General features: G+C 39.3%; 3 protein-coding genes across 13 annotated transcripts in view; all 3 read right to left on the bottom strand.

Annotated features, from left to right (window-relative positions):
• The window catches only part of rs1.S (retinoschisin 1 S homeolog), a 15869-nt gene extending 12881 nt beyond the window's left edge, over nucleotides 1-2988 (bottom strand). The window contains exon 1 of one of the 2 annotated variants that reach the window (XM_018248501.2): nucleotides 2776-2988. In XM_018248501.2, coding sequence (XP_018103990.1) covers nucleotides 2776-2824 — 49 coding nt within the window. In that variant the 5' untranslated portion in view covers nucleotides 2825-2988. 2 annotated transcript variants of the gene reach the window in all.
• Nucleotides 2989-4902: 1914 nt separating this feature from the next.
• prdx4.S (peroxiredoxin 4 S homeolog) lies at nucleotides 4903-17665 on the bottom strand. Its single transcript, NM_001095348.1, is given in 7 exon segments — nucleotides 4903-5039; nucleotides 6775-6809; nucleotides 7451-7581; nucleotides 9139-9261; nucleotides 9598-9714; nucleotides 13787-13904; nucleotides 17426-17665. Coding segments are annotated over 7 exon segments (807 nt in total). The 5' UTR covers nucleotides 17658-17665; the 3' UTR covers nucleotides 4903-4988.
• Nucleotides 17666-37147: 19482 nt separating this feature from the next.
• Nucleotides 37148-214935, bottom strand: cdkl5.S (cyclin dependent kinase like 5 S homeolog). Of its 10 annotated transcripts, none has more exons than XM_041583556.1 (20): nucleotides 214903-214935; nucleotides 195696-195758; nucleotides 142753-142946; nucleotides 138385-138419; nucleotides 99935-99980; nucleotides 91797-91933; nucleotides 88399-88519; nucleotides 82981-83040; nucleotides 81445-81535; nucleotides 76098-76287; nucleotides 69636-69716; nucleotides 69379-69536; nucleotides 66811-67834; nucleotides 65258-65359; nucleotides 60514-60619; nucleotides 59571-59691; nucleotides 52807-52897; nucleotides 47975-48097; nucleotides 40759-40878; nucleotides 37148-38065 (listed from the first exon to the last, which is right to left on the bottom strand). In XM_041583556.1, exons 3-20 carry the CDS (start codon nucleotides 142814-142816, stop codon nucleotides 37673-37675), a joined length of 3063 nt encoding a protein of 1020 aa, XP_041439490.1. In that variant the 5' UTR covers nucleotides 142817-142946; nucleotides 195696-195758; nucleotides 214903-214935; the 3' UTR covers nucleotides 37148-37672. The 10 variants fall into 10 exon arrangements, with proteins under 10 accessions (XP_041439490.1, XP_018104534.1, XP_018104537.1 ...); XM_018249045.2 differs by lacking the exon at nucleotides 214903-214935 and adding an exon at nucleotides 214676-214816; XM_018249048.2 differs by lacking the exon at nucleotides 214903-214935 and adding an exon at nucleotides 214676-214816 and having other exon boundaries at nucleotides 47990-48097.
• Between the last annotated feature and the right edge of the window lie 32790 nt (nucleotides 214936-247725).

The raw sequence follows: 247725 nt of genomic DNA, 5'->3' as shown, positions 1-247725 counted from the left end.
CCCTAGTTGAATTTGACAGTTTTGACCGTAAAAAAGAGAACAAATTTGTATTTCGAAATTGAATATTCAATTAAACCTACAAGCGTCATTTCATTTTGTAGTGGTCTCGGCTTTCAGTGTAGACCCATAGCAAAAATTCCTTCTTACTTCCGGACAAAGGTTGTCAGTGACTTATTATGGAGCAAGAATTATCTTTTCCTTCTTCCTTCATTCATAGGATAAAGATTGAGGGAATCAAAAGTAACATGGGGTCATTTAGGTTCAATAAGCTACTACTTTGGCTTATACTTTAAGTAGATAGGAAGCGTTAATTCCTTTACTAGCATGTGCTGCTCATGCTCATGTTGTTCCAGACATTTGTGTGTGTATATATATATATATATATATATATATATATATATATATACACACACACAAACATTGGCCTATTTTTAAATGTAATAGAATTATGGACTTTAATTTTTACAAATTCTGGTGTGCACCTAATTTTTGTATATTATATATATATATGCATACTGAGCATGTGCAGAATCCAGATGTCCTACACGTGCTGGTTTCTAACACACTTCAAGGGCAAGCATGGTTCCACATAGAACAGATAGAACCTGTATACAAGGAAATAAGAGCTTGCATTTTTTTTACACCCTACAAGGAATCACTACTCAAGTGCGGCCAGGGGTTTTCAATTGGAATAAGTTCTTTGAGCAACAATGCTTGTGATTTCATTTTTTCCATCAATGTTTTTGAAGACAGGGCATGTTGCAGGCCGACAGTATTTATTAAAGGAAAGGTTGTTGCTTAGCTAAATACAAACAGTTTTATCAGCAATAGTGCAAGCTGGCATTTAAAAATGCTAAGTGATCCACATTAACTGGCAGTAACCAGATTTTCAAGCTCTCAGAGAGCCCTGTAAACACAGGCGGTGAAAAATTATTCTACTTAATTAATATTAACAAAATAAAGTCCCAAGGTAGTAACTGAGGCAAAGTCCATCCACTCTGGTTTACTCCATTTTTGTTTAATCAGAACATGCTGCATTTAATTGTGCTTGTTGCACATTTAGAACCCAATAGAAAAGACGGTTGCTCATAAAAAAGTGTCCCATGTGTTTGAGCCCTAAGGATGCTGAAAGGTGTTGACATGCAGATACTAATTAGTTGCATTTGCCTAAATTAGAGAACTGGGCGGAAAATTGGAAAACGAGGTTCAAAGGTAATAAATGCAAGGTTAGGAACTTCAGTACAAATAATATCAATGGCAGTTATACAATAAATGGTAGTATATTGGGGGTCTCCTTAATTGAGAAGGAAAGGGAGGTTGAGGTTGTCTTCTCTGGAGAAGGGGCAGTTGCAGGGGGACATGATTACTCTTTACAAGTATATTATAGGACATTATAAACAGATAGTTGTGGATCTTTTTTTTTAATAGGATGTTTTTTATTTGAATTTTAACAATTAAAAGAAGGGAAAGAAAAGGGGGTAAAAAGGAAGGAGATAGAGAGATTAAATAGTGTCCATTAAATAAAGGAGGTGGCTGGCGATTTAAGCCATGGAGTCCATATAGCCTCAAACAAGAACAAAAGACCATCCCTTTACTACTTTAATTTGAAGAAGCAAAAGTTGGCTCTTCACGGTGCCCTCACAATGAAGTTACGAATACCATGATATTGTGATGGCAATATTACCATAACATTAATGCCTTTAATATACAAGTCTGATTTAGTCTTAAGAAGTTGCATATAGGTATTTGTATAAAGAGTTTATGTATGTGGTCCTGTATGTGCATTGGAGTTCATTGAGATGGGTTGAGCTTGATGGACTTGAACTTGTCTTGTATATTGGGAGCCCATATTTTAAAGGGGAACTATCAAGAAAATTAAATATAAGGTTCAGCATACTGGATTAAGAAACTTTCTCAATACAATCAATTAAAAAAAATCAGTACTGTTTCTGAAATAATCAAGTTTATGTTCACTATTCCTCTCTCAGCATCTGTTTCTTTTCATTCTGTCTTCATGCAGCAGTTGGGTGTCAGATATTCATTGACACTTAGATCCAATATATCTTATAGGGGGGCTCCTATTGCCTAGAATATGTATTAGAGCTCACTCTATTAAAATCACCAGACATCATGTCTCTCTACATGCAGAATTTGTGCAAAAGGCAGTTATTTTGTTTGTTCTGGAATCAGTTATTTGAGTGAGCTCTAATTCATCTGCTAGGAAAAGAAGCCCCCCCCCTATAAGATCGAACTGTCAATATCTGACACCCAACTGATACATAAAGACAGAATGAACAGAAACAGATGCTGAAAGAGGAATAGTGTGAAAATAAACGTCATATAATTGATTGTATTTAGAAAGTTTCTTATTTCAGTATGATGAAGCTTTTATTAAATTTTAATTTTCACGATAGTTCCCCTATAGTTTTCTATTTTAAATATTCCCCGTATCCCCTATGTATTTATAGCTGCCGTATAGCATATCAATATAGAATATGCAGAATAAGTACAAAGTAGTTCATTTTAGAGGCATACTGTGAGCCTGGAAAGAAACAATGCAGTCTGCAGTCAAACCAGTCAGCATTTAAGTTTAACATTTGTCCAGTTTAAAGAGTTAAAGTGGCAAATCGAGGCTGACATACACAACATTCACAGCGATAACCTATTTATTGGTACAAAACTGAAGTTCATTACTAATTATTACATAAGAATTTTCAATACAATCTGTCTAGTTCTTATAATCCATATGGTAAATGAAAGAAAAAAATATTTTACCTTCAAGCAGAAAAAGTAGAACCAGTACATTGTTCCAGTGAAGCTCCATCTCTGCTGCCTTTTCTTTCAACAATATCCATGTGGTAGCCGAGATCAATTTAAACCTTCGCTAATTAAGAGCCTTAAGCTGATTTTATTAGCCTTTCCTTTAGGGTCACCTGATCCCATACCTGGCGACAATAACACTGCTCAGAAATCTCCTGCTTATTCTTCTATTCCATACCCTTATCCCATGTCACTCCTCATATACACAATTTGCCTAAATCACGTCACTTTCAATGTAATTAGCACAACCTTCGTGGTACAGTTCCAGCTCCATACTCCAGGGCCTAATAATGGCAGAACGTTATGGTTACAATGCAATCCAATTCCAGGAGAAGCCATAGTTGACCCTATACACATACAATAAAGCTGCATAGTGACAATGGGGCTCATTTATCAACACTGGGCAAATTTGCCCATAGGCAGTTACGCATAGCAACCAATCAGTCATTAGCTTTTTAAAGCCAGCTACAAGTAGAACAATGAATGCAACAATCTGATTGGTTGCCATGGGTTATTGCCCATAGGCAAATTTACCCAGTGGTTGATAAATGACCCCAAATGTGTACTAGGACAGTTGCACATAAACTCCCGCATACTCAAACATCTACACAAGTCAATCAATGAGTGTCTTCTGCATGATCCAAGCTGTTCAATTTCTATTCTAGCATAGAGTAAGCTAGGATAATAGATCACAAAAAACAGTGTTTAGTAAAAACAAAAATTTATATTGAAATATGCATTTTGAATGCTTGATTTCCATCAAAAAATAAAAATATTCTATTTTGGGTCCAGCAATAGAGTGAATTGTGGCTTTCTACCCTTGGTATGGGTCTGCAGCATCAAAGATTAAGCCTGATAGGGAGAAATCTGCAGTTTAGCATTTAATTATTCAGCAGCAGACAGAAGGTTTAGTAACAGACCACCTGCTTGTGCAGCCTGCTCACTCTCAGGGTAGGACTACATGGACGATTTCCGCGCAAAAACGCAGGCGTCGCGTTGGATGCAACAGAAATAAGGTAAGTAATGGCATTGTCGGATGGTGTCACAGTGCAGATCCAACGCGACTGTCGGATGCAGACGCAGCGTATGATCAACGCTGCGACACCATCCTACAATGCATTCACTTACCTTATTTCTGTCACATCCGATTTGACGCCTGCGTTTTTGCGCAGCCAAACACTCCAAAATCGTCTGTGGCGTTCCTCCCTTAGGGCTCTTAGATACAGACACTGCACCGGCCCGGGGTTATTCCAGTGAGAACCATAGAGCGATTGGCTTCCTTCTTCGAATTTCCTGGGGCAGTCGTATGTGCAGTAGACCGAATTAGCAGATTTCTTTGTTAAAGTTTGGCTTTTCACTCTACTGTGCATGCGCACCCGCTTGAAGAAAGAAGAAGCCGGTCGCTCCGTGGTGCTCACTGAAAGAAACCCGGACCCGTGCAGTTTTCTGCTGATAGGAGCACCGGCCTGGGGTTTCAGGCAAGTAAATACACTCACTTGGGGTGCCTAACTTTTGGTTAGTAAATTCAGCCTTTCCTTCTCTTTTAAGTACAATTGAATCCCAATAATATTTCTTACTCCTCTTTCAGTTTCCTCCACTTAAAAGAAACTGTTGCATTTACCTTATGAAAAAAAACCTGCAAACTAAAAGCAGCTGAAATAAACAGAAGGGTCAGGGCACACAGGCAGATTCGCGTAGATTAGTCATCCCAAAGAAGAGGAGATTTGTTGCCGGATGATTAATCTCCCAGAACTGCCTCCCCACAGGCTAAAATGTAAATCGCCGGCAGGGTGGCACTTAGAGCACTTCTTTCTTCAAAGTCGCCCGAAGTTTGCTCGTGAGGCAGTTCGGGGAGATTAGTCGCCCCGAATGAGATTTGTCGCCGGGCGACTAATCTCCCCGAATCTGCCTGTGTGCCCTGACCCAAATGCAATACAAAGGTACTTGTGGTGTTTTCACTAGTTATTTTTTCTCCAAAGTAAAATCTTAGGTGTGTTTATGCCATGAGTAGTATTCGGTTTTCTTTGAGAGCAACTTGTTCTGTTTATATGAACACACAGAAAGACAAAAACCACAACGTAGTATTAACAAAATTCATAGAATTTTATTTGCAAGCAGTGTAAACAAATGCTGATTGATACATTAAAAAAAAAAAAAAACAAGAAATGTTAGTGTTGTTTATCAAAATATTTCAGCTTTCCAGCTGGGTCGGGAATTATCTAAAAAAAAATAAAAAATAAAAAGTTGAATTGCATTCCTGTTGTCTTACACGTTTTATCAGAACTACAACAAATTAACTGTTTTGCATTTTGTAGGATCATCTTAAACTGTTAACATTATCTATACAGATACAATCCTATACAAGTGACTTTGACTGCAGAATGTGCCAACTATATATATAGGCACAGGCAATTCAAGATCCTGTAAGGCAAGGTGGGGCTTGTTACAGTGTATAATAAATGAATTGCAGCAGAGTGGAAGTTTATTGGAGGGGTCAGGTAGGAGGAAGTTACATCACAGTGGGGCTCATTTATCAACACTGGGCAAATTTGCCCAAGTGCAGTTACTCATAGGAACCAATCAGTGATTAGCTTTTTAAAGCCAGCTGCAAGTAGAACAATGAATGGAGCAATTTGATTGGTTGCCATGAATTACTGCCCATGGTCAAATTTGCCCGGTGTTGATAAATGGCCCCCACTGTCTTGCCTGCCATCTGTCAAGAAAGTATATGTCAGTCCAAACCCCCTTAAATACTATTCTACAGACAAGGTTCCCAAATACAATTTTAAAAAACTTGCATTGGCTTCCTTTCCTTACCAGTTTACTTCCGGTCTTTCAAATTTAAAGTGATGTCACATATGGTTTTCCATTCTGATTGGTAGTAAATTGCCATTTAGACTGCATTAGGATTTCTTGGCCCTTTTCACACTCTACTTTTAATACCTGGTCTTCAACAAAACAATTTAAAGCTGTACTACATTGTCAACTGGTCCCCAATGGATCTTTTTCCTTAAAGGGATGATTGCTTTCAATATGCAACCAGCAACTTGCTGAAAAAGGCTGATCACTGATTGGTTGTTATGGGTTACTGCCCAGATTCAAATTTGCCCAGTGTTTATAAATGAGAGCCTCTCAGTTTAAAGGGATACTGTCATGGGAAAACATGTATTTCCAAAACACATCAGTTAATAGTTCTGCTGCAGCAGAGAAATCCATTTTCTCTAAAGAGCAAACAGATATTTTTTATATTCAGTTTTGAAATCGGACATGGGGCTAGACATATTTTCAGTTTCCCAGCTGCCCCAGTCATGTGACTTGTGCCTGCACTTGAGGATGGAATTACTTTCTGGCAGGCTGTTATTTCTCCTACTTAATGTAACTGAATCAGTCTCAGTGGGACTTGGCTTTTACTATTGAGTGCTGTTCTTAGATCTTCCAGGCAGCTGTTAAGGAGCTGCTATCTCATTACCTTCCCATTGTTCTGTTATTAGGCTGCTGGGGGGGGGGGCTAAGGGAGGGGGTAATATCACTTCAACTTGCAGTACAGCAGTAAAGAGTGATTGAAGTTTATTGGAGCACAAGTCACATGACTGGGGGCAGCTGGTAAATTGACAATATGTCTAGCCCCATGTCAGATTTCAAAATTGAAAATAAAAAAATCTGTTTGCTCTTTTGAGAAATGGATTTCAGTGCAGAATTCTGCTGGAGCAGCAACTATTAACGCATGCGTTTTGAAAAAAACATGTTTTCCCATGACCCCCACTGAGGCAATTCCACTGAGCAAAACCTTCTTGGATTCTGTTTTATAATGTAATGTATTCAAACAAAATGATTTTTGTTTGGGAAGAGTCCTTTATTGGAATCCTTAATTTTTTTTCACGGTGTTGCAGCTACAAATAGAATAGATTATATATTGTGAGATATTTCTTATATAAACAAGTATAGTATACTCACAGTTTCACTCCCAGGTTTCCAACCAGCAGGGCAAACTAGTACATAAATGAAAAACAGAATTGAAAGGATAATTTAGTGTATCGTCTTGAAAAAGGCTACAACACAAAATGACCAACTTCATTTACAGTACAAGTATAAAATCTGTTTCTAGGAACTTTGAATTTTTTACAATTTTTTCCTGCAAATTAATTGGCAAAGTGTATTAATAAATACGCCAAAAAAAACTGTGCAGATTTGGTATGGAGTTTTTTTTTTCCAGAAAATACTGGATAAATAACCCCCATAGCCTAATTTTGTTTACAATCATTTGCAGTGTATGAACTTTTTTACATCTATTTGACTGAAATTATAAACACTGAAAAAGACCACTGGCCAATAAGGTATTTAGTTTTTAGAGACTGCCTTACAATACTCACCATCTAAAGAACCTACATAACCAGAGGATGTCCTAAGAAATTTGACGCAGTGTGGGGCACATGAGTAATCGCCCAAGAAAAATAATAGGTGAATGTACATGTCTGGATAACAATGTTTAATTCATTTGATATTGTGCTTTCTGGCCATTGAGACCCTTTTTCTCTCTTCCTACTTTCTCAATGTTATGTTATGTTTATAACAAATAATTTCTCTTTAAATAAAAGCTTTAAATAAATAAATAAATAAAAAGAATACACACCTTCTCCATGTTTGTCTGTATACTGGAATGCCTGAACTAGACGTAGTGTCTCGTCTACAGATCTCCCAACAGGAAGATCGTTCATTGTAATCTGTCGAAGGACTCCTTTGTCATCAATAATGAAAAGTCCTCTGCACATATTAAAATAATGTTTAGTGATTAATTCACAAAGAGAAAAAACTTGAGACAAATAGTGACATTGCTTAGAAGTTTAAGATTCCATATCTTCAGGTCCTTTGAACACAAATATCTATGTGTGAAATTGTCTTAACACCTCTGAAGGTGGCAGAAAATCAACAGACACTTGCAGCAATATAACCTTCATTTCCAATGCAATAACCGATTTTGATTCAGAGATCATGCAAACCCCCAATTAATTTAAAAGGGGTTGTTCACCTTCCAAAACTTTTTTCGGTTTAGTTGATTTCTGATTGTTCACCAGAAATAAATACTTTTTTTTTCAATTGCTTTCCATTATTTATCGTTTTTCCAAAATGTAAGTTTAAAGTTGAATGTTTGTGTCTTTAGTGTCTCAGTCTGGCAGCTCAGAGATCCGGGAGCATCTGAACGGTTACAATTTGCTACATTTAGTGGATACATTTCTCAGAAGTATCTGTGGAATATTAGCAACTATTGTATCAATTCTAACAGCTGCCGTTAAAGGGGAACTGCGACTTCCAAACCAAAATTTGATAAAGAGGCCCACATAACACAGAAACCCCTAATATACCCATCACAGTTACCTGTTTCTTTCAAAAAGTATGAATAAATGCCATTTTCTATGCTGCAATCCAGCTGTTTAACAGTTCTTCTCTTTCTGCATCATTTGAAATCCTGGTAGGGAAGGAGGGACTAAACACTGATGTTACAAATTGTAACAACTTCTCCACAGCTTACAGACAGCATGCAGGAACTACATAACCCACAATGCATTGCACTGTGATGTTCATTTCCTTATTGAAATCACGTGTGCAGGGAATTGTGGGGTTTGGAGGATGCAGGCTGACAGTTGATACAAAGTAACAGTAGTCAGTCAGCTCAGCAAAGTAGTCTGAGAGATCAGGAGAGCAGAGGGCTAGGCTTAGGGAACAGTCAGAAACCATTAAAAATCATGAAAAAAGTCTGCATAATTTTTAAATGATGTATATTGCAAAGTTGCTTGAAATTATGTTTACTTTTCAAAAAGCTTAAGTTATGTTTTTGCGGAGTTACCATTTAAAAAAACTCAGGGATTCTGCTCAGCAGGGACAAAGATAACAAATGTATCAACTAAATGTATCAATTTAGAAAAGTTAGAGAGTTGGCGACCCCCCCCCCCAGAGCTGCTTTAGAAGGTGAAAAACGAAAGTTTCCTTAATATTAGAAAAACGCCCACAAATACAACACAGAAAGTAATTGGAAAATCTATTTATTTCTGGTGAACTATCTGAAACAAATTAAACTGGGAAAAGTGTTTGAAGGTGAACAACCCCTTTAAAGGAACTGGCACTCTCCAAACAAAAGAAGATAATTGCTGCGCACACAAAATTGCACCATATAAATTGAGAAACCAATTACTAAAGGCTTGTTAACCTCTGTGGAGAAAACCGAAACTTGTGTGACCGCAAGATAGATTTTGCCTACAGTATTCAATAATTCAGGAAATAAAGACAGTAGGTCTGCAAAACAAACATTCATAGATTACAAACCTTAATGTATGCCCCTGGTCTTCTAAATAGACTCCATAATCCTTTGAAATCTGATGCGTCAAATCAGAGAGCAGAGGAATTTTCATGGGCCCAAGCCCTCCTTGTTTGCGTGGAGTATTTATCCTATTAAAACAGACATTTTTCAACTATACCGCACAAAATAATTAGTTGTAAGAAGTGACCAAATATTAAATACTAGCTAATGTAATTATCATAAAGTTGCCAACAGCGAGAACAACAATAACACTGTGATCTTCTTCATCTATTTATTTTATCATTTTTCCTCTAAATGGATAGTCAAGCACTGCAGAATATCTGCCCATATTTACATCTGTAAAGCCAATAATCCAAGGATGTCGTTCTCACAGAAAGCTCTCAAAACAGCAACATGCTATTGCCTCATGATGCACTGGCACCATTCAACTAATCTGGCTGCTTGTGCAAATAAATGGTACAAACCATGCCAAGTGTGTGAACTGAGAATCCACGGAGCAGGCTACAACTTCAGTGTTTATGGATCTAAATTCTTCTATTCTGTCTCCAAATGCGATGATTTCAGTTGGGCACACAAATGTACTGAAAAAGATAAAGGGTATTTAGCGTTAGTGTTGTACTGTACTGCAACAATTGTTGAACCGGCACTCACCATCGATCAATCAAGTCCCTGGTGCTTCTTCAAGAAATAGCATAAAGATATAGTTAAGAGCACTCATGGGTATTGTGAAGAAAGGCTTTTATTGGAGTATTACAATCTACCCCACATGGGGTAGATTGTAATACTCCAATAAAAGCCTTTCTTCACTATATCTTTATATATATATATATATATATATATATATATATATATATATATATATATATATATACATATATATACATATATATACATATATATACATATATATACATATATATATATATATATATATACACACACACACACACACACACATATACATACATATATATATATATATATATATATATATATATATATATATATACACATACATACATACATACATACATACATATATATATATATATATATATGCAAAAAAGCAGCACTCACAGGATATCTATCTATCTATCTATATCTATCTATCTATATATATATACACACACACACACACAGTAAAAAGTCTGCACTCATAGGTCTTAGTGATACAATCACTAAGAGCTACGACTTAGGAATGGCACCAAAGTTGTTTGCGCTAAAGTTGTTTGCACCACCCCTCCCTCACCCATCAGCAGTTTTGGACTGGCCCACCAGGAAAACTCCCGGTGGGCCAAGGTGTCAGTGGGCCCTTCTGCTTCTAACCATTTGACCTATTTCATGGTCATTCCCTATTTCTTTATGAGAATATGAGGCTTAATAAAGGAAGAACAGAGTATAGTATGTAGAGAAAAGAGACTAGGAGAATAAAGCGGTTGAGTGAGGAGAGGAGGTATAATAGTTAGGCCCCCAACCACGGTTTTCTTTTGGGCCTCCGACACTGACAATCAGTATGAAGGCCACAAAAGACACAAGCACGAAAACATTAAGTACCCCCCAACAAGTTACAAAAAAAAAAAAAAGAACTTTGGTGCCCAAGGCCCCCCTACAAGTTTTGGTGGTCAGGGCCCTCTACAAGTTAAAGAAAAAAAAATATCAATGGCCAAGGACCCCTACAAATTTTTAAAAAAAACAATTGGCCAGGGCCCCTACAAGTTAAAAGAAAACTGCACTTACCCTAGCCAGGGAGTTCAGATGCTGGTATCTTCAGTTTCCTTTGCTCTGATTCGCCAGTGAAATGTAAGTCCCAGTAAAGCCGCATGGTGATTGGATAAAGTAGAGGGGTGGTTCAAACTTCGCCCATCCAATACCCATGCTGCTTTACCGGAACTTACACTTCATGGAGAATCACAGCACAGGAAGCAAGTTGCAGCCATCTGAGCTCCAGCCCGCCCTCCGTTCTGAAGTCTGCAGCTCACTAATGGTAGGGGCCCGGCAATGAAAGTAAGTGCAGCACGGCCGGGCCCCCCTTAACTCCCCAAATCATCTGGGCCCAGTACAACAGTACCCCCTGATGGCGACCCTGGCTGTGACCAATGTCCCAATGCCCAAAATAAAAAAAGTAACACTTGGGAATGGCAAAAAAGTTGTTTGAGCTAAAGAGAAAAATATGGACTGGGAGTTAAGCTACATTTCTGTAGGTACCGTCTTATTACACACAAAAGGCAAATCAATCAAGACTTGTGTGATAACAGCGAGATGGTTGCACAATATACTATATAGGGCAAAAAGGTCCAAGCCATTTTTTTGGTTAAAATATATTAACACTATTCCTTTAATAGAGGTGTTAAAAGTAAAGTGCTGGGGAAATGCCAGGAATTTCCAATCTGATCTGATAAATCAACCCCAGGTATTCTTTTCTGTTGCCCATAAGCACAAGGATACACAATTGTTTTTTTGTTATATGGGGAAATCTTAGTGGCTAAGTCAGCCCTTAGCAGCTGGCAGCAAATGTGTATATATCCCGTCCTCACTGTCAATGATTAACAGCTTTATATATAAATGTGGTTTAAAGCACAGCTGTATTCATTCACACACACACACTGCGAAGTAGAATGCAGTGAGGGCTTGGTTTTATTTATGTAAAATAATGCGTATGTTTTGTTTTCTGTAAAATTTTTAAAAGTGAAAATGTTTTGATTTAGAAAAGTCAAGTCTATGATTTGTTATTCAATAAACGGTAGATAATTGGTCATAGTTCGGATTATTTTTGAAAGAAACCATATATATGTACAAGGGGTGTGTGTAGAGTTTGTGCAATGGGTGTGATGTGCTATGTAAATACTTACCTACACTCAGTATCAAAAAAACAATATTTTAATGCAACATTTACTTCTGAATAAGAAAAGACGCCTTATTAATGCTTCTCAATGAACACCCACAATATTCTTATAAGTAATTATTCTTCAGTTTTACAACTCCTTATTAAAGCTAGAAAGGACTCAATGAGCAAAACTCTGTAAAGAGCTGCATGATATACTGGTGCAATACAGAGGATTATAGCTTAAAAAAAGCAAGACATATAATTACTCAATTTCACTGTATTTTAAGTGTTCCATCATTTTACACTTTTATTTTTGTGGTCCCACCAATACGTACTGCATTTCCCTGATTTTACCCTGTCCTGGATTTTTGTTCACCTGAAAATCTTAAAATGGGGGTCCTACTGTACATAGAGCTTGAAATACTTATATTTTGTAGGACAAATACAAAAGGGGTACCTGCTAGACTGACGAGTTACTGTATTTAAGAGAGACTGTGGTGGGGAGGCTACTTAGTAGCAAAATCTAGTAGCCTAGATGGGAAAGTGCTTAAAGGAACAGTAACCAAAAAATTAAAGTGTTTTAATGAGAATATCATGTAGTGTTGCCCTGCACTGGTAAAACTGATCTGTTTGCTTCAGAAACACTACTATAGTTCATTTAAACAAACTGCTATGTAGCAATGCAGGAAATTGGAAAAAGTCTATATGGCACAGGTTAAATAGTGGATAACGGATAACACCATTATGTTCTACAGAGCTTATCTGCTGTGTAACCTGAGCCTCTTCTTCTTTGAATGGCTGCCCCCATGGCTACACAGCAGTTTATTTATACACAGTAGAACCCCCATTTTTCATTTTTCAGGGGACCAGAAAAAAATGGTGTAAATGTAAAATCAGGGACATGTATTATGCATAATATATAGGTGGGACCACAAAACAACAATGTAAAATGAGGGGAAACTTAAAAATCAGGGGATGTAAACTTGAGGTTTTACTGTATATAATAGTAGTATTTCTGAAGCAAACACAGCAGTTTTACCAGTGCAGGGCAACACTGCTTTATACTTGTTTTACTTTAAAACACTTATATTTTTTGATGATACTGTTGCTTTAAGAAATGTTTTGATAGAGAAAGCTTTTGTCAACATGGCATAGGAAAAAAAAAAAAGATTTTATTTTATTTTTTTATGTTTTGACCATAATGTTTTGTGATCACAGAAAGATACAAGAAAAAAAGATTGCAGCTGTTGGGCCAGCAGGGTTTATGCCATTAGTAGTCAGATGGAAAGCTGATCAGTTCAGCGTTTGCTAGTTCAGATTGAGATTGTTCTGTGTAAAAGAAGTTTTGTCAGACTGGGTTGTGCAGAACGGGGGTGGCCATTCAGGTGTGCGGGGCTCACTGTTGGACTAGCCCACTGGGACAACTGGCCAGCTTCATGCCCAGAATTTTATACACTACAGCGGGAGTGCCCATACTTTACTAATGCAACATCTACTTTTAGTGATGTTGTCCCATTATGATCTACAGCCATAAAAGCAGTGTTAGCATTCTGTTTCATGGAAAATATTACTTAAATATTGATTGATGAGAAAATGTATATGAAAAGACTGAAATAGGGAGGGTGATATAGACAAGCTTTTAGTTGATAGTGTATTGAGATCTACTGATCACCAGCTAAAGGTCTACTGATCCTGATCTACCTTTTGGGCAGCCCTGAACTTCAGTCTGACACTGGCGGGCCCCCATGATATGTCAAGAAAGACCTGAGAAAAAAAAAATCAGCAAAATACACACATAAACAGGAGGAGCAGATAAACTTGATACTCACAAATCAAGAGGATAAAAAAAGAACACCAGGTATTTCCCTTTATAATCTGTAAGTTTCAACTCTTTGAACTCTCCGTTGATCACTGCTGTTCCTTCCCAGTATGGAGCAGCCTTGGAAACTACAGAAACAGAACAGTTACATAGAGTCATTTAACACAAGTCCCATCACATAAAACTTTATAAGCACAACCATTTAAAAATGCTGTCCCATTTCGGAAATAACTGAGATACTCTCTTCACTATCCAGGCTTTGTCTGTAGCTCCACGTGCAGCTCTGTGCCAAGTCTTTTTCATTATTGGCAGCTCAAATATGTAATTGGTCCACGATCCTTTTGTCTATTATTTGCCAAAATATATTGATGCTTCTCCACTTCCTGGGCATATAGATTAGTACAGGAATGGGCTCCTTTATCTGGAAACCTGTTATCCAGAAAGCTCCTAATTACAGGAAGGCCATTTCTCACTCCATTTTAATCAAACAACTATAAATTTTAGACATTATTACCTTTTTCTCTGTAATGATAAAATAGTGCCTTGTACCTAACCCAACGAAGATAGAATTAATCAGTATTGTTGGCAAAATAATTTTTTTTTAGTAGACTTAAAGGGGTTGTTCACCTTTTAATTAACTTTTAGTATGATGTAGAGAGTGATATTCTGAGACAATTTGCAATTGGTTTTCATTTTTTATTATTTTTGCTTTTTGGGCTATTTACCGTAGCTTTTTATTCAGCATCGCTCTAGTTTGCAACTTCTGCAATCTGGTTACTAGGGTCCAAATAACCCTAGCAGCCATGTATTGCTTGGAATTAGAGACTGGAATATGAATAGGAGAGGCCTGAGTAAAAAGAGTAATAATAAAAAGTAGCAATAAATTTGTAGCCTGACAGAGCATTTGTTTTTAGATGAGGTCGGCGACTTCCATTTGAAAGATGGAAAGTGTCAGCAGAAAAAGGTAAATAATTAAAAAAACAATAATAAAAATAAATACTGAAAGCATTAGAAAAATTGCTTAGAATGAGCCATTCTATAGCATACTAAAAGGTAACTTGAAGGTGAATTAAGGTATGGAGAGCCAAGTTATGGAAAGATCCCTTATCCGGAAAACCTCAGGTTCTGAATAACGGGTCCCATACCTGTACACAACAATGGATGCCTTTAAGATGACTCAGAGATTAACTGTGGAGATGTGGAAATCTTAAATTGATTATTGTTATACAAAACAACAAATGGGATATGCAAATTTTAAGACACAGAGACCCCTAATACAGGGGCATGTCCTCCTACATGAAATATCCATACAGCACTATCAAACAAGAATTACAATGGCACATGTTCAGGACCAGAGTTAGATAAGATCAGGCCCTTGATAATGCAGGAATGATGGGACCATGCATCTTGCTAGGGATGTAGAAAAGACACAAATGAAGGATGCAGTACTACTACTACAATTCCCATCATCCCACGACAACCACTGCCAGTTAAAAGTTGTATCTAGCGCAGCAACACCTGCAAGTCATATAACTGGGGTAGATACTAAGTTATTCACACAGGGAGGCCCTCTGATGGGGGCAGACATTTGCCCTTTCTTCCTTGTCCTAGCAACTGTTTAAAGTGGACCCGTCACCCAGACATAAAAATCTGTATAATAAAAGTCCTTCTTAAATTAAATATGAAATCCAATTTCTTTTTTTTTATTAAAGCATTCATAGCTGTTGTAAACTCATTTAAAAATATCAGCTGTCAATCAAGTATTGCCTAGGCATAGAGGCGGGGCAAGCAATTACTTTCACTTTCCATTCAGCACTTCCTAGATGTCACTGCTCTCCACACATTCCCCCAGTTCTCTTTACCATTTAATTGTGTAGCCAGGGCATGGGGATGGACATCAGGTCCCCCATTCTGGTGCACAAACAAGATTTTGAGATGATGCAAGGCTTGTCTTAATAACAGTGACCACAAAATGGCTCCTGCCTGCTTGTTATAATTATGAGTTCCCAGACTGATGGAAACAAGATTCAAATAATTTATACAGTGTAATTAAAGTTCATTTTGCCTGACTAACAAGATAAAATAGGATTTGAAATAATTTTTTTGGGTGACGGGTCCCCTTCAATGCAGCTGCACACAGAGCTGACCCTTGCTGGCTGAGTGCGACCAATAGGATTTCACGTACATGTCCTTAGCCAATGGAACGTGCCATGCAAAGCACAGAAGGGCTCATTTTTTTCGCGCAAGGCAGATTGGTTCGCAAAGTGAATATATTTGCCCTGTACATGGTTATATATATAAGCTTACAAAGTGTGGTGCAAACAGAATTGCAAGTATATTTTTTCAAATTGCGAATGTGCATAAGAGCTTTTTGAATATGTCAAAAATCACAAATTGCGAATATTTATGTGCACACACTGCGACTGAATTACACCACAACTTGTGGTGGTGGCAGGGAAAATATTTGCAAAACAGTTTTGCAAATTGCGAATTTAAGTTACAGTCAATGCTATTTTCACGCACAACATTCCCGCAAACACCCGTCTCACTCGTGAGCCATTTGCGAAAATGTATTCTCAATGTGAATTCGCAAAAACCAGAAAGACGGGCACAGCAGTGAAATCTTTTTAGTGTTCAGGAAAAAAAATGGCCAATACAATCACTTGCAAATAAATATGCGCTGCGCAAGCTTTAGAAATGACCCCCAGAGACTTTTAGCAGCTTTGTTGTCAGGTTTCCAGCCAAATTGGGCTACTAATTTAAAGTCCAGGCGGATTTTGAAAAGTACAAACTAGCGCAGGTACGGTTTTGGGCTACTTTTTGGGCTTTTGGCTGGTTTGTACTTTGGAAACCATCCAATGTTTTTTTCTGTAATGTGCCAAGCCTGTGTCTCCCAATGCATGTTGGGTAATGTACAATTCTAATATAAGACTACAATACCCATCATGCAATGGGACTGACTTACACGTATATTCATTTATTCTAAAGGAGAAGGAAACACTTTCGTTTCAAAACCTCTCCCCCGGCAAATGCCCCTAAGTTGCTATTTACCCCTCGGCGCAGGTCTTCTGTCGTGGAGTTCGCAGACGCCATCTTCTCCCCTCCGTTCTTCTTCCTGGACTCCCCGGCATTTGGCGGCGCATGCGCCGAAAGTCACAATGTTTTCAGATTTCTTTTTTCGTCAACTTCGTGACTTTCGGCATAGATTGCAACCGGCAAATACGCCGCAAAACGCCGGGGAATCCAGGAAGAAGAATGGACAGGAGAAGATGGCGCCTGCGAACTCCACAGGAGAGAACTTGGGGGTAAGTAGCAACTTAGGGGCATTTGTCCGGGTGGGGGGAAGGTGTTTGCACAGAAAGGGTTTCCTTCTCCTTTAAGACCCTTTTTCACTGCACATATTGTGCTATTTTTGGGCTACTTTTGAAGTGCCTCTTGGCCAGTTTTGTAGCGGACTTTTTTGAAAATTCGACCTGGCAACCTTGTTTAGCAGAGATGGAAAAGAAAAGCAGTGCAATAGAAAGAGAGATAGCCCTATAATAAGAGACATCTGCCAACCCACGTGATTGCCTACAGCACAATGACCCGCCATCTCTTGCCGGAGAGGGAATAAGGAGGCGTCATGTACAGAGGGAGAATGGTGACCCACTTTTGGCTTTGCTGAGGTGCAGAGAGTGGTCGGACACTGGCACACGGGTCGCCTCTCCGGGGTAAACCTGCCCCCCTGCATAGAAGTGACATTCTCCATCCGGGGCAGCAGATCGACCAGACCGGCCCTGGGACTGCTCCTTCTCCTCCTGACTCTCACACGTGACAGCTGACAGCAAGAGAAGACACAGGGTGAAAGTGGCCGCCAGATAACGCCGCTGGGGTAGCGCCATGATCAGCTGTTGAACAGACACGGAACAATAAGCGGCAGCTGCAGATCCGGGAGGAACACAGAACTGCACGGAAATGTAGGCGGGGCAAGCTTAAGGGTCCGCCCACAAGGCGTGCCTCAGACTTTTAATACAAGTTACAGCGCTGTCACTTTTCTTCTTGTCGAAAGCAAAGTCATTAAACTTTCACAAAAGTCTCTTTGAGTACATTTACAGGAAATCGGCCTTATATCCTGCTAAATCCCTGCTTTTTGACAAGCTACAGCAAACTCCACAATCTCCGCTAACATCGGAGCCGGGAGCGCAAAGAATCAGTCAGCCTTCTCTCGCGATACTTGCGCGGCTTTTGGGATGCGCGGGAAAAGCGAGAGATGGTATAGCATTAGGAGCAGCAGTAGCTCTTGAATAGCTCTGATAAAGGTGATGCTTTCTGACACTTGGGATCAGATTACTCCTCCCCTTCCCCCTGCTGTTTTGGCTGCATTTTTAACCCTAAATTTTAGTGCCGGCTGGGCGCCCAGGACGCGCGTGCGTAACTGTGCGCAAAGGAGAACGCGCGTGCGTAATCGTGCGCAAAGGAGGAAGCGCATGCGTAATCGTGCGTAAAGAAGGACGCGCGTGCGTAACCGTGCGCAAAGGAGAACGCGCGTGCGTAACCGTGCGCAAAGGTGGACGCGCGTGCGCAAACTCAATTTCCTCCAAACCTCATAGAAGTATGTCCGTTCTTAGAAAACATCTGGCTGCTACATATTATCTACAAACATTATTCTCACAGACCAACTGCAGAAATGTATTTCACTGGTTCAACAGCCAAAAGTGACATCTTATTTTCAAGTATTATTGACCATACTGTCCATACATGAATATCTGTGAAACAAGAAGAAAAAAAAAGTTTTCACATTTGCAACAATTGTGCTGCTTAGATCCCATTGCGTTGGGTACTGTAGTTGTTGCACCTGTCTACGCTGATTCTTTGGAGCCCATTAAACATCAGCAGGGTATGGGTTGATTTACACTCACTTAGGGTAGAGTTCGTCCATTGGTTTTTGTCGGTTCGATGCCAGCGACAAAATGCACGCGACAAGTCAGATGGAGTCGCACGTGTGAAGATATAATTGGACTGAATGAAAAGTTGGAGTTAACGACTACACAGCCGACTGTAGGATGAAGACAGTGCTTTCTGCGTCCATGTCCGACAGTTGTGTCGCGACAGTTGTGTAATGTAGTTGTTACCTCCGACTTTTCATTCAGTCCAATTATATCTTCACACATGCGACTCCATCCGACCAGGGGCGATCCTGCCCAATTTCCCGCTTGAGGTGGCTTTTGTTTTTGCCGCCCCCGCCTCCCCCACGGCACTCACCTTCAGCGCCGGACGGTGGTCGGTGGGGTCCACGTCGCTAATGCAGAGAGCGCAATTGCACTCTCTGTACTAGAAGAGCCGAATTTCCAGGTTGAAGAACAAATAGAATACTATAACAATAACCGAAAACTAAACAGAATGGGGAAGAAAAAAGAAATATGGGAGAGGGCATGAGAAAGGAGCAGAGTGAGGGAAAGTGGATGATCCACAGAAAGAGGAACGTAATGGAAAATAAGAATGGAAAAAACATTTAAACTGTAAGGAAAGGTAGGAAGGAGAAGCACGTAACAACAGTAAATTACGGAAAGAAAAACATAGGGTGTGGTGCAGGGAAGCAGGATGGAGAGAAAAATAAAGAGGTGAAAGAGAATAGCAGAGAACATGGAACAACAAAGGCATGCAGGGTGTTTAATGTACATTTGTAATGTACATGGTTGTGGCCCTGTGCCCTGGTTGTGGGGTAGTGTTACATTAGTGCAACTGTACCCCCATCAATACTGTGATCATATTGTGGTTCTCCCCCCCCCCCACCACCAGAGAGGAGCCATTGTCCTCATTATATAAAATGCTTTTGGGATGCCAGTACTCACTGCCTATTACTGTATATCATGTGTTTGGGATGTAACATCTTCTGCTCATTTTATAACATGCTTTGGGTGCCAATGCCAAAGAACCTCTTGCTTTACTTAAGTTTTGGTGCAGAAACCACTGCTCTTTTTGTAGAAGATCGAGGAAAACGTACGGAAGGGGTCGGCGTGCTGAGTTTTGTGCCAGGCCCCACAGAGGGTTATTTGCTGGGGTTCCCTGAGATCACATTCGAGTTACACTACTTTAAGGCATGCTATAAGGCACTGCATCATTGTGTTACTTGAGGGAGATCACTGTTTCTTTTGCTGATCCAGTTATATTGTGTAGCTGGAGTTATTATCCATCCAAGGATTGCCATTGCATTTCTTATTCAAGGGGGGTAATGAAATCCTTGTCTAGTTATAAATAGTGTATATCATAGTCATTGATTCTGCCTTTACTGTTGAGCCTTTACTTTCCAGCACAATAAAGGCAATTTTGAGACTGAAGTTGACCAGAGAAGCCAGTGCAAGTTTTAGTCATTTTGCTTTGCTGATTGTTTCTTCTTAAAAATATTTTTTCTTTTAACTCTACTAGGCATCTTTATTTTTAGACCTCCGTCTATTTCTCAGTGATAACTCCCAGTATCCTCTGGTAGATTTGGGGTTTGAGTTCAGTAGCTGGAGGGCTAGATAGAGCTACTGTAACATTAAGGTATAATTACTGTACTGTAACCATTTTTGCGATTTTTATTGCAGAAGCACCTGCAGAACTCCTTTAGATCATATATGCTACAGAAAAGAACGAAGAAGCTGTTGCCGGAGAAGAAAAAAGAAGACTGCTCGTAAGGGAGGAACTTTAAAGGGTAAGTTCCACCGAACAGCAATGTTCTTTTTTTTTAACCCTCTGGCCACTGATTAATCCAGTAGGTATCCCCTGGCCCTTACCACCAGTGCTTTTTTTTCATTTGCAGGGGGCACTGGCACCAATATTTTTTTTTAATTTGCAGGGGGTACTGGCACCAATATTTTTTTTCATTTGCAGGGGGCACTGGCACCAATATTTTATTTAATTTGCAGGGGGCACTGGCACCCATATTTTTTTTTAATTTGCATTAGCAGGGGGCACTGGCATAAATAGTTTTTTTTAATTTGCAGGGGGCACTGGCACCAATTTTTTTTTAACTTATAGGTGGCCCTGGCACAAATTTCTTTTTAACTTGTAGGGGGCCCTGGCACCAATAGTTTTTTTTAAACCACTGTTAAAACCCCCTTTTAAATTGAAAGAGACCCTGGCACCATTTTTATAACTTGTAGGGTGCCTTGGCCACCAATATTTTTTTTAACTTGTACAGGAGGCCCTGGCCACCAGTGGGGTGGGGCTCAGAAAATGTTGTCATATGGACCCCCACAATGTCTGTGGAGAGGACTAGGACTTATCTTTACCCATACAGACCTTGATTGATACATAAAGCTTGGAAAAATACATGTTGTATAAATGGCTTAACACATTTTAGGTAAATATAGGGACATATTTATTTATATATGCACTTGGACATGTGGCTAGGGCCCAAATTTTAGTGGGGGTGGCCCTCGGACGCCTATATAACTGAGTTAATAAAACAAATAGAATAAACCTCCCTAGCTGCCATTGGGCACCTAACAATTAAATCCGGGGGCAGAAATAAGGGAGTGAGAGATAGAGGGCCCATTTTCCCAAATCAGGATGTGATATAAATACGGAAGTTTCTGATGAAGTGGCAGGACGCCACAAAATGCGTTAAGTGGGCAGCCAGGGTGGACTGCTGCTGTAACCTGTTTTTACATGTTTACTAAATAAAATTTTCCATTTTTTAATACTTTTACTGGACTCTCACGGTGCTCCGCTGTTTTTTCTTCTTATCCTTGGGATCTCCTTGACCGCATGGGATGGCGGCCGGCTGTGCAGCACGTTTGAATCTGGTGTCCGGTAAGTGCTCCCACTAAACATTTTTTTCTGGATGTTGTATAAATGGCTTAACACATTTTAGGTAAATATAGGGACATATTTATTTATATATGCACTTGGACATGTGGCTAGGGCCCAAATTTTAGTGGGGGTGGCCCTCGGGCGCCTATATAACTGAGTTAATAAAACAAATAGAATAAACCTGCCTAGCTGCCATTGGGCACCTAACAATTAAATCCGGGGGCAGAAATAAGGGAGTGAGAGATAGAGGGCCCATTTTCCCAAATCAGGATGTGATATAAATACGGAAGTGACCTGCACGTGGCACCATTCCGCACGTTCAGGGTGCTGAAAAGGTCCGGTGCTTAGGGTGGCACCAGACTTAAATACATTCCTGGGTAATGCAATTTACACCTAGAGAAGCACTTCTTTTATAAAATCTGTTGTGAGTTGCTGATTTTGCATATAAGTATGCACTCTATTTTACCCCTGCTATAGACAACTGAGGTGTGAGACAAATATTTGCTTTGCAGTAAAGATGTGAGAGACATTACCAGTATGTTTAAGTAATGTATTGGTTGGCAATCCCTGATCCATAGGTGTTGGACCTTTGCAAGAACATTGCAATCCCTTGTTTTACAGTTCCATGCCCTGTACCATGCTTAAACTTAAAAGGGAATTTGTTACCCTGAACCTTGTTTGCTGTAATACTTTTGCAGATGCCTTTCAGAGATCACGCCAGTGCATGCAGCAGGTTTGTAACTAGTCTCGGACTGGCCCACCAGGATACAAGGAAAACTTCTGGTGACCCAGGTGTTAGTGGTTCTAATCACTCTGCCTATTTCATTGTTATTCCCTTTTTCGTAAGGGGCTTAAAGGAGTGGGAGAGCAACCAAAGCAGTATATTGCCAATAGATTAGCCACAATAGTACAAGCTATAACACTATATTTATTCTGCAGAATGCTTTACCATACCTAAGTAAACAGCTCTAGAATCTCTCTCTGTTTGTTCAGGATAGCAGCTGCCATATTAGCTTGGTGTGACATCACTTCCTGCCTGAATCTCTCCCTGCTCGCTCATGGCTCTGGGCTCTGATTAAATCAGGGAGAGGGAGGGGGAGAGGAGCAAACTAAGCATGTTCATGCCGAACCTTGGAGATTTAAGCTGAAAGAAGGAAGTTTAATACAGAAGCCCATGTGTACACAATAGAAGGAAAGAAATGCTGTGTTTCTTTTGACAGAGGACTCAGAGCAGCATTACTTTGAGGGTTTACTGGTTTACTTAATTTTAGCCTTTCCTTCTCCTTTAATAATGGAATAATAGAGTATCGTATGTAGAGATAAACGAATAGGAGAATAAAGAGGTTAAGTGAGGAGAGGAGGAATGAATGATTGGAAAGCGGGCCCACAGTCTAAGGTTTTCTGGTGAGCTCCTGGCAGCCCTGTCCGACACTGGTTGTGACAGTTTTCTGCTGGATATTCTGAAAACATCGAAGGCAGCACTAGAGCAATCTACTGCCTGAACCTGCTCTATACCCAGATCTACTGCATAATCCAACAAAGTTGCATGGGGACAGAGCAGTCAGAATATGATAAGCAGCCAGAAGGGCAACATGATTTGGATTTTGCCTCCACTGGCCCCAGCAATCCAATTCCATTGTATGTTATCATGGTGGAAACACACAAATCTTGTACTGTTGAGATGCTTAGATTTTACAGTCTTGGCAGAATGTAGATAGGCTCATGTGCATCAGGAAATACATTGCTATTCCAGCATTAAAAATGAATTTTTTTGCCTTGGTTTCAGGCACAAAAAAACCTTACACACTATCCTGATATTATTGCACAAAGAAATCAATGGAATCATTAAAAATCATTTGCTTCTTTGCAGAAGTAGTAGTGGAGGGAGTCAGACAGGTGTCAGTTTTTTTCAGCGATAAATCACAACCAGCTAGACTCTGGTTTTCACTAAGTAATCTCTACATATGACAACTTATTGCTCATTGAGCGCTTTAAGTTCTCTACATGAGCACTTTCCTCCTGCGACGCCTGCAGTCTCCACTGTCCACCAATAAAAGTAAACTGAATAATAAAGAAATAAAAATAAATAAAACTGCTGTTTCAGTCAGTGAATCTTCTTTAAATTGTATTGGAGGTTGGCAATATTACAACAGATTGGTGTAATATAGTATGTTCGTACTGGTACCATTTACTTTACTTTACTGCAGTATCAAGTAGTCCAATTACGCAGATTTTTTTTTGGTAGAAACTCCCTACATCCAATCATATAGGGGGTTATTTATTAGTCCGAATTTATCTCAGTACTTCTATTAAAAATGTCAGACTAAATCCAAATTGCCGATTGGACCTTATTCATCATAGCAAAAGCTCGCTAAAAATCAGTTTGGGCAAAAAATCCGGAAAAATCTAATTTTCCTGTCAAAAGTCCGATTTCCCACGAAAAAGTCAGATTTTCCCACCAGAATCAGACTTTTGGCGCCAAATTTTTTTTTAAAAAAAAAAATAGATTTTTGGCCTAAACTCAGTGCAGACCATTATATTGAAATGGGACCTTTGCCACTGATTTCTACAGGACCCCAACAGCTTGGAGATGGCGGATTTTCAGATTCTGACTTTTTTCAGCCTCAGGGTATAATAAAATTGGTAAAAAAAAAATCAGATTTTTTTATTTTTTTTGATTTTTGTATTTGGAGCTTGATAAATAACCCCCCATAGTGGGCACATACGTATCTAGTTGCAAAATGCCACAACAGCAGCTTCTGAATTTTATTTCAGCATCAACTCCCTGCACCCAATTATATAGTGTCTGCACATCAGTATGATTGTGTGCCATCTTGTGGCCTTAAAGTATATTGCATGTTCTGCAAAACTACATTTTATTTTTAGGGGATTATTTATAAAAAAAAATCTTACCAAACTAGAATCCACAATTTATATTTATCATAAAAAAAACCATGAAAAATTTGAACTTTTTCAGATTGTCATGCCAAAAATATGATTTTTTCAGATTTAAAACCCGAAAAGTCTGAATTTTTCATGTAATCGGCGGAAAAGCCCAAAATGTTTGGATTATTTTATGAAAACCAGCTCAGACAATATCTTCAAACTGCAAATAGGATCTCTGCTTTTGACTTCTACAGGACTTCGACAGGTTGAAGATGGAATTCTTTCAGATTTGGGCTGTTTTCAACCTCGAGTATAATAACTGTCGAAAAATTTGAGGGGTTTTCCCACTAAAAATTCGGATTTTATAGTGAAAAAAACAAACTTTTCCGAGTTTTTAACATTCTGACTTTAATAAATTACCCCCTACATGTCTAAGGCCCAAATTATCATAAACATAAAAAAAATTGTATTTTTGATATACATAAAAAATAGTTATTTTGCCTTTCGTTTTTTTTTTCACTTTTTCTTCAGAAGATTACTGCTACTCTTGAGACAATAAAATAATTTGAAACTAATATTTTGATGCCAGTTTCCCTAGTGAACATATATGGCTTAATGCTTTAGTGGAATGTTGAAGCCCAGGAATCTCAGGTTACATTGCATGGAAGAGGAAAAACTCCTTTGCACAGAATGAATTGCTAGTAAAATGCATGGACCCAGGAATTTGCAATGGTTTGAAGTAAATTCAGTTATGACGAGGGGGATTATTTATCAAAATCTGAAAATTTCTCAGAGTTTTCTAAAAACGACCCTGACCAAATCCTCAAGGATTTCTTCCCCTTATTTTATACATTTTCCCAAAATGTTCTTGTTTGGGGAAAAAACAAGAACTGAAAATCCAAATACCGCGTCTTTTTTTGGATTTGACGCCCGAATACAGGGACTTTTTAGGGTCTTTTTTGTCTCACTTCCATTACACTTATACAGGTATGGGACCTGTTATCCAGAATGCTCAGGACCTGGGGGTTTCCGGATAACGGATTTTTCCGTAATTTGGATCTTCATACCTTAAGTCTACTAGAAAATCATGTAAACATTAAATAAACCCAATAGGCTTGTTTTGCTTCCAATAAGGATTAATCATATCTTAGTTTAGATCAAGTTCAATGTACTGTTTTGTTATTACGGAGAAAAATGAAAACATTTTTAAAAACTTGGATTATTTGGATAAAATAAAGTCTATGGGATATAGTACTTTCTGGATATTGGGTTTCCGGATAATGGATCCCATATCTGTACTATAATGCAGTACGTGTATTAAAGGACAGTTTATCACTATACCTTTATTTTATTAAATATTTTGTGTGTGTATATATATATATATATATATATATATATATATCTTCCAAGTGCGGATAACCAACGTTTTTATGTATATATATATATATATATAATCTCCACCAAAGAGGCCGCACTGCTCAGGACTTATTACAAATAAAGCACTTTTATTGGAAAAATCTAACGTTTCGGCTGTACCACCAGCCTTTGTCAAAGTTGCCAACTTTGACAAAGGCTGGTGGTACAGCCGAAACGTTAGATTTTTCCAATAAAAGTGCTTTATTTGTAATAAGTCCTGAGCAGTGCGGCCTCTTTGGTGGAGATTGTTTGCAGCTTTTTTGAGACGTGCACCCAGGCAATGTGACGACTACTTATCGTGAGTGCTGGGATTTTGGGGAAAATATATATATATATATATATATATATATATATATATATATATATATATATATATATATATATATAGCAAATTTGAGTGCACACGGATAACCGAAAAAAGCAATGCCTGTGTGCTGGTTACATGTGTCAATAGTCATAGGCAAGAGAGAAAAACCACACCAACAGGTCTTTATACAAAAATAGAAAACCTTTTATTCAACATTTCGGCTCGATCGCTGGAGCCGTCTTTAGGAACAAAAAAAAAAAACGGCTCCAGCGGTCGAGCCGAAACGTTGAATAAAAGGTTTTCTATTTTTGTATAAAGACCTGTTGGTGCGGTTTTTCTCTCTTGCGTATATATATATATATATATATATATATATATATATATATATATATATATATATATTATTATATTAAGAGCTGAATTAATATAGGATATATATATATGTGCCCAAATTTACCTCTGGATTTAATTTGAAGGTTGTTTTTATTTATTTATTTTTTTAAAAAAACCATGAATTTGCCAATACATTTGATGGATATTGCATACCTCCCAACATTTTGGAAACAGAAAAAAGGGACAAAAAGATTTTTTGTTTGTGGCCACACCCGCTAATGACCATGTTGATTTTACAAAATTTGGCAGGTTATGAAAGTTTGAACACATTCTGTGGTTTTTATGTCTTTAATAACAAATTGTGGGAACGTCTGTACAAGCACCACAGAGAAATCCACAAAACCCATACACATATGTTTCAGACCTTAATCCTACACTGAGGCACCTATGCTTTTAGCCATTTAATACAACTTTTTTAGCCTCTAGACCAAGAGTGCGGCAAATATGATATTGTTTTGGATGTAAAAACCAGAGGCACACTCGGGCGATCCTGCCCAATTTGCTGCCCGAGGTGGCCTTTATTTTTGTCGCCCCCGCCTCCCCCACAGCACTCACCTTCAGCGCCGGACGGGGGTCAGGGGGGGTCCACATCACTAGTGCAGAGAGCGCAATTGCGCTCTCTGCACTAGAAGAGCCAAATTTCCAGGTTGAAAACCGGAAATTCGGCTCTTAGTTACCAGGAGCGGCATTTTTGTGCTCCCGCCTGAGGCGAGCGCCTCAAATCGCCTCATTGATGGAGCGCCCCTGGGCACACTACCCATGATTGGACTCATATTGAATTCGCCAAGTTCAGGTTGCTTTATTTTGTAAAATTAAAAAAAGTGATCTAATTTAGACCGGTATTTTCAATAATCCTCATCTTTCATTTAACACTGCAATAAATTCTGGTCTTCTAGCATCGCATTAGGAACCATGGAAAACAAGTTTTGGGACCAATTCTTTACTGGTATACAATTTGTTATTAAAGGAGTAGTTTACCTTTTAGTATGATGCAGGGAATGAGATTCCGAGACAATTTGCAGTTGGTTTTCATTTTTTATCATTTGCTTTTATTAAATTATTTAGCTTTTTAGCAGCTTTCCAGTTTGCAATTTCAGCAATCTGGGAGCTATGGTCCTAATTCCCCTAGCAACCATGCATTTATTTGACTAAGAGACTGGAATATGAATAGGAGAGGCCTGAATAGAAAGATGAGTAATATAAAGTAGCAGATTGCCACCAAAAAAAACAAATTTTTCAGATTTGAAGCCTGAAAAGAGCACTTCCATGACCCCACAGAAGGGCGTGTCATAGATTAAAAATGACTACACTATATATTATTACCGTTTCCTCTGTCTATCCCCAAACTTATTTAGTGCTGGTTCATTTACAAAATACAATTAACTTAAAGGCACACCACCCTTTTAGTATAACTGGAATATGGTCCTATATGACCTTTTAGTTAATATGTATTACATAAAAAGATGCTATTCTAGACATTTTCCGATTGGAAAATCATGTGAAAATTATTTTTGGCAGTTAAAAACACTCTCCACAATTTTTTTTATTTTTGTATCAATATAGAATTATTATCAGTAGGGGATTTTCCAAAGGTGACTCTTTGGTTTACGTGAAGTTTGTCCAACAACTGAATGTGCCTTAAAATCTTCCATTTTGGAGAAAAGAATATTTATATTTACCCCTGGGTATATAAACCAAACATAAGTTTTAACCCTAAAAAGAACATCATTACATATATTCCATCATTTTTTTAAATTTGCACCTCTGCTCTTTTTTATTGCAGATGAAACTACTACTTCCCCAGCCAGAATAATTTTATCATTTTAAAGGAATCTAATGAGTCTCTTACAATATTAACAGATCTGCTCTAAGAACCTTGTTAAGGGGGAGGTAAAGTCTAAAATAGAATAAGGCTAGAAATGTATATATTTTGTATACTAAACATAAACATGAACTTATTGCACCACAAGCCTCATCAAACAAATAATTTATGCTTTCAAAGTTGGTCACCATCTTGTAATTTTGTTAAACATCTTTGCAAGACCAAGACTGTGCACATGCTCAGTGTGGTCTGGGCTGCTTAGGGATTGTCATACATTACCAAAACAGCACAAGTCAAATAATATCTGCCAAAAGCCGATACAGCAAGACTGATTAATAATCAGAATATACAGACTGCACTGTGCTATATGTGGATTTTATAGTTTTTGTGTTGTTTAATACAAACTTTCTCCAACTCTGCAGGAGCAGTGGCTGCAGCAAAATAATCCTCCAAATAGAATCCCCGTTTATCTGTTTAAATCTGGCTCCATGATCTTTGTCCCTGCAGCTGGAAACAGTAAAGGGGATGTAAAGTAAATAAAATCCAATACAAATCTCTACACAGTCGCCGACTACTCTACAGGGAAACAAACAAAGCTGCTTGAGTTCTGCATGGCTGGGAAGTAAGGCGGGGGCTCCCCCTGCTGTTCATCAGTATGGTTGTTTCCCTGCAGGGCAGTTAGGGACCGTCTGACAATTCCTATCCACAGCAGTAAATGAAGGGAGAATTTCACTGCATACAGTCAGGTTTCTTATAAAAACAGTACACATGTTCTAATTAAAGTATATTCGAGATAGGTTTCTTTTTTCATTAAAGAAAGTAAAAATGGGTTTTTATTTTTTCCTTTACATGCCCTTTAAATTAATTAACATCCCATGAATTTATATTCAAGGAACTATTTTATCATTTATCATTGGGCACATACAAATAAATAGGAAGTTGGTGTAATGTACAGCAACTGTTGGGTTTGTAATCATTACAATAGTAAGTATGGAGGCTGCACAGTACTGGATTGTGTAGGAGTGTTGTGTGCACAATGCTGAGACATGGTATGTACAGTATGTATGTAATGCTACTAAGATACAGGCCACCATCAGGGTAGTGGTGTCAGGGGCCCAATGGCAGAGGTGGCTCAAGAAATGTAAAAGTGTTATTTTTAGGCCAAGAAGGGGTTGGGTTGTTGAAGGTGAGACAGTTTAGTATAATGCATTGTTTTTAGTACTGTAACAAGGAGGGCCCTTAATAGAATGTAGTGCTATGCATACACTTCCTATATGAATCTACTACTTCCTGTGAATCCCGGTGCACATCCTGGAATACAGCAATGTCGGTAAGGACTGAAGCTTCACACACTCAGTGGTGTTACCCACATTTACTCCTCTCTACAAAACTTAAATTTATCTCATTACCGTATTTTAATTTAAACCCACGACAAAACTCCCATGCCCCATTTGACCTTATTTATTAATTAAAAAAACTCAAATTAATCAGATCGGGAAAAAAACTGATTAAACTGAGCGAAAACCATAATTGTCAGATTTTTTCTGACTTATTTCCTGAATCGCTTGATTTTTCCGGGTTTTTGCCGGGAAAAAACCCCCATTGAGATTGAGATAATTGAGTCTTCCATTGATTTATACAGGACCTTGACAGGTCTGGGATGGCGGATATTCGGATTCAGGCTTTTTGCAGCATCAGGTATAATAAATCTTGAGGTTTTTTTTGATGAAAAATTCCAGTTTTTGCCCCAAAAAGCCAGACCAGATAAATTTGAGGTTTAATAAATAACCCCTTACATGTTTAAATTGGAAACACACTCACTACTGCAGAATAGTTCTCAATGAGATCACTAGATAGTGCTGCTATTCCTAACAAGATGAGTTACACTGAAACTGGGAATTCTCTGCACTTACTAAACACTGTCCTCACTATTGCTGCTTTATTAAACCAATCAGTCTAGCATTTGGCTTGCATGTACTGCATATATGTGTGTTTGTTCTACTGGTGGTGGTTCACGTTTAAATTAACTTTTGGGGGCAGATTTATCTAGGGTCGAAGTGAATAAGGGAATTTTCGAAGTAAAAAAATTCGAAATTCAAAGTAATTTTTGGATACTTCGACCATCGAATAGGATACTACGACTACTACGAATCTACTTTGAATTCGATTCAAAGTAAAAATAGCTTGAATATTCGACCATTCAATAATCGAAGTACTGTCTCTTTAAAAAAACTTTGACTTCAATACTTCGCCAAATTAAAGCTGCCGAAGTGCTATGTTAGCCTATGGGGACCTTCTACAACATTTTTCTAAGTTTTTGAAGTCGAAGTAAAAATAGTTCGAATCGTTCGATTCGAAGGAGTTAATCGTTCAATAGTTCGATTTTACTTTGACCGCAGAATAGCCAAATTCGATGAAAAAAAGTACGAATTCGATATTCGAATTCGAAGTATTTTAATTTGATGGTCGAATTTCGAAGTATTTTTAGCTTCGAAATTCGACTCGATAATTCTGCCACTAAGTATGCTGTAAAGAGTGATAGTCTCAGACAATTTGCAATTGGTTTTAATTTTTTTATTTGGGGTTTTTGAGTTATTTAGCTTTTTATTCAGCAGTTCTCCAGTTTTCAGTTTCAGCAATCTGGTTGCTAGGGTCCAAATTACCCTAGCAACAATACATTGATTTGACTAAGAGACTTGATTATAATTAGAAGAGGTTCTTAATAGAAAATTAAGTAATAAAAGTAGCAATAACTACATTTGTAGCCTTACAGAGCATTTGTTTTTTAGATGGGGTCAGTGACCCCCATTTGGAAGCAAAAGACTTTTAAGGGGGGGCCCTGGCACCACAGTTTTTTTTTAACTTATAAGGGGGCCCTAACCATCAATAGCTGTTTATAACTTGTGTGTGTATGGGGGGGTTACATTTTTTAGCACTGATGTCTGTATGGTCTTTTAACTGTTGTGTGGAGTGGGCGGGATCTGGGGTGGGGCTTGGGGGGCGGGCGAAAATTCTGTTGTAGGGGGAACCATGATTTCTAACCCCGCACTTGTTCCCAACAGCAGCTGCTGTTACAGGTAACAGCAGAAACCCCTTATCCAGGAAGCTCTGTATATTCTATTTTTCAAAAGTATTTCTTATAAAGTGTACCTTGTAATTGCTTTGCCCTATTTATAGAACTTCAATGTATGGGGCCAATGGCACTAAATGATGTGATAAACAACTGATTGGATATTATGCAGTTTGGACTCATTACTTGGGTTTGACAGATGGGTTTACTAAGAAGTGCAGCCCCTTTGTTTTTGGGCTTTGCTGCTATCCAGATGTTCATATAATTCATATGATTATAATTATCATTGAACAGCAGTTTATATGGAAGGAGCTTTTCTTTCTAATAAACCTTTCATTGTAATATGCACCATTAGAGTCCATACAACCCTGACATTCTATTGCAGCATTTTTTATTACTGCCGACCCAGTGCATTGATTGATAGCTCTGCTGCCAGGTCTTTGACAGATCCAGAGCATCCCCTGTAAATCTGGCTCTTCAGCAATTCCCAGATGGGGAAGGCGAGTGCAGGAAAAGTAGGCTATGAGACCAAGAGAAATGGCCAATGCATTAATGCTTAAGATTACTTTCCAAGGACAGATTTCTTTCTTGTCATTTAAATACACCATTTTATATCCACAAAAAAAGCAGAACATTTTTCTCTGTAATAATAAAACAGTAGCTTGTACTTGATCCCAACTAAGATATAATTAATCCATATTGGAAGCAAAACTATCCTATTGGATTTATTTAATGTTTACCAGACTTTTTAGTAGGGATGCACCGAATCCACAATTTTGAATTTGGCCGAACCCCTGAATCCTTCGTGAATGATTCGGCTGCATACCGGACCAAATTCGAATCCTAATTTGCATATGCAAATTATGGGTGGGAAGGGTAAAACATTTTTTACTTCCTTGTTTTGTGACAAAAAGTCACACGATTTCCCTCCCCACTACTAATTTGCATATGCAAATTCGGCCAGGCAGAAAGATTCGGCTGTCTCCGAATCGAATCCTAGATTCGGTGCATCCTATTTTTTAGTAGACTTTTAGTAGATAGGGAGATCCAAATTACAGAAAGATCCCTTATCGGGAAAACCCCAGGTCACAAGCATTGTGGATTAATGCTATACCTGTATAAATAACACTGAAGCCTCACACAGGGTAAGTGATCTTGACAGCATTTTCTGTGGCAGGACAAACAAGAAGAGTTCGAAAAATACAGGCAATAACAAAGTATGACCAATGGAAACGCTGCTTAGAATAGGTTCATCTCTGGTATCAGAGTGTTGTAATAGACATTGATCAGAAATTGCATAGCACAAGATACATATTATTATTTTATCATGTGTGAAGCAGAGATCTAATCAGCCCTGAAAGCTTATACAGGTATAATATAAAATTGCCCCCCGCCAATGATAAGACACTCGCACCGGGAAGCTCTTGGTAGGAGCGCCCATGTTGGCGCACACGCAGGCCCGGATTTGTGGAAAGGCCACCTAGGACCGGGCCTAGGGCGGCAGGATTTTAGGGGGGCGGCATGCTGCCCAACCACACCCGCATTGGTTAAAAAAACACTGGGGATGCGCTGGAGATACAATCATTTTTTAAATTTCCACATTGATGATGAAAATTTGCATGAATAATGGGGAGGGGACAGGGGCGGCGAACGGCAGTTGGCCTAGGGGCGCCCTCTATGTAAATCCGGCCCTGCGCACACGCGTACACTTGACTTGGCTTGCAGTATTCGCTTATTATGTGCACACGTGTTTGCCAACATGGACGCTCCTACCAAGAGCTCCCTCCTGATATAATATAAAATATAATTAATCCTTTTTTGAGGCAAAAAAAATCCTATTGGGTTTATTTAATGTTTAAATTATTTTTAAGGTATGAAGATCCAAATTATGGAAAGATCTCTTAGGTGGAAGACCCCAAGAATAATGGATAACAGGTCACATATCAGGAGTCAATTTCCAGCCTTTCAGATCCTACTTGTAATAAATTGAAAGAAAAGTCTCTATTTTGAGAAAAGGGAGATATATTTTTTAAAGAGGCAAAACCCTTTATGGTTGGAATTGTGCCAGATAGTAAGGTTTTGTAATGCGAGATGAAGCCATTACACAGCAAACATATCTTCAAAGTACAGTTTTCCCTTCAAATTTATGTACTTGTATTACAGCAAGGAACACTCAAAGAACTGGGTCAATTAATATGTAGAAACACAGATGCCCCTTATATTATTATGGAGGTTATTTACTAAACTTTGAACACAAAAATCCCAAAAATTTGTGATTTTTTTTTAGTATAAAATAGGATTTTTTAAAAATCACGAATTTTTCGAAATTTATATCCCCCCCCCAGAGGATGGAAAAGTCCAAATCAGAAAATCTGGCATCTCAGACCTGTCGAGTTTGCATAAAAGTCAATGGGAGAAGTCCCAACGTTTTTTTTTTTAATGATAAATAAGGGCAAATCGTGGATTTTAGTTTTGTCTGACTTTTTTAATTCGAAATATAGTAAGAGAAATTCAAATTTTGATAAATAACTCTCATAGTCATAACTAACTAGACAAAACTCGCACTAGGCACACAATAGCCACGTAAGGCTTCTTATAAATATACTTATAGTCTTGAATTTATTCGCCTTGGTGGAAGATTGCCTTATTTGAGTGCCTGTTCTACACTTGTTCAGTTTGATCCCCTTTCCTTGCTGATACAGGTACTGGATGTTATTTTAAGTTCTTCTCTCTTATCTTCTATCAAAAGTCTACAAGACTCATTTCTTGTCCACTCAATAAGTGAAACTGTTCATTAAGACCAGAGTAAATACATTCTAGGTTTTTGGTTTGCTATACACATATGGGGTAATGTAAAGGGTCTAAAATTTGGCCACGTCTAGTAACTCTAGCAACCAATCATATGTTTGTTTTCATAAAACCTACTACCTGCTCCATTGGTTGCTATGGGTTTCTAGACAAGAAACAATGTTTAGACAGTTTCATTACTGTATCCCATATAGAGTTTTCATTAATAAAGTGTTGCAGATTCCTCAAAACAGAAAGCAATTTTGTCATGTTGGGGGTTAATTATTAAGTCAGAATGCCAAAAACTCGTGTTTTTTTTTCTATAAAATCCGCATTATGTCGGAAAAAAAACCAAATTTTTTGAGATTTATGATACCCCAAGAATGGAAAAAGTCCAAATCCGAAATTCTGGCATCTCAGACCTACCAAGGTTGTATATAAGTCGATGGGAGAGGTCCCTATCCTATTTCGAAGTTTCTGTGGTCTGCACTGGAATTAACACGAAAATGAGTGATTCTGATTTTCGCTCATTTTTGTTCTGATTAAATCGTGCTTTTTTTTTAATAATAAATATGCTCCAATCGTGGATTCTAGTTGGGTCAGACTTTTTTAAATACTTACAAAAATTTGGATTTTGATAAATGAGGCCTGTAGTGTTTGGGTGACATGACCAAGTCTAAATATTATTTGCTGCTTGTATGGGGGTTAAAGGAGAAGGATAGGTTAAAACTAAGTAAGCCTTATCAGAAAGGTCCATCTAAATATACCAGTAAACCCCCAAATTAATGTTGCTCTGAGTCCCCTGTCAAAAGAAATACTGCATTTCTTTCCTTCTATTGTGTACACATGGGCTTCTGTATCAGACTTCCTGCCTTCAGCTTAAACCTCATTGCCCTGGGCAAGAGCATGCTCAGTTTGCTCCTCTCCCCCCACCCCTCCCTTCTCTACTGTAATCTGAGGCCACAGCAGGGAGAGACTCAGGCAGGAAGTGATGTCACACACCACATTAATACTGCATCTCCTATTCTAAATAAACAGAGTTTCTAGAGCTTTTTACTTTAGGTATGGTAAAACATTCTACAGAATAAATAGCATTCTAGCTTGCACTATTGCAGCTAATCTATTGGCAATAAAATGCCTCTGTAGCTTTCCTTCTCCTTTAAAGGAGAAGGCTTGGTGCACTTGGGGGTGCCAAATGTTAGGTGGCACCCCCAAGTGATTGTCCCCCCCAAGTGATGTCCAAGTGATTGTATTGACTTACCTGAAACCCCGGGCCGGTCCTCCTATCAGCAGAAAACTGCAACAGCCCAGGGTTATACCAGCGAGCACCACGGAGCCCTTCTTTTCTGGCTTCTTCTTGCTTCAAATTTCCCGGGGCAGACGCAAATATTGTACGAAATAGCCAACTTTTTAGTTAAAGTTTGGTTTTTCGATCTATTACGCCTACATAGCCGGGAGAAGAAAGAGGAAAATGGAAGAGGATCACTCCGTGGTGCTCACAGGTAAGTCAATACAATTACTTGGGGGTGCCTAACATTTGGCACCCCCAAGTGCACAAAGACTTTCCTTCTCCTTTAAACATTTTTTAATCTTTGATTTACAATTTACGCCAATTAAAGGAAGAACATCCATGCGGTGTATTACTGGATCAGGCAATTTCTCAGCAGCCTTGTAATTGAGTAAGACTATGCATTGGCCTGAGTAGTGGCTATATACACCATTAATACTCTGTTTCTTATTTGTAGTTGCTCTTATAGCTGAACAAGATGGACACACTGACAGCCATAGTTTTACTACTCCCCTTTATTAGAAGTATAATACTGCACAAATGTATAAAAATATGGCAGAAGTGTCATAACAATACTTTTTTTCCCCCTTAATGTTCATAATTATAAAAATGACAGTTATTTAACATATTAACAAATTACACACATCCGTGTTCGAGTGTGTAAGCGTATACTGTATATAGAGATCTATATAATATTGAATTTAATACTCTTAATGCAATATATAAATGTTATATTGTAAGGTTTTTATATAAACTACTTTTAGCTGTGGTACGGCTTCACAATGTTTGGAACAGCTCAAAATAACTTGACATTGTAACAATGATGTGAATTTATGGAAATAATTCATCATAAATAAATATTACAAAAAATATCAAATGTGAAAAAAAAACCCTGGACAGGGATCAACTTGTATCATACAAACACCACTTTTTTTTTTTTTTTTTAGTACTTAGGCAATGTGAATGGACAGGAAACAGGTCTACAGCGTTCTCTATATCTCAGCATTTATTTTCACACTCACTCTTTGTAGTCCACCTACTAGATGCTATGGGGGTTATTTACGAAACTCCGAATGCAAAAATCCTGAAAAATTTGTGATTTTTTTAGTATAATATCGGACTTTTAAAAAATCACAAAGTCCGAATCAGAGAATCCGGCAGCTCAGACCTGTCGAGGTTGCATATAAGTCAATGGGAGAAGTTCCAAAGTTTTTTTTATGTGCGCTGGGATTCGTGCAATACCACCAAAGTTTTCGGGGAAAAATCCGAGTTTTTGGGTGAAAAATCCGAAGAAAATGTAAAAAGATGATGAAAAATCCGGGAATAAAGCATAAGAAATCTGAGTTTTCGGGTTGAACAATAAGAAAAAATCTTGGAAATCAAATTTTTTCCCGGAAAGCAAATTTTTGAGAAAATGTTATAATAAATAAGCATAAAAAAACCAGAGCAGATTTGATCGGAGTTTGTAGCAGAAAATGTTGAGATTAGGGATGCACCGAATCCAGGATTCGTTTCGGGATTCGGCCTTTTTCAGTAGAATTCGGATTCGGCCGAATCCTTCTGACCGGCCGAACCGAATCCTAATTTGCATATGTAAATTAGGGGCGGTTCAGATTCGGTTCGGTATTCGGCCGAATCTCTCGCAAAGGATTCGGGGGTTCAGCCGAATCAAAAATAGTGGATTCGGTGCATCCCTAGTTGAGATAAAATCGGACTTTGATAAATAACCCCCTAAATGTAAACGAGATTTAACTTTAAAGAGTAAAATTGTTGATTTCATGGCTCTAATTTACGAAAGTTTGGCAGGACAGCCCCCATTTATGCTGCCATGACACGACCATATTATTTTTATTATAAAAAAAAACAACCTCTCTACATGGGTATTAACCAGTCTTTGTTTTAACCTGAAACATATAGAGGGACCAATAGTTTAACAGTATCTTCTGTTATTGTACATTCTAATGCCACAACCTAACATTTAATAGAAGTAGTTGGGGTGGTTTGCTGCACAGTGTAGCTTCACAAAAGCGTATTGGACATATCAATAGCTAGAAGTACTGGATTAAATATGTGTTTGAAGCTGCTTCTCCAAATCAACCTTCAACCGGTAGTGACTTTCATGAATGCATTGCCTTTAAATACAGGTGGCAACTAAAGAGCTGTCTCTTTTAAGTCATTCAGGTTTGGCAATCGTGTTCTTTTTGTCCGATTAAAGGGGAGCCCATTTTGTCCAGTTTTTGAAGCTAGCTGGTCAGGAAAAGGAGCTCCTTCATTGGTCCCTCTGTTTAAGGGTGAAACATGCCAAACAGGTTCAGCTTGGCCAGGCATTTGAAGACCTTGTCTGCTTTTTGGCTGTGGATCCTGCCGATGGACAACTCCTGCGCTGCTTGAAGTCTGACTTACAGGATGAATCCTAGCTTCAGGGAAGGACGGGGTTTTCGGTGGCTGATTTGGCAAAGGCTGAAAACGAGGATCTGGTGGCATTGGGTGGTTTGAGGACGAACATGGATGCAGAAGTTTCCAAAGAGATTTTAATGGTTGACTCTACAAAGTAGGAAAAAAAAATTGATAATTTAAAAAATTGCTATGAATCATGTCAGCTATGTGATACTCTCAGTAAGAGACCGAGATTTAAGTCTCTGGATGTGCCATACTTTGAGTGACGGGTCAATTGTGATCATGACCCAACTTATTGTAGGAGGCCACCAGGAATTATTTAGAGTTGGGCTTGGGAAATGTGCTTCTTCCCTTTGCAGGAGCTCACTAAGCAGTTATCAGGGCAACAACCATCAAGCAATTTAGTTAAGTATGAAAATATGTGACAACTGTCTTCAGGATGAGTGACAAGTCATCAGATGGAATTGCCTTTTAATTGAAAAGAAATGTATTAGTAAGGATGTCTTATTTAACGACACGTGCATGGCAGATTTGACTTTTGTTACACTAGATGGCACTTTTAAAGCTTTAAAGGAGAAGGAAAGGCTAAAATTAAGTGAGCTTTATCAGAAAGGTCTATATAAATACACCAGTAAACCCTCAAAGTAATGCTGCTCTGAGTCTTCAGTCAAAACAAACACAGCATTTCATTTTTTTCTATTAGGTACACATGGGCTTCTGTATCAGACTTCCTGTTTTTAGCATAAACCTCAAGAGGTAGGGCTTGAGCATGCTCAGTTTGCTCCTCTCTCCCACTTCCTTTTCCCTCCTCCCCTTCCAGCTGTAATCTGAGCCCAGAGCAGGGAGAGACTCAGGCAGGAAGTGATGTCACACCAAGCTAATATGGCAGCTATCCTAAACAAACAGTGAGAGCTTCTAGAGCTGTTTACTCAGGTATGATAAAGCAATATGCAGAATAAATATAGTCTTATAGCTTGCACTATTGTGTGCTTGGGGAAATGTGGGCACTGATTTACTTAATGGATGAATATAAAGTAAATCTTGGCCCAAATTTCCCCAAACTGTTCAGGAGTTCACCATATTTTCATATACCAGAAAAAAGCAGGTATGGAATTATATACAGTAGATACAGCTTTCCAAAGCCTTTGGTGCATCCCTCCTACCCCATGAATAACTACGTTGTGTAGGACAGCTATTCATTTGATGGAATTTGCAAGTACAACATTCTTTGAACTGACATTTTAATGTCTGGCATGTATTATGACACAGAATTGGTCATTTTATTACCCAAATTGATGCTGTCGGGGGGTGCACCTTAGCTTTACAGATACACCCGCTTGCTATGTACTCTGTTTACTTTTTGAAGTAGAGCTGCACTTTTTTAAAACACCATGTGAGATGGAAGACAAAAGTAGGCATGATCTTGCATATCATTGGCAAAGAAAGAACTTCATTAGTTTGTCGTCCCATTATTTAGAAATCCACGCAAGGTGGCCCATCTGAACTGCTATGTATTAAGGCCCCACAGAAATTGAGTGAACGCTATAATGCTACACTAAAAATGTAAAATGAAAAAGCAAAACGAAAAGCAATGTCATTTTATAAAGCCACACTGATTTTGTAAATTTTTACTGAAAAAAAGAAAATAGATCCCGGGTTGTTTGCAGTAATTATTTTGAATTAAGTCACAGTCCTGTTAGCGCACAAATAGGTAACAAGACGTTATATCCATTTTAAAGGGCATGTACAGTCTAAAAAAGCATAAGGCTAGAAATGCTGTATTTTGTATACTAAATATAAACACGAACTTACTGCACCACAAGCCTCATCAAACAAATAATTTATGCTTTCAAAGTTGGCTAAAAGGGGTCACCATCTTGTAACTTTGTTAAACAACTTTGCAAGACATAGGGGCACATTTACTAAGCTCGAGTGAAGGATTCGAAGTAAAAAAACTTAGAATTTCGAAGTTTTTTTTGGGTACTTCGACTATTGAATAGGCTACTTCGACCTTTCGACTACGACTTTGAATCGAACGATTCGAACTAAAAACCGTTCGACTATTCCACCATTCGATAGTTAAAGTAATGTCTCTTTAAAAAAACTTTGACTACATACTTCGGTAGTTTAAACCAACCGAGGTACAATGTTAGCCTATGGGGACCTTCACCATTACTTTTCTAAGGTTTTTTTGATCAAAGGAAAATCCTTCAATTGATCGATTAAAATCCTTTGAATAGTTCGATTTGAAGGATTTCATTGTTCGATCGTTTTTTCCTTCGATCGTAGGATTTGCCGTAAATCCTACGAATTATTAACCCTCGATATTCGACCCTTAGTAAATGTACCCCTAAGACTGTGCACATGCTCAGTGTGGTCTGGGCTGCTTAGGGATTGTCATAAACAAAGCTGCTTGAGTTCTGCATGGCTGGGAAGTAAGGTGGGGGCTCCCCCTGCTGTTCACAAGTATGATTGTTTCCCTGCTCAGCAGTTAGGGACCATCTGACAATTCATATCCACAGCAGTAAATGAAGGGAGAATTTCACTGCATACTGTCAGGTTTCTTATAAAAACGGTACACATTTTTTAATTAGAGTATATTGGAGATAGGTTTCTTTTTCATTAAAGAAATTAAAAATTGGATTTTATTTTTTTGCCTTTACATGCCCTTTAATGTTTTAAATCTTAATCCTGTACAACACAATACAGGGGAATGCTCAGGATTCATATGATTCCAAACCATGTGATCTCTAAATGCAACTAGTCGAACAGGAAAAAAAAATCACCCGATTCCCCAAACTATGGCCCCTTGAACAGTCCGTGTAATGTTTGATACTCACGTGGGAATGTATTTCTGCCATCTTGTCTGGGCGCCACTCTTTTTGCCGGCTGCTTTTGTGACTTGAAGAATGCCCACCTTTCTGACCAGGGAGATGATCTTGCCCATCAGAACTAGGCATCTGAGAAACATTAAGCAGTAGAAAGATCAGTATATGAAGGAGAGGGGAGCAGTCACCCTGTGGGTCAGTGCAAGTTACAGGCAGCACATGTAGTTTTTCTGTAGCAGTTAAATCAACAAAGACTATTTCACAGATATAATGAATGATATTTGATTGCAAGCATTTGAGCCAAGTAAAACTCAGAGCAGCTTTACAAAACAGAATAATGTGTTTTTTTATAGTGCTGGTGCTTTGTAAAATGTACAGTAACTAGAACAATATTTAATAGTACAATATGTTATATGGGTTTGTATAATCTTTTGTGCTGAAAATGTATATATTTATATGACTGGACCTAGTAATTTATAAATTAGAAGGGGAAAAATGTGCAGACTGGAAACGTGAACCAGGCACGAAGGGTTGTTATAAACTGACCAGAACCTACAAAACACAATCTGGGCAGCTAAGTGGCAGATGAGATTCAATGTTGATAAATGTAAAGTTATGCACCAGGGTTGTAAAATTATCCATTATACCCTAATGGGACTGCACTAGGCAAATTCATTATGGAAAAGGACCTTGGAGTCCTTGTAGATGATAAACTTGGCTGTAGCAAGCAATGCCAGTCATCAGCATTAAGGGCAAATAAGGTCTTGAGCTTTATTAAAAGGGCAATTAATTCACAGGGGGCAGGTCATTATTCCACTGTATAGAGCTCTGGTAAGGCCCCATCTAGAATATGCCGTACAGTTTTGGTCTCCATCACTCAAACAGGACATTATTGTATTAGAGAGGGTACAGAGAAGGGCAACTAAGCTGGTAAAGGGTATGGCCAGTTCGGAGAAGTGGGGCTTGAGGGGTGATATGATAACTATGTATAAATATCTAAGGGGATCATATAATAATCTCTCTAATGCTTTATTTACCAGTAGGTCTTTCCAGCTGACACGAGGTCACCCATTCCGATTAGAAGAAAGGAGGTTCCAGCTAAATATTCGGAAGGGTTTTTTTTTACAGTGAGAGCTGTGAAGATGTGGAATTCTCTCACTGAATCAGTTGTACAGGCTGATACATTAGATAGATTTAAGAAGGGGTTGGATGGTGTTTAGCAAGTGAGGGAATACAGGGTTATGGGAGGCTCATAGTCCAAGTTGATCCAGGGACTGGTCCGATTGTCATTTTGGAGTCAGGAAGGATTTTTTCCCCCTCTGAGGCAAATTGGAGAGGCTTCAGATGGGTTTGTTTTGCCTTCCTCTGGATCAGGTTATATACAGACTTAAGGCTCAACTTGATGAGTTTTTTTCAACCTAACTTACTATATTACACTAATATAAAAGTTATGGTGGCAGTTAAAGTTACACTCTGCCCTGTGATATTCCCCCAAGCCACGTGGTTGGTGCTCATACTCCTATTATAGCTTAAGGGCTGTACAAACACAGGTAGTGTATTAGTATTAGTAGTATTAGTAGTGTAAGCAGGACCGCCATCAGAAATCACAGGGCCCCATACGACAAAATTTCCTGCGCCCCCTGGGCTGCCCCACCACAAGCTCCACCTACAGGTCTGCCCTCCCCACCCCACAGGTCCGCCCCCCACCACACAGTAAAAAAACAAAATAAATATTGGTGGCTAGGGTTCCCACATGTTAATAAAAAATAAAAAGATATTGGTGGTCAGGGCCCCCCATTAAAAAACATTTGTGGCCAGGCAGTGGCGTAACTAGATATTACTGGGCCCCACAGCAAATTATTTTTCAGGCCCCCAAAATTTTTAGCAGTTGACTTGTTTTACCAATATTTATTGAAACTGTATATGAATTAGGGCCTCGTGGGGCCCCTATACCTCCTGGGCCCCCCTGCAGGCGCAGGGTCTGCTTCCTCTATAGTTACGCCCCTGTGGCCAGGGCCCCCCCCATTAAAAAATATTGGTGGCTAGGATCCCACATGAGAAAAAACAATTGGTGGCCAAAATTGGTGACCAGCCCCCCCCCCCACATTATAAGAAAATTGGTGGCCAGGGCCCCTTAAACGTCCATGCCTTCCCGAAGTCAGCAGCTCTCAGAAAGATGGGGGGCCCGGCTAATCAAGTAAGTATGGTGTGGCCGGGCCCCCCTTACCCTCAGGGCCCCCTACAACTCTCCCCCCTGATGGCTGCCCTGAGTGTAAGTTATTCATGGGGTTGGGAGGGTGGTGAAGTAGCTCAAATTAACAGAAAAATACGAGCTGAGTTTCAAAATACACTGGCCCAATTACAATGTTCATATTATACCTATTTACATTTGTGTTCGCAGAAACTATATTTTTACAAGATCCACAATATTTTCTTTTTGGTTTAAATTCACATAATTACATGTCCTTGTCATGGTTGAAAATATGTGTTCTAGAAATGTAACCGTATACCTTCCTCCTTCTTTTTATAGCACTGTATTGGGTAAATTATTTGCTGCCCAAACTGAAGGTGCTGCGAGTGAACTGGAGCACAGGGGTGATTTATTTGTGGATATGGAACATCTGTCCTCTGTTCTAAGTCTATTAATATATCTGCTGGGCTCCCAGGTGAATTTAGTGTCAGGAATGGAATTATTGTAACAGCTCACATTGACTTTGCCAGTTCAGCCCAGGGAGATTGAGCTGGGCCTGAAATAACTGACATATGAAGACTCCGGGAGTCAAGGTAAGTTGGAGAAATAAAATGTAAAAGATAATTGGGCCAGAGAAAAAATAATTCTCCACTGATCTTTCCATGTGAATATGACTGTGATATGATATGTGTCAAACGTGTGCTACTCACACAATTCCAGCTTCATATGAACAGAGACTTGCTTGTGATTTGTTGTTTGATTAATAAATGAAACTCAAAGTGGCGGTACAGAGGCAGTGGATAAGGTTTAAGAGTCAGGACAGGGATATTTTCTGTCAGCTGCCTGAGACACCCGTAGGCACTTTTTAGACAAGGAGGGGACTTTTCAACGATAGGCTCCTTCTTTTTATGATTTGTTTGCTTCGCTGCTTTTTAATGTTGTACAATAAAACGTGATTTTAACTTTGGGTGGCATGACATTAATGTAATGCAATTATGAGACCATGGGCTGCTAATTTGTGTGGCGCCCAGTAGAGGTCACTGTTATTCTAACTATTTAAAGGGAAACTGTCATGGGAGAACATGTTTTTTTTTCAAAACGCATCAGTTAATAGAGCTGCTCCAGCAGAATTCTGCACTGAAATCCATTTTTCAAAAGAGCAAACAGATTTTTTTATATTAAATTTTGAAATCTGACATGGGGCTAGAGATATTGTCAGTTTCCCAGCTGCCTCCAGTCATGTGACTTGTGCTCTGTTAAACTATAGTCACTCTTTACTGCTATACTGCAAGTTGGAGTGATATCACCCCCCCCCCCCAGTAGCCTAACAAAAGCTCCCTAACACAAGATAACAGCTCCCTGGTAGATCTAAAAACAACACTCAATTGTAAAAGCCAAGTCCCACGGAGACTGATTCAGTTACATTAAGTAGGAGAAATAACAGCCTGCCAGAAAGTCATTTCATCCTAAAGTGAGAGCACAAGTCACATGACTGGGGCAGCTGGGAAACTGACAACATGTCTAGCCCCATGTCAGATTTCAAAATTGAATATTAAAAAATCTGTTTGCTCTTTTGAGAATTGGATTTCAGTGCCGAATTCTGCTGGAGTAGCACTTTTAACTGATGCATTTTGAAAAAAACATGTTTTCCCATGACAGTGTCCCTTTAAGGAAGAAATGACCATTCATTTGTGAGCCTATGATTAAGGGAGCTTCTCCCGAAACGCGTTAGGTATGCAAATTACCCACCTGTTGCAATAAACAACCTCTTATCCTATCCGGAGTGCCACCTTATCTGTGTGTTGAGTGGATATTTTCTATTGTTTTATCAGCTGCCCGAGACCTTGAGCTAGTCTTGGAATGTGGGGCATATACAATGCATGAACAGATAGGCGTACAGCACTGTATGATTTACTAAGGTTCAAATTAAATTTGAATGCTGGAGTTGGCATTTTTTGTAAAAACTCACCATCTTGAATTCCAATGTGAGATTTATTACAATCAGACCCTTCAAAAATTTGAATTTGAATATTTGCCACCTAAAACCTGCTGAGTTCATGTAGAAGTCAATAGGGTATATTTATCAAAAAGTGAAGTTAGAGATCACCACAGTCCACTAGAGTGAAATACCGCCTCTCTCCATTCATTTCAATGGAAATTTTCATTTTCACCCTTTGATAAATACGCCTTTGAAAATCTCATAGAAATAGATGGAGAGGCGGTATTTCACTCTAGCGGACTGTGGTAAATTGATAAATATACCCCAATGGCAGAAGTCCCTTGAATTGTTTGAAGATGTTAATAGTATCGATGGGCCAAATTTTTCACCAAGTTTCGCTGCAAAAAATGACGCCTATAGACGCCAATGGGAGAAAAAAAATTAGATTCTAATTATCGGGTTGGGACTATTCGATCGATTTTTAGACGTTCACATTTTTCATAAATAATATACCATTCGGACTGTGAATAAAATCGAGTTTTAAAAAAAAACACGTTATTCTAAAATTCGACCTTTGATAAATAACCCCCTAAGAGTACGATTTTTGCATGAAACTCAATAGTAAGCCTACACTTTACCTTACATTTACAGAAAAGGATTTCACATCTTGATTTGTATTGCCGATTAGATTTCCATACATTATAATACTCTTGTCCTTAATAATGTCAAAGGAACTGTAGCGAGTATTTCTAGCCAAGGATTTAACTGCGTCAGAAAGACTGGATGAATACGATCACAAAGGGTGCCCTTATTATTCATCCATGTGCTGCACCCACATGTAGGAAGAGTGTAGCGTCTCAAGATGATCATGCACTGAAGCATTGCATGCAGTTAGTTCTGTTGCTGAAAAGAAAGGAATTCAGGTGATTATAATGAAGCAGCACTTGATCTAATGATAACATTGAGCCTTTGTAGGACAGGAAAGAGTTATCTAATGCAGAAGAAAAACTGACAGTGTTCTACCAATATCCAAATTAGTTGTCTTCTCCAAACTTCCTCCTGACTGGCACCTAGACTTGATCTATCCTTATCCACTTTATTTCCATAGTACTGACGCATTTTATGCAGTCCTTTACATTGTTTACCCTTCACAGCAGTCCCTGCCAATTTTCCCTCTAATTCCTTCTCGGCTATGTGCAAAAAAATTATTTTGTCAGGTCAAAATTAATGCAAAATGTTGTGTTTTAGGTCCATTTCAGACACAGTTGGGTCAGTTTTATCAGGAGCCAGTTAACCTGCCTGAATGTTTTGGAGGAAACCCACATACACAACATACAAACACCATAGACGCAAAGATCCGCTCGTTTGCCAAATGAGCGGATCTTTCCCTGATATGCCATTAACGAGCATGGCTAAATCGGGGGTAATCTGAACGTTCGGCCGTATGGCCAAACGATTCGTTTACGATGTGCAATGGGCTCCGGCGGGATCGAAAAGATGTCGGCACTCTCCACACACGATCCGAAAATCGTAAGAATCCTCGATTCGTACAATAGGATCTGTGCGTCTATGGCCAGCTTTACAGTTGGAAAAAAATCAAATGCAAAAATCATGAAAAATTTGTGATTTTTTTTTAATAAAATCGGACTTTTAAAAAAATCACAAATTTTTTGGAATTTATTAAACCCCGAGGATGTAAAAGTCTGAATCTGAAAATCCAGCATCTCAGACCTCTTGAGGTTACATATAAGTCAAAGTCCCAAAGAGTTTTTGATGTGCGCTGGGTTTCATGCAATACCTGAAGTTCAAAAAATTCATTGAAAATGGGATGAAAAATCCGAAAAAATCGGATTTTTTTTTCCCGCAAAGCAAATTTTCAGGAAAATGTAATAATAAATAAGCGTAAAAATCCTGAGCGGACTTGAACGGCGTTTGTAGCAGAAAATATTGAGATAAATTTCGGACTTTGATAAATAACTTCCTTAGTCTAATTCAGATTGTTTTGATAAAATGGAGTGGCCTTTCCGTAATTCAGAGCTTTCTGGATAACAGGTTTTCGGATAACAGATCCCATACCTGTATTTATGCACAGGAAAGCTAACAGAAGCAGAGGTTTGGAAAATGACATATTAAGGATCACTGCATCAGTCAAGTAAAACATTCTAACCAATTAAATGTTTGCTTTTATTATTCGTACTGTGATAGGCCAATAAGATCTTAATGTGGCCTGTAATTTTAGATAGAATAACAGATGTCAGAACATAGTGGGGGTCATTTATAAACTTTGCGCCGTGCAGATTGGTTCGCAAAGTGAATATATTTGCCCTGCACATTGTTATATTTATAAAGCTGAATTGCAATTTTTTTTCCCAATGCGAATGTCTATAGCAGCTTTTTAAATGTCACAATACGCAAATTTATGCGCACACTCTGCGACACAATTACGCCACAACTTTGGTGGCGGATAAAATATTCGCAAACTGCCAATTTAAGTTACTGTCAACGCTATTTTCGCGTACAACATCGCACGTTAGGTGCGCTCGCGCAAAGTCCCGTCTCACTTGCGCGGCATTTGCGAAAATTTATTCACACTGCGAATTCGCAAAAAGCAGAAAGACGGGCAGAGCAGTGCAATATATTAGCGTTCAGGAAAAAACATGCGCAATACAACCATTTGCGAAAAATATGCGCTGCGCACACTTTATAGATGACCCCCAGTGTTTTTGTGACCAGGAAATGAGGAAGATACAGATATTCATAATGCCATTTTTTAGTGCAGTATTTGAAGGTAAAGGTGGGTGTTTTTGTGAAAATGTGAGGGAAGTTCATTGTGTGTGGAAAGCAGCAGAGCAGAATTAAACAGCAAACTGAGGAGTGAGAAGCGGGTGGGTTGACTTTTCTTTTGCTTATTTTGTCAAATGTGATATTTGCAGATATATGTAAGTTTTGCAGATGTATGTACGTTTAATCAAACCAGCCTCCCCCTCCCCAAATAAAAATGAGATAGAGAAGGAAAGCACCACCACAGCTAAAGACCATGCTGTTCCCTTCAAGGCAAAAAGAAGAGCTTTCCATTGGCCGCTTAGTTAACAGAATACCATTGGAGGACTGACTACAGGCAGCTTTTTCAGAGAAGAGCTGCGCTTTAAATGGTTCTTTGAACTAAACAGTGGGAAGAGGCTTTTCTTGAGTCTCGGTTTCTCAGAGTCATTGGAGTCTGTCTGCAATATAAGATACAAATAAACTAGTTGTACAGTTACAGTGTCATAGGGTACAGGCAGAATCAGGGATTACTAACTGGTAAACCACTTATAATGCAGATATATATTAGGGATGGACCAAATCCAATACTTTGGGTGTCAGCAGAACTCCTGAATCCTTCGTGAAAGATCTGACCTAATTCAAATCCTAATTTGCATATGCAAATGAGGGATAGGAAAGGGAAAAGGAGATTTTTTTTTAACTTCCTTGGTTTGTGACAAAAAAGTCATGTGCTTTTAAGGATTGAAAATTGGTTTGGGCAGCCATAAGGCTGAATCAGAATCCTGCTGAAAAGGGCTGATTCCTGCTGAATACCTATACTCAAAGTAATGGATAGCACACCCAATTTCAAAAAAATAATAGAAAAATGTATTACAAAAAAGTAAAGAAAATACAAAAAAATTATACAAAAATAATAAATAATATAACAGTGAGCCCAACGCGTTTCGACCTTAGGGGTCTTCCTCGGGGGCACAAATAGACAAAAAAACTAATTTTTTTTTTGTCTATTTGTGCCCCTGAGGAAGACCCCTTGTTTTTTTGTCTATTTGTGCCCCTGAGGAAGACCCCTAAGGTCGAAACGCGTTGGGCTCACTGTTATATTATTTATTATTTTTGTATAATTGTATTTTCTTTACTTTTTTGTAATAAATGTTTCTATTATTTTTTTGGGTGTGCTATCCATTACTTTGAGTATTTATAGTCTTGTCTGGAGACCCTTATGGGGAGTCCCCTATGGATTTGCACTTTATTTTAATGGGTGTGCGCCTTCTCTCTATATTTTGTTCCTGCTGAATACCAAACTGAATCCTGGATTTGGTGCATCCATAATAAAAATGGATTACGTCTAAGCCGAGGCCCCTCAGTTCATCAAGGACTTGAACTACAAGCTCTTGAGCAAATAACTATAAGACCTCAGATTGGACATAACTATATATACTGAAGTCTTTATACCAAGGTAATGATAATAGGGATGCACCGAATCCACTATTTTGGATTCGCCGAATCCTTTTAGAAAGACTCTGCTGAATTCTAATTTGCATATGCAAATTAGGGGTGGGAAGGGGAAACCATTTTTTACTTCCTTGTTTTGTGCACATGCAAATTAGGATTCGGATTCGGTTCGGCCGAATCTGAATCCTGCTGAAAAAGGCCAAATCCTGGCCGAATCCTGAACCGGATCTTGGATTCGGTGCATCCCTAAACGATAAGGAAGTATAATATCTATCACCCAAGAAGAGTAAAGTGTACAGATATGAACAGAAAACATACAAATGAACATCATTTATGCATTAAAAGCAATAACAGGTATTACTAAAAGAAAACACAGCATTTATTAATTGATAACTTGTACAGGAGGACTGTAAGGACAGAAATGTATTAGAGGAAAACTATACCCCTGAACAATGTCTCTATAAAAATATATTGCATAAATCATCTCATTTATACAACCTTGCTTCATATAAATAAACCATTTTCGTGATATATTTTTTTAGTAGTATGTGCCATTGGGTAATCCTAAATAGAAAATTGTCATTTTAAGAAATAAGGGCCGCCCACTGGGTTCCTACAATTCACGGTGCACACAAACAAACCATACATGTTAGGTCACATGAGCCAATTAATGGGCAAAGATCTGTCTTTTGTTAGTGCTGCAGTATTTCTGGTAAGGTGATCGCTGAGGCTCCACACAGAATATCAGAAAATGAACGATAAAGGGCAAAGATGTAAATGGGCAATATTTACTTAAATTTATATTCCAGTTTGTTACAATTTTTTAATATGCCACTTAATTTGTTCTAAACTATCTTTTGCTTAAGTATTCATGGGGGGTGTATAGTACAAATAAATGATGTATATTGATTCTGCAAAGTACATTTTCTGAACCTTCAGTACTAGTGATGGGCGAATTTATTCGGCAGGTGCGAAATCGCAGGGAATTCCCACTTTTCGCCGCCGGCGAATAAATTAATTTTTTTTGGACACTGGCGTAATTTTGCCGGCACACAAAAACGGACGCTGGCGTCCAAAAATGGATGTCGGTGTCCAAAACGAGATGCCGGCGGCTTTTCACGAATTTTCCGCTGTTTCGCTAATTTCCTGGGAATTTTTGGGCGAAAAAGGACAAATTCGCCGATCACTATTCAGTATGAGAAGAAGCTCGCAGAGACCATTCACAGTAATCTATGCAGGACGGTGTCTTTCTCGATGGATACTCAATCCCATTGCGACATTAAGTAGTGCAGCCTCAGGGTTAAGGGTGCAAAATAAATCATATCTACCAGAAAATATACCATTTTAGTGCATATTCACAGGTTGGTGTCTTTATATTTATTACAATTGGTAACAGATTCATTTGACTATTTACTCTGTCTTTCTCCAGCATGAAGCTTAAAATGATTTCTTATTGCCGGGGTCTGTGACCCCAGAACTTACATTAGAGGATAATTACAATGCTACTTTTGTATTCTTTATGCATTACCCATTATCTTTCTAATGAGGCAAACCCTATTCTTCTTTGCCATTGGCAAGGTCAGAACACTACCTGCTGGTTTGGACAGGTGGGACGATAATACCTAAATAACATATTCAGTTTCATAGGAAGAGGGTGGGGGTACATAGAAACAATAATTCACACATCATAAATAGGGTTGGGCGAATTTGACCAGTTTTGTTTCGCCAAAAATTTGCCGCTGGTGAAATGACGCTGACGCCCATTAAAGTCTATGGGTGTCAAGATTTTTTTGACGCAAGTCTTTTTTTTGGCGCGCAAAGCCATACTAGTCTATGGGCGTCATTTCCGCGGCAAACAAAATTTGCCCATCCCTAATCATAATTAATATATAAGAATTACAAATGTTAGTTCAAGTCCCGCTTAAAGGTAAAACATTCTTCAGTTAAAGAGAGCAATAAATGAGTCTGGCACACACAACACTCCCATGAGGCAGACACTGCAGATTTAACATACAAAAAGCTTGATAAGCAACAGAGGATGTTGGTAACGAGCTCCCATAGGTTTCCCAAAAAGGGAAGAATATGTTCCACTCCCATCTGTGCTGCTAAACATAAATGTGTATCTTACATTGCATGACATATCAATATCTCCTTAGAATGAATAATATATATATATATATATGAGTCTCTATAGGGTGGAGTAGAACAGCAGTCTTGTTAGTTATAATTAACACTTTATTGTTCCATATATATCTGTATAGTTATGTGTATGGCTTGTATGTGGTTTAAAGCTCTGCAGCACAAATCTTCTGCAATCTAAATTGCCATATTGACCATTGTATTGTACGAGCCAAGAGCTGGTCTGACACACTAATCACATGCATTGTACACTCCAAAAACGGCAATCTAATTTGGCATTCAGGCCAACTACTCTTTATAAGCAAAGGGCCCAGAGCCATTGTCATTTAGCAATGGTGTAAACTGCAATGCACAAGGAATCAGTTGTCATGAAGCCACCAAATAGTTTTCTTCCCTTCTCAATGCTCTGTTTATTCCCACTCCACCTTCCCATCTCATTGCACTACTTCCATATATTCTCCCTCCCCTGTCTGCACAGTTCCAGCCAGCCCTCTAATGAAGACTATATGAGATGTGAATTACAGGTGCACTACCTGGACAGGTAATAATAGTTCTAATTAGAAAGAGGATTTTGTGCCCAAAGGTTTTGAATCTACATTATTTATTCTAGGGTTCAGTGTCCCTTTACAAGCAATTTCTGGCACCCTGGGATATAAGAGGTAAACCTTAGATCAGAAGTGCCCATACTTTACTAATGCGAGGTCTACTTTAAAACTTCGACTTCAACCATTCGCCATCTAAAACCTGCCAAATTGCTGTTTTAGCCTATGGGGGACCCCTTAGAACCTATTTGGAGCCAATTGGTGGACTTTGAGAAGTTTTGTTTTTAAAATACTTCGAAACGAATATGATCGAACAAATCCAATACACTCTATTCACCTGCAGAAAAAAACTTCGATTGGTCTTTCCCCCCCCCCCCGAATTTCGAAGTTATGGGAGTTAAAAAAAAACTCCCATTACTTAGAAATTCGACCCTCGATAAATCTGCCCCTAAGTGATGTTGTCTAGGGATGGGCGAATTTGACCCGTTTCGCCAAAAATTTGCCGCCGGCGAAATGTCGCAGACGCCCATTAAAGTCTATTGGCTTCAAAAACATTTTGTCGCGCGGCGAAATTGTTTTGACGCACGTCTTTTTTTTTTTGACGCATGCTGCCGTTCAAGTCTATGGGCGTCATTTTTTCGGCGAAACGAGGCGAAAAAATTCGCCCATCCCTAATGTTGTCCCATTATGATCTACATCCATAACATATTATTTAAATATTGATTTATGAGAAAATGTACAGTATATTGCTATATTATTTAATATAACAAACAACTATTTCTTCTGTTACCTTAAAATGATATATGTCTGAATGAAAAGCATGAAACAGGAGGGTGTTTTGAGATCTTGAGATCTACTGATCACCAGCTAAAGGTCTACTGATGATGAAGAGACCACTCAACAATATTCTCTCATGTCTCGCCTATTTTCTCTCTACCAGCTCTCATCTTCAGTCCTTCGGTGTTTGGGGTTATTCCTACCACACAGGCTCTAATTAATACACAAGCACTATCCTGTGTCATCTCTAAACTTACTGTTTGAGATTTCTTCTTTTTCTTTTTAATAACTCGGAAAAATCCCTGCTTCTCCTTCATTTGTTCAGAATGGCTTTTTTCCACCCCTGTCCTGCAGAGCACAAGAAGAAAAGGAGAGAATAATCAGTTTAGTTTCATCAGTCCCCTGCAAAAACATGGCAACTGTTTCATGGAACCATAGGACACAGGCCAACAGCTACAGCTGTGTATTCCACATGGGAACCCCCTGGCCTGCCTCTAGTATTGAACTGCAATGCCCTTGCATGTTTCATGCACTTTTCATTAGGGATGCACCCAATCCAGGATTCAGCCAGGATTCGGGCTTTTCCAGCAGGATTCAGATTCAGGTGGATCCTTCTGCCCGGCAAAAACCGACCCAGAATTTGCATATGCAAATTAGGGACGAAGAGGGAAATCATGCAACTTTTTGTCACAAAACAAAGAAGTAAAAAATGTTTCCCCCTTCCCATATGCAAATTAGGACTCGGTTCAGTATTAGGCCGAATCGTTCTCAAAGGATTCAGGGTTTCTGCAGAATCCAAAATAGTGGATTCGGTGCATCCTTACTTTTAATATACAGTAGAAGCACCATTTTACATTTTTCAGGGGCCAGAAAAAAACGGTGTAAAATCAGGGAAATGTATTATGCATAATATAAAGGTGGGACCACAAAACAACAATGTAAAATGAGGGGAAACTTAAAATCAGGGGATGTAAAATTGAGGTTCCGCTGTAGTATACATGTGTCTATGGGCTGCTGTAGTCTGGATACTGAGATGCTGGTAATCCTTTAAAGGGGTAGTTCACCTTTAAGTCATGTTATAGAATAGCCAATTCTTAGCCACTTTTTAATTAGTCTTCATTTTTTATTTTGCATAGTTTTTGCATTATTGGCCTGTTTCTTCTGACTCTTTCCAGCTTTCAAGTGGGGGGTCACAGATCCCGGCAGCTGAATAGCTATTTATTCTTTATTTATTACTCATCTTTCTATTCAGGCAATGAGGTCCTCTCCTATTCATATATCGGTCTCTAACGCAAACCACTGCCTGGTTGTAGGGTGATCTAGACACTAGCAACCAGATAGGCGCTAACATTCCAAATTGGAGAACAACAAGCTAAATATCTACTGCAATATCTACTGCATATTGTCTCACTCTCTATATTGTATTAAAAGTTAATTTTAAGGTGAACAACCCCTTCAAGATGGCACACTATATCTAATATAGGTAAATCTAAAAACTAAAAACAACTGGACTTGCTGAGTAATCAATGAATTCATTGATTACTCAGCAAGTCCAGTTGTTTTTAGATTTACCTATATTAGATATACCATGACCTGGATGAATGAAAATCTTCATAGTCATGGCACACTATATATATATATATATATTTTTTTTTTTTTTTTTCTTCTCAATTCTATTTATTGAAATGTATCAGAAAAGGATGTACATACAGCGGTATGATAAGAGAAAATATACATTTCTTGTTTTACAATACTTATACAAAATCGATCAATATGTTTGTACAACTGTTAACAATAAAACTTGACAAAGCATTTCACCTTTATAGCCTGTTATGCATTTACATTACCAATACCAACTGTCTGTGGTCAATATATATCATGTCACAATTTATACGATGTGCGGTACATTTGTAGTTTCTAAGGGTTAATCATAGAGCCAGTAGAAAGAGCTTATAGAGGGGAACCTAGTTGGGGTATAATTGGCAGGAATTAATAGTTTACCATCACACCACACGATTTGGTACGTAAGGCCAGTCCACTAGGTGGGAACCTACTCATGTGTCCTCATCCAAATCTAACCATATCCCCCACACCTTTTGAAACTTCCCTGGACAGTTTCTTTTCATGTATGTTAATTTATATAGGGGGATTGTTTTCCTAACAAGATTTACCCAATAGGAGGCAGCTGGGCCAGAGGCGTCCTTCCATTTGAGAGCTATCGCCTTGTTTGCATACATTAGTAGCACAGAAAGAAGGGTGCACTCAGCTCTTTTTACCGTTACCTCTTCAACCCTGTTCAATAGAACTATAATAGGATCCAGGGGGGATTCTAAGCTCCGTTTTTCCTGAATGGTCTATACCACCTATTGCCAAAATGGCTGTATCACAGGACAGGTCCACACCATATGAAAATAATTTGCCACCGTGGCCGAGCAGCGAGAAAAATCTAAATAGCATCCAGTTTGGTAACTCAAATTTTTCTTTCAGTGTTTGGAACTGCATAAGTTTAACATCTTCAATAATATCTGCTAAGTATTTAATCCCATATCTTGCCCACAGATGAAGGTCTTGGATGCTTTCAAAGTGCCCTATTTTAAGATTACACCAGAGTGGGGTGTACTTAGAGCAACTTGTAGGAGGTATGGGTGAGAAATTAAGAGCTTCTTGCCAAGCCCCACTGTAGCCTTCATTAGGGGGGGTGACTGTTGGTGAGTTTTTTATACCCCCTATAGAGGACATTTTTAAGTCCCTCGAATGAGCCCATTACTTGTGCCTCCAGCAATGTGCTGGCATTTTGTGGAGAGGCGGGGGACCAGCGCCACGCATTTACTAATTGGGCTGCCAAGTAATACAAGAATAGATAGGGAGAAGCTAATCCCCCTCTTGTGACTGGGAGTTGAAGAGTCGCCAACGCAATTCTAGGTTGGGATTTGTTCCAAAACATTGAGATTTCAAGACTCCTAAGGGATCGGAACATTTCCTTAGTTATTGTTAACTGAGATTGTCTGAAGATGTCTTTTAGCTTTGGCAGGATAATCATTTTGAAAAGGTTGATTCTGCCATATAAAGACAATGGCAGGGATGACCATGCCTCAACTTTAGATTCAATGTATTTTAACACTGGGGAAAGGTTTAAGTCTACAAATTTCTTGAGGTCCCTATGTATCCAAATCCCGAGGTATTTAAATAACTCAGCCCATGAAAGGCCATGAGCATTAGTAGACACGTCAAGGCCCTTTGGATCAACTGCAAAAAGGATGGATTTAACCCAGTTTATCCTGAGTAATCTGTATGAATGTTTATAATGCCCAGTGCCGCCCTAAGCGCTTGTCCTGGGTTGGCTAGGTATAGCAAAATGTCATCAGCGTACATGGACACCTTTGATCCCTCCCAACTTCATCCCTACCACCGCAGGACTAGCTCTAATGCGACAGGCCATGGGTTCCATGGCTAGAGAAAAGATCAAAGGGGATAGAGGGCAACCCTGTCAAGTCCCTCTCAGAATAGGAAAGGATTGTGAGATTGTGTAGTTGGTTCTGACTCTAGCCACTGGGTTGTTATATCATGCCTGGACCCATTTGATAAGGGTAGATGGAATACCCACTGGACTCATTGTCGACCACAGATATGTCCACTCCACCGAATCAAAGGCTTTTACATTATCGAGTGAGGCAATTACCCTCTCCCCCGGGTTGTCATGCGTAATAGCCAAGTTAGTGTAAAGTCGCCTGATACTTGTATCTGTGGACCTTCCTGGCATAAAACTCCCTCAGCTTCGGATGCGAGCCTGGTGATGTTACAGCGCCACGCACCCCAGCCACGACGCCATCAAGAATGCGCTTCCCCTCAGTCGCAACTGCGGTGTAATGCCTGTTGGATTGACGATTCTTTTTCCTCGGGACCCAGGAGAGATGAGCAGCGTTGCCGCACCAACGGTAACGTGCTACAATCGGTAAATTCGTTTATAAACAGGATTAATGTAGGCCCTCAGGCAGAGGTCACGCAGCGTGCGTCCTACCTGGTCAGCATGCAGACCATGCCCCCTATATATAGATAGATAGCACAGGCAGTGTTTTGCCGGATTTGTTGAAGAGGGAAACCCCAGGTATTTGTAAGATCCCTTCCCATCATATTTAATGTGAATCTAGCTAAGTATACTGCTCCCTATTTCATTCAGAATAATCTGTAAGCAGCAGGATTCTTAGGTAGCAATCTGTTCGGCTGTGCGTTGCAGATTACTGTCTCCTGCTAATACGGGAGAAGCATAAACAGACATGGTGTCCCATAGCTTGCTGAAATCAGAAAATGCATACAACAGCATACCTGATTGTCTTAAATTGTTACACAAGTATCTAAGTATCTATTCTGGGCTCTCTGCCAAAAGCCAATTAAGTTAGAAACATTGTATCTTTTTCTGGCTGTTCGGTGCAGGAGATCAAATAAAAAGTCGGGACGTTTCAGTAATAAATCCGGGACTGCGGATTGAGCGTGACAGTTGGAAAGTATGCTACAATGCTGCTTCAAGTATACTCATAAAGTATGTGGGAATTTGAGTCACTACTATGAAAAACAGCTCAGATCCTGTATGCCTGTGAGATGGTTGAGCTGCTTGGTCGGGGCTGCACCTTTAAATGGTGTAAATGCATGGGAGTTGCAGGAATGATAACATGGTAAATTATTCACAGCCTTTACTCAGCAGCTATGACTGGAATCCCAGGAGGAATGAAGGATAAGAGACACAGCCAGCGACCTCATTTTACAGCTTCCCATCCTGACATGAGCAAAACACACTTATTATGTTCGCTGGACTTGTAAATTCATCCGACAAATGCTGTGAGCAGGGGAGTAAAGTGTAGGAAATCGGCCCTGCAGAATAGTGTTAGAAACCTGCACTTTGCTCACATATAATAGATATCTGCCTGTAATGTAACTGTATAATACACACATTTACATGCCATATATCTATCTAATTGTTATACAGGTATGGGACCAGTTATCCAGAATGCTCCGGACCTGGGGTTTTCCGGATATGGATCTTCATACTAGAAAACCATGCAAACATTAAGAGGCGAATTTATTAACAGTCAAAATTTTTTTTTTTTTGGTCAAAACTCTCAAATTCGAATTGTGAATTATCCAAACTCAATTCAAGTTTTAATTCAAATTCGAATTTTGAGATTAATCATACTCTGGCCCTTTAAGAACTCAAATTCAGTCACCTAAAACCTGCCAAATTCATGTGTAAGTCCATAGGAGAGGTCCAGTGACTCAATTCTAATTTGGTTGAATTCAAATAGAATACAATGATTTTCTGAGTCTGTAATATATTCGAATTTCCAGCAAAATCGAATTCACCTGAGTTAAAAAAAAAGTCACATGAATTTGAAATTCGACTCTTGATAAATGTGCCTCTAAATAAACCCAATATTCTGGTTGTGCTTACAAAACAGATTAATTTTATCTTAGTTTGGATCAAGAAAAAGCTACTGTTTTATTATTACAGAGAAAAAGGGAACCTTTTTTAAATTGGATTATTTGATTATAATGGAGTCTATGGAAAATGTTCACTCCGTAATTCAGAACTTTCTGGATAACAGGTTTCCGGATAACAGATACCATATCCAGCTTTGGACTGGCCCGGCGGGCAACGCCGATTCTATCAATGCCGCCCCCCCTCGCTGGCTTACCTGTTGGAAGGGGAGGCAGGAACACTAATGCGGAGAGCGCAATTGCGCTCTCTCGCAATAGTAAAGCCGAATTTCCGGTTTAAAAATGAAAATTCAGCTCTTAAAGGTACCAGGAGCGGCTTTTTGCCACCCCTGGAAACCTCTCCGGTGTTGCCGCCTGAGGCGAGTTTCTCAACTCGCCTCATTGGCGGTTCGCCCTGGCCGACGGGACACCGGGAAAAAACCTGGTGGGCCCCGACTCTTAATGGGCCCCCACCGGGCCAGTCCCCTCTCCCGTTTGGATTTGGGGAAAAAATATGTTTTTTCAGGCACAGCGCAGTGCCATCTGCACATGTGCGCGGCCCCTATTGACTTAGCAGACGCCTTCATCCATGCGCGCTCGGCGCATCATAGTGGTGGGCGGGGGTCGCTGGACATTAGTCCCGGTGGGCCTTGGGCCCCCCAGTCCGACCCTGCCCATACCTATACCAAAAATTCTCTTCTCTACTAATTACTAGTCCCAATCTTCACGTCAGTTTAATATTCCTGATACCATTGACACCCCTTGGGTGTGGTGATCCAAGTTACAGAAAGATCCCTGATCTGAAAACCCTCAGGTCCCCAGATAATAGACCAATGCAAACTGCTTTTTATGCTTATATTAAGCACACACATGTGAGTGCAATCTATGTTTTTACCTTTTTAATCTATTAAAGAAGTTTTTACACGATTTTAGCATATGCTTTTTAGAAACCTGGAGCTTACCAAGACTGGGATAAAGGATTTTATTACATGCTGATGATAATTTTAAACATCTGTAAGTACCCACTGCCCCACATACTCACCAAGAATAGGACAAGGGATTTTATTACATGCTGGTGATATTTAAAAACGTCTGTAAGTACCCACTGCCCCACACAGGAGGTGGCCACATTATTTATCAAAAGCACGGAAAAATGGCCTTTTAACCCCTTGGTGGAAGACCCCAAAACCACATCGTTTAACTATCGCACAAAGGGTTATATATTTCATTCGATTCAAAAACTACTACACTATATTGTGTTTGTATTTCCTTCTTGTGTCTACCCTGAGCTTTTAGCGCTGGTATATCTTCAATTGAAGAAAAGGTTGTTTGCATTTTGGTCGATCTGAGGGAGAACAGGTCATATACCGGCAAAGGGAGTGAACTGCAGAACCTTGGGATCTTGCCTTCCATTCCCAGATAATAGACCCCAGACTAGAGAACATTTCCCAGGCCATATTTTATTTTATAGTACATTTGCTTCTAAAAATAATATCCCATATTATTTGCATTATTGCTTCCAACATTCCTACAAAAATAAGTAGCCACTGACCAGTGATCAAATGTAGTCTGCCTCTTGGAGTTTGTTACCCCACCGCCATCAACTGGATGAGAAGAGCCACGACTTGATACGGTGTTTTCATGAAACGTACCCTCTGGGCGCGGCGATGGAACTGAGTAAGGTGAAGAGATGAAAATGTTGTTAGTGATCCATAAATATCTGAAAAGCTTTTAAAGTCAAACAGACTTTGTCAAACTTTGCACCACTGGTAAATGAGGGATGCAGCGAATCCAGGATTCGGCCATTTTCAGCTGAATCCTTGTGCCTGGCCCAACCGAATCCTTAAAACCATGTGAGTTTTTGTCACAAAACAAAGAAGTAAAAAATGTTTTCTCTTTTTCCCTCCCCCTCACTGATTTGCATATCAAATAAGGGTTTGATTCGGTATTCGCACAAAATTTTCACAAAGGATTTGGGGGGTTGGCCGAATCCAAAAAAGTGGATTCAGTGCAGCCCTAGAATCCATTATTTTGGATTCGTCCAACCCTTGAATCCTTCGCTAAAGATTTGGCTGAATACCGAACCAAATTTGCATATGCAAATTAGGGGTGGGAAGGGGGAAACATTTTCCCTCCCCACCCCTAATCTGCATATGCAAATTAGGATTCGGTTTGACCGGGCAGAAGGATTCGGCCGCATTGAATCCTGCTGAAAAACTGGATTCAGTGCATCCCTATATATGAGTCAGACTGGGGCTCTTTTATCAACATCGGGCTAATTTGTCTGCAGGCAGTAACCCATAGCAACCAAGCAGTAGATGGCTTTTTTCAGCCAGCTGCAGGTAGAACAATGCAGCAATTTGATTGGCTGTCCATGGCAAATTGCCCAGTTCTGATAAACGACTCCTTTCTTCTATACGATACAATTATTATTGGCTGTGTACATCACACATACATCAGCTGCTCAGGGCAACATGTAGTGCCCACCGTCTTACCTCTGTAGAAGCTGCCGACACGTCTGGGAACTGTCTCACTGTATGTGTGCCGATTTTCTTTAGATGAAGCTCCGTCATCAGGATGAGAATCATGGTATGGACCTCCCTAACCCAATATTGAAAAAAAAAACAACCAAACATCGTTATGTGGCATTACTCTACTTTTTATTTTAAGTACACATTTCATGGGCTGATGCTACCGGTTTCCATGTACACAGGAAAAGAAAAGACTAAACTCAAAGCACTTTGAAGAGGGCGTACAGGTATGGGACCTGTTATCCAGAATGCTCAAGACCTGGGGTGTTCAGGATAATGTAATTTGGATCTTCCTACCTTAAGTCTACTATAAAATCATGTAAACATTAAATAAACCCAATAGGCTGGTTTTTCTTCCAATAAGGAATAATTATATCTTAGTTGGGAACTTACGATCAAGTACAAGGTACTGTTTTATTATTGCAGAGAAAAAGGAAATAATTTTTAAAAAATTTGGATTATTTGGATAAAATGGAGTCTATGGGAGATGGCCTTTCTGTAATCAGGAGCTTTCTGGATAACGGGTTTCCAGATAATGGATTCCATACCTCCCAACATGTTGGAAACGGAAAGAGGGACAAAAAGATTTGCTGCGCACAATGCTGCATATTTTTTGACCACACCCCTTTTTGGCAGCCACACCCCCTAATTACCATGCCCATTTTTTGCCAGGTTATGAAAGTTTGAACACATTTCTGTAGTGTTTATATTTTATTACAGTTTTACTAATGAAGGTAAATTGCCCTTTAAGCCGTGAGTCTAACGTCTCCCAAGGGACAAAACTGTTACAAATATATCAAGTATCTATTCCGGGCTCTCTGCCAAGAGCCAATTAAGTTAGAAACATTGTATCTCTTTTGGCTGTTCACTTTCCTTTACTAACATGGGACTGCAGGTTGAGCTGTCAAAAGCGGGTAGTGTTCCGCTCAAAACGGGACAGTTGGGAGGTATGCCCATACCTGTACTTTTGCCAGATCTCTTTTATCCCAACAAAGAACTGGACTTCTTGTGCCCACTCTCACAACAATTACATATACAGTGAATTATGTCAAATATAGGTATTTATATAGTCGCACAATCGAAATTAGTATGGGCTGATGAGCACTGTACTACAACTAAAAGGAAAACAAAACAATTTGGAGTTTCAGTGCTTTGATAAAAGGGGTTGCATTCTTCTACAAGGAACTGTACATAATATTATGAAACATGAAGACATGGGTCTTGTTTAACTCAAAGCAGTTACTAATCAGGCAGCTGGTCAATATTGAGTGGGTTCCTGTGCACCTATACACCACTGTTACTCCAAAGCAAACATACATTGTATCTGTTTGCCATGTTCCTGGTAATGTTTGCCTGTTTGACACATTATGACTGAATGCAACAACATTTAGAGATCAACATTTTATGCAGGAGAAGGCCTAAAAATACTTTTTGTGTGAAAAAACTAGGGATGCACAGAATCCACAATTTTGGATTCAGCGAACCCCCGAATCCTTGACGAAAGATTTGGCCGAGACCAGAATCCGAATCCTAATTTGCATATACAAATTAGGGGTGGGACGGGGAAAAATGTTTTACTTCCTTGTTTTGAGACAAAAAGTGATGCGATTTCCCGTAGGATTCGTTTGGCCGGGCACATTAGGATTCAGTTCGGCTGGGCAGAAGGATTCGGAAAAAGGCAGAATCCTGCTGATAAAGGCAGAATCCTGGCCGAATCCCGAACCGAATCCTGGTTTCGGTGCATTCCTAAAAAAAAATCAGGATCCCATGTGCAATGGCCCTGAGTATCTCTGCTGCGTTATATCAGGATGCGGTGGAGAACAGAATCCGAACCCTAATTTGCATATACAAATTGGGGGGGGGCATTATTTTACTTCCTTGTTTTGTGACAAAAAGTCATGCGATTTCCCTCCCCGCCCTTAATTTGCACATGCAATTTAGGATTCAGTTCAGCCGAGCAAATTAGGATTTGATTCGGCCGGGCAGAAGGATTCGGCTGAATCCTGCGGAAAAAGGCAGAATCCTGGCTGAATCCCGAACCGGATCCTGGATTCGGTGCATCCCTAAAAAAAACATCAGGATCCCATATGCAATGGCCCTGAATATCTCTGCTGTGTTATTTCAGGATTTGGCCGAGAACAGAATAAGAATCCTAATTTGCATATGCAAATTAGGGGGGGGGATTTTTTTACTTTCTTGTTTTGTGACAAAAAGTCATGCGATTTCCCTCCCCGCCCTTAATTCGCACATGCAAATTATGATTCAGTTTGGCTGGGCAAATTATGATTCGGTTTGGCAGGCAGAAGGAATCGACTGAATCCAAATCCAGCGGAAAAAGGCTGAATCCTAGCCGAATCCCGAACCAAATCATGGATTTGGTGCATCCCATAAAAAACATCAGGATCTCATGTGCAATGGCCCTGAGTATCTCTGCTGTGTTATTTCATGATAAAGACATTCATTTAAGAAAGGAATGGAACATATATTCAGGAAACTTCCTCTTGTTTGGGAGGAGGTCAGCAACAATTTCATGTTGATAAAACAATGGCCCAGCAATCTGATCAGATTCCATAAGCAAATGCAAAAAGTTCTACCCTAGGGCCTTTCAAAAATGTTGAGCTCGGTGATGTGATCGACTGGCCTGCAGACCTGATTGGATACCTGGGCAATCAATGCGGGTACAGTAGAAAACAACAAAGGCCAAAAGATCCTCATTCTTGGCAAAATTCTTTTGATCTTTGTTATTTTTCTAGTGTTTGGGTTTGACATTGTGGCTTTCTATAATAAATGATTTGCAACGCAGGGTGTTTTTATAAACAATTCTATTATTGAAAAGAACATCGACATTGTAAGGACAATGCTGGGAACCTCAGCTACTGTATTATATTTTAAAAATGAATTAGTGCTGAAGAAGGTCGGATGGTGTATTTATTATAACACAGAACTATCCCATGCACAAAGTACGGAGCTGGATATATTTCTTTGCTCAGCAGCACACTTAAAAGCACAGCAAGTGGGTTGCAGAGGCAACATATACCTTGAACACAAGCCAGAGCTACACAACATATAGAAACACAGTAATACACAAGGTGCTCTTGTTAGTAACACAAGTAACTGGAACATTTAGCCAGAATATCTAGGGGGTGGGCTAAAGGACTGCTTTATTTAGCTTCCCCTTATTCCCCATGTCTGGGCTTGATTATGAATAAAATATGAACTGGAAGTAGACCTATTTTTTAGATAGCTATATTTAAAGGAGAACTAAAGCCTAACTAAAGAAGTAGCTAAAAACGTTGTACATTATGTTTTGGGCTTCTGTACCAGCCCAAGGCAACCACAGCCCTTTAGAAGTAAAGATCTGTGTCTCCAAAGATGCCCCAGTAGCTCCCCATCTTCATTTCTGCACATGCTCTGTGCTGCTGTTACTTACTGAGCTTAGGGACCCTCTCACAATATACAATACACATAGAATAGAAATGTCACAATATAAGGCTGATTAGTAATTAATACAGATAATTACTACATGGCAGCACAAACCAGTGCAATTAGCATGAGAATCTAATAATCAGCCCTGTAGCATCAGCTTATATTACAGGCCAATTTTCCTCTCGATAATTAGTGACCCCTAAGTTTAGCTTCTCAACAGCTGCTCAGAGCCCACTGAGCATGTGAGTGTCACAGACACTTTCCAAGATGGTGACCCCCTGTGACAAGTTTGAAGTCCTGGATCATTGCTGCTATTGACAAGCTGAAACTTTAGGCTGGTCCAATAAGTTCAGTATATAAAATGTGTCATTTTTAGCCGTATTAATTTTTAGAGTTTACTTCTCTTTTAGGGGAAAATTTACTAAAGGGCAAAGTGACTAACGCTGGTGAAAATTCTCCAGCGTGACGTCATTTTCGGAACTTCGCCGATTTACTAACGGGAGAAGGCGAAAATTCGCTAGCACTAGCGCTCATTCGCACTCTATCGCCAGACGAATATTCGCTCTGGCGAATGGACGTAAGTCCGCTAATTCACTAACATGCGCATTTTACTGAACGTTACCTGTTCCACCAGACTTGCCTTTGCCAGCTTAGACCGGGCGCAGTGCAATGGAATGCTTAGGGCTTCCTCAATTTTTTGTTTTGCTTTTCCCTTTTTCAGGGTGATAGGCTGCAAAAGTCCGTAAATTTTTTTTTTGGGTACCCGGCTTCCCCCCTACATTTCCTAACATATGGCACCTAAACTATACACTGGGCTCATGTGTAGGGCAATATAACAACTTTATTTTATTTTATTAAGGTTCCCCGGGCTTGTGTAGTGTAATGTATTTGCTGCAACATATACGTCCATTCAACTATAACTTCCTGCCGTATGCAAATTATCCAACGCTAGCGCAACTTCGTTTTGCTTGCTGAAGCAATGTTAGCGAAAATTCACCAGCGTTTGTCGCACTGGATGCAACTGGCGCCTGGCGAAGTGTTGCGATGGCTGCGAAGCCGTCAATGGCGAATTTTCGCTGCTTAGTAAATTTGCCCCTTAATGTTTTTAGGTGCTTTAGACAATGAGGCCTGTGTATCCTCTTATCCTCACTTACAATATAAATAGAGATGGTGATCACCAATTCAGAGACAGTTGCAATTTTAGAGAAATAAAACAGGTCATGTTGAGTTTTTGCTTATATATAACTATGATTATTTATATTACTCTTTACTTGAGTCAGACCTCAGTCTTTTGTCGCGTGTGTAATGAAGCTGCACCATCTCTGTTGGGGTCTTTAGCTAATGTTCTTGAGTGGGTCACCTCAGATGGAACCTGGTCACCCTGCTAACAGCAAATAAAAAAACAAAAACAGGTTTCACATGGAATTTGGGAGCAAGACGTTACACATATATTGACAGGGCAGACACAGCATTGTAAAGCACAAATACATCAATAAAAGCGCAAAGAGACACATTTCAGCTTAATTTCAATTAACTGGCATTGGGCCAACATAAATAATATTCCCTTTTGTAGTCTTTTAGACATAACTAAGGAAATACAATATTTGCTTTATATCCCTTAGAAACAGACATCTGGAGCAAAATAATGTTTAAAGGTATATTTCCCTACTAATAGACACAGGATTGTACACCAGACTTCCGACATGCTGTAGAACACTTTTTAAAAAGCAGCTGTACCTGGTGGACTTAAGGGTAGGACTACATGGACGTTTTCGTTGCTATCCGACGCGCTGCGACAAAACGCCTGCGACAAGATGCATGCGACAGAAATAAGGTAAGAGAGAAATGTCGGATGAAGTCGCATCGTTGATCCGACGCGACACGACTGTCGGATGCAGACGTTGCGTCTGCATTCGACAGTCGTGTTGCGTCGGATCAACTCTGCAACTGAATACAATCCTTTTGGGATGCGCAAATAGTTACAGTAACTCACAAGTGGCAAAACAATCCATTCCACTTAACTTTGAAACAGGTTAAATTCCTAACCTGTGTTCTATAAAACGTTGCTACACAGGTCAATTAAAGCCCAATGTTTATACTAGTCAACAGTCCCTAAACTGAAACTCGCATATTTTGTGGCATAAAGAATCCTTTACGAAGGATAGGAAAGGAATTACAACGTTTTTAAACAAATAATTAATTAAATGTATTTGGAGTAGAAAATATTCTATATATATAATATATAAATATATTATCCAAGAAGACCAGAACCCCTGGGACATTTGGGCAAAAATAAAAATATTGTATGTATGTGAGCATATATACAGCCAACGTGATGTTTCGGTCCACTCTGGAACCTTTCTCAAGGCGGACCGAAATGTCACTCTTTGCCTTACCATTAACATCAATTTAACCATCTTACCATAGCCTTAGCAACAAATGATATACAGAATAAAAGCACTGAGAGTGAGCCCTGGGTCTAAGGCTTTTGGGTAGACCCCTGGTGTCCCAGTCCGACACTGGTTGAGTGAGGAGAGGAGGAATAATAGTTTGGAAAATGGGCCCATGGTCTAAGGTTTTCTGATGGGCCCCTGGCATCCCAGTCCGATACTGAATATAAGGTCTAGTAACTTACAACATCCAATAAACGGGTTTCTTTTACTTGGCATTTGACATCTGACTAGCTGCTATAGGCTATTTGTCCTGAGCAAACATTGCACCTTTTATAATACTCCCATATTTGATTTTTCTGTTGCTCAAATGTGTAATTTATCTATCAATTTCACTAAATAAAAAATTCTGAAGAGATGAGTAACTTTGTAGCTGTAAACCCACCCTAGTAGTAGTGTCTTCTGTACAATCTTCCCTTGAAGATCCAACAGACCTTGTCAAAGTTCGATGCTGTACCTGAGGTGATAATAGCTGGAGACTACTGGCTCTCGATGCCATGCCCTGAGCAACATTTAGTCCTGCATCTGTACCCTTAACCCGCACTCTGTCCCGGCTTACATACATAGAGTGTCTGTGAGGGCGTTGTTGTGAGGAGAAAGGACTAGTATAACCAAGGCCATAGGAAAAAGACTCATGTGGAGCTGACAGAGAATGGGAATGACTACTGTCCATTTGATCAGGAAGTTTCAGCTCTTCCATGGTTCTTGAGTGTTTTGTGGTGGGTCTTCGAGACTCCAAAGTTCCCTCTTTTCTATTTGTTCTCCCAGAGGGGCTTAGCATGCCTCTACTGTCCCCATGCCTCGGGGCTGCTGGGCTTGTTGGAGAGTTTAAGTCATGGCAACTAGACGGAAAATATCTACTGTTGGGTTCTAATATTTGGCCTCTGGCTTCACTAAGATTGCCAACTGATTTAGAGTCTGTCAGGACACCATGAGTTTTGGAATAGTTCATGTAGGAACTGCTCTTCTTTGATGACTGAGGAATGGTATCAATATAGCCGTGGCGGTTATGCTTTTCGCCCTTCTGCCAGCTTCCTGTTTTTCCTTCCATGAACGAATGCCGATTATGCTGAGAACGTGAACTTGATTTCATGTATTTGGTCCCCGGTACATCTGAAGTCTTTTGCTCAGGACTGAAATCAAACTCATTCTTGGACTTTGCTTCCTTTGGACTAAGCAGATGCGGTAAGTTGTTGCTGGCAGGGTCCTTGTTGCCTGGCCCACTCTGATTCGGTTTTTTTTGGTGGACTGTTGGGCTATGGGATCCTGCAGGATGCGCTCCATTTATAAAGGTTTCATTTGGAGGATGAGGTTCTTCACTTCGTTTTGGTCCAACTGAAAGCGTCTGTGTATCTTTACTGTTTGATCGGTGGTGTGGCTGAACTGAAGAGGTTTTGCTAGACGGTTTTCTATGATAAAAGACAGTAGGAAATAAACATTCGTTTTACTTTGACTGATAAAGAAAAAACAAGATATTAGTACAGGTATGGGATCCGTTACCTGGAAACCCGTTATCCAGAAAGATCTGAATTACGGAAAGGCCACTTTCCATCGACTCCATTTTATCCAAATAATCCAAATTTTAAAAATGTATTTCCTTTTTCTCTGTAATAATAAAACAGTACCTTGTACTTGATCCCAACTATGATATAATTAATCCTTATTGGAAGCAGGGCCAGCCTATTGGGTTTATTTAATGTTTACACAATTTTCTAGTAGACTTAAGGTATGAAGATCCAAATTACATAAAGATGTGTTATCTGGAAAGCCCCAGGTCCTGAGCATTCTGGATAACAGGTTCCCTACCTGTACACGAATTGGTTTGTACAAAAAATTAGGGATGCACAGAATCCACTATTTTGGATTCAGCCGAACCCCCGAATCATTCGCGAAAGATTCCACCGAATACTTAACTGAATCTGAATTTGTATATGCAAATTAGTTGTGGGAAGGGGAAACAATTTTTAGTCCCTTGTTTTGAGACAAAAAGTCACGCAATTTCCCTCCCCACCCCTAATTTGCATATGGGGATTCGGTTCGGCTGGGCAGAATATTTGGCCGAATCCGAATCCTGCTGAAAAAAGGCCAAATCCCGAACCGAATCCTGGATTAGGTGCATCCCTACAAGGAATAAAAAAATAATAAATGCTACCTGCGTATTGGTTGCTATGGCTTACTGCATCTGTTCAAACTTAGTGCTTTTTAATATATGACCCCAATAGTGTTTAAATTGTTGCTGCTTAAGGTGCCAACCAAGACACTGCTATCTGCAGCAGATCTCTTCCGGTTCATGGGATATCTGTGATGAATACATTTTATGTTAAAGTACAGCAGTTTCCTACAAGCTGAAGCTAAGAGAGGATGCCACTTGTTTCTTATCAAAGGCTTCAGTGCTAAAGATGTCCTTGGAGACTTGTCCTTTTGCCGATAGCATAATATAACCTTTGCAACTGTATCTATATATTGCCCCCTCTGATGCTGAAGGTAGAGTCCTGCGCGGGTCCATTTTTTGGAACCCGTACCCCACCCATACCCGCAACCTGCAATCCGCAACCTTGACCCGTATTCTTACCAGCTTGGACCCGCTACCCGACCCGCAAGTACCTTATCGGCTACCCGGACCCGCTGACCATCAAGAATCAGGAAGTGCTGTCATTGTAGACCGGAAGTAACATCATCGGAAGTAGGCATGCTCAGAAAAAAAGAGTAAAAATCGCTATAGAAAAGACCCGCAGCCTGACCCGCGTCTATACCTGCACCCAGAACTTCTACCCTCAAGCAGCAGGGTAATGCAGGTTTTTGCTGATAACCCGCGTGTACCCGACACTCTGCAGGACCAGCTGAAGCTTTGCTGCCTTATCAGAAAACCAGCACTACATGGTAAAATGTATTATGGACACCTGAACAAGCAGCCTACTTTTAGACCAAAGGTGGATATGTAAAATTCAATTACCTGCTAGCTGAGTTACTGTCAGAATGGTGAGTTTTCCTCTTCGATGACCTAGAAGGAGAGGTTCCACCACGATCCAAGAGCCTCTGGGTTTGGAATGCTGGATGGTTTAAGCTCTGTTCGGTCAGGAATCTATCAGATGGATTCAGCTTCAGCAAATTCTAGCCAAAGAGAAACACACATTAAAAGCCCTGTATTTTTAATACTTAGATTTACTGTTAAACAAAAATTGACTATTTTTGCTCTAAGAATCATTCTACCTTCATTAGGCCAAGCAAAACACTACTTATTATTCCCAGATATCGTCTTTCCAGTGATTGAGGATGATTAACGGCAGGAAACTGCAAAAAAAATAAAATAAAGCATTACTAAAAGAGACGTGTACTCATCATCAATGCACTTTTTCACTACCTTTACATTAAGGGCTCACTAAACCTAAAACATATACCCCCACATGTAATAAAAGGCACTAAGTTTACCCAGGAGCAGTAACCAGTAGCAACCAATTTAAACATGTGACCAGGAAATTCTACCTGCTGATTGGTTGCTATAGGTTACTACCCTGGGTAAACTTAGTGCCTTTAATTACACAACCCCAATAGTATTGTATGTTGTAATGCATAAAAAAATTAAGGATATTAAAAAGTCACTAAGGAGTTCCATGATCACAATATCGGTTTCACAAATTATTGCATATTGGTCCCATCCATTTCAGTGTAAAGTGTAGTTTATCCATTCTGGGAGAGGTCTATATATAGTAAATAAAGTATCCCCTGTTGTAAAATATAAGGATATTATAAGTCATCAAGTAGTTTCGGCCTTGTGCTTTTATATGGTCATAAAACTAATAGGGGACTTATAATATCCTTATATTTTACAATGGTCATGAAGTTACTCTGTGACTTATAATAAGATAAACCTAATAAGATAGAACCCCCGATAATTAAAATAGAAAAAAAGCACCTAAGTGAGTCATGTGACTGAAATGATATCACTAAGCACTGATTATAACTGATGATCTCACTAAGATAATTTATATATTTATATAACATTTCTAATATTTTATTTCCCTGCATAAACTCCCTGACAACTCAAATAGGATTGATGCACCTTTAGAAATGCTCTTAAATAACTAGGGTTATTATTAATGTTATACAAAAAAAGTCGATTTTCAAAGCTCTGTGAAGTCACAGTAATGTTAATGCTCCATGAATGAATGCACTTCAATCATTAAACTTAGGCACAATTCAAAGGAAAGAGATTCTCCCCAAATCTGGCTGGAAAGTAATGGTCAATAACTGCTGAAGAATTTCTTAGAAACAGCTGTTAGCAAGCTGCCGGCTTTACATCACTCAACACTGCCCCAAGGAAAACCTGTGGGCATATGTAGAAGTTAGTTTAGGTACTGATACTAGGTGGTCTTTTAAATGTGGATTCCATTTGTATGCACAGGCTTTATGTATCTGCTACAAAATGAGAACATTCCTTACTGCACTGAAATGGAATAGTTTGTCCCACAAGTGGTATCCCGTTATCAGTTTAAGAATAGAAAAATCTATTAATTGATATAGACTAACAATCTGGCCAATGTTAAAAAGAAAATAAAATGCCAAATATATATTCCCCTTCCAGGGGCTTAACTATAGAGGAAGCTATATAGGGTTGCAGGGGGCCCAGGAGGTATAGGGGCCATGAGGCCCAAATAATGGCCAATTTCAACATTTATTGGTAAAACAGGACAACCTCTGGATATTAGGGATGCACCGAATGCAGGATTCTGCCTTTTTCTGCAGGATTCAGATTCGGCAGAATCCGAATGCCTGGCCGAACCAAATCCGAATTTGCATATGTAAATTAGGGGTGGGAAGGGAAATCACGTGACTTTTCGTCACAAAACAAGGAAGTAAAAAAAAATGTTTCCCACTTTTTCCTTTCCCACCCATAATTTGCTTGTGAAATTAGGATTTGGTTCGGTATTCGTCCGAATCTTTCCCGAATGATTCAGGGATTCTGCCAAATCCCCAATAGTTGATTCGGTGCATCCCTACTGGATATGTTGATGGCCCTAAAATTAATTTGCCGTGGGGCCCAATATCATCTAGTTATGCCACTGTCTTCTGCAGGCAGGGGCGGATTTTGGCACAAAACGCAAAATGCTGCGTTTCGGCACCAAAGTCCAACGCTTTTGCCTGCACCCGAGCAGAGACAACGCTTCTAGGTGTAGGCAGAACAGGAGCAGTGGGGGAGTGGATTCTCGTCTTGTCTTTCTCCACAGGCCGAGATCCGCAATCAGGTGTTCCCAGCCTAAAGTGATGGAGCATTTGGCTAGTAATGTTTACATGTGTTTTATTAAATAATGTGCACTGTTCATGGCTGTTTGGCTACTGTTAATAACCCTGTCAGATCAGCACACTATTGTGGACATAGCAACGTAGCTATATATGACTGCTGTAATAGTAACAAATCACAACACAAGATCAAACTGTGATTGTCCTGATGGCTGAGTTGTATTTGGAAATAAAGGGCTAGAACTAGAACCTGACCACCAAACAGGTATTAAATGATGAAACAGGCATTTTGCATCCTATTTGCTTCCCAGCTTGCATGTTCTAAGTGATGAACAAACTAAGGGTGTTCTAGGGGACCCCAATGTGCCACCCACCTCCTACACCTCCTGTATGCAGTAATAAACACAGACAGGGCTGCACATATAGTAAAGCAGAGTTGTACCCTAGGACAAAACATACAAATCATTTTTCAGGTTTTGCACCATTTATTCTGAATAATCCCAAATAAATAAACGACTCATTCCTTCCTCCCTTTTGCCATTTGAGCAGGGGTGTAACTACCGGGGGAGCAGGGGATGCAAATGGGCCAGAGCCCGCACCCCCGCAGGGCCCCCCCCCCGAAGATTGTGCGCGCTGCAGCCGGGCTGGAGTCGGCTGCAGCGGCACAGAAAAATTGCGCACACGAGGGAGTGGGCAGGCCCGTCTGCACAGCTCGCACCAGGGCCCGCCCCCACCAAGTTACGTTACTGCATTTGAGACATTTCAGAGAGCTTAATACTTTGCAGCCAAATAATTAATAAGGACACACCTTGTCTACAAGCAGAATGTGAGAGAAAGTAGTTAAGGGCCTTGCCAGTCTTTTACTGTGCAATAAATATGTTAAATAAAACCTGTACGACTGTGGTATACCGCAATATATGATTAACCGCTCATCCTAAAATAATGGGCTTGTTAGAAAAAACCACGCTGGCACCTTCAGTTTCTGCTATAAACTATGAACAAAAACACAGCTTTAAAAACATTTAAAATGATTCATTTCGGCTTTCTACATTCAAGCAAAAGTACAACGTGAAAGTGGAAAATGTAAAAAGCATTCTAGAAAATCTGCCGGTGATGTACTCGTTGTATTTCTTTCAGCTCAATGGCTTTAATAGCTCCTTTTGGGATAACAATAGAATGTGAATTTGGGACAGCAGCAGAATGCAAATTCATGAAGTGTTCTTCCAGTAAATGTAAAACGCTATCAAGTTTCCTCGTATCCCTTCCAGCGAAAGAAATGTATTTTCCCTGCACTCTTCCCAAAGGAATCAGCCAGACAACGATGGCAGCTACTGTGGGTCGCTTATTGTTCCAAGACTGAGTACAGTATAAACTGCAGGCCTTATGGGACTCAAAAAATATGTAATGTTATCGCCTCATTGTCTTGGTATCACAGGGAACACATTACTCAAGATACGGCATCATACACTCACACTGCACACAGGTCCCAAAGTAGCGAGCACTGCATAATGTACCCGCTGCACAAGTAATACGTTCTCTTAGATGCCTCATATGGCAAAAGGGAGGAAGGAATCAGCCATTTATTTCTCATCTAGGAATATTTAAAGGGGGACTATAGCGAAAATGAAAATTTAATATAAGCTTCCTCATACTGAAGTAAGAAACTTTCTAGATATGATCAATTAATTTCATTTCTGAAATAATCAAGTTTATGTTCACTATCCCTCTCTCAGCATCTGTTTCTCTTCAATCTGTCTTTATGCAGCAGTTGGGTGTCAGATATTCATGGACAGTTAGATATAATATATCTTATGGGGGGGACTCCTTTTGCCTAGAAGATGTATTAGAGCTCACTCAAATAACTGATTCCAGTTAACAAAATAACCGCTTTTTGCGCAAATTTTGCATGTAGAGAGACATGATGTCTGGTGATTTTAATAGAGTGAGCGCTAATGCATCTTTCAGGGAAAAGGAGCCCCCCATAAGATATAAAAAAGCCCCCTAAAATCCTGCCGCCCTAGACCCGGGCTTTGGTGGCCTCTCCACAAATCCAGCCTGACTATTGTTCAGACTAGTGGCTTATTTTTATTCTAAGATTTACACTTTTTATTTCTGGAAATATTTTAGGGACTACCGTCCCTCTTTTTTAAGCACAAATTCCAGATTTTTGCCTGCTTTTATCTGTGGAAACACAGTCAGTGCTACTCAGAGAGTATCTGCACCAGGACACTGTGTGAGTGTGAGTTTCCTCCAGAAAGGTTGTTCCAAATACTGTATCTTCTAGTAGGTTAACTGTCTCACTCATGGCAATGATTGAGGTTCAAAAAAAAAGAGGTTAGTAATTTTAGTAGAATTTGAGGAATAGATTGTTTGAAGAAGGTGTGGGATCCTTTAAGAAATGCACGGCCCAGATTTTGGGGCTCCTAAAATGGGCTGTGCCCAATGCAACTCAGTACTTACAGGATGCTTTTTCACCCACCCACACAATGGGCACATCTGCCAAACATTAGTGCACAATCTGCAAGGCTGAATTGAATTTACCAGTACCAGCTCATTTAAAGGGTAATTCAAGCCGTAATAAAAAAAACCCCTCCCCCCTACCCTGGGTAGACCCCCTCCCCCCCCCAGCCTACCTGCCCCCCCCCGGGCAAATGCCCCTAATTTTTTACTCACCCCTCCATGCAGATTTTGGAATCGGATTTCACGGCCGCCATCTTTTTCTCCGGTAATCTTCGTGTCTTGAAGGCATTTTCGGCACATGTGCAGTTGGGAGTAAATTTTCGGACCCGAACAACTGTGCGTGCACCGAAAGTCACAAAAGTTTCCGAAATTTTTTTGGAAATTTTCATGACTTTCAGTCTCATGCGCAGTGGTTCAGGACCGGAAATTTACTCCAACTGCGCATGCCCCGAAACTTCAGAAAAAGAAATAGAAAGAAGATGGCGCCCGTGAACTCCGAGGCCAAAATCTGCATGGAGGGATGAGTAAAAAATTAGGGGCATTTGCCCAGGGGGGGCAGGTAGGCTGGGGGGAGTAGGGAGGGGGTCTACCCAGGGTAGGGGGAGGTTTTTTTTTTTACATACGGGTTGACTTCTCCTTTAAAGGAACAGTAAATCCAAAAAATTAAAGTGTTTTAAAGTAATCAAAATATAATGTACTGTTGCCCTGCACAAGCAGATGTGTAGCAATGGGGGCAGCCATTCAAAGATGAAACAGGAGAAAAGGCACAGGATACGCAGCAGATAACAGATAAGCATGCTCTATAGCATACAACAGGATTCTTCAGATATTATCTGTTATCGGCTGCGTATCCTGTGCCTTTTCTTTTTCAGACTCGAATGGCTGCCCCCATGGCTACACAGCAGCTTGTTAATATAAATATAAATAATATGTAATGGATGTGTAAATTAGATACAGTGTGGCCATGGTCACCCACAAGAAATGTTCCAGGGGAGGGCAAAGTCATGAACCAAAAGCAATCTATTTCAGAGATGCCTTCTAATATGGAAACCCATAGCATAAGAGGTGCGTGAAATGAGTTTCCAAAAAATGTGGTCACGAGGGTCCCTGTCACATCACTGAATTGTCATTGTCACGCGCAACACGTTTTTCAAAGTCGCTCGAAATTGCCTCGTGAGGCATGGTAATTAGGGGGTGTGGCCACAAAAATGGTCGTGGTCACCAAAATTTCGGCGCACTACACGCGCCAAATCTTTTTGTCCCTCTTCTGTTTCCTAAATGTTGGGAGGTATGCACTCTAATGATACTTTGTATAGCTAAAGCATAATATTTATGGGTGTGTGACAATATAAAGTGAATAAAGTACCCCCTCTTGTAAATTATAAAGATATTTTAAGTTGCTGAGGAGTTTCATGACCATATAAGAACATGAGGCCAAAGGAACTCTGAGGTAACTTATAATATCCTCGTATTTTTCAAATGGGGGTACTTTTTTTTTTTTACACTATAATATTATAATAATATGTTTCAGTGAGTCATGTGACAGAAATGACATCACTGCTCACCGTTTATAACTAATGACATCAGAACTCACCGTTTATAAGGATATAATTTACAAGATATTCATGGCTTTTGTATATTATATAGTGAATAAAGTACCCCCTCTTGTAAAATATAAAGATATTATAAGTTACCGAGGAGTTTCATGACCATATAAAAACACGAGGCCGAAGGTCATGGAACTCCGAGGTAACTTCTAATATCCTCATATTTTACAACTGGGGGTACTTTATTTATTATAATACACAAATTTCAATGAGTCATGTGACAGAAATGACATCAGAACTCACCGTTTATAAGGATATAATTTACAAGATATTCATGGCTTTCGTGTATTATAAAAATATATTATAATCTAAAAAAAAAAAAAACACATATAATACTCTGGCATTTCAAGAGTGTTTTCTCACTCACCCGCATTCCATGGAAACGAGGGTTGCTGTAAAAGAGTTTCATCTGCTCTCCTGGAAGGGGTCCTAGAACTTTCTGGATAGTGAACAGCTGGTCGATTTCACTTTCCCCAGGAAAAAGGGGTTGCCCGTCACTGAGCTCTCCTAGAATACAGCCCACAGACCACATGTCAACAGCCTTTCCATATGGAGCCCTAAAATAAAGCATAATAATATGGCCACTTGTTAATGCAAATGTATTAGCGTTTGGATAAGATTGTCAAGACATTTCTTGCAAATGGAAGGCCAAAGACTTTTGCCTACCATTTTAGATTTTACTTAGTATGCGCCTCCAAAGAAATCAAAATTATTAACAGGATAAGATTGCATATGTACTTCTAAAAGCTATACACATATTTTCTGAAGGTATTAGTTTGTATTGGCACACCAAAGTGCACTATAAATAAGTTATCACTTCTGCAAGCCCACCAGACAGAGAACTCCATCGTTTGGAGGCATTCACTGTTTCAATCCCACGGCTGGGCAGTTGCTCTCAGTACATACTGACTAGCAAAACAATCTGTAGAAATTGAATATATATATCTACTTTGACTATTTCCAATGGCAGGATTATTTCAGGGCCTTCCTTACAACTAAATATCTATATCAGGGGCATAACTACAGAGGAAGCAGACCCTGCGGCTGCAGGGGGGCCCAGGAGATATAGGAGCCCAATGAGGCCCTAAATAATGAGCAATTTCAACATATATTGGTAAAACAAGGGACAACCTCTGGTTATGTTGTAGGCCATAAAATTAATTTGCTGTGGAGCCCATCAATATCTAGTTATATCACTGATCTATATAATTCTATTCTACCATTCTATCACTCGCTTCCTTGTTCTTTACTGCCATTTTTATCAAAGCCTCCCCTTTTCCTCCAGGTCATATATCCAAAAGTTGTTTTGCTTTGGCCAGAGCGCACCAACCTCTTTGCATGAAATGCACCTTTTATAGGTTATATTGTTTTTATCAGTAGTAGACAGAGTGATCAGCCATAACTCTCACTAACTTTACTAGTCAAGCATAAGAGATGTTTATTCTTCAACCAGGCTCCATCCCTAATGGGAAGTATAGCTTGATCACTTGGTGCAAGCAAACTATAGAAGGCTGAACATACTGTAAGTGCATACTCTCTAATAACTATAGTCAAAGGTACCTAGTAAAGCTACATCACAAAACCCCTGCCAGTCTCTGGATATGGACAAAACAACAGCTTGTGCGAGGCCACGCATCCCAGTATTTACCTCTGACTAAATTATTTTATATCAAGAGGGTGTCTCTAGTGATGGGCAAATTTATTCGGCAGGCACAAAATTGTGCGTCAAATGTCGCCGCTGTTGGAATTGTCGTTGGCATCAATTTTGACGCTTGCAAATTGATGCCGACGTCAAAATGGGACAAATTCGGCCATCGCTAGTTTCTCCTTTAAAGGGGATATATCGAGAAAATTAAAATTTAATATAAGCTTCATCTCACTGAAACAAGACACTTTCTAAAAACAATCAATTAAAAATTCTGTACCATTTAAGAAAGTTACTCTTTAGTATCTCAATCTCCCCAACCCGTCACTCTTCATGCTGAGATCTAGGTCAGATTTTGATTGACAGGTAGGTCTAATACATCTTTTAGGGAGGGGGGGCTCCCTTTCTTAGCAGAACAACTTAAAGGAAAACGTTACCCCCAATATGAAAATTTAAGCAAAAGATAGTTTATATCAAATTAGATGGCATATTAAAGAATCTTATCAAACTGGTATATATAATTAAGTAAATATTGCCCTTTAACATGTCTTGCCTTGAACCCCCATTTCGTGATGGTCTGTGTGCTGCCTCAGAGATCACCTGACCAGAAATACTGCAGCTCTAACTGTAACAGGAAGAAGTGTGGAAGCAAAAGACAGAACTCTGACTGCTAATTGGCTCATGTGAAGTATATTATTATGAAAATGGCATGAAGCAGGGTTTTACATATGAGTTGTTTTATGTGATATCTTTATAAAGAGACCTACATTGTTCTGGGGGTATAGTTTTCCTCTAAATAACCAACTCCAGCACAAACAAAAGGTAACAAAATAACAGAATCTGGCAAACACCCTGCACACAGAGAAACAGGCTTTCCATCAGAGCCGGTTATTTTTAACACCTACGTTAAGGGTGCAACCCCACCCTAAAGCATGTATTAGACTGTCAATCAAAAACTGACCACCTACTGCATAAAAAAAGATTGAGGAGATACAGGTTGCTCAGAGGGGGAGAGTGAATTGTAATTTGATTATTTCATAAATGGCACATAATTTCTAATTGATTATATTTATAAAGTTTCTTATTTCATCAAGATGAAACTTACATTCAATTTTCATTTTCTCGATAAATCCCCTTTAAGAATTGAAGAGACAGAAAGGTCAGAAACAGCTAATCAACGGCTCTAAGGTTCGGAGAGGCAACAGTGTAAATGTGCTGTACTAGGAACGAATGGACTTGCCCTTTATACAAAAACAGCATTTTTAGGGCAAAGTTGCTGAAACAAAACACAGATAAATCCCTGGGTTTCATATTACCCTACATTATTTCTGGAAAACCCTGACTGGGGTACAAACAGTTTCATCGTAAACATGGGAAAAAGGTACTAAAATGAGTCCATTAAACAGAATTAAGCATTAGGGCCTCCTAATATTAACTCCTTTACCAGCGCTGAGCTTGCTCCATTCTTGCTGGGATATACAACCATCTTAACAGTCTCTATAAATAAAATCCATTGCATGAACTGTAACCCATCTGCTGAGTTGCTAAAGAGATTCCTGTAGTGCCAGAACATGCCAAGCTCTGTCTTGCAGTAATGTTAATACATGGCAATATTTTGGCACTGCAGTTTGATGGTTGGGTTAATAATGTAACTCGGTTTTGACAATGGCTTTCGCAGGTAATTCTGCATGTACTAATTCTGCGTGTCAAAGCAGCACTTAATCATGTCTCTTAAGCCCTGTTTTACTATTAGAACTGTCCTGCGGGAATGTTGGGTTCTGCCAATAAATATGCTAAACAAATACAGATATTGTATGTGCGTAACTGACTTCAGAAAATGACTTAAAGGGATACTGTCATGGGAAAACATTCAAAACACATCAGTTAATGGTGCTGCTCCAGCAGACTTCTGCACTGTAATCTGTTTTTCAAAAGAGCAAACTGATTTTTTTTATATTTAATTTTGAAATCTGACATGGGGCTAGACATATTGTCAGTTTGTGCCCCCACTCATGTGACTTGTGCTCTGATAAACTTCAGTCACTCTGTACTGCTGCACTGCAAGTTGGAGTGATATCACAACCCCCCCCCCTACCACCACCACCACGACCAGCAGCCCATCAGCAGAAAAATGGGAAGGTAACCAGATAACAGCTCCCTAACTCAAGTTAAAAGCTCCATGGTACATATAACAAGAGCACTCAATAGTAAAAATCCAGGTCCCACTGCAACTCCTACAGTTACATTGAGTAGGAGAAACAATAGCCTATCAGAAAGCAATTTCATAGTGCAGCACTGGCTCTTTCTGAGAGCACATGACCAGGCAAAATGACCGGAGATGGCTGCCTACACACCAATATTACAACTAAAAACAAATACACTTGCTGGTTCAGGAATTACATTTTACACAGTAGAGTGAATTATTTGCAGTGTAAACAGTGTAATTAAAAATAAAAACAACACCATAAAAATCATGACAGAATTCCTTTAAGTACAAGCTTTCTAAAGTTAACGTGGAAGTACAGTATTTAATATGGGGGCGTCTGCCATTTTTGTTTGTTCTCAATATGTGCTCTACAACTTTAACCAGTGCTATTAGAGGTCAATAAGTGTAAAAGAGAATTGGTGGGGCATTACTATTGGGCTGCCTGTAAAACAACCAAAAGCGAATGCATAGATGATTTTTTTCTTTTCAGCATTCCTATGCCTTGGAATTTGTTTCACTATAAATCATTTTATATCCCTATCAAGTGTGATTTTAATATGTGACACAACTACAGCACATTTACAGTAAGGACAAATTGTATGGTTTTGTCTACACAACAAAATATCTAAAATTATGGGAAAAAAAGTCAATAGTTTAAGAACATTAAAAAAATAATTCATTCCAATACAGTTCCAATGCATAAATATATGATTAAGTACATAAACATTAATTAGAATGGGAAAAAAAGAAAGATACTTTTCAAACACCCTTCATGCTTTAGGAAATGATTTGATACTGCATTACTAAAATACTAATTATTTTGCTGGCCTTTGGAAGAATTCCCAGACTGAGATAATCCTAGCAAGATTTCTTGCATTTATGGACACTTCAATTAGTCCTTAACAGCAACGGAAAAAGTTCTTTACACATTGGCTTCTCGCAAATGTTTTTTATTGAAATTTATCATGTACTGTCTCTTTAAAAATTCTACTTCGACCATTCGCCGTCTAAAACTTGCCGAATTGCTGTTTTAGCCTATGGGGGACCTCTGCTAATTGCCACATATCTGCAACTTTTAAGGGTTAGAAATGAAACAGTTATTCAAAAACCTGTTACCCAGAAGGCTCTGAATTACAGAAAGGCTGTCTCCCATAGGCTCCATAATATAAAAATTATCTGAATTTTTAAAAATGATTTCCTTTTTCTCTGTAATAATAAAACAGTAGCTTGTACTTTATCCCAACTAAGATATAATTAATACTTATTGGATGCAAAACCAGCCTATTGGGTTTATTTAATGTTTACATGATTTTCTAGTAGATTTAAGGTATGAAGATCCAAAATATGGAAAGATACGTTATCCGGAATAACCCCAGGTCCTGAACAACTGGGGCAACTAAATATGTAATTGTCTGACCTTTCCTCCCTTCCCTGCCGTTTTAAGCCCTCCACCCAGTTTCCTACCACTTATATTCTCTGGCCTGCCCTTGACCAGTCCATTCCCCTCCACATAACATCAACAGCCCGCCCATTTCTCATGACATCACTGATCGACTCATACAAATAGCAAATAACATCTCTGATTAGCACCTCCCCCTGCGGGCCACTAAGAGTCCATCAGAGAGGTGGCAACCCCAACTATATACTATATAAGAAGTCCTACATCAACCCTTCCCTTGTAGGCTTGCTTATCTCTCAGAATTGTGGGACTATAAGCTGTGGCATAACTAGAAGTTTTTTAGTAATGTAGTAAAAGTAATTTTAATGATGCCATTATATCATAAACAGGATATTTTGCCCTTTTATTATACTTTCCCAATATGAATACATTTACAAATAGGTATGTGAAGGAAGAACACTCACCCAAGAAGCAATTCCGGAGAGCGGTACCACCTTGTAGCCACATACTCTGTATAGTTGGCATTGCTGCCTTCAGACAGATTCCGTGCAAACCCTGAAACAGTAGATACCATATTTATATTCTTGAGAGAGAGGCTCACTTAAAGGAAAACTTTACCCCCAATATGAATATTTAAGCAACAGTTTATATAAAATTTTAGTGACATATTAAAGAATCTTACCAAACTAGTATATATATTTAAGTAAATCTTGCCCTTTTACATCTCTTGCCTTGAACCCCCATTTTGTGATGGTCTGTGTGCTGCCTCAGAGATCACCTAACCAGAAATACTGTAACTCTATGGGGCCGATTCACTAACTTCGAGTGAAGGATTCGAAGTTAAAAAACTTCGAATTTCGAAGTTTTTTTTGGGCTACTTCGACCATCGAATGGGTTACTTCGACCTTCGACTACGACTATCGAAGGATTCGAAGTAAAAATCGTTCAACTATTCGACCATTCGATAGTCGAAGTACTGTCTCTTTAAAAAAAAATTCGACCCCCTAGTTCGCCATCTAAAAGCTACCGAAGTCAATGTTAGCCTATGGGAAGGTCCCCATAGGCTTGGCTATCTTTTTTTGATCGAAGGATATTCCTTCGATCATTGGATTTAAATCCTTCGAATCGTTCGATCGAAGGAATTATCCTTCGATCGTTCGATCAAACTATCTGCGCTAAATCCTTCGACTTTGATATTCGAAGTCGAAGGATTTTAGTTCCTAGTCGAATATCGAGGGTTAATTAACCCTCGATATTCGACCCTTAGTGAATCGGCCCCCAACTGTAACAGGAAGAGGTGTGGAAGCAAAAGACAGAACTCTGTATGTTAATTGGATCATGTGACCTAACATGTATGGTTTGTTTAGTTTGTTTGTGTGCACCGTGAATCATAGGATCCAAAGAGGTGGCCCTTATTTTTTAAAATAGCAATTTTCTATTTATGATTACCCAATGGCACATACTATAAAAAATTTATATTATTATAAAAATGGTTTATTTACATGAAGCAGGGTTTTACACATGAGCTGTTTTATGCAATATCTTTTTATAGAGACCAACAGTGTTCAGGGGGTCCAGTTTTCCTTTAAAGCAGTAGCATATCCCCTCCTTGTTTAATATGAGTTCAATGAATAGGGCATGTGTTGTTCATACTTTTTTCCTATTGCGTTAATCATAAAAACCCAATGGTTTTCATTGAGCAAATCAGGGATATTGAAGCTACTCCATGTTTGGTTCTTGCAAGGCAGAGAATTAGATTAACCCCCTTTGTTGTGACCACAGATAAGCAGAAGTCCATTATTTTTACTCAAACTATATTTACTTAAATTCGCAAGGTAAAAAAAAACCTCAACCTTCCACCACTAAAGCATTAGCACGGGAAGAAATAAAAACAATCATGGGTGTTCTCTACAAGCAGCCCATTTTTTAAGTATTATTCAGTCTGAAGTCATATTTTTTGTAATATAGCAAAGATGCAAAATATTTCTCTCTGAACTTACCAAAGTCGCACAGCTTAAGGACATCATTATAGCTAATTAAAAGATTTTCTGGCTTGATGTCTACAAGGAACAGGCAAAACATGACAGATTAGAAATCACAACAGAAAAGACTAAAGTTGGATTTCGCTGCTCTTTCTACTTTAACAAGCCAAGCTCAGCTATTTATCGTAAATACAGATTTAGCACTTAAAACAGCAGTGTGAATGAGGTTTGAGTTGCACTAACCTTAAATGCAAGTTGGACTGTGTGCTATAATAGTACAAAAATACCCCAATGCGCTAATAGTAAAAATGCAACATACTTACCAACTATGAATTAATTTTGAATATAAATGCAGATTAAACTCTATGGGATATTGTAATTTAGTAAATTCATGTATCACTGAAACAGCAGATCTATAATGAACATTTGAGGATTTATATGTAAGGATTTCTAAAGCTTTTTTGAAATCAAACACTGCAAGTAAAGCCATGGATGTGGCCATTGTTTTCTATGCAAATCTGAGTTGCTTGCATAAAGACTAATGAAGGACACCACAGTGAGTTTTACATCTTAAAATAATTTATCACAGAAGACAACAGCTTGCAGTAAAGACGGTGGCAAGTTAAATATACTACAGTATAGCAGACCATGTAATACCTTTCAAGGTTAGGAAATGTGAGCCTAGAGATACACAGGCTAGTATGCTACTCATTGGATCCCTATCACATGCAAATACTGTAGCTCTGCACAGGAATAAGTTACTTCTACTCTGGGTTAGAGTGCTAGGTATTGGGTGAGAGTGCTAGGGATTGTGTTAGAGTGCTAGGGATTGGGTTAGAGTGCTAGGTATTGGGTTAGAGTGCTAGGGAGTGGGTTTGAGTGCTAGGGATTGGGTTAGAGTGCTAGGGATTGTGTATGGGTTCACAGGCTCACTTAATAACTGCACGAATGGTTCAGCTCAATCTAGTCAGTGGCTGACTCAGGATATGATTCAAAAAGCTTTAATACAAATTAATGTAAACAAGGCTCCAGGGCCTGATGGCATACACCCCCGGGTTCTAAGAGAGCTTAGTTCAGTTTTAGACCAGCCCTTATTTCTGATTTTCTCAGATTCACTGTCATCTGGTATGGTGCCTATGGATTGGAGAAAAGCTGATGTTATTCCAATATTTAAAAAGGGATTACGATCTCAGCCTGGCAATTATAGGCCAGTAAGCTTGACATCTGTGGTGGGCAAATTATTTGAAGGCTTGTTAAGGGATCACATTCAAAATTTTGTCCTAATGAATGGCATTATGAGCAACAATCAGCATGGCTTTATGAAGGATAGGTCATGTCAGACGAATTTGATTGCATTTTATGATATGGTAAGTAAGATTCTGGATAGTGGGGGGGCAGTAGATGTGATCTATTTGGATTTTGCCAAAGCGTTTGATACTGTGCCCCACAAACGACTGCTTTCTAAACTAAGGTCTGTTGGGCTTAATGAAGTCGTTTGCACATGGATAGGAAACTGGCTACAGGATCGGGTACAGAGGGTGGTTGTTAATGGTACATTCTCTGCTTGGAGTAAGGTTCTTAGTGGGGTCCCCCAGGGCTCAGTATTGGGTCCACTTTTATTTAACTTGTTCATTAATGACTTAGGGGAGGGTGTTGTAAGTAATGTATCAGTGTTTGCAGATGACACAAAATTATCCAGCCCAATTAATTCCATCCAGGATGTGGCATCCTTGCAACAGGATCTTGACAAACTGGCAATCTGGGCAGCTAAGTGGCAAATGAGATTCAATGTTGATAAATGTAAAGTCATGCACCTGGGATGTAAAAATATCCAAGCCACTTATACCCTTAATGGGACTGCACTAGGCAAATCCATTATGGAAAAGGACCTTGGAGTCCTTGTAGATGATAAACTTGGCTGTAGCAAGCAATGCCAGTCAGCAGCATCAAGGGCAAATATGGTCTTGAGCTGTATTAAAAGGGGCATAGAGTCACGGGAGGAGGGGGTCATTCTTCCACTGTATAGAGCACTTGTAAGGCCCCATCTAGAATATGCCGTACAGTTTTGGTCTCCATCACTCAAACAGGACATTATTGTATTAGAGAGGGTACAGAGAAGGGCAACTAAGCTGGTAAAAGGTATTGAAAATCTTAGCTATGAGGAAAGACTGGCCAAATTGGGGATGTTCACGCTGGAGAAGAGGCGCTTAAGGGGTGATATGATGACTATGTATAAATATATAAGGGGATCATATAATAATCTCTCTAATGCTTTATTTACCAGTAGGTCTTTCCAGCTGACGCGAGGTCACCCATTCCGATTAGAAGAAAAGTGGTTCCGCCTAAATATTCGGAAGGGGTTTTTTACAGTGAGAGCTGTGAAGATGTGGAATTCTCTCCCTGAATCAGTTGTACTGGCTGATACATTAGATAGCTTTAAGAAGGGGTTGGATGGCTTTTTAGCAAGTAAGGGAATACAGGGTTATGGGAAATAGCTCATAGTCCAAGTTGATCCAGGGACTGGTCCGATTGCCATTTTGGAGTCAGGAAGGAATTTTTCCCCCTCTAAGGCAAATTGGAGAGGCTTCAGATGGGTTTTTTGCCTTCCTCTGGATCAACTGGCAGATAGGTAGTTAATAAACAAAAAAAAAAAAAAAGGGTTGAACTCGATGGACATGTGTCTTTTTTCAACCTTACTTACTATGTTAGAGTGCTAGGGATTGGGTTAGAGTGCTAGGGATTGGGTTACAGTGCTGGGGATTGGGTGAGAGTGCTAGGGATTGGGTGAGAGTGCTAGGGATTGTGTTAGAGTGCTAGGGAGTGGCTTAGAGTGCTTGGGATTGTGTTAGAGTGCTAGGAATTGGGTTAGAGTGCTAGGTATTGGGTTAGATTGCTAGGTATTGTTTTAGAGTGCTAGGGATTGTTTTAGAGTGCTAGGGATTGGGTTAGAGTGCTAGGGATTGGGTTAGAGTGCTGGGGATTGGGTGAGAGTGCTAGGGATTGGGTGAGAGTGCTAGGGATTGTGATAGAGTGCTAGGGAGTGGGTTAGAGTGCTTGGGCTTGTGTTAGAGTGCTAGGGATTGGGTTAGAGTGCTAGGTATTGGGTTAGAGTGCTAGGGATTGAGTTGGAGTGCTAGGGATTGTGTTGGAGTGCTAGGGATTGGGTTACAGTGCTAGGGATTGGGTTACAGTGCTAGGGATTGGGTTACAGTGCTAGGGATTGGTTAGAGTGCTAAGGATTGGGTTAGAGTGCAAAGGATGTGCAGGGGGAAGCTAACAGTAATTAGCTGCATTGACAAAAATAGCCCTGCAAAAAGTAGGGTACTCATGAACACAAACATTCATACATTCAGACTGGCAAAAAATTGCTACAAGTTTGGCCTCTGGCAGACAATTCAATGGAGCAAGGGTTTCTTAGGATAAAAGTGCGCCTGCTCTGCTTGGAAGCACAGCTTCATCAACAGCCTGAAGAAATTAATTGCCTAGATTAATTATCTGTATTTACTGCATGATGAAAAAACATTGGGATGTAACTAAAGAGAAATGTGTTTCAGGGCCCTAGATTAGCCAAGATTGTGCGCTACACAAGGGAGGGGTATTTTTTCATTTATTTTAAAGTTGCTTTACATGAAAAATGACCCTGTACCTACAAAAAAAAGAGGAAAAACTTGAGTAAATGAAGGAAATTCAGAAGCCCTAAAACAAATAGGGGTTGATTAAAGAGAAGAAAGAAAATTGTGTCAATCTTATTTTTTACCCACAAGGCAATATTGCTCCCTGGAATTGCAGCATAATGGGAATGACATTAACAACAGTTTGGAAATAAAACTCTTGAACATATTTTTAATCAAAATGTTGACCAAATTATTTAGGCATGCATCAAAATGTAGAATACTCCATAATAGATTTTCGCAAATACCAAACTGAAACTAATCCTTATTGTATATTCAAATTTGAGAAAACTCTTTGGGGTTATTGATTAAAGTTCGAATGCTAAAAACTCGAAACGTTTTTTTTACGATAAAATCTGAATTTTTAATGGAAAAAAAACGAGAATTTTTCAAGATTTATTATACCCTGAGGCTGCAAAAAGTCTGAATCCGAAAATCCGGCATCTCAGACCTGCCGAGGTTGTACAGTATATAAGTGAATGGGATAGGTCCCTATTAGTGATGGGCGAATAAATTTGGCAGTCGCGAATTTGAGGCGAATTTCAGCGTTTCACCGCCGGCACATCACTACAAGGTACTGTTTTATTATTACAGAGAAAAAGGAAATCATTTTTAAAAATTTGGATTATTTGGATAAAATGGAGTCTATGGGAGATGGCTATTCCATAATTCGGAGCTTTCTGGATAACGGGTTTCTTGATGACTTGCAGTTATAAGATTAAAGGTGTAATAATAGATTTTCGCAAATACCAAACTGAAACTAATCCATATTGTACATTCAAATTTGGGGTTGTTTATTAAAGTTCGAATGCTAAAAACCTGAAAAGTTTTTTAATGGAAAAAACCCCCAGAATTTTTCAGGATTTATTATACCCTGAGGCTGCAATAAGTCTGAATCCGAAAATCCAGCATCTCAGACCTGCCGAGGTTGTACAGTACATAAGTGAATAAATCGGCAGTTGCGAATTCGAGGCAAATTTCAGCATTTCACCGCCGACTAATAAATTTGCGAAAGTGCGTTGAAAATTTGCTGGCGTCAAAATTTTTTTCCAGCGAAGCAAAACAGGACAAATTCACCCATCACTAGTCACTATCCTATTTGTAAGTTTCTGTTATGTGTGCTGGAATTAGCCCGAAAATCTGACTATTTCAGGAAAAAGCCCCCCCAAAAATCTGGAAAATTGTGCGATTCGGGTTTTCGCTCGATTTTATCAAGTTTTTACCTGATCCGATTAAATTTAACTTTTTAATGAATAAGGTCAATTTGAAGATTCTAGTTTGGTTGGACTTTTTTTAATTAATCAGAAAAATTCTGATTTTGATAAATAACCCCCTTCATGTTTAAACAACAAATTGTTTTTGTGTTCACTTGTCCAGAGCAGGTTCAGATTCAGTTTGGCTGATTCATTTTGAAGGATTTGTCTGAATCCGACAAGAAGCAAAAAAATAAAAATGGGTATCCATCCAAATCCTGGATTTGGTATATCCCTAAAATTATTACATTCAAAGCACCAGCAAACCTTTTTCATATGTACAGTATGATACTGAACACATCGCCATCAACTAGCCCATTAAAATAGGCAATGGAATTCCTTTACTCCTACACAATAGACACATACAGTAACTATAGTTGGCTAAATACAGTAGACGTTCCCTGTTCTGGACCCACAGCAGATGAATGACCCTTCCTTCATGGTTTAATGTGAAATTGGAAGACTAAATAGGTGGCAAAGAATATTATCCAATCAATAAAAAGATTCCTCACCTCTATGAACAATATCATTCTTGTGACACCAGTGAATTGCTTTGATTAGCTGATAAATGTAGTTTGTCACCTTTTCTGGAGACACTCCATTCGGCATTTCTTCCAGCAACTCAAGCATGTTCTGAATAAAGAAAAACAGTTCAGGGATGATCCCACAGCAGTGTAATTATTTACAGAAACAAATGCATGTAAAATGGTCGTAACTCAAGAAATTAAAACTGGCCAAGGAGCATTAATAGATTTTAGCTACTACACGTTCCAAATTTATACAAATAATTTTATTCAAAAGACCCAAATTATAGGGGGCCATTTAACAAGTGCATGGGAGGCTACAACGTGCAAAAAAAGGTCTTCATAATGGGTGGGTGCCTTGCTCCCAATAGGGTTGCTTTCTAGACCTTTGTTGAATTTCCAATACGTTGGGTCTAGAAGTAGCAAAGCTCAGATCCTTGACATACAATAACCAATTTGTATGATCAGTATGCAGAGTCAGCACCTCATTCATTCTCTAAATTCTTTCACTGGATCTAGTTGTCACCCACTTGTTCACTCGGTGCAGGCACCATATTATTGCCTTAGCCCATGATTAAGTGCCCTTACCTTAAGTACGAAACTCGTAGGGTAGATGGAGACGCAAGTATACATTTTTTAACTTTGTAATTAAAGATATATATTTTAACTTCAACTTTTTTGGTCCTGTGGGTCCGTTTGAGTGCCGGACAGCCCTGTTCTTTCTTCATATTCTTTGGCGTGCCACTACCTAAAGCTGGGGGTCTGGGGCTGGTGCACTACTACTACTCTACTACTTGGTGAGCTATTTACAATATATTCTGGGACACCTTATCCTCTAACTACTGTAACCATATTATTGCCACCAGTCTATGACTTAAATACAGGGCAGTGCCCCCATGTACTAAATGCAGTAAACAACCTCAACTAACACCAATAATGAATAATGAAAATCAAGCAAGAAGTCTGTAGCCTGTAAGTAACTCCCTGTGTATTATGTCCAACTTGGGTCTCACTAAAATTTTATTAGAATGCCAACTGCAACTGTTTGTAATTATAAAAAAGCACTACCCCTAAGTGGGCATTTACTGAGGACTTGCTCTCTGCACCTCACTCCAGATCCCAAATCTGCAAGGGTGCAGGATGGAGGAATGCCTACAAGACATGCTCCAGTGGGTGCTCACAGCAGGGCAGCACGAAAAGTGCAAAAAGCATGGGTTATTGCGTCAGACTTTTTGCACTTTGCACCATAGCACACCATAGCAGCCCTAAAATGCTTTTTCTTGCTTTAAGTGCATTTTTTAAAAAAAAAATGTTATTTGCATGGGTCACTGTGGGCCCCAGAGGCCTATCCATTCACATATTCTGCAAAGGCTAGCTCTCTATAGTCCAAACATGGATAGAAATTGGTCAGGGTCAGGTGAATAAACTACTGTGTGCCTTAAAAGGATTATCTTAAGTATTACAGCCAATAATGGTCCACCTAATCAGTTTTAAAGTGTTTTTAAGGGTATTACCCCACACTATACCGAAGTTGTAGGTACAATGATGGTTTTGTGATTTATAGGTGAATAGTTTTAACAGTAAGCATTTGATGTGAGGGTCATCATGTGAACCAGCCCACTTGGAGAAACAATAGAGTCATTCTCTAAGCAAAATCCATTAATGTTTTGTATTTTCCAGCTTACGTTTAGTGGCTCTCAACTAGAGTTGAGTATTGTCCAATAGTTTATCGGTATTCTGCAAAGACTCCCTGAGAAACTGTTTTTGGAAATTATTTTTACACATTCACTGCTATAGGTTTCACTAGCCAAAGTGCCTGTGCACAACTATAGCTGGTTACTCAAATACTACCTGTACTGTACATCTCTATAAATGTAGCATCAAGGACATATACGTCTTTCTTTCATTGTCCAAATAGACTACTTTTTAAACAGTTTTTTTTTTCTGCAAAAAGATAAAGAAAGATGAGGTTTGTTCACATTCTCATCTCATCGTACTGCAGTGCTGTGATTCAGAGCCCTCTGGAGTTGTATGCCATCATGCCGTATATGAGTCTAGACAACCAGCATAAGAAAGAAGATGCCACTGGCATTGAAACCCTTCCTCAGGGCCAATAGTCATAGCATGATTGAGAATTATCAGATGTACTCAGACAGTGATTCATTTGCAAGTAAATCTTTCATAGAGTCGCTACCTTAGTTAATGTATCTAATTCAAGCCTGAAGCAACCAGTTTGAAGGCCAACAGGTTTTTCTGCTACAGTAGTAATTGCACACTCTACGGGCAGATTTATCAAGGGTCGAATTTCGAATTTGAAAAACTGCGAAATTTGAATTCAAAAAGACCAACCGAAATTAAATCGTAGGTTTTTTTTTGGTTGAATAGGTCCGTTTTAGATCGAATAGGTCCGTTTTAGTTCGAAATCGAATCGTACGAATCGAAGTAATAGCGCATTCGATCGAATTCGATTCACAGTTTTTCCAAAAAAAAACTTTGATTTTGTTGACTCCAACTAGGTTCTAGGAGGTCCCCCATAGGCTAAAACAGCAATTCGGCAGGTTTTAGATGGCGAATGGTTGAAGTCTAATTTTTAAAGAGAGAGTATAAGGTGAATTTTCTAATTTTTTTTTAAATTCAAATCGAATTTGGACTATTGCTAGTTGAAGTACACAAAAATTAGCTCGAAATTTGAATTCAAATTTTTACTTCGACCTTTGATAAATCTGCCCCTACATATCCCTCTATCTAAACCAATAGCACAAACTATTGGATATTATATAAAGCTACATAAAGAGCATTAGAGGCATCAGTAAGAGATCAACCCAGTCCTCGTTTTTTTCCAAAACATTAATTGGGGCTAATTAAGTAATTTGCATGATTGCAGCTGCCCATAGCAACCAATCATTCACTAGTTTGACACTAATACAGTCCCTGTAACTTCCCAGAAGGCCAACGATGGATGTAAAATAAAATTGTGGACTATAAAAAAAATACAATGCAAATCAGATCACTATTAAAATAAAGTAGATTTTCACCAAGTGGCCAAGTCAGGGGTTAGAAAAAATCATTTAAATTTTTTGGCCTAAAGCCAATTAATTAGAAGAAGGTTTTTAAATCTAAGGGTCTGGCCACACGAGCAGATTCGGGGAGATTAGTCGCCCCAGTGACCCAGAGAGAGAGAGAGAAGAATAGAAAAATATCTGCAGAAAAATACTCAGCAAGACTCAATGAATAAAGCATAGAATGCACCCGAGACTAATGAGAATTCTTCCTTACTTAAGTTCATACATAACAAGTAGAGGAAATGGCACATATTACCCACTTTCACAAAAGACAATGTTCTATATTCAGGTATATTGTCCCAAATGACTTTCCCATCCACCTACTTTTTCAACATATTCAAATACTAGGTATAATTTTCCTCGTCTTCTAAATGCTTCCTTCAACTCCACTATATTTTCTTGCTTCAGGGTGCGAAGCATTTTAAGTTCTCGCAGGGTCGTCTCCTTGACTTCTTCATTTTCTGAGAAAAGAGGAAAAGAAAGATCAAATTATAAGTGTGATAAACATTACTGCTCCACCTTGCTTGAATGTCATGCTGGCGTTCCCTCAGCGCTCTTCTGTTAAAGTGGTAATTACAGGCAACAACGCGGCGTTCAACCATCTCTCAATTTCACTGAATTAGGAAACAAGATATGGACAGCTATTCACTGTACAGGTATGGGATTTCTTATTCGGAAACCCAGTGTAAAGAAAAGGAACACCATCTCCTGTCTATTTTAAGCAAATAATGCAAATTTTTTAAAATAAATTCCTTATTCTTTCTAATAATAGAACATGGGCAATATCATTTGTAGTGATGTGTGGGTCTAGAAAGATGGACCTGCACCTGACCTTAACCTGCTGCAGGCTCCTATTTATATACTCGCGCATGCCCTGCTGTGATGTCATATAAGAGACACGGCACTCCGGTGCGAGTATATAAAAAGGGCCGCATCCAGGTAGAAGTGAGGCACTTGAAGGTTGTGGGAAGGGTGGCCCGCACAGTTTGGGACTGTGACACCAGGGGCCCATCCAAAAACCTTAGACCAGGGGCCCACCAAAAAACCTTAGACCAGGGGCCTACTTTCAGCACTATTATTATTTCTCTCCTCACTCAGCCTCTATTCGCCTAGTATCTTTTCTTTACGTACTATAATCCATTATTCCATCTATTTAGCCTCTTTTTTCTCATAGAAATAGGGAATGGCCATGAAATAGGCCAAATGTTTAGCAGCATGAGGGCCCACTGCGGCCCACCGGGACTTTTACTGGTATCCGGTGGGCCAGTCCGACACTGAGCCCACAAACTTTGTGCGGTAGTCGGCCTGTGAACCCACCCAATCCGCTGGTCCCTTGGGCTTCGGGTCGGCCTGCGCTAATCACTGGTGATGTTTGATTCCAATGTTAATAAATATGCCCAGAGTCGGACTGGGACGGCAGGGGCCCACCAGAAAACCGTGGCCCCACTTTCCAAACTATTATTCCTACTCTCCTCACTCAACCTCTTTATTTTTCTAGTTGTTATTTCTACATAATATATTATATATTTTTCCATTAAGCCACTTAAAGAAATAGGGAATGACCATGAACTTGGCCAAATTGTTAGAAGTAAGAGGGACCACTGACACCTGGGCCCACAGGGACTTTTCCTGCTACCCCGGTGGGTCAGTCCGACACTGAATATGCCCCATGGTGTAGCATGTCTAGATCTTTAGTTCTCCTTCAAATCTCTGTCGACTTCTTGCTTCAGAAAAGGCACTTTGATAAACGAGAGTAAATATTTCATATTTTCTCCTTCCTGGCTTTCAGAAAAACACAGCGCAGACTCCATCAATAACATGGGATGTGGGTTTCTTAAACTAATTGGCTCCCAAGATGACAATGCAGTACTTTAAACAACAGCACTTTATTTTTAAATATTACATTTGCCTGAGGCAGACATATATGTGCATCTTAAAAAGCAGTGGGAGATTTATAATGGCAACGATATTTTTATAAAACTGACGTTTTTATGTAGCATTATTCCCTGATGCCAATGAGCAAACACAGCTAAACCTGCTTGGTGCCCGGATCCTGTTGTTAGCCTCTGTGTGCCAGTCCCACAGTCAGTCAGAGCTGTGGGTAAGAGGGGGAGACCGTTCTGCTTATCTAGTCAATTGTAGAAAGTAATAAAGTTAACTATGATTTGTTTACACTTGCCACTTCAACATTTAGATCTGATTAATATACACTAACTGCCCCTCACCCACACAGGCATTGGATGTTAGTACCACCAACCTGTGACTAAATAATGCAAAGAGCCAGTGGCATAACTACCGGGGGAGCAGGAGGTGTAATTGCACCAGGGACTGCTCCCTCTCAGGACCCGCCGAAGATCGAACTGCAGTGCTGTAGTAATCCGCGCGTCTAGAAGGGTGGGGGAGGGGCCCGGGTGCACATCCTGAGCCCGGGCCCAGAAGACTCTAGTTACGTTACTGCAAAGATCCCCTACATTTGCAGAGCTCTCACAAAGTGGATGGTGTACATTTCTATGGTCTTTCCCTGCAAATAGGCCATGTTGCAATGACAACAGCTACTGACCAGCAACAGAGGTACCACTCAAACGGTGTAACTGCTGATCTAAAACCACAAATTAAATTGGGTCAAACCCAAGAAGACTCTAAGGGGCAGATTTGCTAAAGGGTAAATTGTCGCCAGCGACCGCTTCGCACACATCGCACCACTTTGCCAGGCGCAAATTCGCTACCACTACGCTAATTCACTAATATGCAAAGTTTCGCCCGGGGCACCGAACGCTGACGACTTTTGGCAAGCGTTACTTTGGCAGTGCGAGCATTTCATAGCGAAGGTGCGCTAGCGTTCGTTTGTGCCTAGAGAGTGATCTTGTGCTTAGGTCAATTTGCATACGCCGGTACATTAAAGTTGTATGGACGTCTTTATTATAAATGTTGGTGCAAATGCTTGAAGTGACCGCTTTTTCTTATACATGTCCAGGGAATCTTAAAAAAGACAAGAGTTAATATAATGCCCTACACATGAGCCCACTGTAAAATGAATGTTCCATATGTTATGTAATGTCTGGAGAAAACCGGTTACCCAAAAAAGTTTGTCAGCCAAAAATTTAAGTCAGGACTTTTGCAGGCAATTCTGCTTCAAAAAAGGAAAAGTCGCCAGCGTTTTTTGAACTCTGATGCATTTTCGGCTCACAGGATATGATGTAAGTGACAGATTGAGGAAGATGTTGCTTCTCTGTAGCACTTCGCCTGGTCTGTGGTGGAGAAGGCAACTCTGGCAAAAGAGGTAACGTTCTGTAAAATCTGCATTTTAGTGAATTTGCAGAGTAACGTCCGTTCGCCAGAGTGAAAAGTCGCCTGGCGATAGAGTGCGAATGACCACTAGCAACAATCTGTTTCACTAGCGATTTGGCACCTGTGCCTGTTAGTAAATTGCCGATGTCCTTGCGGGTGCTCACGCTAGCGAATTGGCGCTAGCGTAGCCACTTTGCTCCTAAGTAAATCTGCCCCTAAAAGAGAAAACATCTATACCAGACACAGGTTAGCACAACTGTTCCTGCAGCAAGGGTCCCAGAAACACATTTGTAACCACACAGATGGCTAGTGATGAGTGAATAAATTCGGCAGGCACCAATTCACTGCAATTTCTGAGTTTCTGAATTTCAGCCACGCATTGGAAAAATCGCTTGTGTCAAAACCACCACACATCAACATTATTCGGAAGCCCATTGGCTTTAACGCGTCAAAAATTAACGTGAGCGTCAGAATTGACGCGGGCATCAAAATTCACGTTTCGCGAATTTTTCACCAAGACAAATTCGCCCATCACTACAGATGGCTAATTTTGAGATAATAGATGGGACCCAGAAACTTTGCAAAGTCGCCCGAAGTTGCCTCACGAAGAAACTTTGGGGCGACTTCGGAAAACGAAGCGCCAAACATTCTCCGACAGCTGAATGTGGAATGAGGAGTTTTTAGTTCAACTATGCTCGGACAACCAGCTGATGAACAATGGAAACAAACAATAATACATGGAAAGGTTTAGCATGGCCTTACAAAAAACGGTGAGGGTTTCTCAGAGATGTCTGCAAAATGAATAGTGGCAGAAGAGCTTGAAGAGTATACTCATGCATGGATACTTCTCTCTTTTAATAATTCAGTTAACATGGGCTTGGGTAAAGATTCCACCTAACAACAGTTACTGATATGCAGAGGCAGGAGAATAACAAACAAACAGTGAATGGTTTTGTACTAAAAGACTAAACAATGAAACAGGTCAAAGTCTATTGGGGACAAACTGTGCTAAGTTAACATTTAGGGGCAGATTAATCAAGGGTCGAATTTTGGACAAAAAAAACTTCGAAATTCCAATAAAAAAAGACCAACCGAAATTTATTTAAAAATGATTAATTATAAAAAAAAAGTTTTCTTTTCCAGGCGAATAAGCCATTTTAGTTCAAATTCGAATAGTATGAATCGGAGTAATCGAGCGTTCAATCAAATTCAAATTAAAGTTTTTTAAAAGTCCACCAATTGACTCCAAATAGGTTCTAGGAGGTCCCCCTAAAACAGCAATTCGGCAGGTTTTAGATGGCGAATGGTCGAAAAATTCGCATTTTCACTTCGACCCTTGATAAATCTGCCCCTTAGTATGTTATAGAATGGCCAGTAGTGATGGGCGATTAAATTTGCTAGGCATGGATTCGTAGCGAATTTCCGTGTTTCACTGCGAGACTGAGCCAAAAAAAAAATCTGCGTGCACATAAAAATTGTCATGCGTCAAAATTATTCGGACGCCCATTGACTTTAATGCATTTGGACAAAATAGTGGCGAGTATAACAATTGTCGTTTGCGTCAAACATGTGGCACTAGCCTTAGGGGGAAATATTCTACAGGGCGAATTTTCGCCTTGGAAGGCTCCGCCACACTTCGAACAACTTAGTCAGAAGTTAATTCGTAGCACATACGCTTATTTATTAAAATGCAAAGTTACATCTCGGCAGACGAATGCTGGCAAAGTGTCGCCAGTGAAAATTCTCTAGTGCAAGTATTGCATAGCGATCTTTCACTAGCGTTACGTTCTGCCTAGTGAAACTTACGCTTAGGTCTATTTGAATTAGGGATGCACTCAATTCACTATTTTGGTTTTTCAGATGAACACCGAATCCTTCACGAAAGATGTGTCCAAATCCTAATTTGCATATGCAAATTAGGGGTGGAAAGGGGAAAAACATTTTTCCCTCCCGACCCTAATTTGCGTATGCAAATTAGGATTCGGTTCACCGGGCAGAAGGATTCGGACGAATCTGAATGCTGCTAAAAAAGGCTGAATCCCGAACCGAATCCTGGATTCGGTGCATCCCTAATTTGAATAGGTCATATATACAGTATGACTTTATTAGAAACGTTGATGCAAATACTTGAAGTGGCCACTTATTATTAAAAATGTCCATTGAAGCAAAATAAAGACAAAAGAGATCCTCTAATGCTCTAGACATAAGCCCACCCTAAAACAAATGTGGCATGTCCCGAAAACAGTTAAAAAAAATTACAGTTACAACTTTTAAACATAATCCCACTTTAAAATATGAAAAAAACGCCAGTTTTGTCTTTTCTTATTACTTTCTGTTATACAGGATTTGATGTCACTGACATAACATTGAGGAGGATGTAGCTTCATCTTATCAGTTAGCCAATTATAACCTATAATTCGCACTTTGATGAATTTGCGGAGTAACGATCGTTGCAAATTGGCGATGTGGCTGCGGAGTGTTGTTTTGGCAACTTTTCTCTAGTGAAGGGCACTTTGCTTGCCCTTTAGTAAATTTGCCCCTTAGTATTCACAAATTCAATATTCAAGCTACAAGATAATTACATAGACGATAAAGACCAGTGTTGCAATTGCAGTCCATTGTAAAGGGTTTCCAATTCAACCCTGGGTTAATAGGAGCAAGCATTTGTTTGCAGCCAGCCTTTGGAATAGATAAGTAATTTTATGGCATATCCAAACCACTGTATACATTTTATACTTTGTGCTAAAACACCAGCCATATTGGGTGGAAAGGGGCGCGGCAGCCACAGGATTGCCCACCCAATTTTTTAATATAAATATAAAAAGGATCCCTGGGAAAGTCAAGAAGATGGCAGAATGGTGCTCACTAGGTCAGTTCCCTGGGCCTGGTGCATTTTTGAGTTAACAGGAGCATCAGTCTAGATTTTGAGGATAAGATTTTAGTCACTGGGGTTCCTAACTAATTGCCCCACACACACACACTGATTATGATTTCCTTCTCCTTCTTTCTGTTGTATTTTATTTATACCTGCAGCTGAATAAGACTTTGCAAAAACAGCTTTTTATCAGCTCAGAAGGTATTTTGAGAAACAGCTTTTAATCATAATAGTGAAAGAGCTGGCATCCCTTCCTATGGCAAATGTAAATAATTGACATGTTGGGTGGGTGCATCTAGACTGCACTGACATGCTCAAAAGAACCAAACCCAATTAGGAGTAAAATCAGGGATGTTTCATCCTCTAGTCTAGAACATCTAGTCTGATCATCTAAAATCATTAAGAGATGCTGGGGGTGGACAGACAAGTTTTTTCCCACTTTAGCTAGGCAGCATTAAGCTTTGGATTTCTCTATAAGATGCCTCTATTGAGTGCCTAGAAGACAGTTTGCTCTGAAAAATTAATTATTATTATTTTTAATTATTATGCAGTACAATAAGTCAGTACAGACTATGGATGCACTGGGTGTACATTTATACAAAAGCAAAGGGGCAAATTCCCTAACCGGCAAAAATTTGTCAGCAACGGCTTCACAGCCATCGCAACACTTCGACAATCGTAAATTCGCTAGGACAACTCTAATTCACTAAAGTGCGAAGTTTCGTCCAGGGTGCCGAACAATGGCAAATTTTCACTAGCATTACTTCGGAAATCAAAGCGCATTGCCTAATTTGCATATGGCGGAAAAATATAAAGTTGAATGGACGTATATGTTGCAGAAAATACATTATACTACACAAGTCCAGGGAACCTTAATAAATAAAATAGAGTCGTTATAATGCCCTACACACGAGCCCACTGTATAGTTAATGTTCCATATGTTAAAAAATGGAGGGGGGAACCAGACTACCCCAAAAAAAATTTACGGACCTTTGCAGGCTATAACTCTGAAAAAAGAAAAAGGTAACGTTCAGTAAAATTTGCATCTTAGTGAATTTGCGGAGTTACGTCCATTCGCCAGAGCAGAAAATTCGCAGAGTGCGAATGATCACTAGCGTCTGTATCTTTCACTAGCGAAGTTACGCCTGCACCCGAAATCTGCGAAGTGCCTGATTGACGTCACGCTGGCGAATTTTCGCTAGCATTAGTCACTTCGTTCTTTAGGGAATCTGCCCCTATGAATCAGCCCTGTGTGCCATTAACCTTAGTTTGGAAGGAACTAATATGTCTGGGTTTCGTATCTATAGGGAAGACTGGACAGAAGCACACCTACAACGGAAACCCCTACGAGGCACTGAGCATAACGTGCATTTGGTCACTTTCTAAATAACAGATAATAGATTTCCATCTCTGTATGTTACACTCTAGAAAGTACAACATGAAAAATTGAAGCCCATGTCCCTGATCCACCCTAACCACACCAAATTCCAAGCTTATTCAACCCAATTCTTCCTACAATAAAGACAGTTCATATATATGGTGGTAGAACCTTTACTCATACACCAGAGATAATTTTCTAGGGAAATTGGCAGGCACAACTTCATGTACAAAATTCATGAGTGGCAATATCCTAATGCTATATGTTCCTTTACAGTAATTGGTACACATTCAGATTTGGTTAGTTAAAAGCGGGGTTATCTATCAAAATCCGAATTTATCTGATTTTTTAAGTTAAAAAAAACTCAGACCGAACTAGAATCCACAATTTGACCTTATTTATTAATAAAAAAAAGCACAATTTCATCGGATCTGAGAAAAACTAGATACAATCAATCGAAAATCCGAATCATACATTTTTAAGGATTTTTTTCCTGATCGCTAGGTTTTTTTCTGGCTTTTTCCCAAAAAGTCAGAATTTTTTGGATTTTTGCTAAATCCATCCACAGAAACTTCCAAATAGGATAGGGACCTCTCCCATTGATTTATATACAACCTCGGCAGGTCTGAGATGCCAGATTTTAGAGGTTTTTTTTCCACAATTCAGATTTTATAGTAAAAAAAAACTTTTCAAGTTTTTTGCCATTCAGACTTTAATAAAGAACCCCCTAAATGTGTGATTTTTTTTTTAAATGAAAAAAGTCCGACCAGACTAGAATCCACGATTTGACCTTATTTATTAATTTTAAAAAAGCACAATTTCATCAGATCTGAGAAAAACTCCGAAAATCCGAATCGTACATTTTTTGTCACTAAAAACTTGAATGATATACATACAGTAAATGCATAGATATATACTTACCTTCACTATCTTTAAATTTCTTGATAGCCACAATTTCTTTTGTTTCCTAAAAAAAAACAAAATACAGTCAAAAAAAGTTCATTGCTTGAAGATGCCCCTGGACTGCCATTTCTTTCCTAATCTGGTTGGTCTGATCAAGGAAAATAATCAGGGGTCCACTTTTTCAAGAAGTTGCACAAACAAAAAGGTTGGTTGGGTACAGGGACAGAAAGTCACCCTTTTAACATGTTTCTCAGGCCTACCTACAGGTGTGCTACATTCCCACAAAGCATCTTTAAGAGGAATAAGCTGCATCATGCTGCCCATAATAAACTCCAGAAGGCTTATTTATGACCACAAGTCATTGGACGAACTGACATCTTTCATTACAATTCCTTGAGTCTAAACACACTCCCTGCACATTCATATCCTTCCATATGACCCTTTTAGTCTGCTTCACTCTGACACTGCCCAAAGGAACAACTTCAAAGAGTAAAAAACTAAAATGGGATGGTGGGACCTTAGGGTGCAAAGACTTCATTGAAGACAAGGAAATACTTTTATCTGTGAATGTCTATAAATTAAAGACCCTCTTCTGCTGCATGGAAGATTCATCCACCTGAGTGTAACTGCAAGCCAATAAACTTGTGTCTGCTCTGCACCCAAAAACACCCTTTCGCACCACTTCTACAGCCATCAGTGCTGTGACTTGGTTTTAAGCTCTTAATATGGTTCAAGTGCAGGACAAACCATACTTTAAGCCATATACTTCTTCAATAAATGCATCTAAATGAGATGTTTACTTAGCAGTTCATCATCACTACTACATATTAATACTTCTCATTTGTGAATATATAAAATTCCACTCAAAACAATGGAGCAGAAGTCTGAGTGTGCAAACACCAGAGTTGATGGCAAACACACATGGACAAAAGAAGAAAATGACATGTTCTGTTATTGTATTTCCATCATGAAAAGACCACATCCAGGAAGTTAAAGGTGTCTACATTTTACATTAGTCTAACATCCATCTCTTTAGGATATTTGTTATAGGAAGCATCATTTTAGAAAAATTATTGGTGCCAAAGAAATCAGATTGGCTACTTTGAGAAGGAAAATAGTAACCTTGATCAGGGTAGGTGTCTATTAAGATAGCACTATTGGTTCTGACTCGTGAAACAAAGTATCAGAAGCCAGCTTATTATTGACATGGAGAATTGAGTACAGCTACATTGCTTTATGAATAAGAACCAGTGCAGGGATAAACATACACTGTTCAAGCACAATTACAAATAAAAACACTGACATTTTGTTATTAATATACATTTGGAATTAGCATTTAGTTTCATTATAATAAAAAAAAAACAGATGTGGGTGCAGATTCCTTTTATTCACTGGAGTGACCTGTAGATTGATTAGAAAAGGCTAAACTTGACAGTCACCTCTTTATTCAACTTGACCCAATAATTAATTAATGAATCCCTTTCATTATTTATTATTTCCGGTTCCTTAACATGACTCCATTCAGTATAATCCTGTTTCACAGTCTCGGAGCTAAAAGGCCCATACGTGTAGGCTGTATAGACGCCTCAACAACAGATGAGAAGAAACTATACATGCATAATATATATTCAATTCATTCCACTTGGAGTTAAGGGAACACTGAGCTCACATTAACAACATGTGTTTTCCTAAAACTCACATTGATGCAAAGGGAAGGCTTGCTTCAGTGCTTTTCTGTGCAGAACAATTATGGCTGATTTGTCCTAGACCACCGTTATAGATAGAACAAATGTTTTTTTTATGTTTCTTTTTCACACAGTGCAAATAGGGCAATTATAGGACATTTAAGGGACATTTAAGGGGTGACCTGTATTTTTGTATATAGCTACAGTAAGTATAATTTCCAGTTAATGGACTGCATGGTTAGGGACCCTCTGGGAAGGTTTTGGAGAGAGGTAAGTCCTAGGCCCAGCAACCTTGTTGACAGTGGTAAATTTGGAAAAAGAATAAGCCTCTTTGGCCTAACTAAAATCATATCATCATCACAGACCCTTGAAGTAGGTGCTGTCCAAGTTCCAGTGGGGCTGTTGTGTGTGTAGGACTACCAAGTAGCAGGAATTTGTGAAGCTCATCTGAGAGACAGCTATGAGTAAAGGCAGCTATAGCCCCAGTGTCGTACTGGCCCACCGGAATACCAGGAAAACTCCCGTTGGGCCCAGGTTTCAGTGGGCCCTCTTGCCTCTAATCATTTGGTCTACTTCAAGGTCATTCCCTATTTATTTATGGCAAAAAAGAGGATTAATAATGGAAGAATAGAGTATAGTATGTATAGATAAAAGACTAGGAGAATAAAGAGGTTGAGTGAGGCGAGGAGGAATAATAGTTTATAAAGTGGGCCCTTAGCCTAAGGTTTTCTGGTGGGCCCCTGGCATCAGAATCTGACACTGTATAGCCCCACTGAGTATTCACTTTATGTGCTAAAGCCACATATAGGGATACAGTATGTAGAGGAGCTCAGGTTAGTCCAGGAACCTGACAGGTGCAGGAGGAGCAGCAAGGAGCTGGGTGGCATGCTCCAATACAATAGAGACAGCATATGAAATAGTGTCTCTCTGGAGCAGTCAATGGCTCTGCTGTGGGCAGGGGTAAGTCACAGGATTGAAACTGAGAGATGAAGAGATAGAGTGAGAAGGAGACACTTGAAGTGAATTAGAGAAGTAGGTGAAAGTGGCCGAAACAAATAGTCCCACCAACCAGGGCCGCTTATGCCAGGAAATCTGTGCTATTTGTCCATGACTGTGGAACGATGCTGCAATAAAGTTCAATTTCTGGTTTGCTGCAAAGTGTGTCTACCTGATTCTGTACACCAGTGATCCCCAACCAGTGGCTCATGAGTAACATGTTGCTCACCAGCCCCTTGAATGTTGCTCCCAGTAGCCTCAAAGCAGGTGCTTTTTTGAATTTGTCTAAGAGGCAAGTTTTAGTTACATAAAAAAACACGTGTATTGCCAAATAGAGCCTCCAGTTGGCTGCCAGTCCATACAGGGGATACTAATATCCAATCATAGCCCTTACTTGGCTCCCCAGGATTTTTTTTCCTGTTTGTGTTGCTTCCCAAATCTTTTTATATTAGAATGTAGGCCATGGTTAAAAAAAGGCCTGACAGTAGAGGCCTGATACAAATGCAAGTGCCTAACAAGTTTGCAAACCTACCTCTAATTTTTCTTTAAGCCTTCTGCATGTAAACATCCAGGTTTTCTGCTGCATACAAAGTGCTTAGGTAATTCCTGATGGTGGTACTAAGGAATGGTATGGCTATAAGTGCAATCATACAGTATACCAGTACTGACACAAATCCATGATATTTGCCTATTGCAACACCTATACAGTAATCTAATGAAAAAGTCAACCAAGTGTCATGAGATACAGCTGTCATCTGGGTAATGTCTTTTGTACCTACCACCTGTATGTGAAGTTTCTGTACTGCATTGAAAATAGCTTGAACTGTTCATGCATGTATTTATAACATAAAATGATGTAAGATTAATATTTGTCTCTGTCTTCAATGTGCCGGAAGCCATTCAAACACCAATGGGATTAGCGAGTAAAGCGCAGCAAAGGAAACAGCTGTTTGCCCATGTCTACATTAGCAATGCTTTATGCATTCTTGCTTGCCTCTTCCAATGAGCTAGCTAAAGCATCAATTAGTCATGGACCTCTGAGCATATAAAACAAGTCGACTGTGGACTGAATAGCTATTATGGAATGTTTTGACTGTTAAAATAAAAGGTTATGGTAAAAGAAGAACCCAAACCATTTATTTAAAGGGGATCTGTCACCTTAGAAATAATTCCAAATCCTATTTAATGATGTTAGTCAAGCAAAATAAAGCTGTTCTTCAACTGTTTTCTTTATGTGCCCGACCCATACCCGCAATCTGCAATCCGCATTCTTACCCGCTTGGAACCGCTACCCGACCCTACCGTAAGTACCTTATCTGCAACCCGGACTCGCGACCTGCTGACCATCAAGAATCAGGAAGTGCTGTCATTGTAAACTGGAAGCGACATCATCGGAAGTAGACGTGATCATAAAAAAAGGAGTAAAACAGGAAGTCCGGTCATTGTAAACTGGAAGTGACGTCATCTGAAGTAGCCGTGGCCAGAAAAAAGGAGTAAATATCGATATTGAGAAGACCTGCGGCCCGACCCGCAAACCCGCAGAACCGCGTCTTTACCCGCACCCAGAACTTCTCCCCTCAACCCGCAAGGTACTGCAGGTACCCGACCCGCTGCAGGACTCTAACTGGTGCATCTCACGTGAGTGGCATTGGAGGCAGATCTGAAAAGAACATTTTAGGTAGCATTGTAGCATTGTAGGTAAAAACCATGGCGATTTGCATTTGAATTTATTACTTTGCACTGCATTCATGAATGAGTACCTTAACTCAGACCCCTGAAAAAAGTGAAAGAGCCCTAACGGGTGCAAAATTATACCCCGTATGCTCATTTGTTGGCACTAACGTCAGGGGCCCGGCTGTGGTCTGCACCTGCTGGCACATCCCGCAATTGCACATCTGAATGACACAAGGAGGGAGATGCCTATGCACCTCCCCACTCCTGCCCCCCCTCTTTTCTTTGATCTTTGCACCCTGTCCGACAAGCAATCAATAACCCCTCTTGAATTAGCCCTGAACAATTTAAAGCAAGTCATAAAAAGAATGCATATACTGTAGCTAATTGGTCGATATGGGTAACTTCACTAGTGCAATTTAAAACCTATGCGATTAAAAGGGATACTGTCATGGTTTTTTTTTAAACGCATCAGTTAATAGTGCTGATCCAGCAGAATTTTGCACTGAAATCCGTTTCTCAAAAGAGCAAACATATTTTTTTATATTTATTTTGAAATCTGACATGAGGTTAGACATATTGTCATTTTCCCAACTGCCCCCCACTTGTGCTCTGATAAACTTCAGTCACTCTTTACTGCTGCACTGCAAGTTGGAGTGATATCACCCCCTCCCTTTCCCTCCAGCAGCCTAACAACAGAACAATAGGAAGGTAACCAGATAGCAGCTCCCTAACACAAGATAACAGCTGCCTGGTAGATTTAAGAACAACACTCAATAGTAAAATCCAGGTCCCACTGAGACACATTCAGTTACATTGAGTAGGAGAAACAACAGCCTGCCAGAAAACAGTTCCATCCTATAGTGCTGGCTCTTTCTGAAATCACATGACCAGGCAAAATGACCTGAGATGGCGCCTACACACCAATATTACAACTAAAAAAAATACACTTGCTGGTTCAGGAATGAAATGTTATATTGTAGAGTGAATTATTTGCAGCGTAAACAGTGTAATTTAGAAATAAAAACGACATTATAAAAATCATGACAGAATCCCTTTAAAGGAAAACTATACCCCCAAACAATGTAGGTCTCTATTAAAAGATACTGAGTAAAACAGCTCATGTGTAAAACCCTGCTTCATGTAAATGGACCATTATCATCATAATATACTTTTTTAGTAGTATGTACCATTGGGTAATCCTAAATAGAAAATTACCATTTTAAAAAATAAGGGCCGCCCCCTGAGATCGTACGATTCACTGTACACACATACAAACCACATGTAAGGTCACATGAGCCAATTAACAGACAGAGTTCTGCCTTTTGCTTCCTCACTTCTTCCTGTTACAGTTAGTGTTGTAGTATTTCTGGTCAGGTGATCTCTGAGGCAGCACAGATAGAGCCACGAAATGATGGTTCAAGGCAAGAGATGTAAAAGGGCAATATTTATGTAAATATATATTCCAGTTTGGTAAGATTCTATAATATGTCATTCAATTTGATTTAAACTATCTGTTGCTTAAGTATTCATTTTGGGGGTATAGTTTTCCTTTAACCCATGATGCTATTTAGACATATTCAATGCAAAAATGGAAATAATATGACATGTAATATGTAATATTACATCGTAATTTTTGTAATTCCTCAGACTCTTATCAATTGAGTGCAACAGTTATTAAGCACACAATAAAAATTAACAATTGAAGAAAAGAGCCACCTCAGCGACTTTACAAAAGCAATACATTCTAAGCACTAGTCTGCAATAAACCATATTCTCCAAATAGTGATGTTTCCATCATTTACAGACAGACTGATTAGTGGAAAGAATGAATTAATACACAGCTGGCAAAAAGAGACCATATGAATCATGTTTTTACTTCATTATGTAACTGGCAGATATTGGAAATGTCAGCACTATTTAATCCAAAAAAAATAACATTATTCAGAGCTTACGTAGATATGAGTTATTGTATTCTAAAAAAAGTGCCTGCTGCTCTACAGGCTTAGGTCGGCCGTAGAAATCAAAACAAACTTTAATGGGCAAATTAGAGAAAAATTGGTCTCTGCGTCCTTTGAAACTGTTAATTTGCTACAGAATTCTTTATTTTCAGACTACATTTATCTACTTTTTTTTTGCTATACAGTAGTTGCCTTTTCCTTACTCTAATCTTATCTTTTTTTCAGAAATTAGGAGTATAATTTGTAGATTTGTGTATCTGTCTATTGTGATTAACTGCGGCACTAATAAGATGTTACTAAAAAGTGGGGACTTAAAACTTTGCAAAACCAACCAAGGGCACCATAAATTCCCATATGAATTCACCAGCAGGTTTGTAGCCATTGTTCTGGTTGAGAAGGCTATGGGGCAAATTTACTAAGCGGTTTAAAAATTCGCCAGCTTCGCAGGCAGCGCAACACTTCATCATGCGAAAATTCGCTCAGACAACGCTAATTCACTAACATGCTGGCGAAGTTGTGCTTGCGTTAATTCGGCAAGCAGAGCGAAGTTGCGCTAGCGTTGGCTAATTTACAAACGGCGGGAAGTTAAAGTTCAATGGACGTATATATGTTGCAGCAAATACATTACATTACACAAACCCAGGGAACCTTAATAAAATAAAATAACGTTTTTATATTGCTCTACACATGAGCCCAGTGTATAGTTTATGTGTCATATGTTAGGAAATGTAGGGGGGAAGCCGGTTACCCCAAAAAATATATACGCTCTTTTGCAGCCTATCACCCTGAAAAAAGGAAAAGACGCCAGTGTTTTTTGGGACTTTGAAAAATTTTCAGCAATTTTTTTAGGAACTCCTATCTACTCTATTGCACTTCGCCTGGTCTGAGGTGGCGAAGGCAAGTCTGGCGCAAGAGGTAACGTTCAGTAAAATCCGCATCTTAGTGAATTTGCGCACTTATGCCCCTTCGCCAGAGCACAACTTCGCCTGGCGATTGAGTGTGAATGAGCACCAGCATCAGTCTCTTTCACTAGCGAACTTACGCCTACGACCGTTAGTAAATCAGCGAAGTACCAAATGACATCACGGTGGTGAATTTTCGCCACCGTTAGTCACTTCGCCCTTTAGTAAATTTGCCCCTATGATTGGATTTCACCCCAGCATCTATCAAAGCCATTAGCAGTTGGAATGGAACAGTGGAAAGAAGCAAGACATGAAAATTCTCTATTGATATAGTAAGGACACTCGAAATACAGGCAGATTGTAAAGATTGAGTGATCCTTGTAACTGGACATAATTCTCATGTTCTCACTATTGCATATGTCTAGAAAAGACATTAAAATAAAATATGTTAATTAGACAAATCATTATAGGCTTATGGTCCAAGGGTCCCATGAAAAACATCATGTTTGTGCAGCAGCAAGAGGTTATATCAGTACTATTTCAGCAGTAATATCTATGGAGGCTAAATGGCTAAATAATTATGCTTAATAACATGCTATTTGCATGCATCTGGCACACATCCGGAACATCTAGGCTTTCATTCACTAACACAGGTGCAGAAACCCAAAACAGCCAATTTGCAATAAGCTTTGATCATTTTTTATGCAGAAATAATAATAAACATCCAGTTGGTTGTTGCATGTTAATGGACTGTACTACTACCTGAGCGGAGTTTTCTACTGATCCAATCTTCCATTGGATTTCTACCATGGCCCCAATATGTGATATGCATTTTACCCATTTGCACAAATAGTTGCACCTCTGGCATGCAGCAGAGCAATGCCTGATTGTGGTGGACACAATTATTATGGAATTCTGGAAAGGAATGTTGCATTATCCGTAAAAAGCATGTGCTTATCATTTGCACTCCTTTAGTAAATAAGTTTACCATTAGACAAAAGTGGCTGGCACAGTCAGCTGCTTTAAAATATTTATTGTACGAAAATTGCATCTGTCAAAAAAGCTTACGCATTTCGTGCTTTACGCGTAAGGCTTTCTGACAGATGTAAATTTTGTATTTTTGTATTTCGAGTATCAGATCCGTTATCCAGAAACCCATTATCCAAACAGCTCCGAATTACGGAAAGGTTGTCTCCCAAAGAGTCCAATATAATCCAATAATCCAAATTTTTAAAAATGATTTCCTTTTTCTCTGTAATAATAAAACAGTACCTTGTACTTGATCCCAACTAAGATATAATTAATCCTTATTGGAAGCAAAACCAGCCTATTGGGTTTATTTCATGTTTACATGATTTTCTAGGAGACTTAAGGTATGAAGATCCAAATTACAGAAATATCCCTTATGTGGAAAACCCCAGGTCCTGTGCATTCTGGATAACAGGGCCCATACCTGTATAAATATTGTTTCTTCACGCACAGGAAATTTTCGGGAAAATGTCTTGATAAATAAGGGGGAAACACTTTGCCAGGCGTAGATTCGCCAGGACAACGATAATTCACTAGAATCTGAAGTTGCGTCCAGGGTGCTGAACGCTGGCGAAGTTGCGCTAGCGTTAAAGTTAACCTTAAAGTTGAATGGACGTATATGTTGCAGCAAATACATTACATTACACAAGCCCGGGAAACCTTAATAAAATAAAGTTGTTATAATGCCCTACACATGAGCCCAGTGTATAGTTTATGTGCCATATGTTATGAAATGTAGGGGGAAAGCCGGGTACCCTAAAAAAAATTTACGATCTTTTGCAGCCTATCACCCTGAAAAATAAAGTCGCCAGCGTTTTTGGGAAAAATGTTTATATTTTTTTTTGAGGAACTCCTATCTACTCTATTGCACTTTGCCTGGTCTGAGGTGGTGAAGGCAAGTCTTGCGCAAGAGGTAATGTTCAGTAAAATCCGCATCTTAGTGAATTTGCAAAGTTACATCCATTCGGCATAGTGAAAATTCTCCTAGCGTTAGAGTGCGAAGTAGTGCTACAGTCTATCTCCTTCGCTAGCAAATTTACGCCAGCGCCCGTTGGTAAATCGGCGCAGTCCTGAAATGACGTCACGCTGGCGAATTTTTGCCAGTGTTAGTCACTTCGCACTTTAGTACATTTGCCCCTCTGTGTGTAAATCTGGTGGGCCAATTGATGGAACACTCTGGATCTACTACTGTCACACGTGCACACGCTCCTTACACACTGACGTCAGGAGGGGACACCAGGGAGCGCACATATAGGCTTATTCATCAAAAATCGAATTTGTGAGGTTTGTGAGTTTTTTCTGCTTCGACTAAACTCACAATTTAAAAAAAAATAATGTTTGCTTATTTATGATAAAATCTGAATGTAAAAAACTCAATTGCATACAATCTTAAAAAAAACTCGAAAACCTCTCCGACCTGTGTTGGGTCTGTGCATTGCTTACATTTCCTACGTCTTAGCATCAACAGGCAAAGCCCAACAAATGTGCATCTTGGACACATCTGCATGATAGATTTCTGTATCCGTAATAATATAATAAATATATTCCCACCCTCAGAATAACTGATTCAATTTACATTCAAACCACAGACATTCACTGTCCACAGTCTCTGTACGTTTTCTTACTCTTATCAACCGCATCCTGATTCAGCTCCCACCTCTGCCTCCTACTCATGCGGAGGCTGAGAGAATACATTTATTGCTGATATCCACTATATTTTGAAGGTGCATTCACTTCCTGGGGTTTGGAGCACACATGTTTTGGAATTTAATCAGATAACTGTCATTTTCTCCTTGTGCAGTGTTCCATCCACCATGCTGTTTAGCGCAGAGAGGAATTATTCTCTCCTTTTCTTGTGCAGCTTTATTAGATTTAAGCAATATTATCCACAGTGCTACCTGTAGTGACCACATACATTTGTTTTTGTTAGCCCAAAGTCTGCCTCTAAACAATCTGAATAAAGTAGGGAATAAAGGTATATAATGAGATATAACTAGTATTAGCACTAGTTGTTTGCAGTAACACAGCATTGCTTGCTTTGGGGGACACACTAACTGCTTTATTCCCTATATATATATATATATATATATATATATATATATATATATATATATATATATATATATATATATATATAGTGCTAAGGCAGAGCTTTCATAGCTTCTGTATAACACATTTAACATTGTGCTGAATAGCTATTCTTCAATACAAACCCATCATTTATTACGTCTATTTTTGTCATTTTGCTTATAATTATGAATTGTAATTAAAAGGAATTGCGTTATACTGCATTTGCTGTGCATACGAGGAGGAGAAAAGGGTCATTTGTGAAAGAACAGTTTGCCAGAACCAAGAATCCTATAGAAGTGCATAAAGAGCTGTGGAGTCCTCCTGGCCTAACTGTGCTGTAGTGTTGTAACTTTTTGTAAGGCTATAGTAAAATTAGTGGCTCCGTTACTCTGACTAGCAGCTTTACCCCAAATATGTGCTAAGTATTTGGGGGGGGGTGAGCCCTGGCAACGGTGTGGAGGCAGGGTGTTTACAACTGTAAGGGGCAGTCTAATTCTTAAATTCGATTTTTGATGTTTTTTTTAGTGTAAATCGACTAGGGAATAGTCCAAATTGGAACCAAATTTGAAAAAAAATTGAGAATCAAAATTTATAATGTCTTTTTAAAAATGTAACTTCGACTATTCGCCATCTAAAACCTGCCGAATTGCTGTTTTAGCCTATGGGGGACCTCTTAGAACCAATTTGGAGTAATTTTTTTGGGGGGAAACATTGAATCAAATTCGATCTAATAAAATCCAAATTTGATTAGAATTATCGAATACAGCCTATTCACCCGAAGTTAAAAAAACTGGATTTTTTTTTTAATTCGAATTTCAAGTTTATGGGAGTTTAAAATAACCAAATTCGACCCTTGATAAATCTGCCCCTAACTGGATGCAGTGCACAATAATTTGGCTCTAGTGGTTCTTGCAACTTAACCATAGAACTTGTTTTTTTAAGGAAAAATAATCCACATAGGAGTTCAGATAGAGATAAGAAGGAACATAGCATCAGTGGATAATAGGGTTGCCACCTTTTCTGGAACAAAATACCGGCCTTCATATATTCTTGAAGTGTTTTCCTATTAATAACATTGGCATCAAGGATCATTTTTACCGGCCAGGTGGCAACCCTAGTGGATAAGAATATACTCACAGCACCAATCTCTGCAGGGTAGAATACACAGTGTCTACAGAACTACTTCCAGATTTCAGCCTTCACCCTAAGTGGGGCTGCCTCTCTAGAGTCTAGAGACCTAGAGTCTATACTCTAGCTCTAACACTTAGTCCCTACTTCTGGGCAAGAAGTACCCGGGATCATAATCACACTCAACACTCTTCGGTGGAACCTCAGCTGCTCAGATAAACAGCCCTGACTATTTATCACTCTTAGAATGATCTATGAAAGTGAGTAGCCTATCCTTACTAGACCTGACCTTATCTAGGTTCCACTTAACTTCCTGCCTACTCAGCTAAGGGGACTAACAAAATGTACCCTTAACACATGTGCTCCGCTTATAAATTATTGAACACTGCCGTCTAATGGCTAAACTTGGGAAAGCTAGTGGTCAATATGTGACCCAGGAAGAGGAGTCTAGCTCCTGTATAACTAAGGGGCCCTTCAGTGACCATACTTTAGGGGAATGCGCTATAAATGGGGAATACATTTATTGGTCCCCTACATTTTCTTTCAGCCTTTGATAAAAAGTACCCTGAAGAAATAACATACAGGGGCTAGGAGTGAAGGGCTAAAAATTACAGACTGATAAAAAGCAGAAAGCATCATATAGTCAGAAATAGAAATGAGTATGGAAATAAAAAAGGATACAATTAAAAACTAGGGAAAGATAAGAGAACAGAAGAAAAGAATGATAGGAAAAGAAGGGAAGATCATAAAAGAAAAGAGAGAAGAAGGGCCTAAAAGAGCATACAACAGAATGTCAAAATGAAAACTAGGAACGGCTTGAAAGACAGAGCAGAAGAGAAAGTAGGAGGAGAGGAGAGAAGTGTGGAAGATAAGCAAACAAAAAGTGGAAGAAGCTTAATACATACATAAGTTTGCGAGTTGCGTGCAGTGAGCGGGGCTTTGGGTTTTTGGTGCTGCACACTGGAGAGTCTTTGGCAGAGAGGGACTGACCATATTGTATGGGGCCCTAAAACGTCCAATGCAAATACCAGAGAATAAACAAGCTGCATAAGCTAATTTCTTGCGTCACCCAAAGCTTTTTGCTCAGACTGCAATAGCACATTGAATAGTCTGCATACTTAATTTACAAAAATTTGGAATATTAAATGCACTTAGCAAAATGCCCTATGCACTCAAGTACAATCCAAAAAGAAGCTGTTTTGTGCCCAAAGACTCATCTAAAAACATCATGGTTTCACATGAAAGAACATGGATATGTTAATCGTTTAGCGCGTGACCTTGCAGAGAAGCGCAATTAAATACACATAACCCTCCCTGTGTTTAATTCTTTTCCTACAAAAGTGAGATTTGATATTATAAATCAGTCACAACATTTTAAAGTAACTAAAAACAACCCGTACACCTCACGGGCTCTGGCAGCAACCTAAACAACTGTTAGTTACACATTTTAATGGGGATTCCCAGTTAACACAGTCAACCACTTTGCACAATGTGCCATCACCACAGGCCTAATTTTATGCTTGTTTTTTTGCAGCTTTAGTGCTGTACAAATTTTAATATGTCTTTCAAAATGAAGAGCAACAAAAAAGCAAAAACAAGAAAAGTGCAAACGGTTCCACACTGAGCAGTCCATTAATATTGCTTATAAATTAAAAGCAAGAAAATTGTACTGGAGCCCAGTATCTTCTAGTTCGACCATTGAATCTGTACGTTCAGCACTTTTTTTTTTATTTGTATTTTTATATTCAGATCTTTCAATAAATTCAATGACATTCATGGTTTTACAGTTTGTGAGTTTAGTCGTGGTTTCAAAAACCTCTAGAACCACTAAAATCTGACAATTAATAAATGAGACTCCGCATGAAACGTAAATTATGGGGTAGGACAGGGGATGCTTACCTCCTGGTATGTGGCCTGTTATCCAGAATGCCCAGGACCTGGGGCTTTCTGGATAACAGATCTTTCCATAATTTGGATCTTCATACCTTAAGTCTACTAGAAGATAGGGATGCACCAATTCCAGGTTTCGGTTCAGGATTCGGCCTTTTTCATCAGGATTCGGATTAGGCCGAATCCTTCTGCACTTCTGATCCGAATCCTAATTTGCATATTCAAATTAGGGGCGGGGAGGGAAATGCCATTACTTTTTATCACAAATCACGGAGGTAAAAGATGTTTTCCCCTTCCCACTCCAATTAGGTTCGGAATTCAGCCGTATCTTTTGCTTAGGATTAGGGGGTTTGGCCGAAACCTAAAATGTGGATTTGGTGCATCCCTACTAGGAAATCATGTTAACATTATATAAACCTAATAGGCTGGTTTTGCTTCTAGTAAGGAGTAATTACATCTTAGTTCGGATGAAGGAAACACATTTTTTATAATTGGATTATTTGGATAAAATTAAGTCTATAAGAGATGGCCTTCCTGTAATTTGGAACCTTCTGGATAACAGGTTTCCTGATTCGATATAAGTATAGATATGTAGTGATGGGTGAATCTAACCCGTTTCTCTACACCAAAACGCATTCAAGTCAGTGGGTGTTTTTTCTAACCGTGCAAAAAATTTTTACTATCCATTAGGGCCTATAGGTGCTTTTGTTTCTAGGCGAAACGTGGCAAAATATTTGGCTCATCCCCATATATTGTATATTTGTACGGTAGCAAATTAAGCCACACACTCAAAAAGTAGAAGCACAGAAATCAGTTTTACATATTATTTTACTGTGCACAACCCAAGACTATATCCCACATATGTAATAAAAGACTTTGGGGCATATTTATCCAGGGTCGAATTTCAAATTGAAAAAACTTCGAAATTCGAATTCAAAAAGACTAAGCGAAATCAAGTCAAAGTTTTTTTTTGGTCGAAAAGGTCCATTTTCGATCTAATAAGTCCGTATTCGGCTGAATTCGAATTGTACGAATCGAAGGAAAAGCACCTTAAATGACATTATCCCCCGATAGTAGTATTTGTTGATGGCCATAGGAAGTGAAAACTAACTGAAATTCATTGTAAAAAGGGTGGTTCACATTTAAGTTAACTTTTAGTATGTTATAGAATGTCCTATTCCTAACATCTTTGCAACTGGTCTTTATTTTTTTTATTTATTTACCTTCTACATCTTTCCAGTTTTATAGATAGTTCCTTTCATAGACCCATGCCGACCTGCCCCGCTGATATTGTCACAAAAGGGGCATGGCTATAAAGTCGGAAGCCAGCATTTGAAGGTGGCGGGCAGGGAAGAGCTCAACCTGCACCTGCCTACCACCTGCGAAGAGGAATGGGAGGTCAGCCTGAACCCGCCCGACACGTGTGTATTGGGCTGACCCACACATCACTACTGCTGATCAAAAGGCTAAATAACTGAAAAAACGGAAAATCAATGTCTATGTACTCAAAGTTAATGTAAAAATGAGCAACCCCTTTAACAGAAGGACCCATGTTCACGCACAGTATGCACCTTGGTTAGTATTTTAATACAAGACACAAGACAATTATGCAGCGACAGTATACCTAATACGTCTCCAGATAATCTATCGGTAATAGAAACAAGTACCCAGCAGTAATGATTGCTTTAAGCTGTACAGTATTTCTTAGTACATGTATTAAAATAAGGTCACGGTGACACAAGGAATAGTACAAGTGTCTCTGGCAAGTTCAAGCTGAAGAGCTGCCATCAACATTGCTTTACTATCATGCTGTCCTGTTCGCAGCCAATGTTGATGTAGCAAAGCATTGTCAGATGAAATCAGCCGGTGAGACACAAGATACTTTGCTGAGCGCTAGTTGGTTGACTGCCAAGGAACAACTGTCATATCTTTAGCAGCTGTCTCCTTCCCACGTAAGGAAAAAATTATAATCAGGATGTGCGAAGCACTGGTATACCTCAATGACAGCTAGCCAAAACTAAGCCTCTTTAGCTAAGGCAACATGCTCAAGTGTGGCTTTCAGCATCCCTCCTAAGCCCAGCATCTGGAAGGTTGATACTTACAGCATTTATAAATGGTCATTTTTGACCAGATACATACAAAAAAAGCAATGGAACTTACCTAAACATCATTTTAAGGAACAATGATAAGGACAATGGTATGCTCCCTAAGAAATTTTGTAGCATATATGCCCAATTATCATGTTTTCAGGCAAAAACTGCCTAACCGGGCTCAGTTGCTAGTGCTTTCAGTTGGTTCTCCTCATAGAGGACAAAGGAATGGCATTGCCTTAACAGGAGAGAGAATAGTAGAACATAGCAAGAAGAAGATATGTATGTACATATATTAGGTGCAGCCTTTTATTTGCGACCACTACCCAAAACACTAACCTTTCACCCTGAAAAACCCTTTCATCCAGGGTGGAAAGAGAAGCCACGCAAAGAAATCGGAAGACGGAAGAGGATCGCTCCGTGGTGCTCACTGGTATAACCCCGGGCCGGTGCAGTTTTCTGCTGATAGGAGCACCAGCCCAGGGTTTCAGGTAAGACAATACAATCACTTGGGGGTGCCTAACATTTGGCACCCCCAAGTGCACAAAGACTTTCCTTCTCTTTTAAATCAGTAGCAAACTTTGCACCTTTTATTACATTTCCCTAAGAAGAAGGTTAAGAGGCTTTTGATGCGACCTGCAGTTTAGTGATGTGTGGGTCAACAAAAATTCGACCCACACCTGACCCTAACCCACCCACTCCCAAGCCACACCTGAACCTAACCAGGCCAGCACCTCCATTTATAGACCAAGCCACCCATCTCTGATGTCACGAAATGGGGTGGGGCAGGTGTGCACCTATAAATGGATGGCAAAAGCCAGCAGAACAGTGGCGGAACTACCAGGGGAGCAGGGGGTGCGAGCGGGCCAGGGCCCGCACCCCCTCAGGGCCCCACGGCAGCCCGCGCACCACTGAAAATGCGGGCGGTACGAAGGGGGGCGGGGCCCGGCTGCGCGTCACACACCAGGGCCCGCCCCCTCTAGTTACACTACTGCAGCAGAATAAGATCACAGTCGGGGAGAGAGAGGAAGAAGAGCTCAATCTGAACCTGAAGTCACCCCGAACCATAACTTACTATTAAATAAATCGAATAGGTGAACGTTGTTTTTAATTAATGTTTCTGTTTTTTCCACCTTAGAGAAAAATGAATGGGTAGAGAGGTAAGAGTATATTTGCTTTGTTTTATTTAAGTTTTGTTTTGAGTCAACTAAATAGGAAGACACCAACATAACAATAAGAGTAGTGATCCGAGTACTGTCAGCATTCTGAATTTGCCCAAGGCTAACGACAGATACTTCTTACAGTGACAGCTCTTCTTCTTTTCCAACAGAAAAAGAAAGTAGACGTGCAGTATTTTATTTAGGATTAACAATGTGACAGTTGATTGGCATTCGAAATTTTATGATATATGTTTCATTGTGTACAGTGTATAATAGAACTGAGGAAGCGACCTAATGCTGGACTCATTCACATTTCATTCTTAGAGAACTAAACCCCCCCACCAAAAGCCCCCCACTAAACTTTCAGGCACTGCCCCCCTCCCTTGGCCCAGCTGCGCATGCTCCCGCTGGCTTTGCGTCAGTGAAGAGACCCAAAGACAATATGAAGAGCCAGAAGATGGTACCTGGGAGCTCCATTGCTATTCTTTGCATATAAAGGACATTAAATAAATCTTCTTTAAGAGGCGTACCTTTTCTAGCATTAGTGTTTGCTTCAACTCCGGTGTATGTTCAAGCAATCGTGAGATCTGTAGTGTTGCTCCAGGAAAAAACGCAGAGTAAGAAAAGAAAAACTCCCAAAATGCAACGCTCCTGCACCAAGACCAAGACTGCAGATTCTGCACACTAGAGTGATAAGAAGGCAGCCATACGCATTACTCAGCGTGTTTACACCTAGAACCAACGCAGCAGCTTTTTAGACGAGCTTGCGTCCAGGGTGGGAGGAATAATTTTGACGCATGAGCATTTGATTCACCCACGCCATCTCAATGTCACGAAACTGAAAATGGCGGTGCCGATTAGGAAGATATGCTGGAAGACTCACTGAAGCAGGACAGGACAGCAGAGCGCTTTATCAGAGAACAAACTTAGCTATCACGTACATCATGGGACACTCTATTAAATTATATGGGAATTATTGAAATACTTTCCTTGTCCTTAAACGGTAAATTTGTTTTTTAAACTAATGCGTGGGAGGGGGCAATGCCTGAAAGCTTAGAGGGGCTTTTGGTGGGGGGGGGGTTAAGTTCTCCTTTAACATGGCCATAGACATTACAATTACAATCTTTCCTGTGACCATTGATTTATTATTAGTACAGACATGTTAGAGCTGAATTGTCAGTTATACAGGCAAATCGTCATCTATCTGACAATTCAGCAGGAACAGTGGCCGATGTTCGGGCGTCTTCGAAGGCACCCAAACAAAATTGTCAGACCTGCCTGATCAACGAGCCAGCCGATAGCCAAGTCTTCTGCCGATATCAGTCGGCTTGTCTCCCGCCATACAATATTATCTGTGCGTCTATGGCAAACTTTGCTTCCTATGGGAGAGACCTGGGTGTGTAGAAGAATCAATTGTACTCAATAAATAAGCCACATTTTCAGCTTGAAAACTAGAAATTCACCTTTCAAAGTTACCAGGGTTGCTTTTTGCCTGGCAAGGTTCTCCCTTTGCTTTGTGTCAAAAAAGTACTATTTTTCATATAATGATTTCATGTGAATACTGGGGCACTTGCAATCTTCAGCTGGCCCTTCATATACTGTAGATTCTTGAATCCTGGATAAATGTTATTTGAAAAAAAACAGCAAGTTTTGTATCAGTCCAGAAAACCAAGAGCAAACAAAAAATGGCTTTCCTCTCTCATTTATCTTTTATTCCCTATTAATAAAATTGGTATCCGGAAACCCATTATCCATCATCTCCCATAGACTAAATTGAAATAAATAATAGTTTAAATGTCCTTTCTTTCTCTCTCTACTAATACACAGTGCCTTCTACTTGATCCCAATTAAAAAAATAATTAATCCTTACTTGAGGCCAGGCAATCCTATACAGGCAATTTCCTGTTATCTGGAAACCCATTATGTACAAAGCTCCAATTTACAGGAATGACATCTACCATAGACTACATTTTCATAAAAAAAAATCATATTTTTAAAATGTATTTTCTTTTTTTCTATAATAATAAAACAGTACCTTGCGCTTGATCCCAGCTAAAATATGATTAACCCTTATTGGAGTCAAGACAATCCTACTGGGTTTCAATTAATGTTAAAACCATTTTTAGTAGACTTAAAAATGACAGAATTACGGAAAGACTCCTTATCCGGAAAACCTTCTGTTTGGAGGATTCTGGATTACATACCTGTAACAAATGTATTTTTTTTTCCTGGGCTGATTGCTACAAACCCAGACTAATATTCAATAAACGTCATGCGAGAACTTTAGAGGTAGCTCTTCACTCTCACAGGTTTCCTCATAGCCCATACAGTATATATTCCAGTTTAATGCTCTGTGCTGGGTTCATCTTCCCAATATTATGCTGATTTGCTTTTTTCAGTAATTAAAAAAAATGCTTTACTTGATGATAAGTAGACTATCATAAATACATATTGGGACACACTAACAGTGTCAGACTGGCCCGGCGGGACACCGGGAAAAAACCCGGTGGGCCCCGACCCTCGTGGGCCCCCGCCGGGCCAGACCCCCTCTAATAGTATAAAAAGTTTCCTGCGATGCGCATCGCATCAACGCTTGCGCATGCGCAACGGCGCTTGCGCATGCGCAACGGCGCTTGCGCACCGAGAAGTGCGCTCGCGCATGCGCATGGCGGCGTTCGAGCGGCGCAGTAGGGGGGCGGGGGGCCCTGGACCAGCAGTCCCCGGTCCCCCCAGTCCGACCCTGCACACTAAACTGTGCCTCTAAATTACAGACATAAAGTACTTTTCCTAATCTGTAATATATATGTGTAATACATAAAATCTTGTATGACAAGATGATTAACAGTAAAGCAGAGGCGCATGTAGATGTAATAGGGTGAGTGATTGTCAGGAAGGGGTGGAGTCAGAAATAAAACACATTGTAAGAATATACATTTGGCATTTCAGTGTGCAGAATATAGAAATACACAGAAAATATGAATTATTTTTGAGAAATACCGGTTTTAAATGACAGAGCATTGAAAGTAAGAAAACGAAAAAGTTTATATTAAACTTAATGATTGATAGGGGATGACTAATAATACTGGATAAAATTAGTAATGCTTGTGACAAAGACTGGAATGACACACCTAAGCAAAATGCCATATTTATCAAGCATCATCATCATTTATTTATATAGCGCCGTCAAGATACGCAGTGCTTTACCTTAGTTATAACAAACATGGAATAAATGGTGGATAAAAAACTGTTAAAAAGGGTTACAGAGTACAATAGGATTAGAGGGCCCTACAAATTAGAGTTTACAAAATAAAGGTTGGGGTACAATTGAGACATTAGGATTTTAGAAACAATTTAGTGATTTATGATACAGAAATTATTGACTACGGTAATTAAGGTACATTGAATAAGCTTCTTTAAACAGGTGGGTCTTTAAGGAGCATTTGGAAGTTTGTAAAGAAGGAGAAAGTCTGACAGCTCGAGGCAGAGAGTTCCAGAGTATAACAGAAGCCCGAGAGAAGTCTTGTAGACGAGAATGGGCAGAAGTGATGAGAGGAGAAGTGAGACGAAGATCAGAAGCAGAGCGAAGGTTGAGTGAAGGAGTGTATTTGGAGATCAGAGAAGAAATATAGGGGCTTCATTATTAAGGGCCTTGAATGTGAGTGTTAGTAATTTGAATTTGATTCTAGAGGAGATTGGAGCCAGTGAAGGGACATGCATATGGGAGCAGCGAGATGAATGAGTCTAGCAGATTGGAGTTGTGAAAGGTGACTTGTTGGAATACCTGTGAGCAGTAGGTTGCAGTAATAAAGGCGGGAGATGATGAGAGACTGAATCAGTGTTTTAGTCTTGAATACGACAAGATTTTGCAAGTGTTTGGATGTGTGGTGAAAAAGACAGATGCGAGTCTAGTATAACTCCTTGGCAGCGTGCCTGTGTGGTGGAATAAAAGGTGGTGTTGTTTACTGTGAGTGATATGTGAGGGACAGGGGAAGATCTTGGAGGAAATTTAATGAGTTCTGTTTTTGAAAGGTTCAGTTTCAGGTAGCGCTGTGACATCCAGGAAGACCACAAGCAGGCCTGTCTAATGTGGGCATTCGCCTCCAAACCTCAATGCATATCATATGACTGTCAAGGTCTGTGAGAGCTTTAATGGCTCCCAGCGGCAGGGTTGCACACACCACTATGTACACTGACAGCTGGAAGAGCCCATAACTAGCTGGAGTTCAGTGACACAAACAAATGCCACAACACTGATGTTTTGCTGAAAATGCGTCGAAAATTCGCCTGAGAAAAATCCGTTGTGACAAAAAAAAATTGGCACTCCTTCAAAATTGACACAGATAAAAATGTTTACGCGTCAAAATTATTCGGACGCCCATTGACTTTAATGCATTTTGACAAAGTAGTTGCGTGTAGAAAAATGTCGTGCGTCAAAATTATTGTCTCCACCTAGTTATTATTATCTCCACCTAAATTTTAATGAAAGTCTTTTGTAAATAACCCCACAGTTCAAATCTAAATTCGATCTATTTGGGTTAACACATTTCTCATACCTCCCAACATTTTGGAAATAGAAAGAGGGACAAAAAGAATTGCCGCATGGAGCGCGGTGAAAATGTTTTGACTACGCCACCCTAATTACCATGTTCATTACCCCAAACCTTGGCAGGTTATGAAAGTGGAACACATTTCTGTGATCTTTTTGTGTTATTACAGTTTTGCTAATGAAGGTGTATTGCCCTTTTAGCTGTAAGACCTACTTCCTCCGTTCTTAAAATTGTTACAAAAGTATCTAAGTGCACCTGCCACGTATTCTGGGCTCTCTGCCAAAAGCCAATTAAGGTAGTAACTTTGAGAAGAGAAAGTCGGGACTTTTCAGTAACAAACCCGGGACTGCTGGTGGAGCTGTCAAAATCAGGGCTTTCCCAAAAAAAAACGGGACAGTTGGGAGGTATGCATTTTAATATGACTGTGTTCAACTGCTTACTTAACAAGAGCCGTGGTTACCTAGGAATGCTAGTTCTGTTATAACACATTGATCTATATCTATATGTTCACAAGATGCTTAGTTCAGGGCCAGCATTACAGATCAGGATATTACAAAAAGATTGGGGGTCTCAGGAATTTCCTGCCAACCTTCGGGCTGGGGGGGGGGTCATGCCACAACTGCAGATACAGAAGTATGTTTAATTTGAAAAGAAAAAGGGAACAACATTTTAGGGTCCCCTTCATCTACATCTACTTTTAATTTGTAATTGCTCCATCACTGCAGTACATCTGGGTCAGCAAATAAATATTTGTTGCAGCCTGAAATTATTTACTGTTTTTTCCCTGGTGAAAAAAGGTTTTAGAACACCGAGATACAAATGGTGAGCTGTGAAGGTTACGGTTTAATTTAATTATTCATCCATGTACAGGCAAGATCTGAAAAATTGCATTCAGAACATAAATATACTTAAACGTCAAGGAACAGATGGTCTGTGATACTTAAAGGGCATGTAAAGGCAAAAAAATAAAATCCCATTTTTACTTTCTTTAATGAAAAAGAAACCTATCTCCAATATACTTTGATTAAAAAATAATGACTGTATGCAGTAAAGTTCTCCCTTCATTTACTGCTGTGGATAGGAATTGTCAGATGGTCCCTAACTGCTGAGCAGGGAAACAATCATACTTATGAACAGCAGGGGGAGCCCCCGCCTTACTTCCCAGCCATGCAGAACTCAAGCAGCTTTGTTTATGACGATCCCTAAGCAGCCCAGACCACACTGAGCATGTGCACTTAGTCTTAGTTTTGCAAAAATGTTTAACAAAGTTACAAGATGGCGACCCCCTGTGGCCAACTTTGAAAGCATAAATTATTTGTTTGATTAGGATTGTGGTGCAGTAAGTTCATGTTTATACTTAGTATATAAAATACAGCATTTCTAGCCTTATTCTATTTTAGACTTTACATGCCCTTTAAGGTGGCCATACACGGGCAGATAAAGCTGCCGATATCGGTCGTTTAGACCAATTTGACAGCTTATCTGCCTGTGTATGGGGGTTTCCGACGAGTCTTCCCGATCGATATCTGGCCACGATATTGATTGGGAAGGTTTGATTTTTACCCGACCGACCCGTCGGAGCCCCTTGGCGTATTGTAATCCGATCGTTTGACCATACGGCTGAACGTTCGGATTCATACACAGTAATCATTAAAAAAATCTTTTATTTTTTTTAAATATTTAATATACAGTATGGAAATGCACTGATACCCATGCCTCCTTGTTTAGAATCCCACGTTTATTTTAAACTTTATAACGCTAATGCCAATCTAAGACTTAGAAGACCATTATTTCTTTTAAATTAAAAGACAGCTAAGGCCATTCTCTCTCACATTCACATACCTCCGAAATATTTGGGAAAAAAAAGAGGGACAAAAAAGTTGGCACTTGTAGCGAGGAAAAATTTGGTTTGACCATGCCCCTTTTTTGTGGCCACACCCCCAAATTACCATGTTCATTTTACTAAATTTGGCAGGTAATGAAAGTTTGAACATATTTCTGTGTTTTTTTCAGTTATTACAGTTTTGCTAATGAAGACGAACTGCCCTTTAAGCTGTGAATCTAACATTTCCCTAGGGACCTGTTATCTTATATTGTTACAAATACTTATTTGCTTATCTCAAAATTGTTACAAAAGTATCTTATCTTATCTTAGGAAAACGGGACAGTACAAATGAGGGACTTGGGTTGAGCTGTCAAAAGAGGGTCTGTCCCTCTAAAAACGGGACAGTTGGGAGGTATGCATTCTGTTTTTCAAGTGTCTTATAATGGCTTCACTATTGTCATTCCTACAATTGTCAGAATGCATTTTTCTTTCTCATTACCAATAGTTTTCCAGAGAGCTAAACTATAGTGCCAATATGCTACAGAGCTCACATTCTCATATGTACTTTTATGTGTTCCAAAAGAAGGGGGCATAGGCATATTCTTAGTTTTTTTTTCTTTGGACTGGGGTAATGTAAGGTCAGATGGGGCCATATGTGGCTTCAGCCATGAGTAAGATGAGAGGAACCTTAGTGAACTTATCCAGTACGGAAATGTTAGCACAATTCACAGTTATGTGTCCTTATCGTGAAAATGAAAATATAAGCTTCCTCACACTAAAGTAAGAAACTTTCTAAATACAATCAATTAAAAACTCGGCACTGTTGCTGAAATAATCAAGTTTATCTTCACTATTCCTCTCTCAGCATCTGTCTCTCTTCATTCTCTCTACATGGGTTGGGTGTCAGATAATTAATCCAATATATTCAGGGTCAGACTGGAAAAAACCCGGTGGGCTGGACCCTCGCCGGGCCAGACCCCCTCTCTCGACATTCGGTTGCGTATGTGCGCCGATCGATACTCGGCACATGACAGTAGGGGAGCAGGGGGGGGCTGGAGGGGGGCCCTAGACAGCAGTCCCAGTGGGCCACAGTCCCCCCGAGTCTGTCCCTGAATATATCTTATAGGGGGGCTCCCTTTCCTAGCAGATGAATTAGAGCTCACTCAAATAACTGATTCCAGTACAAACAAAATCTAACAAAATAACTGCCATTTGCACAAATTCTGCATGTAGAGAGACATGATGTCTGGTGACATCTAATACATCTTCTAAGCAGAAGGAGCCCCCTATAAGATATATTGGATCATTCATCTGACACCCAACTCCTGAAAGAAGACAGAATGAGGAGAAACAGATGCTGAGAGAGGAATAGTGGAGATAAACTCGATTATTTCAGAAACAGTACAGAATTTTCAATTGATTGTATTTAGTAAGTTTATTATTTCAGTTTGCTGAAGCTTATAATAAATTGTCATTTTCGCGATAGTTCCTCTGGTACTCTAAAAGATACATGTCTGCACCCATGAATGCTTAATGCTCTTTTCCACAACACCAGAGACCTACTGTGATTATTCATTACTCCGCAGTCTATAAAATAACACCAACAAAATGAAATATTCCTTTAAGTGAGCAGGAAATTCTTGAGACTGAGCCATAGCAACCTTTAAAGAAGAAACATGTTTGTGTAAAAATAGACTTTTCCTTAGAAAGGTTAGAATGCCTTGTATTATTGGCAGGGCTTAGAGGAACGCAGTGTTATGCAACACTGGGATCACTGCCCTACTAACAATGCAAAGAGCTAGGCAAGACTTATTTTAACATTTCACTTCCACTGGCAGATGGTTTCTAATATGTTAAATAAGCAGTCATCTGTTCTTTGTGCTGATCTCATGCTGTGGTTGAAAGGATTTTAAGGACTTGCTGGAGATCACCCAATTTAGGTGAAAATACCCATCAACATTCCTTTCAGATATCAGTTATTGTGCCCCATGGCACAATATTTTTAGGTCGCCTTTACCATAGGGGCGCTGAGCTGCTTAAAACACAACTAATGAAATTGTTAATCAGTAAATATTCTTTGGGATCCTTGCCACGCTGCTTCATTCCACCGCTCTTTGAAACACTTCAGTAACATAGCAGCCACATTTACTATATGTTGAGGTTGACAAGGACAGCTGGAGGCAGAAAGATAACTAGAAGTTGCTGATCCCAGCAAAAAAATTTTATGGGCCACCCATAATCTGGTGAAGGTGACCTGTCTTACAAACGTGTTTTTAAAAGGCACATCAGTCAGGGGCACTCTAGACACCCCAGATGCCCAGGCTCATATTTGTAGGAAGGCCACAAAGGTCTGTGTCTAGTGTGGCAAAATTTTAGGGCCACCAAACCGCATTCAGATTTTTTCAGAAGCACTGGCAACATGCAGCTCTTTGAAGAGATACTGTCATCAGTTAATAGTGCTGCTCCAGCAGAATTCTGCACTGAAATCAGTTTCTCAAAAGAGCAAACAGAATTTTTTATATTTAATTTTGAAATCTGATATGGGGCTAGACAAATTGTCAGTTTCCCAGGTTCTCCCAGTCATGTGACTTGTGCCTGCACTTTAGGAGAGAAATGCTTTCTGGCAGGCTACTGTTTTTCCTTCTCAATGTAACTGAATGTGTCTCAGTGGGACAGTGGGTCACTTGTGCTCTGATAAACTTCAATCACTCTTTACTGCTGTACTGCAAATTGGAGTGATATCACCCCCTGCCTTTCTCCCACAGCAGCCTAACAACAGAACAATGGGTAGGTAACCAGGTAGCAGCTCCCTTACACAAGATAACAGCTCCCTGGTAGATCTAAGAACAACACTAAATAGTAAAATCCAGGTCCCACTGTGACACATTCAGTTACATTGAGTAGGAGAAACAACAGCCTGCCAAAAAGCATTTCTCTCCTAAAGTGCTGGCTATTTCTGAAAGCACATGACCAGGCAAAATGACCTGAGATGCATCTACACACCAATATTACAACAAAAAAATACATTTGTTGGTTCAGGAATGCAATTTTATATGGTAGAGTGAATTATTTGCAGTGTAAACAGTGTAATTTAGAAATAAAAACTACATCATAAAAATCATGACAGAATCCCTTTAAAGGAGACTAAACCCTAAAAATGAATAGGGCTAAAAATGTCACGGTTTATATACTGAACGTATTGCACCAGCCTAAAGTTTCAGCTTGTCAATAGGAGTGATGATCCAGGACTTCAAACTTGTCACAGGGGGTCACCATCTTGGAAAGTGTCTGTGACACTCACATGCTCAGTGGTCTCTGAGCAGCTGTTGAGAAGCTAAGCTTAGGGGTCGTCACTAATTATCCAGCAGAAAATTAGGTTTGTCTGTAATATAAGCTGATGCTATAGGACTGATTATTAAATTCTGATGCTAATTGCACTGGTTTCTGTGCTGCCATGTAGTAATTATCTGTATTAATTACTAATCAGCCTTAAACTGTGACATTTCTATGTGTACTGTATATTGTGAGTGGGTCCCTAATCTCAGTAAGTGACAGCAGCACAGAGCATGTGCAGTGAATCAGCAGAAAAGAAGATGGGGAGCTACTGGGGCATCTTTGGAGACACGAATCTATACTGCTAAAGGGCTTTGGTTGCCTGAGGCTCGTACAGAACCTCAAAACATAATGTACAACATTTCTAGCTACTTTTTTAGTTTAAATTAAGTCTCCAGGAGGTGGGGCAGGCGTGAGGACCCTCTGGCCTATTGGCGGCCAAATTAGAAATCTGAGACTGCAGATTTCACAAAAGCTACTTTGTCAATTTTCACACTCCTGGCTGGGTGGATGCACAGTGGGTCTCCTTTATAAAGACCATGCTAAACCTACATCTGCAGAACCAGACGTTTAATGGTTCTGAACGCTGTATTAGAAAAGTTCCAGTTATTTTCAAACAGTGACCCTCTTCTGTAAACTCAGTATAAAATCGGCAGATTGCCGTTAATGGCTGTATTACAACAGCAGTGGTTCAATAGATTCTACATTTGTAGCCATTCATTACATTTCCCATCACATCCAATTTACAGCATCACTGCAGATCATGAGGGAACAAGCAGCAAGGGAATTTATGCCCATTCCAGAAAGAAATCAATTGCTGGCCCAAAGCATAACACCGCTGCCACCACCCACTCTTAACAGAAACACTATTAACATTTCCAGGTTAACCTGCCCTTTAAATGAAAATGTGTCTCTAGCAAGTCTATTACCCTAATGTTACTAACTTCAGGCAAATAAACAGGGATGCCCACAGCTGGAAAGCTACATTTGTGGGACTGCTACAACAGAGCCAAGCGCCTGTTCTTTTAGCAAAGTTCCAATTTAGATGTGCATGTTAATGAAGGGCATGCTGGGTCAGGGACAACGTGCTGCTGGTGCATTGATGTAAAACGTCTTGCCGTCTCAGCAGGAATGTTCCCCACTCTGTAAGTTGTGTCAATATTGGGACTGTGCTATTAACAAATGTTCTCTACGCCCCCATCAATATCCTGAATAAAATATGTGCAGGTTCCTACTTGTGCTTACAACCACTTGCAGAATGGGGAGAGGAGTGGTTGCAGCTAAATTAGCACAGGTCTGAGCGAGTAATCACCTAACTGGATTAATAGAATTACAAAGTTTACATTCATATAAATCCACGCACACACAGACATGAACACACAGCTGATCAGGGTGTGTGTGTGTTTGTGTACAAGCCAATAGTGGAAATCTACATTCATTAGGCTAAATGGCTAAACGTTTAAAGTCCGATACTCGCTAGTCAGAAGCCTCCAATACCAAGAACATATTAATTTGCCCCTCCTTTAAGCCCACGGGGGGAATGTAATTAAAGTCGCAATGAGAAAAACCAATAAGAATCCACATCTCACAATGTAATATTGTTCCTTAAACTGTTATTGCATTGCGAATTTTAATTGCGCACTCTTAAGAAGTGCTTGAAGGTGTCGTAATCTTTTGGAGCAAACATAACGACTTTTTCCAGTAAGAAGTTTTATTACATTTACTGCGCATTGGCGCAAACGATAAAATTCGCAAACGTTCTTCCACTATCGTAAGTGGTTGCTAAACAGTTTCCGGGTTTGCAAAAGCTATATTAAATTCGTGCAAAGCAAATTTGTTTGCGCAAAGGTATAACTTTCGCATTGCAAATAGTTTTACCATTACTGACTTTTATCACATTCTCCTGCATAGCTTTTAATATACAGGTATGGAAACTGTTATCCAGAATGATCGGGACCAGGGGTTTTACGGATAACGCATGTTTCTGTAATTTGGATCTTCATACCTTAAGTCTACTAGAAAATCATGTAAACATTAAACCAATAGGCTGGTTTTGCTTCCAATAAGTATTAATTATATCTTAGTTGGGATCAACTGTTTTATTATTACAAAGAAAAAGGAAATCATTTTGAAAATTTGGATAAAATGGAGTCTATTGTAAACAACCTTTCCGTAATTTGGATCTTTCTGGATAACGGGTTTCCGGATAACGCATCCCATACCTGTACAATAAATGCAAGGAGAGAGTGAAACCCCCAAAAAAACAAATACCGCCCTTCCCTGAAGTGTTCAAGTTTGAATGTATGAATCTGATTAAGGCTTGTAATTAGTGATGGGTGAATCTGTCCCACCTGTTTCACTTCGCTAAATAATTCACAAACGACGAAAAAATTTGGGAAATGACAAAGATTTGCAAAATCGCATTGAAGTCAATGGGCTTTTATAATAATTTTAACACAATACATACAAATGCATTAAAATCAATGGGCGTAATGGACGCGCAAAATTTTGACGAGCGCGACAATTTTGACGCGCGCGACAATTTTGACGCGTGCCAATTAATTGTTGTTGTGGATTTTTTCACACGTCAATTTTCAACGCAGTTTCGGGAAAACATTAGTGGCCGGCAAAAGGCGGAAATTCGCTGCGAATCCATGCCTGGCAAATTTATTCACCCATCACTACTTTTTATCCACCAATACAAGTTATAATTTCATATATTTTACTATGCCAAAAGTTAATGATTTCCACGGAAGAGATTGCCAAATACACGTGTGCTTTGGATATCCAGATATTGATATACCTTTTTAGGAAGCAGAGATAAGTTTGTTATGTGCAAGTGAATATTACAGCCATTGTTCTCAGCCATGAAATCAGTTACTCAATACAGAAGTAATAGAATTACAAACTTGTTTGCAGATTTACTGAAGGGCGAATTGTCGCCATCGTCCGATTTGCACACGTCGCACTACTTCACCAGGCGCAAATTCACTACCACTACGCTAATTAACTAATATGCGAAGTTGTGCCCTGGCCGCCAAACGCTGGCGACTTTTCGCTAGCGTTACTTCAGCAGTGCGAGCATTTCATAGCAAAGATGCGCTAGCGTTCATTTGTGCCTAGCGAAAATTCGCTTGGTCCAAACCCACTTACGACCCATTAACTTTGTGCGAGTGCAAGAATCTAAAATCTAAAATGACCTCAGAGTACCCTCTGGTTCAGGTATGGGACCGGTTATCCAGAATGCTCAGGACCTGTTTTCTAGATAAGGGGTCTTTCTGTAATTTGGATCTTCATACCTTAAGTCTGCTGAAATCATGTAAACTTGAATTTAACCCAATAGGATTGTTTTCGCCACCAATGAGGATTAATTATATCTTAGTTGGGATCAAATACAAGGTGCTGTTTTATTATCATAGAGAAAAAGGAAATAGTTTTTTCAATTTTGAATTATTTAATTAATATGGAATCTATGGAAGATGGCCCTCCTTTAATTTGCCAAGTTTTTGGATAACAAATCCCATACCTGTATATAGACACCTAAAGATACTACTGAAGTATCCCACTAAACTTTATCTGAAGGAGTTAAGTTAAGAGCCTTGCTGTCAAATTGATTATAAATAATAAATAGTAGCCGTATAAATAGAACAGATGTTGGAAATATTTTACATTTCGATACATTGTAATGTGCTATGTGACATTTCCAGAGAGATTTAGAGATTTGACTGGTAAAATTCGGTGCCGTCATATTTAGATACTTAGCCCCATAAATGGAAAGGTTACATTTGCATTGAACACATAAAATGTCTGGGAAATTCTCAAAAAAACAAACAAAGTGCACTTAACCTAACACTTGCTTGATACTGATAGTTCCATTAATGGTACTAGCGAATATAACTAGATGTAAAATACGTAACAACAGGAAAAGAAAAGAATAGAAAGGTCAAAGTGGCATGTTCAGGGCGGCAGTTTCATATATTTTTGTTGTTAGATCTATTAGTATGCCTCCTATGGCCAGGAGTAGGCAACTCACATACAGTCATATGAAAAAGTTTGGGAACCCCTCTCAGCCTGCATAATAATTTACTCCACTTTCAACAAAAAAGATAACAGTGGTATGTCTTTCATTTTCCAGAGAACATCGGAGTACTGGGGTGTTTTCTGAACAAAGATTTTTAGTGAAGCAGCATTCAGTTGTATGGAATTAAATCAAATGTGAAAAACTGGCTGTGCAAAAATGTGGGTACCTTTGTAATTTTGCTAATTTGAATGCATGTAACTGCTCAATACTGATTACTGGCAACACCAAATTGGTTGGATTAGTTCGTTCAGCCTTGAACTTCATAGGCAGGTGTGTCCAATCATGAGAAAAGATATTTAAGGTGACCAATTAAAGTTGTGTTTCTGTTTGACTCTCCTCTGAAGAGCATGGGATTCTCAAAGCAACTCTCAAAAGATCAGAAAACAAAGATTGTTCAGTATCATGGTTTAGAGAATGGCTACAAAAAGCTATATCAGAGGTTTAAACTGTCAGTTTCAAATGTAAGGAATGTAATCAGGAAATGGAAGGCCACAGGCACAGTTGCTGTAAAACCCAGGTCTGACAGGCCAAGAAAAATACACAAGCGGCATATGCGGAAAATTATGAGAATGGTTACAGACAACCCAAAGACCTGCAAGAACATCTTGCTGCAGATGGTGTATCTGTACATCGTTCTACAATTCAGCACAATTTGCACAAAGAACATCTGTATGGCAGGGTGATGAGAAATAAGCCCTTTCTGCACTCACGCCACAGACAGAGCCGCTTGTTGGAACAAAGTGCTTTGGTCTGATGAGACAAAAAGTTATTTGGTCAAAACAAAAAGCGCTTTGCGTGGAGAAAGAAGAACACCGCATTCCAAGAAAAACACATGCTACCTACTGTCAAATTTGGTGGAGGTTCCATCATGAAAATATTTGCTGTAGGGCCCAGTGATATATAGTTACACCACTGCCAACAAGTCAATGACCCTAAACACACTTCGAAACTGTAAGGAGTTCTCATCTGGCGTCCCAAGATGGCGGAGTCCAAGATGGCGGCGTTCTCCATGTGCTTCCTTCTGGTCGCAGTTCTGTGACATCACGCCAGCGTCAGAAGATTTGCCGGCATCGGATTGGCCGCCAGCGCCAGCGTCAGAATGGACGCCAGCGTCAAAACGCCTGCGTAAAGACGCCAGCATCATGACGCCACTGCGTCCATTTTGGCGCCAAAGGAGGCCTATAAAAGATGCTGAAGCACTGCAGACTGTGCCCTACTATAGGTTCTTCCTCGTGAGTTCCTGGGTGTGCTTCCTGTGTTTATCATTCTTGATCTTGTGTATTGACCCTTGCCTGACTTCGTATTCTGAACCTTTGCTGCCTGAACCGACCATATTGCCTGGACTTCGACCACTCTTATTCTAAACCCTTGCCTGTACTTCGAACTATTGGACTGGTGCTTCCTCCTAGGTCCGCTACTCCTGGCTGAGCCTTCGGCCCCTTACAGAAAACTACAAAGGCATTTATGCAGAGGGAGAAGTACAATATTCTGGAATGGCCGTCACAGTCCCCCGACTTACGATCGAAAATCTGTGGGATGATTTGAAGCAGGCTGACCATGCTCAGAGATTTTGTATGGACAAATGGTCAAAAATACCACCATCCAGAATCCAGACACTCATCAAAGGCTATAGGAGGCATCTAGAGGCTGTTCCATTTGCAAAAGGAGGCTCAGCTATGTATTGATGTAATATCTCTGTTGGGGTGACCAAATTTATGCACCTGTCTAATTTTGTTATGATGCATATTGCATATTTTCTGTTAATCCAATAAAATTTATGTCACTGCTGAAATACTACTGTTAATTACAACTTTGACAGTTTTTTTTTTTGTTTTTTTTTTGATAAATTGAGACAGCTCGCATGAGCCTGAAATCATGTTGTGAGACTTAAAGAGTTTTTCATTAGAAGCAAAAATTCTGTAACTAATTGGAGTGCTCCTACCACTCTCTGTAATCATTGAACTGCACCCAGGAGTGCTTTTAGGCTAAGCATTAGTTAAGCCAGGGGTCTTCACTAGAGGATTTGCTTAAAGCACTTTAAGCAAAATGACAATTACCATGTTTTTGGGCTCTGAAGATATTTTTATGGGATAATAATTTCCATCACTTACATTATCCCTATCTACTGTTTACAACCCAACATAGCTGAGTCCTTGCTCAGTATAGCAGGATACTTCCTAATATTAAGGTAAAATAGCACTTTTCCAGAATGGCAAGATGTCATCTATCACATCTGTTTACTAAACTGGTGTCTGGCTGAGAATCCATCAACCTTTGCAAATTGCTTGTCAAAGAGCATCTCAATACCCATGCTTCTGCTATTAGTGAATGCTCAACCGTGAAGACAAACTAATGCCTCAACATGCACAGATATTTATGTTTTGTAATCAGAAAGTGTCTAGATATTCTGATGAAACATGCCCAGACAATAATGATATTGTGCTGATCAGTAACATTATGCATCTGATTTACCACCACAAATGTGCATCAATGCCACACCATTGTTAAGAAATCCACACTCATCCTTAGACCCTACATATTAATGTGACCATTAAATTGTCACATAATGCCTTGACCTTAGGTCCTGTGTCTTTACATGGAACCTAAACGTCTTGGTATGTGTTTTTAACTTTGTTTTTAGGTGTGCCACCTTAAATGAACACTTACATATTATAAAAAGCATGTTATTACAATAAGTATATTGTAGAATCCTATAGAAATTAGTCATGTGCAAGTTGACCCAAAACCAGCTGACTCTTGGGTATACCCATGGGTGAGTGGGTTCTGATCTGTTCCCTTAGCTGCTAGCTGTTGCCTTTGGTGGAGAAGGGCCATCTGTAAGGCTAACAATGCAAGATCACCTTCACAGAAGCCAAGTAAAATCAAGAGAGCAGAGGATCAGCTATATATACATTTCACTATACAGATACTAATGGCAAAGTTCAGAAATCATGGGATGCAGATACTCGCTTTTTTTCACATTTAACAGTAAACCCATTGTTATATTTTACAGAGTTTTCAGGTATAGTACTTATCTGTAAATGACAACATACTATGTTATGCCTATTTATACATTATACATTACTCATTAACAGCTGCAGATTCACTCATGTTTTCTTGTTATCAATGTTGCTTAAATATAGCTTTGGTGTTTTCTTTTTCACATTCTTTTTAATAGAGACAGAGAGAGAGAGGGAGAGAAGGGAAAATGAGTTTTATGAGCAAAATACTCTATGCCCTGATAGTCCAAATCCAATTAATGGGGATAATTATGAGATATATGCAAATATTATTTTACTACTGCATTGACAGGCTGGCACTGGCATCTATTTTATCATATTTTTGGATGATATATGTGGATTAGATATATGGATAAAAACATTATTGTATATGGCAGATTAAATCACAAAGGATAATGCAAATTCTATTGACTGAGTAATACATAAAAGCTGACCACACCATAAAATGTGAAAGGAAAATATACATGGGTTTTTGCCAATGAGTGCTCCATCGAGGCAGTATATTATTTAAGGCTAAATTACTGAGTGCACAGGACATTCAATTCCCCCCCTCATTGTGTATATACATTTTTTTATACATTTGGTAAGAAGTTGGAGTAAGGTTCATTCCTAGATATTTAGTATGATAATCTTGCTAGTCCAGTGTATTTTGCTTTTAGGTGGGTTAGAGCTTGGCATTCTATTCACCTTACGTTTTGGTGAGGTCCAGTTCAGACACTTTTCTATATTATACTAGCATGTAAAAGATCTGTTCCAATGCTTTTGTAGGGTACCAAGAACTATAGCTACATCACCTGCAAATAAAACAATTTTATGTTTTTCTTACTCCCTCTGTATTTCTTTGATTTTATGTAATTGTCATATTAGTTGTGCTAATGCTTCTATACTTAATATGTATACAATTGGGGGTGGAGGGCAACCTAGCCTTGTGTCATTGGTAAATAATAATGGGTGTGACAAAGCTATTGCTGTTCATTTGTGCTGTAGGAAGGTTTGGAGGTAAATTCATTTTCCTCAATGTATTTTCTAGATAGTTTCAGTTTACTTTAATAAATGTTGCATTTAACACTAATATATGTGCAGAATGTTTGTTTTTATCATTTGAGTTAGGGTGATTCTATATCTGGAATTGTCATAGGCCTGTTTCCCTTTCGTGGAATACACTTAATTTATACATACTGTAAGTTTATTAATTGGAGTAGATACAGTATGTTTGTAGTCTCTGTGCTAGGGTTGAGGTAGTTAGTTCTAGATCTGTTGCAGCATGAAAATTGGGCTGTATTTTGTACATACTTGCTAAATCCTTGAATGATCGCATTGGTATAGGGAAGCCCAGTACAACAAAACGCTAACTGAGGGCTCATGACTGTGGCAGGACAAAACTGCCAGGCAGGCTTTAGTGATTGGGTTTAGTTATATATCTTCGGGGGATGGAGTTTTGTTTCTTTGAATCAGGAGCAGTTAGGGAGGGCATCTGTTTTGGATAGAGCAAATTGAGCTCCACCCGCCCTCCCTTGGGTTAACACTTTGAGCTAGTTGTCACAACTGTGGCCTGTGTTAGAAGGATACAAGTTAAGTCACTGTTAAGATACTCTGTTTATGTCTTGTTATTACAAGCCATAAACAGCTGTGGCCAACAAAGATTCCAATGTAAGGCAAGTGATAAGTATTAATTATTTCTAGGCCAGTTGTTGGGAAAAAAGATGCTGGTATTTGGCCCTGGCCATGTCATGTCTGATGAAATAACAAATTCTGTTCCATTATGGTGCTAGTTTTGTTAATTATCTCTTGAGCACACAATTTGCTTGTAACCTGTTGCACAAGGTAAGCTCTTTAATTGCTGCAATTTATAGAGATGTTTTTGGAATGTTATAACATAGATCTCTTATTAATTTAATTCATCTTGCTGTTGATGGTAAGCTTTTTCTTGGTTCAGCTTTGTAGCTGAACAAACATGTTTTATTAACGGGGAGTGTACATGGCTTGTCTAAAGGCCAGTGAGAACAGAGTAAAGCCCTCAGGACCAAGAGGCAAACTCAAGATCAGAAAAACAAAGATATCCTGTAATTCAAATGTTAGTTATAAAAATAGAAAAACATCATACTGAAAAAAATATACGTGCAGACCCCATTGTACACTGCCTTATGCATTTCATACCCTCTGGTACTAAGGAGTAAGGGGAGCACCATGGGGCCTGAATGTATAGTTTTAATAAGTTGTGAATAAACCTTTTCTGGTTTTATGAATAACATTTGAGTTACAGGATCATTTTTTTTCCAATTTACAGCTTTCAAGTTTCATTAGTAGGTTGGTCTCATCTGTTCTTTTTTCTTCTAGTTTGTGTGCTGCTTTGCTCATTATCCAGCCTCTTATAACTGCCTTATGGGCACACCATGTGTTAAGTGGGTCGATTTCTTGCGTAGCATTTAACTGAAAGTACGCTCTTAATGCACTATTTCCGTCGCTATTTTTGGATCCAACACAAGTAGGTTGTTTGATCACCACAGAGGTCTAACATGAAATTGATATTTTACGTTGAGCGAATTCAGAGTATGGTCTAAACTGTTTTTTTTTCTTCTGTGTTTGTGCTATGTATTTTCTGAAATGTGTAGGGGTCATTAAAAAACAAAATCTTTTCTGGTGTAAGAATTATGTCTATATGAGTAAAATATGAATTTTATACATGTAAACATAGATTGTGAAAGTTTTGTTGAGACAAATACTTTTTAAGTATTTTTGTATGGCTCACTAATATAGCTAAACATTAAGGTATCTTTGATGTATAGGTAAGGTACCTGTTATCCAGATTCTCTGGACCTGGGGTTTTCTGGATAGCAGATCTTTGCATAATTTACCTTAAGTCTACTAGAAAATAATGTAAAAATGCAATAAACCCAATTAGTTGGTTTTGCTTCCAATAAGGAATAATTATATCTTTGTTAGGATCAAGCATAAGGTAATGTGTTATTATGACAGAGAAAAGGGGAATCATTTTTCGAAATTTGTATTTTTTGAATAAAATGGGAGACAATCTTCCCATAATTCAGAGCTTTCAGGATAAAGTGTTTACAGATAACAGATCCAATACCTCTAATTAAGTTAACTTGATTGGTGTTTAGAGCATATACATTTACTAAGGTATACAATTCTTAGTTGACAGTGTAATACCAGGGGTGTAACTAAAGGGGAAGCAGACCCTGCAGCTGCAGGGGGGACCATGAGCAGAGTCGGACCGGGATGCCAGGGGCCCACCAGAAAACCTTAGACCGTGGGCCCAGTTTCCAAACTATTATTCCTCCTTTCCTCACTCAACCTCTTTATTTTTCTAGTTTGTTATCTCTAAATAATATACTATATTCTTCCATTATTAAGCCCCTTAAAGAAATAGGGAATGGCCATGAAATAGGCCAAATGGTTAGAAATAAGAGGGCCCACTGACACCTGGGCCCACCGGGAGTTTTCCTGGTATCCCGGTGGGCCAGTCCGACACATGAGGCCCTAATTAATGAGCAATTTTAATATATATTGGTAAAACACTACAACCTCTGGAGAGTTGGGGGGGCAGTCAAATTATTTTGCTGTTTGGGCCCAGTAACATCTAGTTATACACTGGTAAATACTATTACTAAACAACACTGTCTGGTCTGCCAGTCACCATATACAATTTATGTTTAATTGTAGCCACAAATGCAACTCCTCTCTGCTGTTGTTGCAGGAGCACAAGCTTTCACCCAATTAACGCAAAGCCCTTTGTTTGGTGGAGGCCTTGTCTCCGGGGTTGCTTTGGGTAATTCCTTCCAAGGAAGGGGTGGTGTATTCTTTTTTCCCCTCTTGATAATTTGCGACGACCCCTAAGCTTAGCTTCTCAACAGCTGCTCAGAGCCCACTGAGCATGTGAGTGTCACAGACACTTTCCAAGATGGTGACCCCCTGTGACAAGTTTGAAGTCCTGGATCATTGCTGCAATTGACAAGCTGAAATTTTAGGCTGGTGCAATAAGTTCACTATATAAAATATGGCATTTTTAGCCATATTCATTTTTATGGTTTAGTTCTCCTTTAAAGTGATACTGACACTTAAAAAAGTGTTTTTTAAATATTAATCTACAAATTACCTATAGTTCACATTAATCATTTTTTGCTGATAGTTCTGCTTTTATAAGTAATTGTTACTTGAAGTTCCTAAACCTGACTATTTTGCCAACAAGACTGTCCCTTCTCAGTTAGAGTTTCTAATGCTAACCGACTACTGCTGCACAAATATGGCAGCCCCCTCATAGAGGAACATGGGGGTAAGAAAGGTAATGTAAAAGCATCTGGCAAATATTTTTATGATAAAATTATAAATAGTATACAAAGACAATATTATGACAGATGTAAAAAAAGGTTATTTTCTGGTGTCAGTATCTCTTTAAGCTGGAGTGGACGTTGATTTGCCTTCCCTTTTGAAAATTTTTTTGCAAAGCTAAACTGGTGGACGCACATTTAAGGTGCCAAGTGCAAATCACTTTTTAACTTGGTTTCTGTAGGAGAGTTGGTATGGCACAGACATCTATCTACATGTCATGCTAAGCCATGTCCCTGACACCTTGGCCTTCTTTTAAATGAAATCATTACATAATGATGCATTCTATAAAATAACAAAACTATACCTATCACTTTATTTCACCTTTAATTTCAGTAATCGAAAATTGATCATCAAGAAATCATCATTTTTTAACTTCAAAATATTTTTCAAGAGCGCCCCCCCAATTAGCAAATGTGTCTCTGCTTGCACCCAATCAGTTTACAGCAAAAACACTAAACCAGGGATGCACAGAATCCAGGATTCGGTTCGGGATTCGGCCAGGATACAGCCTTTTTCAGCAGGATTCAGATTCGGCCAAATCCTTCTGCCTGGCCGAACCAAATCCTAATTAGCAAGAAACGTCGCATTTTCTGCAAATGAAATGCAAGGGACTGTCCCTGCTTGCACCTGCCCTTTGAGTGCCAGTGATTTCTTACCTAATTGATTAACAGAAGCAATAAAATCAATGGAGGGCAATGTAAATAAATTCTGTGAGGAAAATTGTTGCTCTTACCTTGTGTCGACATTTAAGCACCACTCCATACGCTCCTAAGGAGAATTATAGTGATGGATATGGTTAGCATTCTGCATTTCAGAAAGAAAACAAACAAAGCACTCCCATGCATAAATACACAATTATACATACTTACAGGAACCTCACCATAGGATTGGTAATTATAGATGTTTTCAACAACTTTACAGTTAGAATATAGTATAAGGAAAAAATAAATCATCAGAAATCGAATCAAAGCAGAATAAATGGGAGAAAAACGGAAGGCTCTAAAAGTAGTTTTTCCGTGTTAGCTATTTTCTAGCAGCATATGACACAATCTGTCTTTAGCAGTCTCAGAGAATCATTTAAAACCTTGGAGATACTTGGATTATTTTTTGTGGATGATTGGTGTAATCACTAACATTTTTTCCCCCTGGGTTTTCCCAGGGATGTAGCTACATTGGTCAGTTAATGTACTTGTACTGTTGTTGTTGCACTGTTGAAAACACAGAAAAACTACAACTTGTATAAAGACAAAGCAAAAAAGTTCACCAAGGGCGACTCACGGTAATGGTGAATGCAAAGGTTATACTCATCGACGCAGCTATTTGCATTCAATCATTGTTGCGCATTATGGATACACTGTGAAATAACATCTGCTTGCTTTTCATTTTGCAAAATTTAGGATTATTATTTGCAAAATTTAGGATTATTATTTGCAAAATAAAAAATACCAGAAAGCAAGGTTTGCATGCCTTGATTAAATCGGTGCAATAATGACAGCACAGACATGGTTTACTCTACACAAATAAGCTTTGTATGTTAGAAGATTTGCAATTATTTAAGTTATGTATGCTTGCTTAATAAGACTACAATTATTGCACAATTTTGGGACTGGGGAGTCTCTTAAAGGAAATCTATATCCCTGAACAATGTAGGTCTCTATAAAAATACATTGTTTATATATATATATATATATATATATATATATATATATATATATATATATATATATATATATGTATATGTAAAATCCTGCCCCATGTAAATAAACAATTTTCATAAAAATATACTTTTTTAGTAGTATTTGACATTGGAAAACCATACATATTAGGTCACATGAGCCAATAAATGGACACAATTTTGTAATTTTACTCCCAGGCTTCTTCCTGTTAGTTACAGCAGCAGTATTTCTGGTCAGGTGATCTCTGACACAGCACACAGACCATCGCAAAAATGGTGGTTCAAGGCAAGAGATGTAAAAGAACAGTATTTACTTAAAGGAGACATTTTGTGTAAAAAATAATAATGTACCAGCTAAATTATAATCATTTAGATATAGAAGAATTGTGCTTTAAAAAGTATTGTTTCAGGCTGATTTACTGAATATTTCTGCAAAAACCCTAAAATCTCTCCCTTCCCTTCTACTTCGCACTCCCTGAATTCCCAAGTTGTGCAGGGGAGCCGGCAGCACTCAGCTCACTGCACTGTAGGACAGAAACCAATCAGCAGCTAGCAGGACCTGATAGGGAACTGAAGCCTGTCTGTGCTTGTGTGACTGCAGGACTTTGATTGGCTGTTTCCCTCCAACTATGCTTCTGACAGGGGCCGTTAGGACACGCCCGCCCCTCATTTGAAACACAGACACAAACATATATAGGGAGCTCTAATAAAGGGGCTATTTTTAAATATAATATTACTTTTTAGCACCATGTAAAAGCAACACCGTGTATTACTTATAATTGCCAACAAAATTAGGTGTTTTTCATTTATCGTATATGTCTGCTTTAATTATATATTCCAGCTTGGTAAGATTCTTTAATATGCCACTTAATATTATATAAATTATCTGTTGCTTAAGTATTCATTTTGGGGGTATAGTTTCCCTTTAAGAATAGAAACATACATTTTACAGTGTATTATGTATTATATACAATATATAAACATGAATATATTTTATATTATATACAGAATATACAATATATGAACATACACGTTGAAGCATTCTAAAGAATAAAAATTGAGTAGTGTTGTGGCTACTCTATTGACAATAAACTGCCTTGGTAGCTTTCCTTCTAACATTACTGATATTATGGCTGAAAAATAAAGGGATGTTGATGTTATCCGCAAGAAATCCCCCAATGAAAGGGGAAGAAAACCCCCATACAAAGGAATTGATTCTCAATTCATAAACCCTTAAAACATAACTATTAATTTCATATTTTTTTTCCTATGTGTATTTCACCCTATGTGGGGTAATTGGATTCTCTTCAAGGAGAACTAAACTCTAAAAATTAATAAGGTTAAAAATGCCATAATTTACATATGAAGCTTATTATACCAGCCTAAAGTTTCAGCTTGTCAATAGCAGCAATTTGCAACAACCCCTAAGCTTAGCTTCTCAACAGCTGCTCAGAGCCCACTGAGCATGTGAGTGTCACAGACACTTTCCAAGATGGTGACCCCCTGTGACAAGTTTGAAGTCCTGGATCATTGCTGCTATTGACAAGCTGAAACTTTAGGCTGGTGCAATAAGTTCAGTATATAAAAGATAAGGTTAAAAATGCCATAATTTACATATGAAGCTTATTATACCAGCCTAAAGTTTCAGCTTGTCAATAGCAGCAATTTGCAACAACCCCTAAGCTTAGCTTCTCAACAGCTGCTCAGAGCCCACTGAGCATGTGAGTGTCACAGACACTTTCCAAGATGGTGACCCCCTGTGACAAGTTTGAAGTCCTGGATCATTGCTACTATTGACAAGCTGAAACTTTAGGCTGTGCAATAAGTTCAGTATATAAAAGATTGCATTTTTAGCCATATTTAATTGTAGGGTTTAGTTCTCCTTTAACAATTGACAAGATAAATAAATGGAAGCATAATGCATCTGTCTGCATCCCCAGTGATATCACAACATGATGTGCATTTTCTGCATTCAGAAGAATCGCAAAAACTCTGTAATTATATTATGAACAGATGGGTAGGAAAAGCAAAACGAAACAGATTCAAGCCCCAGGTGCAATATGCCTGGTGTATACAGATTCCAAATATGTTTATTCTTACTATTTTGCGTTCTTGTTAGTTGGTAGGGGTGTGTATATATTGTATTAAACTGTATGTTTATTTCTAAAATACCATCTGTTTACAAAGAGTTTCATAGAGAGAACTACATGCATAAGGTGCACTTGAAAAAAAGGTGAAAATAGTAAATATACTAGTTGACTTAATTCTGTTCTATATTGGCCTCTAGAAATAAATAACTTTATCTTTGTTGTGTCCACAATTTAAAGGGGGTTGTTCACCTTCCAATCACTTTTTTCAACACAGCTATTTTTAAATTGTTCCCCAGAAATAAAGACTTTTTTCACTTGCTTTACATTATTTATTTTTTTACTATTTTTCCAAAATCTAAGTTTAAAGTTGAATGTTCGTGTCTCTGGTGTTTGAGTCTGGCAGCTCAGTAATTCAGCTGCAGATTCTGAACTGTTACAATTTTGCAACATTTCGGGGCAAATTTACCTAGGGTCGAATATCGAGGGTTAATTAACCCTCGCTATTCTACTGCCGAATTAAAATCCTTCGACTTCGAATATCGAAGTCGAAGGATTTAGCGCAATTCGTTGGATCGAACGATCGAATGAATAATCGTTCGATCGAACGATTAAATCCTTCGAAACGAACGATTCGAAGGATTTTAATCCATCGATCAAAGGATTATCATTCGATCAAAAAATTGATAGGAAGCCTATGGGGACCTCCCCATAGGCTAACATTGGCCTCGGTAGGTTTTAGGTGGCAAACTAGGGGGTCAAAGTTTTTTTTTAAAGAGACAGTACTTCGACTATCGAATGGTCGAATAGTCGAACGATTTTTAGATTCGAAGGTCGTAGTCGAAGGTCGAAGTAGCCCATTCGATGGTCGAAGTAGTCATATTCGACCATCGAAATTCAAACTTTTTTCCCCTCTATTCCTTCACTCGAACTAAGTAAATGGGCCCCTTAGTTGATACATTTCTGAGAAGCATCTCTGGAGTATTAGCAACTATTGTATCAATTCTAACAGCTGCCTGTAATAAAACTCAAGAGATTGTACTCAGTAGGGACAAAGATAAGAAATGTATCAATTAAATGTATACATTTAGAACAGTTTACAGGGTCGGCAACCCTCCCAGAGCTTCTTCAGAAGGTGAAATATTACACTTTACATTTCAATATTATAAAAACGGTCACACATAGAAAATGGAAAGTCATTGGAAAAAGTCGTTATTTCTGGTGATCTAGCTGAAAACAATTAGTTGTTTGAAGAGGAACCACTCTTTTAAGAGGCAATAAAACTTCCTGTTTGTTTTATGGAAGCGAACATAAACTCAAGTACATGGAGTAAACTTACCTTCACCTACAACCCCAAGGACCTCAAATTTATTCATCACATTACCAAGATTGGGAATCTTCATGAAGACAAACCCTCGTTGTGTTGAGAGCCACAGAACATGGCAGAAGGAAAGGAGGGTGCAGAACTTCTTTACACGTGACTGGTCTTGAATTTGTTCATGAGTAACTGTACTTCGGGTTGTAGCATGTTATCTAAGGATAGAAAAAGGAGCACATATACTATATTAAAATAAGTTACAGAATGGATACATAATATGATACATAATATAAAGCAAGAACAGAACACTTTAATTAAAATTAAAACATATTAGGGTAATGGCACAAATGGTACTTTTAAACACTTTGGGGCAAATTTACTTAAGGTCGAATATCAAGGGTTAATTAACCCTCGATATTCAACTGTCAAAGTTAAATCCTTCGACTTCGAATATCGAAGGATTTTAATCCATCGATCGAACGATTTTTCCTTCCCCATAGGCTAAAATTGACTTTGGTACCTTTTAGGTGGCGAACTAGGGGGTCGAAGTTTTTTCCTTCCCCATAGGCTAACATTGACTTTGGTAGCTTTTAGGTGGCGAACTAGGGGGTCAAAGTTTTTTCTTAAAGAGACAGTCGAATAGTCGAACGATTTTTAGTTAGAATTGTTCAAACATTTTCTGCTACAAACGCCTATCAAATCCGCTGGGGGTTTTTTACACTTATTTATCATTACATTTTCCCGAAAATTTGCTTTGCGGAAAAAAATCAGACGCCCACACTTTTTTTTAAACTTTTTCACTCGAAAACTCCAATTTCTCATGCTTTTTTTTGCCTGAAAACCCCGAAATACTTTGTGGGGTATTGCATGAAACCCAGCGCACATCAAAAAATCATTGGGACTTCTCCCATTGGTTTATATGCAAGCATAACAGGTCTGAGATGCCGGATTTTCTATTTTGGACTTTTCAGACCCCATCCTCGGGGTTTAATAAATTCAACAAAAATTTGTTTTGTTTTTTTAAAAGTCTGATTTTATTTTTAAAAAAATCACAAATTATTCAGGATTTTAGAACATAATCCCCTTAAATTGCTTCTGCAAGGCCATTTCAATGATAATAATACTTTAAAAATGCTGAAAAAAATGTGAACAATTGAATTGTTTTACCCCTGGGCCAAATATTCAATCATACTGGAGCCTAGGAAGATCCAGCAGGAGATAAAGTGCAATCACTGAATCAATGCAGTTCTCAGTCAAGAAAGTTGTCAGGAGAAAGAGGCTGCTCTGATTTTCTTCTTCTTAGGAAAAACAATTAGAAACCTTACTCAAATCTTTCCTAACCAGAAGAAAATTAGAGCAGCCTCTTTCTTTCTCCTGACAACTTCCTTGACTACTTGGTGGTCATAATGATTGGAAAATGACCAGCAGGTGGCGCAGTTGTATCTAAATTCATTCATATTAACACTGCATGTTTCCTTTAATATCTTGGAACATTGCATACGTTCTAAGAATAGCACTCTCATCAATTTTACATTCAATTATTTTAAAAGGTCTATTTAGACTTTAAATAATTAAACATACAAAAAAAAGCTGCCTACTAAACAACCACCAACACTGGCTAAATATGTGTGATAACCACTATACTGATGTAATGTAAATTGTCTAGTTTGATTTGACAAAAACAAGTACAGTTACTTGGCTAACAGATGGCGGTGGCCACACTAAATCTCGGCTGTTGGACTGCACAGCAGTATTTTAGAAATCATAAGCACGGCAACGGCTTACAGGACTTTATTTTCCTATTCTGATGAGCCAACAATTGCATTGCTTTACTGGCAGAAACAGAACTTTAAACACTGTTTGGTAAATTGAAATTTACAGCCAAGAGCTAAATATAATCTTGTCAAAACAGAGCAATTCTGGAACAGATGAGGTAGAGGATATATTTAAAAGCAGAATAAGAAACACATACATTTATTTATGTAAAGCTTATTTGGGATAAACCATTGCAGTCAATGCTACGAGTTAGTTATGCCTCTCTAATGTGGAATGGAAAGTGCTTCTACATAGATTCTTAAGGTGGCCATACACGGGCATATTAAATCTGCCAATATCGACCCTTTAGACCAAGAATCGACCTGATATCTATCGGGCAGGCTTGATTTTTCTTACGATCGAGGACAGCATTGTCTAGTTGATGCCGTCCTACAACCTGCTGGAGCCCATTCACTTCATTGTAGCCTAGCTGTCACTCCTAGCTTGGATTGTTCCTCACTCCAACTAAACCTCCTTTAAATAAACAGTAACACCAAAAAATTAAAGTGTTTTAAAGGAATGACAATATAATGTAGTGTTGTCCTGCGCTAGTAAAACTGGTGAGTTTGCTTCAAAAACACAATTATAGTTTATATAAACAAGCTGCCGTGTAGCCATGGAGGCAGCCATTCAAGCACAGGATACACAGTAGATAACAGATAAGTACTACTATAGTTTATATAAACAAGCTGCTGTGTAGCCATGGGGGCAGCCATTCAAGCACAGGATACACAGTAGATAACAGATAAGTACTACTATAGTTTATATAAACAAGCTGCTGTGTAGCCATGGAGGCAGCCATTCAAGCACAGGATACACAGTAGATAACAGATAAGAACAACTATAGTTTATATAAACAAGCTGTTGTGTAGCCATGGGGGCAGCCATTCAAGCACAGGATACACAGTAGATAACACTTAAGTACTACTATAGTTTATATAAACAAGCTGCCGTGTAGCCATGGGGGCAGCCATTCAAGCACAGGATACACAGTAGATAACACATAAGTACTACTATAGTTTATAGAAACAAGCTGCTGTGTAGCCATGGGGGCAGCCATTCAAGCACAGGTTACACAGTAGATAACAGATACGTACTACTATAGTTTATATAAACAAGCTGCTGTGTAGCCATTGGGGCAGCCATTCAAGCACAGGATACACAGTAGATAACAGATAAGTTCTGAAGAATCTCATTTTATACTGCAGAGCTTATCTGTTATCTGCTGTGTAACCTGTGCATTTTTCTCATTTTTTCCAGCTAGAATGGCTGCCCCCATGGCTACACAGCTTGTTTATACAAACTACTGTAGTCTTTCTAAAGCAAACACACCAGTTTCATACCTGCTAACATTTGGAAAACAGAATGAGGGAGAAAACCATTTGCCGCGCGGTGACATTTTATGGACTATGCTCATTTTATGGCCACACCCCCTAAATACCACATCCTTTTTACAATATTTGGCAGGTTATGGATATTGAACACATTTCCGGGGGTTAGGGTTCAGGTTTTATGTGTTATAACAGTTTTTCTAATGAAGGTGAATTGTAAGTCACAGTTTTCCCAAGAGACTTGCCTATCTTAAATAGATACAATTGTATCTTTGCCTATCTTAAAAAATTACAAATGTATCTAAGTGCACCTGCCATTCTGGACATTCTGCCAAAAGCCTCAGTTTTAGAAACTTTGTAATTTTTTCTGGCTGTTCAATGCAGTAGATCAAAGAGAAAGGCCAGACATCTCAGTAACAATCCAGGACTGCGGGTTGAGCTGCAAAATTTGGACTGTTCCGCGAAAAAAATGGACGTTTGGGAGGTATGCAGTTTTCCCAGTGCTGGGTAACAACAGTGCATAACATTGTTATTCCTTTAAAAAATGTCATTCTTTGGTGCTACTGTGCTTTAAGAGGTTGTGTAACGAATAGTTTTTCTGGTGGTCTAGTGGCTTACCCTCCACATGCGTCCTGTCTCCTTCAGCGCCGGTTCTCCTATGGCGCACGCGGCAGCAAGCTTCTGGTGCAATGGCGCGAAATTCAAAGTATTTAAAGGGGTTTTGAATGAAGATTCATTGCCCATTATTAGGTTCTATTTAGCTTGTTCCTGGTGCTATTTCTAAGTGTATCTTATTGATCTTCTGGTTATTGAACCTTGCCTTGCCTGACTATTCTGAACTCTCCAATCTGACCTCTCCTAGCTGACCCTAGCCTGTCTGATTACTCTACATTCTCTAATCCTGATTCCGCCCTGTCTGACTATTCTACGCTCTCCAATCCTGATTCCGGCCAGTTTTTCTATTCTTAACCCTGCTTGTGCTGTCCCAGCCTGTTCGTCTAGGCTACATTGTCTGGTCTGTCTTCCAAGCTGTGTTGTCTTCCATCCAGTATCCTTGGTGAAATGCCCCTTTGCTCAGTCAGAACCTTTAGCTTTGCACCTCTCTTAGTAAGATCTGGAGGCATCCAATTAGCTGAGGGCTCCTCCCGAGGTGAAAGGTGGCTGTTAAAGGCAGAAGCAAGAGCCGAGACTAGGGAGCCTAGCATTGGTTCTGGAGTTAGGGTGCCAAACGCGACAGGTTGCTTCTCCTAAACTCTGAGGTTCTCTCTTCCGTCTTCTTACTGAGGCCTCAGGCTCACTGGCACTAATTACCCTCCTCCAACAGACCAAGGCCGCATCCCTTAGGAGCACTGGGGACTTCCCAATGCTCCGGTGCTTGAGAGTGGGTTGGGTACACTAAGGTCCGGCACCCGAATTGACCTAATCCTGGTATCCACTCCCCATTATACAAAACTGAATACCACATGACACCACTGGGCCAACAGAAAACCCCTGCCTCAGTGAGCACTTCTAACCTAGATGTGGACTTCCTATGTAATGGGGGATATAGCTGACTGCCTACATACATTTATTCATACAGGAATAGTATAATAGTGTATAAGAAGCAGACCATATTCCTTTCTAGAGGAAATCATACAAGTTCTTCTGAATATGATACTAGCTGTATATTTAGTGTTTTCTTTACAGCTGTGTCCCTGTGTACAAACAGCCCCAATGATACAGATCAAGGTAAACGTGTGCCTTAAAAAGGGCCCTAAGACATTTCTGTCAATAAGAAGATTTAGTACAGACTCACCTGCTGACACAGAGGAAGGAGGGGGTGTTTGAAATGAGTAAGGTGAATACAATTGATGAAAAATGACTTCAGACCCATGAAGGATTAAGGGGATCACAGTATATAAGCTGTTGGAATCCTTAACCAGGCAACTGTGCAGACAGCATGGCTAAGTAATGGCCTTAGCAACAGAAGTGACAATGAATGCATCAGGTACCAGTACATTCCAGCCTGTCATACTAGTGAGTGCATTGCTTCAAAACAAGCTTTACAAGCCTGGGCTGTTTTCGCATTGCCGCCTGGTTTGACTATTGGATGGCAGCCAGAAAACAGCCCCCCCACTGCTAAGCCACAGCAACAAACGTCACTGACCTTCAGAATCAATCATAAGTGTTCCTGTTGCACGGAAATCTCCCCTGTGCCTGCCTACACATTGTTTTGGGAAAAGAAAACAGGAAAACCTCAAAGCAATTCATGCTCAGAGATCTCATTTCAACAGTATATAGCAGGGATGCCCCACCAGATATACAAACGTATCCATAAATGCCCCTGTCTATCTATATATCAATTTATCTGTCCCTATAATCTATTGATCTATTAACTATGTTACATCTACCATCAGCTACAGTATATTACCTGTTTAACTGTCTATTGCTATTATCTATTTATCATCTACAGTATCAACCTATTAATCATCTATCGATTCATCTATCACCTATCTCCCTATTAATCACCTATCTAACTATCTATCTATCTATCTATCTACAGTATCTATCTATCATCTATCTAGTAATTTTTTTATCTATCTATCTATCTATTAATAACCTATCTATTCATCCATCATCTACCTATTAATCATCTATCTGTCATCTATCAATCACTTATCTATCATCTATCTATCTGTCTATCTATCTACCTATCATCTATCAATCATCTATTGATTACTTATCTATCTATTATCTATCTATCATCTATCTATCGATTACTTATCTATCTCTCTATCTATCTATTGATTACTTATCTATCTATCTCTCGATCTATCATCTATCTATCATCTATCGATTACTTATCTATCTATCTATCTATCTATCAATTATCTATTGATTATCTATCTATCTATCGATTATCTATCGATCGATAGATCTATCTATCAATATATCTGTTCTCGGTCTATCTATGTTAACATAAACACAATCACATTATTACTTTTGTATTGAAGGAAAATAAACGCTCTTTGTTTGCGATACCCCTACTTTTCATCTGTATAACCTGCCCCTCCCCAGCAGAAACTTTCCTGTGAGGCCTATGGAAACACCAGTCACTGTAATTAAAGAGTGAATCAGTGCCTATGATTCATGCACCATATTCTAATTACATTTCTTTTTAAAACTACAGGTCATTGCGTATTCAAGATGTGAAGGCTTTAGTACACATGCAAGAAAAGAATAATTATAGGAGAACAATTCTTGTGCCATGTAACAGCAGCCTTTTTAAAAAAGATACTGCCGAGATGGCGGATGGATTATGAGCAAGAAGGTAATTATTGTACTGGCTGTAGTGATGGTCAATCTGACCCAATTGGCTTCACCAAAAAATTTGCGAAATAGCAAAAAAGCCACTAAATGCACCGAAGTCAACATTTTTTTTACTATCTATTATAGTTTATGGGTGTTTTTTCTCAGCCAAACAAGGCAAAATATTTCACTCATCCCTACCCCAAATTCATCTTAGCAAAACAACACTCTTATTCGTACTATAGGTGGCCAGATGAAGCTGTTTCAGCTCACTACTAAACTGCTGTAAGGCTAGTTTTTTACAGTCCATTTAACCATAGCACCTAGTCATACCAGTAAAGGCTAACTGCTGATTGCTTGATATAGGTTACTGGATTGGGGAAATCTTTACATTGCATTCCTGCATATGACTTCTTATATAGTACCGTATAAACTCGAGTATAAGCCGAGTTTTTCAGCACCCAAAAAAGATAACGAAATATAGTGTATCGTGCTTCTTTCCATGGGTTAATGAAACATCGGATCTACTCACAAAATAGATTCTTGAATGTCGGTTAATCACATCAGTTGGTATCGTAATGGTGCAGGGGAGAACCGGTTTTCTTAAATGTCTGGAAAAGAAGCTCTAATAGTGTAATATTGCTGGAGCTCGTGAATTGTCCTCCTGGATGTGCCGCTTCTCCGTCTCGACAGGTCCAGGGACAGGGCAGCGGCGTCTCTACTTCAGCGTGTTTCGTCAGGGTTTTACAGGCACGTGACCGGATCCTCTCACCTCCGTGTCGGTCCCGTTAAGTGAAAGAGAAATCTCCTGCCTCCATCTTGGTGTTCCTTATCGCGCATTGAGCTCTGATATTGAGCTCTGGCAATATTACACTATTAGAGCTTCTTTTCCAGACATATAAGAAAACTGGTTCTCCCCTGCACCATTACGATATCAACTGCGTGATAAGCCGAGATTCAAGAATCTATTTTGCGAGTAGATCCGATGTTTCATTAACCCCTAGAAAGAAGCATGCTACACTATATTTTATGTTTTATTATGTACCGGCAATTAACTCTTTCAATCGTGAGTGCACCGATCTTTGATAACTTTCTGTTTCACTTATATAGCAAGTATATAGTATAGGCTTATACTCGAGTCAATACCATTTCCCAGTTTTCCAAGACAATTATGTCCATAGCCCAGCATCAATCCATAAATGAGGTACATATGCCAGAAAAGCAACACAAGGGAAGCTGCAACAAACCTGAGTATGTGATCTCATAGGAGCACCTCATCTGATGAAGCTCCCAGTGGTGCGAAACACAAGAGGGAGTGGCTGACGTGAGGTATGCAGACAGATGGAGGACACTGCCTTGTGGTATGTTCTAATGCAATATTTTTATTTTAAAAATCACGTGTTTTGATGATATTTGCTTTGATGATTTTGCATTAATACATATTTGAAGTCAGTTATTCTTCAAGTCTTATTGATTATTTGCTAAATGGGAACAAACTGGTAGCAGGGTGCACAAGTACTTATTCTAGAAGAACTTGCGCCCCTCTGTACTGACTGATGAAATTCTGGTGCTCAGTTGCAAGTGCAGTGCCAGTTGGACAGGGTTCCCACTGAGGGCTGTGCCCATTACCGCTCCATACCTTGCACTTCTGAATGACACACAAGATATTATGTAATAGATGTGATGGGTGCGCCTACCTTTCCACCTTCCCTTTTAAATAGAGAGTTGCCTAGATAGGCAGTTTTCCATTCATGGCGCAGTCCTCTGGTTTCTGCAACGGAAACAGAGCATAAAAGGCCTGTGGCTATTTGCACAATGCTCCATGCCGTGGGCAAAGTGAAAAAAGAGGCCAATTAGCATTTTGTCCACTGTGTTGGGAACAGTAAATGAGCCAATGAGGCTACTACCCTGACAGCCATATTTCAGCCAGTGGAGAAGACCAAGTTTCATCAAAGCCAAAGGTGAAAGAAGAGATTGAACATGAAGTGGGCTTTCAGAAACTCAGCGCCACAGGCTGTACAACTGCTGCACAGAAGTATTAAAGTTGAAGGGATAATGACAGCTCTACTGTCAATGAGTGATGTGTACCGCCTTATAAAGCCTAATTGTTCTTTTGATATTAAATTATCCCTCCAAGGGAAACTGCAATTCGACATGTGCAAACAGCACAGGCTGAAACACAGTCCTGATTAAATCCTTTAATTGTCACCACTCAACACTTAAGTGTTAAGATCGCTGAAAGCGATTTTCTAATTAGTGCTTGTTGTGCGGAGGCAAAGCGGATGTACAATTCCCATCACATAATCAGAGAGCTCACAAATTTCATAGAAAGTGTTTTCAGGTCACACGTTGGTTATAGTCACGCATATGCAAAGTCTTCTGTGAGCTGGACAATTTCCAACTGTTGCACCTTCTGGAGCATTTCTCAACAGCAGAATTTTTATGGGCAGAAAGTGACAGTAAAATAACAGTGAGTTGTCTAACAAGTCTATTTATCACAAGTATAAATAATAAGTAAAAAAACACTTGAAAACTCACCAAACTCGAATGTGAGATTATTCTCAATTCTCGATAAAACTTGATAGACTAAAAATTTATCAATCAACTTATTCTTTACAATAACTCTAGGAACTTAAAAAAATGGAAAAACCTGATTTAAAAAAAATTTCTTACATTTTGCCAATAGTTTGATTTTTTTTTTGTATTTTATAAATCTTGAAAGTTCAAGGTACTGTCATCATCTCATTAGAGTTTGTGAGTTTTAGAGTAAAAAATTTGAATCTCTGTAAAAACTTGCTACATCTGCCTCTTAGGTGGTAATTCACAAAAGTGGTGATACTGAGACAGAATAAAAGTGGAGATCAAAATGTCGGATTTCCCACCAAATTCACAAACCTCTATCTCGATTTTTGTGAATTTGTCTTTTGAAAAGAGTTTTCCAAATTTGTCTTTTGCACGACATTTTAAAGACATTTTTTCTGAATTTGTCTTTAGCTCTGTCAGTCAGCCATCAAACTGGAGATTTTGGGGGAGGGGTTTATTTTACCTAGGAAAATTATACATCATTTTTTTTCAGGATAACTCGGGCTTTCTAAATCTGCCTACATGTTTGTGTAATTCCACTTCTGTAACAAGATATACGGGTCTAAATACAATAAATGCTATTTTGTATAATATAGGGATTTGTATCAGAAATATGTTTTATTATCTTAGTCTTAGTCAAGTGTCTCAGTGCTGCTAAAACTAAAAAATGTCTGGGAGACTTTACTTTTCCTTTAGATAATATATTAGCTCAAATTGCTAATATTCATTAAGATAAAACTAGTAAAATAATTCAAATGTGAGTTAAAAACTTTTTACATATCAAATGTATAAAATACACTTTTTTTGTTTAATCAGTGTTTTACTTGTTTTGTTAATGAGGCTTTTACACCTATAGGGTTTGACAGATACTTGTGCCCTGACTATAAAATGCTAATCTCTATTAATATGATAATAATTCCCCAATGCGTCACATACAAGAGGGGTGAAATGATGATTGGCTGAACCAAAGCAGAGCAGTAATTTTAGTATTGATCTGACACATGGGGAAGCGTTATACTCATCTTTACTCCATTTTTAATTTTTTTTTAAAAATGAAGTTTTTGCTCTATTTTGAAAGACAAATTCATAAAAGTGTCCGTAAACTGTCTTTCTTTCACTAAAATATGAAAAGTGCCGGTTGAGTCGGAATAAAGGCAGATTTCTGTTTGTGAATATGGAGAAAGTATTTTACTCTAGTTTACAACCACTTTTATTCCAAAAACTCCACTTTTGTGAATTCCCCCTTAGTGTTAGGGGCCGATTCACTAACTTCGAGTGAAGGATTCGAAGTAAAAAAACTTCGAATTTCGAAGTTTTTTTTGGGCTACTTCGACCATCGAATGGGCTACTTCGACCTTCGACTACGACTTCGAATCAAAAGATTCATAGTAAAAATCGTTCGGCTATTCGACCACTCGATAGTCGAAGTACTGTCTCTTTAAAAAAAACTTCGACCCCCTAGTTCGCCATCTAAAAGCTACCGAAGTCAATGTTAGCCTATGGGGAAGGTCCCCATAGGCTTGCCTAACTTTTTTTGATCGAAGGATATTCCTTCGATCGTTGGATTAAAATTCGAAGGATTCGAAGGATTTTATCGTACCCATAGTGAATCGGCCCCTTAATGTCTATAAAATCTTGTTGACATTTTTTTTGTTAATGACACAACAACACAACGGCATCATACTTTGTGGTTTTAGTGTTGTTGATAGGTTGATCAAATTCTTAGCTTCAATACTAGGGAGTAGAATCCGTTATCTGGCAACCCGTTATCCAGAAAGCTCTGAATTTTGGAAGGCCTGTAACCCATAGACTCCATTTTATCCAAATAATCTACGTTTTAAAAATGATTTCCTTTTTCTCTGTAATAATAAAACAGTACTTTGTACTTGATCCCAACTAAGATATAATAAATCTGTACTGAAAGCAAAACTAGTGTATTGGGTTTATTTAATATTTACATGATTTTCTTGTAGACATAAGGTATTAAGATCAAAATTACAGAAAGATCTATTACTCGAAAAAACCCCATTCTGGATAACAGGTTCGATACCTGTACTAATTTACTACTACTACCTTCTTAATAAGAAATGTGTGGCCAGAAAGACAAGCAAAACCAACCCCTGGTCCCAGCAAAAAAAACCTTCCTATATTGTTGCAGCAGTTTTTCTTGGGGCCCTTACCCATTTACAAGAAGCAAGGTTCATTCAGTAATGATTTGCTGACATAAGAATGGAGGAACCTGATTGGAATGTGCAGAGCCCTCTGGGATGACATGTTATGCTGACTACAAGTCAGACCTGACCCTTCAGATCATTCAACTCAACTCATTCAACTCAACCCTACAAATATGTCTAAAAATGCCATATTTTATAAAACTTATTATTATTAAAACTTATTATACCAGCCTAAAGTTTCAGCTTCTTAATAGCAGCAAAACCTAGTGAGTATGATTGCTTAAAGGAGAACTAAACCCTAAGAATGTACATGGCTAAAAATGCCATCTTTCATATACTGAACTTATTGCACCAGCCTAAAGTTTCAGCTTGTCAATAGCAGCAATGATCCAGGACTTCAAACTTGTCACAGGGGGTCACCATCTTGGAAAGTGTCTGTGACACTCACATGCTCAGTGGGCTCTGAGCAGCTGTTGAGAAGCTAAGCTTAGGGCTCGTCACTAATTATCCAGCAAAAAATGAGGTTTGTCTGTAATATAAGCTGATGATACAGGGCTGATCCTTAGATTCTGATGCTAATTGCACTGGTTTCTGTGCTGCTATGTGATAATTATCTGTATTAATTACTAATCAGCCTTATATTGTGACATTTCTGTTCTATGTGTACTGTATATTGTGAGTGGGTCCCTAAGCTCAGTAAGTGACAGCAGCACAGAGCATGTGCAGTGAATCAGCAGGAAAGAAGATGGAGAGCTACTGGGGCATCTTTGCAGACACAGATCTTTACTGCTAAAGGACTGTGGTTGCCTTGGGCTGGTACAGAAGCCCAAAATGGGGCAGATTTATCATAGTGTGAGATTAGAACTCACCACAGAAAAACTCACTCACTTTCTATTCATTCCTTTAGTTAGGCTTTAGCTCTCCTTTAAAGAACATTACAGGACGTTAGAGAAGCATAAGGGAACCAAAATCATATTAAAACCGTTAGTTTCAGATCGAGATGTTGGAAAGTTAAGTGTCCGAATTCTATATTCTATATAGTATGATATTGAAAGGAGTACACACACACACACACACACAGCACCTTAGCCTATTGAAATCATTATTAAAACATGTACTCAGTGTCGGACTGGCCCACCAGGATACCAGGAAAACTCTTGGTGGGCCCAGATATCAGTGGGCCCTCATGCTGTTAAACATATGACCTATTTCATGGTCATTCCCTTTTTCTATAAAACAAAGAAGCTAAATAGAGCTTTAAGGGGGTGGCCCTTTGACCTCTTCCCCTGCAGCTAGATATATTATCAGGCAGGAGTGCTGCTGCCATTAGACGAGCAGCAGTTACTAAGGGTGGCAAAAAAAAAACACTCTTGGTAACTATTAGAACCAAATTTCCAGTTATTACACTGGAAATTCAGCTCTTCAAGTGCAGAGAGAGAGCACCATTGTGTCTGCTCCTGCGCAAGAATGTTAATGGAATTGTTCAGTTTAAAAATAAAAACTAGATAAATAAATAAGCTGTGCAAAATGTTTTCAATATAGTTAGCAAAAAATGTAATGTATAAAGGCTGGAGTGACTGGATGTGTAACATAATAGCCAGAACACTACTTTTTGCTTTGCAGCTCTCTTGGTTTCCACTGATTGGTTACCAGGCGTTAAAACTCACTGAACACTGAACAGTTATGTCCCATGTGGCCCCCCTTCAAGTCGCTGAATAACTCTGAGTTAGAGAGCTGAAAAGCAGGAAGTAGTGTTCTGGCTATTATGTTAGACATCCAGTCACTCCAGCTTTTATACATTACATCTTTGGCTAACTAACTGCAGTATATTAGAAACATTTTTTTTATTTTGCACAGCCTATCTATTTATTTGCACAGTTTTTATTTTCACACTGAACTGTTTCTGAAAGGGATGCTGTCATGGAAAAACATGTTTTTTTCCAAAACACATCAGTTAATATTGCTGCTCCAGCAAAATTCTGCTGAAATCCATTTCTCAAAAGAGCAAACAGATTTTTTTATATTCAATTTTGACATGGGGCTAGACATTTTGTCAGTTTCCCAGCTGCCCCAGTCATGTGACATGTGCTTGCACTTTTGGATGGAACTACTTTCTGGCAGTCTGTTATTTCTCCTACTTAATGTAACTGAATCAGTCTCAGTGGGACCTGAATTTTACTATTGAGTGCTGTTTTTAGATCTACCAGGAAGCTGTTCTCTTAGGAAGCTGTTATCTGGTTACCTTCCCATTGTTTTGTTGTTAGGCTGCTGGGGGGGGGGGTGTGATATCACTCCAACTTGCAGTACAGCAGTAAAGAGTGATTGAAGTTTATCAGAGTACAAGTCACATGACTGGGGGCAGCTGGGAAATTGACAATATGTCTAGCCCCATGTCAGATTTCAAAACGGAATATAACAAAAACTGTTTGTTCTTTTGAAAAATGGATTTCAGTGCAGAATTCTGCTGGAGCAGCACTCTTAACTGATGCATTTTGAAAAAAGCATGTTTTCCCATGACAGTATCCCTTTAAGCGATGGGGAGCGAAGAGGGTGGCATCACAGTTGCTGCCTCAGGTGGCAGAGAATCACCCCTGTTCCCAAGGGGGGGGGGTGAAAAGTATTGGGTGTGACATCACAAGCATGCACCAACATCTGAAGATTGGCACCAGGTACCTAGGGCAGCACCGGACTAGAATACATCCTTGATCATATGAGCAGTTTAATAAGACTTGTTTTCAACTCCCATTTAAACATTTAACTCATCAGCAGAAGTGCACAGAAATGCATGACAACATACTCCAGAGCAAATCTTTTGTTCCAATTTTCAATGAACATCAATAAAACATCAAATTAAGTTTCTTTACAATACAGGACAGGAAGGAAATAAGAATAACTGTAAGCATGGTGTTTCCATTTAATGCTGGCACTTTCGCTGATAAGAATCCGTATAAATGTTCCAGTGGACTGCTCATATCACTACTAATGCTTGTTACTTATTAAGCGTTAAGTCACTTATTTAAATATAGCAATGTCCTTGGGTTGGTGTTTAAATACCAGGCCTTTTTGACAACTGAACAAAAAAATGCGGTTTCGATACAATTCTTTTCACCCACTCAGACGCCACTAACGACAAATCTAAATTATTTTCAAATGTCAGTTCAAAGCAATGCAGTGAAAAGCTGTCTTTTGTACTTTTACCTAAAAAAATTTCCAAAATGTTTCACTTGAGTTGATGTAGGGTTTGACAGAGTGTAGGAGGGAATTTATTTTTTCTAAAGGGGATGGATGATGAGAAAAGTTGTAGCTATCTTCTCATCAGTGTGAAAAGGCAGACACTGGGATATATCTGACAAAACAAGGTTTTTTGCACCTTTCATTGTCCAATGTTTTTGTTTTTTCAACCACAGGAAGCACTATCTTTATTCATTTTTTGCTGAAAAATGAATATAAAGGAGCTTTAAAAGGGCTGTTTACCTTTAACATAACTTTTAGTATGATGTAGAGAGTGTTCGTCTGAAACAATTTGCAGTTGGGTTTCTTTTTTTTATTTGTGGTTTTTGAGTTATTCAGCAGCTCTCCAGTTTGCAATTTCAGCAATCTGGTTGATAGAGTCCAAATTACCCTAGCAACCATGAACTGCTTTGCATTAGTGCCTGGAATATGAATATGAGAGGGCTTGGAAAGAAAGATAAGTAATAAAATGATGTAATAGCAATACATTTGTAAGCATAACCAGCCATTGTTTTTTAGATGGGTCACTGACCCCTAAAGGAAAGTTGGAAATAGTCAGACGAAGACAAATAAATCAAAAACTATAGAAAAAATGAAGGCCATTTGAAAAGTTGCTTAAGAATGAGCCATTCTATAACATATTTAAAGTTAACTTAAAGGTGAACCACCCCTTTAAGCAGTGCATTCTTGCATCAATATTGCATTAGACAATGAGCTGATTAACTATAGACCACCAGGGCTGCAATAACTGTGTTTCCTTTAGTCTCTTTCTATTTTAACTGCTGACTGACTTGATATTTCCTGGTCACACTTTAAAAGGTACATTTTTTGGTTTACACAATTAACACAGCCAAGAATTGGAGTAAATGTTAGCTCCATGCTTTGCACCTTGTCTGTGACCCTTCTATTTCCTTTATCATAAGGGTACAACTCGACACGATGAGACTAATCGCAGGTGTCACGTCGGATGTGCCAAATTTAATGCATGTGACACAAATGTCGCACGTAGAAGCTGATTGCATCCAACACGTCACGACTGTCGGATAAAGATGCAACATACAGCATTCGCATTCCGACAGTCGTGTAATATTCCAGCTATAGTGTTTATATTTACCGGAACAGCAAAATATGGGGGCAGATTTACATATGGTCGAATATCGAGGGTTAATTAACCCTTGATATTCGACTGCCGAATGTAAATCCTTCGACTTTGAATATCGGAGTCGAAGGATTTATCGCAATTAGTTTGATCGAACGAAAAACCGTTCAATCAAACGATTAAATCTTTCGAATCGAACGATTCGAAGGATTTTAATCAATCGATCGAACGATTTTTCTACGGCCAAAAAAACATAGGAAAGCCTATGGGGACCTTCCCCATAGGCTAACATTGCACCTCGGTAGGTTTTAGGTGGCAAAGTTTTTTTTAAAGAGACAGTACTTCGACTATCGAATGGCAGTTCAATCGTTCGATTCGAAGTCGAAGCCGTAGTCAAAGGTCGAAGTAGCCAAAAAAAAACATTCGAAATTCGAAGTTTTTTTTATTCTATTCCTTCACTCGAGCAAAGTAAATGTGCCCCATGATCTTTTATATAGCTGTATGAGATATACATATTTGTTCATCCTTACAGTATGTGTGTTCCCTGTGTTCAGGCCCAAGATACTGATTTATAGTTGTCCAACCTGCATCCTCATCCCAAATTGTTGAACTGCCAGAATGCAGCACCAATGCAATTGAGGTAAGGTTAGATACTTTTGAGTAGTCATAATGGGGACTGTGAAGAAGCAAGATTATGTCAGAGAGAGACCACATTTGAGTAGTTGAGAAGGTAAATAACATTTCAAAAAGTGGTGTCAGTGGTGTCTGAGTTAGTCAACAAAAAGGTAGAAGCCATTACCTGTCCCAGTCCTGGGGCAAGATTAATGGTGTTAAAGAGACCAGTTTCAAAATTACTAATTGTCCTGCTTTTAACATTTACTGCCTCATTCCAGTGTCCCAGATCATTGGTTGAATGTCCCAATTCTTGGTGTGCCAAAATAAGCCGAAGACTTTTCAGCGCTGTGCAGTTAAGGGAGGCAGGGCAGGGGCACATCAAGGAGGGTGGAGGGAGCTGAGGTGGATCATAGAGAGCAAATCACGGAGAGAATTAGAAGCATATATGAGAAAGCTGAGGGTAGATTGACAAGAGCTAAGGGAAGATTGAGAAGAAGGTTGAGGACATATTGTGTAGGGTCCGTGTTGGACTGGCCCACCGGGATATTGACAAGAGATAAGGGAGGATAGAGGAGAAGGCTGAGGACATATTGTGTAGGGCCCGTGTTGGACTGGCCCACCGGGAAATCAGGAAAACTCCTGGTGGGCCCAGGTGCCACTGGGCCTCTTGCTTCTAACCATTTCATCTATTTCATGGTCATTCCCTACTTCTTTATTGGGAACAAAGAGGCTTAACAATGGAAGAATAGAGTATAGTATGTAGAGAAAAGAGACTAGGAGGTTAAAAAGGTTACGTGAGAATAGTTTGGAAAGTGGGCCCTCAGTCTAAGGTTTTCTGGTGGGTCCCTGACATCCCAGTCTGACACTGTGTAGGGCTGTGGGAGAATAAAGGAGGAGACTGAGGGAATATTATCAAGCTTAGATGGAAGCAAACTCACATAAAATGATTGAAAACAATGGAGAAAAGGTATTTATTTGGGCTAGTGTCTCAGTGTGTGTGACAGTTTTGGGGTTTATACTGTAACAATTGGGAGCCAGAGCCTGCATTAGGGCTCCAATGAAATCAGCTGTGATGAAGGCCTCAAACTGCACCACACTATCACAAAAATGGCTCACGGATAGTCATTAAAATCTGGTACTGCACTGTGCCATTATATGCTGAGTGCCAAAATGTAGCATGAAATGCAGGTGCCACAATATATCAAAAATGGGCAACTTAAACCACTAAACCACTAGTTTGTGCATCTGATGCTAGTATGCCCACCAGGGGAAAAGGTTGTGTTTTTGTTGAATGGAGTTTTTGGGGGCGGTCACAGAGTGGGTGTGGCAAAAAGCCCCTTTTTTCTAAGACTAATTATTTAGAAGACTCCAGTTCCCAAAATCCTGGATAAAAAGATATGCAGGGCTAATAAAGCCAATAATTGGAATTAAGAGCTAGTATACTAGTGGTTCCAAATGGAAAACCAGAGTTCTTTTTTACCTCAAGGTTTTGTTATGGACAAGCCACCCAACAAATTCAGAACATTCCAGTAGTACAAAGTTAGGTCATGGTAGAAGTGTAAAACACAACACAACTATCTCCCCATGCATTCAGTTGGTAATGGAATATCGATTCCCTAGGTCAATTTCTGTGTTAAAATGGCAAAGATTACTGCAGGCCAAAATAAAAAAAACAGCAACAAACTAGATATTCCTGCCATAATCTACAACAGATATGGAGAAGAGAAGAGTTAAGGCATGAGCTGAGATACTGAGTGAAACAATAGTGATATCCGGGGAGTAGTACACTGCCAAATTCAGGAGTATTCCATAAAAGTCTGGCAAAATTCTCAGATTTTTTTTCTTTCCCAGGGGTTGGTACGAAACCATCTGTTATAATAGCACAGTATTTGCCAGTAGAATTAACGGAAGCCTCAGTTTAAACTACCCAAATAAATTTATTCCATTTTCCAAAAGGCAAATTAAAACAAATAAGCCTATAAAACAGAAAAACCCAGTAGCTTAAAGGGGTTGATCACCTTCAAATTTACTGCTAGTATGAGTGATATTCGGAGACAATTTACAATTGTTTTTTATTTTTTACTATATGTTTTTCTTTTTTAATTCAGCAGCGCTCCAGTTTGCAATTTCAGTAATCTGGTTACTAGGGTCCAAATTACCCTAGCAGTCATGCATTGATTTCAATAACAGACAGATGTTTAAGTAATAAATAACAATACAAGAGCATTATAAAGCAGAAAAGCAGTTGAAAAGTTGTTTATAATGATCCATTCTGTGACTTATTAAGGGGGTTATTTAGCATAATCCGAATTTTTCAGATTTTTTAAATAACCAAAGTCCAACCAAACTAGAATCCACTATTTGACTTTATTTATTATTTAAAAAGCATAAATTAATCGGTTCAGGGAAAAACCTGAAAAAAACGAATGAAAAATCATATTGTACAATTTTTCTCTGTCATTTTCCCGAAAAGCCTGCATTTTTTGGATTTTTATGTGGGTCTGTTACAGGTTCATAAAGAGCACTTTCCCCCAACCTTTGTTTGGCACTCCTTAAAGGTTCAATTTTATTTAACTTTTAGGGCTCTTACTGATGAGCGGTTGTAGCTGCCCGCAGCGGCCGATTTCTGGCCAGATAATCTCGTACGGAGGGCGGCATGCGGCCCGGCCCCACCAGTTACGTTACTGTCATACACAGAGAGATCCGCTCGTTTGGCAATGTCACCAAATGAGCGGATCTCGTCTCGATATGCCCACTGATCCGATCGTGGGCCCTAGATCATAATGCAGGACTACAGGCATTTGGCTGGCAAGACTGCATCAATGAACAGATGCAACCCACAATCCGACTGCATTTCTACACCTGCCCGATCGACATCTGGACAAAAGTCGATATTGATCAGGTTAAGCCTGTCAGAGGGCCCCATACACGGGCCAATAAGCTGCCTACTCGGTCTGTCGGCAGCTTTTATGGGCCTGTGTATGGCCACCTTAAAACTTTGCTAACCACAACAATTGTAAATGCTAATTTGTGCTATAGATTATAGGTGACTACAAGTGGGCAAACTTTTTCACTGCTATTATGTCATCCCAGGATAAGACAGAATAGTGTGACTTTAGAATTTAAATTTTAAACTGTAAAATGAAATTTCAGCCCAGACTGACATGAGCTAGCATGGCAGCTCACACATATATACACAATGTTGCAGATAATAAGGCAAGTATGTTTATTCAGTAGTGATGGGCGAATCTATTTGGCAGGTGCAAATTCTCAGTGAAATTCCGTGAATAAATTTGCAAAATTGGCGAGAAAATTCGCCAGTGTCAAAGTTTTTTTGTCAGCTGCGTCAATTCCAACAGTGGGCGACAATTTCGACACCGTTGACAATTAAACGGGCACCCATTGAGTTAAATGCACGTCAATTGTCACCGGTGTAAATTCTGGTGTCCGCGAATTGATGCTGGTGTCAAAATTTGCGTTTCACAAATTTTTAGTCTGTTGCGCAAAATTTTGCGGTAAATTCGTTAAACGGGACAAATTAGGCCATCGCTATTATTGGGCAATTATACAGTAATGTAACCCTACTTATACTGTAAATAGGGTATGTGGCCCTATCAATCATATATTCCATAGGTGATTCCAACTTAGCTGCAGATTGTTTACAAGATACAGCATTCAGTACTAACAGAGCAAAGGTATAAGAAAAAAAGCTGCTGCACAATGGTTTACAATAAACACATAAAAATATAGACCTAATGAGGGTTGAACATGAGTTTTATATTCCTGATTATAATAAATACATAAGAAGCAAGGGAAATTAAAAAATGATCTTGTGAGAAGGGTATCATAGAAATTAGCAAGATGCCTAATTTTAATTTGTTTTGTTAACTGACAATCTAGGGGGTTATTTATCAATTTCCGAATATCCGAACCTCGAATAATTTGTGGTTTTCAGGGGGAAAAAATATGAATTTTTGTCGAGATTTATAAGTTCGATGGTCTAAAAACTCTGAATCAGAAACTCCGGCATCTAAAAGCTCTCGAGGTCCTGTATAAGTCAATAGGGAAGGTCACGTGTCTGCGCTGATGTCCGTACCGATGAGTTTGTGGTTTCTTCGTAAAAAACTTGGAAAACTACAATTTTTTTTCATAGATTTCGGAGTTCTTGCGCAGAAACCACGTATAATTCAGAGTTTTCGGGGGAAAGCTCCGAAGTTTGCCCGACCCTATTTTTTCTTCATAAATAAGGTCCATTCAGGCAATTGGAATTGCTCAGATTTCTAATACTCAGATAAATTCGAAACTTCTCAGAAACAACTTACCCTCTGTTCATCTTACAAATCATCCTGTTAAACCTTTTTGCTTCAGGGACATTTTTGCTACTGTTGAATCAGCGGTGTGTGCTGCAGTACAAAGCTCGATTACTCTGGCAGGTACTGGTTAAAGTTCATTTCAAGTTATTTGAACGGTTGTAGAAAAAGGAATGTAAAGGACAAATAAGAGGTCAGCTGCTAGAACTGCTTTGCCCTCTGCTATAATGAGAAAACTCCAGTGCAATAGCACTCCTGACGCTTCGATTTCTGAAGTTGCCTCACGAGGAAAATTCGGGCCACTTCGGAAATCGAAGAACCGCGAGTGCATTGGCGCAGGCGTTTTCTCATTATAGCAGGAGGAAGGCAGTTCGGGGAGATTGTCGACCCGCAGAAGAGGCGATTAGTCACCAGGCGACTAAATCTCCCCGAATCTGCCCGTGTGCCCCTGCCCTTACAGACTGAGATAGCTGAGAGTATTAGTAGGCACCTGTGTTGGTTTTTTTTTTAGCTCAGTTCGTTATTTTTAATCTTTAACAATTTTGCACCTATGGTCTATAAATCAGCCCCCCTAGTTAGCTACTACATAAACCTTTTCCAGGAGAAAATTAAAGGTGAAGTGATTGATATGCAACATAGTAACATTGTAAGTTGAAAAAAGATACACTTTCAACCTTATATATGATAAAATGATAATAATGCTGCCCTGGTTTTACAGCATAAGTAAAATATATAAAAAAAAAAGATTTAGAATGTCAAAATTCTGCTGTAAGAGCTAAGAAACACCACTAGCTAATTAGAAACCAAGCAGATCTTTAGTTTGCAACATATGTTCCAAGGTCTGACTGTGCAGTCATCTGAATATAGAAAGCTAAACACATTGCATTGCAGTGTGGGAGGAAGAAGGCAGAAGACATGATGGCGAGAGCAGCCATGTGAGAAAAATACATGAAACACTCGGACACAAACTAAATTTCCCAATGAGCAAGGAAAGGTGGAATTCCAAAACAAACATGAGTATTTTGATATATTCAAAAATGATCCAGGAAAATGCATTTATACTTTTATGGGAATTAACGGTATACAGATATTGGACCTGTTATCCAGAATGCTCAGGACCTGGGGTTTTCCGGATAATGGATCTTTCCATAGTTTGGATCATCACACCCTAAGGGGGTTATTTATCAAGGTCTGAATTTATCTCAATATCGGCTGCTACAAACTCCGATCTAACCCGCTCGGGTTTTTAACACTTATTTATTATTACATTTTCCCGAAAATTTGCTTTGCGGGAAAAGTTCAGATTTTCACGATTTTTCAGTGAATTTGCCCCGAAACCTCTGAATTTTTCAGAGTTTTCACCCGAAAGCTCAGAAAACATCGCAAAATTGCCCGAAACCCCCGACACAACCAAAAATCAATGGGACTGTTCCCATTCACTTTTATGCAACCTCGACAGGTTTGAGATGCTGTGTTTTTATATTCTGGCTTTTTAGCACTCGGGGTTTAATAAATTCCGAAAAATTTGTGATTTTTGTAATTTTTTTTTAAAGTCTGATTTTATAAAAAAAAAATTCACAAATTTTTTGGATTTCGGGTATTTGGAGCTTAGTAAATAACCCCCCAAGTGTACTAGAAAATCATGTAAACATTAAGTTAACCCTAGACATGTGCGGGCCGACCCAAGGCCCGCGGGACCCGCGGGTCGGGCCGACCCCTGGACAAAATGTGCAGGTCGCAGGACCTAGTACTGCCGGCTTCCAGCTTCCAGCGCCGGAATTTATAGACTTCTGCCTGCCCAGTCCCTTTTGTGACATCACTGCCTTTTGTGACGTCACTGTGGGGCGGGGCGGGCAAGTCGAGAAATTCTCGACCCGCACATCACTACTGTAGACTGGTTTTGCCTCCAATAAGGATTAAATATATACTAATTAATATAATTGTCAGATCTCAGGAGTCCTTCCTCCATGTTCAGGATTCCCTCATAACCTGTCTCCCCTCCTACATATGCTATCAGTTCCAAACCAAGGAAGAACAAGAGAAAGGAGATGGCAGAGAAGGAAATCCTTGTTTCATTTATCGGCCACAAAGTGTTTCACTTTACACAGGAACCCGTTAAAGTTCCTCAGGGTGGGGTAGTACAGGTATGGGACCTGTTATCCAGAATGCTTGTGACCTTGGGTTTTCCAGATAATGGATCTTTCTGTAATTTGGATCTTCATACCTAAAGTCTACTAGAAAATGATATAAATATTAAATGACCCCTATAAGATGGTTTTGCTTATCCTTGTTTGGATCAAGTACTAGCTACTATTTTATTATTAAAGAGAAAAAGGAAATCATTTTTTAAAAATGTGGATTATTTGATTATAATGGAGTCTATGGGAGACGGCCTTTCCGTAATTCCCATACCTGTACTTCAAGAGTCAATATGATGCAAACGTTTCCAGATGAATCATGTTGAATACCCAAGATATATGTTGGTAATTATATATAAGGTAAGAAAAAGGTCATACGCAGAATTGCTGCAAAAATTCCAGGTGCTCTTTTATTCCACTACATGTTTCGAGCTGGCGCTCTTTGTCAAGTGACACTTGACAAAGAGCGCCAGCTCGAAACATGTAGTGGAATAAAAGAGCACCTGGAATTTTTGCAGCATTTCTGCGTATGACCTTTTTCTTACCTTATATATAATTGTGGATACAAGGCTTCAAAGGACGGAAGCAGTAAGAAGTGGTCGAATTTGGAGGTGAATCAATTTTTAAACATATGATATATGTTGGTAAAGTTTTATGGTATCCTGGGGGGTGCCTAAAAGATTACTAGCAGTTCAATATTATCCTCACTTATCAAAACTTTCCAGAAACATTTTGTTGATATTAAGGAAATATTTTAACAAAATGCCACATATATCATAGAATATCTCTATGTCAATGTATTGGCTTGTGTTCAAGTGCTTTGAGTAGTCAAACACCTTTGGGTTGCCTATGATGGAAGTTCTGAGCAAGTTCATGGGTCGTGAATGCGTGTGCAAGAAGCAGACCTACGCACCATTGTCCTAAAGGAGAACAAGAGATAATAAAGATTGAGACTGGTCAATCAAAGGTCTAAGGGTGGTGACAGACAGGGAGATTAGTCACCCAGCGGTTCATTTGCAGGTTTTTATTTAATATTTTTAAAGAAATTTCACAACCTTCATAGTTTTAAAGTTTGTTAGATGTTTCAAAAACCTTAAAAACCACTAAAATCTGACCTCTAATAAATAAGGCTCCGCATGTTATAGTATGTGATTTTTATACAAATTCCTATGTGATTTTCCCTAGAAACACATGAAAATGCATAGCTCTTAAGGAAATCAAAATATATGTTCTAAAAAATGAACCATATTTCTCAAATATGCGATATGCTAATTCTGGTTCCAGCAAATCTAACCCAAAGCTCAGATTGCTATGTGGGGACACATGGGAAAAGCATGTAAATATATAATTGGCTTAACTCCCAGTGAAAATATGTATGGAATAATTTTAGACCATGGATATACTAACAAATACCATGACTGCAACACCAGCTAGAATTTCATACTATAAACCAACCCTGAGCCCATTATATTGCCCCTCTTGCTCAGCTGTTAGGGCAGTGACACATGCTAAGATTCGGGGAAATTAGTCACCCAGCGACAAATCTCCTAATCTTCGTGCGTCTAATCTCCCCAAACTGTCTTCGCGCCGGTGCTTCGTTTTTCCAACAAAGCTTTCTGAGTGCCATCCTGCCGGCAATTTACATTGTAGCCGGCAGGAAGGCATTTCGGGGAGATTAGTCGCCCAGAGAAGAGGTGATTTGTCGCTGGGTGACTAATCTCCCTGGAATCTTAGCATGTGTCACTGCCCTTAGGGACCTAAGGGGGCTCACTGACAGCTAATGGGGACTGTCCCTAGGCAAACACTATGCCTTTGATTACATATAGGATTGACTCAACAATATATGACAACAACATTCTAGAACAGGGTTCTCCAACCTTTAGAACCCATGAGCAACATTTAGAAGTAAAGAAGTTGGGGAGCAACACTAGCATTAAAAATGTTCCTAGGTGCCAAATAAGGAATTGGCCATTTAGTAGCCCCTATATGGATTGTCAACCTACATTGAGGCTCTGTTTGACAGTACACCTGGTTTTTATACAACCAAAACTTGCCTCCAAGCCTGGAATTCAAAAATAAGCACCTACTTTGAGGTCACTGGGAGCAACATCCATGGGGTTGGAGAGCAACATGTTACTCACGAGCTACTGGTTGGGGATCACTGTTCTAGAATATATATGGGACATATCTAGACTGGATATCATAGCATACCTTTACAACATATGTGAATATGGAAAGGGAAAGGGGCAACAGCAAGCACTTATGTTAAGGTATACAGAATATGGCAAAAGGGGGTAGATTAATGTCTTGAGGGTATGAAAAAAGAGGGTGATTGCAACAGGCGCAATAGAGGTAGGAAAATGGTAAAGAAGCATAGATGTTAACCTTTGTGGGAACTGAATCTAGGTGATTCTTGGCCACACTCCATGACCTGATATGCCCAACCACTCCCCATCAGTTCAGTGAGTCAACTGTATTTTTATCTATGTTGTGGGAGTAACCCATATTCACAGACAAAAAATATATAGCAACCTTGCCAAGATACAGATTTTAGACTACACATGTTAATGTGTGTCACTGAAGTACATCAATGTATTGTTCAATAACTAATGGGACACAGAAACACATTTACTCATTTAAGGTGTGCATACTATTTTAGGACTTTATATCATGGACTATAATAGGATTCTTATGCTTGGGTTCTTTCGCTTTCTTTATTCATATATTTGTACAGATTCCTTTACATGTTTATAAGGCAGGTTGGTCTGTCATTCCCAATAGGTTGCTAATTATGAAAACTGTCTCTGTGTAAATACCTGACACGTTCACTAAGTGACATCTCAATCCACCATAATAAAGAGTGCAGCAAGGCCAGATCATTTGTATTAGATCCATTTAGTGGTTCTTGACTTCAGCCCACAGAAAACTGAAAGAGAGACCAGTGCAATTTCTAACATCATTTGGTCTCTATTCAATGTGAACAAGTGCCCCAAGCTCCATAACTGTTTATAATACACAAAAGCCATGAATATCTTGTAAATTATATCCTTATAAACGGTTCTGATGTCATCAGTTATAAACGGTGAGTTCTGATGTCATTTCTGTCACATGACTCACTGAAATTTGTGAATTATAATAAGTAAAGTACCCCCAGTTGTAAAATATAAGGATATTAGAAGTTACCTCGGAGTTCCATGACCTGTATAAAAACAATCGGCCTTCGGCCTCGTGTTTTTATATGGTCATGAAACCTCGGTAACTTATAATATCCTTATATTTTACAAGAGAGGGTACTTTATTCACTATATATATCATATATTAGATATAATACAGGGCAGTCATATTTGAATACTTTTGCCAAGATGACATGATGCGTTTTCTCCACCAGCAGAAAAACATTGGGCAGAGAAAATGCCAGTGCCTCCATGTATATGTAGACAATGCATTGTATAATGTCAGCCTTAGATTCTGAGATATTTATTGCTTTATTACTGTACTTATTGGGGTTTGCAATGTGTCCCTGGAACAGTTAAATAAGGCTAACTTACCTTGAGAATCACGCTGAATCTATGACTTGAATGCCCCTCTGCATCAGCTTGTTGCATTTGGAAGCACCAGGATAGTGATAATATAATAAATATAGTAAAAGAAATAAGCCAACTGCGAATCCTTTGCTTTGTGATGTTATATACAAGGAAAGGCAGAGCATCCTTCCTTCTATTTAAAGCCGCTAGGACCCATCCCAACAGTTTCCTACTCTACCAACAAAAATTTCACAATAAAACAGAAGGGATCTGTAGGTAGCTCTTCATTCTAACACTTCAAATCGGATGTAAAGGGGAACATTTCATATATTTATGTTAACAAGTTTGGTGCTTTACTTTGCAATTATGCCAGAAATATGGGGGAAAAGAAACACAGCACAGTGACCATAGTTTTCTCTTTCACTCTCATTGGTAAATCGGTCACCAGTATTCCACAGATAAATGCATTTGATGTTAATTAGCCTTACATATAAGGATGATGGCAGATGGGAATTTTTGTCGTTCACACCTATCTCCTCCAACGTGGGTGACAATTTGTCCAAAAATACTTTTTGCACTGGTGTCAGTGTGACTGGTAAAATATCATCGTTTAAGCTCTGGAAAATGCAGGCAGTTTCCGGCTACCTGGGTCCATCATCCTTAGGGGTGTTAGGTAAAATAGGGTAAAAATGTTGTACATTATGTTTTGGGCTTCTGTACTAGGCCAAGGGAACCACAACCATTAAGCAGTAAAGATCTGTGTCTCCAAAGATGCCCCAGTAGCAGAGCCGGGCCCAGCCAGCCGCCCGCCCAAGGCAACCTGGCTGGCCGCAGCGCCGACTTGGTGAATGGACGCAGGCGCGCATGTGGAAATGGACGCTAGAGTGTATGCCCTGACGGACGCTGGTGCGCATGCGCCAACGGATGCTGGCGCGAATGCGCAAATGGACACGCAAGCCGACTCTGCTGAAGAGAGGGGACCGGATTAGGGGTAGGCAGGCAGCATGCAGGGTACGTGTCTGGCGCCCTTCCAGCTTTGCGCCCTAGGCAAGTGCCTACTCTTTCTACCCCTAGTTCCGGCCCTGCCCAGTAGCTCCCCATGGTCTTTTCTGCTGAGTCACTGCACATGCTCTGTGCTGCTGTCACTTACTGAGCTTAGGGACCAACACACAATATACTATACAGTATATCATATAAATGTCACAATATAAGGTGGATTAGTAAATAATTATTAATATAGGCAGATAAAAAAAAAACAGCACAATAAGCATCAGAATCGAATAATCAGCCCTGTAGCATCAGCTTATATCACAGGCCAACCTCATTTTCTGATTGATTTCCCACAACCTCTAAGCTTAGCTTCTCAACAGCTGCACAAAGCACACTGAGCATGTGCACGTCAAAGACACTAAGAAAATCCAAAATGGGGAACACCTGTGACAACTTTGAAGTCCTGGATCTGTACTTTAGAGATGTTCAACCTTTAGGCTGGTCCAATAAATTCAATACATAAAATATGTCATTTCTATCCCATATTCATTTTTAGGGTTTAGTTCTCTTTTAAGATGGTCATACCGGGGCAGACCCTTGCAGTAGTATAATCGATCCAATAATGGGCCAAATGTACAGGTACCATACATTAATGGCTAAATGATTCAGATTTAGTTTGCCTCCCCTTACACATTAATTCATGCATTGAACAGTTCATTGTAGTATAAATGGTTTCAGGGGTTATTTGCAGCTCATTATCTTTTAACACAGATTTATTTAAATGAGAAAACGTTATTTCATTTTTAAGAGAGAAGTCTTTCGTATGGAACTGAATCTGGCCTTGTGTGTGATGACTTTTTTGGCATCAATATAAGCCAACTTCAGTTACTGCTACAAATCTTGCCCATCTTATTTCACCATAGCAATAATAGGCAAGATGGTGCCAGGGAAGGGTCTGTAACTGTGGGCTAGTAAGTTTATAGTAAGGCAACATATTATCAGGTCTGTGTGAGGGCTGCAACTGTGTTATGAAATGCTTGGGGGTCACAGTGTGTCATGAAGTTGTGAGGCATGCAGTGATCTTGCTGGCATGTTTAGGATTGATTAACTTTTCTGAATGCATTTATTGCATACTAGGTTGTTTTATTATTTTACTGTAATTTGAAGCTTTCAGCATATGTTGAAGTAAACACTACAATAATGTGCACACTGAAGGGCACAGAGGGCAGGACAGCATCAATCATACTACAGGTATGGGACCTGTTATCCAGAATGCTTGGGACCTGGGGCTTTCCAGATAATTTTTTCAAATATCTTTTTTTTCACTGCACATATTGCTAGGGTCGGACTGGGCTGGTGGGACATCGAAAAAAAACCCGGTGGGCCCTGATGCTCGTAGGCCCTGCCGGCCCAGTCCCACTCCCCATCACTGCTGCCCAGAAATGCCTCGTCCTCCCCCCTGGCCCAGTCTCACTTGGTAAAGGTTGCACGTGGGGGGCAGATAAGAGCATGGAGCTCATGGGCGCCATCTTCTGGCTCTTCGGATTTCTTCGGGTCCTCTTCCTTTCGGCAATTTCAGCACTTTTGGCCCATGCGCAGTTGCTACGAACAGGAAGACTGCTGCAACTGCGCATGCGCCAATACAGTGCTCACTTCCAGAAGAAATCCGAAGAGCCAGAAGATAACTCTGCACCTATAGAAGTGTAAAGGATTAGAGGAAATTATAGGTGTTATCACCTAAGCGGGGGGGGGGGATTTATTAGTGGAGGGGGGGTTGAGTTCTCCTTTAATACCCAGATTTCAGTGAACACCTTGAAACACACAGAGATAATGTACTGGAAACATTTACCATTCTAGCTGATGGCCAAAGTCAGGAAGTTAGTCATACGCGCTTGTGAAATTAGAAAACAACAAGGAATTTGAAGATATTTCAGTGATGGATTTGCCAGATGCTCACGATGTTTCCTGGAAACGTGATCCCACGTGCAGCAATTGTGTTGCACCTAAATAAACTGCCTGCTGTGCAGGAGCATTGCTGATTGCTTTTCCAACAGAGAAAGACCCAAAGCGCCAAACTGTATATGAAACGTTTGCACTTTATCAGCTTAATGCTTCTGATTAATTATGTGCTCCTGCATAGACTTAGCGCAAGGCTAACACATTTTCTTGAGTATTAATTAAACCCTCCAGATACTTCAAGTTGTTATAATAAAGAAGAACTGGAGCCTAAAAAAGAATATGGCTAGAAATGCTGTGTTTTATATAACCAACTTAATGTAGTAACTCTGAGATTTGGAAGCCTTATACTGTCCCCAGCAGCTTCCCATCTTCAGACCCTGTTTGCCCATCTTTTGAGTGTCAGTGGCACTGCACATGCTCAGTGTGCCCAGGATTGCTGCTGAAAACCAAACTTAGAGGTTGCTGCAAAGCATCACAGCAATAAAAGAAAGTGAATATACACGTCATACACACTAATGCTACTGGGTTGATTATTAATCAATTCTGATGCAGAATTTATATTTCTATTCAACACAGTGTTTGCAAAAGAAGGAGTGTGAGGAGGGGCAATGTTGGGAGAGCAGTGGCATCTAGAAGTGCTTAATGGAAAGTGAAAGTATTGACTTCCCCACCTCTATGCCTCAGGCATAGAGGCGGGACAAGTAATATTTGATTGACAGCTCAGATATTTAAACACCTGAGCTGTCAATTTTAGACCCAGGACTGAGGCAGCTGGGAAACTGACAAAATATCTAGCCCCATGTCAGATTTCAAAATTGAATATAAAAAAATTTGTTCTTTTGAGAAACGGATTTCAGTGCAGAATTCTGCTGGAACAGCACTACTAACTGATGTGTTTTGGAAAAAAACATGCTTTTCCATGACAGTATCCCTTTAATACATGGGACAGGGGTGGATACCCATATAGATGAGCAGATGTCAAAATGCACTTGTCCACTGACAGTTTATCCAACTGGGACTAAAATGTTCTCCATGGCAGTTGCTTCTGCAGAGAGAAGGAGATATTAATTGTACACCTAAATTAGTCTTCCCAACCCATCTCATTGTCATGATGATACAGGATAAAAACATTAAAATTTGCCTGGTTACAACCAACCATATTTCAAATTGAATCCACGTAAAAAAGTAATTTCCCTAGAATTATTTTGTGAAGTGTTGGTTCTTCCATTTCATTTTAATAAACGCCACATTTAGGAAGAAAATGGATTTTACTGCCTTTCAAGCAAATCTATATTTTAAGAATATCAGTGAGTCACATGGAAAAGCACAGCTTTTCTTGGTGGCTGAATTTCTATATCACTATGGAAACACCAATTAGATTTATGTAAGGCAGATTTTTGTGCCACTGGAAAGGCTTCTAATTTGCAAACTCAGTACTTTGCAGCCGAGAATTCTCCACAGAAGGGAGAGGTGTGCATTCATTCTGGCTGGATATTCCACTTTCCCTCTTTAGTGTAGTGAGCTACAACTTGGTTCCCCAAAATAACGCACATGTTAAGCGCTATAAGCATATATATAAGCATATAAGAGTAGCATTAGTGTTGTAATTCTGGCATGTCCATCTGCACTTCTGTTTTAATCAGCAATGGCTCATATTCCTACAATCTGTCATCAGTCCCAGCACCTTCGACAAGCCATTAGTATAAGGGCCGGAACTAGGGGTAGGCAGAAGAGGCAGCTGTCTAGGGCGCAATAATTGGGGAGCGCTAGGCAGCTACCTCTAAAACTGGCTTCTGCCTACCCCCTGTCCTTCTTTTTCCCTCTTGACTAGGGATGCACCGAATCCAGGATTCGGTTCGGGATTCGGCCAGCATTCGGCCTTTTTCAGCAGGATTCGGATTCGGCTGAATCCTTCTGCCCAGCCGAACCGAATCCGAGTTCTAATTTGCATATGCAAATTAGGGTCAGGAAGGGAAATTGCGTTACTTTTTGTCACAAAAGAAGGAAGTAAAACATTTTTCCCAATCCCACCCCTAATTAGCATATGCAAATTAGGATCCGGATTTGGTTCGGTATTCGGCCGAATCTTTCACGAAGGATTCAGGGGTTTGGCCAAATCCAAAATAGTGGATTCGGTGCATCCCTACTCTTGACACCCTCCAATCTCTTGTCTCTCCATCACTTATCCCTCCCTTCGCGTCCGTCTCTTCTTTCTCGATCGCTCGCGCATGTGGGGCGGGGCTTGTTGGCCAGGGGCATACTGGATATTAGTTCTCTTTTAAAGAGGCTTAAACAAATACACTGCTTGATTGCACAAAAAAAACAATGGTTCGAAAAGGTTCAAAATACTAATAAACTTCATGGGTTAAAAGGCTAGCTTCAACGTTTCACCACAACTATCGAGGAGGTGTGTTAATGCAAATATACAGTGGTGTGTGAAAGTTTGTATAACTTTATATGAATGTGACATGAAACATTGGCTGATTTTCAAACAAGTTCTAAAAGTAGTTGAAGAAAGCCAAGTTAAACAAATAAAATAAATATTATATTATGTCATGTATTTATTGGGGAAAAAAAAGATCCAATACCATATCTGCATGTGCAAAAGTAAGTGAATCCTTAGGATTATATATAACTTGAAGGTGAAATCATGGATGTGAGTGAGAGACCCTGCTTTATACAAAGTACGGGGATCCATCAAAGACTGATCACACATAGGACACATTTGTGAATGTTTATTATGGCTTGAACAAAGGAGGTGTCTGAGGACCTCAGAAAAAGAGTTGTCGATGCCCATAAAGCTGGAAAAGGTTACTGTCTCTTAAAAGTTTGGACTCCACCAATCAACAGTCAGACAGATTGTGTACAAATGGAGGAAATTCAAGACCAACGTTACCTACTCATAAGTGGTTGACCACCAAAAATAACTCCAAGTGCAAGCCATCTAATAGTCCGAAAAGAACTCAGGGTAACCTCTAAGCAACTGAAGGCTTGCCTCACATTGGTGAATGACCACCATCAGGAGAGAACTGAACAGCAATGGTGTGTATGGCTCCCCCTCCCCCTCCAAAATATTGCTGAATATCTACAGTTGTGTTTAACTAGGGTTTCTTTGTCTACTTTTAGGTCTTGTTTGAAAATCAGAAGACATTTTAGGCCACCGTTTGGACATTATTACTTAGAAGGTTTTACAGGTTTACAAGCACCGACCCTCAATGCATACCCCCACCACACCAGCAAGGTGACAAGTGGGGTGACAAGCACGGGTCGCTAATCACTTTAAGCACAAATCCCACTGGTCCCTCAACCAAACAGAAAATCAAACAAGGGATGGGCAGGCAGAAGAAGTATGTGCCCAGCACCCCCTACCATTGCACCCTAGGTATGTGCCTTTGCTGCTCACCCCTAGTTCCAACCCTGCTTGTGAACTACTAAACTTAAAATACAGAGCACACGCACAATATCAAAAATATTTGGTGCAAATATTAATCTTAGAAAAGACTTGAGGTCTCATTTACAAAGGTGGGTGCAAAAGGCAAATAAATGGTGCAAAGCAAAGAGACCATGGGGGTTATTTATCAAAATCCGGTTTTATCTCAACATTTTCTGCTACAAACGCCAATCAAATCTGCTTTTGTTTTTTTTACGCTTATTTATTTTTACATTTTCCCAAAAATTTGCTTTGTGGGGGAAAAAAAACAGATTTTCACGTTTTTTTTTTCAGATTTTTCACCCAAAAACCAGATTTTTTTTGGATTTCTCACCTGAAAATGACGATTTTTTTTTTAGGCTTTTTTCCTGAAAACTCAAAAAACTTCAGGGTATTGCAGAAACCCAGCGCACATCAAAAAAATCATTGGGACTTTTCCCATGGACTTACCGTATGTGCTACCTCGACAGGTCTGAGATGCCGGATTTTCTGATTCGGACTTTTCCATCCTCAGAGTTTAATAAATTCCGAAAATTAGAGTACGATTTTATTTTAAAAAGAATTTTTTGGAATTTTTGCATTCAGTGTTTAGTAAATAACCCCCCATGTATTGTACTTTGCCCAAAACCACAGCTCTTTACACTCCTAGAATGGAACATAGATCTGGTCCTTTCTCTGGAATACAGTGCTCTTTTCATAGGGTATAGGCAGCTAGTGACATCCCCTGGAATGCACCTTAGCTTGTACATCACTGATATGCACAGGCTGGGGGTGTCAGAGGCATAGAAACCTGTACATAACACTTGCCTATAGACTGTTCTGCACCCGACAGTGCAGTATGGCCACAAGTATGGCCTTAGTACATGATGCACTTGCTTCGCTGCATTATTAAATGACCCCCTCTGTTCTTCCAAAAGCTAGTAAATTATTAAGACTGTACTATTTGAATACCAGATTTGTGCAGCTAAACTAAAAGCCATCCAAGTGTGAGCTCATACTCAGAAGGCTGGTACTGGATCAAGAAGACCACATTCCCCTTCCCACGCTTCTGTTGCAATGCAGTGCACATTTCAATAGAACATATAATGCCAAAAACTGTATGAAGAAATTTTTTCTTCAATAGAATGCTTTTTCAAAGTGAAACCACTGTTTAGTTGATTACCCATTCATTTATGACCTGCCGCCAAATAAGATGACATGCATTTTTATTAAATATAATAATACTCTTAAGAAATAGCACAGAATTTTACAAAGCTTGGACTAATGTTAACATTATTTGGCAGATGAATCATGCCAATGCTCCTATATTTTTTAGCAAGCAATAAAAATGCGGAAGACACATAGGGGCAACTTCATCAAGGGTCGATATTCGACTGGGAATGAAAATCCTTCGACCTCGAATATCGAAGTCGAAGGATTTTGCGCAAATACTTAAATCGAACGATCGAAGGAATTTAATCCAACGATCGAAGGATTATCCTTCGACCAAAAAAATTTAGCCAAGCCTATGGGGACCTTCCCCATAGGCCAACATTGGGTTCGGTAGCTTTTAGGTGGCGAACTAGGTGGTCGATGTTTTTTCTTAAAGAGACAGTACTTCGACTGTCGAATGGTCGAACGTTTTTTAGTTCGAATCCTTCGATTCGAAGTCGTACTCGAAGGTCGAAGTAGCCCATTCGATGGTCGAAGTAGCTAAAAAAACACTTCGAAATTCGAAGTATGTTTTCTTCTATTCCTTCACTCGAAGTTAATGAATTGGCCCCATAGCTTCCGTAATCTTTTGTATACTGAGTAGTGTTCAGGAGACCCCTGGCATTCATATTTATGATGTTTAATCTTGGTAACTAAGGAGATGTACGGGGGATTTTATAAAACCTGCTAAATTTAGGGGGTTATTTATCAAAGTCCGAATTTATCTCAATATTTTCTGAAAAAACTCAGACCAAATCTGCACAGTGTTTTTCAGCTCATTTAAAAATACACTTTCTGAAAAAAATTTTGCGGGAAAAAATCTTAAGAAAATCGTAAAAAATAAAAATTTTACACATTTTTTGTAATTTCCCCCCCCCCCCGAAAGCTCAGATTTTTTCAGATTTTTGCCTGAAACCCCTGAAAACTTCGGGGTATTGCAAGAAACCCAGTGCAGATCAATAAATCTTTGGGACTTCTACCATTGACTTATATGCAACCTCAGCAGATGCCGGATTTTTGGATTCTGACTTTTTCCATCCTCATTTTTTAAATTCTGATTTTATTCTAAAAAACACAAATTTTGCGGCATTCGGAGTTTAGTAAATAAGACAAATGATAAAAGATAAGATGGTACCTAGTATAGGTATAGCATCAGTTTTCCGGAAACCCGTTATCCAGAAATTCCAAATAACTAACAGACTCCACTGTATCCAAATAATCCAAATTTTTCTTTAATAATAAATCAGTATCTTGTACTTGATCCAAACTAAGATACAATGAATCTTTATTGGAAGCAAAACCAACCTATTGGGTTTATTTAATGTTTACATGTTTTTTTAGTCGACTTAAGGTATGAAGGTGGAAATTATGGAAAGATTCCTTAGCCGGACCTCTCCAGGTCCCGATCATTCTGGATAACAGGTCCAATACCTGTAACTATTCTGCAGAATTTTAACATTAATCCCCCTATTTTTTATCATGGTAAAAGCATGTCTGGTAGCAGAAAACGCACACCTGGAAAACTGTCATTTGGCACTAGGTGCCCATGTGTCACACAATCACTTCTCATCTGCGTCTGTTGCTTATAGAGAAATGCGACTAGCTTGTATCATTCATTGGACAGCAGATGTTGGAACAGAGGCGTTTACTTGCCGCAGCCAAACTAGCATCTGCTTGCAAATTACATGTCACACAATTAAAGCTTAGCAGTCTTTGGCTTGTCTATGTGCCAGAGCATTTTGTTTGTGGGTTTTTATCCTGATATGGTCATGACAGTCAGTTAAGTAACAGAAACCGTGTGACTAAAAGAGGATTCGTTGTGGGCAATGTTATTAATAGGACTTTATTCCCTAATAGGGACCTTCAGCCTGGAGCTCTCTCCGGTTGTCACTATACTCACGCTCACTGCAACCAACTTCAAGCCTGTTTTTTATAATGGGCATTTATCGGAGGCCGCTGCTCTTCTCTAAATCACAACCTTTAAATATTTAAATATCCAGGATGCATTTCTCATTGATGGAGTTAAGAAACAGAGTGATCTTTTGTTGCTTCATCCTTAAAGGGGTGGTTCACCTTCAAACAACTAGTTGTTTTCAGATAGATCACCAGAAATAATGACTTTTTCCAATGACTTTCTTTTTTCTACGTGTGACCGTTTTTCTAATATTGAAGTGTCAAGTGTCTTTTTTCCCCTTCTGAAGCAGCTCTGGGAGGGGGGGTCGCCGACCCTGTCAACTGTTCATTAGTTGATACATTTCTTATCTTTGTCCCTGCTGAGCAGAATCTCTGGGTTTTTATTACAGGCAGCTGTTAGAATTGATACAATAGTTGCTAATACTCCAGAGATGCTGCTGAGAAATGTATCAACTAAGGGGCAGATGTATGAAGGGTCGAATATCGAGGGTTAATTAACCCTCGATATTCGACTAGGAACTAAATTTGTACGACTTCGAATATCGAAGTCGAACGATGTAGCGCAAATCCTGCGATCGAACGATCGAAGGATTATTCGTTCGATCGAACGATTAAATCCTTCGAATCGAACGTTTCGAAGGATTTTAATACAACGATCGAAGGAATATCCTTCGATCAAAAAATCTCAAGCAAGCCTATGGGGACCTTCCCCATAGGCTAACATTGACTTCGGTAGCTTTTAGCTGCCGAAGTAGGGGGTCGAAGTTTTTCTTAAAGAGACAGTACTTCGACTATCGAATGGTCGAATAGTCTAACGATTTTTTAGTTCGATTCGAAGTCGAAGTAGTAGTCAAAGGTCGAAGTAGCCCATTCGATGGTCGAAGTAGCCCAAAAAACACTTTTAAATTCGAAGTTTTTTTAATTCGAATCCTTCACTCGAGCTTTGTAAATGTGCCCCTAAATGTTGCAAAATTGTAACAGTTTAGAGTCTACACCTGAATTACTGAGCTGCCAGACTCAAACACCAGAGACACGAACATTCAATATCCATCACAGTTACCTGTTTCTTCAAAAAGTATGAATAAATGCCATTTTCTATGCTGAAATCCAGCTGTTTAACAGTTCTTCTCTTTCTGCATCATTGACAGCATGCAGGAACTACATAACCCACAATGCATTGCACTGTGATGTTCCTTTCCTTTTTTAAATCACGTGTGCAGGGAATTGTGGGGTTTGGAGGATGCAGGCTGAGGACAGATGGCTGTTGATACAAAGTAACAGTAGTCAGCCAGCTCAGCAAAGTAGTCAGAGAGATCAGCAGGAGAGCAGGGGACTAGGCTTATGGAACTGTCAGAAACCATTAATAATCATGGAAAGTCTGCATATTTTTTAATTGATGTATATTGCAAAGTTGCTTGAAATTATGTTTACATTTCAAAAAGCTATGTAAGTATATAAGTTGTGTTTTTGTGGAGTTCCACAATGAAATGAGACACCAACCAAAAAAAGTTGGAAAAAATACTGCAAAAAATACATGAGCAATTTGGTTTGCAGATGAAGCACGACACAGCTCATAGGTTAGAATGACTAGTTGAAATAAGATTATTGCCAATAAAATAAACCCTACAAAGGCATGAAAAAGTTTAATACCTTTTTGTTACTTGATAATAGCTAAAAGGTGGGAATGCTAAGAAACAACACAAGGAGCACTAGAAACACTTCAAACAGCATCCCTGCACCATGTAGGTAGGGTATGGGACTAATATAGTAACTGTTTGAAAACATACAAAATACATTCAAACAAAATACCCATTTCAATGGGGCAGACCAGATGGGACAGATGCTCCTTTTTGCCAACTAATTGTATATTTCTACAAAAATAACTTCAACATTACCTGTTTCTACAGCGAGGCGAGGTTTCTACAAGCTATTCGGTGAAAAACACGAAGGATGGGAATAACAATCGCACTAACGATCCCCTTAAAGGAAAACTATACTCACAAAATAAATACTTAAGCAACAGATAGTTTATATTATATTAAGTGACATATTAAAGAATCTTATCAAACTGGAATATATATTTAAGTAAATATTGCCCTTTTACAGCTCTTGCCTTGAACCACCATTTTGTGATGGTCTGTGTGCTGTCTCAGAGATCACCTGACCAGAAATACTGCAACTCTAACTTAAAGTGGACCTGTCACCCAGACACAAAAATCTGCATAAAAAAAGTCCTTTTCAAATTAAACATGAAATCCAATTTCTATTTTTTATCAAAGTATTCATAGCTGTTATAAGCTTATTTAAAAATCTCAACTGTCAATCAAATATTGTCTGCCCCTCCTCTATGCCATGGGCATAGAGGCGGGGCAGACAATTACTTTCACTTTCCATTCAGCACTTAGACTCCATTCAGACCTAGATGTCACTGCTTTCCCCACATTCCCCCGTTCTCTTCACCATTTAATTGTGTAGCCAGTGCATGGGGTTGGACATCAGGTCCCCCATTCTGGTGCACAAACAAGATTCTGAGATGATACAAGGCTTGTCTTAATAACTGTGTCCACAAAATGGCTCCTGCCTGCTTGCTATAATTATGAATTCCCAGACTGAAGGAAACAAGATTCAAATAATTTATATCATGTAATTAAAATTCAGTTTGCTTGACTAATGTGATAAAATAAGATTTTGAATAATTTTTTTGGGTGACGGGTCCCCTTTAACAGGAAGAAGTGTTGAAGCAAAAGACATAACTCTGTCTGTTAATTGGCTCATGTGACCTAAGAAGTATAGTTTGTTTGCTATGTTTGTGTGCACAGTGAATCGTATGATCCCAGGGGGCGGCCCTTATTTTTTAAAATGGCAATTTTCTATTTATGATTACCCAATGGCACATATTACTAGAAAAGTATATTATTATGAAAATGGTCTGTTTAAATGAAGCAGCGTTTTACATATGAGCTGTTTAGAGACCTACATTGTTTGTGGGGTATAGTTTTCCTTTAAGGAAAGAAAATATCATGCAGCATGGCCTTATAGGAGATCTTGGTAAAATGCAGATAACACCTCCCATAAACCATAATGTACATCAGGAGTGTTTGACTTGAAAACATCCACTTAAAGGGGTTCTACACCCAAAACAATTTACTGATGTCAAGTTTTTTTGGCATTGTCCTCTGAGCACTTTTGGATTTTACCTTAAGTTTCTATTTTTAGTGGTCTCTGAAATATTAGCAGTTTTGGACTGCTAATGTATGAATGTAAGTATGTTAAGCAGTATATTCTTATATGCTTTTGGTTACACAAGAGCTGAAATAATTATTCTATAAATAGCATAATATATCTAGCTTGTAAATCATACCCCTCGGGAATCTTGTACCCAATATGAAAATCCACTTTGTTTCTTGATGTATCTTTTTCAGATCTCCTCCACTCTAAAGGCTCTTACTGACTAGTGTTTGAAGCTGCGCTCCCCTGCGTTCTATTTTTCTGCGTTCAGCCGCAGGGGAGCGCAGGAATAGACGCATTTAGCTTTTTTCAATGGGACTGTACTCACACAGGCGCATGTAGGCGCCAAACGCAGGTTGAGACACAACATGCTGTATTTTCCTGCGTTCAGCGCCTACATGCACCTATGTGAGTGCAGCCCCATTGAAAAAAGCTAAATGCGTCTATTCCTGTGCTCCCCTGCAGCTGAACGCAGAAAAACGGAACGCAGGGGAGCGCAGCTTCAACCGCTAGTCAGACTCTTTCAATGCCTCGTATTGAGAAGTGATTTAAAAAAAACAAAAAAAAACTTATTCAACCTCCTGCATACAAACTCTCATTCCTGAATCACTTCCAGGGCGCTGATTGAATAAATAGTATTAATGCATTAAAATAAATATGCCTAATCAGACTTGATGGCCTTGGGCAGCGGTGTGACAAAAGCCATTAAACAAGTGGCAAGAACAGTGTATCACCAATGTGATTCGCAATGCACGTTTCTCCTTTCAAATTAAATTGAATCTAATAGTTTGTAAATCACTGTGCTAAGCACAACCAGCTCGCCCCAGGATACAATCTGCATTTCTCTTGAAAAAATTAAAAGGAGATTTAAAAAAAAAAAAAAAGTTGTAACAAATACAGGTATGGGACCTGTTATCCAGAATACTCGGGACCTGCGGTTTTCTGTATAAAGGATCTTTATGTAATTTTGATCTTCATACCTTAAGTCTACTAGAAAATCATATAAACATTTAATAAATCCAAAGCTGGTTTTGCTTCCAATAAGGATTAATTATATCTTAGTTGGGATCAAGTACAAGCTACTGTTATTACAGAGAAAAAGGAAATCATTTTAAAAAATTTGGATTATTTGGATAAAATGGAGTCTATGGGAGATAGGCTTTCCATTTTTAGGAGCTTTCTGGATAACGTTTCTGTATATACACTGTAAAAATCCTGCTATTTTAGCATTATGCAGGAAAAAAATGGTTTCAGAATTATGGAATTATGCTCTATTTAGCACCACCACTGCTTACCAGCAGGTAAATTGTCTTGGCAAATATGTAGATATACAAATATAATATTGTAATAATTGTATACATAATACAATAAAAGAGGAGCAACGCATGTTATAAACTATGGGATCCCCTCACAGGCCACCCCCCTAAATCACTCCATCAGACTCTGGATATATGACTCCCCTTGTACCTTTGTCCTTGTGTGCTGCCTCAGCAGTTAAAGTTATCAGGGTTAAAATATATATGTTTAATTGCTTATGTTTATATGCATACCCATTGTTATGCTGCCACCTGCTGACCAAGGCTGTATTGCAAGCTCTGTATTTCCTCGTTTGTAAACCCTCCTCCTATTCCTTCCTTATGTGTGACGTCAGTTCCTCCCATCATCCTCTTGTGTTCCTGCCTTCCATGAGTGAGGAGCTACAGCTCAGAGGTTAGGAAGGAAATATTCTTTTTGACCTGCAGCACTTATTCATCCACTGCTACATTGTTTATCCACCTCAAATAAAGCAGCTTTGTGGACTACAAGTGTCTGGTGAGTTCAGCTATCTGGCAAAGGTTGCCCTCAGTGGTTGTTACAGCTCCATACAGGCCCAGCAGGGAGGTCTCACGGGGATTCAGCCATTATCTCAGCAATTGGAGTCAGAATAGTCAAAAAGAATAGTAATTCTATAACCTGATGTCACACTGTATGTTCCATCAAGTCTCCACTCACTGGCAAGTCACTTATATTCAATCTGCAGCCAAGATTAATGCAGTCTAACAACTCCCTGCAAGCACATGGTTCTACAAGCACATGCTGTTCCCAGTGAATGTTCAGGACTGTTTTATGCAATTGGATTGTGTTATTGTGCTGCTCAAGCTGCTGTATATACTGCTCTCAGGGTCCTGCTATAACACTGCTGCAGTTTGCCCCACACTTCTGCCACTGCTGTAACTTTCTTAAAGAGACAGTAACCATTTTCAGCAAAAGTGCAAAATGTCTCAGCAAGGCTCTGTGCATTCATTTTCAACTGAAGCTAAGCAAGTGCACCATGCACCAGAGCTCACAGACATCCAGGGAGAAAACCCCATATATACTGCAGAGCAAAGCGTCAGGCCCAAGCGCATAATAAAACCATCTCAAAATCCAGAGAAAATTATGAGATTACAAGGGATGAGTTTTCAAGCAATTTATCAGAACTATGGGATAGAACTGTGCAATGCATGTCTGTTCTTTCACATTCTAACAATGACGCAGCCGATTTAAGAGACTGTATAAATCGCTTATCTGCTAACTATGAACGTTATCAGCGGCTGTCTGCTAAATATACTACCTTCTTAAAGGACACTAATATAGAGGAATCCTCAGCAGAGCTAACCAGATCCGAAGCCTTAGACCAAGAAAGAGTCCTTTTGGTGCAAAGCACTAAGGATAAGGCAGAGCTCAAGATTACACACCTGCAAGAGACTAGGTCTCACAGATCCACATCATCACGGCTCACATCAAGATCTTCCAAGACCTCTCATTCTAGGAAATCCACACTAAGTGACAAGCTTATAGAAGCCCGTGCTAATGCAGAAGCAGTTAAGGTGCAAATTTCCTATGCTAAAAGAGAGGTTAAACTTAAAGCAGAAGTTGCAAAGCAGCAAGCAGAAGTTGCACGCCAGCAATCAGAGGCAGCAGCAGAAGTTGCAAAGCAGCAAGCAGAAGTTGCACGCCACCAAGCAGAAGCAGCGGCAGAAGCTGCACGCCAGCAATCAGAGGCAGCAGCAGAAGTTGCAAGAAAGCAAGCAGAAGCTGCACGAAAAAGGGCAGAAATGGAAGCCGAATTAGAAATTCTTCAAATGGAAAAGGAAAAAGCAGCAGCTATTGCAAGGTTAAAGGTCTTTGAGCAAGCACTGGGAGAATGGCATGAACCAGACTGCCCTATCCCAGCAGAGTCTGAAGATCCTGTTGAACGCACAAGTAAATATGTACTAAACCAGGACTCATCTAATGACAACCAATCAATCTTACAAAATCCAAGGATAACTCCTGCAACTCATAACACAGGTCAGCCTCTTTTACCTGTTACTACTAACACTGCTGTTCCTTACAGTACCCAAACCATGGAGCTGCCACTGCTGACACAGCGACAGACCAACTACACAGACGTAGTCACTCAGCATGAGATGATACCCCCTACCATCTCTCAGGTGAATTCCAGTGACAAACCTCAGTTTAAACTAGAGCCAGCAAGTGCCTTAGAGACCAAACCACTGCTGAATGCTTACGCCACTTCATTTTATCCTGGTTCATCTCACCTTTATACACCGGGAAGCTTATACAACCCCCAGGTTCCACAAGTTACCCAGGCACCAAAGAGTGAGAGATCAGACCTGTCTGACTTTGCCAGGTATATGATACGTCGTGAGCTCATTAACGTTAGTCTCTCAAGGTTTGATGGCTGTCCTGAGAATTATAGAGCCTGGAGATCTACGTTTAAAGCTGCAATTGCTGACCTCAACCTCACAGCCAAAGAGGAACTTGATTTACTCATCAAATGGCTAGGTCCAGAGTCTGCAGATCGTGTTAAGAGACTAAGAGCTGTGCATGTTGACTACCCAGATGCAGGTCTTGCTGCTGCTTGGGGAAGACTTGAACAAACCTATGGTAGCTCTGAAGCCATAGAAAGTGCCTTGTTTAAGAGACTACAATCTTTCCCAAAAATAACCAACAAAGACAATCACAAGCTGCAAGAACTCAGTGACCTTCTGATGGAGCTGGAGTTAGCTAAGGCAGACCCTCGTCTCTCAGGACTCAGCTACTTGGATACTGCTCATGGGGTGAACCCAGTAGTATTGAAGCTACCATATGGGCTGCAAGAGAAGTGGGCCACAGTGGGCTCAAAGTACAAGAAACAATATAATGTATCCTTCCCTCCATTTTCATACTTCTGCAAATTCATCAGCGACTATGCCTGGGTCAAAAATGATCCAAGCTTCAGCTTTAGTGAACCCAACCTTTCTGCCTCATCATCTGCACGGCATGACAACACAGCTACTAAACACAGAGACTTGCGTGGCACTGTGTCTGTGAGAAAGACAGACATCCCTCCTGCTACAAATTCTTTAGCTGACAAAACTTCTGCTGGGAAAACCGAGGATCCTAACCGTCAGTGTCCAATTCACAGGAAACCACATCCACTTAAGAAATGTCGTGGGTTCAGGGCAAGGTCTTTAGAGGAGCGCAAGGAGCTTCTCCAGAAGTTTGGGGTCTGCTATAAGTGCTGTGCCTCCTCAGATCATTTTGCTAAGGATTGCAAGACTGTTATTAAGTGCACTGAGTGCAGCAGTGACAAGCATATTGCGGCAATGCATCCAACACCTCTTCCTGATAGTCCACAGTCTCCAACCCCCATCTCAAATCATGGCGGGGAGGAACAAGGATGTGTTCCTGCTTCAACAAAGATTTCAACTTCATGTACCGAAGTCTGTGGAGAAGGCTATAGTCCCAAATGCTGTGCCAAGGTATGCCTAGTCCGGGTATATCCTGAAGGTCGACCAGAGAAAGCAATAAAGACTTATGCTATGCTTGATGACCAAAGCAACAGATCTTTGGCAAGACCGCAGTTCTTTGAGATTTTCAACATCAAGGGAGATGCAGAACCCTATACACTCAATACCTGTGCTGGTCATATAGAGACTCTGGGCAGGAGGGCTACTGGGTACATTATCTCCTCAATTAAAGGTAACATTCATCTGCCTTTACCTACACTAATTGAATGTGATGAGATACCTAATAACAGGGAAGAGATTCCCACACCAGAAGCTGCATGCCACCAACCCCACTTAAGGCACCTCGCCAGTCAGATTCCTGCCATTGAAAAGGATGCTGAAATCCTGCTCTTGTTGGGAAGAGATATTCTTAGAGTCCATAAGGTACGGCAACAGTGCAATGGTCCTCATGATGCTCCCTATGCGCAAAGACTTGACCTAGGCTGGGTAATAGTGGGCGATGTTTGTCTAGACAAAATGCACAGGCCATCTGAAGTTGACTCCTTTAAAACTCATGTATTGCAAAGTGGACAAGCAACTCACTTCACACCATGCCCACATCATTTTGAGGTAAAGGAGAATCCTAAGTATATGATCCCAATATCCAGTGTCACTCCCATCTTCTGTGATGACAACTTTGGGGATACAGTGTTTCATACTACAAGTGATGATAACAAAATTGCACCTTCCATTGAGGACAAGGAGTTCATAAAAATTATGGACACTGAATTCTTTAAAGACAACTCTAACAGTTGGGTTGCACCCTTGCCATTCCGCTCTACAAGAATCAAACTTCCAAACAATCATGAGCAAGCCATGTCCAGATTTGCCTCATTGCAGAGAACCCTTAAAAGCAAGCCTGAAATGAAAGAACATTTTATTGCCTTTATGAAGAAAATATTTGACAATGATCATGCTGAACCAGCCCCACCACTACAAGAACACGATGAATGCTGGTACCTACCTTCCTTTGGAGTGTATCACCCACGCAAACCAAAACAAATCAGGGTGGTATTCGACTCCAGTGCCAAATATCAAGGTACTTCTCTCAATGATGTTCTTCTCACTGGTCCCAACCTAACTAACAACCTTGTAGGAGTACTTATGAGGTTCAGAAGGGAGCCAGTTGCAATCACAGCAGATATCCAGCAGATGTTCCATTGTTTTATCGTACGAGAGGACCACAGAAACTTTCTCAGATTCCTCTGGCACCGTAACAATGACATCAACAGCGAAGTAATGGAATACCGCATGAAAGTGCATGTCTTCGGTAACAGTCCATCACCTGCTGTTGCTACATATGGTCTAAGAAGGACTGCTTGTGAAGGTAAATGTGAGTATGGTGCAGATGCTCAACACTTTGTGGAGAGAGACTTCTACGTGGATGACGGCCTTAAATCTTTACCAACAGACCAAGAGGCTATTGACTTACTCAGAAGGACACAGTGTATGCTTTCTGAGGCTAACCTCAGACTCCACAAGATTGCTTCAAACAGTACAGCTGTAATGAAAGCCTTCCATTCTGATGATCATGCCACAGAATTTAAAGACTTAAATTTGGGAACAGATGAGCCACCCATTCAGAGAAGCCTTGGCTTAAGATGGGACTTATTGCATGACACATTTGGCTTCCAGGTTACCGTGGCAGATAAGCCATTTACCAGACGTGGTGTCTTATCAATAGTGAACAGCCTGTATGACCCACTGGGGTTTGTAGCACCCATCACCATACAAGGTAAATCCTTGCTAAGACAGCTATCAGAGACTGTTAAGGACTGGGATACTCCCTTACCAATTGAAAAGCAATCAAAGTGGGAGTCATGGAAGCATTCTTTAAAGGCCCTGGAAGAGCTTCACATACCTAGGTGCTATACTTCAAATTCTCTTGCTGCCAACAAGGAGAAAGAGAGCCATGTTTTCTCAGATGCATCTACTGAGGCCATAGCGGTTGTGGTCTACATCAAGGATCACTCAGAATCTACAACTTCTGCAGATATCTTCAGTATCTTGGATCCAGACAGAGACTTTGAGATTCATCCTGAAGTTTCCACCCTTGTCACAAAAAATGCTAAGGATGGTGCCACAGAGACTTTCAATTGGCCCATTACTTAACTTGTACTCATCTTACCCTTTGGGGATTGAACTCTGATTTGCTTCAACACCAGAGACTCCCATGGATTTTAACAGGAGAACCTACTAAGGACATTGGGTTATTTTTACAATGCCATGTTTATTGCATTGCATGCCTGTTTTCCTCTTTGTTTTTCAGATCACAGGAAAGATCTTCAAGCAAAACTTCTCAATGTTTATTTTGCCTTTTCATACTGCCGTTATGTTTATTATAATATAGTGGTATCTAAAAATACCAGACGGGGAGTGTGCTGCCTCAGCAGTTAAAGTTATCAGGGTTAAAATATATATGTTTAATTGCTTATGTTTATATGCATACCCATTGTTATGCTGCCACCTGCTGACCAAGGCTGTATTGCAAGCTCTGTATTTCCTCGTTTGTAAACCCTCCTCCTATTCCTTCCTTATGTGTGACGTCAGTTCCTCCCATCATCCTCTTGTGTTCCTGCCTTCCATGAGTGAGGAGCTACAGCTCAGAGGTTAGGAAGGAAATATTCTTTTTGACCTGCAGCACTTATTCATCCACTGCTACATTGTTTATCCACCTCAAATAAAGCAGCTTTGTGGACTACAAGTGTCTGGTGAGTTCAGCTATCTGGCAAAGGTTGCCCTCAGTGGTTGTTACAGCTCCATACAGGCCCAGCAGGGAGGTCTCACGGGGATTCAGCCATTATCTCAGCAATTGGAGTCAGAATACCTTGCAGGAAAATTCAGGAATGGAATTGGGGAGGAAAGAAGCACTAAGCATTTGAAGTGGGAGACAGTTTATGTGGGTGGTATGCAAAGGCACTGGCTTTGGAGGAGGAAAAAAGAAAGCGAAGAAATGCAAGTAAAGTTATGTGCAACAAACTATATTAAAGGGGTGGTACATTTTTACGTTTTTTTTGTAAGTAATACAATGGCTAATTCTAAGCAATTTTTCAATTGTCACTGATCATTTCTTTTTTTATCATTTTTGAATATTGATACTTTTGTACTATCTATCTATTCAGACCTTCTCCTGTCCACGTTGCAATCTTTTATTCCAATTAATGCATGGTTAATAGGGTAATTCAGACCCTAGCAACCAGATAGCTGAAAGTGCAAACTAGAGAATTGCCGAATCAAAAACTAGAGAATTGCTGAATCAAAAACTAAATAACGCAAAACTCACAAATAATAACATAAAAACATGAAAACCAGCAGCTTATTGCCTCCGAATATCACTCTATGTGACTATGTAGGGTATTGGGTATTTTATTATTGGGGGGGTTTAGTTCTCCTTTAAGTCGTTAATGGTTACCTTTGTTATAGGGATGCACCAATTACAGGATTCGGTTTGGGTATCGGCCTTTTTCAGCAGGATTCGGATTCAAGGAAGTAAAAATGTTTTAACTGTTTGCTGTGCGCATGGTTCTTTTTTTCCCCCCACTGTTTTCCTAATTTTGCAGATGCACATTAAAGCTCAGATTTAGTTCAGTATTCAGGGTTTTGGCTAAATCCTAAAATAGAGGATTTGGTGCATCCCTACTTTATTATGGCAGCACTTTCATCATGATACCGGTATTATCATATATTTCAAGCCAGCAGTATATCAAGGCATCAGTATTTGATGTAGTGGTGCACCCACAATACACATAATCTACACACAGGGGCAGATTTATCAAGGGTCGAATTTCGAGGGTTAATAAACCCTCAAATTCGACCCTCGAAGTAAAATCCTTCGAATTCGAATATCGAATTCGAAGGATTTTAGAGCAAAAGCTTTGATCGAACGATTGAATAAAAATCTTTTGGATCGAACGATTGAATAAAAATCGTTCGGACCGAACGATTTTAAGCGATCGATTGAAGGTTTTTTTATTCGATCAAAAAATATTGGACTTCGGTAGGTTTAAAGTGGCGAAGTATGAAGTCTAAGTATTTTTTAAAGAGACAGTACTTTGATTATCGAATGGTCGAATAGTCAAACGATTTTTACTTCGAATTGTTCGAATCATTAGATTCGATCGAATTTGATCGAATTTGACCAATTCAATGATCGAAGTACCCACAAAAATACTTCGAAATTCGAATTTTTTTCCATTCAAATAATTCACTCGACCTTAGTAAATCTGCCCCACAGTGTCGGACTGGCCCACCAGGATACCAGGAAAACTCCCAGTGGGCCCAGCTGTCAGTGGTCCCTCTTGCTTCTAACCATTTGGCCTATTTCATGGTCATTCCCAATTTCTTTATGGGAGAAAAGAGTCTTAATAATGGAAGAATAGAGTATAGTATGTAGAGAAAAGAGAATAAGGAGGTTGAGTGAGGAGAGGAGGAATAATAGTTTTGAAAGTGGGCCCTTAGCCTAAGGTTTTCTGGTGGGCCCCTGGCATCCCAGTCTAACACTGTCTACACAGCATACTAAAGAATGAACATACATGCACACAGAAAACCGTACATTATATTACTGCCAAACACGCATATTGATTTTTTACTACAATATACAGGCATTAACATGAAATTGACAATGCTCTTGAATAGAAACATACCCTAAGGCAGATCAATAACTTCACTGATCAAAGTGAATATGAACAGATGAAAAAGGCTATTGCTTTAAGCAACTGTCAATGTGAATGAGCTGAGTGTTTCCCAGAATTAGGGATTAATGGTTTGATCCAGAAACAGATCAAACACACCAGGATGAGGCAAATTTGCACATGCCCACACTGCAACTACAATTTGACTTTTATGTGTTAGTGTGCATGTACATTACTTTTATATTAGCAGAGCTAAACAACCTGGGCCTGTATAAATACTATTCAGCACACCTGTGCAGGAACCAAGAGGGATTACTGTTGCTACTGATGTTCATCACAGTAAGGCTGGAACTACACAATGCGTCTTCTTGAGATCTGACGCGCTGAGAGGAAGCGCATGCGAGGAGACGGATGCGACGAATGTAAGGTAAGTAATAGAAATGTCGGACCTTGTCGCTGTGTAAATCTGACACGACTGTCAGATGAAGACGCAACGTGCAGCATGACGGATGCTTGCAGCGACAGGGTCCGACATTTCTAATACTTAACTTATATTCGCTGCATCCCTCTCCTCGCATGCGCTTCCTCTCCACGTGTCAGATCTCAAGAAGACGCATCGTGTAATTCTAGCCTAAATATTAGGGATGCACCGAATCCAGGATTCGGTTCGGGATTCGGCCTTTTTCAGCAGGATTCGGCCGAATCCTTCTGCCGGCCGAACCGAATCCTTATTTGCATATGCAAATTAGGGGTAAGGAGGGAAAACATGTGACTTTTTGTCACAAAACAAGGAAGTCAAAAATATTTTCCCCTTCCACCCCTAATTTGCATATGCAAATTCCGATTCTTTCGCAAAATAGTGGATTTGGTGCATCCCTACTAAGTAGCCACAGTTTGATGACTACAACACAGATATAAGCACAGGGGGGCAGAATGCAGATCTGCAGGAAAGGGTGCGTAACAAGAACAAAATCCTACAATCCTGGTCCTTTAAAACTGCCCTCCACACACAAAGAAATTGGCACTGATCACTGGTCCCAGTAATAGAATTGATTGCTTATGTGTAGTGTCCATAGTGAGGCACTTTACTTCTAGCATTTCAACCCACTCGTACCTCCTGCTGCAGAATCTACAGCGGTAACAAAAGTGATCATCATGTCTATGGCGACACATGGCAAGACCCAAGAGGTGCAACATGGAAAGAGTTAATTTGGAATTGGAATTGGATTTGTGTTTGTGGCTGTACTATCTCAATAGGTACATTGTTGGCTTATTTGGGTCAAAATTCTGATCAATTTAATCCCAATGGTATTCCACTGTGGCTGACCAAAATGGACAACAATATTGCACTCTCACACGTGGAGGCCTATTTATCAACAGTATAATTTTAGCGGTTTTCGAAACCACAACTAAACTCTAAACCCACAAATGTCATGAAATGTATTAAAGGGTTTTATTAAAACATCCGAAACGAAAAAGCACATGGGAAAAGTGTGAATTGTCACACAAAAACTACAACTATGTCGTACTGTCGCACAAAAGCCAGCGTCAAAATCACCTAAAAATCTCTAAAACCACAAATCAAAGAAAGATCTTTCAGTTGCAAAAGGGACATTTGCCATTGACTTCTACATGTTTTCGACAGGTTTTAGCTGGGGTATTTTTGTATTGTTACTTAAAAAATCCAGGAAAAGATGCACTTTCTTCCCCCTTGGCTTTTTCACATTTTTGCCATCAAGTGGCCCAACCTGAAAAAGTTGTGGTTTAATAAATCGTCCCCATAGTATAGACAACATCCCATGAACTCAGAGCCTTAAAGAAGAACTAAAGCCTAAATAAAGAAGTAGCTACAAATGTTGTACATTATGTTTTGTGCTTGTGTACCAGCCCAAGGCAACCACAGCCCTTTAGCAGTAAAGATCTGTGTCTCCAAAGATGCCCCAGTAGCTCCCCATCTTCTTTTCTGCTGATTCACTGCACATGCTCTGTGCTGCTGTCACTTACTGAGCTTAGGGACCCACTCACAATATACAGTACACATAGAATAGAAATGTCACAATATACAATACACATAGGGGCAGATTTATTATATTACAGTAATATTACAGGCCAACCTCATTTTCTGCTTGATAATTTGTGACGACCTCTAAGCTTAGCTTCTCAATGGTATGAGATCCGTTATCTGGAAACCCATTAAACAGAAACACAGGAAGGCCATTTCCCATAGACTCTATTTTATCCAAATAACTGAAATTTTTGAAAATTATTTTCTTTTTCTCTGTAATAATAAAACAGCACATTGTACTTGATCCAAACTAAGATATAATTAATCCTTCTTGGAAGTAAAACCAGCTTTTTGGGTTTATTTAATGCTTACATGATTTTCTAGTAGACAAACTATGAAGATCCAAATTACGGAAAGATCCATTGTCCAGAAAACTCCAAGTCCCGAGCATTCTGGATAATAGGTCCCATACCATGCCTTTTACTACATTGTTTAAAGAGTCAGGACCAGGAGTGTAAAAAAAAATCAAGCAAATACTGGTTTCAATTGCAATTGCATTTACAAATATATTTAAAACCATTGCAACATTTTATTTAATTAATCCATATAGCAAATGTGTTTTGAATTACATTTTTTTCATTATGGAGGAAATACAATCTTTAACGTATTAGAGGGAAAGTTATAAATTAATAAAAAATACCAGTACAGGTTTACCCCTTGCATTGCTCATGGGCAACTGGCAGGAGCCTTATTCTATATACAGACTAGTGATGGGCGAATAAATTTGGCTGGCACGAATTCACTGCGAATTTCCACGTTTCCAAAACAATTTTGCCCGTGCGTTCGAAAAGTCACTCGTGTCAAAATCGCCACGCGTCAACAATATTTGGATGTCCATTGACTTTAACAATGGCGGCAAAATTTGCGGGCGTCAATTTTCAAGTTTCAAAAATTTTTCACAGTTTTGCGAATTTTTCAGCGAAGCTAAACGGGAGAAATTCACCCATCACTAATACAGACACATAAAAGCTGGTACTTAGAGCGCCAGCTTTAGGGGGGTGTCCCTAAGGTGCCTGCATAGGGCACGTGCCACAAAATCTGGCAACTGAACTTTTGGAAAAGTGGCAGTTAGAGGTCCAGAGTTGCGCTACATATACAGTGCAAATATCACAATATTTGTGATAACTACTATTACATTTATCCATCAAATTCACTTTAAATGCTTCTTACAGTTACAGATATTCCAATCAGTTCTCAACTGTATAAATTTCATGCAGATTACATGGTGAATTAAGAAACAATGATGTCCTATGAATAATTAGGTATTTCCCAGCCAGTGAGAATATGCAGACGATATAAAGATTACAAAAACATGGATGTACAAGTTTTAAAAAACAACACAATAAACTGGAAATACACACATAGGGGAAATATTTAGATATTTTACTATGACATACTGAAACACATAATTAACTGCTACAATCCAATGCTGAATGCAGAGACACCAACTGCCTGTTTCTACGGATCCTTGGTGCCTTTTCATTGGCAGGGTTATGCCCAATTTAAGCGCAAAATTCTGACAGTGGATGACAGACCTGTTATTGCATGTGATCAGACAGGGCGGAGGAGAGAAAGTGGCAGATTTACTAAAGGGCGAAGTGGCAGTTGCTAGCGAAAACTTGCCAGAAATCTCATCCGCAAGGACATTGCCAATTTACTAACCGGTGTAGAGGACAATTTGCTAGCGAACCTGACCGTCGAATTTTCACGGTACTCCGCAAATTTACAAAAGTGCGAATTTTACAGAACAGTACCTCTTTCGCCAGAGTTTCCTTCTTCGCTTTAAGGTGGCCATAGACACACAGATCCGATCGTACGAATCGAGGATTCGTACGATTTTCGGATCGTGTGTGGCGTGTGCCGACATCTTTCACCCGGCGGAGATCGGTCGTTTGGTCGATCGGTCAGGTTTGATTTTGACCCGACCGATCCCGCCGGAGCTCATGGCACATTGTGATCTGATCGTTCGGCCATACGGCCGAACAATCAGATTACCCCCGATATAGCCATGCCTGTTAATGGCATATCAGGGAAAGATCCGCTCGTTTGGCAACATCGCCAAACGAGCGGATCTTTGCATCTATGGCCACCTTTAGACCTGATGAGCTGATAAAATGAAGCTACATCTTATGTCAGTGACATCATATCCTGTATGCCGAAAAGTCATAAAAGTTCTAAAAAAGCTGGCGTTTTTTCATATTTTAAAGCAGGATTGCCTTCAACAGTCCTAACTATTAAAGATTTTTATATTAACTTTTATTAATTTTTCTCCAACCATTTAAGGGACATGCCACATTTGTTTTAGGGTTGGCTCAATTCTAGGGCATTAGAGGATCTCTTTTGTCTTTATTTTGCTTCCTTGGACATTTTTATTAATAATTGGCCACTTCAAGCATTTGCACCAACATCACAAATAAAGACGTCTATACGACCTATATGTACCCGCCCTATTCAAATTTACCTAAGAGTAAATTAGTACTAACGAAGTGTTGAGCTGACATGTCTGCAAATGCTGATTTCACCATATACGGAAGACTCAATCAATAAACAAAGGTCAAGAGTAAAACAATATCAGAGATATATAGAATTACACATTTTAGCAAATAATGTGCATAAAAAAGACAGGCTCATACAGGAAAGGCAGTGTCTTACCGAGGCAGCAACATGAATCATGTATCACATGAACACCAGAGAGGTCACCAAAGCAATGAGCACCTATGTGTTTAAAAAGAGAAATAAAATAGATTATGACAACATGCCATAAACTGAACACATACATTAGATGGGGTATGCTGGGTTATACTTCTTTATACTCAAAGGAGTACTTTACAGGGTTGGACCGGGCTAGCAGGATACTGGGAAAAACCTGGTGGTAGAGTCCTGTGCGGGTCCATTTTTTGGAACCTGTACCCGACCCGTACCCACAAACTGCAATCCGCAACCCGGACCCACAACCCGCATTCTTACCCGCCTGGACCCGACCTGCGAGTACCTTATCTGCAACCCGGACCCGCAGACCATCAAGAATCAGAATGTGCTGTCGTAAACCGTAAGTAACATCATCGAAAGTAGATGTAATCAGAAAAAAGGAGTAAAACAGGAAGTGCTGCCATTGTAAACCAGAAGTGATCAGAAAAAAAACGTGATCAGAAAAAAGAAGGAGTAAAAATCACTATTGAGAAGACCCACAAACCTGCAGAACTGTCCACCCGTGTCTATACCCGAACCCGGAACCTCTACCCGCAACCCGCGGGTACTCGACCCGCTTCTGTACTCTACCTGGTGGACCCTGTGGACCAGACCAGCTCCCTGATCTATCCTACTGACCCCAATCATATTGTGACTATTAGGAGAAAAAAGTTTTGTACAGGGGACTGATTGTCGACGGCACAGGAGGCCGATAGTGTGGGGGCCCGGCAATGGCCCCTGACACAGCAACCCTGGTGGGCCTCAGATCCCCAGTCCAATGCTGACAGTTTACAATTAAATTTGGTTGAAGTATGATACAGTGTTATTCTGAGTGCAACTGGCCTTTATTTTGTGTGTTTTTGAATTATTTTGTCAACGAGCTCTGTAGTTTGGAAATCCAGCAGCTATCTGGTCGTAGGGGGCAATTTACCCTAGCATTTAGGCAGATGTTTGAAAGACAGACTGGAAGATGAATAGGAGAGGGACTGTAAGGCAATGAAAAGTAACTATAACAATTGAATTGTAGCCTCACAGAACAATATTTTATTAGGCTGCTGGGGTCAGTGACCCCCAATAACCAGATTGTATTTTAGAATTGCAAGATCGAAAAACACAGAAGAGAAAAGCAAATCATTTTTCAAAACTATGAAAATGAACACTAATTAAAACGCTGCTAAGAACAGGAATTTCTAAAACATACTAAAAGTTAATGTAAAAGAGAACTACTTTATTCGTTCTTTAGTAGTCAAACTTTTAGTATTGTATAGAATGACCACGTGTAAGCAACTTTTCTATTAGTCTTCATTGTTTATTTTTTTATACTGTAGCTTTTTAATTATTTGCCTTTTTCTTCTGATTCTTTTCAGCTTTCAAAAGGGGGTCACTGACCCCATCTAAAAACAAATGCTCTTTAAGGTCACACATTTATTGTTATTGCTCTTTTCTATTACTATTCAGGCCTCTCCTATTCATAATCGAGTCTATTATTCAAATCAAGGCATTGTTGCTAGTGTAATTTGGACCCTAGCAACCAGAATACCTCAAAAACCACAAATGATAAAAAATGAAAACCAATTGCAAACTCTCTACATCATACTAAAAGTTAGCTCAAAGGTGAACAACCCCTTTAAGGACACAAAGAAATGACAGACTTTTAACTGAATACATAACAATGTTCTACATGCATTATTATTACTATAAAAGTTTAATGTTAATCAATATAAAAATCCAGTGTTTTGGCACCATATAGTCACCTCCATCAAGGACTTCTTTATAAACAACGTCACATGCAAACATGCTTTTAGGTAAATTGTCCTCTCTGTTTCTCTAATCCCTAGCGCTCTCCCTGCCCAAGTCTGGCTTAATATCATGAGGATTTAGGAAAATGCTTTAGCAATACGGTTTGAACGGAAGTGTCGGTGACATGGCTAGCCAATTATGGCATTTATTTCAGTGCAGATATTAACTGCAATTGATCTCACAGAAATAAAAATGAGCCTTGACCTCATTCAATGAATCTGCAATAATTCTGTAAATGTAATGAGATAATGAATGATTCATTTATCGGCTGAAAAATACAGACACTGACCTGCTAGGACAACTGATGAGTCTGCTGTTTAATAAGCTGCACCCATAGATACAGCACAATGCAGTACAGGTATGGGATCGGTTATCCGGAAACCCTTATCCAGAAAGTTCCGAAATACAGAAAGGCCGTCTACCATAGACTTCATTATAATCAAATAATACAAATTTTTAAAAATTATTTCCTTTTTCTCTGTAATAATAAAGCAGTACCTTATACTTGATCCCAACTAAGATATAATTATCCTTATTGGAAGCAAAACCAGCCTATTGGGTTTATTTCATGTTTACTTGATTTTTTAGTAGACTTATTTAGTAGACTTCACTGGCCCCAGCAGCCAAAAATCTATTGATCCGTGAGGCTACAATTTTATTGTTACTTTTAATTACTCATCTTTCTATTCAGGCCCTCGCCTATTCATTTTCCCGATTGTTATTAAAATTAATGCAGGGTAGCTAGGGTAATTTGGGCCCTAGCAACCAGATTTCTGAAATTGCAAGCTGGAAAGCTGCTGATTAAAAAGCTAAATAAATAAAAAAAAAACAGAAGTAATAACAAATGAAAACCAATTGCATATTATCTCTCTACATCATATAAAAGTTAATTTAAAGGTGAACAACACCTTTCTCCCAAGAAAGTATACTTACTAATTTTGATCAGGATTTGGGAAGGTCTCTATAGGACAACAGACTTATTCACTATCATTGTTTAGTAAATCTACTGATGTCCAAGAGCCCACAGAATGTTTGTTATCTCCACAAGAATCTTCTTCAAATACTTCCCCAAAGATTTAGACAAACCATAAATATTTAAATTTGAGAAAAAGACATTTAAGATTCATATATAGCTGAGGCAAATTCTAATGGACTGCAAAAAAAAAGGCTTTGATTAGATCCAGGAATCAGTAAATCCCTACTAAAAATGGACCAATAAACGCTTAAATAGCAGTTCAGTAACTTTAACAACACATTCGATTTTCCAGTTCTGTAATAGATTTATAAACTATATTTTCAAAAAACAATTAAATAAATCACTTTAACTATGTCATACATTCCTAGAGGGAACAGGGAGGAGAGTAAATTGGCCAATAATCTTAAACAAATATACAAGCCTTTCAATTTGGATTGGTATGAACTGGCCGCCCTTCCTGAATTCAAGGTTACACGCCATTCAGCGAGAATAAAATCAATTCCGTTCAGAGTACAAATGAAGATGAAAGTCCCAGTCGTCTAAATGAACAATGTTTTAATATTAGGCATTGGTTGTCCATCCAAAAACTTTGTATAATAATGAAAAATTAAATTGAAAGACATTTTTCAATACACATTAAAAATGAAAAGGTTTTAATATAATTTATAAAAGTAATTGTAATTAAAAGAAGTATTTGCTTATCCCTTTCTCATTTAAATTCTCTTCTATGTCTGTTAATAAACTGCGCTCCGCTACATTGTTTAAGGAGTCAGAACCAGAGGTTCAGTGACTATAAGCAAGCAAACAAATAGTGCTTTTAAAAAGCAATAACATGCATGGGACCTGTTATCAAGAATACTTGGGACCTGTGGTTTTCCGGATAAGGGATCTTTCCACAATTTGGATCACCATACCTTGTCTACTAAAAAATAATTTAAAGGTTAAATAAATCCTCTTTTGCTCAAATAAGGATTAATCAAATTTTCGTCTGGAACAAGTACAAGTGACGGTTTTATTATTACAGAGTAAAAGAAAATAATTTTAAACATTTGGTTAAAGTTGAGTCTGAAGGAGATGGCCTTCCTGTAATTTGGAACTTTCTGGATAGTGGGTTTCTGGATAACGGATCTTATACCTGTAAAAATGATAAATAATTGTAATGCATTTTACATACCAGTTTTCCTGGATTTTTTTCTGCATTTCAAGTTTTTTTGTAGTTTCGACCATTTTTACAGAAATTCCCCCATTTAACCTTTTCCTAGAATTTAAGTTTTTTACCCTGGTCCCCTGGAAAATGCAAAAATCTGGATTTGGCTGTACTTATAAAATCAATACGCTTCACATAATGCAAATGCAAGACCTCCCTAGCTACTCATATTATGTAAAAGTCAAGAGAGATGATTTCCACCAAATTGGGCACAGGGGTCCTACCACAAGGACATTGGAAATTATAGGATGAAAGAAACCATCCATGGCTGGTCTTGGCATTAAGAAAGGCAATATTTGTAGTAGTTGTAGTAGTTAATCTCGCTGGTGCTTACCATATGATACATTTATTACATTAACTTATGGTTATTCAGCAAAATCAGAAGTGACTGATCCAAATATCTATATTTTATCTATCTATCTATCTATCTATCTGTCTATCATATCTATCTGTCTATCTATCATATCTATCTGTCTGTCTGTCTCTCTATCTATCTATCAATTCATCTATCTATCTAGCCTTCTATCTATCTAGCCTTCTATCTATCTATCTATCTATCTATCTATCTATCTATCTATCTATCTATCATCTATCTGTCTATCTATCATATCTATCTGTCTGTCTCTCTATCTATCTATCTATCAATTCATCTATCTATCTAGCCTTTTATCTATCTATCTATCTATCTATCTATCTATCTATCTATCTATCTATCATCTATCTATCTATCTATCCATCTATCCATCCATCCATCCATTATCTATCTATCTATCTATCTATCTATCTATCTATCTATATCTATCTAGCCTTCTAATATATCTATCTATCTATCATCTCTCTATCCATCTATCTATCTATCTATCTATCTATCTATCTATCTATCTATCTATCTATCTATCATCTATCTGTCTATCTATCATATCTATCTGTCTGTCTGTCTCTCTATCTATCTATCAATTCATCTATCTATCTATCTATCTATCTATCATCTATCTATCTATCTATCCATCTATCCATCCATCCATCCATCCATCCATCCATCCATCCATCCATCCATCTATCTATCTATCTATCTATCTATCTATCTATCTATCTATCTATCTATCTATATCTATCTAGCCTTCTAATATATCTATCTATCTATCATCTCTCTATCTATCTATCTATCTATCTATCTATCTATCTATCTATCTATCTTTCTATCTATCTATCGTCTATCTGTCTGTTAGTGATGTGTAATATTACAACAGTAACTTGTATTTGCCAACTATAAAATAATCCTTATTGGAGTTACCGTAACAGATAAACCTATTGGGTTTTGTCAATCTTTAAATAATTTTTAGTACACTTAAGGTATGGACATCCAAACTAAAGGAATACCCATTATCTGGAAAACCCCAGGTACCAAGCATTCTGGATACCTGTACGTGTAACTTCTTTCATTGGAAAAATATTTCTCAATATTACTCTAAATATTCCTGAAATATGTTTTATAATGGGAACAGGATATATAGGGGCAAATTCGATTTTCGAATGGTTGAATATTCAAAGTTTTGAATTGAAAAAACTTTGAATATTCGACCATTCGAAAATCAAAGTACTGTCTCTTTGACACTTCGCCACCTTAAACCTGCTGAATTAATATGTTAGCCTATGGGGACCTCCTAGAACCTATAGCTAGTATTTGGCAAAGTTTTTAGAAGTCAAAGGTTTTTTTTTTTTAAAAAAAAAACGTTTGATCGATCTATTAAATCGTTCGAATCGTTTGATACCAACGATTTCTACGGTCGATCGAACGATTTGAATTCCATCGAAAACTAAAAGCAAAATTCACTCAAAAAAAAAACTTCGACTATTGAATTTCTAAAATTCGATGGTCGAATTTCGAAGTTTTACCACTTCGAAATTCGACCCTTAGTAAATGTGCCCCTTAGTCTTAAAATCCAGATACATTTGCACATCGTACATTGTCTGTGTGCAGGCACACATTTTAGCTTGCAATATACACACAGGGCATCCTGTCAAAGAAAACTAATATAATGGCGTCATATAATACAAAGAAAAATACCACGGTAAGAATGCGGTTAAGAGAAATCACAAAACCAGATTTTGCTACCAACAATAACACAGAGGCACATTAGCTATATCTGAAGCCCTCCAGCTGAAAACATTCTGCCAATTGAATGGAATTTTATGAGCTCCATCCCTTTCTGCTTATTTGCCTAAGAGCACTCATCCACAATGGAGACGCAGCCAAGGTTCAGCAAGGGGACTAATGGTGTCTCTGAAAAAAGACTGCTTATGTTGAGGCTGTTTCGTTTCCAGCATAACATTGGAAGTGTCAACTTGTATGAAAATGGACAGTCAAGTAATTTCCACTCAGTTCTGTAGAAATGATGAATAGGTATGTGTGTGATTTCTTATGTGGTTGGACTAAAGCTACAGCTCTTTCATCGGACCACGGACCAGCAGATTCCTGCAGAATACCTGCAAAATGTTCAGGTTTCAGGCAGAAATTCCCTGAATATGAGGGTGGTCCATGTGTACTCTACCTGGGTACCTGGGCCTATTGCAGGCTTGCATTCAACCCACTTCCCAGCATTGAAAGTAATTCTGGTTCCTCTGACCTGGAAATCACTTCAGCCCAACAGTGAGATCATGTTCGGTTTTGCAGGCCTTCAGTTTGGGTAGTGCAGGTAGCTGGGCTAGGGAGCTTGATAGCTGGTGGGGGTTGGGTCTGCCCAACGTGGAGTTGGAGTTAGAAGCAATTTTGGGTACCCGGTGTTGAAGTCAGCAAAAATGTACAGACTCCTAATAAATTTAAATTGTACTAAAAAAAAATTCAGATACAAACACAAGATGGCCAACAGGGCAGTATGTCAGTTTCCTAACCAGTAGTTATTTGGTTTGTTCCCAAAAGCAGACACCATCTTCATATAGCTTCAATATTGCTGGCAGTGATGAAATGCCTTGTAGGTTGTACTTGTAACTTTCAATCAACATGGAAAATACATTAGTATATATAGTATATATACAAGACATTTTCCATAAACATATATTGTTGTTGGTTATCAATTCTTTGAGCCCCAGAGTTCCTGAGTCCCCAGCAGATACAAGGTCTGTTTCTTCTATACTTATATTTGTTGTTTTTTTAAAAAATGATCAGTCAGTTTGTATTATAGTAAAACCATCCAACAAGTTCAACCATTTGTCCCAGAAAAACCTACCTGACAGTTGACACACAAGGGGTATGGCCAAAAATGCTGGTACTGTGCTCGTGTTTATGGGGCCCCATATAGGTAACTTGTATAGTGCCCCAAAGTTTCTAATGGTGGCCCGGAATCAATGGACTAAAGCAGGCATGTCCAAAGTGCGGCCTGAGGGCCAATTGCAGCCCTTTATCAAATTTACATCGGCCCTCAGCCTCCTTCATGAAATTAATAATAATGCGACCCGCCAGCATAGTGCGATCAGGAATCATGTAGATGTAGCAGTAATATTTGGGTACATTAGTGAAATGATCTGCCACTTGGTCTATACTGCTGCCTGTGTGCTGAAGGTGTTAGCAATAGACACATACTGGAACGTAGTGACACACCGCTCTCGCATACTGCATCTTACTGTACTGGCATGTCACTACTTCTATTGCACCTTCAGCGCTAAAGAAGTATGCGAGAGTGGTGCGCCACTACATGCCAGTACCTGTCTATTGCTAACACCTTCGGCATGCAGGCAGCAGTATAGACCAAGTGGCAGATCATTTCACTAATGTACCCAAATATTACCGCTACAGCTACACGATTCCTTGTTAAAATAAGTTAAATGGTGTTAATGGTTCAAAGAATGTCGGGCTAAATGGTCGGCTCCCACACATTTTCACCTCACCAAATCTGGCCCTGGTTGCAAAAAGTTTGGACACCTGGACTAAAGGGACTGTCCAACTGGATCAATATAGTAAGTGCAGATAGATGAGGGGCAATCCCTGGGCCGGTGCTCCTCTTAACAGAATCCATTTTAGCCCAGGATCCATGCAAGCGAACAGTGCCCTAACATTTGGCACCCCTTGGATTGGAGCTTTTGTTCTCCTTTAACCTTTTGTCTAGGGATACACCGAATCCACTATTTTGGATTCAGCTGAACCCCCGAATCCTTTGTGAAAGAATACCGAACTGAATTTGCATTTGCAAATCAGGGGTGGGAAGGGGAAAACATTTTTTACAATTTCGCAATTTCCCTCCATGCTGCAAATTAGGATTCGGTTTGGCCGGGCAGAAGGATTCGGCCAAATCCTGCTGAAAAAGGCCGAATCCTGAATTTGGATTCAGTGCATCCCTACTTTTGTTGAATAGGTTGCTTAAAGGTGGAAGAAATATAAGAGATCTATGCATTTGAAGCAACAAAAATTACCTTTACATGCCTATAGTTGTAGATCTTTTGTTGCACTTACTTTAACACACACACACATATATATATATATATATATATATATATATATATATATATATATATATATATATATATATATATATATATATATATATATATATATATACAGAAAATGAAAGCACTAATGACAAAAGTTTAGTTAGAGTTTCTTTTACTTCATAATAGCAAAATCGGACATCTACGCGTTTCGATCCGCTAGGGACCGCCATCAGGATGAGGAGAGGTGAGTGCCGGTCAGAATGCTCAGGTCCTGGAGTTTTCCAGGTAGCGGATCTTTCCATAATTTGTATCTTCATACCTACTAGAAAATCATGTTAACATTAAATAAACCCAGTAGGCTGGTTTTGCTGCCAATAAGGATTAATTACATATTAGTTGGGATCAAGTACAAACTACTGTTTTATTATTACAGAGAAAAAGGAAATAATTTTTAAAAATTTGGATTATTTGGATAAAATGGAGTCTATGGGAGACGGCCATTCTGTAATTTGGAGCTTTCTGGATATAGGCTCTACTACCTCTCTTCTATGCTTACAAAAAAACTCTTGCTCTATTTGGTTTACTAGAACAACCCACAGGTAATCACTGCCCAGACCCCCTTCTTGCAGAAGGTTAGATCTAGCCCCCTGTCTCCAGGTTGACACTGCACTTGTACTTGAGCTTTGGTTTTGCACACAGTGTGCACTAGAACAGCTCCCCCAGTCAGTTTACAGCACTCATCTAAAGAGCACTCATCTAACCAACCTTACTTACTTAAACACCGGGAAAAAAATTACTGCATGAACTTAAAATTTGTTATCCAATTTTCAAGAACTGGCGTGCAGCCATGTCTAGCCCATAACTTTAATGTAGGACAATTTTGGCACCATTATAAGCGTGCTGTAAGAATATGATGGATTCTAAGCTCTAAACTTCAACAAGAACTTGGCAGCTTTTACCTTCTACATGGTGTTATGGAATTAACATTTTTAATATCTATTCCAATATTTAACTGCATATAGGGCTGCGCGTGCCTGCATGCCTACCAGCGGGACTGTGGCTGCAGTGCTAATGCATTTTAACACCAGGATTCACAATAGCTTTTGTTGTGAAAGGTCACAACTATGATATAATGCATGCCCAGACATTAAGGGACACATTTACTTAGTTTGAGTAAAGGAATAGAATAAAAAATACTTTGAATTTCGAACTAAAAATCATTCGACTATTCGAACATTCGATAGTCAAAGCAAAATCCTTGTGTCTCTTTAAAAAAACTTTGACCCCTACTTCGACACCTAAATCCTACCGAGCATCAATGTTAGCCTATGGGGAAGGTCCTTCTAATCGTCCGATTCGAAGGATTTAATCATTCGATTCAAAGGATTTAATCGTTCGATTCGAAGGATTTAATCGTTCGATTCGCAGGATTTAATCGTTCGATCGAAGGATTTATTTGTTCGATCGAATGATTTTTCCTTCGATCATACGAACGAAGGAAATGCAGTTAATCCATTGACTTCGATATTTGAAGTCGAAGGATTTTGCTTCGACGGTCGTTATCGAGGGTTAATTAAGCCTTGGGATTCGACCCTAAGTAAATGTGCCCCTAACTGTCACATTCAAAGACCTATTGGTTGGATAGCTTTTGGGTCAGCCAGTCTCTAGTTCTAAGTGACAAAAGCCTATGCAGAGCTAAGTAAGGCACATTGGCTAATGCAGGAGCTCCCTCAACTGTGTTGGAATAATCTGAAATGGACATGGATCTCCCTGACTCCAGGGATAAAACAAAAGAGGCAGCAGACCCTGAAACAAAATGCAAATAACAGGCATACATATTGGTATATTCTCTCCATAATACACAAGATCCCTTTGGAAATGCTGAATGACCCTTCTTTTTAATTTTGTGTGAATTGTTTTTCTGAATATATTTTATTTGCAAATTAAATCATAATTTTTTCTCTTACATTTGACCCAAAGAGTGGTATACTACCCTTTCAGAGCAATTAAACAGAAAAGTCCTTAACGAACAGTTCATCAACTGCATTAATGACTAAATTCTAATTGAAAACACAGCTTTCTAAATACAAGCCAAAAAGTCATAAAAGAAATGAGTCATTGCAAATGAAGTCAAACGCATGTAATGTGGTTTTCCTTTGCCAAGAACATATGAAACAAAGAGCAAATGCTGAAGCCATACTAATGGCATGAAAATCCTCTTTTGAAAAATTCTGTTCTATCGATTAAATTGCATTAAAAAAAGACCTTTAAATTGTCTGCAAGGCAATATAAACGGTCAAAGATCCTAAACTTGGTAAGGAACTAGAAAGATATGTGTGAAATAATTTACGAACCAGTATATATGTGAAGGGGCAACAAGACTAGCATGAAGTCTAGCACAACACTGCAGGAAAATCAGACTTTGTCCATTACACAGGAACTTTCATAATACCCCAGAATCCACTAAACTGGATGTCTGATAAATCAGTTTTGTAAATATAATTAGTTTTTTCTTTTCTGAAGCCAACCATTTTTTTTCCTGCTGCAAGCAATTCATGTTCTGAGTCATAGATTAACTGAGCCTGATCTAACAAGCTGGTAAGTTCACATTTGCTATGCCCAAAGGCAAAACTGAACTGGTTACCACAGGAAAAGGAAACAAATGTTAGGTTAACAAAGCACCTTACGAAATTATGTATATTGTAAAAGTAACATGGAAAACAGTGTATGAAGCACATTCATTAAATCTTAGCTACACTCCATGGTTATACTAAACGACAAATCTTTAAGATTGCAGTAACACCAGTACACCAATATACATTATGTACTTATAGATGATAACTATTTGTCCACCAACTACAAATAAATTAATAAATAAATAAATAAAGGGTCATTTACAAATGCAAGGCCAATTGCCATTCATTAGAAGGTACTTGTGTGCTGTTCAAATCCTCCCTCTTCCACTTAATCGAGCTTAAAGGAAAACTATACCCCCCCCCGAAAAATGTAGGTCTCTACAAAAAGATATTGCATAAAACAGCTCATATGCAAAACCCTGCTTTTTTTTAATTCCCTGGCCACCAATGTATTATTTAATTATCTATGGGCCCCTGCCACCATTTTTTTTTAACTTGTATGTTTTTTTAAAAAAAATATTCTTTGGGGCCCCAATTTTTTTTTACTTGTAAGGGGGGCCCTGGCACCAATGCTTTTTAAAAAAAACTTTTATGGGGGCCCTGGCACCAATGTTTTCTTTTTTAACTTATAGGGGGGGCCCTGATCACCAATAGCTTTTTATAACTTGTGTGTTGGGGGGATTACCTTTTTTAGCGCTGATGTCTGTGTGGTCTTTTAACTGTGATGTGAAGTGGCTGAGATCTGGGGTGGGGCCGGATGGGCAAGGCCCAGGGGGCCCCAAAAATTTGTTGTACAGGGGCCTGTGATTTCTAATGGCGCCCTGCGTCAGCATGTCATTCGCGTGACATCACGCAATGTGTGCATGTGACATCACTTCCGCCAACCAGCCCGGCCCCATACCCCTCACCATCCCCCAACGCTTTCACCGGATTTTATGGAAATACTGGGCGATTTTTTTTTTTTTAAATTTAAAAAATAAATTTATAGACACAAATAAATACACCCCTGCTTAATCACACCTATTGATGCTAGGGACTATAGACAATAAGCTGATATTTTTTGTGTTTTTTCCTGGCTGAAACAACCCCTGTGTGGCGCATAAGTCTAATAAATATGGCCCTTTTTAAAACTAGCGATGCGTCATTTCCATTATTTGGGTATTTGGCTGAATCCCGAATCTTTGAAGGAGGATTCCTGAACTCAACCCATATCCTAATTTGCATATGCATATTAGAGTAAGGGCCAAATATAAAGTCCTTGTTCGTTTGAAACTTTACACAAGGCACTTAGATCGACCGAATCCAAATTCTGCTAAAGAAAAGGCAAAATCCCAATCCAAATACTGAATTTGGTGCCTCCCTACTGTTAACATCATATTATGGTTCTTTTGGTTCTCTACTTTGCTGTGGATCATAGTAGAATAGCAGCATGCTTCCTTACTAAAAAGAAAGTGCCTCAAGTTGATTCTTCAATTTCATTCTGGCTCATAAAGCCCCACTAAAAGCCTAAAGCCAAGCACACAGCCAGCACTATAAATTATTTACAGGTATGGAGTCCACTATCTGGAAACCTGTTATCCAGAAAGCTCCAAATTACAGGAAGGCGAGCTCCCATAAACTTAATTTTCATCAAATACAGTACCATTTACTTGATCCAAACTAAGATCTAATTCATCCTTATTGGAGGCAAAATAATTCTGTTGGGTTTATTTAATGTTTTACATATTGTTTAGTAGACATAGCACGCATGCATTGGTGTTGTCTACTCCTGGAAATGAGTTCCCAGGAGTAAAATGATCAGATCAGCCTTATCTGGCAACCACATGGGTCCCTAACAAGCTGATCTTGCTACAAGTAAACCTCTTCTTTTCAGTATATTTTGCCACACTCTCTAAGCTTATGTTCTAAAGCACTCACAGAATTCTTTACTTTTGAGGCATCACAGACAGGAGGAGAAAGGATGAAAAAAATAAGAATTAAGCTCCAGGAAACAACTACCAGAAGCATGGATTATCCTTGTGATAGGGCTACTGTGGTTAACAAAACACAACAGGTTATGTAATGTGTAGCCTAGACTATAGTTGTTTGGTTGCCCAGGATGTATTTTCATCTAAGGATATAACATTAACATATAAAGAATATTAAATCATCTTACTCTCCACAAAACAAAGCACACAGCCTGCTCTTCATCCTGCTCTCCACAGTGAAGGTTTGCTGTTCCTTTTATACCCATTCAACACATCATAGCAATTTGACGTTCCACTGCCAATAAAACTCTGTTGGAGATTCCATATCATGTGACACATACAGCCGATCTTTGCGTGGCTTTCATTATGTCATGTTATGTCATGTCATGTCAACTCAATATAAGCTCACAACTCATTTTCCAATTCTATTTGAATTATTTACAACCACAGTACCCTTTGTTTGCTAAACATAAGCCAGAAAGCCTGTGTAGTTTGTAACAAAGTTTTGGCTTTTTGCAAAGCAAATAGTTGAAAATTCATATACATAGCAGAATGTTATCTTCAATATATATACAGTATTGGCACGCCTTTAAAAAGGAACTATAGAGAAAAATAAACTATAGAGGAACTATAGAGAAAATAAAAATTGTATATAAGAGAGCACAGCGGTGGACCCTTACAAAATTTTACTCACTTTCCCTGCTGATTGGTAACGGCTAACTTGGAATCCTTTATCTAACCACTTGGTGATACATTATGGGAGTTTTCCATTGTGCACTTTTTAAGAATAAATTCTGTACTGTTTCAAAAAAAAATCAAGTATCCCCCTCTCACCATCTATCTCGCTACATGCAGCTTTGTGTCAGAGTTGGTTATTTTGAAAGACAGTTAGATCTAATACAGTGCCTAGGCAAAGGGAGCACACACCAATGTATTGATGTGTACCTAACTATTCATCAAAATCTGGCTCAAGCTCCTACATGAAGGGAGACAGATTGCTGAGATGGGGAAACTGAAGAGTAACTTGTCTGTTTCACAAATCATACAGAATTTTTATCGGATTAAATTTCAATGGGATGTTTACAATTCGAATAGCCCATGTTGGTAGACACTTTTTTCAGATGATCCCCAATGATAGCAGCAGTGGATCCCCCAATCCCAAAAGTTTGAGGGCAAATGTGCATGAAGCCAAAGAAGGAAGTTTGGGACAAAATCTCTACTGTTCAGGTCCATTTTCATTTGCTTGAATCGTGCTGGTCAATTGTATTTAATGATATGTAAATGAGGCGGACTGGATAGGACATCCGCAGTGGCACCTCAGTCCTCAACTTACTTCTTCTTTGGGGGTCTAGCTTATCCAATCACCATGCAGCATTACCAGGGCTAACACTTCACTGGCAAATTAGAGTGTGTGAAATCTGAGGATGCAGACACCTGAGCTCCCCCCCCCCCGCCAAAGTAGACAGTTTCTGATTTCTATGAAATGAAACTTAAATTCATCTTCACTTTAGTCCCCATTTAATGCAAGCAGAAGTCATCCTCACTCAATCTTCATGATTGCTTTAACCTACAAATAAATGAAATACCATATAAATATAATATTTTGCCCACCTATAAATGAGTACACAGAGTTTATATTATGAATAGATGTCTATTTTTTTTACTACATTCTAAAATAATCTATGTTTAATCCATGTTTAGTTGAGTATACAGTATATACATGACAAGCAATAGTGTATGTTAAGCTAACTTGCATTAATAACACCATATCATCTTTCCATTATTTAGTTTTTAGTTCTACATGATTTCAAATATCATAAATATGAACATCTTATATCATCTTATATCATCAGTCTACATTTTATTAATTCAATCAATAGCTAACTCACTCAGAGTGATAGTTATTTAAATCCTCTGAATGTGATTTCAAGAGAAAGGGGCCATGTAAAGAGCAACAATGAATCTAAGAGAAGGAAAATAACATGGCTGAGTCAACTTTGGAGATACATAAATGCAGTGTTAGATATAGTGAGATCTGCTCCCTCTATGAGCAGCTAAGGAAGGAGGAAAAGAGAGGAGACAGTAAGAGAACCTTAAGACGGAAGGGCACACAGTCCTCTAGCTACACAAGCTACATGAAGAGGCAGATGGAATAAAGGGTAACTGGTAATCCTGACCCTGAATAGATAAAATCAGGAGAGATGCTGGAAACAATACCTGTATAAAAAGGAGAAGGAATAGGAAGATAAAATCCTCTAGAAAATCATGAGCTAGCAGGATCATTTATCAAATATGGAACCAAGAAATCCTCACAGTTCGATACTGTCCCTATTTAACAAAACTTTTCTGACTGTCAGGGACATTTATTTGTTAACTGCGTCAGATCATCTGAATGCATTTGAATGTATTCCTACTATTCTGATCCTAATCCTCCCAAGGAGCAATAATCAGGCAATTATTTTCATGCCAGAATGAATTTTGTATCATTGCAACTAAATCTTATTTTTAATAAAATATAAATGATATGATTTTGTGTTGAACAGATACAGCCTCTAGTTGATAATTCGTGCCCATTATTACATATTTAAATAATGATAACAGAGAGAAGACATTATTCATTAGGGGATCATAAAAGAGACTGACATATATCATACAATAGTTGCCCATAAAACATAATTTTGTACTAGTGTCTACAAAACAGAATTTTCACCGAAGCGAAATGGGTCAGATTCGTCCATCACTAGACATGAGGATGATGCTTGTTTAATAGTATAAATATTTATGAACAATACTTTTTGGATCCTCCTTAAAATCGTTCATCCTTTAACTGGATGGGTCCAGGTGCGAATGCCCGGGACCAGTCGCTTAAATTGTTACTCTCATTAAGCATTGAAGTCAGGTTACTCACCGCTCCAGGACTCTGGCTCGGGTGCGACGCCCCGAACCCGTAGCTTAGGGAGGTCTAGCCGACAATCACTTCAAAACTGCTGCGTGCACTTTCACAAACCCTCAGAGGTCAGCGGTGGATTAAAAAGTAACTTTATTTCCCCAACATTTCTCCTCCTAACGCGTTTCGTGTGTTAACACACGTAGTCATAGGCATGTGACTACATGTGTTAACACATGAAACGCATTAGGAGGAGAAATGTTGGGGAAATAAAGTTACTTTTTAATCCACCGTTGACCTCTGGTTTGTGAAAGTGCACACAGCAGTTTTGAAGTGCTTGTTTAATAGCACTCGGTTGGTGCCAGATCTAATATTTCATAGCAACCAATATGCAGGCAGCATTTTCTGGTCATTTGTTTAAAAACAAAGGTGTAATAAGTTTGCCTGGGGCAACAGGCTCACAATTCCATGAATTGTAACTACTTTAGTCAATACACAAGTCTCTACATTTGTCCCTTGCACCCAAAAGCCTGTTCATTGTATTTGGCTAAATAAGGCACAGAATGAGTAGTCTTAGCTGATAACAAGCTTATAGATCTACAGAAACATTGGTGCAAGGGCTATGAAACAAGAGTTTAGATGCTGGGTGAGGGGAGGTCATGAGAGGTGGGGGTAGGGGTTGCAAGTGGCCTAGGGGTGCTTCAGAAATCTTGCCCAGCGTATAACAGCATTATTTTCAATATGTGTTAAAATGACATTTATATGTAATCCAATTACACACCTGTATCATATCTCTCATTTTTAGTTCTGGTCTGTCAGATACAACACATGTAATATAATATTTGGACTTGCTATATATATATAGGGCATAGGGTATATTGATTCATAATATATCGTTTTCACTTCCATCAATCACTGTGTAGGATACCTGGGTAGTTTCCCTATCCTGAAAACAAAATAGCAATGGGGTATGTACCTTTTCCCAGCCCACAGAGCTGCTGACAAGCAGAGTAAAATACAGATTACTTATGTAACTAAACATGTCATGTATCAAATACAGGTATGGGATCTATTATCTGGAAACCTGTTATCCAGAAAGCTCTGAATTATGGAGTCTCCCATAGCCTCCATTTTATCCTAATATTCCAATTTTGTAAAAAGGAAAAGATTTCTCTTACTCTTTAACAATAAAACAATAATTTGTACTTGACCCAAACTAAGATATGATTAATCCTTATTGGAAGCAAATATTTAATATTTACACAATTTTCCATTAGACTTTAGGTACAGTATGAAGATCCACATTACGGAAAGATCTGTTATCCGGAAAACACCAGGTCCTAAACATTCTGCATAACAGCTCCCATCCCTGTACACAAAATTGTTAAACAATATTTCACAATTGACAGATACACAAATCAAATGCAACAGTGATTTATTGAATACAATCCAGGATTTCTTCCACTGTAATAAAAAGAACGAAGGAACAAAATGGAGCACAGGGAAATGACTAAAAATAATAATCAGCCCCCAAAACATCTGTTAAAAACTTCCAGCAAGTCATCTGTAGCCACAACCATCCCATCTGCACTCTTTACAATGGGACTACACAGTTGATATTTTGGCATAGTAGGTAAACTCACCTTAAAACTATATAATTTGGCCCAAAATTACTTACTGCTGAAAACAACAGCATGTTCAAGAAACAGAAACAACATGATGGAAAAGTATATATGTAACGTATAATGGGCATCACAGAAAACAATGGATTATTCACTATACTTCTTTTGTTTAATCGAAGGAAATTGCGGTTCTTTTTACAACATTCCCTGATAAAAGCACAACGAATGCTCAAAGCAAGGAAGAAAACCTCCTATTATAAACATTATAGACATAAGGGCTTAATAATTCTACCCACCTAATGCATGAATTACAATATGTACTAACTGCAAGATGCCATCCAGCATTACTCATGCTACCCACCAGCGAGAGAGAAAGAAACAGCATCTTCCATGGTGTAAAAATAGGACACTTCTCCAGCAACAGCCAGGTTGGCAAAATGGCAGGTTTTCACCACTTTGCAAATTAGCTACCATTGCATTCCTGCACAATACAATAGAAATACCTCTAAACTAAAAGCTTATTGATATAAAGCAGTCAGATCAATAGAAATTATAAGTGAAGCCCCATCTACCTTACATATTGTACAGATGAGCTGAATGGGGAGGGAGGTACAGCTCCGGATGATTTTAGGGAGGCTAAGCCTTGTGCTCCCTATAAAATGCCAGTGTGTTTCAGTTGCAGCTGAAGAGAATGGCAGGGATAAAAAGCCAGGGTAATAGCAGTGATTAGCATGGCAGCTTCACAATCACTGCTAACCAGTTATCTGATGAGGAATGTGCAGTAGGATGTTCCCAGGTGCTCTGATTGCATTAATATATGGGAAGGTGTTGGGCAGGTTTTTGAGAAGGAGGATGAAAGCTCATTCTAGGGTCTGCTTGGATGGACTGGGTGTTTGTAGGCTGGGGTGCTGCTTGGAGAAACTGCAGCTGGCAAGCTAGGGTGCTGCTTGGGCGACTGGGCGTTGATATGCTTGGGTGCTGCTTAAAGAGATAGGGTGTTAATAGACTTGGGTAGGGTGCTGCTTGTAAGACAGGGTGTTAGTGGGCTAGGGTGCTTCTGGGTGGTGGGCTGTGGTATAGGGCTCTGGCAATTTATGCAGATATAAATAGGAAGGTGTGGGCCAGCATAATTGGGAATGGAAGGCACAGGGCTGTTGGCTCAGTCAGTAGACATCATGATGCTTTGGAAGTGTTGCTGGCTGAAGGGCTCTGGGGTTGGGAATATATACCCAGATGTGAGGCTTCTAGCAATACAAGAAAGGTGCTGGCAGATTCTTTGGGTTATATAGAGGGTGGTGATTGCAGAGAGCAGTGGGTAAGTTGTATAGGGGCACTGGCTGGTTTTGCCATGCAACATTCATGGGGGGATCCTCAGGCCCAGGGGGCAGGGAAGCCCCACTCCTGTAGATTATACTGTCACTCACCTCCTCTCCTCCCTGCTCTGCCCAGGGACCTTCTCCCCACCTCCTCCTTCGCTTGCCTGCTGCTGCTGCTGCTGTTACTGCTGTTACTGCTGCTGTTGCTGTTGCTTTCCCTACCAGGCAGCAACTCAATACCAAAAGCAGGAGAAGAACCATGCCCACATCTGTCTAACTCCGCCCCCAGCCCTTGTCCCGCCCACAGTATATGACAGCCCTCTCTGCACCAATACCTTCCCACTCCTTCCGCAAAAGTGAGGTATCCAAGGCAACAGAATGGCTGACTGCCGTGATTCCCAGCCAGTGATGATGCTGGCTCCGTGAGTGAGCGCTTTCCGAGCCAATAGAAAGGAAAGAAACAGGCTGGATTCCGAAAGAGCACGGTGTGTTGCAGCAGGTATGGAATGCAGAGAGATGGGAACAGCAGCCTTTTCCTGTCAGGCAGCTACTCAATGCCAAAGGAAGAAGAGAGAGAGAGAAGCACTGACATAATGTGCGCAGCAGCCCAGAGTAAGCAGCTGTGTGGCCAGATATGACAGGAATGGATGCAGTTTGCACGCCCCGCCTCAGCTACAGCTCAGCAGCATCATTCAATGGCTGAGGGAGGAGGAGGTGGCGACAGAACATGTGCTGAGCATCCCCCCTGAATGTCTAGGGAAATCCTTTCAGCAGCAGCAGGGATATTCCCCTCATCAGCAATAACTGCAGGGATCAGGAGTGAGGCTTCTGTCAGGTGTAAAAGGCAGAGTGTTCCTGAATTTTACTGCCCTCTCTTTCCCCACCCTACTACTTCCACAGATGTAACACAGAGCTGCTCTGTACAACTGCCAACAGCTTCATGTAAAGTGGAGAGAGAAAGACAGAGGGGCAAATTCACTAACCCGCGAAAACTTGCCAACTCTGGCTTCGCGCTCATCGCAACACTTCGCCAGTCGTAAATTCACATAGACAACGCTAATTCACGAAGATCCAGAGTTGCGCACAGGGCAACGAACGCTGGCGAAATTACGCTCAGCAGTTCAAAGTTCCGCTAGCGCTGGCTAATTTGCATACGTCGTGCAGTTAAAGTACAATGGATGTATATGTTGCAGCAAATACATTACACTACATGCCCAGGGAACCTTAATAAAATTAAATAAAGTTGTTATAATGCCCTACACATGAGCCCACTGTATAGTTTAGGTGACATATGTTAGGAAATGTAGGGGGGAAGGAGGGTACCCCAAAAAACAATTTACGATCTTTTTCAGTCTCTCACCCTTTAAATAGGAAAAAACGCCAGCGTTTTCAACTATTTTTTGAGGAAGTCCTATCTACTCTATTGCACTTCGCCTGGTCTGAGGTGATGAAGGCAAATCTGGCGATAGAGGTAATGTTCAGTAATATCAAAAACTAAGTGAATTTGCACTACCGAAAATTCGCCTGGCGTTAGAGGGCAAAGTTGCCCTTTATATCCTTGGTGAAATTACGCCAGCTACCATTAGTAAATCGGCAAAGTGCCGAAATGACGTCACGCTGGCAAATTTTCGACAGCGTTAGCAACTTTAGTAAATTTGCCCCAGAGAGAGACAGACAGAGAGAGAGCAGCTTCTGGGTATCCCCCTCCTCCTACCGCTCAGCAGCAGAGAACAGAAGAACAGCATGAACACTCCGGTGCTTCAGGAGCCCGAGAACTGAAGCTGGGAGAACTGAGACAGGGAAAGAATGGGCAGGGAGAGCTCAGAGAAGGAGAGAACATAGAACGAGAGCACACAGAATGAGAGTACAGAGAATGAGAGCTCAGAGAAGGAGAGAACAGAGAATGAGAGTACAGAGAATGAGAGTACAGAGAATGAGAGCTCAGAGAATGAGAACACAGAGAATGAGAGTACAGAGAATGAGAACACAGAGAATGAGAGTACAGAGAATGAGAACACAGAGAATGAGAGTACAGAGAATGAGAGCTCAGAGAAGGAGAGTACAGAGAATGAGGACACAGAGAATGAGAGTACCGAGAATGAGAGCTCAGAGAAGGAGAACACAGAGAATGAAAGTACAGAGATGGAGAACTCAGAGAGGGAGGGAGAAGGAGAACTCAGAGAAGAAAAGCTTAGAGAAGGAGAGCACAGTGAAGGAGAGCTCAGAGAGGGAGAACAGGCAGACACTGCAGCAAGCAGGTTGTATTCATTCTCAGCAGTAAATAAGTTTTTCAGGGAAGCAATGAATTCACTTCAGACAGAAGCTTGCAGTCGGTTCAGACTTAAAGTGGGGACAGAAGGATGCAGGCCTGTGAATGGGAATACCAACTCATGCTTCCAGGGGCTGCAAAAACCAATACCTGCTTTACCTATAATGAGACAATGTAAATGCCAGGGTGCCGCTTTAAACACCAATGCTCCCATTGCTCCCACCCTGACTTTCATGGCATCGAAAATTTTACTGGAAACAGCACAGAGAAAAATGCAACAATGACAGTGAAGATGTGCTATGGTTAAACTTATATCTAAATAAACTGAAGACGGAGCTAGTTATTCCAGTGTTGAGTGTGGATTCCAGTTGAGCAGGTTGGACTTCATTAGATGTCCTTGATAACCTGATTGCCACCTATGAACACCTGCAAGTAGCCAGAGATAAAACTGCTAAGGCAATATGGGCAGAATCATGGGTACCATTTGCTCAGTTCCTATTTAAAGAGTTTAAAGTATCCCCTCTAGGAGTAATCCCTAAAAAAGACCAGGAACTGTTAGGCTATTCATCATTTATAATATCCAAGTATATGAAGTCATTGAATCTGAATTTTGTCTCTTATTGATCCATCGCCAGTGTTCTCACCTCCTGAGCTGTGTTCCTGTGGTTGCTAGGGAGTTTTATGAACCACTGGCTGATAAAAAGACAGTACAACCATGCATAGTAATGCCTTTCCGGGGGATTGAAATAGATCCTGTCCACAGAGAATTTAAACTGCCAAGAAGCAACATCAATAAGCTGAAATTGCTAGTAGCAAATGCCAACGTCTTTAAAAAATTATACATTGGTTATCTGATATATCTGTTATAGTCACACGGATAATGCCCATAGGACAGATTTTCATTAGAAGGCTAATGTCTAATTTTCTGGACACAAAATCTCAAATGGCATGTGTGTATTCCATAAGAGGTTAAGCAAGATTTAAGAGTGTGGCAAAAATTATTTTTGTGGTTTAAAAGCTGCACATGTTGGCAACTGCTTATGGATGCCATGGGGGCAATATGTGCTGTTTTGCAGCTGATGGTGTGTTGGTTTACTGCCCAATAGATAGGTAGAATTAAAATTAAAGCATAAACATTGTCCTTTTGGAAGCTTTTCCTACTTTGCCGGTCCTGGATAATTGGGGTCCACAGTTAGATAAAAGGATATTTAACTGTGATAATATGGGAGCAGTGCAAGCTATAAATCCACATTACTATCGGTTTGTCAATCTATTATGATTGCAAGTATTAAGAGCTCTAAAGTTTAATATAACGCTGAAAGCTAAGAATCTCCCTTGCATGGTGAACAAATCAGGTGATGTGATGTTTTGCCTACAGTTCAAGACTTTTTGGACTAACTGGGATTCACTTGCCCAAGTTGTCCATCAGAGCTAATGTGGCCAGCGTAATGTCAGCTCAGTGAGATTTCATAGCACCTTAAACTTGGATGGACTATACTGTGGGGAATGGATGAAGTTTCAACAGTTTAATCTATTTTTGGGTCAGTTGCAATAGAGGACATCTTTGTTATATTTATTTAGCTCTCAAAAAAGGCTAATCAGCAAGTACAATTAAAAAGAAATGGTCAGAATTTAATTTGGGATTAGCTTGGTTACTAACAATAACTTAAGAAAGTCTTGGCACCCAGGATAGTAGCCAGGCATGTCAGGAAGACCATTACTCTGGCCTAGCTTCTGTAGTTAGTCAATACATTAAAGAAAGTATGGTGTTATGATTACGAAACATGATTATTTTTATCAATGTTCAACATAACCTATTTTGCAGCACTTCCCATTAGTACCCCCACCAAGAAACATATCATATTAGATAAAATCCACATAATAGAGAGCAGACTTCTCATGAACATCCATATTTCTAAGTCAGACAATGAAGCGAATAGACAGTTGCTATGGATAGGTCTTTATCTGAACCCTGCATTAGCGTAGAGGCAAATTGCTTAAAGGGGTGATTCAGGAGTGATTGGTATTTTATAGTATGGCTAATTCTAAACATTTTATAAGCAAATTAATATTCAAAATTCAGGCCCACTTTTCAGGTATGAAACTAGCCATTGTGTTTCCAAATTCCATTTTAACTTGATTTTAAGTTTATGCTGTAATACACTTCAAATTACAGGCCACTATTGATCACGTTCCTTTAGGATTGGTGCAGCCACTCAAGCATAAATGATAAGACAATAACAGAGTAATAACAGAATCCAGACTTACATTAGACCATTCTTAGTTTAGCTGTAGTGGTGTGCAGGTAGAGAAATTCCCAACCCGCATCCCGGCCCGCTGTTCCCCCCCTCTATAGACAGGCGCGAGTCTATAAATTTAGGCTCTGGAAGCCAGCAGTGCTAGGTCGTGTGCGGGGAGAGCAGGAGAAGAGCTCAACCCGGACCAAAGATTTTGTGCAGGAGTCCCAGGTCCCACGGGTTTTGAGTCAGCCCACACATCACTATTTAGGTGATAAATTCTGTTCATTCTCTCCACACCAAATCAGAAATCAAATAAGGATAGTTTGGTTTTGTTTTGTTCACTGCGTGGGAAAGCACCCCATGGAGTATAATATATATATATATACTCTCAGGGCTTAAAAATATGAAAACGGTTTTATTGAAAATAATACGACATAGGACTAATGTTTCGGCCCTTTTCAAAGTAAGAGAAAGGCCCTGGACAGGGCCGAAACGTTAGTCCTATGTCGTATTATTTTCAATAAAACCGTTTTCATATTTTTAAGCCCTGAGAGTGCTGATCTTCTTTGGATGGATGGAGATATTATATTGATCGTGCACCCAGGCAAACAAACACTTTATTCGAGAGTGCTGGCTCTTTGCTGGTTATATATATATATATATATATATATATATATATATATATATATATATATATATACACACACTGTATGTATATACAGTATATTGGTAGAATGACCAAAGGAATGTGTAAAACGGTGAGACCAACAGGAGATAAAAGTTGCAAGGGAGATGTTATCAAACAGAGCATGGTTTCTCTGTTTAAAGAATGTTGCTGTCTAGCCATGGAAGCTACATTGTTCTGGAAGGAACAGACAATCCATTCCAGTGGTTCAGTTGGCATGTTGGAGCTCACTTTACACAGGAAAAGTCTAGAAAGTGTGCTGTTAAAACGCTATTGAACTGTATTCCTGAAACCTTTGTGTTGGAAAGAGTTGCCTAAATAAACCTGTGTTTTTGTCTGAAGACCCTGCCTACTATTGCTATTTTCTCCCAAATATTACATGTACAGGCAGCCAGCTTGTCAAAATATATATAATTTCCTGGTTGGGCACAGATAGGGCTATAACAAACAAGGGAAAGTGTGCAATGAGGCTGTGACCACAAAATACATATAGACAAATACAAGAGTCCTCTGCACTCAACTCATTATCAATATATTTAAGATTTTAAGACATTTTGTGCATACTGCTACTAAAAAATGCCTTACCCTTTAAACAAAACAGGGATTGTTTGTCCATATAGTGCAATAAATTTAAGCTGGCCAACTACGTCAAAGTCATCCCATATCTGGCCAGTCCTATGCTCAATTTTCATCTGATTTATTAAGAATTCTATTGCTTCATTATACATTTTACAAAGCGACGACTACGTTTTACCTGCAACTTACTTGTTGCTTTCAAAGTAAATCTCCCAAACTTGGCTGCCCTTTTATTAGACACCAGTGGGATCACCTGACTATAGCTGGGAAGGGTGGGAGCTACAACATGGAGCTGGCCAAGCTCCATTTCATTGGACATTAGCTTTAATAGGTTGTCTATGAAAAAATAAAAAAAAGCTTCCTCACCAGCCAACATGACTAAATCCGGAAGCAAACCAGAAGATCGCAGACCGTACATGTGTTCTCTATCATGAGCTTGTTCATGCACATACAACAAATAGTGGATTGTGTGAAAAAAACCCATCATTTTGTACTTACAGTATATCTCAGGTCTCTGTGCACATGGAAGGATCATTTTTCACACCATTTGTGAAAATGCACACAAAAGATACAGTATATTTTGCACACATGTCACTAGGTGGCAGCTTTCTCCAGAACGCAAACAAATAAAAAGTATGTCACCAGATATATACCACTGGTTACTGTATGTAAATACCAGAGATACCCCTAAGGGGTTAAAGGGATACTGTCAAGGGAAAAAAATTTTTTCAAAATGAATCAGTTATTAGTGCTGCTCTAGCAGAATTCTGCACTGAAATCAGTTTCTCAAAAGAGCAAACAGATTTTTTTTATTTTCAATTTTGAAATCTGACATGGGGCTAGACATTTTTTCAATTTCCCAGCTGCCCCTGGTCATGTGACTTGTGCCTGCACTTTAAGAGAGAAATGCTTTCTGGCAGGCTGCTGTTTTTCCTTCTCAATGTAACTAAATGTGTCTCAGTGGGACATGGGTTTTTAATATTGAGTGCTGTTCTTAGGTTTACCAGGCAGCTGTTATCTTGTGTTAGGGAGCTGTTATCTGGTTACCTTCCCATTGTTCTTTTGTTAGGCTGCTGGAGGGGGAAAAGGGAGGGGTGATATCACTCCGACTTGCAGTACAGCAGTAAAGAGTGATTGAAGTTTATCAGAGCACAAGTCACATGACTTGGGGCAGCTGGGAAATTTACAATATGAATATAAAAATATCTGTTTGCTCCTTTGAGAAATGGATTTCAATGCACAATTCTGCTGGAGCAGCACTATTAACTGATTCATTTTGAAAAAAAATATTTTCCCATGACAGTATCCCTTTAAGCTTTACACATTAACTGTTCTCCCCTTTCTTTTATGATTTGAATATAGCGTTCAAGGTGATTGTGGCAGCACATTGCAGGGTGACTAATGATTTCTTTATGGTATTAACATTCACCTTATAATATGGCATTCAACTGACAGAGGGGAGAGCTCATCTTTGCATTTGGTAGTGTTTATGTCACAGTTTTGTATTAGGACTGGAAAGAGTTCAGCTTGCCACCCACCTGCATCCTGCTAAATCACTATTGTGCTAACCCAAACCCACCTAACTTGTGGGTTAAACCCTGGCCCTGATTGGCAGTGTTCTCCACTGCCCTGCAACAGGCCCTGATATTGGCAAATACAAATGTGCTAGTCCTACGGCATCAAATTCAGCAGGGGGAAGAATGCACCACATGGAGTTTGTTCCCCACTGTGTATTTGCTGATTGGCAAAAATTATTTTATGGGAGGGGCACTAATAAAGAGATTGCAGACTCCATGAAGCCATCAAAATGTAGGAAGCCTAGAGAAGAGTCTCTATAAAAAGTTAAATATGTGACAGAGGCTTTAGTTTTCCTTTAAAGAGGATGTAAAGGCAAAATAATAAAATCCCATTTTTACTTTCTTTAATGAAAAAAAATCTATCTCCAATATACTTTAATTTAAAAAAAAAAGGATTTTGTTTTTGCATTTACGTCCCCTTTAATGTTTCCAACTCCAGTGGCAGGGGACAAAGATCATGGAGCCAGATACATAAACTGGGATTCTCATTGAATGATTATTTTGCTGCAACCACTGGTTCTGCAGAGTTGGAGAAAGTATGTATTAAACAATAGAAAAACTATAAAATCCACATTAGATTACATGATGACACAGGAGCCAGTGCAGTCTGTATTTTTTGATTAATCAGTCTTGCTATATCTGCTTCTATGGCAGATATTTGACTTGAGCGGTTTTGATATTTTATGACGTTGCTACGCTTAGCCCAGACCACACTGAGCATGTGCATTGTCTTGGTCTTGCAAATATCTTTAACAAATAAAGTTCATGTTTATGTTTAGTATACAAAATACAGCATTTCTAGCATTATTCTATTTTAGACTTTAATTCCCCATTAAAGAAAAATCACCTTAACAACTAAAGTGGTGGCATGGTAACTAATTGGTTATTACTGCTGCCATGCAGCTTTGAAGATTAGTGTTCAATTACATTGTTCTCCCCTCTGGACTTTTTAATAAAAAGCCAGGAGTGTGGACTGAGCCTGCAGCAAACTGGATAGTTGGGAGTTATTAAATTATTTGCTCAAGTGGGGCACAAACTCTCATGGATGATATACAATCAATGTAACATTGGTATGAATTAGTAAATTATTCAATAAACCCCTATATGAAAAAAGAAAGACCACCTGCAAAGGCAAAGATGATATTTTCATCAAAATACGGTAACATTTAGGTGAGCTTCTCCTTTATTGCTGCTCCATTTGTGGTTGCTTATTTAACTTATTCTAGCCGTTCAAAGACCAACCAGCTGTCATTTTTAACTAATATTTCCCCAATCAGAAGTGTCAGTTCTTAAGGGCTCTGTCCGAATTGTTCTATCACTCAAATGGTGGTTAAGTGTTTCGGAATTGGCTGGTTTGTTCCCATGCCATTGACTGACGTACACAGGAGCTTGCCTGTGGATGGGCAGATGTAAATGTGTCAGGTGCTTGTGTGCCTAAACTAGTATTGCTAAAAACATGGTATGGTAGTGCCATCTAGTGGTTTTTGTGCTAAAAAGAAAACACAAGTAGTGCTAGAAGAAAGTGACAGACTGTCTGGAGGACCACTTATTCTTTTAATTTGATGTGAATGTGTTAAAAAGGGACTTGTTTATTTGGGAATGTCAGATTTTCTTGGATAGATAATTATGGTGGCCAGAGGTAGTTGTGTTCCTATTTGATGCATTTATTGAATCTTTTCATTCGTTTTCAGGTGACTAGCGAGATATGGGAAAGATAAACCAATACCTTCCCCAATTATGACTGACATGTTCATTAGAATATTAATAAACACCATGAATTGGAATATTAAACAATGAAATCATGAGACTGAGGTGCTTTTTAAGTGGCAAAATGTGGTGGTCATTTTATTCATTTATATCTAAATGACTGAATCCACAGCAGTCCTAAATTAAAGTTCTGTTGATTCAGAGGAAGGCAAAAAAAAACCCCAGCAACACTATAGTCAATTAGTGTTGATTATGGAAACAATTCCTTCTTGGCCCCAAACTGCACGCAGACAAAGTCCCCATGTTGTTGTTTCTTCTCTTCAGACTGCCAGGGCTGAGACTGGGAAACAAAACAAAATAAGTGTTATGTGTTTTATATAGCCCCTGCCCACACCTAGTTCATAACCCAACCTATGGCCAACCCAACATTTTCCAGCCTCCTCTGACTTCCTCCACTCCGTTTCAAAGTTTAAATATTATAGTTTATATTTAAATAGAACCAATCACCATGAGTAAGAAGCCCCTTTTCTACAGCAAAGCAGGAGAGCTCTGTAGGCACAGCTCATCTTACCCTTCTTGACATCTTTCTGATTCTTCACACTTCTTCCCATTCAGGACTACTCAAAATGACTTAACCTTACCGTAACCATATAGGTTGTCCTTCATTGTTGATAAACGAATGATATAAAACATCCTGTGTTTCCTACACGTTATCAATAGACCAATGTAGGATAAACATTGAACATGCAGATTACATACAAAAATACAACCGATAAGCAATACAAGAGATAAAGAGGGGCTGCCTAAGGGCTAGTCCACACGGGGAGATAGCGACGCGTTTGCGGTCGCGGCGACAAAGCGCCGCGACAGTCGCCGCGACCGGCGCAGGCGACAGTTTTGTATGGGCGCCTATGTAAAAACGCCTGTGCTAACCACACGAGGCGATGCGCTTTTCAACAGTCGCCTGAAAATGCCTCGCCAGGCTTTTTCAGGCGACTGTTGAAAAGCGCATCGCCTCGTGTGGTTAGCACAGGCGTTTTTACATAGGCGCCCATACAAAACTGTCGCCTGCGCTGGTCGCGGCGACTGTCGCGGCGCTTTGTCGCCGCGACCGCAAACGCGTCGCTATCTCCCCGTGTGGACTAGCCCTAAAAGAGTTTACAATCTAAAAGTGGTAGGAGACACAGGGAGGCCTATTAATCAAAGGTCGAATTTGAATTCATTTGAATTTTTTTAACTTGAATATACTCACAATTCGACTGGGAGGTTATTTAAAATAAGAATGTCTAATATTTGATCGAATAGTTCAGACCCAAGATTCAAATTGTTTCTCAATCGAACGAATTGAGTTTTCCTCCGAAAAAAACCCCCTCGAATGTCAGGATGACTCAACGGAAATCTGCCATTGACTTGTACATGAACTCGGGAGGTTTTGGGTGGCAAATATTCCAATTAGGACTGTTTCCATGGTCGAGGTGGGATAAAACTCCCATTAGAATTTAAATTCGAATAGGGGGATTAAGATTAGAATGTGTGAATTCTGACACCAGAAAAAATGTGAAAATTAGAATTCAAATGTTCTATTCAACCCTTAATAAATCGGATCCTTGGCGTGATTTAGGGAGACACGGATTAAAGTGGGATTAAGAAAATAATGCTGAAGTCTTTAGACTCTTGGCATTTTGGATCGTCTCCCTGTTTGGAAAATTTAGCTCAGTGCTTGGCTTATACCCCCCACAACCAAGATGGACAGTCACTAGCCTCTGTTCCCTTTTGTAAGCTTAAAGGGCACTAATTTTAATCTTACAAAAGGGAACAGAGGCTAGTGACTGTCCATATTGGGGGGGGGGGGTGTAAGCCAAGCACTGAGCTAAAGATGTATGCCTTCTACCCCACATTACAATAGTGCTAGTGCTGCAAACGGGACAGTAGCAAAGTGTTTAACTTATGACTTGTGGATTTTACTACAGCAAAGCAGGAGAATTCAATGGTACTAGTCTTCACTGACCCCCCTCCCAGGGCTGCTTCAGAAGGTGAAAATTACACTTTACACTTCAATATTAGAAAAACAGTCACACATAGAAAATAGCAAGTTGTTGCAAAAAGTCGTTATTTCTGGTCATCTATCTGAAACCAACTAGTTGTTTGAAGATGAACCACCTCTTTAAGACCTTCGCCTGCCAGCACATACGGCGTATGTGCTTGGCAGGCAAAGGGTTAATTCCCCATAAAAGAAAAATCACCTTAACAACCAAAGTGGTGGCATGGTAACTAATTGGTTATTACTGCTGCCATGCAGCTTTGAGGATGTGTTCAATTACATTGTTCTCCCCATATGTATGTGGTTAATTGGCTCCACCCTGCCTATAAAATTACTATTGTTTGTGTGTGTTAAATCAATAAGGAACTAAAATTGCATACTCATAACATTTGACAAATGGAAAGAGGGATAAAAAGCAGAAGAAAATGTTTGACCACGCCCATTTTATGACTACACCCCCTAATTACCACATCCATTTTACAACATTTGGCAGGTTATGAAAATTTGTGTGACTTTAGGGCAATGTTTTGTGTGTTATAACAGTTTTGGTAATAAAGAGTAAATTGGACGTTAAGCTGTGAGTCTCAGTTTCCCTAAGAGACCTGCTTATCTTAAATTGTTACAAATGTATCTAAGTGCAGAGTGTTCTAGGCTCTCTGCCAAAAAACTTCTTATTTTAATTAAGTTACAGAAACTTTGTATTTTTTTCTGGCATCAATGCAGGAGATCAAAGTGAAACTCTGGACTTTTTAATAAAAAGCCAGGAGTGTTGTCTGAGCCTGCAGCAAACTGGATAGTTGGGAGTTAGTGATGTGCGGGCCGACCTGAGGCCCGCGGGTCGGGCGGGTTCAGGCCGACCCCTGGACGAAATGTGACCTAGTACTGCCGGCTTATACACTTCTGCCTGCCCCTCCCCTTTTGTGACGTCACTGCAGGGCGGGTTGGGCGCGGGTCTATAAATAAAGGAGAGCAGCGGGCCTGGGTCCGGAGTGGGTAGGGAGCGGGCGGGTTAGGGTCGGGAGAAATTCTCGACCCGCACATCACTATTGGGAGTTATTAAATTATTTGCTCAAGTGGGGCACAGTAACATTTAGGTGAGCTTCTCCTTTATTGCTGCTCCATTTGTGGTTGCTTATTTAACTTATTCTAGCCACTCAAAGACCAACCAGCTGTCATTTTAACTAATATTTCCCCAATCAGAAGTGTCAGTTCTTAAGGGCTCTGTCCGAATTGTTCTATCACTCAAATGATTGGTTAATTGGCTGTTTTGTTCCCATGCCATTGACTGACGTATACAGGAGCTTGCCTGTGGATGGGCAGATGTAAATGTGTCAGGTGCTTGTGTGCCTAAACTAGTATTGCTAAAAACATGGTATGGTAGTGCCATCTAGTGGTTTTTGTGCTAAAAAGAAAACACAAGTAGTGCTAGAAGAAAGTGACAGACTGTCTGGAGGACCACTTAATCTTTTAAGTTTGATGTGAATGTTTTAAAAAGGGACTTATTTATTTGGGAATGTCAGATTGTGGATAGATAATTATGGTGGCCAGAGATAGTTGTGTTCCTATTTGATGCATTTATTGAATCTGTTCATTAGGTGCAGGTGACTAGTGAGATATGGGAAAGATTAACCAATACCTTCCCCAATTATGACTGACATGTTCATTAGAATATTAATAAACACCATGAATTGGAATATTAGTATATCAATGAAATCACAAGACAGACAAGCTTTTTAAGTGTCAAAATGTGGTGGTCATTTTATTCATTTATATCTACAGTAAATGATTAAATCCACAGCAGGATCCTAAATTAAAGTTCTGTTGATTTAGAGGAAGGCGGAAACCCAGCAACACTATCAATTTTTGTTGGTTATGGAAACAATTCCTTCCTGGTCCCACACTGCAAAGTCCCCATGTTGTTGTTTCTTCTCTTCAGACTGCCAGGGCTGAGATGCTGGGAAACAAACCAAAATAAGTGTTATGTGTTTTATATAGCCCCTGCCCACACCTAGTTCATAACCCAACCTATGGCCAAACCAACATTTTCCAGTCTCGTCTGACTTCCTCCACTCCGTTTCAAAGTTTAAATATTATATTTTATATTAAAATAAAACCAATCACCATGAGTAAGAAGCCCTCCAAATAGAGTAGTACTAACTACTGCCACTTTAGCTCCAAGTTTTCTACAGCAAAGCAGGAGAGCTCTGTAGGAACAGCTCCTCATTGGCTTCTTTACTCTTATCCTTCTTGATATCTTTCTGATTCTTCACACTTCTTCCCATTCAGGACTGCTCAAAATGACTTAACCTTACCATAACCATATAGGTTGTGCTTCATTGTTGATAAACGAATGATATAAAACATCCTGTGTTTCCTACACGTTATCAATAGACCAATGTAGGATAAACAGCGAACATGCAGATTACATACAAAAATACAACCGATAAGCAATACAAGAGATAAAGAGGGGCTGCCTAAAAGAATTTACAATCTAAAAGTGGTAGGAGACACAGGGAGGCCCATTAATCAAAGGCCGAATTTGAATTCATTGAATTTTTCTACTCACAATTCGACTGGGAGGTTATTTAAAATTAGAATGTCTAATATTTGATCGAATAGTTCCGACTCAAAATTCAAATCGTATTCGAATCGTACAAATTGAGTTTTCCTCCAAAAACAAACCCTCGAATGTCAGGAAGGCTATTAACATCTCCAAATGACTCAACGGACCTCTGCTATTGACTTGTACATGAACTGTAAGGAACACTACCTGCACTTACCCTCCGGTGGGTCGGTGTCGCGTCAAAGATGGCGGCGCCCAGAGGAGGCCACGCAGTCGTCAGACGCCAGCGTGACATTCCGCGCAGCGTGTTGACGCTGGCATGTCTATTCGGATGCAGCGTAATAACGCTGGCATCAAAATGTGCAGCATCGGCGCGCAAATTGCTGCACGACGTATCATGTCATCAGGCACGTTTTTTGGCGCAAAGATCTGCCTATTTAAGGACGCGAGAAGATCCATTCAGTGCCCGATTATAGGTTCTTTTACTTAGAGTTCCTGGGTGTGTTTACTTATTGAATTCCTGATCCTTGACCCTAGCCTGAATCTTGACCACGAAACCTTGCCGCCTGAACCGACCTTTGCCTGAACTGACGACTCATCTGCCTATTCCTTTTGTACCATGAACTGTGTTCTTCCTATACAGCTTCCTCCTTGGTCCACACTGCTAACTGCGCCTTCGGGCCTTGACAGTATAATCGGGCTATGGACCCTTCTGAGGAAGCTCCATCTCCAACTGATTTTGGAAGAGCATTCCGTGGATTGGCCACGCGCCTGGAGTCCTACAAGGCTCAGCAGGTCCATTTCAGTTAAGCGTTGGAGGCCATATTGTTGAATTTATCTGTCAATCCTCCAGCAGTCGCAGCAGCTGCTCTTCCAGCTGTCAGCACTTCTCCAGCTCATTGTTCAGAGCCCAAGGTTCCAGCTCCCCCACTCTACCATGGAGATCTGCAGGCCTGTCAAAGGTTTGTGAACCAATGCAAATACAATTCGAGCTCCAGCTTTCGCAATATCCTTCCGAGAGGGCTTAGGTGGAGTTTGTGACAACTTGTCTTCAAGGGAAAGCTTTGGAAATGGGCGTCCCCCTTGTGGGAGAAGAATTCTCCTCTTACCCATGACATTGATTTGTTTCTCAAGTCCTTCCGCAAGGTCTTTGATGCACCTGTCCGGGTCACTAATGTTTCTATATGTCTATAAGCTTGTTATCAGCTAAGAGGACCCAGTCTAAACAACGTGGTGAGATTGTGGCCATCACTATGTGCAGCATCTAAAAATCTCCTCAAGGCAGCTGTTAAGTTTGTTCAGGGCTCCCATGCAATTCACTTTCCTGTACCCTGCACCTTATTGAGCCTAATACAACTAACAAGCTTTGAGTGCAAATAAAGAAGCTTGTGTATTGACCCAAGTAGTTAAAATTCATGGATTTGTATGCCTGTTAGTGCCGCAGACAAACTAATGTCTGATCATTTTGTCTGGCGCACTAACAAGCAATGTTCCATCTAAAGGTGGCCATACACATAGAAATTGGCTTGTTTGGCAATTTTGCCAAATGAGCGGATCTCTCCTCGATATTGCCACATTGAGGTGGGCAATATCGGACTGATTTGATCGTGGGCCCATAATGCAGGAGAATGGGTGGTCGGATCGTGGGACCGCATCACATAACATAACAGAACATATTCGGTCTCCTATCCGACATGATTTTTAGCCATGCCTGGCCGACTTTCGGCTGCTTATCGATTGTGGAAGCCCATCCGAGGGCCCCACACACGGACCATCAAGCTGCCGACTCGGCCTGTCGGCAGCTTTTATCGGCCCTTGTATGGTCAGTGTAATGTATGCTTGTGTATACTTGATTAAAAGGCCAACACACACAACAAATTGTGGTATGCAAAATTAAGTTTTTGTGAAAATACTACATTTTTTATTAATTCTAACCTGAGCACACAGTTTCAAAAAACTGTGCACACAAGTTTAAAATGTGCATACAAAAAAAACCAGGCACACAACTTTCACAACTTTTATTTTCAACAAATAACCAGAAAACCATCATAATCTTGTCTATTTTATAAATATGTTTTATATGTTACTATTACATGATGCGTATCAGTTTCCTTTATGATCCCCTAAATCAGTGATCCCCAAACAGTAGCTCATGAGCAACATGTTGCTCTCCAACACCTTGTATGTTGCTCCCAATGGCCTCAAAGCAGGAGATTATTTTTGAATTCCAGGCTTGGAGGCAAGTTTTGGTTGCACAAAAATCAGGTGTACTGCCAAACAGAGTCTCAGTGTAGGTTTACAATCCACATAGGTGCTACCAAATGGCCAATCACAGCCCTTATTTGCAGCCCAAGAACATTTTTCATGCTTGTGTTGCTCCCCAACTCCTTTTACTTCTGAATGTTGCTCATGGGTTCAAAAGGTTGGAGATCCCTGGCCTAAATGATGAATTATGTCTGTTATTTTCAAAAATTCTTTCTATGTGACAATGAGCACAAAGTATCAACTAGAGGCTGTATCTGTACTGTGAAAATGCAGTGTAACTGACACAAGTATCTTAAGTATAAGGACACAAAATAAGGACATAAACACAAAATAGTATCATTTATGTATTTACCTGTATTTCATTTTATTAAAAAAATAACTGCAATGATAAAAAAAAATTCTGGCATGAAAAGAATTAAAAATATAAAAAGCTAATTTTTTTCGTTTATGTTACAGGATATATAGAGACATGAAAAATACTATTTCTGTCAAGCAACAGATATTTTGATATATTTCCAGAGACTGTGCAGGTCCTGGCTTTAGATCTACCCAATGAGCAGATCAAGTGCTACTATCTCTGCATGAAACATAGATAGAAAGTTGGATGATAGATAAATACAATAATAGATAATTATTAGATAGATGGATTATTATCCTATATTTTTAGCACTTATAGTTTTCAAAAGTAAATCATATTTGAGGTTTAGTGGCCTCTAAATTCTAATTTGTGTTATGTGAGAGGTTTTTTCTACTTCAAATAAACTCACATTTTTATAAAACAGAAATTTTTCTTATTTATTAATAAATCTGACTATAAATAAATTCATAAATTGATTACCAATTTCTACTGTATCATTTTCAGTGGGTCAAAAAAAATTCTAAAAACACATTCAATTTGCCATGACAGCTCCCATTGACTTCTGATCGATATTATACAAACAAGGTTTTGAAAGCAGATAGAGAAATAGGAGTTCAAAACTGTGGGTTTTAATTTGGACATCCCTTTGTTTAGATATTTTTTGCTACATTTGTACACTAGATGGCAGAGCAAGCTAAGAATGATAAAAAATACTTACTGCATTATACAACTGGCTGGGCAGATAAAATTAGATAGGTAGTTATATGATGTTCCACTTTTGAGATTCAGAGTCAGGCTTTACAAAAGTACACTAAACTATATGTCACACTACGGGGGATATTTATCAAAATCCAAAAATATCGGAGTATTTTCTGAAAAATCCCCCGACCAAATTTGCATTGGGTTTTTTCCCCTTATTTATCAATACATTTTTCCGAAAATTTCCTGTGAGGGAAAAAGCTAGAAAAAATCATGAAAAAATCTAATTGTACAGATTTATTGCCCTGCCTTACCGCCTGCTAAAATGTTTCATTTTCCAAAGCCGCCGAAGTTGCCGAAGGGGAGGCAGTTCTGGGATATTAGTCCCCGGGCGACTTATCTACCTGAATCTGCCTGTCTGCCCTGACCCTTAGACGAGAGAAAACTATCAATTACATCCGCTAGATGCAAACACAGGAGTAAAACCTGAGTTCTATATTAGCCAATAACTGTCATATCTGCCAATAAAATGCAGTTAATTTCATATCAAAATTCCCAGGAGCACTTTAGGGGCAGATTGAGTTTATTGGTTTGTCTTTATGACAAAAAGTAAAAGCCCAAAAGGCAAGTAAAAATAGGAGGCTTTCAGGAGAGAACTGCTCCCACGGGAGGCCACCCATTCTACTGAATGAATATTCCATACCCAACTGAATTATAAGCATTAAACTTATCTTTTCTGTAAGAACATCTGGGAATATAACTTTTGATTTGTTTTCATTCTGTTTAATCCCACAGTGGATTTATTCTGGCAACCCTCTGGGTTTTAATGTTTTTTGGATTTTTTTTCTCTCTTTAAAGTTTATGGCGAGATCTCGAGTGAAAATATTCTGAAATCCTGTGCGCTCAGAATGAGGCCAATGAACTAATTGTGTGACTTGTCAAAGTAATTATGTGCACCTGGACTCATTCAGGTTCACTAGAGGAAAAGCCTTTTTCCATTTTTAATTACTGTATTTATTTACCGTTGTTTGTTTTTTCCCTTTTGAAAGCGAAAAGTATGTTGTGTTGATCAACCTTATTAATTTCTAGTTAGAGCCCTAATTCTAAAGAAACTCTGAGGCAACACATAATCCTTTGGAGCTCATTTACTAACACTGGGCAAATTTGCTCTGGTGCAGAAACTCATTTTGGCAACCAATCAAATTGTTTCCTGCAGCTGTTGGAACAAAGCTAATCACTGACTGGTTGCTATGGGATACTGTCCAAGTGCAAATCTTTGGAAAGTTAGTAACCAAGCCTGACCATCACAGAAACAAGTACTTTGGCAAGACAAGTATTTATTAGATTGCCTGAGTACCCATCCTTTTTAAAGGCTATGGCAGAGTAGATTACTCCTTCTTGTAGAGGAGGTCAGAGCACCCACTACCAATCCAAGCCTTATATTATCCAACAAACAATCAGATGGAGAAGGTAGGTGTTACTTCCCAGCTTTGATGTTCCCATATGATAATAATAGTAGGATAAGAATGGGATATATAACATACAAAGTCCTTTATCAGTTATCCCCAACCCGTGACTCTGGTACAACATGTTGCTCACCAACCCCTTGGATGTTGCTCCCAGTGGCCTCAAAACAGGGGCTTATTTTTGAAATCTTGACTTGGATGAAAGTTTTGGTTGCATATAAACCAGAGAATCTTGTAAGATGCCAGTCCACATATAGGCTACCAAATAACCAACCATTGTTCTTATTTGGCACCCCTTTCAACTATTTTCATATTTTGTCTCAACTCTATTTATATTTGAATATGGCTCAAAGGTAAAAAAGGTTGGGACCCCTGCCCTATATCCTTCCCTCACTGAGTATGTAACGGAGATTGAAGTTCAAGATATGCTGCTATGTTCCATTATTTGAAACTTCAGTGTATGTGGTACAGTTTAAGGGTAAGGCCACACTGGGCGTTTTGGAAAGATTTGGTCGCCTGGCGACTAATCGCCTCGAATTTGCCGTGACCAATCTCCCCAAAACGCCTTCCCTCACTCTGCGCAGGCTAAAATAGAAAAAAAAAACGCTGGCGCTAATCACACGCGGCGATTCGTTTTCCGAAAGCACCCGAAGTTTCCTCAGGCAACTTCGGACGACTTCGGAAAATGAACCGCCACGTGTGATTAGCGCCAGCGTTTTGTCATTTTAGCCGGTTAGCCGGCACAGAGTGAGGGAAGGCATTTTGGGGAGATTGGTCGCCGCAAGGCGACCAAATCTCCCCAAAACGCCCAGTGTGGCCTTACCCTTACCTTCCACACCTCTTGTAATTGAGGCAGCTTTTTTATTTTACCTGTGTCTTGGTGTGAATTTCGGGTTGCCAGTGGTAGACTGCAGTAGGCTGATTTTTGATAGAAGAGAGCAATGTTTAATGGCTCTCTTCTATAGCAATACAGTAAACTTGGGTATTTTTTAATGTAGCTATATGCCCTTTAGTGATGAGCGAATTTTTCACCAGGCATAGATTCGTGGTGAAATTTCTCACTTAGCCATCTGAATTTTTTTTTTGCAAAATGGAGGCCAAAATCTGCATCAAAAAATGTTGCCATGACAAAAAAAACGCCAAGACAAAATTGTTGCAGAGAGAAAAAAGTCTCCATAAAAACACCAATTGACTTTAATGCAATAAGATAAAAAAAGTCGCTGAGACAAAAAAAGTCACCACAAAAAAAAGCCCATTGACTTTAATGCATTTGGAGTGTAAAAAAATTTGGTCGCGCATAAAAGAATTTGGACACCTATTGACTAAAATGCATTTCTCAAATTTTTGCAGCTGATTAACAAATAACCATAATATGTTTCAAGTTATTTCAAGTATCAAAATGAAGTTTTTCCCTGCTTGCTATTGATTACAATTTTTTCTATGTCAAATTGTCATCACATTTATGAAAAGACAATTTTGAGGCTAGCGGTGTACAGGGCTGTCCATTCGCTTTCCTCTGGCGACATTTTCTTACTATAGGATATGGGGCACCGCTCGCACACCCTGGCCATCTGCATACCTCCCAACATTCTTGAAACTGAAATAGGGACAAAAAAAATTGACCCGTGGAGCGTTGGTGAAATTTTTTTGACCATGTCCCTTTTTGGGGCCACACCCCCTAATTACCATGGCCATTTTACAAAATTTGCCAGGTTATGAAAGTTTGAACACATTTCTGTAATTTTTATGTTTTATTTACAAATGAAAATAAATTGCCCTTAAAGCTGTGAGTCTAACTTCTCCCAAGGGACAAAACTGTTACAAATGTATCTTATAAAAGTATCTGTTCTGGGCTCTCTGCCAAGAGCCAATTAAGTTTGAAACATTGTATCTTTTTTGGCTGTTCAGTGCAGAGAAATAGGGACTTTTCAGTACAAATGCAGGACTGCGTGTTGAGCTGTCAAAAGAGAGACAGGGGCATAACTAACGGGGGAGCAGGGGGTGCAAATGGGCCAGGGCCCGCACCCCCACAGGGCCCCCCCGGAAGATCGTGCGCGATGCAGCCGGCTGGAGTTGGCTGCAGCGGCAGAGTAAAATCGCGCAGACGAGGGTGGGGGCGGGCCCGTCTGCACGGCCCGCACCAGGGCCCGCCCCCACCAAGTTATGTTACTGAAGAGGGACTGTCCTGCTCAAAACGGGACAGTTGGGAGGTACGCTTCTGGAATAAATGCCTGGTGCACGGTGATGGAGGGATCGGCACCCTCCTAATCTGACAACTTCAAAGGATTCACTGGCATTCAAAGTCTAATGCAAGGAGGGACGAACCTGTGCGAGTTTATTTGCAGGTGTGCAACATTTTGGGGTTGCACCCCTTTGTCAAGCTAATGCAAGCAGAGATGAACCCTTGCGTGTTTATTTGCAGTTGTGTCAAGCTTGACAAAGGGGTACAACCCCGAAACATTGAACAACTGCAAATAAACACGCACGGGTTCGCTCCTGCTTGCATTAACCTTTGAGTACATTTTCTTACTCCCAGGACGAGTAATGCAGATGCTCCATTTTACAAGTGCACTGACTGCGATAGCACAAACAGAGCAGATTTCAGCACAAATGCATAGACAAAACATGAAAATGTATTTCATTCCCAGAAAAAGTTAAAAAAAAAGCTTGAGAAGTGTTACAAATCTTTTATAACTCTGGCCCTAAATATTATTAGTAAAATAATACGTGAAAAGAAGACAAAAGTGAGTTCTTTCAGTGGTGGAACCAAACGATTTCTTTAAGCATCAATAGCATACGTTTTATTTCTTGTGATTTTATATATATGTAAACACGCCATTGTTTAAAACAAATCTAAAAGATTACAAATAGTACAAATCTATTGTTTGCGTTGGGAGACATTTATTCCTTTTGGGTTCATTTAACATTTCCTATGTAACCGTTTGTTTTTTTAACAGATAAGAAAAAACTGCTATATGAGAACCACAGGCAGACAACGTGTGCATTTTATTTGCTTTGGTTATTGGACACAAATCCTGTGTTTAATCACAATCTGCAATGACCAAACTGTGCATTACTTTAGAACAATAGCAGGAATCAGGATTGCTAGCAGCATCAATGGAAATGGCATACGCTATACTCAAGATCATTGTAAGTGACCATGCACTCTTTTTGCTTAAAGCAACAGTAACCCCCAAAAATAAAAATATATCAAGTAATTAGACGATTACCCTGCTCTGGTAAAAGCTATGTGTTTGCTTTAAAAAAAAAAAAACAACTATAGTTTTATAAACTATACTGCTGTGTTGCCATGGAGGCAAATTTGGGGTATATGACACAGGTTACATAGCAGAGAACAAAAAAGCTCTGTAAACCACCATTGTATTCTACAGAGCTTATCTGGCATGTAACCTTTTCTCATTTTGTTCAACTTGAATGACTGCCCCCGTGGCTACACACTTCTACCAGTGCAGGACAACAGTACATTATATTTTAATAATTTTAAAACTCTAGAATTTTGTTGTTGTTACTGTTCCTTTAAACTCCAGTGGCTAAACTGCAGGCAGTCTTTTGAGAAGCTTACAGTTACATATCTGCCATCTTGGTCATTCTTGTGATAAACTGGAACACTAATACAGTACTAGTGATGGGCGAATCTGTCCTTTCGCCGAAAAATTTGCGAAACTGAGAAAATTTGCAAAATGCATTGAAGTCAATAGGCGTCAAAATAATTTTCGCCAATTTTTATACGTGCGACTATTTTGTCAAAATGCATTAAAGTCAATGGGTGGCAGAATAATTTTGACTCATGGCCATTTCTATGTGCAAGCCAATTCTGACTAGGGATGCACCGAATCCAGGATTCGGCCAGGATTGGCCTTTTTCAGCAGGATTCGGCCGAATCCTTCTGCCCGGCCGTACTGAATCCAAATTTGCATATGCAAATTAGGGACGGGGAGGGAATCGCGTGACTTTTTGTCTCAAAACAAGGAGGTAAAATATGTTTTTCCCTTCCCACCCCTAATTTTCAGATGCAAATTAGGATTCGGATTTAGTTCGGTATTCGGCCGAATCTTTAGCGAAGAATTTCGGGGGTTCAGCCGAATCCAAAATAATGGATTCGGTGCATCCCTAATTTTAATGCGCGACAACATTTTTTTATAGTTGCAGCAGATTTTTCACCGGCAAATTTTCTACACAGTTTCACAAAAACATTTGGGGGCAGCAAAACTCGGAAATTCGCCGCGAATCCACGCCTGCCTGTTCCCCTAGTATGGCCAAATCTGCCCCATGTCCATATTAAATGCCATAGATATCTATGGCATCAACCCGTCACTTCATACAAAGGGAAGATTTCAGGTCCGAAAACACCTGCTTGGCCAATTTCAGGTCAAAATCCTCTACTGTTATATGCAATGACAGGCAGATATCACATTTTGACCACAAATGCAGTCTTGCAATATTCCCTGCAGTCAGTGGCATGTTATACTGAACTCATCTCTAGCATTTGTGTGGGTGAGCATTTAGGGAATAGTGATCATAACATGGTCTCCTTTGAGATTCTGTTGCAGAAGCAATTCTATAAGGGAGTAACTAAAACACTAAATTTCAGTTGTGCAAACTTTGAGAGTAAAAGGGCATCTCTGCAACATATTAAGTGGGAAATGCTTTTCACCGGGTTAAACACAGAACAAAAATGGGAAGTCTTTAAAATGCTGCTTAATAAATATACTTGTCAGTATTTTCCACTTGTAAGCAAGGAACGTCGTCGTTGCAAAGAAAAACCTTTTTGGTTCAATAGAAGCGTTGGTGTTGAGGTGGGTAAGAAAAGACGTTCTTTTAAGGCTTTCAAGTTAGCTGGTACAGCCAAATCATTTATAAGGTACAAGGAGGCCAATAAATCATGCAAAGAAGCTATAAGGCAAGCTAAAATTGATATGGAAAAGCATATTGCAGCAAGCAGTAAAAATCCAAAAAGAATCCAAAATTATTTTTTAAATATGTTAATAGTAAAAAAACGAAGCAGGAAGGGGTGGGACCTTTAGTATCAGAGGGGGGTCAGCTGGTTGATGAAAACAAAATAAAAGCGCAGATTCTGAATTCATATTTTTCATCTGTCTACACAAATGAGGAACCAGTAAGAGAAGGTTTCCTTCTTAATAGTCCCAATTCTAGTAATACAACTACTGATGCATGGTTCACACATGAGGAAATTCAAAAGAGACTAGAACATGTTAAGAATAACAAAGGTCCGGGGTCAGATGGTATTCATCCCAGGGTACTTAGCGAGCTTAGCTCTGTGATTGCCAAACCTCTTTACTTAATAGTCTGGCATAGTGCCGAGAGACTGGCGAATTGCTAATGTGGTGCCGCTATTCAAAAAAGGATCCTGTTCTCAGCCTCAAAACTATAGGCCAGTTAGTCTGACGTCAGTGGTAGGAAAGCTTTTTGAAGGGTTAATAAAGGATAAAATACTGGACTTTATAGCAAATCATAATACCATGAGTGTGTGCCAGCATGGTTTTATGAGTTATAGATCTTGCCAGACTTACTTAATTTCTTTTTATGAGAAGGTAAGCAGGGACCTTGATTCTGGGATGGCAGTGGATGTGATTTACTTAGACTTTGCTAAAGCATTTTATACAGTGCCACACAAAAGGTTACTGGTTAAATTAAAGTGGACCTGTCACCCAGACACAAAAATGTATAATAAAAGTCCTTTTCAAATTAAACATGAAATCCAATTTCTTTTATTAAAGCATTCATGGCCGTTGTAAGCTCATTTAAAAATCTCAGCTGTCAATAAAATATTGTCTGCCCCTCCTCTATGCCATGGGCATAGAGGCGGGGCAGGCAATTACTTTCACTTTCCATTCAGCACTTCCTAGAAGTCACTGCTCTTCCCACATTCCCCTGTTCTCTTTAACATTTAATTGTGTAGCCAGTGCATAGAAATGGACATCAGGTCCCCCATTCTGGTGCACAAACAAGATTCTGAGATGATACAAGGCTTGTCTTAATACAGTGTCCACAAAATGGCTGATGCCTGCTTATTATCATTTTGAATTCCCAGACTGAAGGAAACAAGATTCAAATAATTTATACAGTGTAATTAAAGTTCATTTTGCTTGACTAATGTGATAAAATAGGATTTTGAATAATTTTTTTGGGTGACGGGTCCCCTTTAAGGAATGTTGGCCTGGAACATAGTATTTATACCTGGATAGAGAACTGGCTAAAAGATAGACTACAAAGAGCGGTGGTAAATGGAATATTTTCTAATTGGACCAGTGTTGTTAGTGGAGTACCACAGGGCTCTGTACTGGGTCCCTTGCTTTTATTAATGACCTGGAGGTGGGCATTGAAAGTACTGTTTCTATTTTTGCAGATGATACTAAATTGTGCAGAACTATAGGTTCCATGCAGGATGCTGCCACTTTGCAGAGTGATTTGTCTAAGTTGGGAAACTGGGCAGCAAACTGGAAAATGAGGTTCAATGTTGATAAATGCAAGTTTATGCACTTTGGCAAAAATAATATAAATGCAAGTTATACACTAAATGGCAGTGTGTTTTGGAGTTTCCTTAAATGAGAAGGATCTAGGGGTTTTTGTAGATAACAAGTTGTCGAATTCTGGGCAGTGTCATTCTGTGGCTACTAAAGCAAATAAAGTTCTGTCTTGTATAAAAAAGGGCATTAACTCAAGGGATGAAAACATAATTTTGCCTTTTTATAGGTCCCTGGTGAGGCCTCATCTGGAATATGAAGAGCAGTTTTGGACTCCAGTCCTTAAGAGGGATATAAATGAGCTGGAGAGAGTGCAGAGACTAAGTGCAACTAAATTTGTTAGAGGGATGGAAGACTTAAATTATAAGGGTAGACTGTCAAGGTTGGGGTTGTTTTCTCAGGAAAAAAGGTGCTTGCGAGGGGACATGATTACACTTTACAACTACATTAGAGGACATTATAGACAAAGCAGGGGACCTTTTTACCAATAAAGTGGATGACCGAACCAGAGGCCACCCCTTTAGACTAGAAGAAAAGAACTTTCATTTGAAGCAACGTATTTTAAACCATGCTCAGGTGTTGGGTTAGTTTTGATTTCTTTTTGGGATTATTCCCCTTTTTCTGTTTTGTGTTTTAGCATTTGTCTCTGTCTATGTGGGAACATACCTCCAAGCAGGAGCACATCAGACACATTAAAAAATGCTTATGTGCACATAACCACAGCGGCTCCTTACAATAACAGGATGGGTGTTGCTTCGAATTGCCATTGTCTATACTCTGCGTCTGGTGCTCAAAGGGTTTCCACAGCCTAATTATTTGGTTTCACTTGATAATAAATGGACGCTAATTATTATGGTGCCATGTTACTCACGGAAAATGATTCCTACCCCAACAGCTAATCAGCTAATAGTGATAAAGGTCATTTTAATAAGTGCTTGAGATTTCAGACATGCTGATTCTCTCTCTTCCCCCAAACACGCTTTTTTTTTCCTCTCTCAGCTTAACAACCTGGTCCACAGCCAGCAAAGGCATCAGTTGAGTAATAGCTTTGAGCATCGCGCGCTGCTAACATGGCAGTTTAAATTGTCACTTTCTATTAAAAGGTCCAAATCAGAAGGTTTTTGAGGAGCAGCGTGCTGCACTGACAGTATAATTAAAATGGTAGAAAAAGCATGCACTTTTTGGGGGATGTCAGTGAAAACACTGATTTAAGTAGCAGTTCAGCAGCTGCTTGCTAATTTAAACTACAGTATTGCTTTCTATTAAAAAATAGAACTTGATTCGGATTTTTTCCCTGCGGTGTGACAGCCTGAATTGAGCTGTAGTGCCTGAAAGCGTACTTTAATCGTGCGGTGCACACGCTGACGACAAGGAGTTCCCAGAGGAGATTCTGAAAGCCCCCTACGAGGATATTAAATAGGTATAATTACATAACCTTTAAGCGTGACTCTTTAAAACAACATTTCATGTTTGAATAGAGAAATCTCTTTCCTCTGAAAAGGAAACGTTCTGCGCTGTATTGGAGAAGTCAGTATACCTGCATAATTCAATTCATTCCTCGGAACAAAGAGATATATATATAATGCCATGCAGTTCAGACTATAATAAAACCTTCTTGACATTTTTTTCAGCAAATTTTCCTCTGTGGGTGTCTATAAATGCATACTTTTATTGCAAAATGTGTCCTTTTTAAATATTATTTCTGTTTTGTTCTAATCAGTGATGGGCATTAACTAAATATCAGATTTTCATAAATGTACATACTGTAAACCTACTGCCACTTGCTTTGTGAAGCTTCATCTCACTTACTCTGCTAATTAATACATTTAAGAGCTCAAAGTCCTGCAGTGGTATAAACAATGGGTTTCAGATAGGATATCAGATCACTGTGGTCTGAATGCTGTGCTATAAATATGGCTTGAATTATCTTCAATTACTTTATTCCATATATAAAGCTACATTCTCCTTGACTGTGAGAGTAGCTCTGCTTGAATTCTAAGGCAATGCAACCACCAGTCTACCTTTTTGAATTATTTATTATTTACACTCTGCAGCTTTCAGGCTTGGAGCTGAATCTGGTTGCTAGGGCTTAATTACCCCAGAAACCATGGAGGGCGATTTGAAATCAAAATGGACGATTACTTATGGAAGACCTGAAAGAAATAAAAATTAAGACTGACAATAAAAAATGAAAGGTAATAAAAAGTCAACAAAACAAAAGCCTTACAGTTAGTGAGACTGACAACCAGACATTTTAAGCTACAAGCTGGAAGGAGGCTGAATAAGATGAATAAATCCATATAACATGCAAAAGAAATAATGAAGAATGAGTACTTCTATACCATATTAAAAGTTGATGAACTTTCCCTTTCAAGAGATACTGACAGCAGAAATGAAACCATTTTTTTTACATTTGTCGTAATATTGTCTTTACATGCTTTTTATAATTTTGCTATAAAGTATTTTCCAGATGCTTTTACAAAAACCTAATGTTCCTCTGTGAGGGGACTGCCATATTTGTGCAGCAGTAGTTCATTGGCATTAGAAACTCTGACAGGTTAGGAAGGGACTGTCAGGCTTACCGGCAGGGACTTCAACGTAGGAGAACCTGATCACGCTGATATTGACCCACAAGCGGCTCACACAACACAAATTCTACCTGAATCTTGAACAGGAGGTCTGTGAGTGGAGAGAAGCCAGTGAGGCTATAAGTAGTTACCGAAGCGAAGTACCAGGGGTGTAATGTACACGTCTGTTAGGAACCTTAAAAGCCATGAGTACACTCACAAGCACAGGCCATCCCTGTGGATTCCGGTGTTCACCAACGCCCTTTTGGGGCCCCGGGCTTTCTGCTGCGGAACCTACAAGGAGTAGTGCGTAAAAATTATTAACAATTTCAATTAACAATTTCAAAATGAGGTACCTGCTAGGATTAGGCGAAAGAGTCAGAGTAGGCGGCAGGAATCAAAGTCAATAATCAGGCAGGAGTCAAAAAACAGAAATTCAATCACAGTATAAATGCATCGGCAGGATCTGTAAACAGAAGGCAGTTTGGGGCACTGGCAAAATGGAGAATTGGCTTTTTAAAAAGGATTACCGAAACATGACATCATGACGCTCAGCATCAAAACGCAAGTGTCACGACACTCAGCGTCAATCGCTGACGAAATGACACCAGCGTCATTTGCCCCTAGCGCCAGGAACCCGGAAGTGCATGTCTGCGCACCAGAAGACGTAGGAGCAAGAATGACCCATGAAGATTGCACCTGCCCCTTACATTGTCTGTAATTCTTTGTTACTCAAAGTTAAAACATAACTTTTAAATAAAGGGAAAATAAATTGTATCCAGAAATTGTTGAGTTAAAAACCACATTAAGCTGAGAAACCTCTACAGAAAATGATATCTGGTTTCATATTCCGTGTTACGTTCTATATAACCGGAAATGCTATTAGCGTTAACAAACGTAACCTAGACTACCCAGATCTGACACCCATCATCTCTAAATCCCCTCCAAACTGGATTGTAGATTGATTTGAGCAAAAGTTCTGACGCCCTGCCTGAATAATCTAAGAACGAGTACGTCCCTTCATCCCTTCCAAGTCCCCTCTTGGTTGGCGAATATAGTTGAAGACCAATTTTATTTAGAGTTCCGACGCCCTGCCTAACCCTTCTACAAGCAATTGTGGAGGGGGTGGAGGGATGTTGGGTGTAAATAAAGAGGATCAAGGTGCACTTTAAGGAAAAACTACTGTGCCAATAACTGTAGTTAATGAGCCCTATAGTGTCACTTGTACATATACAATTCTTTTCAGCCATAGATTTAAATTCATATTCCATTGTCATTTGGATGGAAACTGTGACAGTTCTGTGCTTGCCTGTGTAGCTGTCCCCTGCAGTTTTTGTTTTTAGAATGGCTTTTACTCATTCAGTATGCTCTCTACCAGGCGGCCATTGATTTTGCATTATTTGTGAGTGTGTGCGGCTGTACTTTTAAGGCATGAGTTCCATTACTATTCCATGAAAATGATAAAATAATTCATTTGAAAACCGAACTCCATTTCTGGCTTAAACTATACGCTTTAGGATGTGAGCAGGAGCCTTAATAGGTGACATTTTATGTTAATAGCTTGTCATTTCTAGTCTGAGAGCCCCTTGTGTTATTCAATATATTTCTTCTGAAGAGTTTTTGAGTTGGTAGACACAAATGAGTCATAACATTTAAGCTCTCTATCACATTCACAGCTGTTAGAGTTATTACTCTGAAGGGCACAGAGATAGTCATCTTGAGATAAGTATCTATATGATGGTTAAATGTTCAATTCTTATGTGGTCCCAATTGCATTTGTAACTTCAAAGCACGCTGCATTTTATCACTTTTTCCTGTAACGAAATTGAAACAGTGAAGATCGATTTGCTTCTTATGCGCGAGAAAGAATATTTATTCCAATGATTGAGATCAAAGATCATTTTCTTTACAGAATAATGGAAGTTTAGCTGGTATTTACTTTGGGGAGAATTGAGGGGAGGTGGTTACACAGCTAAAGTGCTCCTTCTTCAATCAGAATGAAAAATGAACATTGTACATCAAGTTGTGGCGCCTAATTGCTTGTATTACCAGAACCTTCGCCAGTTTGTATAATATAAGGGAAGTTATATTCTTTACATATCCAACATATATTGGAGATTAAACTAGAAGCCTTGAAGACATAAGCATTATGGCATTTATGCAGTAACTGCACTTAATAAGACTGCACCATGGGTATAAAACTAAAAACATTATTATCCGTGGTGCTGCTGGCTCACTTGTGGCATGCTGGGACGTTTCATCTAAAGTTTCCTCGGCTTACCTGTAAAAAAAAAAGGAAGATAATGAAAAATGTATAATGTAGGACCAAGCTGAATTCTGTTCAGGACCAGAAACATTTTCTTGCATACCTGTATATCGAGGTACATTTCATTGGTGTCCAACATTGTGTAATATTGTGCCAGCTCTTCAGGACATGAATCTCAAGCCTTACTAACTTTGCGGCACTTACTGCATCTTTGTTAATATATACGCCCCATGACACAAAAAAAAGAATATAAATATACAGTTAGGTCCAACTTTTTTCAAATTTTGGCTCTGTGCACTACCACAATGAATATTAAATGAAAACTCAGATGCATTTGAACTGCAGACTTTCAGCTTTAATTCAGTGGGTTGAACAAAAAGATTGCATAAAAATGTGAGGAACTAAAGCAGTTTTTTTAACACAATCACTTCATTTCAGCGGCTCAAAAGTAATTGGATCATTGACTCAAAGGCTATCTATGGAGTTGATTTGAGGGGGGCTGCTTGTATGTGGACAACATGCGGTCAAAGGAGCTCTCCATGCAGGGCCGGGCCAAGACAGCCGGGCGCCCAAGGCAACCCGGCAGCCCTCTTCGCCCCCTTGCGCGCCGGACTTCGAGTGCGCATGCGCATGCGGCCAGAAATGCTCATGCACGCACAGACGGAAGTGCGCATGCGTGCACATCAGAAACTGCGTGTGTCAGGAACTGTGGCATAAACTGCGCATGCCGGAAATATTTTTATTCGTGAAGGGGGAAGAGAGTGCCGGTGGGAGAGAAAGGGTCCGGACAAGGGGTAGGCTGAAGAAAGAGGTACGTTCTTGGCGCCCCCACTTGATTGCTCCCTAGGCACGTGCCTCTTCTGCCTACCCCTAGTTCCGGCCCTAAACCATCCTTAAGCTACAAAAACAGAAAAAATCCATCCAGAATTTGCTACAATATTAGGAGTGTCAAAATCTACATATCAATATCCAAGTCTACCATAAAGAGAAGAGTGCATGAAAGTAAATACAGAGGGTGCACTGCAAGGTGCAAGCCACTCTTAAGCATCAAGAATAGAAAGGCCAGATTGGACTTTGCTAAAAAAAAAAATCTAAAAAAGCCAGTACAGTTCTGAAAAAATATTCTTTGGACAGATGAAACCAAGATCAACCTCTACCAGAATGATGGCAAGAAAAAAGTACGGAGAAGGCGTGGAACAGCTCATGATCCAAATCATACCACATCATTTATAAACATGGCGGAGGCAGTGTGATGGCTTGGGCGTGTATGGCTGCCAGTGGCACTGGGACACTAGTGTTTATGTTGTGACACAGGACAGAAGCAGCCGAATGAATTTTGAGGTGTTCAGAGACACTGTCTGCTCAAATCCAGCTAAATGCAGTCAAATCGGCCAAAGCAACCCAAGAGCTTATTAAAGCATAGAAGTGAAATATTCTTAAATGGCCAAGTCAGTCACCTGATCTGAACACTATTGAGCTGCATTTCACTTGTTGAAGACTAAACTTTGACAGAAAGGCCCACAAACAAACAGCAACTGAAAGCCGCTGCAGTAAAGGCCTGGCAGAGCATTAAAAAGGAGGAAACCCAGAATCTGGTGATGTCCATGAGTTCAAGACTTCAGGCTGTCATTGCCAGCAAAGGGTTTTCAACCAAGTATTAGAAATGAACATTTTATTTTCAGTTTTTTCATTTGTCCAATTACTTTTGAGCCCCTGAAATGAAGTGCTTGTGTTAAAAAAAAAAGGCTTTAGCTCCTCACATTTTTATGCAATCTCTTTTTTCAACCCACCGATTTTAAAGCTAAGAGTCTGCAGTTCAACTGCATCTGAGTTTTATTTAAAATTCATTGTGGAATATATATGTATATACAGATACTGGTATATAGTCCACAAAAAGGCATCAGAAATTATTTTCCCCCAAGTGACTAGCAGATTTCAATTGTAAAAATTGACCCATCGGCCTCTACTCACACCCTGTGGCATTTCCTTCTTTTCACTGAACAGTAACTTGAACATATTCCAGGAACTGAAAGGTGCGCCAAGGACACAGATGAGTATTTTTTAAGTTTTATAACTTCTGTATTTCATCATTTTTATGAGGCATTACAAGAAAATAAGTACAAGATCGCAATTAGCTTTTTTTTATAGCATTATGACACTTACTCTTGGGATGGAGATCTTTTTGCAAGATTTGATATCTGAATTGTGATCGTTATCTGATAAAACTCGAGGCTCAAGGACAGCGACCTTGAGGACTCACCGGTTTTGACTTTTACAATGTGTATGAAAACATGAATGTTATGCAACACAACTGAGGCATTGCCAGATGGAATGACAAGTGATCATTGTTAGATTACACGTGAGGTGACTGATTATAAATAATAACCATTATACACAGATCAAAAATCCAACATACAGCTCCATCTGAGTTTAGACATCAACATAAGGGAGTGCAAGGATCTCTTTCTCTCCTCCTCTGCATCGAATCCAGAATTCGGTTCGGGATTCGGCCAGGATTCAGCCTTTTTCAGCAGGATTCAGATTCGGGCGAATCCTTCAGCCTGGCCAAACCGAATCCTAATCCTAATTTGCATATGCAAATTAGGGGTGGGGAGGGAAATTGCTTGACTTTTTGCCACAAAACAAGGAAGTAAAAATTGTTTCCCCCTTTCCTCCCCTAATTTGCATATGCAAATTAGGATTCGGTTTCCAGGGGATTTTGCAGAGGATTCAGGGGTTCGGCCGAATCCAAAATAGAGGACTCGGTGCATCCCTAATGAGAAATGATCCTTTAAGATTCCTGAAGTAGAATGTACAATTTACCTGCCCACCCAGAACATATTATGTTGCCAGACTATACACTGTCCTTCCGCATAAATAAACCTCTGGAAAGGTTGGGAATTTCTTTGCAGATGTACAGAAGAAAGCATAGCAATCAAGGATCAACTTCTGCCATAAAGAGGGCTCTAGTGCTGAGTAAAAAAATATCTAAAATATACAGCACCATGGCACATGGGGCAGATATTGCCTGATATCTTACTGTTGTTTTGATCTTGCTTAGAAATAACTAATAAAAAAAGCAATAGCCATGCAGCTGGATATAGCAGCATTGCTTTTTATTTACTTCCTTGCAATGTTTTCAGCGCTCCCTGCCTTGTCTGTATTATAAATGTATTGTAAGACTGTTGAGTGCTACAAACCATAATGGCACAATACAAATAAAAATATGCATACATACATATATCCATAATATCTACATGTCAAAACAGAGCTGATAAAACTAATAGCAATGGGAAAATGGAGATGAATGGGAAAACATAAATGAATCAGAAATGTGATCCTGAACAGAATCAAGTATTTCTTCATTCCCTGC

Source organism: Xenopus laevis, chromosome 2S (genome assembly GCF_017654675.1).
Source record: "Xenopus laevis strain J_2021 chromosome 2S, Xenopus_laevis_v10.1, whole genome shotgun sequence".
Taxonomy (NCBI): Eukaryota; Metazoa; Chordata; class Amphibia; order Anura; family Pipidae; genus Xenopus; species Xenopus laevis.
This window is presented reverse-complemented; position numbering and strand designations above follow the sequence as displayed.

What these genes read in the sequence shown, in the direction of transcription:
- cdkl5.S (XM_041583556.1), bottom strand. Translation starts at nt 142,816, where the DNA reads ATGAAGATTCCCAATCTTGGTAATGTGATGAATAAATTTGAGGTCCTT. An exon ending in GACAGTAACTCAGCTAGCAG is followed by an intron (nt 67,835 to 69,378) that starts GTAATTGAATTT and finishes CTTTTATCATAG; the next exon opens with AAAACCGTCTAGCAAAACCT. An exon ending in CAGAAGACACTACTACTAGG is followed by an intron (nt 65,360 to 66,810) that starts GTGGGTTTACAG and finishes ATTTGCTGTTAG; the next exon opens with CAGGGTGACCAGGTTCCATC.